The sequence below is a fragment of the Molothrus aeneus genome, chromosome 1 (assembly GCF_037042795.1).
Source record: "Molothrus aeneus isolate 106 chromosome 1, BPBGC_Maene_1.0, whole genome shotgun sequence".
In the NCBI taxonomy this organism is placed as follows: Eukaryota; Metazoa; Chordata; class Aves; order Passeriformes; family Icteridae; genus Molothrus; species Molothrus aeneus.
Window position 1 is genome coordinate 115,253,475 of NC_089646.1, and position 288,358 is coordinate 115,541,832.

The 288,358-nt window shown below is 37.5% G+C and overlaps 1 protein-coding gene across 2 annotated transcripts; it reads right to left on the minus strand.

Annotated features, from left to right (window-relative positions):
* Nucleotides 1-17,656: 17,656 nt before the first annotated feature.
* On the minus strand, nucleotides 17,657-236,433 carry TOX (thymocyte selection associated high mobility group box). Of its 2 annotated transcripts, none has more exons than XM_066563405.1 (9): nucleotides 235,583-236,433; nucleotides 122,012-122,077; nucleotides 105,866-106,108; nucleotides 62,493-62,771; nucleotides 55,695-55,925; nucleotides 43,708-43,788; nucleotides 30,880-31,266; nucleotides 21,805-21,956; nucleotides 17,657-19,928 (listed from the first exon to the last, which is right to left on the minus strand). In XM_066563405.1, exons 1-9 carry the CDS (start codon nucleotides 235,682-235,684, stop codon nucleotides 19,892-19,894), a joined length of 1,578 nt encoding a protein of 525 aa, XP_066419502.1. In that variant the 5' UTR covers nucleotides 235,685-236,433; the 3' UTR covers nucleotides 17,657-19,891. The 2 variants fall into 2 exon arrangements, with proteins under 2 accessions (XP_066419502.1, XP_066419494.1); XM_066563397.1 differs by lacking the exon at nucleotides 235,583-236,433 and adding an exon at nucleotides 233,986-234,137.
* Nucleotides 236,434-288,358: the final 51,925 nt, after the last annotated feature.

Consider the following 288,358-nt stretch of genomic DNA (forward strand, 5'->3'; position numbering starts at 1 on the left):
CTAAAATAAATGGCCATGACATTTCCTCAAATATATGGAAGTGTGTGAAATCCTTAGAGCTCTTGTAGAACACAAAACCTTTCCCTACTGTTTTTCAGCTGGGTAGATTCTTTGCTCCAATTCTGCTTTTTTGTTCCAGCAATTTTCTGAAGCTTTCTAAGTTCTTCAACCTCCACGCTCTCTTCCTTTTTATGGACAAAAGGTAGGTGTCCACATGACATCTCACCTGCTACTCATGTTGCTTCTTTCTCATGTTCCTATCAAATTTCCACATCATAGTACAAATATGTAATAAAATCTGTTTTGTGTGATTTTTTTTCTACACTGTGGGTGGGATACTCAGTGTGAGAAATCCTTACTGCAACCTTTCAGGATGATATAGAGCTCCTTCAAGAAGGCCATAGAATAGATAATGACCAACTTTGCCAGCCCACACTTTTTAGACTACTGTCTACCTGCTAAGATTAGTTTTTATGTTCTATGATGACTAATGATTCACAAACACACAAATTCTTACATTAATTCTTTACCCTTTCTGCAGCACCAAACCGTGTGCTGTGTACAGACCCTTGAGCACAGACATGGGGCAGCACTGTCTCTCAGTAACAAAGCCATTAGTGCATGTGGTGATGTTCCCACTGCACAGCCAGGGAGTTAATTTTTCATTGAAAACTACAAATCTCTTTATTTGGATCAGACTTGGATTAATTTGTCAAACTAGACTCACAGGGCTGCTATTATCCTTTCCAGAGGATGGTGATTAGATCTGTACATACGTTGGGGGTCTAATCACTGTCTTATATAGTAATAATAAATATTATAACCTTCTTTGCTTTATGTTTTTTCTCGCTGTGCAATCTGTCAACCAGTTTATCTTCTCCACTAATTAGGCTGGGGGCTTTGGGGGAATTATACTGTAACTCCTAAATCTCCTGTCTGATTATCTCCATGTTTACCTTTTTGATTTGATAATTCTTACTATTATTTTAATACAGAGGAATATAATTATTAATATCTTAGGAGAGAGGGCATTGGTACCTTGACTGGGTAACAGTGGTGTAAATAGCTAAACCCTTGCTAAGCTTTCCTAGTGTTGAAAGTGGCTCTAAATATCAGTAGGAGAACAGCTTCCCTGTGCTTCCAGTGTTTATAAGTAGCTGTCAAGGACAGGGACTGGTTTTTCACTTGCATTACATTTTGGAAGAGAGTAGAGAAACAGGTTTGTGTGGTAGATGTGTGGATTTATCCTCCAAAGCATTAGCAATGGGGAGTGAAAGTCTTTACTCTGCCAGGAGACAAGTTTTCAGAGGGAGTGAAGGTGCTGCCCACCAGACTGCACAGTCCTGATTTAAATGACATCCATCATTTAGCTGACCAGCAGTTGGTGATAATGGGAATTTCCCTTTGAAGGGAAGTACAAGAAAAGTTTCCCAAGCATAATTCTTGCCTTCTTTCTTTGGGAACTGAGAACTGTAAGCAAGGGACCACATGTTCAAGAAAAAGTAGAAGGTAGAAAAAGCACTCTGAAAATGCATTCTAAGTTTAAATTCTGGGTTTATGACTGAAAATGTCAGACCACACATAAAAAAACCCTAGAAAACTAGCAAGAAAATGCTTTCTATTTTTCAAGGGCAGTGTTTTAATGAGGTAAGGAAAGTATGGGTGTGATAAATAGGGCCAGGAGAGCAGCTCCTTTAAAAGGCCTTTGTCAAAGACAGCTCTGGGTGGGGAACCTGGGGGGTCACGCACACTGCCGCTGCTCCCACTGGATGACACTGAGGAGGAGGTTGTTTCTCGTCTCTCGGCAGAGCTGGGGCTTCCATCCTCATGAGAGTCCTTAGAAAAGGCAATACTGGCTCGTAGCCCAGGGGCATCCTCCAAGCTGGGTCCTATCAAAGTTTTGGTGACAGGACAGAATCCAGCTCTGGTCAAGAGTGGGTGACTTAGTGTGGTTCTGGTGGGTTAAAGTCAAAGTTTATGTGCTGGTTTGTTGTTTTGAGAGGGTTCATATAGTTCTCACAACCTCTCATTTGAATTCAGTCTGGGTGCAAGGCCTCTTGGGAGCAGGGGAGCAGGGGAAGTGGTTTCCCACGGGAATGGATACAAATCCAGGGTGAGACTGAGACGGAAAGGGGTACAAATGCAGAGTATGATGGGGAGAGATGCAAATACAGGGTAAAATAGTAACATCTAACAGCGGCAACTAAAGGCAAGTCCTAGAACTCTAACATTCAATGTTTAACAACAGACCAACATTTCAAATTAGACTTTATCAACTTCACTAACATCAACTACCAATTACTACACTGAAAAAGAGCTCTCATCTCCAGGATTTCATTCCTCACATGGGCACCATAAAAACGCCCCTTAACTTAGGAGTTCATGTCCAAAGAATCAATAGTTTTCTCAAATCAAATTATTCTACTTTTTTTTTTTTTAATTTTAAAAAATCCAACCCAAACCAGGAAATAAAATACAAACCTACAAAATCTGCATAGGAAAAACTTAAAAACTTGAAAGGAGTGAAAATTACATTTCTCACAGAAGCAATGCCTTGGCTGCAGAAGACATATACAAACTCTTCTGTGTGCTCTTTTTCCAGTGGTATCTTGATATGCTGTGTTGCAGTGTGAAGCAATATCCTGTTTTAGCTATCCCAGTTTCCCAGGCGTGCCAACCTCTCCCTTCCCCTCCCCCTTGCCCCCTTGCTAAGTGCTGTCCGTCAATCTTAACATTGCAGCAAGGGCGTCGTCTGGTTGGTGCAGTTCAAAAGATGCTTCTGAGCCCTGGGGTCATTGGCCAGTCCAGGTGTCACTGTCCCCTGAGACTGCCCCCCTCCCACCTGGTTGGTGGCACACCTACCCCTTCCCCTCCCCCTTTCCCCGGGCTTAAAAAGACACGGGACCATGTGGTCGGGATTCTGTTGGAGCTGTTACCAAGATTTGGAGGTCTGTGACCATGGAATAAAACTCTGGATTAACCCTCTGGCAGAATCCGTCTCCTTTTCCTCTTCACCTCACCTAAAGCCTTTCCGTTAGAGGTAAAAACTGAATTCCTGCTTGCCTGGACTTTTTCCAAGTGCCAGCTGCAACATACAGCCAGCCAGGGGTGTCTCTGAGGTGAAAACACCACAGTTACTGCCTCTGGTCAAGCAGCAAGGGCCAAAAGAGCCCAGGCACGTTCCACCTGGCAATATTGGGATCATATTCCAATAATGCTGTACTGTTTTTGTGTGGTCAACAGCTATAGGAAACATAATTCAATTATATTTGAATATGAATGGTGGAAAGCTACCACAATATTACTTAAAATGCTTGGATTTAATAAAGACCTGAAATGACACAGAATCAGATGAATTGTGACAAAGCCTTTTGAGTGGTGCTAATCTAGTTTACAGACAAAGGAAATGTGAAAAAGTTGAGGAGCACAAGATCTGAAAATCCTAATTTGGGGAATTTAGATTAATTTTGAACTCAAAAGGGTGACTAGGGTCAGGTCCACCAGCTGAATGAAGGGTTTGCTCTATCCTAAAGGATACTCTGCTAGTTCCAGCAGCAAGTAATTTTGGTTGGCAGCCTGGTAGGGGGCACAGCTGCAGGCATGGGGCTCTATGGTAGAGCCAGTGTCAGCATATGCAGGACACTTAATGCTGGTTTACTCAAAGGGCAGAGAAAAGAGAAAAAGAAAGGCAGTACCTCAACAAAAGAGTGTTGAGTACCATGCATGCTCAGTAGATTTTAGAGAATTTCTTCTTCGGGTTCAAATTCTAAAGGATTTGCAGTAATTTCAGTTGTGGCAGCTTAAAAAGTGATCAACAAAGCAAGCTTGGGTGTGGATCGATCCTGGAAAGGAAAGATGAGAAAAGGTTCCCAAGACCAGCTTGAGTGTATTCTGCTCAGCTCACTGCCTGTGGCAGGGGCTGACAGGGAGGTGGGGAGCCAGAGGCAGTGCCTTCCTGCAGGGCAGCAAAAAAAGCACCCTGGGACCAGTCAGGAGCAACAGGACTCTGAGCACAGCAAAGGCACCAGAGGGGGTGCAAGCCAAAAGGACCTGAACATTCAAAACTCTCTGTTTTACTGCCTTGACCCCAGCCAAATCTAGGGATTTCCAGTTAAAAAAAAAAAAGAAAAAAAAAAGAAAGGGAAAAAAAAGAGAGATTGAACCACCTAAATCTCAGTGTCTGTGATAACAAGATTTTGGATAAACAAACAGTTTTGAGAACTTAAGCTTAGGGCATTAGGGAGATGAAATCCTCAGATTTCATCATAATATGTTTGCTCTTTTTAAATTTTTAATATTATATATCATGTAATTGCAGTGTGTGGCTACTCTTGAATGCACTTCAATAGACTGGCATGCTGAGATGGCCATATGTGGGGATATAAACATCTTGGTAAACTCCTTGGCATGTGACCAGTATTGAGTATAAATCTACAGAACAAGGAAAGGCAGCCCTTTGTGTCAGAAGATTATTTTGAACTTGAGCTTTCAAGTAGCTATCAGAGATTACCTCTCATCTTTCACAGTGTGAATTTCATGTTTCTATTGATAGAGAGTGCAGAACAATATGGAAAGCAAGAAGGAAGAAAGGAGGAATTAAAGTACCTAAATCAGCTGAGTCATGGCTGAAATACAAAAAGGATTTCTGAAGGGTTGAGACTGAAACAGTAATGAAAAAAATCCCTCATCTATAGCTATGAGGTTACTTATTACAGTGTTTTTGATGGGCATTATGACTCAATTCCTGGAGACTATCTTGCTTCAATTAATTAAACTCACACTGAGAGGACTATTTCAACCCTGCAATGATTATTTCTTTTTTCATGGGAAAGTAGGAAAAGTGATTTGAAAAGAGTTTGGTGACCCTTTTTTTTCATTTTCTGATGTTGGTGGCTTTGAGTGGAAACTAGAACTGGAAGCACAGACCTGAGTCTGGGAGCAGAGCTTGGGAAAGAGAGGTGGCAAGCATTGAGGGCCATCACAGCAAGAAAACATGGACAAAATCTGTCTAATAACATCACCCCTTGTATCAATTTGTTCCCCTTTCATATTTCTTTTCTATATTCCTACTGCTTTTTGCCTCACCCTGAATTCCTTTTTGTTTTTGAGCTCCAAGTTGCTTTTTCAAAAAAAAAATAGAAAATTGTTTTGGTTCACTTATTTATTTTAAAGTTAGGGGAAAGGGTAAGTCTTCCACTCTGGCCATAAAGGAATCCCACTAACTCCAGTGACTGCTAGACAGAGTAATAGCTAACTCATTGGACCTGAATGTTCTTTCAAAACAGTCTGTTATTCTCCAAGGTATCAGTTTAACTGCTATAGGAGACACCACTGCCCAAATTTTGCTCCTTTCCCTTTTCTCAGAAGAAAACCAGGTTATTTGGAACTATCTTCCATGTTGAAACAAGCCACTCATCACTGCAATGCTCTCTCTTGTTGAAGTTGGATATGCAGTAGTGCCTGTGGTAAGTATGAAAACACCACTGGGTGATAAGAACCCTACAATTAAACCCATGAGTGATAATGAACAGATGCTTCCCTCCCACAAATGTTTTCTCATATCAAATGAAGTGTGGCTGCAAGATTTTATCAATACATGGTGTTTACTCAACTTGAGAGAAAAATGTGACCTACCTCAATAATCCCCCATATGGTTATCTTTCACCCCAGGGCTTTTTTACCTTTCTGAGTAAGTTTTTATTGCTTCTGTTAAACTGATTTTTCTGATCTCAGCAAAATTAAAAACAAAAAGGCATGTGATTCCTTGTGGGTTTACAATAGACAAAGCCAGTGCACATGTACTATCTGATGGTGGATCTTCTTCTGCCCTCTTACCAACCACTCCTGAGATATTTTTCCCCTAATGGGAGTGGACAAAGATAAAATCTATCAGTTTGTATCAGTAACATAGCAAGAGATGCTGGAAAAACTTATTTGTCATCATTTTTAATCCAGGGGTGGCCAGGATAGGATGGTTTCCAGGAACAATCTGTCTTTAACATGTTGAAACTTCACTTTGCCCTCTGGTATTGCCACACTAGCATTTACTATGGCACAGCAGGAGTAATCCCAGCACATGCCTCAGAAGTGATTAGGAGCTTTTGCACTGGGCCCTGTGCAGGTCTCAGTCAGGCTGGGAAGCTGCGGCCCCTGCAGCTGTGGGGTGGTCAGTGTGGCCAGGAGGGCAGCACAGCACTGCCAGCTCTCTGGGTCTGCCACGGCTCTGCTTAGAACCCTGGCCAACCATTAACTTCTCTGTGCACCTGCCTCTTTATTCCTTTTTGTCTGCCCTGATGTTTTAGATGGGAACCTCTGTAGGTGAAGGATGCATTTTATCATGTGTCTCTCAAGTGCCAATTTTGGCTGGGAAATCTCGGCACTCCTGTGATATGAATGGTAATTCCAATAATAAAGGCAAAGCCTGGCCATCTGGCTGCTATTATGGTAATGTGCTGCTCTGTGACAGTGGGACAATCTGTGCAGCTGCTTCTCTGTCTCATTCAGTATTGGAAAAGACTGCTCCTAGGCTTTGGTCTAAAACCCCATGGCTTGGAGATAGAAAAGGCCTGTGGTAATGCCACCTGACCCAGGTACAGAGGCTGAAAAGAACCCCACCATCTGCAGAGTATCACTCAGGACTGTATGTCCTGTGGTACTCACCTGCAAGCAACAACTACACCCCTGGGTTTACCCCCAAAGTGAGTGACAGTCACTGCTCACAAGTGATCAGCTTCTCAGACCATTCCATCCATGCCTCCCTAGGCAGATAACTTTCTCTTTCTCCAAAGATAAGAATTCTCCTGCTTTTATTTTATTATCTATGATAATGACAGGAATCTCACTTAGTAAACCTCTTCACCTCCCAGACAGCTCCAGATCTGGCTGTGTACCCTGCCCACCTCACGCCATTTGCTGTTTGTAGAATTGATGCATTTCTGGTTGACATATAGCAGACCCTTCAGGGCTTTGGGTTTGAGGTATCAGTACAGCCACAAATCACTAAATGAAACAAAACATAAATTTGAAATTACTTATAAACAGCATAATTTATGTTGATCAGAGTTTTCAGACATGGCCTTTTTCATATTATAAGATAAAGCATGACTCAGGAAAATAATTCACATGGCTGAATATAGTGGTACTGGTAATAATACTTAGTAGAGAGAAACTATCAAATACTTACCCTTTCTATTGTATATTATGTTCTCCCATTAGTTGTTTTATTTTATTCCATCTGGAGTTTCCTTCAGTTTGCACGCTATGTGTGTCCCAACCTGCATTAAAAGAAATGATATTGCATTTACAAAAATATTTTTACCTTCTCAGAGAGATAGCTTGCAAACTCAAAATTGAAACTAAAACTCCTTTGCACTTATGTCTGCATACAACTCCAGAAGAGGCAGGGACCTAAGCACAGCTGGGTGAGAAAGAATAATTTTAGCAGTCTCTTTTCTCCGTGGTGCCAGGGACACCAGTGCTCCATCCTATCCCAGTGCCACAACACACAGATCATTTTGCATGAAGAGATGAGGATTTTGTAGCCTGTTGGAATATATAGCAGGAGAGACAGGCTGTGTGTGGGAAGGGAACAGGCTCCTTAGGGTGATGGTCATTGTGCAGATAGTGCTGGGTTGATGCAGTCTTGTTCATCCTCAAAGACAAAACCAAAGGGTTTCTGTAGGGAAATGGGCTTAAAACCATATCAAGCCTGGAGTGAAGAGAAACTTCTGGACTTCACCAAGGACATGTCCTTCCTGACCAGCCTAGTGGCCTTCTACAATGGAGTGACTACAGCAGCGGACAAGGGAAGGCCTACAGATGTCATCTACCTGGACTTCTGTAGGGCCTTTGACAGAGTCCCCACAACATCCTCCTTCCTAAATTGGAGAGATGTGGATTTGATGGATGGACTGCTTGATGGATGACGAATTTGTTGGACACCCCATTCCGGAAACATTCAAGGTCAGGCTTGATGGGGCCCTGAGAAGGGATTAGGTCAGGATGGGCTGAAAACTTGTGCAGGGGAGTTGGACTAGATGACATTTAAAATGCAAGCTATTCAGAGATTCTATGATTCCAAGAAAGAACCCTGAAGTGAGAGGGTTAAGGAGAAACTTAACTACTTAAGAAACACAGATATCAGGGTCCAAGACTGAGCTGGTGAAATAAGTTATTTGGCAGTGCTGCTACACCTTTAAAATCCCAAAGATGTGCTGAAGTGTAATACAGATTTTTTTTATCTTGTGTTTTTTTATCACTGTTCAGGCCAAGCTTGCTCATACCCAGAAATCATCACAGGCTGTAAATTTTTAAATCCCTATGGAGATCTTGCTGCAGCAGTGTCCTCTGGAAGGAGGAAGGTTCTCTTCATGGCCCAAAGCAGGTGAAGTATTCATATGTCATATTGCAAATTGGATGCTTATTCCTTTGGGAGCTCTTCCTTTGTGTGAGGCAAATTAAATCTCTGGCTTGTCTGAGGACAAGGAAGGAAGACTCTATTTTGAGGACAATAGGGAAGTTTTTCTCTCTCTTGAAACACAGCTTCATTCATTTTAAGCGTTTGCTTCTGTGCCTTTACCTATTTTATGTTTCCCTTTTGGAAAATAGCATACCATACCAGGAATTAAGGCATCCATTCAACACCATTTGGTGCTTGGTTTCACTCATATATTTCTGCAGGCTATATTGGTTTTCTACTTTTTTATTCAGTTGCATTCAAAACAATGGCAAAAGTCCCTTTAATTTTGATGATAGAGAATGAGGTCTTTCTTGAGGAATACCTTCTTAGCTTTCTTCACTTGCATGTGTCTCTCAAGAGGACACCTTCTGATTTATTTTGGAAAGGGCATGAAAATCTCAAGATCAATTTCTTTTCCAAATAAGATAAGAGGAACCATTTGGAAGGTAACCAAAGCAGGCAAATCAGCTGCAACAGATTGTTTCTAAGATGAGTTACATTGTTTTTCTGTTTCAAATATGTTCCATGAGCCCGGCTTTTAAAGAGATGAGCTGGCTGTTTCTGGATATGCAGCCCATTCCTGAATGATTCATTGTAATTCAACTCATAGCTCTTTTGAGGGTGCATAGGTGATGGTTTAGGTCCATTTTCTCTGACTGGATACACATTATTCTTTTGGAACCTGTTTCCCTGGTATAAACATTCATCATCACAGACTCACTGTAATGATTATTTGCTGCTGTGATGAGAGTTCCCTTAGAGAGCAGGGAGGAAGGGAAGTTCTGCTCATCCAAAGGAATGTGCTGAAAATTTTCCGTATAATTGGAATACAATTCCATAAAATACCAGCCATGGGGATGGTTCTTAGTCCACCTCAGTCTTACATGGCATACAATAGTTATTTTTTCAGGTGTGACTGAAAGAGTTGGCAAAGGCTGATGACCCGCTTGACTTCAAAGCACAGAAAGAGGAGTGGAGATAAGATCAATGAAATGCTGGAGGAGAAAGATAAATGAAGATGCAACTCAGTAGCTTTGCCCATCCACCTGCTGCTGTGCTGGTGTGCTGATGCAGCATTTTAGGTGTGGAAATCCCCCAAAATGCACTTATTAGACTCCTTACCAGCTGTGAGAGATATCTCCTATAGTCTAAGCGTCTGCTGTACTCCTGGGGCTGGTGTCTGGGAGGGCAGGCAGTGGGGCCAAGGCATTATGGTGGAGCAGGGATGCCAAAGGGAGAGACTGATCCAAAAGAAAATAAAACCATGAAACCTTTACCTGCTGTCAAATGGAAAGCTGAGGGTCATCTGTGACAAAAGGAATTCACTAACTTTTAACCTTGGCAAATGGATCCACATCTCACAGTCCATTGAGGAGCATCAGATGGGACAGTAACCTATTCCTGGTGTAAAAAATCTCTGTGGAGTGGAGCTGTCTCATCCAGACCTTAGTATAAGAGATGTGCTTATATCTGTTTGGATTATTTAGTGAGGAAATAAACACCAAAACATCCCCATTTGCCATTTTCCTCTCTAGCTTTTTATCTTGATTCAGGAGGCAGACCATAAAATAAGTTTTGGATCAGCAGCTATTTCTGACCCATGGATTATTTCATTTGCTTTTGTTTCTTATCACAGGGGCTTGTGGCTGTCTTGGCCTGGCTTAGATTTTCCTAGTGCTGTTCATTGAAATGTTTTATTTTCTACCATTGCCTGCAGGCACTGACATGGATTAACCTTGGCAACACCATGCAGGGGGCTTACACACCCTGGTGCTCACTAATTACAACCTCCTGAGCATCCGAAGAGCTGTAATAATACAGGGATGTATATATGAAGTCGTGGCCTGTCAATGCATTGCCCCTGTGGTGTAAACCCTGCAAGCAATATACTCATGGCTGGAAATCCCTTTATTGCATGGAGAGTTTTGTTCTTCTGAGTGGTTTCTATTTACATATGCTCAGGTTCTCTGAATGTCCGACAGAACGTGATACTTCACCAACCCACATCTTGAAGACAGATGGGGAATTTATTTCCTTTCTTTTACCCCTTTTTTAAAAATTGCTTTTGACTCCCTTAACTTCATCTTCCCATAGCTACTTGTCAACATTTTTTCTAGCACAGTACCTGAAGTTCCCAGTCCAGGAAAACACATGGAAGGTTTATTTGTTTGTTTTAAATCTCTGTGTTAACAGTTAAAGCATTTAGCCTGCTAAATATCTAAATACCTGTCAGGTAAATACCTGTCAGGGTCTAAATGTGAGTTCATCAGCCTAATTGCTGGAGTGTGGATTGCTGAGTTACAGGTGATGAGGTGCAGTGCAGGGGAAGACAGCAAATTTAGTCCTATGTGAAATGCCTGGACTTCATGCAGAGGAGCTGTCAGAGCTTTTGTCTCCTACATTTCTCCAACCAGCTGATCAACTCCCACTCAGCAGAATTCTATCCCAGTGTAGATATAGGTTTTTAAGGTCTCCATGTGTTTTAGAGAATTAGGCAAAGGAGAGAGGATTTTTTCCTACATAATATGGCCCATGGAGGTACTGATCCTTCTCAGGCTGCAAAAGGAGGCCAGATTCCTAAGAGTGTGCCTCCATCAGGTGTTACTGTTAGGTTCTGTTGTTCTGCAGGACCAATGGGCTGGGTGCTGGACAGCCCTGAGCACCTGGAGAGCCCTGCTGAAATGAGATAAAACAGAATGGAATGTCTCACGTGAACCAGCCATCGTGACCATGAAGAGATTCTGGTGTTTCCCATGTTCTGCTTCATCCAGTCCCAAGGGATTTCTTTGAATGAAATAGGAAGACCTCACACACTTAAAATTGCTCAGGTATACCCTCCTAACCTCCCCCTAAAAAGTGTAAGCAGAGCTACATTAATTTCAATGCTAGGGGTAATTTCCTATTCCCAGAAACTGGAGAGGATTTTGTATGTGATGGTAATTAGAGAATTAGAGTTTCCAATAGTGAAACCCCTCTGGTTTTCACACACTGAATGCATTCTCCAAAGTAATGACACCAAGACAAAAAAAAAAAGAGGAAGATTAAGAGTTTGCATCATTATGTTTGACAGAACATATACACTAATTTTGCAGAGATTGAAATAATCATAACTAAGCTCATGGAAAATTGCAAATACATAAAGGTTGTATGAATAGATGCATAAATCAGATTGTGAAGTAATTTTTATGCACTTTTTTGGACATAAATCCTTTTAGAGGAGTCATTAACCACTTTCTGATATGAATCTTATGTAAGGATGATGATTAAAATATTAGACAGTGGTGAAAACGTCTCCACCTCTAAAAAAAAAGTTATATCTAAGCCTTGAGGCAAAAATGTTAAAAATAGACATTTCTTGTATGAAACTATTTGCACAAATGAAACTAATAGGTTTTTATCTAAACCATCTGGTGGAGGGAAAGCATTAAAATGTAAAGTCACATACTGAAGCCCACAGAGATTTATTTTGAATGCTATATGTTCAAAAATATAAAAAAGGAAAACTGTATATTTTTCTTCATTTATCTGAGGCCTTGCTCTGCAGAGTCCAAGCTTTAACCAGTTAGTTTTGCTTGGGCAAAACCAATGCACTCCTTCTGGTCTTTGCTGGAAAGTTATGCTCCCAATAATGCAATCTAAATTCATTTCAGAAAAGTGATTAGTGGACTAGCATTTATGATTTGCTTGGGAGGTTTTTTTAAATAAACCTCTACAGGAAACTCAGATACAAATGGCATTCACTTTTGTTTTTTCTGTACATGTAAAACCAGACTGTGAAACTTCAGTTAAAAATAGCACAATTTACTGTAGCATGAGATGTGTAACAGGAAGCAACCAACTCTCACTCCCTTCCACAATTTGAGGCCAAACAACCATGTTCTGCTGGGTTTCTGTCCCATGTGTAGGGGATTTTGTGTGAAACTGAATCACAGACTAGAACTGGAAGGGATCTCTGCGGGTTTTCTGGTCTATCCTTTACCAGAGGCAAAGCTGGTACAACTTATAAAGGGCTCTTCAGGGCTATCCTGTTGACTTTTGAATGTTTTAAAGTATGGAAATCCCACAGTCTCTTTGGCCTCCTGTTTCAGTGTTTTCAACCTTCCCTCAGTGGTTATTTTTACCATAATGTGCAATCAGGACTTCCCTTATTTCAGCTTGTGTCTGTTGTCTCTTGGCCTTCATGTACGGCTCCAGAAAGATTTGGGCTTTGTCTTCTCTGTAAAGACCCACCGTGCACTGAGAGACTGCAGAAGGAATTCCTCTCCTTGAGACTGGCCAGATTCAGCATTCTCAGCCCTCCACCTCTGCCCTGTCTTCCAGTTCCTGACCATCATGGTGGCCTCCTCTGGATTCACTCCAGTATGTCAATGTTTTCCTTGTACTGGGGTCACTTCTGGAAAGGTTCCCACTTCCAGAGTCACGTTCCTTAGTCTGAAGGTGACAACAACACAAGAAGATAGGATAGCCTATTTCTGACTTCTGTTGAAATTGTCCTCAAAAAATTCTCCCTTGAGAGTTCAGAAATACTCAGCCTTGAAAATCTATCAGCCATGTAGTGCAGAGGCACAACCTTCCTGCCAGGAGCTCACACAGTGGCTGCTTCCAGCCTGCTGGCAGAGGGCAGCTTCTGCTGTGGGCTCAGATGCAGGACAGCCCCATTCAGCTGTCATAGCTCTCTCCCGGTGAGGCTAATCAGTTTTCTTGGTGTCAGATATATGTTTGTGTACTGTGCTCTGTCAGGTCTGATGTAGAAAGGTAGGTAAAGAGCTTCATTGACTCCTAGGCAGAAATTCTGAAAAAAAAAAAAAGGAGAAATAAATCAGTTTCAGGCATATGAATGATATAGTCAAAATTCCAGTCTCACAAGCTTTGATATTTTAATCAAAGATTCCAGGAACCTAGAATCAGAGATTACTCAGATGTCTCTCTCTTTTTATTGTACTTTTTAAAAATTAATTTAGAGGAGTTAAGTTTGAAAATAGCACTCAGCTGTCCACATATGACTTAAAAGTGGAAATCTGCGGAAGACAAATAAAACCTGGCAACTTTCCCCTATTTATTATTTGTAAAATCTCACTTAAGTTAAAACTGCCCCTGTGGATCTGAGCACCACTTCACAGATTTTGAACTTTAGTTGTGACTAAAGCAGAAGACTGTTTTTCGAAATTCTCAGATCTCAGCTACCTTTCCTCTAAATTACTCTGTGTCCTTGGGCACATCACTTACGTCCTTTCATTTTCATTCTTTAACAAAACCATGTAGCACGTGCTTGTATGCCAGAGGAGAGGCTCTGCTCATTATTTTGAACTCTGAGCAAAACATGAAGGCTTCCTCTGCTAATTAGGGCATCAGCCTTATTTATTCAAGTGGTGACATGTTTTTGAATGAACTTTGGATCTTCATGTTGCTATCTAAGCAGTGCTACATAGACAGCAGGGAAAAAATCTTTCTTGCATCTTCAGTATTTAAAAATATGACTGTACTGATGGTGCAAACATGGATCCAGGTGTCTCACTGAAGAAAGTTGGAATTACAAAAGCAGCCTGCAGGCTTTGTGCTAGCACCCTGTGTGCCCCCCACCCCCAGCCCATATCGCAAAGGTTTTGGACTTTTTTTACTTTCCACTGAAACTTGGCATTATGGGAGCACCAAGGTCACCATATATGCTGTGCATAAAGCTGGGAAATTTTTGACTCCATGTATCAAAGTGTGAGAAACTTGAATGTTCAGTGGAGGTTTTTTTCATCTTCCTTTTCTATTTTATTTTTTTGAAGGTATTGGAGCCAGGCAGATTGTAAGGCAGAACTTCTTAGAAAGCAGTTTAGAGCAGCATCTGAAATGTGTGATTCTTGGAGCCTTCAGAGACTTCTGCATTACAAAATGTGTGCCCAGCCTTCTGTGAAAAAGTGGTGCATGGAATCACCTACTTGTATGTTTGATTTAGCTAAAGAACACAGTTTATCAAAATGACAGAGACATCCATCCTTGATCTGACTTTTTTTTTCCTCAGGCAGTTGTGTATACACCCTGATGTTTGGCAAATCCAGAGTTAAAAGGAAAAATATTTTGGTTTGAGTTTGAACTCAACATCCAGCCTCTGGACATGGCTCTGAGTTCTGTGGTTCTGCCTGCTGTGTGCGCTCGGTGTCTGCCGTCCGCATCCTCACTGCTCCTCGCTGGCCGGCAGTCTGGAAAATGCTGATGTTCCAAGGGTTACTGGATTACAATTGTTCTCTGCAAACAGAATTCACATCTGTTCTGACAACTTATTTCAGCCTGATGCAACTTGAAAAGGTCGAGATTAATCCCAGAAAATCAGACTTCTATTTGAAAGGCCAAATCAACTTTAATTGTAACACATGGCTATTTGTATTGGCATTTAGCTGCAGCCGTTTATCCTTCTTTCCACTGGTATTATTTGTTTCTGAGCTTGCTACTAAAGCCCACAATGCCAGCTGAAATGTTTTAAGTAATGTAACAAAAATAACAGCTGACATCTTTTCTTTTTACAGGTTTCCACTGACCCAGGGTATTTTGTGTGCATGACTTTTATGACTTTTATTTATCATCAGTCTGGGTAAAAAAGTCACAGAAGAAAAAGCTGGTTCCTTTTATACAGACTAATGGTGGCTACTATACCCTCCTATCCTGTTGGCTTTACCCATCAGAGCCTGAGGCAATGAACCATGTGCTGGGAAGTTCTGCCTCCTACCCAATTTGGATCCCAGACGTTCAGGGGTTTAAAGCCCCTTCGCATCACACCGGTTGCAAGCTGTGCTTTTCCATGTCGGTGAGGTGACTGAGAGCAGCACCCCTCCCCTAGGCATGGTGTAACACGTCTCCAACTACCCTGCTTCTCCTGGCAGCTGCTATCAGCTCAGTCGTTCAGCCATCAACTGATAGCTGAGCTCTCAGATCCCCTGAAAAGTGACAGGATGAAAGAGACTGACTTGGCAATACTCTGCTCTTGCTGTTTGGCCTGGAGAAAGATACTCTAAGTGGTAAGATTGTTTAGCAACAGCTGGCAAGCACCCGGGTGTGAGCCTGATTTTCAGACATGACAAGCACTTATAGGAATGTTGCCAGATACAGCTGTTTAAAAGCCTTAATAAACAGCAAGTCAATACTAATCTTTGCCAAATTAATCTTTTCCTTGACAGCCCATCAGAGCAATTATACTCAGACTCGTTGTAAACACACAATTGTCAGAGGGTAAGGATCTTCTCTGCAGTATACTGTGGATTTTTGCACACAGATTGTTTTCCAAATAGGTAGGCTTCCTTTTCTTTTCCTCTTCCTCTCTCTCTTTTTTTTTTTTCCTTTTTTCCCCCCTTCTTTCATTTTATTTTCAGGCCGATTATATGATTGCCAGCTTGGTATTAGCCTGAACAAAATTTCTTTGTAAAGTGTCTATCACAGCAAGTCCTTAATAGAATGTGAAATGATGACAGTCACAGGATCCATGCAGATGCACATTTGCTAGTGGGTTTCTCTAATTAGGCAGTAACTGTGACAGACTCTGAACAAGTCATTGTTCTCACTTGTCCTCTTGTTGGTGAAGCAAGAGCTACATTTGAGATGTGATTTAATGTGCTGCTGGGTAATAATAAAATACATGGGTTTGCAAAGGAAAGCAAATGGTGTCTGTGAGACCTGACACAAAGCACCTCCTGTTCTCCAAGGTGCTCAGCACCTCCTGCAGCACTGCCAGCATGCTGCTATACCCACAAAATAATATTTTATTTCAATGCAAAAGGGCTTGAAAGCACCAGAAAAAATAATTAACAGGGTAATGGTTGTTTGTCTGCCTGCCTATCTATCTAGTCTTTTTAACTGCATCTGTACCTATACTCACCTACCAATGGGAGTCTAGGGGAGTAATTCCTCTATGGGCTATGTAACATCTCTTAGCTAATTCTCACAGTATGTGCAAAATACAGATTTTTACCTACTCCATTTTCCCAGAGCACAGAAAAATATCTCTGTGGATCTGCCGTGTTTACAGGACTGGGGAAGAAACAGGCTTGGAGATGGCAGTTCAGGATGGGGTGATGTCTCAAAAGGCTAAAGAAGGGGGTAAGAACATGTTTTACCTTCCAGTAATGAGCTCTTTTTGTTTGTTGGGTTGCCCGTTTAGAGAGGAGCCTCACAGGGAATATTTGGCAGACACCACTGGAATCAGGAGCTGGTATTTGGTGAGAGAGAGAGAAGTGGGCATGAATACATTACATTTCCCTGTGAATGGCTGGGGCCCTCTATGAATACATTACTTACTGCCTGTGGATGAGTGTAAGGGGAAAATCCTATGGCAGGCCCATTTGAATTAGAATTTGGCTTCTTTGGTCAGAGGCAGCAGCTGGATGAGATTTCTGCTTGGAACACATGTGAGTCTGGGGATAGAGAGACCAGGATATCTCTTGTCACCAGAACGTGGCACACTGAGAGAAGCAGTAAAATCAAAGAGCTTTTCCTTTTTAAAACCTCTGCTTACCTTGTGCAAGCAGATGGGATTTACAACCTGCAGAGTGTATAAGTTGCCAACTTTGCATTTTGTCCACCATGTTTTAAAAATAATTTTGAAGTATATTATTTTCAATGAATGGCAAACTATTTCCTTTGGTTTCTATCACTCTGACAGATGTTTTTATTATATTTTCTTGTTATTATTGTGTAGCTTCCATGTGCAGGTTGTTTAGTTCCTGTGTGCTTTCTCATTAACATGGTTAGGCCAGATGGTGACTTACAACCAGTGACTGGGGTGTCTGTGTTAGTGTGGTGCCTAAGGCACAATGCTGCAGTGAAGGACAGGGCACATCTTCACCAATTCCACTGGAGTTTCACCTGCTTCCAGAAGGATCCCAACCATCCATTGGCAGTTCATATCTGTCAATACACAGCCGAAACCAAACAGCAGACTGCCCATGGCTGGCAACCATTTATTTTTCTGAGGTCAGACATGAAGAATTGACATCTATGGATTGAAGTTGGATCTTTCTTTTGGTAAAAAATGGTTTCAGTATATCCATGGCCAAAACCTGCTGCTCTTCCAGCACAGTTGTTTCATCTGAGCAGACACCGGACACAGAACCTCACTCAGAGGATGGGTACCAGAACCACACTGGATGGGTAAAGTGCTGCACAGCACACACACCAGAGCTTCCCATGGTGACAGACTGAGAGACACCAACTAGCCAGAGGTTCATACAGAATAAGTATTTTATTCATGATGTATTTTTTTATTTACATTAAAGTTTTCTTGTATTTCGAACTCTGCTTGGATACCGAAATTAACAACTTTATGTGACTGCACACCTGCTCTATAAGAAATGAAGATAACACAGTTCTTTTCCATAAAAGAAAAAAGAAAACTGCCTGTCGAAATCAAAGTTGATTTTTCTCATTCTCAGTAATTATCTTTTCTCTTTAGAATTAATATGAGTGGAAAATGTAGTTTACTGTAATATAATAAATAGAAGACATTGGGTAATTAGTAGTGCTGGTATATTTCTAAAGTACTAAACAGACAAACAATAAACTCTGAATTTAATCACGAGTTCTCATACAGTTTCAAGACAGGAAAATTAGAGCTCTCAGCTACAGTTATTTGAGTAATCACATCTGATCTGCATTATTTATTAGTTATTACATGCCAAGTGATTCCGATTGTACATTGCCTGAAATCATTCAGAAGCAAGCATGCCTTTGTTTCTGTTTTGTTTTATAAAGAAAAACCAATGGCATTGCCAAATGTGTATTCTATCTGAATTGCTTCCTTTATTTCACACAGAAAATACAAATCAGTGGTAGTGTCCATTAATGGGACAGGCATCTGGGACAAAATAATCCAGAAATATATTTTCAGCACTATCCCTGATCCCAAACATTGAAAAAATACCTTCTTTTGGATATTTTTATCCCTTTCCCTGTGGCTGTTGAACTTACCTTTCATTTTAGGATTTATTTCTGATATACTCCCTAAAATTCTGTAGGACTTTTGCATATATAATAAAATGGCTGAAGCATATTTGGTAATATTTCTTTTGGTAATATGTTTATTCCACTTGACAAATTAACAAAACATGATGAAGTTTCAAGAAGCAGTGTTATGTAGCTTTATTCAGTTAGTTTTGTTGGTTCAAGTCTTAGTTTTGGGCAACTTCCTCCTACAATGTTTTAAAAAGGGAATTACTTAAAATACCTTTTTTTTATTTTCCATAACAACCAAAGAAATAGAGAAATAGTTCTTGGTTACCTTCATTTTCTGCCATTAAAGCAGGTTTGTTGTTATATTTGTCACTGTAAAAACTAAATAAAGTATTCACATCATCAGTTGTGAACAATTTGTGCCAGCAAAAGTTAAAGCGTCAAAGAAACCTCTTTAAAATGCTAACAAATTTACTTACAAACACCTATATTTATTATTTCATAAATAGGCGCAACAGGTTCCATAAAAAAGATTAAATACAGACACAGTATGAAGAAACAATAATACATAGCCATATGTAGAGGTTATAATTTAGCTGTCTCCAATCTGTTTCTGCATCTAATAAAATATCAGGTAAGCATTTGGCAGTTTTATACATAAAAGGACTTAAATGACGTTTACTAACCAGTACACATAAAGTGATTTTCTTTAAAAAAAAAAGCATTTTTTAGGCAGTACAAAATAAATGTGTTTGCTCTTTATCAACATTAGTTTTTTCTCCTAAGTTTTTTGTATTTATTTCATGAGACAAAGCCAATATTTTTAATTAATATAATTTGGGACTACTTTACTTTTTTTCTCCAAATACTTTGAAAATATAGACTATCAGTCAGTTGTTTAAAAATGAAGTAAAAATATGAATGTTTGCCAATTTTACCCTTATTGTGAAATCAATAAACTGGAATGAGCCAGTTTCAATTACAATTAGCTACAAAAACATTCACATTTTATACTCTAGGAGAGTGTAACATAGATGCTATTTACAAACTTGCTATGACTGCTACATCAAGCCATTTAAAAAGTCTTTAGTAGTTTCATATAAACACCCATTATGAAAAACCAATGGAAAATCCAGGACTTTTATCCGAGACATCTACAGTTGCTAAGGCAGTTACTACCGCAGCACTTCACAGCAAAAACCAACATAAAATCTGAATGGTCCAAGTTTCCTTCAGGGAAGAAGAAAAGCAATGTCCGTTATAGGATCTCAGGGAAGGGGTGGAAAGGAGAAAGAAAGAGAAAAAATGGGGAAAAAAACAAAGAAAAGGAAAGAAGCGAGACTTTTTTTTTTCCAGAGTGGGTGACCCACAAGCTCAAATAGTCCTAAGTGCTTAGCAACTTGTATTTTCTAATAAAATGCAGAACTGCCCTGACTGCATAAAGCAATCCATGATGAAAAGACTTCCCTGCATTCCTCAGTGAAAGGAAAGGAGAGGTGTTTCAGATTTTCAGGTAAGGTAGAGTGCTTTGTCCCTCTGCATGCCCCTGTTCAAAGAGAAAAAGAACAAATGTGACTTTTTTTCTTATATTTGAAAAATTTTTAGTTCTATTCTTCAAGAAAAAAAAAAAAAAAAGATCAGCCCCACAACCCCACTGCATGTCATTAATTCCAAGCATATCACTGAAGTACAGCTGCATTGCCATGGTAATAATAAGAAAAAGTCATAGTAACTTATAGCAACGTGGAGACCACATCTGTTTTTAAAACTGCCCAGGACTGGGACATGGGTTTGAGCACTGGTTTGGGGTAACCTGCACTAGTGGGCTGGTAGCACTGACTATCAAAATCTGCTTGGAGCTCCAGATTTAGCACAGGTCTTGGAATAATGCTCCATAAGTGGCCTATAAGAAGCAGCCAGTTTCCCTAGAGGCAGGAGAGTTTCATTGCATGAACATGGGTGTCTGCCACTTACTGAGCCTCTGGCATATCTGATTTACTGGTACAGATATACCCAATACGTGCTGGATTGGCCGCATTTGCATGATAAGCATTTGCAAGGGGACAGCAGAAGCCAAGCAAAGATTAAGTTCACATTGATTTGCAAAGTCTTCTCTACACAGGGTGGGCTATCTACAGGCATACGTGCTCAGAGAAAGCTGCTGGGGATGGGAAGTTACACCCACTGCACACCTGGAGAGCACTTCTGGGAACAATGACACATTGCTTTGTTCCAGAAGAGACCAGGAATCAAATCCACAGGTGGCTGTGGCTTGTTTGACAGAGGACAGTTTATTCAGAGCTCAGTGTAAGTGGTTGTAAAAGTCTGTGGGCTGGATAGATTTCAATTAGGGCCTGCAGCACATCTTGACATGGTGGTAGAACACAGAAGTGAAACTGTTCTGCTGAACAAGTGGCAAGTCATGGGGCAACAGTGATAGGTATGGGAAAGAATGATGCTGCTGTTCAGACTAGCTAAAGTCCGCCTCAGTGTCAGCAGGTTGTAGCAAAGGTGTTGTTTTGAACTAGCAGCCAGAAAATTATTTTTATTCAGTTCTAATTTGAGTTCCAGGAACACTTTAAAACAATAAGGCAAGTGAAATTTTCGGTTTAAGTAAATGTAATGGATGAAACTGGTCTTTAGTTCTGCTTTCTGTTTATTTGTCTGGGCTAGATTTGGCACTTTGGGAGCAAGGAAGAGCTTTTATCTTCCATTGCCTTGGGGATTCAGGCTAAATCAAGGGGATGTCAGGCTGGTGGGCATGTTCACAAGGCACAACATCTATAATTTAAAACTGAAAAGATACCTTCTGCTCAGTGTTAAATGTTTCCAGGCAGTTTGTGGCACAGTAACATGGCTCCACAAAAACCAGGGTGCCAGAAGTTGAAGGACTGAAGGGGTTACTAACCTTATATTGAGGACATAGGGCTCCTACAGGTATGGTGTTTTGTTTCTGGTTACAATCATGTGTTCTTCATGCAATTCTCTTCCATGTATCTTGTATCCCATGTATCAGCCCTGCTTCTCACTGATGTGGTTTTTCATGACCCAGCTAGCTATTTGCATGACCCAGACTAGAAAATAGTTCACGTCATTTGCCTCTCATTGATACACAGTGATCTTAAAACTTCTTTCTTACTCCTTCTCCCTAAGACTTCAGTTCTGATCTTCTATGGAATGCAAGGTTCTCTGAGACCTAGAAACTGTATGTGCTGTGAAAAGGTGACAGATGTCTAATAAATATATGTATTGAACAATTGCTCTCCCACAACAGACTAACTGCTGAATAAATACGGGGCCATCACAGATACACTTCAGAAACACTGTAGGGAAACGGGAAACAATGCTGTTTCCCAATTCTCTATCATATACTTGTGTCATGAATGTTGCTCAACACAAGGTGGCATTCACTGGCTGCTTACCCATTACTGCAGTAGTCGTTATTCCAGTCCACAGTCTGTGCTGGAGGATTTCTGCACCCTGAACGAACATACTCCATTGCTTGGGTAACAACTTGTGCAGCTGTTGATGTTGGATTGATGATATTCTGATAATCAGGCTGAAGAGTAAATCCCTAGAGGAGAAAACAAGTACATTACAAAGAATGGAAAAAGAGTAACAGGTTGGGTGCATTAAAAAAAGTATAAATGCAGACTGTACTGTGCAATGCTAGAGAATACTACTTTTCCAGGTGAGATTTTGGTTATAAAACCTAAAATAGGCCAAAATGTGTAGGTGCTTTCTAAGTTTTAAAATCTTTCTTCAGTTTGAGAAATGAAACACTGCCAAAGCTCTGTTCGCAGTTACACAGTCACAGGATGGAACTAAAGGAGACAGTGCAGAAACAATTCCGAACCAAGAGAACAACTCAATCAGCACTGGGACAAAAAGGTCTGTTTGCTCCTTAGAGCTTCCATTTAGATTAAACGTAAGCATACACACTAGTCACTAATTCCCAGAATATGCAACAGAATCTTTTTGAAGGATGTAGGCAGCAGGTGGTTGACTGTTTTATTAGACTACACCTATTCACGTATTGTTCTCAAAACCCTTTTTCTTCATTCAGTCACAAAGGGACCATCTGCCGCTTCTTTTATTTTCACTTCTCTCTCAACTAAACGGAAATTCAACCAAAGGTTTTTAACAGTTGTTGGACTAATGTAGCAAAAGTAGCAGAGAATAACTTGCTTTTGAAACCAAGGAGATGAGAAAAAAAAGTGGAAGTTACAAAGAGACATCTAACCTGCTCCCTGAATTTTCTGTCATATGAAAAGTCATAATCATTTTTAGCTCTTTTGATATATTCTGATGTTTAAATATTGTGTTTAAAACCGGAGAACAATTGAAATTTCAAGGCTAGCTTATCTGTTTCATCCTGTGCATCATGTTCCTGTAAAGTAGGAAGAGCTGTACTGGGTAAAATCATGGGAACGTTGTATTAAAGCAATTGATGTCTACTGAAAAAATCCAGACCAAACTTCTTCCTGGGGCAAGGGCATACAATTCCCACTGAAGTAAACTGGATGCATAGCTACTAAATGAGAAATCGAACTTGCACCAAGATGCCTAGTTTGGAAACTCACTCCTTCCAGCCAAAGATCACATACAGAATAGACAGAATTAACTCCCATAGCTTTTAGTTAATTCAGTGTTCGTGTGTTGTGTGTGATTGCTTTTCTTACACAGCCTTCATTACAACATTTTGTGGACAGATGTTTTTTCTGCAGGTTTAAGAAGGCAGCCACCCTACCTTTTGTCAAAATAAATGAATATTCTCAGCTTTCACTTGGCCCCCTTCATCCATAGAAATTGCCTTCCTTCAAATGGAACATTGCTTCCTTCTTCTCATCTCTCTTCCCTGACTATTCCCTGAGATCCTGCAGGTGTTTTGCCCCACCTCTCATGTACACTGCCACCTTGCTCCACTCATCCTGATCATGGGTTTTAGTCTAGGCCATAAATGACTGCAACTTTATTTCTTAATCTTTTCCATATGGAGAATACCCTGAGTAACACTTCAGTACCTTAAGCACTCTTGGAAACCTCACTTTATCCCTGTTGACACCAAGAAACAGACCATTAATAGTGAGCAAGTTCACAGCTGAATTCTGCATCTAGTTGCCATGTTATTTATATACTGCCCTGTTAATGAGACTAAATAAAGCCTTCCCATGGTGGGTTTTACAGCCATGGGGACTGTAACCCCCATGCTCATGCACTGCCTTTTCACCAGGCTCTGAATCTGTGCAGTGAGCTGCAGAGACCCCCATACCTGCAACAGATCCAAAGGAAATGGTAATTGAGCAGATTTCCCAATGACTTTAATTGGAGTTTTGTGTAATTAGAAGGCTGAGAATTTGGGTTTGTATACCATCTTCATCATTTTTACACAAAACACCAACCATAAGACCTTTTTAATTTAGCTGTAAGAGGAAACCAACCACAGAAACACATCCTACCCCCAGGCACTTAGATTTACCTTTGGTAGCAAATCCCCTGATCTATCATATGTCCAAGAAAAACACTATATAGGGACAGTAGCCAGTAGCAAAGCATGCAAGTGAGCAGGCACAGAGACTCAAGTACTCCTAAAATCATAGAATGGTTTGGGTTGGAAGGGACCTTAAAGATCATCTGGTGGGCAGGGACAACTTCCACTAAACCTGATTGCTCATAGATCCATCCAGCCTGGCCTTGAACACCTCCAGGGAGAGGGAGCATCCACAAAGTCTGGACAACACTCATGGAGCAAGGAGACAGTTCCTCCAAATCCAAAGAAGAAACCATCAGTACAATATCCATTCAATTTCTTCTGGAATTAGGATAAATAAATAGCGTAGGTGTCAGAGAATGGTCCTGGGTTTTAATTCAGGAACTGGGTGCAGATGGATTCTCGTATTTTTTCAGGTTTTCTGAGTGACCACAGCCAAATTGCCTTGGCTCTCTTCCAGCAAAGCACATGTGCACGTGTGTTTGGACTGAATTGGTACCTCTCATGTTAAGTTTGGGGCTGCAGAGCCAAATTTAATTCTTCTACCTGCAAAATAAGGCATAACAATGCTTTCACCTTGTACCTGACAAGTTCTATTTAGTTTATGGCTGCCTGGGATTGGGCTCTGTTTCTTAGGGCACACTCAGGTGATAAATGCTAACATGATGCAGGGATATCTGTGCCAGGCTCCAGTCCTAGAAGGGTCTCAGTGGTCCCTCTGGGGGTTTGAGGGCTACCAGAATACCAGCACTGTGGGTGATGGAAAGCATGCTTGTTACAGCCAAATCATTTAAGCAACCTCAACTCAGTACGAAGGACTGATAAAGTATGGTACTGTTAAAGATGTAAACAAAAATTACTTCAGCTTTTTTATCAAGAGAAAAAACTCTGAAAATACAGATCTGTACAACAGAGGGAAACAGCCTTGTACCAGGCTTGTGGAAAATATTTGGGTATTATTTATGTAAGCCCTTAACAAACAATGATGAAATAAAAAGTGCTCAGAAAATGAGTGCTTCGAGGTCTAATTAAACAATGCTGAATGTTTTTGCATTGTAATGCTCAAGAGAAAATCACCAACTGTTTTGCAACATGCCTAGAATTTTAAATTTCATTTTCTTGTCCCAGATTGAAATAAAAATAGGGAACTTGATAAAGATTAATTTGATGTCAGGAGGGACATTTGCTCTTTAATTAGATTTCTGTAGCCCTAGCAGTTTCGTTGTGCCACTGTAGCAAGTCCTAAAAAGCCTGCAGCAGAACTAAAGAGTGATCCTCATATCCACACTTTACTAGGAACTAATTTCATTTCCTGCCTGTCTGGAGAGGTATTTTCAACAGGCATCAATGTTTTTGTCTTCACAACTGATTTATTCATCAATCTCAATGTGATATTTTAAACCTTTAAATTATATCTGAATCCTAAAGCATCTGTTTATTACACAAGGAAATTGAAAATCTGCCTGTGTGATATCATACAAAGATTTTTCCTTAAGGTTATAAAGGAAGTTGACAGATATTAATGATTTTTTTTTTCTCTTGACCTCATTCGAAGACAAAGCTTAACAAAAAAGAAGAAGAAATCTGGACAAATACAGCAGGTTCCTGAGTTTGCTGTATATAAAATATATATCAGAAAAAAATGAGGTTATTATTTTTGGCAGGCTATGCAATCATCTTGCTGTATACATTTATTTTCTAAAGGGAAAAAAATACCTAAAAGTAGACTAAAATGAGTTATTATTAAAAAAAAAAGTGACATACATTAATCTTCTGATGCTTTGTTATGCATAGGTACTTGCAGCCATGGCTACTAGACATTAAGAATTTAGTTTTGTTTCCTCTACCTGTGAACTGAAATGGGACAGAGTTGGACATGGGACTCACCATCCCATGCAATGCTTGGGTGCACGATTTTGAGCAGGGAAGGTGATGCTTCCAGTAGGGCTACTTGAAGGGCTCCTTAACAAGATCTGGGTGTATTAAGGAGGGAGTGAATCCTCAGTCTCATCACTCTTCACACCAAAGAGCACAGTGAACAGGCTGGGTAGAGGTGCATGCTCAGAAAGAGGCACAAATCTCCATGTGAGTAGAGAAAGAAAAGAATGACCTTGCAAGTGAAAACAGGCTGCAGCTTCAGCTGCTGTTTCAGCCTGAACTTTGGAGAAATTGTGCTGATTTGAATGACAAGCGTTAATAATCAGATCATCTAAGGCCAACTGAGTAAAAATTAAACATCATGTCAAACCTAAGAAACAGACTGGAGAGAGAAAACTCTGTATCAGTCAAAAAATTATACAGTGATAAGATGCTCATATGAGCATTTAATGAAAGAAAAATCACACTCTTCAAATCTACCGTGAGTCTACCTGTGTGTCAAAGGTGGATAAAAGAAAAACTACGTCAGAGTGGATTTTGACTTTGAAAAGTAAAACTTTAACACAGCTCCTGTTAATGATATTTAGGAAAAATAGAATGAATTTCAGAATTAGAAGTTAATAAAAATCAGGATCTAATTTTGAACTAAGTATTAGAACAGAGATTATGGTCATTTTTTTATAGTTTAAAAGGATTATCACTGTAAACAAGCATCCCAAAGATCTACAGTAATGACCTTTTTAAAATTTATTAATTAACTGTTGGAATAGAAGAGAAAAAAAGACAAAATAATCTACCTCCAAGAAGTTACAATTTAGATAACTCAAAATAGAGCTTGTTTAAAAGAAGTTAAAAAATAATTACTTATACTAGGCATATGACCAAAATGCTAATACCGAAATTTTATATTGCATTTCAGACAAATTTGGATGCATTGCATCAGCTGCATACTCCACAGAGTTAATTGATTTTAAAAATAACAGAAATTGTGCAGTCACTGAGGACTTTTGGCTACCAACACTTCTGCTTTTTTTGATGTTCTGTAGTTTTTGTGGATCCTCAAAGGAGACTGCCCTTCCCCAGCTGGCAGTCACTCTTGATTTGGCAGCTGCACACGTGCAGGCAAGGAGTGCTGGATATGGAGAAGGACATGCTGTTCCCTGTAGAGCTGATGAAGACCAGCTCATTGTCCTGGAAGCAGCAGGAACAGAACTCTCTCCTCAGGTCAGCACTTCTTAGCAGACCCTCCTCAAAGTCTGCATAGAAGAGTTTGTGAATTTCACGCACAATGTTTTTTGGAGAACTGTGTTCCTGCCTGCCAGGACTGAAATCTGGATCTCTTTGTGGTTTTTCTTGGAGCTGGCAGTCCTTCAGACATTCTACGAGATGGCCTTTGATAAGAAACTATCCTCCTTTTCCTGGAGAAAATGACTGACCAAATGTCACAGAGCCAGAGTTCAAGCACGGGATATGTTGAGAGCAGGGATTTGCAGAGCCTGCTACTGTTGAGTGTCCCACTGGTGAGACATGAACTATTTCAAAGAGGGATGTTTGGGGAAAAAAAAGGACAAAAAAAGAAAAGAAAGAGAAAAAAAAGGAAAAAAAAAAAAGAAAAAAAAAAAAAAGAAAAAAAGAAAAAATAAAAGAGAACCCACAATTGATGATTTCTACTTCTAACATGCCTCCAGCACAGTCTGCAATGAAGGTGCCCAGCCAGGTGAGCCAACACCTGCAGTAGAAAACTGCTCTGCTGGGAAGCTGTTGGCAGACTTACTCTTCTCTTGCCTTCTCTTGCTGCAGTATGACATGACAAAATTTGCCTTTTTTTTTCTTATACTGTATTAGTCTAGTTAGTATGAATAGTGCTGAGGCTTCCAAAAAGGAAAATTACTCCTGTTGCAAGTCACTCCCTAGGGAGTGGTATGTTAACTAGTTTCTGTTCTTGCTACCTTCATGGAGTCTTTGGAAAGGTTTATGGTGGCCATACCTAAGCATGGAGGAAATAAAACAACTTGAGGGAAGTGAAAAAACATTGGTTTAAAAGCAACTATTGCTCTGCTTTCTCAGAATTAATATTCTTCCATTCTTCTTGGCTTTTTATTCAGGAGAGTGTTCTACACAGTGCTGTTTGGGACTGAACATCACATCCAGACCTCCCCTTCCCTCCTCACCATAGGCCAGACAGACAGTGTGGTGCTTCCTCTTTCTCCTTACTGCTGTTGACTCTGAGCTGCTGGGAGAGCTCAATTTTTCTCCCACTACATCTTTTCCTCTTTAACAAGCTCTGTGATCAGCAGAGTGTTTGCTCTATTTCAACCAGAAGGGAGAGCAGAGTCCTTTGACAATTGAGCCAGAAAGAGGCCCTTACTTTTAGGTTGTAATCTCTTGACTTTTTGCTATTTGCCTCCTGGTGACCAACCTATCTTCTATGTTCTAACACAGTATGAAATCCTGGTGTTGTGTTTTCTATAATTTCTTGACTAAAAAGGGTCATACTTAAGAAACTGAGCAAGATACCACTGTTCTGTTCTGTTCTGTTCTGTTCTGTTCTGTTCTGTTCTGTTCTGTCATGGCAAATCATGTATTGTCAGTACACCTCCAGCCCTATAATGTAATACATATTTTGCTATATTTAAATTCAATTCACAAACTCTATAAGCTGTTATATGTTAAAAAAAACCCCAAACAAATATTCCAAAGTGAAATGACACAGATTTTCTCAAGCTCAAAAGCTGCATGACTGTAAAGCAAAAGCAGGAGTGTAAGAAATATAAATTGGCTTGTAGATATTACATCATGATTAAAGAGACATGTAGGCAAAGCATGGCAGCGAAGCATTTCAACAAGTAACAAGTACCTTGAGTGAAACAGAAATATCTCACCAGAGTATCTTCATTAAAAGCATCAGCCTTTCTAACTAAGCAATATGAGTTAGTAAAAAGCATTTGACCTAAAATTTTGTGAGTTTAACAGGAACACAGAAGTACAGCAATTTTATTTAACTGTAATTTTCCTTAGTTAAAAAAAAAAGACTCATCATGATAAAGGTCTACATTCTGACTTCTAGAGACCTGTTTTCTACAACCGAGCATCCTGTATTTTTTCTTAAGCTAGAAACAAGTCAACTGTGTGCCATATATCTCACAGATGACTGAAAGTACTTCCAAACCATGGATGCACACACCTTATGCTACCAGCTTGCAACTTGGCAAAATAAAACATTACCAGATTCATACTACATTAGCTTTTCTTTGGTAGAGAGTTTAAAGTATTGCCTAAGTGTTTATCCATACAAAAATGATAGTTTATGTATAAATAAGTAAGTATCTAACATCTGCATGACATATTTTGTTAGTCCCAACTCTACTCTTAATTCACTAAATAGAGACAGATTTTCAAATCTATTCAGTAAATTATGCCTAACAATTCTGGAAAAGACATAGGGAATTCTGCATTGGACGACTAATACACAAGTGACACTGAAGCTGGCAAACAATCTGAACTTGGAAGATTGACTCACTGTGCACTAAAAACTCATTGAAATATAGCTATAGGATCTCAACAGGTGGCTGTCACAGATGTAATTTCTCATGTTTGGTAAATGAACCAGAGTATTGCTTTGTCTCTCACTGCTCTGAGACTTCGGGTTCAACTAGGATTCCTCTGGGCTTAGGATCTCCAGTCAGACCCTCCTGGCTCACCTGCCTAGGACTTCCTCTAGCTGATTCCAGCTGCCCGGGTTTGGGGTCAGCTCCTGAGTTTCTCTGAGACTTGAGCATGGCTCTCCTGGAACACTCACACTAACTGCAGGAAAACCTCCATGAAGACATGACTCCACATACGCGTGGTCATAAGTCTGTTGAGTCTGTTTTCTCTGATAGTGACAAATTGACCGAACTAGGATGAAGTTATGAACACTTCACGACTTTTCCTTTCTGATTACTCCAAATCACTCCTGAGACTAAGATCAAAGTCTCTGAATGAATCCAAATCATCCTGACCATATCTTGATTTATCTCCTGAACAACTAAGTTTATCAGTCCAAATTGCTTTCAACACTTTTGGGTTTTTTTTTCTGCTTTGGAAAATTTCTTCCCCTGCTAAATTGTTCTCCTGGCAAGAAGTTATGGTTTGTGTTGAAGTATTCTCAATTCTAAAGACCAATCTTGAGATGAAATGTTTCTGGTTTGGAAAGCAAATGCAAATGCCTTGTTAGCAAAGGTGAATTTTTAGAGAAATATAAAACATGGAGCAAGTTCATGACTATGTATTATCAGCCGGTACTGACAAGTTTTGTGTATACAAATTTCGTAGATTCTTGCACTTCCATTCAAAAAAATTTTCATTTTAATGCCACTTTGCAAAGCAAGATATTATTATTGATAGTCAGATCTCATACAATACAAAAGGAAATTTTCTCTCATGCAATCAACAGTTTATCTGCTCTCTTTATATTCCTCTGTAAGCCTGGAAGGCACAATACCATGGATGGTCTGCATTAAATCAGAATTCATAGGAAATGTATTGAGAATCAACTATCTAAAACATTCAGAGTAGGGAAAAAAAAACCAAACAAAAAAGCCCCATATTGGGATGGTGAACACAGCCCATTTACAGTAAAAAGAAGGTATATCTATTCAGCAAAATGAAGTTGTGAATGTGGAGTAATGTAACACACTCATGTTCACTTAATCTAGTAAGTTCAGCCCAACCTGGGCTGCTTTACGTTTCCCCTGACAGTTCCACATCACAGTCAGCACAAGGATAACAGCATAAGCTACAATTATATTTTTTCTAGACATGCCTGCCTTTTGTTTGCAAAGTGTGACTCCTGAAGGCTTTGCATTTCACTATTTCAGGGTAGCCACAGACTTGCAGATGGATGTATGGACAGTGATGGACATTGTCGCCAGCACAAACACCTCTACTGCAGTTTTCCATCCTCTAGTTAAACTCTTTCATTTGTTCTTGCCCTTGGAAGACTAAGCCTATACTACCATGGTTTGGAACCTGCAAAATTAAAGCTAATCTAAATATCTCTCATTATGCCAACTTCTGGATGACTCCCCTCCCACACCCTCCCCAAAAATAAAACAATTCCCAAGAGAACGGAAAAACCCCAGCTTACTTGCTGCATTGTAGGTGAGTGTAAAGCAGACTGGACCTGCATTGGTAGCTGGTTTCCAATGGACTGCTGCATTGGGATCGGCTGGTGCTGCTGGATGTTGAGATGCTGGTGCAGAGGGGGGCTGATCTGAAGCGGTGGAGGAGGGGACACAGCCATGTTTGCTATGGAAACAGTCACTGGCATTTGGTTGTTGGGCTTGGGCGCTATGTTCCTGGGGATATTGGCATGCATGGCGGTGATGTGAGGATTCATTCCTGGTTGTTGGTGGTAGTGGGAACTGAGGTACAGTGCAGAGTGAGCCTGGGCGGGCCCATGAAACACTGACTGCTTTGAATTCATCATCTGAGGTTGTGGGGAGGCTTTAACATCAACAGGTTCACTGTAGCTCTGTTGGAGAAAACAAAAATCAGAAATTGCTTAGAAGTTACCAAATATGGCTGTTCTACCCATCCTGAAGTCTAAGTGCCAACCATAGGCAAACATTTATCTGGACCATCAAATTTTCCTTGAAATGGAGTTTGGTTATTGCTCTAGAAAAATAATGAATCCCTTTTTACCTGCACTTTTGCCTTCAACATTGTAAAAAACATAAAAAGTAATTTAGGTCCTTCATTTCCTGGTCTAGCCTGGCATTTTCTTTATCCAAACTTGGAACTGCCATCACTGATCTAATATCTTACACAACCAAGGCAACTAAGCCTGACACATTTTTTCACATAAACAGCCACTATTATTGTCCTCAGATTCCATGGCCTAGTTGAAAGAAGAATTAGGAGGGTGGGTTACAGAAAAACTCTGTAGTGATTTTGTTTTTCCATCTGCAAACCATGGACAAGATTTTCAAGGTCTTTTACCATATACATTGATATTGCTAATAGTTATTTATCAGTTAGTTGACATGATGAAGATGTTAAATCCCATCCTCAGCTGTTCTGCTGCATGGAAAAAATACACTAGCTGCTGTGCTAATGCCTTTATTTTGAAATATTTTGTGTTGGAGTGCTATCCATGCCATCAAACATATTACATAAGCCATGCATTAAGAGAAATAGAAATATTCTGAATAATTTCTCTTTTAGCAAAATATGCTTTATTAATCCAAAAATTCTGTTTAAAACTTATAGCTATATAAATGTTAGCCTGTACCAGATATAGGGAAGCTATCTTTAGTCTAAAGCTAGAAGAATACTACATAGAATATGAGAAACTGCAATTTTCAGAAATATTATGGTCTGTCCTGATTTCTTAAAGTTGCTAGTAATAAAACTTCCCTATGAATGAATATGAATTTTAATAACACTTTTTGTTCTAATATTTATAACTTGCTACATTTGGTTAAACTCAATTTACTCAATTGTTTTCATACATTTATTTTCCTAGATAATGCTAACTGTGTGCTCAAATAAATTAGAAAAAATGTAAGAATTAACTCACATATGCTTATAGGTGGGAATCATAATTTGAAGTTAAGTCATACTGGGATTAATAGTCAGTGAAAGGTGAAACATGCTGGGAAAAAAATGGCAGAAATGTCCCTCTGGAGAAAGTCACTTTGTCAAAACAAGGCTTAAAGAGGAATACAAGCCCTTATTCTGTGATCTCCGTGTCATGTTTGCTCAGTTTACAAGTCAGAGTAAGTTTCATGTTACTCTCAGCACTCCAGGGTCAGTGAAGTCTATTTGTATTCCTTCTGAAGGATGCACCATCACCAACAATCTGTTGACATGAGCGCTACTGAAATTGCTTCATTATATGCAGTGATGAAGATGAGAATGATAACTTCCTTCTCCCTATGTGTAACTGCAGTTCCATTAGCAAAAAAACCCTTGTTTTCTCTAGTAAATTAAGGAAAATTAAATGAATATGAAAAATTAATGCAAATCTCTGTCTCTGTGGATCAGCCTAGCTCTGCTCGCATGTGGGTGTACACGTGTGCAATATATATTATGTTCATGTTTGCAGGATTCAGATGCAGACATAAAAGCCTGAAAGTAGCTGAAAAATCTGCCATTATTCGGATATTATTTTTTAAACATTGAATTAATGTTCATGAAAACATAGGAAGAATTTTCCTCCCTCTTCCCAGTTGTATTTTTGGAACACTCCTGAGTGTAGAAGCAATGATGGGCAGGTTTACTGAAATTCCAGAAATTCAGAAGGTTTGTTAATTAGCAGCATGGTCAGGAGACTCCTCTTGGGTGTCCCATGCTTATTACACATTACAGGAGGTGCAGGCTGTGTTCTTTCTTGAGACACTTGGAAGTTTTTCTGAGAGCACAGTCCCCTCATGGAAACAGTTTGTCTTTCCATGATGCAGCTGACAGGCTCTCTGTGGTCCAAGCAGGGATAATTGCTCCTGAAGTGTCTAAGGGCAAATTGGCTAAACTAATCCTCCTGGAGAGATGAGTGCTGCAAAAAGCCTTTGCTGACATACTGATACACACTTCTATTTCATTTGTAACTACAAAGATGCTGCCATACACACCTTTAACAAAGAAACAGGGAACCCAAGCCAATTATTGGGCAATTCTGAGTTCACACATAAGTGGTGGATGCATGGCCCACACTGATAAAATTACAGACATATAGATAGTATAATTTGATACTTTAAATGCTGAATTGTGTTAAGAGGAATTGCAGAGTCTTTGGTCAGAGATGAATAACACTTATAACACCTCTGAGAAGAGCTCTGCAAAGTGATCAAAAGGGACAGTTTCAGTTGTCTCAAGCTATGAATCAGCTTTTTATATGTTTCACCACCTCTTGATCCAGTACAAAGCACAACACTTCAGTTTAAGAGCAAGTATTTTGCTATAACTTAGGATGCTTTAAGTCATATGTGATCTGAAACCAAATTGTCCAATATCAGTGGAAAACACATCAATATTATCAGTTACTGGAATCTTGATAAATGAACCCATTAAATGCCATTCTTTAGCATACTGCACTTGCAGCTTTTTTCTGCAGATAGGTCAAAACCACATATTTTGTAAGTATTGCTGGACCTAATAAAATAGGCAATATCAAGTATTTCAGCTTTGTGATATCACTCTCTGCTGTGAAATATAACAAGAAGCAGGTATGACACAGGTCACACTATGACTTTGGGCTCAATTGCTGTTCTCACAGACTAGAATGGGCCTTGCACTGGTCCAGTGCAGTATCAGACAGCCTTAGACAAGGAATTTTATTATGGGTAAAAATTGGAATTAAGAAAGAATGGATTTGACTTTCCAATAAGGGCTTCAAATGCAGTTACATTCCCTGCTTTGCAGGTTGGATTTCAGCCAATATTCTCTTGACTTATCCAAGGAAAACAGCACACAACTTAAAAAGCTCTCCCAAACCTCTAATTAATCTGTCCCAAACCAAACCAGACAATTTCCATCACTAATTTATAGGATGAAGTTCTAGGACAAAATTCAGATATCTGTAGTGGAGACCAAAATTACAAATCCATACACACAGGCCACCAAACACTGGGGCCTAGTAAATCCTAAATGCTAAAAAGTCTTCTTCTAGACATGAGGTGAGGACATCTTCCATGACAACTAGCTGGAGAGTGGTGGTGCACACCCACCACTAGAGGGTGACAGAATATTACATTTAGTTAATGGCAGGTGGTGGTATTTAACACCTCCATTAGTGAACATACAATAGGGTGACAAATCAGTTTTTCATAACAGTCCTTTATGCTCTTTGAGTGGCTTATACTTGTTCTGGAGAACAAGCTGAAGCCTTACTGTAAATCTTAACATTCTTCATAGTCTAGGAGAAGGATTTCCTATGGACCTGTCTCTCCTTCTAACATCATCACTCTTGTCTAAATTAAACAAAAAACCACAAAACTCAGAAGGTGAAGACAAGGCAATGGAATGGTACAGAGAAAGTATGACTGCCCTTTAGGCACAACAGAAATCCCCTTCCCATCCCCTCCCCCCCAAAAGAACCTGTTGTTTTTCTGAAACACAAAGAAAAAAGGGAAGATCATTTTGAAATCCCAACAGAAAGATAATGAAAGTAGAAGACATACAGAAAAAGGAATGGAACAAAATAAGTACTACTGTAACTCTGATGATAACAAGTATAATTATATTAACTAAAATTACTCGTGGTGCATGATCCTTGGTCCATGAAATTATTTTATTTGTATAATATTTTCAAGGAAGTCTGTGATGATGCAGATGAATACTGTTCTTAACAGAAAGTGTTCAGGGTGGATAATTTTGCACACCTTTGTTAAAGGTGTGTACAGCAGCATCTTTGTAGTTATAAATGAAATAGAAGTGTGTATCAGTATGTCAGCAAAGGCTTTTTGCAGATGCAGATGAGTACTGTTCTTAACAGAAAGTGTTCAAGGTGGATAATTTTGCACAAAGTTTGGGAAGTGCTGAATCAAGTTATTCCCCATGATTTTCACCAAACTCATGACTTCCCTTCCAATTTAGTGCAAAGAGAGCTTTCCCATGCACCTCTATTCCCCCACTGTGTGCCAAAACTCCTTGTGCTTTATTGGCAAATTAAGGAATTAAATTAGGAATAAGGGGTTAGGCATTGCTCACTTAGTTGTGCCATTCTTTCCTGAAGGGAACTGCCCTGGGCCTAGTGATCATTCTTATCACACTGCACTCTGGCACAGGGAGTGTGTCTGCTCCTTAGAGGAAAGTGACATTGGGATTTCACCCTATTCAACTCTCTCCTGTGGTTGAGAAATTATTTTTGGTAAAGACATCCTGCTCAATTTAGCTGTGATATTAAAAAAAAAAAAAAAAAGCCTAGATGATGCCATTTTGGCATCTCCATATCTTTGGGATATAATCTGAAAACTTGGAAACAATTTGGAAACTCACACTTTAAGCTCTCACCTATGTATCTGTGTAACCAAACAGCTCTTGAAACCTACACATGGGTATTGGTTCTCTTTCTAAATTGTGTCTGCCTTCTGGCTACTGTTGGAGATTGTAATCCCATTTCTGTTGGAACATAAACATCCATGTGGTTGAAAGTAAAGCAAGGACATGTTTTAACAAGGCAGTACTCAAAGGGCCTGGTCTTTAGACTACTGAATTTAAAGGAAAATCTATTATTAATTCGAACAGAATTTGGATCACAGCCCAACACTGTTACTGTTACTTAAGTATTAATGTCTGGATGTCCATTTTATTTTTCATGAAAAACAGGTAGGATCTGACTAATAGAGGCTGAGAATCACTCGCACTTGATGATCACTACTTTTGACCTCTGATCCATAAGAAACATGCCTGGAATCTACAAGTGCCTACACTTATTTCCATTGTTAACATGTTAATGCAGTTTTTGTTAAAAATGTTGCCAATAAGTAGGACTACATAGATTCACAGATGATGTATATGGATATCTTCAACTTACATAATTTATACATGCTTCATATTGAGAATTCTTTTCTACCATAGAATAATACGTGGGAATTAAATAGATTTTTACAATAATTTCACTCTAGTATGCAGTGCTCAACTAATATTGCTTCTTGCAATGTGAAACTAAAAAGTCAGTGTTGTCCCAAAAGAAACCAGAGGTGTTCTATTTAGAGACGAAAAAAGGTTTTTTTTTTCTTGTTCTATTGTTTTCAGAAAATTAATGATCAAAGCCTTTCAGTTGGAGCAATATAATTTCAGTTGTTTACAGATGAGATATTATCAAAATGCTTCTTTATTAATAACACCAATTAAGCTCTCCTTTGTAGTAAAATACTCAGTAAATACATTCAGAACATTCAGTAAATGTTCTTGGTACTACTGGATGCTTATGTGTCCTTTAAATATATGCTGAGAAACATCCTCAAGGACAAAGCAAGCCTTATGGCCAATATGCAAACAACAAACAGTGTAAGCAGCTTTACTTGTGGGCAAACACAATATATTCCAAATTCAGAATTATTTTTTGTTTTTACAAAGCCATAATGGTGTGACATAGATCTATCTTAAATCAGAAACAGGTGTTTCTCTTTAAATAAGAAATGGAGGTCTGGCCTCCTCTCTCTGCAGACTGGAACATGCACTATGTGAGGATTTCAAAGCCTGGAAAAGAGCTAAACCTAATTCAGGTTTTACAGTAATATGTATCATAAACCTACATGGTTGCCACACTGTCCCTTTCCATGACAATGCCAGACTCACACCTGGTGACTGGTGTCTGTCCTTGAGCCATGCTGAGGAGTTCAACCAGCCTCAGACTCTGTGACCAGACTGAAGCTTACATTCAGGAAACAGCAGTGATTATGTCAGCTGGTACCAGGATGGTCCAGGCTGTGCAGGCTGTGATCAAACTTAGGCAGGTCTGACTCAGCTTAAAAATGAGTTATCTTCAGTACTGTGACATTACAGAAGCAGATAGAAGGAAATTGGCTGCATATTTATGCAGCTCCTACAAAGCTTACCTAAGCTTAAGTTTGCATCTGCTGTCTTTGCTGTCTCTTTGGTGGAAAGAGCATCTTGAATTGTTTATTCCTTCTCTCAGCTTTTCTGTGTTCACATAATCCTGTCTGTTTGTAACATTTTGGACATTTTAGGTGACTTCCAACCCCAAGCCTGTCCTTGAGAAGAATCCCTTTTTCTAGCCTGCGTGGGCTCAGCCATTTTATTAATACCCCTGTGAAGATGCTTATGAAAGAATGACTTTTCTCCAGCACTGCTTTCTCTTCCTGCTTAGCTCTTTAACTCCTACAGAGGTCCCTTTGATTTAACTCTATCCACTCCAGCGGATAACTCATATACATATTTGCAGCTCACCTGCCTTCCTACCTAAGTCACAAGAGGATCTTATCAAATGACATTTCCCATTTTGTTAATTCCAGTCACCTATTGCAATAACAACATCTGGGACCCCAGAGAGTTCAGAAAGCTTTTTGACACATTCTTGATGTTTCAGAAACAAAGGAGTAAGCCATGGGTTGTCATCTATAATTAGTCAAGGTGGCTCAGAAGAACATCTTCAAATCTAAATATACATTTTGTCATCACCTACAGGGGATTGTCATGGATTCATTTAGGATATGTAAGTAAAAATGGATGTTTTATGAATGTAACCTGGGTACATGTGATAAAGGATATGCAACTTTAATTTGATACAAGTGTTTTAATTCCCCAAATGGAAGCACTAGGCTAATAGTGAAATCTAGTTTTATTAACTCACTTCAAAAACAAACACAGTTCCTCTTCAAATCAAAATCTGGCTTCTATCAAGATCAAGAAATTTCTGCCACTTTTTGGCAGAAATTATGTGAGAGCATCTCTCAGTTTCTGCACTGCTGAATGTAAGCATCGCATGATACAGCCTCAAATCAAATTCATGGCACGAACTTAAATATAGTTTGCTCTTTATTTTCAGCTGCAGTAGATCATTGGTTTCCTTGCTAGACAAAAAAAAAAAAAGTTTGGACTTGTGTTATGATTAGACAATTCTTTTATAAATATATGTTTACTTAGCAGATACTCTGATACATCACATATTTGCCCATAAAGGATTTAATTTGAAAATATCTGACTACATCATAATGATTCCAGAAATAATGAAAGAATGAAATATCACAGAAGCAGGAAGTACCTGCTTTGGAAGCTTTTCATTATAGTTTTTCTATCTAGTAATTCTAATGGAAAAAGGTAAAACTTGTATGTGTGTGTCATCAGTCTGGGACTGGTTTTTTGCTTTAAGAGAAATATTGCCATATGCCTTGTTGCACTTATAGCTACCAAAAAAAATGCATAAAACATAACTGTATTTTTTATTTATTCTTTCTCTTATGCTTTCACTGAGAATGCCTAACTGGTTCATGAAATTCCAAAAACATCTGCATGGACTAGGTCGAGATATAACGTAGGAAAAGCTGTTCTCAGCAGCAGGTGCCTCTTTTCCAGCAGCAGAAAGGATGCTGCTCTCCTTGCATGCAATAGCCAACCTGTTAAAGCACTGACCAGGAGACAAGACAGTTCAGTCACTAACTCTTGTCAAGAGATATTAAGAATTTTATTCCCAAAAGAAATGTCCTAAACCCCAGCAGCTGCTTATTTCAGGAAGGACTGAGCCAGGATAAAGTGCCCCCCTACATCTGAAGCTTGGCTGTTATGAAGCTATGCAGTTACAGAAAATAAACTGTGGAGAGAGCACACCTGCACACACGCATTTATTTAGGAGTTGGGAAATGAATAATCAGGGAGACCTATTATATCTTTTTGCTTTTTTATATGTTATGCAAGTGCTTTCACACATAAATATATGAAATTGGAAACTAATACTGAGTTTATAATTTTAGTTTTGAGTTATAGCTGGGTTTTGGTTTTGTTTGCTTGTTTGCTTGTTTTTTTGATTATTGTATTTTTATTTTTTCTTCATCATGGTCTCCATATTGCTTTTTACAAGAAGGTCAAATGTTTTCATTTATGTTCACTGCATTTTTAAGAGACTTGAATTCCTTAGGCTGATCATTTTTATTACACCACGGGCAATGTAACAGATACTTTGGGTCCCCGGAACTCTCTGGTTACAAATTGCTGGGCTAATGGCATTAAGGCAATGTCAGCCTTACAGATATGACCTTTAGTTTGCTTATGAACCACAATTGCAAGATGATGGACTAGGAAAAGCTAACTCTGCCATAAGTTTCAAGAAGCAATTTTACATGTCCAAAGGATTTGCAGTGTCCACAAGACTGAAAAATGTCCAATGTGTTCACTTCAAAGTCAAATGAGGACACCACTTTGACTTAGACACCGCATCAGAGTTTTGAAAGATGCCTGAGTATTTTGATATTGAATAATATTCCCCTTGCTGAGAGGTTTTAGCTTCAGCCATAGTCACTAATATATATCTTCATGAAACTTGAAATTGTGGAGAATTAAAGATTCATCTAGTCAAAAAGAATAAAAAAGGGACAAAAAAAATCTTTTTTGTACTACTGAAACAGATACAGTTGTACTGTTATAATTTACACATATATATGTATCACTTATATGCACATAAATATGTTATGCATATTGAATACCTAACATGAATATATTTTATAAATATTTCTATAAATTTTATAAGTTTTATAAATATTCATAGATGAGCCTATGTAATATATGAAAGTATTTTACATTTACCCATATACATCCGTGTTAAATATATATATTTGAAAGATGCAGCAAAACCTCTAATGTCAGCCAGAAAAAAGGCTGGTTAAGCTAGAAAAAGTGCTTGTTTTATGAAAAAAAGTAAAATTGCAATTCACAGCATTTTATGTAATGCTGTACAAATTACCAGATACCAGAGACTGCATTTCTGGACCTGAATAGTACTAAAAGTTGCAACTAAGGGCAAATATAAAGGCACTTGTTTACAATGCAAAGGCTTAGTCAGTACTATAAGCAATATGGCAATCTGCATAGCAGAAGATATAATGCCTTGTTATGTGTTTTTACTTTACCTGTCAATTCCTACACACATGAAAAAATTCAAAAACACATTAATTTCAAGCAATATAAAAAAGGAGAAAATACAGGAAATAAACTTATAAATGAATGGGAATTAATGCATACTGACATATTTATACAGTCATATGTTTACCTTATTTACTGCGTGGTAGCCAGCCATACATGTCTTATAAAGACACCATGAAAGCATTTAAAAGTGTACTAGAAATGGACTGGCAATCCTATTACCAGAGTTGCTGGTGACACTTCAACTCTTTTCAGCTATGATTTTGTCAAATAACACAGTCTGATATGAGATACACTATGGGTGTGTGTGACCTCTGTGTGTGTGTGGGGAGGGGAGGGGAGGGGAGGGGAGAAAAAAATCAGAGTAAAGGGGCAAGGAGCTGAGTGTCATGGAGCAGGCCACTCTCTCCACCTGATGCTCCACATCCACCCCAGAGCTTGGTATGAATACCAGTGTGTCTGAATTTCATTATTCTGCTGTCAGGCAGTGGCTAGGAAGTGTCCTGGCAGTAGGAGTTCTACCTTGTTCCTCTGTAATCTTCTACTTTGACTATTCTGGAATCTCAAATGGCCAAGGTGGGTGCCATGAATTCAGTTCCAAGTCTGGACTACTGAGGTAGAACATGGCATATGTCCAGACCTTGCTTTTCAGAAAAGAGAAGACTTGCAAACAAATGCAGAAAAAACATGCACAGACTCTCATATGCTCACTAGTTTAAAAACCAGTAGTACTTCATGAAAAAGGCAGCAGAATCAGTGTCAAAAGGATAGGAAACAGGAAAAGCAGCTGCTCTGGGAGGTGTAAGGCACCTGCTGAGCTGGACAGAGGGGACCTGAGCAGAACCCTTGCCTGCTTATGCCTGCCTCTACCTGCAGACAGAGACCTCTAGGAGGGGATATGAAAGGAAGTTTGATAATTGGATAACTTTTGGATAGCCAAAGCATATCCTGATGGGATATGAAGCATAATTGAGTATCTCATAGCTGCCACCCCAAAGTCATTGGAGCTCTGCTATGAACATGAAGGGCTTAATATTGTTCAAATACTTTGAAAAAAAGATGTTCCAAGGAGAATACACAAAATTAATAAGAACTTGATTTCACAATTGTGTTTGAAAATATGGACTATATAAACTTCCTGGTCCCAAGTATTATTGAGAATTTCTTTACACCAAAGCACTGTTGGGATGAGAAGCACAGAAAATTCTATAAAGCAGCAAGGTTAAACCACATGCAGTAAATATAACTCAGGAGGATCCAGGGTGAACACTTGATTATAAATGTGAGGTACCACAGAGTGAGGCACAAAGCACAAAATTTAACTGTGAGCAAATCATTAATATGGTAATAAAGAATTTTTGGAAAAAGTGTGCTACTTTTGGCATGTCTAAGTTTTTGATAATGAGGTCTTGGAATCTTAATAATACCATCTAAAAGTAGTTTTTATGGATGGTAATGTAACAACATGAACATAAAAGACCATTTTGACTCCAAATAACCTTAATTATGTATTATATATATTCTCTCATGCTTACAGGCTTGTCTAAAAAACCACAACTCTTCTGGTGCCATATAAATATTTAATAATGATAATGTAGAATATACTGATATTATATTACAAATGGTTATTTTACATCCTTATTCCAAAATGGACTTGCTTTTGTTACATGCCAGCTCTTTTAGATTCACTGAGTGTGTTCATGGGAATAAGCAATCAGTACTCAGCTTCATTTAGTTTATATTTTTATACTTTCCACACTAGAGGAAAACATTACATTATGGGCAGAATTTAAATAATTGCTTAAAAGTTAAGAAAACGCTTCAGTGCTTTTCTGACTAACAACAAATTTGAATATTTGCACTAATGGATTAATGCACTGAACTGATCAAGAGCCTTCCAAATTTTTTTCTAAAACAATATTTCAGAAAATGCCATAACATACTCTTTTATTGTTTAAAAAATCACATTTTTATATTGTGCATTTCAAAATTAAGCCACATAGAGTGTTACGTAAATAGTCCATGATGTACTGAATAATGATAGCCAAGTTATCTTCTAAAGTGAAAAGCTGGGTTAAAACTGGAATATTTTGAGCTTTTTAGACCTATCTTTTGCCAATAAGCAAGCTATTTCAAAAAGATTTGCTTGTGTTCACATGGTACTCTTTCTGAAGGCAATGATTATTTCTGGAACCAAATAGTCCTAATACAGAAATGAAAGGTAATAACTTAAAGTAAAAACTGTAAATAACTTTAATTAAATGCAGGAGTATTTATAATGGCAGATAAAAAATGGAAAGTTATAGGACAAAACCCCCAAAAATGAATTAGGTGGCAGCCATATTTCAGACTTTTAAATTCAGAACAAACACTGACCAAATACAGAGATAATGCAGAAGCATGCATGAAAAGTCCTTGCATGGCTAATCATATAGCAAACCCCCTGAAAAATTAATATAGTATACAGAGTATCATTATGTGCAGGGCCCCAAAAATATTTTGAAACTAACCAAGAAGTTCTTCTCATGTCCTATATGCCAGTCCTTCATACTGTGCTCTTTACCTCTAAAACTGAATTTTATTTAAGTAGGAACAAAATTTATCTAAATTTATTTTGACAGACCCAAAACAAGTGGTTCTAACTGGTATGATTCTGAAGTTGCTCAATGGGTTTTTTCACATTGACACAGTACAGTTATTTCACATTCTTCTGCATTGTAATAGACATTTAATGTAATAGACATTTAAAATTCTATTACAAATTCTAAAGACTCTACTGCAAAATTATGGGTACTGAGAATGTTTGAATAAATCTATTTAGAAAATTGCTAGCGGCTGTATATTTGGTGTGTTCCAGTAAAGAATGTACTTTATTTACTAATGCTTTAGTGGTGACCTACGCCACGCTCACAACAGCCTGCTGGACATAAAATGGAAGTTCACATTTCTTATGAAAATCTGCAGTATCATCTGGGCTTGATTATTTCTGTCATGTGATTGCAAGGTAAAAAGCAGTAGTAAAAAAACCCACAAAACCAAACCCAGGCATTTTGTGTGTAATATATATTTTTCTTCCTTATTGTTAGCACAGTGGCTGCCTGGCATGTTTGTTATATGGAGGTCTATTTGCCACTACCTCCTTCCCCTGCTGAACTTACATGTTACTCCCAAACTGAAGTGCTGTCTTGATGACCAGGAGGGAAAGGATGTCTTTATGTGGACAGATGACTGTGTTTATTGAGCATTTGCAACTTAAACACAAGTTTAAAGTGATAATAAACAAGGCTATTTGCACTAAATACTGCGGTGCTCAGCTGAAGATGGTTTGCAATATGTCACTATATAGAAGTGTGTATGTATATACATCATGTGTTACCTTGGATACAAGGCTTGCTCTGTAGGCAGCTAACTGCTTCAGATACTCCTTCTTGGCAGCTTCAGTTTTCTTTTTGTATACCTAAAAACAAAGAGTGGCACATTGGTAAATTAATCTGGTTTTGTTTTTATATATCACTCGTGTGTCTCTATGTCTTTCTAAGTAAACAGCCTTTCCTCCTCATATTGCTTAAAGAGTGAAATAATAAACATCAAATTTTTAAAGAAAATATTATTCCAACTGTGAAACACCATTTAACTAACCAGCAGTACTGAAAAAACAATATCCCTCATTGCACCTCAAGTTAAATTGCTCAAAGTGAAGTGTAGGTTGCACTTGCAAATGGGACCTTTGGGGATGGGGGAAGGTGGGTGTGACCCTCTCTGCTGGCTTCCACCTGTGAGACCAGTTAAAACCCTCTGAGGAAGACAGGAATTTGCAGAAAGACATTTGAGCTAAATGAAGGAGGAGATGACAGTGCCACAGATTAGCCAAGAGAATTCCTCTCTTCCCTGGGTGAACTGTTGGGGGCAGTCAAAGAAGCTCATGGAGCTGCTAAGGATAATAAATGTTAGTCATTATTCCAGTCTTGATCCCATATCGGTCTAATTAACTTCTCAGAAGCATGGATCTATTTCTGTACATTTCTCTCAACTCACCAAATTATTTTAAATGTGGCATGTGCAAAATCTCATAATAGATTAAAGACCTTGGAGAATCACTTCAATTTTTCCCAGATTTCAAGACCAAAGACTATCTGCAGGGTTAAGCAGGACTTCATAGCACTACAGTAACATGATGTTACAAAAGCATGTGTAGATGACCCATGGAGCCTAGCTAATGACTTGCTGTTAGCCATGTCACTGACAGATTTAGGAACAACTCAACATTTCTGTTTGCAAATATTGTCATGAGTTTCTCATTACTTCATGTTTTGGGTTTTTTCCTGAAGGGGTAGATTTAGGAGTCATGCATGCATCTGGGCTTCATGTAACTAAGCAGGACTGACTCCTCATCTTTCTTGTTGAAAGGAGAAGTTTAGAAAATATCTAAAGGTTTAAAAGTGAGGGAGAAAAATAAAGGGAAAGAAAATTTACGTTTTTATTGTTGTTATATTTAATGATTTTTAAGTCACGTGCCAAAGGTTAATCCACATGTGGACGGACATTTGGGGTCATAATATTGCACAAAATGAAACTGCAGCTTTGTGTGTCTGTTGTCCACTTCTCCAGCCAAATGCACAACCTGGGCACCTGAGGAAAGCCCCCACGAGGAAAGTAAAGACTGTCCACCTTCCCCCTCCCATTCCTCACTGCCTGGTTAACTGGGCTATTGATTCAAAGCTAAAAGACAGGCAAAGCTATTTAGGAGGACAATTTTGGGGTGTTCTTCTGAATTCCACAGCTAAAAGCACACATGAACATCTCCTCCCTAGAAAGATAAACTTTATGGAACTTTAAAGTGTTCTCTTTTGATCTTCCAATGCTTCAGTAAAACCTGCAGTCCTGTAAATGGAGAGGACCTGGCAGCACAGAGTGTACACACAGAGGACAATACAGTTGCAGACAACAAAGGGAGAGTGGCAATGTCAGGCTGGAAGGATCCAGTACAAAACCATTTTTATAAAGAATGTACTCGTGAAACAATTTTTTGTTTCACTAACGCTTTACTTTCAGACACAGAACAAATCTCAGATACAGGCTGGCAAAACTCAAGAGGCTGCCTAAAAGGATTAAAGATTTTGCTTCCCAGGGAAGCAAAAGATCATAATGGAAACAGAGAAGTCTCAGGCTTCAAAAATTTTAACTATAAAGACAGAGAGGGGAAAAGATTGGTTTTAGCTGTGCAACTGTATCTTTGCACCCTTGTAATTTCTCCAGATTAAGATAAATACGTAGTGTTTGTTGATCTCCTACTGTTCTGCAAATAAAAAAAAAAGGTAGCAATTTGCTTCTTAAGTTGTAATCATTTGTGATTATTAGGGGAATTACTATTTGTTTTGAAAACAAATAAGAAATTAGTCAGCAGTCTGTTCCTAGCTGCTAAAATTAATTCAGCTTGACCTACAGAACAAAGACTAAGTTATACTGCTTTGTATATTGCAATGCCTCTGCATCACTCTGATAGCCAACTTAAAAAACAGAGCTGAACAACAAATTTTACACAGAACAATGTTCTTAAAAGAATCATGTATCTACTGCTTCCACATTGGGTTTTATTTTGCATTACACAAATATAAAAAATAGACACTCCTGCTGTGCTCCTACAGTCACAGCATAATTGAAAGAGTCCTCTGGGACCTGACTTTTCCTGCAAATAGTCATACTGCACAAGGTTAACTCAACAATATGAAACTAACAACAATTCTGCAAATCTCCACCTAAAACATCACTACTTCATAGAAACATCATGAGACAGTTGTTATTTATTTATGTCCTACCTATGCATCTACCATGTTCAGTGTACACACTGCCTTGCCCTCTTCTTTTGAATCTTTTGGTGAATGAATAATAATCACATGAACACCATGTCTTCCCTGGCACAATAAAATTTACTGATTTAACAGGAGGTCATTATAGTAAAAAAGTCCTTACTGGGTGGGAAAAAGTTTTAGATTGCCTCAGCCAGCTTTGATTTTTGCATTGGCAAGAATAGCTCCTGCAGGCTGGCTGGCCTGGAAGGTCATCAGCTCACCCCAGTTTGTCCCTGGAAAAGTATTGGTGTGTTCTCTGAGGAGAACAGGTTGAGCTCTCACTGTGTCCTTCCCAAGGTGCCCACTGCTTAGGTTAACATACAAGTAGGCTGATGATCCTCATGCTGGTTTTGGAAATTGATTGGTCATAGCCCAGACTAAAAATTAGGGTAAGTTCTGCCTGTCTGGGAAGTAAACACTTGGTAACATAAATAGCAACAAAGTCTGCTCTGGCCATCAATATTTCTCTCTGAAGGTAAATGAATGTGGCCCTGCCAGTGGTACCAATTCACTGGCTCTGTGCTGGACTGGACTTGCACAGGGGGCTTATGAAGGCAGGGCAAGTGGGAAGTGTCTTCTGCACGTGCAGCAGTACCTCAAACAGGTGTGAACAAGTCAGCTGCTTCTCTCAAACTATTTGAATTTTTTTTTCCTGCAGCTGTGAGAATTTTTTAGCCCTCAGGCTTAAATAGTTTTGTGTTGTTGTAAGTATAAGACTTGTATCCTTGCAGCACTTTTGGGGAGGAAAGACTTGTGTCATCATTCAAGTGTGCTCTAGTAAACAGCTGAAGGTCTTTTGAGCTTACTGCTAAAGATGATGCCAAATTATCAAGCACATCATATCCAATAATACAATTAACATTTTTCCTGTATCATAAAGCATGGTTCTGTCTCCTGCTTATCTATACTGTAGAGTGGGAACATTTAATTTTATTTATAGCATCTTAGAAATCTCCTATAAGGTCATTTTCTTGTCCTCTATCAAGCAAGCAACAATTATTAAATAAGTAACTTGACAGGAACATATAGTTATGGAATTAAGTAATTTCCATTTTCCTTTAATTCGATTAACATGAAAATTGAACATCAGCTGATTGTCTCTCAGGCAGCAAAGGCCCATTCTGATTCAGCAGCATATTTGTGTCCTTACACAGTATTTTATTTTCTATATTGTCCCAGTTGTGGAAAATGATGAATGTTGGCAGAAAAAGACATAATTCTGTATATGCAGGGTGGGTCAGCCTAATTTATGCTTTTTCTCTTCAGCATGTTATAGAAACCCCAAAACACCAAGACTGCCTACATTTATCTATAAATGGAATTTGCTGGCATTATTTTCCTACTGTGCTTCACACATACAAATGTAGACAGCATAATACACAGGTCCCCATTTAATTGCACTTCCAAGGTAGCTTCAAGTTCCCTTACACTGTACAGCCAACTATGTAAAAAGGAGTGAGCACAAACCCCTACTTTGTGCATATAAATATAGATATATTATGTATAAATATAAATGTAAGTAGAAATAGAAATGGAAATAGAAATAAAAATAGAAATTAAATATATAACATATAATAATACAATATATATAATATATAACACATAATATAATATATATAATATAGATATATAATATATAATTTGAATTAGGCTACCAGGAAAAATTAATGCCCTGGGCTCTCACAGGTTGGTACCAGTCCCCAGGCCATTTCACCAGCAACATTTAGCTCAGGTTTCCTGGGCTGCCCATGTATGTGGGCCACCAGAGCTACTGCAGCAAGGACTGAACTCTACTTATTAACAGTGATACACATCCCTAAACTGAATGTACCCAATATTCCACTTGGAGATAGAGGGGTGGCAAGTTATGGGACAACCACTCACAAATACTAGATTCACCAAATTAAAGCCACAGTAGAACTTAAGCACTTTTGCTTTATGCTGTCAGATTCTGGTCATGTTTTACTTTATGTATTTTAACTGCTTTTTAGTTCTTGTCTTTTTGGATCATAAATTCTTTGAGGCAGGCTTTATGCCTCCTGTGCTTTTCTGTGTGTTCTATAATATGAAGTTCATTACTGATAGATAGATAGATAGATAGATAGATAGATAGATAGATAGATAGATAGATAGATAGATAGAGTTGAAATATACCTGTAAAATGTCTTAAGCCAGGATTTTGTTCTGGTTAGCCATTTTTTCACAATGAACTTCCTCCCAACTTGCTCGTGGAGGATTATCAACACGTCACAACACAGTAAGCAGCAGGATTACTACCCTGTCACTTGTGGCTAGCACCCTTATTGCCTGAAGGGAACAGGTCTCTCTTCCCCCAGTCATCACAAGAGCTCAAACAAGCACTCAAATGTCTGCAACCACATCCTCAGTTTTGACTATCAGATGATAATGGAAAATTATTGCTTGGGACTACAGTCCCTTTGATTCTAGAGATGATACTAGACTTGGAGACAGTGAACTAAACTGGCTCATAATTTTAGGAGAAAAAGAGACTTTCAGAATCTGTGTTTTATGGAAGCCTGCAAAAGCTCTGTGGCTCCTAGATGACAAAGCAAATTACAAAGAACCATGCTACTTCCCTGGCTTTGCCTAAATAGATGGTACGAGGATGACAAAGAAAGGGAAATTTTATGTTTATCTTGTGGATATCTCCTTAGAGCTGAGAGTTGCAAGCAAGTTATATTTGTCTTTTTAAAATGATGTAAAAGTGCCCACATTTGTTTTGGTGGAAGTGTTCCAGAAACCCCACAAAACGGTATATGCAAAAACAGTAAATCAAAAAGCAACATGCCTGATTTTGTATTCTTGGTCTCTGCAGTGTTATATCCCATGGGAGTGTCATTTTCACGGACTACAGTTACAGGAATGTCATCTGATAAAATACAGTAGGCTCCAATCCAAAATTAAATTCCACATTCAGATTGTCATTCCTGGCCCTAAATATTTCGGCTCATAGAGAAAGCTTGTATTTTTTTCCAAGTGGGAGACATATCTCTAGTTTTAATCTCCTGATTTTGTATCAAAGGCACCTAGAGCTGCACACACTCATCTAAAATCTGGACAAAAGATATTCCCACAGCAGCCAGAAAAAAAAATCCTCAGAATTGCTTAATGGACATTGAAATATATTACCATTTGATTTTCAATCTAAGTACATACAGTAACAAAGAGGCCCAGGGCTAGCTATATGGCTCAGTAGTCTCTTTGACTGTAGAGCATGGAAAAGACACTGATGACATATTAGAGGCTTAGGGGAAAGAATTCTGTCTTTCTGGCATGTGGGGGGAAGATCACAGGCCAAATTCAGCTCTAGCACAAACAATGAGACTCCTGGAGAACACTGGAAATTGCAGCCATTTGTGCCAGGCCTAAATAATTTGACCTTACAGTCTTGATGCTTTCAGCGTACAGGAACAGGACTGCGCACTTTATCAGAAGCACGCTGGATGAAAGTTGAGTACAAAACAAGTGACATTAAACACATGATTTATCTGATGATTATTTCCACCTGCTGGTAGTCTGTTGTTTTTTTTTTTAAAAAAAAGGATGTGCGCCTGAATGGAGATTTGTAGATATATATATAAAAGTCATGTTCCTATGGAAGTCAAATGTAGGGCTAAAAGCTGGGGAAGAAGAATAAGCTGAAAATTAAGGCTATTATTTATGCACATTGCTACAGCAGTATTTGAAACCCAGGGTCCTTTTGACCCATCTGCTTCCAAGTACAATAAGAAAGTGGAGTTAAAGTCAACATTTCATAACTCAGGGGACTTGTGCAATATTTCTGTAGGAGCCAAGGTTGTTTTGTGCTGCAAATGGATGTTAGAAATCCACCCAGAGCAGGGGGTGTCTGATGTTCCCTGTGACTTTACAGAGGGCCTGATACATCTCCCCTCTGACCTCAATGGAAGTTGAGGGGTTCAAGGACTGGCCATGTAGAAGCCAGGGTGGAAAAACCTGAAGATATAAATTTACTTATGTGTAAATAGACATGAGTTGTATCTGCACATAGTATGTGCCTATTATTGGCCCATTTGTGTTCCAGCTCATTAATGATGCTTTCATTCCAGATGCTTTCAGAGGAAAGGAGAAGGAGAATACACCAGGATGAGGATCAGTTGTTTTGAAATCTTAACACCCCAGTCTAGACCTTCAAAGGGTAGAGATGCAATTTCAATAGAGGAGGAATCTGTAAAGAAAAACAGTGCATCTCCCAAACCCTCCCAATATGCAAGACTGGTGAAAGCACATAGGTGCAAGTAGCTGGGAGGAGAGATGTAAAGTTGCTGTCTATTCCAGAATCCATTTTGCTTATATTTCACTTTGGCAGTGTGCACACACAGATGTGCCTTCTCTTCCTCTTCTCATTTACAAAAATAAAACAAAGCTAAACCTTGTGTGGTTGTTTATCTACTAAACTGGAGGTACTTTCTCATCCTCTTACAATTGTGTTAGTTATTCCTTGGAGATTGCTTCATTAGCATGGAGCAAGGAAGGGTTTCTAAAGGGAGAACAAGAGATAGATAAACAAATGTCTGTGTGAGTACATCAGCATGTATAAGGGAAGAAATTAAAAATTTGTTTAAAAATGCTACTGACTGCTTTGACCTCATGGTGTGCGCATCTTCTGAAGCTGTTTCAGCAGCCAGTCCTCTGAGCTGCCTGACATCCTGACACCAGGCACCCCACAGGCATGGCAATGCAATGGGGACACGATGGCTCTGCCAGCCATGGGGTGGGTGATCTCATCTGTCATGTCAAGGGATGAGATGCCATTGGGAGGGAGGATACCCTGCGAGGGAGGATCTAGGTTGCATGTTCCCAAAGGACAGGTGGAGTCAAGATCTCTTGAAACACTGATCTTGGATCCACTTTGATCTGACTTGTGGTGTTTCACATCATGACAGAAGCTCTGGAGATATGAGGTGTTGGCCAGCATTGTTTGTAAATCCCCTCCTGATCTACCCGGTTCATCCCAGCAGTGGATAATGTGCTGCTATGTCTAAAACATCCCTGTGGTCAAAAGAGAAACTTATAAAACACTCTTTGTTATTTTTCATGTCCAAATCAGTCTGGGTTCCTTTATAGACAAAATAAAAAGCCCTGAAAGCTTGGGGGTTATAGTGAAAATGGTAACAGCACCAAAAACATTGACACTAATGCACAGGGACTTAGTTTTACATAAGTATTGGTAACATACAATCCAAGTTCCATCAGTTATTAAAGAATAAACTGCAGCTTTTATCTAGTGGGTCTTTGAACACCAATGAGAAGTAAATGATTTGATTTTGTGAGCTCGGAGGATTTGTCAGATGCCTCGTATGTATAATTCTGGCTCTTCATATTCCTGCTGCTTCTAATTTAGCAGGACAGGCTCATAATTGAAGCAAATTAACTATTTACACTTGCCACTTCTACCAGGGGAAGAGGACACATCAGCAGGAAAGAATGAGTGGGAAATTAAATTCTTCCCACTTGTGTCAGATCTGCCCTTATATAAACACATTAACAGTAATTTCATGAGGCGTCAACCGTAGGAATAAATACTGAGGGATAAAATAATGAGGTGTTGCTATTGAGCTGAACTGTTGCAGCTAATATTACTGTCTATGAATTATGCAGCCTGAAAGAAAGCATCTGTCACAGCACTCAAACAGTCACTTCACCTGCTTCTTCTGATTGCTAAGTTTTGGGTGAATCCCTCCTTCTCCCAGCTGTAGGACCAGGGCAATGTTGAAGCAAACACACAGGAACACATACACACACACACACACAAGTATGCACTCTGAACTGTTCATAGGAGGTCAAATTAATTCCTACTAGAATTCCAGTTAAGTCACTGAAGTAACATCAGAGATTAATTCTGTTGAATGTTGAATAGACATTCAATTCCATTTTTAGAATAACAGAACATTTATTAAGGTCTTTGGCTGAAGTTTTAAAGTTACACTAATGTAAACAAGAACATTTTGTTTGTAATTTGCCACATCTATTACAGCTTTACTAGGACTCCAATTAGAAACTTAAGGTTCATTTAGTACATGCACATCTGGTACTGATTTAAAATTACTGTCCTTTTTCATCTAAGGACAGAAAATGACCTAAATAGCCCTTTTACCCAGTTTAAACCAGTGTTCTGTCTGAAAGCCAATGACTCGACCATTTAGCATGCTGATCCCTTTTTCCTAGGGGCTGTTTATCTCCCCTTTGCAGTAAAAAAGTGTGCAAAGGACAAAGATGTACATAGATAAGCTATAGAAATGGGATGCACAGAAGAATAGTACTACAGAGAAAACAGTGTTTGTGATCATAAGAGAGGAACTGGAAAAGTCACTGAAAAAAAATATCCCAGTGCTATGGCTACAGCATTGAGGAGAATGTAACTCAACACACTACTGCTACAGCTGCCTACTGTTCACAGATTTATTAATCTGAACAATTTTAGAAAGCATTTACAGTGAAAAATGAAGCACAGTGCCTGCTCCTGATCACATTTAATTATTGTACTCTATCCAGAATTTGAGAAGTCCATGACAAAGTCCACCATGACCACTGAGCTCCCTTTAACTTCTAGACTCTGTAGATAGAGTTGGACAAATAGAATATAGGCACACACCAGCATTGTTTGCAAATGGGCTTTTTACATACAGAAATTAATGGGAACATATGATTCAAAAATTCAAATATCTTTATATGATAAAATAAGAGGGAAGTACACTGGTATCTGCTTTAGTCTAATGAATTGCATTATTCTCATGGTGAGAGTAGCAGAGTGCAATCCATTTTAAGCATAACCCTCCCCTAACTTCAGTAAGGCACCCACAGTCAGGTAGTTCATAACACCATTTCCTTTTTCGTCATTCCAATCCTATTTTCTCAAATAACACTTTCCTAGTTCTTCACAGTTTGAAAGACAGAGGTGGTTATAGCACAAGGCTCTTCAATATGCCAGGTTATCAAAATTTTGTTGCAAAGTCTTGGACATATATTGCCCTTAGGTCATTATTGTACTGAGTTTCTATACTTTTATTTATTCTGTGGTCAATCTTCAGGAATAAACAAGACAAATTCTATGCATTTCAGAAAAAAATGGCTCAGATCACAACAACAAAGAAGATTTCATTTTAGCATGAAAACATGAGGCTATTCTTCTTTCTCAAAAGCTGCATTATGTTCTACTTTCTGATTCATTTATATTTTCTATTTAAATAGGAAAAGGAGTTCCAATTCAGGAAACATAATTTGGAAATATATTTCTATTTAAATTTCAGAATAAGCATTAGCTTCCAAAACATAAGCCAGAAGCTTTATGATAATTGAATCCTTTTCAGCAAGTATAATTCATCAATAAAGTTGTCCTTTAATGAAGTTATTGTTTCTTTATTTAACTATTTTTGAATTTCTGAAGCTCCTTCAATGCCAAATACCTAATGCTACATTTATCATTTGTATTTTTAGAGTCCAATTTTCCTACCAGAGACATAGATTTCATAGCAGTTACTAATGCTCTGGATCTGAAAAATTAAGCCTTTAAAATACAGACTATCTAGTCAGTTAAGATGTCTTGTAATCATTACTTTGTACTATTAGATCCCTAATGGGAAAAAAAATTAGTTTAAATTTATTGTAGAAAATAGGATTGCCAATTTTATTTTTTTAAATGGGAACTATCTTTTATTATTTTTGTACAGTGCTAAATTAGAAAGGGCTTCAGCCTGGAATTTTAAAAATGTGCTTAATAGATAATAATGAATAGGCAAAATGAGTAAAAAAGCAATGAAGATATGCTAACACAAACTTTTTTAAGAACTGTCTTAAAAACCATAGTTGCAGCCATTTTTACATGCATGTGTCATATGGATTCCACAATGCATCATTCATCTGTGTTTCAACTTACATTAACAGCAACAGAGACAAGGAAAATAAATTTTATTCTGTTCTTACATCATAGGACTTATTCCTATGATGTAAAAACAGAATAATTCCCACTAAAGGAACTAATTTTTGCTCTCAACCATGAATAGGAAATTTAAGGTAAGCTGGAAATTTAGGGTTTCATGCATTTTTCTTACACATTTCTACGGAAGAGTTTAATATTTTGGTGGTAGTACTGACATGACAAGCTCAAAGAAAATGTGCATTTTATGCATTTAACAGTCTTTTAGGTTGGCATTTGCAGGGCATATTAAAAAAGGGAAAGAAAGACACAACACAAGAAAATAATTCTAATGTGCCAGTGCAAGTGACTTTTCTGATATCTGTGTTCAGAAAGTTATTTTTCCTCCAGCTAAACCTTCAAACGCTGGCCTTATTCATTGATAGATGAAGATAAAAAGAGGTTTTGTTTGTTTTTTTTTTAGTTAGTCAGTGAGTGGCAAATCTTGATTCTTTTTACACTGGTATATTTAGCAAGGATCTAGATGTACTTACACCACCCTGTTATTAGCAAAGTAACCCTTCTTTTTTTTTTCCCAAGCCCAAATAATTTTACCTACCAATAAATCATTAAAAAGTTTTCTTTGATTCTTAGTTTTTTTAACTGTATTTTTGTAACACCAATGCATGAATGAAGGAGATTCAGTTCATTCCCAGTACTTTTCCACTGTCTGTGCTAACATCAACCCCGGTCCAGGTCTCCTGCAGCCAATATAACTCTCACCCAGCACATTCTTTCCTTCCATATCTGTTGCCTTCTTAAAGTTCCCATTCCTTTATCAATCCAATCCATTCTGTTGGCATTTAGTAAAAATGCAACCAACTACAAGAAGAAGAAGAAGAGCAATGCTACAGTGTGGATCCATGTCATTTGCCAGCTGTCACCACTTCCAGATGAGCTTCCAGAGTTGCCCATTTTTACACAGCTTTGCCTGACTTGGAAGGATTTCTGCAACATTTCAGGCCCCTCAAGCTCTGCTGGCCTTGTTGCAGAACCAAGGGCTTCCATGGAAGACAGAAGTAACCTTGGGAAGTGATTTCCACAGCCCACATACATGATAGAGGATGCCCATTTGCCTGCATCCACCCTAGGGCTCTTTGGGACAACACATCACTAACTTCTTTTATAAAAGCCAGGTGGTTTGGGAGCAAATGTGAGCCCAGTTTCACTCCTGGCATCATGGGATCACGGGGAAGGGAAACATCTGCAAGTGGGAGCTCAGACATTCTAAGCTTTGGCAGCAAGGTCCCCTTACATAGCAGTTCACATACAGGGCAATGACGTTGCAAAATCCTAGGCCCACAGATATCAGCATAAAACATTCCTAAATATAATCCTAAAATTTGTGCCACATCCCAAAACAAGGTAAACTCTTTTAGTGGTTTCAAACAGATAAAATAAAATGATACTCTCCTTATCTCAGCCTCTTTAAATCATACTCCTGAGATGGCACACATTCAAGTTTCATCCTGGCTAACAAAAGAAGCTGCCTACAGTGCTCAGATGACCCTGATAACACTTTCCTGAAACAAAGCCTCTGAGCTACAGCACATATTGTACCTGTTTTTGTTCTTCTCCTAAGCCGTCCCACATTGAAGCTACAATTTTAGAGACTTCACCAAAAGTAGCATTGGGGTTTTGGCCCTTGATGGCTGCTTGAGTGTCTCGAAAGAATAATGCATAGGCAGACACAGGCTTCTGTGGCTCATTTGGGTCCTTCTTCTTCTTCTTTTTGGGAGTTTTGGGTTTCTTTCCTATATCTGAAGCAGGTCTCTTCTCGCCACCATTGACCTGTAACATAAAATTAGGAAAGTACTATTAAAAAGCCAGTTTAATTCACTCCAACCACTTTTACAGCCTCTGTGATGCAAAAACTTTGTATTTTGCATGCAGAAATGGAATTTTTGTTGATATCTTTGATAATCCAAATATTGACACTGTCTGCATTAGTCACATGCATAAAATTCACTATAAGTATTTTGGATAATACTTTATATTTCTCTTTCATATAATTGCTATAATCTCTGTCTGGTCATCTTTTCACCTTTTCTAAGTTTTATTGCTAGTGGCTATAACAAGAAAATAATGAGAAAATTCAAATGAAATTAGTTTCTCTATAGCCTGAGTATCAGTTCAACAACATGAACCATCTGCAGACAGCAGGAACAATGTCATTTCTACTTTTTGCTTATTCTCATCCTTTCCCAGAATGACCCCAGACTACTGCTCAAATCAATTTCTTCTGCAGCTGGTGGTACATCTTCCAGGGACTTTGAAGAAAATCTGGTTGTGAACCAAGCAATTCAAGTTACAGACAGTCCCCTACACACTTTCTAATTAAAGTCTGAGGAAAAAAACCTTTACCAGTATAGACAGTTTAAAGCCCTTTAAAGGACCAGTTTTGACCTATCTGGATTTGGATGAGTAGTTTTATGTCTGCTCATGTAAAAGCAAATGGTTTGAGGGAAGGAGTGAAAGAGGAACGGTGTATGGAGGAAAGCTCATGTGCTTTATTTATGCACCACCTGAAAAAAAGCCTGCGCGTGAGCATTTGTGCAAATGCCAAAGCACCCAATTTTCCTAGTGAAGCTGGTGAAGGGTCTGGAGCTCAAGCCTTGTGAGGAGCAGCTGAGGAGAGAGGGGTTGTTTAGCCTGGAGAAAAGAAGGCTCAGGAGAGACCTCATCACCCTCTACAACTGCTTGAAAGAAGGTTGCAGAGGGGTGAATGTTGGTCTCTTGACCCAAGTTACAAGCCCCCCCAAGAATGACAAGAAATGGCCTTAAGTTGCCCCTGGGGAAGCTTAGATTGGATATTAGGAAAAAATTATTCACCAAAAAGATTGTCAAGCATTGGAGCAGGCTGCCCAGGGAAGTGATAGAGTCACTCTCCCTAGAGGCATCTAAAAGATGTCTAGATGTGGGCTCCAGGGCACATGGTTTAGTGGTGAGCTTGGAAATATGAGGTTAACAATTCAACTCCATGATCTTAGGGGTCTTTTCCAACCTAAAAATTATTCTAGGATTCTATGACTTACAAGCACATAAAGGGACAATAACCTGATTCTTCAACACATTGGAGCTCCATGGCAAAGTAGCTTTTCATGATATGATCACCTAATTTACTGTATCTGTAGAAATGGTGTGTGATCTTACAAGTGGGTTCAAAAGCTTTTTACTTTAGTCGGCATGACCAAAGCACTGTGAATCACAAGCATTTTTAAGAGAAGAGAAGATCAAGAGCATAAATGGTATGCTCTAGGCTAAGGATCTACTAGGCATGACTTCTTTCACTTCCTTCTATTATTATTTTTTAATAATGTGTATCAAGTGGCACAGGAGGATACAGGTGTTCAAATCATTGGAACTGCACGAGGAAAATGGCTGGAAATTCATATTTTGAGAAAAATGACTTTTTAATTTTCCTATATGCCTCAATATGTGCTGTCCAACAGAACCCAAGTGACTACAGTGAACAATCTGAATCTCTGTGGCTTTCTAAAAACAGCAACAAACTGATGACCAGAACTTGAAAATGAAGTTGCTTGTTTTTTTGAGCATTATGTTACGATAGCTGCAACTTTAATTCAAAGTTAATAGACATGCAACCTATTGTCAGGATTTGGAAAATACGGAAAAACAAAATTGTGCTACCCTTTATTAAGTTATCCAGCTTTTTGTCTCTTGCTGTTTTTTAATTCTACAGGATACACAAAACTAGCAGTTAAAGTATAATTAACTAGGGCTCTAATTTGAGAACATTAGTCTAAACTTTTCAGAAGTCCAGTGCAACTGGAACTCCATGAGCAAGAAGACATCGAAATAATTTGTTCTATAGTTTAAATTTTACCAGTGTGATTCGCTAACATTTTTCTCCTTTCAGTTAATTTTTCAACCAATGTGATTTAAAAGTTCTCTGTATGTTAGGATATCCCATTACTTCAACTGCCCTTAAACTAGGTGATATACTACAGAAAATTGCGTAAGTGCCTTCTGGTAAGCTGTTCTGTGAAAAGCTCTAAAAACTTATTCTCCAACCTTAATGATCAAGAGACTTTGAAAACCCACTGTTAAAAACAGAGTACTCACAGGGGAAATTCTGTTTGTCTTATATGAAAATAACGAAATAAAAAGAATACCAGAATTCCAGTACTAATAACCTTGCAAATGGCTGAGATGATGGTCTACCTTATGCTCCCATCAGTCTATCAGCTTCATAGACTCTACTTCTAACCACCAAAGCAGAGACAGATGGAAAATAAAATAAAAACCATATATATTCTGCTAGGCATAGACTTGTGCCTCAAAATCCCTGGAGGTGTAGTTAGCTCATGGTAATCCACCTCCTGTCATGGCTTATTGCTTAATTATGGTGATGTATTTAACTTATTTATCACAAGAAAGCAATAATCTTTCACTTTAAAAAAGTGTATATTAACCATGTTGCACACGTAATAGATCACAAGAATATCTAGTGTAGGATTTAAAACTATCAAGTAAGGCACATCGTTGATATCTAAATGTCCCTTGAGAACCTGGAAAATGTCTAAAAGCATATTTAAAATAAACTGCAATAGTACCAAAGCCTTTAATGGAGCTAGGAGAGCTGTTTTATGCACACTATCTTGCAGTAATCGCTGTAGTTTAAAATAGATTTTAATCAAGCACCATCTGCATAATAGGCTGAACAGACAACACAGAATTCCACTTATAACTCCTATCATATAAAGTAAATATTGTAAAACCTCTGCCACATAAGGAGAATATGCTGCAGCAGTTCTTTAGTAATTGTATTTCTGTTATTTAATTCTTGCTACTTGCACTCCTCTTGCTATCTTTCCTCTAAAATACATTATTTGAATTTCTCTCATAAGTGATATGCAAATTAACACAGAGGAAGACCCTGTTATCCATCTATGAAGAAATACTTATTTACAAACCAGTAATGCTTCCAGCAGCTCACAATTATGCTTGGCAATAACGAAGTACAAGTTTAACAATTCAACAGTGTGAATTATGGCAAGAATTACATAAATATAATATTCCAATGTTGAGATGGTCAAAATAAGGCATGTGCTAAGTGGTCACTTTGTTTACGATGTTTTTATAGTTACTTACAACTACTAATTTTTACTTCCCTTTTTCTGCTACTAACGATAGCCCCACATACAAGATTTGTAAGAATTAAGGAACCTTAGTGATGTGCACTCTTTGCAGAGACAATATCCTTAGTCTGAGGCTACATTTCACAGTTCCATGGTCTTAGCAGCTCCCTGAATGTATATTCAACCTTACAACTATGCTACAGTTGTCACTGATCTCATGGTCAAGCAACCTCAGCTGTCCTGCTTTTAGAGTGGAAGGGAAACTGAGCCCCCTATAATGCAGCTCCTTTCCCTTTCTTAGAGCAAGGGAATATAGGACAGTTGAAGTCTGAACAGCCTATATGAAAGAGTTTTTATGAGAATGAGTATTGCCAAATAACATTTAGCAGCTGCTGCCATTAGTTCTGTGTTTGTTGGATAAGGCTTACAACAATTTGAATATTTATCATGGAATGAACATCCACGAAGCTCAGTACATGAACAATTACATCAGTTTGTAAAGCTTAATACTGGAATGTGGAACATATATATTGAGCTGAAATGGTCATTTCCTTCATTCATGGAAATCAGTGGTTCATAGGGCAACAATTGTACTTTTAGTCCAAATGTGTATGTAAAGTATGTATTTTTTGCACCTTCCATCACACTCTTTCTATAAATTCATTCAAAAATATTAACAGGCTATTGAGATCTATGCATTTTTTTTTTTCCTAGATAGAAGTAGGTATCGTTTTTAGGGACCTCTCTACAAAATATGCTATGAAAAGACCAGTGGCTTCTCTTTCACACATTTCAGTTGGTAAAAACTGAGAGAGGTCTTTACCCAGTACTCATGGCAGAAACATCTCTGACTGCACAATGTGAACTCCAACAGCAACCCCATCACTGCAGCATGTGCATTGCTACCAAAGGACTGGCTAATGAGCTCTGGCCCTGATCTATTAAATAATACCACACATCTGCATGATAGTTTATATTTCAAAGAGAAGAATCCAGATTTTGCAAAGTTATATTCAGTTAAAAGACAGGTGTTCTCTCAAGAGACAGAACAGTTGGTCTATCTGCTCCTGTCCCCATCCAGTGCCTTCTTTCACTTGGAAGAGGATTTCTGGAGTGAGAATTTTCACAGGTCCCTCCAAAGCAACTCTGAAAACATGTAATGCTGTTGTATCTGGGGAGAAAGATCTCCACAGAAAACTGATTTATTTTGAGTATTCTTGGCCACTCACTGGCAGCTTCCAGGAAGAGCAATGTGCCAAAAAGATACACAGTGGAGAGCTTTAAATCTTGAAGTACAACAAGACACTCAACTCAGGCTAATTATTCAACCCCTCTTGTCTTTTACAGAGGGAACTACAGAACCATTGCATGGGATCAGGTGTGCCAGCCCATGGCCTATTTCCATTGGTGGCCAGCCTCAGGTGTTTTCACAAAGCCATAAGAAATCCCACAGAAGACAAGTATAGCATTATCTGCTCCCCATCAAGCTTGCTGATTAAATCATACTTGATGGAGAAGACTTTAAGCCTCTGTCAATATTAACCAAATGTAATATCCTTTTAAACTTTTCTCTTAGCAGTGAAATTATAAATATAGTTTTAAGGCAATGGTATCTACTTTAGCACACTGGATTTAATTTTGTGTCATGCATTGTGCCATTTGTCATCTTTTTCTGCTTAGACTAAGCATGAGAGAATTTTAAAGAGAATTAAAAGTTGAATCCTATATAAACTGGTTTTCACAAAGAAAATAGTCTGCAGTGCTTTGTATTTCTCTATGAAAAACATTAGCTTCAGATAACTACTGCTTGCTTTAAACCACAGCCCTACACTTTTGTTAGCACAAAGTGCTACAGTGAAAAGGTACGTGAAAAATGTAGATTAAATAACTGAAATACTTGATAGAAGTAGAAAGGAAATCCAAATTATTTGAATGGATATTTTCTCCAGAAGTTTAGAGCATCTTGCACATTCCCAGCAATGTAAAAATATTAGCAATGCAAGAGGAGTAGCAAATAAATTATTCTGAAAAAGTAAAGGCTGCCTGGAATTATTTTTACATAGCTGTATTCTAAAGTCTCCCTCAGTAAGGAAGTGCTCATTTAAAACGTATGAATTATTCAGTAATTTTTAAAACCTAAAGTTTGTGAAATCAGGGGAATGTCCTGAAATAAAACTTTTGAATCAGAATTTGTTCATAATGTAGTAAAACTTATGTCTCCAATTACATGATTATTTTATAGCTGGAGGCATGAAAAACAATATACTGTTAAAACAAATCAGACTTACATTTCTTGAATGGATTATACCTCCTCAGTGACTCACAATATGTTTTCTTCACATTCCCTGCAAGTCTGCAACTTTTCCCCACCAGACATGTCTGTGGCACACACTGCACTGCATGTGGCCCACACTGCACTGCACGAGTGCTCTAACAGGACTGCTTTTTTTCTAGTGACCACAAAACAAGCTAAGGAGGTCCCCAGTTTCAACATGCTTTATTCCTGGTTTAAGGGATGACTTAGTACAAAGTCCCAGTCTTGTGTCTCAGCTTTTCTGTCTGCAAAATTAAGACAATAGACTTGTGTATTTCTGGGAGGTTTTCAGGATTTTGGGAGATTTGGGAGATTTTTGTACGTAAAACCAGCTATATAGATTGACATTTATCCTTTCAAGAAATTTAATATGTAAATTTCTCTTATCACTTCATTCCTGCACTGACATGAAAATGAAGCTTAAACATGTCATGATGAAGTGTCAGCACCTCTCAAAAGTATGAATGCATACAGGGTCTTCCAGATTTTCAAGGTAAGGTTTTTAAAGTTCATAGGATCTTTCTGTTCTGGTTGCTATGATGCTCTGTTTACACATCCTGTGACCAAGTGGCAAAGACTAGTATATTGCACAGACTGTTCATACTTTTTATAGCAGTAACTTGATCTTTAACTGGGAACAAACATCCCTGCTATGCAAGTGAGAAAACTCAACCCTTATATTAAAGTCCTAAAGGAATTACTATCCTTTCATTGTTCAACAGTATTCCAGTTTGCTCTCACAAAGAGGAATGATGCAATTTACTCAAGCTGCCTGAAGAATTGTCTGGATATTGTAAGTTCTGTATTCATAACCCTTTATTCACTTCAGTGAACCACCAATCATGTATAAAGTATCACCTTAATAACTGTGGCCATATCATCCATTTAGCAGGTCCTAAAAATATCCACCATTTACATAGCAATCCTAGCATCTAAGCCTACCTTAGAGCTATCTTCTCCTTCATCTTCATGGACTGAACTGGATGGTGAAGGAGTTGCAGATTTGCTTCCAGGTGGAGAGGGCGAGTTGTGAGGAACACTGTTTCCACCCATATTCAAACCAAGCTGTGCACTGAGCTGGGACTGGTTAATAGTAGTCAGCTGCCCGTGCTGCATCATTCCTGGCTGCCTAATATCTGCAGGTTGAACCCTTGGCCTCATGGTTGCCATCTGAGGATGGGAACTATACTGGGCTCCTTCTGTATTCCGTAAATCTTGCATCTACAAGAGGAAAAAAACTGTATTAAGCATATCACTAATAAAGTGTTCTGTTCCTTTAGACCTCGGTTGGCCTGATTGGCTTAAAGGAAATGGCAAGTACTTAAATAAACATGTAAATACTGAAAATAAACATAGTAAGGATATGATTGACATTTGCAAAATACTGACTGTTATAAAGAATTCAGGCTCTAGCCTCAGCCCTTGGAAATAGCAAAAAAAAGCAATTAAAGCTCAGGGTTTTTTTCATGGGGGAACAAAAGGGCACTGCTTTCTGTAACTGTGTGTAGAGTATTTCTGAAATGCTAACAAACAGGGACAGCTTTGCACTCTGAAGTTCAGACCTAGACCAGAACAATAACATCCTCAAAATTCAAGATAATTTCCAAATCCTGCTTTTTTTTTTTTTTTAACTTAGGATTTTGGTGGTTTTGAGTTGCAATTTGGGAGCTGCAGGGAATTTTCAGACTCTGAATATCTAGTATTGGGTCCAAATCTATTTCACCTGGTGCTGCCCAATGAGAAACTGGATTTTTCAGGATTCAGACCATTGACAAGAAGGATGCATTGATAGACTGATTAAATGATTTCTGAGTCTATTTACTGCTAAGACATATATGAATGGAAAGCTCAGAAATCGCAGGATTGACAAATGAATCCATTGTGCTATGTGGGTCACTGCTTCTTAGCATTAACGAGACATACTATTTGAATGCAAGCAACAGATTCAGCCTCTGCAAGGATAAGAATTAAAAGCACTGGAGGATGAAGCTCCTTTCTTGTCCAGAGGTCAAATGCACCATACACACAGACCTCAGCAGATTGCCTGTAACCTCTTTTCAGTATTCTCATACAGAAGCACGACAAATAGCAGAGTTTCAGAGAGAAGCTCAGATTTAAGCTAAGATGTTCTGTGAGTGATTTAAAATGGAAGTATCAATTCAGAGCTGAAATGAAATAGATATGGTTGTCTTTCTGTGCATCAGAAAACATGTGTGTACATATAAAGTAGAATCTGACAGAAGCTACCATTGTGTAAGTTCCATTATGATAAGGACATGTGTTATGGTTCAATATATTAACATAGCCACATTTATTCTACTGACAGTCTTTGTTAGACATGTCATCTTAATTGTCTAAAGATCACTCAGATTTTATTTTTTTAAAAATCTTTTTATAGCTCATGACTTCTATAACCTATCTGTTGCTCATCTGTTGCTCCCCCACATATCACAGCAATCTGTAAGATACCTTTCAACCAGTAACACACAGGAAAAAGTAAAGATAAACCCATAACTGCATCTTTTCTCTTATTATTGACAGTGTAAAAATGTAACAATTTTTGGGAGATATTTTATTTTATGATCTTGGGGATTGATTTTCATAAAGGTGATCGGTTGGCAGTAAATCAAGCTAATAATACCATTAGTTATGGCATACTTACCACTTTACAGGTACTTGTATCTCTGAAAGGCATTTGAATTGGCTTCTGACAATGTGACATCACAATTATACCTGTATTTATGTTATTTTAGAAATTAATAGCTTTTGGTAAAAAGACTTATCAATACAAACTTGTTTTCCAAGTTCATTTAATAACTACTAAAGCACCGGAGGAGATGAGCACAGAGAGCACAGTGGATGAAATCAATTGAAGGCTGAAATTTGAATCCTGGTAGACACTTATATTTTTAAATTACTACTGATTTCTTGGTCCCTTCCCTCTTGCCAAGCATATTAGCCTTGAAAGCTATCATTATCTCTGCCTCCAGCAGACAATCTGTATCAAGACAGTTGTGCCCATGCAGCTGTAACTGCTGCTCAGACACTTTGCTCTGGATCCAGCTGCTGAGCTGGGCAGCAGCTGGGGAAAGTGGAGCAGCACTGGGGAGGTCTCCAGGTTCTCTTGGCCAACATAGGGCAAATAGTAAAGGGATGGGAACCCACAGAGTCCCTCATGTGCTGGGCACAGGGAGGCAAAACCCTCCCCCAGAGCCCTCCCTTCACCCTGTCTGCAGCACTCAGTGTGGGTGTGTGCCCTCCCACCCTTCAGCCAGCAGGGGCTGAGCCCTCAGGTTTTCATGGGGCAGCATCTCGTGGTGCAGAATAAACCCTTCCAGAAAAAGCTGGAAAGGCTTGACTGCTTTTTAGGAAGGGTAGATATCCTAATGATTTTATGAACTCTAGAAATGTAACAACTGCTACATGAAACTCCTAACTCTTATTTTGAATGAACTTCAAAATTATTTATCTCTAAAAGCAGAGCAAGGGCTACCATATTAATTACTTTCCCTCAAATAAAATATGATACAATTGCTTTAACTGATATGCAGGAAGCTCTACCTGGATATGTGGAAGAACTTCTTTACTGTGTGAGGGAGTGGTGACTGCACTGGAACAGATTGCCCAGAGAGGTTGTGGAGTCTCCCTCACTGGAGATACTCAAGAACCATCTGGATGCAATCCTGTGCCATGTACTCTGGGATGATCCTGCCTCAGCAGGAAGCCTGGACCAGATGACCCACTGTGGTCCCTTCCAACCTGACCCATTCTGCGATTCTCTGATTCTGCTGTTATTCAAAAAGATCTCTCCTTTAAGAGCATCAAATATCAGATAGATAATACAGAACATTCTGCGTGTGTCTTCTTTATACAACATATATTTTCTAACAGTCTGTGATACAATTTTAGCTCCAGTATTGAACATAGGCTGTTTTCAGATAATATAACAACTGAACAGTACTGAATGTATCCCCGTACAAAATACATGTGTATATATATTTGCAAGAGAACCCTTCACCAGGGAAATTCTGAGGACTGCAAATGAAGTGGTGGAGTAAACCCCCCCCACACGCCAGTATTTTTCTTTTCACATGAATTCAGCTTCTCTCCTGAATTTTTAAATCAGATGAATACCAGGCTACCTGCAGAAAACCAGGTTTAAGCAGCCAATAAGCTTGTTTAACAGTACATTTTCTCTTTCATATGCTAAGCCAGAAACCCCCACCTAAGGGACCTGCCTGCAGAGAACAAGAAAGTCTAGGTCCATCTCACAGAGCTGTGGCACTCAGGATCCACAGACGTGATTCACATCTGCTGATGAGGCTTCTGGCTCACCTCTTTACCATGCACTGCAGAGCCTGCCTTCTCCCTTCCTGCCTGTACCTGGTGAAAAAGTGGGATTGTCTAAGAAAATGGAAACTGCTCATTCCTTTGGTAAGAATGGGCAACTAATCACATAAATGTAAAAAGTTGTGAGATCATGCCGTGGAAAACATGAACTTTCATGTTCTTAAAGTATCACCAAAACCAAGAACTGGTTGGTCCCACCTCCTCTCTAGGTTCAAGAACACACTCAGCCATGAAAACTACACACTCGGGTCACTGCCGTGGCATAATGGTGTGTCCCTGTCACAGATGCTGTGACAACCTCACCTCTGCAGAATAGTAACACCAATCAGACACACACTCTCTCAAAATGTATGACCAATTTCTTCTAAACTCCTTCAAAATCTGAAACCTCATATTCCTTGCTCCTCCAGATGGAGTTTTACAAAGCCCAGGGCTGTGTGGCTGTGTTGGAGCCATATTCAGGATGCAGAGGCAATACTGAGAACACGCTCCTGCCGAATGCAAAGCTGAACCAAAATCCTGATGGGTGGCACAATGCCAAATGGAAGAACAAAGTTAAAGAGTTTTGACTATTACAGAGGATAAGGACAGCCTTAAACTGATGTCTTCAATGGTTTCTGTGATGAGGTAATAATGATAATATCTGGCACTTTAATATCATTCTCCATCTGTCAGTTCCAGGATGTTTCACAACTTGAGTTATATTCAGCTTTAGAACATGCCTGGTTTTATTTTAGTTTTACTAATGGGGAAGCTATGATACATGTCATGTCTATTTTTTTTTCTGTTTGCATTTTGCTTATAAGCAGAAACTGAGCATTTAGCCAAATAAGTGTTTGATTGCAAGTTAAAAGACAGTGCAAGTCCCTAAATCCAAGGTGTGTACCAAACCCTTTATTGACACATGGGTAGTGCAAAACCAGAACAGGGCTGTCTGGCTGAAGATGAGCTCCTAATGCCCTGCTCAAAGTTCTGAGGTACTAAGAATAAGGCTAAAGAGCTTTGAACATCAGACTATTGTTCATCCCATCAGCTTACAGTAAAAACAAAGCAAAGCATACAGTGCAGAATTCAGTGATATCATCGCTGTAAAGAAACATCTCACGGCAGGACAATGTGAGTACAGTATCCTAATCACAGAATCACAGAAAATAGTGCTAGAAGGGACCTCAAAAGGTTATTTAGTCCAACATTATCTCACAGCAGGATTAGCTATACCTAAATCATTTCTGACATATGTTTGTCTAACCTCTTCATAACCTCCCTAGGCAATTCTTGTGCTTAAATATCCTTACAGTGGAAAGGGCTTTTTTCCATAATGTCTCACCTAAATCTCCTGTGTTGTAATTTAAACCTACTACTTTTTGCTTTGCTCCCAGTGGACATGAGGAATGTTTTTCTCCTTCTTTACAGAAAAGTTGTACACACTAGAAGGCTGTTATGAATTTCCTTTCAGTTTTTTCTTCTTTAGACTAAACAACTAAACCTGAAGATTGAAAGACTTTGTTCGTATGCTGTGTTTTCTACACCTCTTATCATTCTTTCTGCTATCCTCTGGACTATATCCAATAGCCTTCATATTTCTTGAAAGACTGTGCTCTGAAGTCCACAAAATACAGATATTTTCATCTGACACAGCATTCAGATAGAATCCTTCATCTCTTACAGAAGGTATCACATAGCAATAAAAAACTCCAAAATTAATTATCAGCCTTTTTGATACAAGCTGGTTAACATATGCAAGATGCAGAAAGAGTCAAATTTCAGGACTCTTAACTAATGTCCCAGAATGTAGCTTTAGGAAGCAAATAATTTTTTTTCTGAGAAGCATCAGACAGGAAGTTTCAAAGGGAATGTGCTGTTAGCAAAATAATTCACGTTATTTTTCTAGGTATAATTAATAACTGTGAGGCAACATCTCTCTGAAAAGCTGCAGAAGTCCCAATTGTCCCTTCCTATTTAGATTCATTTATAATAAATGTTATCACTAAATGAAAGAAGAAAGACAGGTTGCCTTAACAGATCAAAGTAAATACAAGGTCTATGTACAAGCAAGAAACACTAGAGATAATTCACTGGAGATTAAAACATTAAAACATAAGGAGAAATACACATGGCTTACTCACTGAAGCAAGTAAAGTTCACATATCTCACTACTCTGAGAAAATTCGTATCAAGAAGCAGCAGACATTATTACTGTTATCACCATCAGTTCTTGAAATGATTTTTGCATAGTTTTCTACAAGTTGAATGCTCTTGTGAATATTTTTGATGAACACTGCAGAAGGGGCTGACAGTTCTTTGCTTCTTGTCTGAGTGCTCAAGGTAAGTTAGAGAGTAACAACTTTTCAGACTACAGAAAGCAATGGTTCAATCGATTCATTAAAAAAAAAAGTAGAAAACCCCAGGGGATCTTAAGTGTTATCTATGAAGATACCCACAGTGTCCTTCTTTCTTCACTGGCATGACCCACCTGAGTCATCTGGTGCCTTGGACATTCTTTGGTAGGCAGAGGGGGTCTCTGTTAATAGTAGTATTCTCATTTATATTCCCAGGAAACTTGTGCTACTACCTGTGCTGTATTAAATCTGAATGTTTCTCTGTTCCCAAATAACACTACATTAAATGCAGTATCAGTCTGGTTGTGCCAACCCCCTGAAAAGCCATGAAATTTGCTTAGAAATGTTACTGCTTTTATTTCAGGCAATTTAATTATCTTCTACCATAAGCCAATGCACATCTGCAAGATGTTTTCCAGTGACAAAGAGATGTTCATTAAAAAAGAGGGGGAAAAAAAGTAATTCCTACATAATCACTGATTCTGTAAGTGAAGGCTTCAAAAGAGAAGAAAGAAGGGATAGTGTTTGGGAAATGATTTAGGAAATTTAGGATCAAGAGACTTGATAAACCAAAAAGACCTAATGATTATTATTTTTTTTTTTTTTAGTGCTACAAAATGCAAGCAATGGTCATCATACAAATGATGAACAGGCTCCCCAGGCAAGTGGTCAGAGCACCATGCCTGACAGAGTTCAAAAAGTGTTTGGACAATGCTCTCAGGCACATGGTGTGACTCTTGTTGATGTTTTGTGCAGGACAAGGACTTAGATTAAATGATCCTTGTGGGTCCCTTTCAACACAGGATATTCTATAGTTCTGTACAACCATACATTCAAACTTAAAAGTGTCTAAAACCACAGAAATGTCAATTTTAGACACCTTTTATTCAGTTCATACAGGTGATCAAGCAATGGTACCTCATGGCTGTTCAACGCACGTTGATGGTCAGGATCCTAGATTAATGGCAAGGGAATCAAAAACAAATCACAAATCATGCAGTTGTATCTGTTGTTTTCCACTGTGGTAATGCTTTTTCATGAGAGAGCTTAAAACTTGAGATAACTTGAACATCTGTATTTATACACCAGAGAAAAACAAAAAAGTGACCCAAATATTTGGAGATCTGAAATCTGACAGGAAGTTTGAGTTTCTTGATTAGACTAAAACTGGTACTTGGTATGTACGTCCTGTCACGAACAAAGAGTGATCAAACCCAAAGATTCACAGTTTATCAGATCTTTGTTTCCATGAAGTTAAAGGAGAAATCATATTTCCAACCAAGTCTTGTTTTAGCAGACCTATAAGTGAACAAGTGCTAAAGAAAGATTTTTTATGAGAGTCAAGGTTACTGTGAAATGACCACAGAGAACTATTCAACACACATTAAAAGGAATAACTCAAAGCACCACCTAACAGAGGGAGGGGAGGTGTGTTTTCATCATCTCATTTTTATAATTCTCTTCTGTATCAGCTAACTGTATAATGAAAGACTAAGTTTTAAAGTAAGTGGGTATTTGGGGAATATTCTAGTGCTATACACAGGAGTATTTTATATACTAAACCCACTGCATTTTTTAGAATAAATTGAAAGGATCATTCAAAATTTCTTTTGATTAGGAAAACAGTCTTAAAATTAAACAGCACAAAACTCACATGTAAAGAGAACCCTAAATGAAAAATAATAAAACCCCCCACTCCTATTAAATCTACTACACTAATCTTTTCAAAATCATTCTGTTAAAAACTAAAACACTTAAGGCTGTTTTATATAGTATTGGATCTGTAAGTGATCTTTAGCCCCTTTAAAGCTATTATATACTCAAAATTTGACTGCAAAATTTTATAGTATGATCACATAATGACAAAAATGCAGTCATATACAGTTTCTATATTTCTTGGTACACAGTTAATTTGGTGACTATTAACATTCTTTTCTACTTTATGTTTTAATATCCTTTGAGCCACACAGGGCCAAGGTCTCAAAACTAATCATAAAAAACTACCGACTGCTATTCACTCTAATATAATAACCCTTTATTTAAAACAACTTCCAATAAATTTCATTATAAGAAGTTATTAAAAGGGTTAAAAACCTATTAAATGTCAAAGAATTTGCCTGACTCAAACTTCTAATAAAGAAACAGAATAGGCTTTCTTTCTGAATTATTTAAATCTTTACTGACTGTGCACTGAACCATGAAATTAGAAAAGTGTTATTAGAAGTGTTCTCTGGTTTTTATAAAAGTTGTAGCATAGAATATATCAAACCACAGTCTTTAACTAGACTAGTTAAAGAAATAGGTTTTTAATCCTGAGTACATGGTTTTCCCTGATATAAAGGGTCATAATTAAAAGTCTGGCCTGGAAGCTGAAGATAATAAAATTATTATTACAGAAGCATCCATGTTCATTTGGTATATTCTGGATGCATGTTTCCATTTTAATTTGGACAAATATCTTCAATTTTGTTTGATCTTGCAAAGTCCACTAATTTAGACCCTCTCAGCAAACAATTAAGCTTTTAATAGTGACTCATTTTAAAGAATTAATGGTGAATAATTTGTGTTATCTTTTTCTCTTTTTTGAAGTGTCTAATGCTTAACAGCAGGTATAGGTTGACAGCAGACAAATGGAATCTAGGAGGTACAAGGCAAATATTCTACCACACAACTCCTGATAACAGTGTTATCACTAAAGTGGTTTTGTTGGTTTGTTTGTTTTTTGGTGGTTTTTTTTTTTTCAAATTACAAAAGACAAAAACAATTTTCTATTTCAGCAGTTATTTGCATAAGGAAAACAATAATGCATTTCACATTTATTTTCATGATGCTAAAGAACTCCTGAGTCAGCAGTATATTCACAGATTCACTCAAACACACCTGAATCAATAGCCTTTCATCAAAAGAAATGAAGTCAGAAAGATGCCTGAGAGACACAATATTGTCTCCCCTTCTTTTATACAATAAAAATAGAGGCATCCAGGGGACATGAAATGATTAAGTCTAGGAATACAAACTAGATCTTTGGAAATAATGTTAACGGTGAGCTTGGTGTAGGGCAGCAGAGAAAAGGGGATGCAGGCAGCTACTGTTGCCTTTGCAATGCTTTGCTCCTGTGACTGACCAACAACAGCAGAGTCACCAGTGTGAGGTTGCTGTAACCTTCGTTCGCTTCTGCTCTATTGTGTCCCATTCTATTCTGTTCTGCTCTGCTCTGTTCTGGGCTTTTTCCTATGGTGTTCAGCACAGCAGTGACAAACTCTCTTCCTGCAGTGAGTTGGGCAGTGTGACTATTACCTGCCACATGTTGTTTGCTGTTTGCTGTTTGCTTTATCACACAAAGGTACCCTGACCACACCACCCAAACCTCCCTACCACCAAGAAAAGGAATTTGTATTGGGTACATCTCAGGTAATGTATAGCAATGTATAGTGATGTCCATGTGAGAAGAGTCAAAGAATTCTCTCTGGTTAGAAAATCACATTAAACCAGCTGTGACAGCTGAAAGGTTGGTACAATACTGGGGTGTCTTGTGCCCCCCATCTCTACAGGAAAACCCTAAATGATCTAAACTGATCTCTCATCTCAGTCACAAAAAATGCCAATTCCTTCCTGAAGGAGCAGCAGATCAACTAGAACAAAGAACTTTTAAATGAGATTTAATCTAAGTTTGCTATTTCTCTGAAAATTTTTTGCAAGGGAAGAGTGGCTGTCTTTTCAGTGTTATCCACCTGTTTAGGCACTGAACAGAAATATAGGGCAGAAGGAACCTCAAAGGAACCTCAATTTTGAAATTTCATTTTCAAAAACTGAAAATTTCTGTCACACAGAAGGCAGAGAAAGGACTAAAACCAGGGCCTTCTATGTGCTCTAGAAGATATTTGTCCTCTCACTATTCCCATCATTAAGTTTATGAGAATTCCTGCCATTCTGCACAAGCATTTCATGGATCTTTTTACTCCAATGGGATATGAAGCTGGATTTTTGAACCCATAGTCATACAGGCAGATCTAGTATGCCATTTTCTATATTCTTCCTCTTGGTCACTGTGATGTGGAGCATCTTGAAATTATTTCCTTGAGCCATAGGGTCCTGTCTGGGGTTGTGACTTACAGTGACTGCAAAAAAACCTCCCAGAGCATCAATCATTAAGCAAAGTCTGAGCGTGAGTAACTCTAGGCATGGCTGGCTAAAGGAAGAGTCAGGTCAGTGCCCTGAAGGCCCATTCATAAATTCCACCTCTGTCTAAGCAAACTGTTCTGCCAGCCACTTCTGACCTGGGTAGGATCCAGGGTGCTGTGCTCGCTCTTGCATCCCCATATGCAGCAGTTGCATGAAACCAGAGGAACCTTCCTGTAACTCCCTGCCACCCTGGTACTAATGATGAATGCACATTATTCATCATTCACCTGAAATCCACAGTCATTCAGATTTTGTTTGTGCATTTTGAGTGTTTCTGGACTAAGATAATTTTCCTTGAGAAAGATATTTTTCTGACTGATACCAGTAGCTATGAAAAACCACACCACATCCCACATGAATCTACTTTTCATTGAGTACAAAATCTTTAAAAAAAGTAATTTAGACTAATAAAAATGAGTTGAATGGTTTAAATAACATTAGTGAAAGAATCTTTCAACAAATATTTCTGCTGCTATGTTGCAGCCCTGTAAATTCTCAGCATGAGTGATAGAACTAATGGAAGTTGAAACAAAAGGACTGCAAAATGTTTAACTCAGAAAAGATTGCTTTTCATACATATGATCTTGTTATCAAGTGATAAACTTACTGATATTTGTAATTGTATTGTCATAATTTCCTCTGTAATATAAACTTAATGCCATTGTCAAATATTGTGGGTTTTGCAAATGTTAAGCCCATGTGTTACTGCTGGGCAAGATACTTTTTGTGAGCTATGAAAAATATGTTTGGCTCTCAGGGAAAAAGAAATTTAATGATATGCTAATAAGTCCATCATTCTTCTGTATTGTATTATTTACAATTTTGTCTCTAAAACCTATTTAACATCTCCAGTGTAATTATCCATCTGCATCTTGCCAAGTCCAATATTATAATTCTGAAACAGGAAAAATCTCAATTATTTTATTTTCAACTATATGGTAGATGAACAGATATCCAGCAGTCTCAAAAGCTGAAAATTAGTAAATTTATTTTGCTTGATGTCCATTATATTGGCATGTGACTGAAGATAATCCAGGGAATCATATTTTTAATTTAGAATATATCTTTATTTTGCTGGTTTGATATTTCTAAATGTGGATATCTTACTTAATAAAGCCTGATCAACTTACCAAAACAACTTCAGAGAAAAAAGCAGAACCCATAACTTCTTGAAAAGAAATACTTTGGGCAATCACAACTTCTTATTTCCTTTTAAACTCATTATTCAGTCTATTCTTTTTGATTATGAAGCTCTTATTGTCCCATTATTCTTTAGAATAAAGCAGCAACCTTGGTTTGGCTGAGAAAACTCCCTTTTTTCTCATTCATCTTACAAATTTGTACTTTCAACTGGTTGCTGAGCAGCCACCAACACCTGCGAAACCAATATTTGATGATTATATATACAGTGATTTAATTCCATCCCTGAATGCCAAGGAAGAACAGTGGAGTGTTTGGTAAGAATGTGCTGTGATATAATACTTGTTCTGCATATCCTAACACAGCCAATAGAAAAAATCAAAGAAAATCACCTGTTTTGTATGAAACCCACTACAATACAGAAAGGTTTCATAGTGAAAGTTAGGAAGGAATCAATTGCTGTCTGCAAGGTAGAAAATAGTGAATAAAGAAATTTACAGAACATGAGCTCAGGACATTAAAAAAGCCACCCTGAAATACAAGAACTTTCAAGCTTTGGAAATGATGACTTCATGGTGAAGAAAGTGATGGATACAATGATAACATCACAGATTACCTAGATCCTACAAAGCTGGGCTTTAGAAAGAATTCCTCAAATTAGAGAAGGCTGTACCCACTCTGTGTTGAGAGTGGTGTTGTCCACAGAGATGACAACATGTCAAAGAAACGGCCCTTGTGTTTTCTCAGCATAGCCTCACAAGCTCATCAATGTGTTGAAATGCTTTAGTCTGGATTAATAGTTGCTTCATTTTAAAGAAAATCTGAAGACCTCTAGGATGTATTTCAGCTTTCCTTTTCTTCTTGGATGATGGTCTATAGTCATATTTCTTACTTCTGTTTGGATCATCTAACCTACTGTTATCTGGAAGGAAACATGATGATAGTTGATAACATTCATACAGCACAAAACAGAGCTTCTTATATTTCCCAAGCTTTTGAGCACACCAGGCTTGTTCTGAAATCCCTACATTCTTCTGCTGCCCATAAATCAGATTTGTTGACAGAGGCCTTGGTTCTAATTTTCAAAGTAACAGGTCTAATCCAGATTAGTGTAATTGAATAAAATGAACCCAAATATGAGATGGGATCTATGTGCCAAACTTTTACCCTGCCAGGAGGTAACTCTGGAAGCCTCTCTGACCTGGCAAGTACTCACATGCTATGGAAGAGGATAGTTAATAATTTGAGAGCTTAGAATTCATATAATCCTAAAATGACATGACAGAGGAACATCCCAAGTAACACAAAGGCATTTCTGCAGTCTTTTTTCTTGTTCTCAATGCCACTGGCTGCCTTCACGTTAGCTGAGCTATTCATGCCAGTCTACCATTCAACCACTGGCATTAGTACAGCTCTTTTAAGTTTCATTTATAACCTAGAATAGGGTCATCCTTTACCATGAGTTTTGTAACTACATTACCTTCTCATGATTTTCTCAGCAAAGTAATGATTTTAGTCACTTCATGAAGAAATTTTAAAATGTAATTGCAGTGTGTGCAAAACTGCATCCATGACTGTTCACATAATTGCTGCAATTATGAATGCAATTCGGGTAAATATGCAAGCAGACTACTAGCTAAGTCTCTAACTGGTAATTTATGTGTGCCTTTACCCAATTTGTATGGGCAATTTTCATAATTACCTTCCCAGGTTTAGTACATAGATCTCGGGACTAATGAATACTAATAACTAATAACTAATGAAGGAATGATGAAGGCTGCATGAGCAACTAGTGGAATAAGTAAATTAGAAGCATATGGAAAAAAATGGAAAAAATTCAACTTCAGCATATACATTTGCCTTTTTGTACATTTTATTTTGAAAGAGGAGTAATGCATGAGTAATGCAACTAGAGAGGTCAAGTTCCTTCAATTATCCTTCTATCAATTTCCTTCTCCTATCTTCAATATGCAACATACCCTTTCTGGTAGTCAAGAAGCCAAATGATTTTCAGAGAAGCTACATATGTAGTGTAATTTACAGTAAGTGAAATTGTCATTTTAAGTGTCTAACTCTTCATCTGAGAAAGGCAGACGTGCTCTTCATGAATGTAAGGCCAAAACAGGGGCCCAGTGGTGTTTACAGATAAGAAACTGAATGAGTTTACAAGTGTCCTCCTTCAGTGACGAATAAAGGAAATATACTGCATTCAATTGAGAGGCATTTCAAAAAATTATATATGTGTTGTTACACTTAAAGCCATATTAATAATGAAAATCTTGGCTTGTTTGTTTTGCTTTTTAGGAAGACAAGCAAATAAAAGAAGATCATACCTAGATGCTTCTGTTAGCCTTGATCATTAACTATAAAAGAGCTATGTATGTGATGCATTGGCATTAAATTTACATCCTAGCATTTTAAGGAGAGCTGTACCAAAATAAATATAAAATATGCATGTTAGAGAAAAGTATGGACCCTAAAGTGCCTTCTGTAACCCTGTGTAAAAACTGCATCCCATTATGGAAACCTTAAAATCAAGCCCAAGCATTCAATTACTCCTAATCTTTCATAAACCAATTTTTAAGACTATTAATTCCTATGTCTACAATATTTAGGAAAATATTGAAAACTTTAAAAAAATATATTTAAATGTAGAAAATTTCTAGATTTATTTTGAAAATTCTGAACTGCTTCTATACAGTGCACATGAACCTCTTATCGTTGGCATTTATGGGTCCTGAAAAGACCACTTTTATTCTCAAAGTTGAGCAAACAACATCTGCCACAAGAAGTGTAGGTTTTTAAGAGAGATTGTTCAGATATGGTCATATGTAGAATAGTTGCTTCCCTTGATAACTCCAATTAATCTTTTTAGCTTATTAAATTTTACTCCTGCCAGCACTGTAGAGTCAACAAAACCATAGGCTGGTAAGTGGGGCTCTATTTTGCTAAGAAATGGTAAACTGAATTCTTAAATAATTTCTCTGCCACCTAAACCAATCCCATTCCAGCACAAAAAAGAGATAAGGGCTGAACTACACAAGCAAACAAACAAACAAACAATCAAATCCCTGTCCATAAACAAATAATACTTCTGTCTCTTCAAAGTATTGCTAAAATAACTTAGTTTTTAAAGTACTGAAAAAATTATAAGCATTGCTTTATATCATACTGTATCAGTGGTATTATATTATTCTGAAAAATAACTACACTTTGCACTGTTTAAATAACAGATGCTAAATCTTATGTTGGAATGAAAAATATTTTGCATGTAAGTAACTGCCACTGCTAGTTAGGAAGTACAACAAAAAGAAAAAAAACAACATTATGAAAAGAAACAAAAAAGTAGTGTCTTCATCCTTCTACACTGAGGCCTAACATCCTCTGTATCTGTTGCAGTCTGGAGTCTGACAAGCTGTCCTTGCATCCAAAATGTTTTCCTTAATTTTAGAAAAAGATAGCAGATTTGTGACCGATTAATCTTGATATGTTTGCAAACAACGTTGGTAGACTGAACACGCTAGAAGTACTTTTGAATTATATCAATGTGATGCTCAAATTTTTCAGCTTGAAATTAATTTTTAAATTTTGGGACTAGCAAAAACAAACATGCTCAAAGGGGAAAAAAGAACTCTACAAGGTGTTAAAATTCATTGGATAATTTTAATTTCCCCAGCTGAACTATAGGTGAGTAGTTGTGCCCACATAAAAGCCACGCTTTTCAATTTTCATGCTTTTCAATTTTCTAATTATTTTGCTTTAATTCTTTTTTCTGACACCTCATTCCATGCTATTTACTAACACTGATATTATGGCAACATTCTAAGACTGAAATTTTAGAACATGTATGTTAAAATTCTGAATCATCAGAGCATCCCTTTATTGCAGTTATATGCAATTTCTACCCTTACTCAGTGGTTGTCACTTGTGATAATCTTTAAATTCTGACTGGTCCACGGTAGCTGGCAACTACTGTGAAAATCCTTACTGACTTTAAAGAAAATGTTCAGTTTTACTGTCAACAATTTAACAAGAGACATCTTTCTGTTACTGCCTTTAGCAAATCCAGATGCTGTAATTAATATTGTAGAAACTACAACAGGAAATTCTCTCTTTCTCCTGGAAGGAACTTACAGAATCTGCAAAAAAAAGATGAAATCAGGTAGCCCTGCATCTGAGAATGGTTCTTTAGAGCAGTCTGTGATGTTTTTTAGCATGGAGATTCTGATTCAGGGACAGAAAAAAACCAGCATTTTTTTCTTTCTTTTGACACTGATGGGATGTAAACCAGGGCTATAGTTTCTTATCTATTTAGAAATACCAATCTTAATGAGTTATTTGCACTCTATCTTGTGGACATCTTGTTTTCCTAAACATATTGGTGAAATGCAAAGTGCTCTCCCACACCGAGAAATAAATGAGTTTTTTTAAAGAAGCAGAACAAGTACTGTAAATCTACACTCTCTGAATTCACTTCTTGTAACAATAAAGTTACAGTGTTTTCTCATGGGAGAAATAAATATGTTCCAGTACTTAATGTAATTAAATTAGGGAGATCATCAATATAAGAGAGTATTTAAAAAAAGTTATGTATAGAATAATATATACTGATAGCAAGATGAGAGAGGATTCAACTATATCCCATTCTAAATGTAAGCAAAAAATGTTTAAGAAAATGTTTAATAACTAAATTAAACCTTGACTTTAACAAGGAATTCAGAAATTATGATATAGGTGTACATTTTAAAGAGAGAATTTTGTGCAGTTACGCTCCCACTTAAACTAGGAATAACAGTAAAATACAGGATGTGGAATTAGAACACAGCTTTCAATTTCTGTGATAACTCCTGGAAACTATTTAATTTATGTAGCAGATGTTCACTGAAATGAGTGCCATGCTACTTAGCCTTCTAAAAACTGCTGAATGAAGCAGCTATTCCTAATTGCTATCCCACTGTTACCTAATTTGTTCCTCCCAAACTGCAGTGTGTAGGCTGACCTGAACAATCTATCCATGTGTCCTTCTCAGAGGTGTGGATACATGACACATGGCTTTGGGTTATTTTCCAGTGGAGCTCTGAGACGGCAGGTCTGGCTAGTTAACTCATGAGCATTTGCAAAGCTTGATCTCATCTGACATGCTTAAGAAGCAAAGCCTCACTGAACTGCATATGAATCAAGGAGCTAAGCTATACTTTGGCTCCCAAGGCCTCAGAAAGTCAGGATCAGAAAATGTATGAACTGCTATGCTATAACATATCAGGATGATCCCCCAACATAACTCACATTTAAATGTACACATTGATTTCACTGTTGTATATGGCTTCGATTTAATCTTAGTCTAAAATATTCTGCAAAACGAACCCTTGTGTTTTGGACTCCAAGCTGCTGCCACTGGTGCCTATCTCCAGAATTCTGTTTAAAAGCAGCCCTATTCTCACCATCTTTTACAAAGATGATTTTTTATTTTTCCCAAAGCTGATTTTCCTGCCTCTTTGGAAGACTGTGTTTCATATACATTTCACACATTACAGCACACATGAGATGCTAGAAGTGAAATCAGCATCTGGTTACCACTGAGCTTTGTAGTAAAAGTGAGCAACTACAGGTCATGGTGCACACGAATGGTGGAGGAGCAAGATTCTTCCCACATTTCCAGAGGTACCATGTGTGCCTCTGGCACTGTCATGCCTGAAGCAAGGAGGGAGGTGACTGCTCCTAGGGGTGCAATATATACCTCCCTTGAGATGTCTGAAAAACATTTATGCTGGATTCAGCCAGACCTCAGGGGATATGGTAACACACAAGCTGGAGGTTATTCTTGCCTCTTTTCTTCCTGTCACTTTGTGAATCCATAGTGTTAGTTATAATTTAGCATTAAATGTGCACTTTCAAACAAATTCCTTTCAGATGGACACATGCACAAAACTGAAAATGAAACCAAACCCAGTAACAAAACCCAGGTTTCTACCCCAGTGTACAAAGTTTCACCAGTATGGTCTCGCCTACCCATTTCTTAATCAAAAGCTATATAAGCAAAAAGATGAATTTGAACAACTCCTAAGTTGATAAAATCTCCCTCGCTTTTAATTTGTCAACAAATCTACTTTGGCAACAGAAAATTATATTTTTTGCTTTCAGAGCAGGAGGTACTCAGCAAAAGAATAATTTTAAGACAATGTAATGTGTATGAAGAATACATTTTGTCTACTGAATTTTGAAATTTAATTTCTTTCTCTAGACCATTACATGAGAGGTTAGATATAATTTTCCACTTATTCATATAAAATAACATCTTCAAAGACATTTACAAAATCTATTAATGCTTCAGTTTGCAATGAACATTTGGAAATGATAATTATAGAACTGTGATAACTAACTTAAAGTTCAAGAAGACATGATTGGCACAATAAATAATTGGTTTGCTCCTACTTAATCTACATTAATGTAAACAATAAATCTTCTCTTAAATAAAGATTGTGTGAATCTTCATTTATCTTTTATGACAAGAGAGCAAAGGTTGTAGCTTAATGAATGGAAAGAAGCAACAAGGTCAGATTTAAAAGCCTCAAAGGTCAAATTTCTGACATCTCTGAACACTGAAAAAAACCCCTAACATGGTAATTACTATTTTGGTCAAGCCACTGAAGTCTATTTTGTATTTCAAAAAGAAAGGGAAAAAGCACTATACTTCAGAAACTTGAGAACCAGCACTGGATACATACAGTCTGTAACATTTAACTTCCCTGTATTACAGACTCCTTCCATCATAGGAAAAAAATACAGGACACACAGCAATGAGAATTCCATTTGAGACATCACATGTCTATTAAGTAGCCAGTGCATATCCACACCTGGAAAGTGTTAGGGAAAAAAAGCAACAAGCAGTCTCTCCTAGAACTGTGACATTGCCTTTGAATATAAAGTATTTCCAGGGATTCCTATTCCTGAAGCACCCCAGCTTTGGTGAAATCACAAGTAGTTCTGAATCTCTGCAGACAATGGGAACATAGGCACTGATAAAAGGTCCAGAAAGCCACATAATTTTATTTTACATATGCATTGATTTTTGCCCAAATGGAAGATCTCTGTCATCTAACAGGGTTATCCATAGATTCAAAGAGTTGATCAGGGTCATTAATAACAATAGTAAACTGATCATCATTCCAATAGGACTTGACAATGGCTTTTTTTCACAATGGATACTAATGTATTGATGCCTCTGAAGTTCATTACAGTAGTAATAAATCATTAGCTTCCAGAAAATGATTTATAAGTTGCTTAAAATGCATTAGAATGGACTTAGAATGTCAAGCTACTCCACTGAGATGATGAGGCTGGTACTAAAGATTTTCTTCAGGTTTTCTAACAAAAATGGTGATGACTCAAAGTAATCATATCAAAAAGACAAAAATAAAACAAATCACTGTAATGATTTACTTTAATAGCATGTTTCAATCTTCATAAAAGGGTGAGTGAATTTTACTTTGAACTGCTGGATACATTCCTTTTATTCACTGCTAGCAGCAAACTCTTAACCTACAAAGCTCCAGTACTTACCCCAATGATTATATTTGTGTTTACTTTAACCAAAAGAAAGGTACTTGTGTGTGTAACTATGGTTACTCTGCACGGGTGCCTGTGTAATAACAGTTTATTATAATGTATAAGTAGCTTGTCAGGCATGCAGCTCTAAGCCATAAGATTAGCAATGATAATATCACAGGAAGTATATGGGCCACAACTTGATACTCACAATGTTTATGTTATGCAAATCTTTTACTATATCACATACACTACTTCTAGTTACTACTTAAGTAGCTTAACTATAGCTCAGACCTATCAATATGCAACTCCAAATTTTTTTACTTTCACACATGTTTTTAATTAATACCCATTGAACACTGAACAATTTATTCAGCAAACTCCACGTAAAGTCCACCACTCAGTCTCACAGGTTCCTCTGCAACATTCCTGCAGCCATTCTAAAGGCTCCCTGTATTAAACAGGGTATGTGACCAGTCCCCTCCTGGCTACCACCCACTGCCTCATTCCCAAGGTGCAGTGGGTGGCACCTCATGTTCTTTCTCATTGCTGCCTGCTGTGAGCATTGCATGGCCACACAGCATGGGAGGTGTGTGGGAAGACCCACTACCACACAGGACAAGGCAGGATCACAGTCCTGTCATTTGGAGACGCAAAGGCATTGCTCTCTTTCCCTCTGGGACCATGCCCAAGATGACAAAGATGGGTTGGGAGAGACACAGCTGGTTATGCTGCTCCTTTGACCCAGGTGCTGGTGAGTAAAGATAGCACTTGGACAGACACAAATGCCACCATCGCTCTGAGTTTCCATGAAAACCTATTTCCACTTTGTTTTCTTCTTCTTGCACCGTATTGTGCCTAAGTGTCAGAAATAAGCCCCAAGTGATTTGTCTTTACCCATTTGAACCGTCCTTGCTTGAGCAAGTAGCTCTTACACAAGGAGCCCTTCCAGAATAAATACATTAAAGGCTTGTCTGAAATGCCAAGAATCAAATAAAATAACGTCTTCTGGAAATACATGATAAGAATTATAACCAACTCTACAGAAGACAACACAATAACATGTTATCCTCTCTCTGTAATTCAATTATAAGGGTGCATTGCATAAGGGCCATAAAACATTTAGGACCAGATATTCAAAAGGCCAAGTCTGTATGTTTACAAGCTCAATTTTGTGTTTGCAGTCTGAAATAGTTGTGCTTCCATCTAACTAAACTGGCTCTCTTAAGGTATCATTAGGGGTAGAAGTACTTTGGAAATAAGAATGCCTACAAAGAAAATAACCAGGTGATCTGAATAGCTTTGAATAGTATAGTTAACAGCACCAATGTTATAAGATAATTTCTCTTCCTGTGTTTACAGTGGAATTTCTACAGGCCAATTCTCCTTTCTCTAATTTGTAAGAAATCCCCCACAGGAGGATGACAGGTTCCTCTGAATGCAGAAAGAGAGGGGTGGGCATGTAGTCAAACTTAGAGAAGATTGGGGGATTTTTTAATTGCAAATTAAAAATGCCATTTAGCACAAAATGGAGCTCTCAGACCAGCCAACAAGGATGGGTAGAATTAAAGCATCCCACTAACAATTTCATCCCAAGTAAGCACTTGGTGAGAACCAGAAAAATATAACCTTAAAATATGATCATTTTACTCTTAGTTAACATTTCACTGATGTATTTTAAAAAGCTTTTCCTCCACAGAGGCAAATGGTAAAATAAGGATGCCAAAAGTATAAATGAACACTTGCACATGCTAACAAAGAAATCACCAACTAAGTAACCAGCACAGAAGTCTTCAAAAAGTCATGAAAATATCCTTAAAATCTTCTAAAATTGAGAGTATCCCTATTAGAAATGCCAGTAGAAAATGTTTATCTGGTTCTAGTTGGATTCAGTTGATGTGTATGTTTTGGAACAAACCCCAGGTCTTTTACATGGTTATGAAATTACATCTCACAAAGACTCCTTGAAGTATCCCGAGTCAAGGCAGTACTTTAATACTTGATAAGCATAAATTGGCATAGAACAGAACAACTACTAGTGGCCAACACAAGCACATAATGAGAATTTTCACCCATTCAAGACAAGGCACATAACTTGCTGGCCAGGTTTCCTTTAGAAAGAATAAAGTAGTACAAATCATACCAGTCTCTATCTGGCAGGAACACTAGCCAAAATTTGCCTAAGTCTGTGCTGCTGCTACATCCAGATACAATTCTACCAAACCAAACTTTCCTCTTGGCACTCTGCTCATGTCCAGTCTTTGCAAATGAGTCTGTGGCTGTTCTCAATTCCTTCTACTGGACTGCTCCTCCAGCTAGGAGTGGATGGTTTAGTGAGCTTATAAAAACATACAGGGACTGAAGAACGGGTACAGTTCTCACCATGTGAGTTATAAAATCTTCACAAAAGCATCTTTGTTCATGCCAGGAAAAAACCCAGTGGCAAAATAGACAACAATCTGCCTCACTGCACAAGTGCCTTCCAAAAACCAAGACAATAAATAAATGATTCTCTTGCCAATGTAAAAGTTCTGCTATGGACTGAAGTTGAAAACTCTACAGTCAAACTAAAAGGAAGCAAAGACATTAAATGCCTTTCCATCCTCATCCACAAGTGTAAAACTTGTGTCATCCCGATAAAGCTAGATCAAAGGACAACATCCAAGGTATGCTACTTATTGCAATTTTTTGGGGTCCACTGAAATGCTACCATCAGGATAAAATCTAAAATTATGGACTTTAGAACTATGGAAATGCAAATGATTTCCTGAAAGTATTGTTTACTTCCTCCAGCAAACATATGTATGAAGAGCTCAGTGAAAAGACACCACAAGACATCATCTCCTGGCATAAGGAAAGAGTCTGAGCATTACAGGATGGATTTTGGACAGCCTCCCAGCTGCTGAGTGTTCCCCTGCAGGCCACCACTACACTTCTCCTTCATGAAGCAGTTTGAAGGATCTCCACTTTTCCCATGCATTTTTTAACCACCATGTGCTCCTTACAGCTGCCACCACAGACCTGTAGCCCCACTTCTTGAACCATGCCAGCAACCAGGAGGATTTTGTTTATGCTGTCCTAAGCCAGCACTCCTCTTGAGGAGGATTCTCTGGATATCACATTCAGCCTAAGGAAAGGAGGGAAGGCCCATGAGCAGAAGAGCATAGACATACATCAGGATACAACATTGCACAGATACAAAGAGGCACAGCATAAATTCTTGCTTGCTTTTATAGCTCATTCTCTCCACAGGGGAAAATTTTGGCCCTTTATACTTTGTCTATCTAATACAGACACTTACCACCATCTCCTCCAAGTGGAATGTGCACCTGCAATTGTTGGGTGATAAAAGACATTTATCTCAATCTGCTCTGGAAAAACTGACAATGAATGAAGATGAGAAATCCTTGATTAAGACTTGGGAAGCAGAGACTGACATGAATTTATGAGTTTTTTTATAATATCTGTATTGTTTGGTGGTTTGGCTTTTTCCCGTACTCAGATACAATAAATGTAATCCTTCAACTCAAATTCTGCATTCAGGAAGAATACAGAAGCAGAATAGCTTCTGCTTTCTCTAACAAAACAAACAGGTATAAGATTAAGGAAATGCATTAACTTCACAATGAGAAAGGTAAAGATAATTTATTTGTACAAGGGATCCATAATACAGGATTTTTCACTACAAAAGACTTTTTACATACAACATTTTGAATTCCAAGACTCTATTTTACTGCACCCTCCAAACCTTATGTGCTGGTAATGCATATAGACATCTTTTCCCCCATTTCAGACAGAGAAACAGAGGTACAGACAGAAATTTCTCAAGCTAAAGTAAAAACCAAGATAAGAGCACTTCTATGCATAACAAAGGTTTAACTCTAAGTCCATGAGAAGTATTACAAGCCTTTCCAAATATTTTTATGGGATTTGAATCATGACCCAGAAGACATAAGAGTAGCTTTCTCTGTCAGTCATTAAGTCCTCAATCTGATCTCTTCTTCCTTCGTTCACTTTAACTTGTCTCTAGTTTGGACTGTGATCCTGTCAGAGGAACTATGTGAAATGCAGAGAATGATGCCTCAGGTTTTAGCATTTCTATTTTTCACATTCTGTACTGCTTTAGTGTGTAGTTCTGAGCTTCATATTAAGGGATAGTAAGCTCTCTTCAGAGAGTTGGTAGACAAAACAATTCCTTCACTAGCTGGGGACCAAGGACAACTGATCCAAATCTCAGGCCCAAGAGCATAAGCAAAGGTAGAATGAAGAGAGAAAATCAAGAAGGATGGGACTTCATAACCTAAGGTTTAATAACTTAAATTGGACAATTAATTCCAGTATGCTAATGGACCAGAACTTATAAAAGTGTGAAACCCTGTGACTGGTCATCCATTTTGTGACCGTTTTGGGTTCATCTTGGGTGTAGCCCTGGCTGGGCTCTTGTACTGACCAAGGTGTATCAATTAAAGCTTTCTAATAATTACCTACTTGTTTCTTTAGCTCCATCTAGCCTCTCTTCTAGGTCAGCCTTCACAAGGCATCAAGAAATGCAATGGAAGCATGAGAACTTCTCTGAAAGATCCTTCAGCAGCTCACCAGAGACATCATGTCTCTATTCTGTACTTGGTGCAGTAGACAGTAAAGGTAAAGATGGAGACAAACACCAGTTCTGAAAAGATCTTAACATGATTTTTCAGCTAAAGGTAGCTTTCCAATTGCATATGCTTGGAAACCTGAACGTTCAGGGCTGGGAAATCAGGCATGAAAGACCTCATTCCTTCTTTCATATTAACACTTCATTATTTTTTCCATCTTTAACTGTAACTGACAGATTTTTACTTGATCTTCTATACTAACACCCAAGGAATCATCTCTCCTTTCAGATATGTACACACATTATCATCAACTGTAATGTCCGTATGAAGGCAGAATTTAAATCAGTCATTAAACTTGTAAATTCATATTTGACTGTGATACTCTCCTACTCTGCATGTACATGAATAAGTATTGATGAACACTCTGATTTTCATTTCCTAGTAGCTGGATGTCCATTGAACTACCTGAAATGCCACATTTAACCATTAGGGCAACTAAGAAACATATGCAGAAAAATTGCTACTCTGTGCACTCAACAAATACAGACTGATATTAAGCTGAAAAATGAAAATACAGTACTATTGTAAAAGGAAATTAAATATCTCCCTAGGTAAATGGACATTATACCACACACAACTACTTTCTGTGTTTTGGAATACCTGCTTTTCAAAACCTGACATGGGCAGTTCCTTTGCCTTTCTCCCCACCCTCTGCTGCTGGCCATTACGTCAGTTTTTGACACATACTCTGAACCAAGGTTGAGATTTTTTTTTGTTTTGTCTCCTTCTGAGGGCTAAACAGGCTAGTCTTTTTAGCCAATATTTTAAAGGACTTGGCATAAATCTAAATAGCAATTGTAGAGATGATAAGAGAAAGTTGTCTTTGGCTAAAACTGGAGGCATTAAGACCTGAATCAGCATATATGTTTTCAAGAATTGCACTGAATAGAAATTTCTAATTCTTTGTTTACTAGTGAGAACAGTAAGAATGTATTAGCTGCCTATCTGGTCACTGCCCAGAATTTGCCAATGTTTTCTGGTTGGTAATGCAGCACAGCAGCATTTCTTAGCATGTCTGTGTAAAGTGAGAAGAATATCACAAGGTGGTTTTCTTGGCTATGACACTCCCAACAGACTGCAGCATGTGTCAACAGAAAAAACAGAGTGACATGCCTTCCACTTTAAGCGACAGATACATTACATGCCAGAAACCAGCAAAAATATCCCTTTTAATGTAGCCACTAAAAAGATATCTAAAATTTGATCTATGAAACTGTTCTACCAAATAAACCATGTTCACTCATGATGTGTTTGACTGTATTTAGATTACTCATTATATAAAGATCATAATCCTTGATATAAAACTGTCACATATTAAAAAAGACCCTATATGAAGATAAAGGTTCCCCAGAGAGCATCTCAAACTCACACTGTATTCCAGAGCTCTGTATCTAATATTTGGGGCTTTTGAGTTAACCAGAAGCCATACAAAAGTACATGTAACCAGACAGCTTGTTATTGACTTTGTTTCTGAGGAGGTTTATGCACATTATTTATTCAGGGAGCTGTAAGAAATAGAGTGCTCTTATGCAACATGCTTCACATTTGATGGATTCACATAAATGTATGCAGTCGTTATGTCAGTGCATTTGGGCAAATCACACCCTGATTTCATCATATTCATGCAAAAAAAAAAGCATTAGGCATGTTGCTCTGATATAACAAATTCTTTTGGAAGAGGGCCACAGTCAAAGCATGGCAACAGTTTTGTGGTTACAGCTATATTCACACACAAATATATACTTTGAGTCCTATTTTGGTGCTGTTTATGTCTGGGTATTTCATAAAATAATCCTTCTCTACTCCTTTAACTTTGCTCACTGTTTTACTGCAACAGTGGTTAGTTCCTTGTTCAGTAATTCTTGCTGATGTGCAAAATCAGACAGGATTTACTCTATGTTCTCCAGCTGGCACAACTGTACATTTTTATAAATTACACAAATATAATTCTTTATATAATGTAGCTGTGAGCAAGAACTGCAGACCTGGAACTCTACCTTTTTCCACAAAGCATGAATAATGATTACTTCTTAGGTGGGTGTGAGCACATTCCTGTTTTATTAGATCAGTCTCACAAAAGAAGGACTGCACTGTGAATGCCAAGATTATTTTTACCATAGTATCAAAACCTGGAAAAAGCAGTGGCTATCTGAGGTTACTAATTTATCACATTTTACCTTTATCACTCCCGAATTATTTTCTTTTTTTTCCTAAGTCAATATCTGCAATGTGTCCTAACTAAAATGTCGGGAATCTTACTGACAGGAACAAATTTATAACCTCTACTTGCCCACCTGAGTTAAAAGACTTGAATATGTCCCTGCAGCTGGGCTGGAGAAAAGAGGTCACCAATTCTAATTTTGTAATACTTGCCAGTCATTTGAGACGTTCAGTAGGACTGCAATTCCTTTCCCAAACTGCTATGAATTTCATGTGTTCATACAATTTTGTGACTTTCATACAAAAAAAAAAATCCATAAATTAAATCCTCCAGAGGGTACTGAGGAGTGAAACAGAACACGGTAAGTAATATTGCTACTAAATCACTGGAATCACAAGTGGAAAAGAAACAAACATCTGTTCTTCTATACATATGAATGGAAACAATGGAACATAGTAAATGAGCATGAAAATATCTCCTTGAGAAGTAGTATTAATCCACCAGCTTCAACTGAATAATCTCCTTATAACACCTTAATACTAATAAGAAAATAAATTATCTGTTTAAATGGAACATTTAGTCTGCATTCAATACAACCTTTTCATGTTGACACTAGTAAGTTAATAAACAAGTGGGTATTAAATTAGAATACAGGAATAAAATATACACTACTTGAATCATCTGAGGGGAAAATACTTGTTTTCAGTCATCATTTTAAATTGTTATAAACCCATTAGACAGTAAGATCACAGTAAATACACAACTTCAATATGCTCTAATTCTGTGCAATTTATGAGATTTAAGCAAATATCAGTGAGAGTTTTAATTTGGATCTCCCAACAGCTAGACAGGATTATTGTGAGTGTAATAGTTTTATGTTCAAGTGGGATTCTGCTGTATTAAACCCTTTGTTAAACAAATCAGTCAAGCTCTCTCTCTGGAATTTTAATTTGCACCTTTGTAGATGACCGGAGTTTCACTTTTAATGTTTGATTATTAGCACATACTTTAAAGAGGCAAGATCTTACTGCTTAATATCAGTTTCCTTTCTTTTTCACTTGAGCGAAATTATGTTTTAGTCCAAAAAAGGTTATTACTGTCTGTAGTTATGTATCTCCCAGGGCATTTAATTTGCAGTAAAAAATGCTCTCTAAAAAATGTTGCCATGTTGTCAACATAACTAAAATCTGTTTTTTGTTAGGCTGCCAACATTTGCTATCATGTTAACAGCAATAGTTCCATCCTTTTCCAAGAGCAGTTGATAGCAGTACTCTCAGCAGCATCACCAGAATCCATATGGAGACAGAAATACAGGTCGAAAATTTCCACGACAAGGCAGCTCACTGCAAGACTCTTCAATTTTTTCAGTGCTGTCTCACACTGATTCTTTCCTGACAGGTAGGTAAGACATAAATGAGTCATCACATCGTGATTCTGAGATTTGCTTTCTTACTCTAGCCTCAGTCCAGAATTAAAGATACACTTCCAAGACAAGAAGACCTTCTCCACAGCCCCAGCTTCCCAGATATTCCTCTCAGCTGCCACCTGGACTCACCATGCAATCTGCACCCACACAATCAACAGTTTGGGTTAGCAGAGAAGTCAACAGCAAGTCCATGTTGCACCAAGGACTCACAGAGAGCTCAGGAGGCTCTCAACAGGCCACAGTCTACTGGCTTAGCATGCAGGAGCACGGTTATGGTCCCTTCTCACTCAGGTGTTCAATACAACATTTTCAACAGTAAAATAAGTCTGAAGCCTTTTGAAAGACCTTTATTGAATTGTGTAAGAGGAATTATGACATTGTCTTGAGACTCACAGGAAAGACTAAACTATTAACTGATAATAATTAATCATTTGAGCATTCTTATGGGGTACAAACCCAAAAGGTTAAGCTCTTTGTCTAAATAGCGTTGTGCAGAAGCCCAAGATTTGGTCTCATATATCCAGTCAGATGTTCTGGGTATTTTAGAATGGGCAGGTCTCACTCTCTTTTGATCTCCCTCGTCTCATGTCCTGACCATGCAGACTTGATTCTCAGAAAATATTAACAGGAAAAGATTAAATGCAGCTGATAGTTTCTCCTTGTCTCAACTCTGGTTTCACTGCTCCGGCATTTTCCAACAAAACCCTTTTCTGCCAAAAATGCTCATCCAACTCTGACTGCTGTTGAATGCCCAGAGAGTCTCAGGGGAAAGTGAAGCATCTCCTCACTGTTGGATGGAAGCCTATGGTGAGCACATCTTTAGCACAGAAATAAGTAGTGAATGCTAGATATGAATGCGCAACCACTTCTGACCTTCTCTGAGACATGACTACCATACTGTCTGGGAAGAGAGAAGAAAACTTACTTCACTCCTGATGAATCCATGAGATCAGTTCCAAACCTCTCCTTTTTGTCACTGCATATTGGCCAACTGTCTCAAACTTTCCCTCAAAGGTAAAATTGAAGTTTAACTCCTAGCTAATATAATTCTTAATTAGAAATGAGTAATGACATACCTTATATAAGATTCTATTCCCAACTTCAAAAGGAGCTACCTAGGTTTCCTTGGTGTCTTTACTTTGAAGAAAATGTCTTTTATTACTTATTTTAGTACAACACATTAAAATCAAATATCTCCTGTAGCAAAATGATTCAAGTCTCTGGAACTCAAATAATTTTCTAATAAAAAATGCATGAGACAAATAAATGCACTTTATGTTCCACAAGAAAAGGCAGTTTCAACAGGCTAATGCTCAGAGAAAATTCATTTTATCAACCAGCCATTTCATTCTTTGGTGCTGTTACAAGCTCCCCGCGGTTGCTAAGCAACCATAATTCATCGTACCTTTTAATGGATACTCTGCTACTGCTGAGAACATTAAGGTGAAGAGAATAAATGCCTTGGGTGAATCTTGAAATCTTTCATTATGCATGTCATTCTATTTCTGTAATGCTATAATGCTGAAATGTTTCTGTGGCAGGAAACTGAGTTGTGGTAATTGCATATTCCACTCATATATGTTTTGTAAGCAGAGCAGCACGTACTTGTCTAAAATGAGCTATTTCTAACATGATTGAAATTGGACTTTTCTACTTCTAAAGGTAGTAAATAAATCTGAGGGGGAAAAAAAAGAATGAGTCTGGAGGAAAATGTCTTAAAATTTTCAGCAAGAGTGACAAAATCTTGTGGCAAAAATTGAAAGTAATCAAACAGGCTTGATTGTAACACAGAGTGGTATGTGAATATATAGCAGACAACAGAAAATGCAAAAAACATGATGAAGAAACCACATATCCTGTGCAACTTCCATATTTTTAAAACACATGACATTCAAAGACAGACACGTGTGCTAGACCAGGCATCTCTCTCTGAATTATTAAAGCAAACCTCAGGTTTCAGCCAAATGCAAATGTTCAATATTATGTACATTGGCCACCTTGTCAGTTTGGGCCTCTCCTCCTCCTGAGAAATACCTCTTTATACCAGGCGAGGGGGCCCCTGTATGAGCACAATTTCACAATTAGACCTGTATTTTTCAAATACATAGTGAAGACATTATAAGGTAAGATAGAGTGCTCAGATAGTGCCAATGATGCCTATAAGGTAAGATAGAGTGCTCAGATGGTGCCACCACAAAACCCTAAGATGGATCAGTTTCTTTGGGTTCAACCTGCATTTCTTATCCTGATTATCTTCTCCTTCACACCTATATACGCCATGTGACGTGCTCTTAAAAAAGCCACTATGTGCAGGTCAGATGTGGATTATTTTTTCCTTATTTTGAACATTAATCCCAGATATACACTTCCTTTATGTTAGAAAAAAATACAATCAGACTTGGGGAGACTCTGGTTACTTTTTTTTTTTGTATGCACTTTTAAATGTCACTTTTCTATTTACATGTGTGGGCTTGCCATTGGAAAAGCTCAGTGACAAGCAGTATTTTAAGTTCTCTTCCTTGATCATTTACAATCTAGCAGAGGATGGTGACCTCAAACTCATGTTGTATCTGCACAGGCAGTAATCCTGTGTTGTCCAGAGAGGACCAGTCAGGGAACTCTTATAGCCCTGTTTGTTTTGATGTTGGAAAGGAAGGGCAAAGTCAACCCTTTTGCTTACCCTATCAGAAGTGGTTCAGGTGCAATTTAAAATTTCTTTGTTAATCTGTCGTACTTTTATGTGACCACTGAATTTCTGAGTGTTTTGGCAATACAATTCTTCAGCTACATGGTGTGAAGGTGGATGACCTCTGTCTCTGACAAACCTTTTGAAAGCTGTTCCTCAGGAAAATGATCTGGAGGAAAAAGCATATATGCACACAAATGAAGAGAGGAGAACTGTTGGGCATGCAGTAAGGAGTCAGAGACTCTGCATCAGCCTACTCTGCAGTGATTGTACTTGTTGAAAAGCACAAGAGGAAACCAACACACAGTTGTAACAGGAAAACTAATATAGAGTAAAGAGGTTTCAACTCAAAGATAATGCAAAGTTAAAACAAATGCATAGTATGTCAGTACAAATTATTTCTTTCCTTTTCTCCTTTACTTGAGTATTCATACAACTTCACTTTTCACTAAAAGAAAGCATACTTTGTGGGAAATGGATTTATAGAAAATACTTGACTTTTCTTACTCTTCTTCCCTTTCCCTTCTTATTTTATCTTTGTCAACTACTAGTGAAAAAAAACCAAGACTATATGTTTTATACCACTGCCCGATTATTTTTCAGTAAGGAAAATATTGACTTTCCTCAAACCACTGATGTTTCCTCCAAAAATGTCCCCCAGAGTAAAGGAGCAGTAGCTTTGCTGACCCATTTTCAAAGACTTTCACTCTTTGCTAATGCAAATCTCTCCTTTCCTTCACTCCAAATAATTTCTGGAGTGGAGTTTCACTAGTGGGGTTACATACACCTGAAAAATGTGCCAAAAATTGTGTCTCCTAATGATTCTTCTTGCTCTTTTCTACTTCTTAGAGGGTGGTAATATCAGAGAGAAGTCACAGCCTGAAAAAGTCTTAAGAGGCTGAGCTACTTATGACTTCATATTTTTCTATGTAGTTTATCAAAATTGTGGGAGCAAATGGTGTTTTTCCATACAGTTAGAGTTGATCAAAATTATAATTCCCAAAGTTAAGAACATTCATGCTTAAGTAACTCCACATTTCCTCTGGTGCAAACCTGCTTTGGCCAGTATCATGCAGTTTTAACAATGGTAAAAAATAATATAATAAAAAAATACAAAATTAATGTTTTAAGCTTCACAGTGAGGTAAAAAAAAGAGATACTTAATATCATGTATCAAAGTAGGAAGGGAACAGCAAACTGACACCTAACCACTGGAAGGTCACAACCAATAACTTTTCTGCAAATGGAAATCGGTTGCAGAAGCATCAAATGATAATTACTGTTTGCTGGAGAATTTTAATAGAGTTCTACGTCACACTATAAAATGTTTAATTGTAACCCCATTTTAATAACACTATCTGATTAAATGAAAAGACGCCTTGCTGATTGCAATTACAATCTGTCAAACTACATATTTATTTACAGTTTGGTTTCCTAAAACCACAAGATAAAAAAAGGAAACTCTATTCAGCTTGTCAGCAAACTATAATTATTGTGTATCCTTCTGTCAGCTTCTGCATAAAACTTTTGGTTCTAAAATGGATCTAATTATAACTACATCAACATTTTTATAAATGCTTGCTTTCCATTCTTTCCCTGTCCTTTCCTCCATCCCTAGCAGTGAAATCTTTGTTGCAAATTCAGAAGGAAAAAATTCTTCTAAGTAAATAACGCTTGTTTCTCTGTTTCATCCTTTCTATCCTAAATTGCTGTTAGAATACAGAAAACTCTATTCAATGTAAATATTATTTATGGCAGTGCACTGTCCTAGCACTGTGCTCAAGCAAAGCCATGGTATTAGGACTCTATTGGGTTTTTTCTGCTTTGGCATTAACGTTTGGATATCAGCTGAAACACTCTTTCCAAGAATATCATGTAGCTCATCTTCTGCAAAGTCTATTTATAGTAATTTATAACCTTTCACAAGAAACAATTTGCCAGACAAACAAGTCCAAATATCTGAACACCAGTGTATGTATCAACCAGTTACAGAAATTACATCTCAAAGAAAGGGCTATTAAATCATCCAACCCATCTCTCAGCCAGTGCAGGATTTTCCCATACATGCATGTTCCATTGCTTTAACACTACCTGGCAGACTATTCTGATGCCATTAAAAGGGTTTTTTCCCAACCTTCACCCATTGTTTATTTTTATCCCATTACTTGCAGTGACATTCCTTAGGTATCATAAACATCTACTCCTTCAGCCTAACTTTCTAAGTAATGGATGATGATAAATAAATAAAATATTTAAAATGTGCACATAAACAATTTCATAAAACAACACTATAGCTGAAGCTTCAAGAAGAGTTATTTTGCTCAGTGTAGTTCATGGGCTATTACAGTCTGGATCATGATTATATGCTAATAAGATTTGGGGAAAGCTGATTATTTTTCTACTGTTTCTTAAATGGTCAAGTCAGCTATGAACCAAAACAGTCTGAGTTAATATACATCTTCTTGATTATTTATTTCCTAGCTGTTCCATCAACATCTATTACCTATCATACATTCTTAAATCAATATACCCTATATAAATATAAATATAAATATAAATATAAATATAAATATAAATATAAATATAAATATAAATATAAATATAAATATAAATATAAATATAAATATATCTAAAAAAGCACACCTTAAAAATAAATAATAGACTATTGAAAATATTAAATTATCTTTATTAACCTCCACTGCCTGCTGGATATTATGTATGGTGATTTTTTAAGGGTGAGAACCTCTATCCAGAGCTTGCATGAGGAGTCTAGATGAATTCTCTGAAAAATAAGCTAGATCTGTCAGAAATGACAAACCTATGGAGTATCCTGCTCTCAGTGAGATGACCTTTTAAAATCCTACCTTCAACTACATTAAATGAGGGACATTACAGTTCCCTCTGGACCAATTTAGGTGATTTGGTAAGTAACACAATATTATGGCTGCACTGAGCCAGGATCTAAGAGGTCAGGTTACTCATGTGACTTTTTTCTGTTGCACAGCCTTCCTATATTGTCTTTAATTATATAATAAAAATCAAAACAATAAAAATGGTTTCCAAACAGGACATTAGATCATGATTTTTCTCTTCAGTCTTGTTGCACCTTGCACTGATTTTCCACATGTTACAAGAAAAATATTTCAGAATTATGATGGCATTATGAGTGTGGATCATTATTGACAAACAATTTTGTTGACACACCTTCTTACATAATGTGAAATCTAAATTCCCACAATTTATGAAGAAATGAGAAAGCATCTGTTATAGAGCCAGTTTTCTTTCTTTTGAAACTCTGGGATAGCTAGAGTAGGACAGGATCAACATTAAGCCAGAATATTTCTGAAAATCCCACTGAGGTTTTCAGTCAGCCACAGAGCTCCTAAAATGTACTTCAGAGGCAGAGGTCACAAATGATGAAATCAGTGCAACAGTGCCAGCCACAATTAAAATTACATAGGCCAGGCCCTGGGCAGAGAACTCCCCTGTTTTGAGTTTTCCTCTCCCTGCATTCAAAAAGCTGATGACAAGTGAGAAGAAACACATGTGCTATGGAACCGGCCCGTAAGGGCTTGGACTGGAGATCTGGGGCAGTGGAGCATCACACTCTGTGGTTAAACAGATACTTCACTTCTCCCCAGAGCTGACTGCATTTCAAGGACAAGCAAAGCAGTGCCTGCATCTTTTTCATGTCTCTTAAATAAGGTTGCTGTATCACTTCCAGGTTGCTTGAGAGCTTAAAAGTCTCAGCTACCATAATATGCAGTCACTGTAAAAACGTTATATTAGACGTGCAGCACATGGCAGTTAAGTCCTGCTTTTATTACATGTGAGGACATCTGCTAGTTCTAATATTGAAAGCTGACTCTCACCACACTGCTAACCACCTTTGTGTTACTGAGCATCAAACATGAAATTAGCTCCTGGTAACACTTTCATTATTACAAGTCCCCCTACGTAGTCATTTTCATCCTCCTCCTTTAAGACCTTTCTTTTTCAATTTGGGATTCATTTGTCTTTGTATATGGTGAATTAAATTTTGCTAGCTTTAAAATAAAGTAAGTGGTTTTCTCTCCTACAGTATAGTACTTGACAGATAGGAGGGACTGATATTGTGAACATCTACTTACTGTTAGGAGTAAACTACCTTCTCAGCTAATTAGTGACTGCAAAGCACTCCAAGGCACAAGAAAGGTGCTTCAGAAGAGCAGAGTGCTTTTGGCATTATTTTTCAAATGCTGTCAGTTGTTTTGTTATTAAAAGTTATTGTTATTAAAAGTTATTGTTATTAAAAGTTATTTTACATTGTATACTATCTAAAACTGCAGATAAGGATAACCAGATAAGGACCAAGCCTATTGCACTAAATAGTTTTTATGCTCTCACATAAGAAAAGGCAGCATCATAAAATGCATTAAAATGAGATTCCACACTTGAGTATTGAGGCATGTCTTGGAAACTAAAGCTTAGTTACTGAGTTAATCTCTGAAATTCTTTATGTGTGAATGAAAGTAATCTTAAAATGTATTAGAAGGAAGTTGCATCTCCAAATAAAAAAGCATTGCATTCTCAACAAGGGCCTGATCCTGTAAATACTCCATGAGCAGGCCTTTTTTTGGTTAAGGGACCAGCATATCTAGTTTAAAGGTTTTTTTCTGTTTAGATCATTTTTGTTAAGGTACCTATAACCCAATATCGTTACTGTCTGGAAGCAGAATTTTGAAGATGTGATAGGAAGTTATTTCATCTTCATTTTGTTACCCATTAGGTATGCCATGTCTCACTTTAGCAACTAGGCTACTTCCTTCATTAACTCAATTAGCAAAAGTACCCATTATCAAAGTTACTTTCAGGCACTGTAACCTCACTTATAACTCAGGAATTTGGTAAAAATATTGTATAATGCAGCCATGTGCAGTACATTAAGTAAATCCGTTGAATCTAGTTCAATAATTTGGCTCTAGTTTCAGTCTCTGTTTAGCAACAACATGGATCCACAATCTGGGGAGAAGGGGGATGTTGCAGATGCTACATCCTGTCTGCTACACTCCCATTCCAGCAGAGGGCTTCAGTGATCAACAGTGAGGTACATACTTACAGACATATAGATGTTCATATGTATGTATATAGGGTATCCAGGTACAGATGTGTATGCCAGTATGTACTCTGAGCACTGCAGTCCACTTCAGCTCTGGGTCAGGGCAGGCACACAGAGTGCCCATCATGACCTATAAGATCTCCTTCCACTCTTTTATGTCCCTGCATGCTGGTTGAAAGAGGAATTTTGGATACACCCTGATAATATGTAAGATAAAGTGAAATTTCTTTGTTCACTTTAGATGAAAAGCATTCATTGTGGGGATTTTGTAGCTGAAAGATATGCACAAGCATGCCTTAGAGGTGTTCCTCACTCCATAATGCTTCTTGCTGCCACTCTATACCTCAAGTCCTTTTTTCTGACTGCATCCATCCATGATATGCACAGAAAATGAATTAAGAAAATTCATTTTCGTATCTTTAGTGTACAAATACAGAGGCAACAGCATGTACAATGTGCCAGAAGTGCAGTTCAAAGGTGTGTGAGTGAGACTACAAAGATCCTGGGTCACATGCATGTGCCTGAAGTAAAGCATCACAGGAGCAGTGGAGGTTAAAGATTTTACACACTGCCCACAGGCAATCCCAAAGAGGCATTTACATAGAACAGGCTTTGTACAAATGAAGAGGAGGTGGAAGGGGGAACAGAGGGGCAAACATCCATCTAAAATTAATCTTTATGTTATTAAAAGGACTAGGGAAGAGTAGACATCTTTACACTTTTAGCATTTCTTAATTGCCTTGTGAAAGAAGAAGGGATAAAAATAACAAATGAGTTATTTTTCACTTCTGATTATTTCTTCAAATCTCAAAACACAACTATGTAGAATATTTTTCTTCCATTCCTCACGTAAAAAGTCACTGGTAAACTCAAACAATGATACTTAAAACTCTGTAAAAACCACAAAAACAGATAAAACCCCCCTGAGGTTATTAATTGGACCATTTAAATTCCTTCAACTTGGAAAGTCAAGAATGGGCTTTTCCCCTCAAAATGAAGAAAAAAATTTGCTAAACATCTATGACTTTATATATAAGATTTAAGAAGAATTCATTCTCTAGCAGGTGACAGCTGAATTTCCAGCATGCATGTGGCACCTAGAGTTAAGACAGAACATTCTGTAGCAGGGCTGCTTTTGTCCACACACCTTTTTAGTACTGAACAAAACAGGATGAGATGGTGAATGCAGCTCAAATCCATGAGGGATGTGCAGTCTTCTCAGCTGCTTTTGAGTTTCAAAGAATGCAAATTCATGCATTTAAATTATTAAACAGGTGGAAATAGAGGCTACTCCACCTGATGCACAAAGCCCTCCCTTTCATCTGCACTGTGGGCTTCTCCTTCCTTTTTGTCTTCATAGAAGTATGTTCACAGTTTTTGAGAAAGACATTTCACTTCTATTCCATATCCAGGACTTAAGATCACTAAGATTTTTTTTGCCAAAGTGTGAGTCTTCAGAAACATTTCATTATCATGCTGTTCTCGACAACTACATGCAATGTTAAAAGCAGCAGATTAAAGTCAACAATCTCTGCTGCTGAAGCCCCTGAATTTCTGACATTTTCTGAGAGCTATGTTTCCTCTATTTGCATACTCTATTATCTGTTTTGTTTGACACTTGCAGCTATGATGCTGCTTATGCATTAATCACTCCTGTGAGTACTTCACATGTGAGGTGTTGTATAATCTACCACCCACAACTGAAGTCTTTCTCTCTGCACCACATTCATCTTGTCTTAGCCTGTGTCTATCTGGTTAAAGTCCAAGTAAAAAATTACTACAACTAAACTTATTTTTCTTACTTTTTATATGTAGCAAATAGATTCCTATCAGACAATGCGTAACCACTGTGAAAAAGGCCACCAAAGTATTTTTTATAGAAGGGTGTTTTCAAAAATAAGATACATGACACCTTGTTGTTTCTTCTTTAAATTATACTGAAATTGTTTTCTGACTTGAGTTTGTGAAATACGTGAGCCCCATGGATTCTCAAAAACCACACTCAAATGAGCAGGATGCTGTGTTTCCCAACTGACAGTAAATCAACAGCTTCATTTTCAATTTTAAAAATGAGACCTGGAATTATTCTAAAAAGAGTTCAGATCATTGGTGTACAAATATTTTGCAACAGTTATGTGCAAATATTTACTTGATCTATCTTTAAGGCAAGCCCTTAGTACTTAGAGACTGAGAGCATAACTTTACCAGATACTACTGAAGGGTCAAAAAAAAAAGCTCCACAAATACTTTCACAGGAATTCTTGTCCTAGTTGACCTGAAGAAGGTGGGGTCCATCAGAGGCCTGCACCCACAGAGTGCTCTCTTTTACTCTGCTGATGTTTCTCTTGGGAGGCAAAAGCCACAGAGGTGCTGCCAGCTGAGGTGGTACCAGCAATGTTGCCTCTTCTGTGAATGCATGGACCGATGTTTTTTGTTGAGAAGGCCCCAGGGACAAGGTGACACATGGGAAGGTTCTGGTCCTGCTGCTGTAGTGTGGGGTCTGTAAGTCCAGTCCCAGATAGAGGACATCTTTTTTGAGAGTTATCCCACTTGAATTTAATCCTGAGGCACAGAGAATCAACCACCTGCCACAGTACACTACAGCTAAATGGCATATCTCTATCACTGCTAAAAATGCATGCTTTGTTTCACTCTAATTTTATACAGCTGCAATTTCTGACATCAAAAGTTTCTTGTAGCACAGTAAAGAGCCTTGTAGTAGCAGATATGCAATATGCAGGTATTTATGAAACCTTGATAGAATAACATCTTAATCAGCTCCTGTACATATCCTTTCTGTTGTCTGATGACAAAAGAGTAGAGCAGACATCAGAAGAAAGGAAAGATAAAAATTATGTCTCAGAGTCCTTGATGGAATAAGCAGTCATAATTCTAGTAAAGACAATAAGGGTTATGCTGATGGACACGAGCTGATCAGGGTGTTTGACAAAACATACATTAACTATTGTAACCTTTTTCCATGCAAGGTTTATTTCAGTAAAGAAAAAAAAAACCTGCTCAGAAAACATGGTGTTACTTTTTTGTAATTGTTTTTTGTTGTTGTTGTAGTTGTTGTTTTGGTTTTTTTGCTTCTTTTTCTTAGGGAAAAGAAGAATACAAAGTTGCTTAATAACAAAAAAAAAAACAAGCAACTTTAACACAAGATGTTCCATGACCTTAGCTTTATGATTTGGTGGTTCTGATGGCAATAACTCACTGCAATAAAATTTGGGGTAGCAGCAGGTCTGTGTAGCATAACAGTAAATTTTGATGTAAACTGAAGACCAAAGACTGGTAATGAGGCACAAATGGGAAGTATTCACCAGAGACAAAATGAATCTGCTACCACTGGCATGCAATGCAAGCTAGAAAAAAGTATCCAAACATGATTCAAATCTCAACACTTAGGTTAGGAGACACAAATCTCTTTTTTTTTTTTTTTTTTGTTATTAAAGTCATTCATCTTGTTTATCAGAAATAATGAATTTCTGTTTGACTCAGTAGTTTCCACTGACACTTAAAGGTGCAAGAAAAAAGAATCAGCTGTATAGGTCAGCCCCAAGATGAGTCATGAATACTGAATTTAAACTAACATGTATGAAACCAGTAAAACAAAATCTCTTAAATGCATCCCAGATACAACAACAGTCTCCTTTATTGCATTTATTAGCAACTGTACTGTGAATATGAAATACTAACTTCATTCTACCTGGATTAAAAATGGCAAAAAAAAAAAAATAGCTGTCTGCTTTCTTCCTTGTTATACAATGTCACATTTTGTTTAAGATATTAATCTCTCATGGGTTGCATATCTAAAAATATAATTCATGAAAAAGTATAATGTAATTGCTCAGGCTTTGATGAATTGGGGCATAATGTTAAATAATTATTCATTGCCTTTATTCTTCTGTCTAAGCGTGCAAAAAAAAAAGCAGCTTTTTATTGCTTTTTTTATATAAGGACATGGGCCTTTGTGACATGCATTTTATTTTAAACTAATGCTTCTATTATTCCACATTTGAATAATTATAGCTGACATCATCTACTCTTCCGTGACCTAGAAGATCTTTAGCTCTAGCACACTGTTACATATTTTATGCATTACATGAAATAAAACACCTCAAGATTTCAAAAATATTTATTTTAAAAACAGCATTGAAATTGTCTGTAATCACATTTTCTGCTCTGCTTTGAAAGCAGCATTATTCAATATGCCAGTGGTATTTTCCATAAGAGCAACATATTAGAAATTCATGCTGCTCTAATATATCTGAATTCCTTGATGTACTGCACTCCCTATAGACCTAAAGAAACATTTTTGCTTCAGTTTCATATGTCCTGCACATTACCTACTGATGTGGTGGTTGTCAAAACAGTTGTACAGTAGCCTTTGAATTCAAAGTGTGCCTTGACTGTATACTAAAAATGACAATAAACCTAAGTATATACATTATGCTGGCTTTTGTTGCCAGCACAAGTAGAGCATTTGGGAAATCAAACCCCTGATATTATTGTCTTTTAACATATTTTTCACTTTAAACTTAAAACCCAGAAATTTGAAGCATTTCAAGAAATTGAAATCTTCTATTTATTTCTTGTAAATTTTCTATGGTATACCTTCATGAGCCACATTTTCAAAAAGATCAGCACAAGATTACAAATGAAAGCATTCCAAAAATAGGTTGGGTTTTTTTTCCAACTATGTAAAAACAGCACTGCAGTTTTTAACCCTGGTTTCTTGCAGAAAAACCAACTATCTATAGGATACACTAAAGAAGTTAGAATGTCTATAATTTTATTGATGCATAGAAAAACCCATTTTATAGAACACATCCAACACATCCAAATTCTCACACAATGTGAATTTTTTGCAAATGTTAGAAGGGTAATTCTTGTGGTCCTTGAAAATATCCTTTGGGATATTTCAGGAAAACTCACATCAACAGAAAAAGGCTGGCAGGTCAAGCCCCAGCTGGGATCTAACCCAACCCACACAGTCTTCAACTGGTAGGAAACCAGGAAGGGATCCCTATTCCATTATATAGAAGCAAACATGTTAACAGGACCATAAGTACATTTTCATTAAAAAACACTTCTATCCATATCAAATTGCATACAATTAAGAAGCAGGAATAGAAGTCATATCCATTTTGAAGGAGGATTTTAAGGGCTCCCATGATAGGGCTGGACTGTGGGTTAATACCACCCTGACTTACATTATGCACAAATTTTGTAGATTTCTGAAGCCCTGATTTTCAGACATAATGAGCACCTAAAGAAATCTGTATGTGACAGCATGATAGAAATTAACGTGCCTGTGCATGTGTATATTCTGTATGTCAGCTAAGAATAAAGAAATATACAAACATAGAAGTAAATATGTGAACTGGCAGCAGAATAATGAGAAGGAAAAATTTTAGTGGTTTTGTTGTTTGATTTCTTTTTTCTTAAATAGTTGGCATGCAGTATGAAAGTCCAATCAATCAAAAAAATTTCAAAGAAGGTTAATTCCAAATTTAAGACACTGTCAATGGCAATGAGAAATTTTCATCTCCTAGCACTGCAAAATTTTTTTAGAAAGAATTCCTACAGTGTAAGAATCTGTAAGAAGCCAATCCCTAGTATGAATTCACTGAGCTGGTAGTGGGCTCTTATTGTGTGTATTTAAGCACTTCTGCAGAGGAGAATTCTTAGAGAGATTGGGGTAAATCCTGCCATCCTTACTGAAAGGGATTTTATCTGCAGCTTGGAGGGAGTACTGCACAGTATGAAACAGAGACTTCTGATGGGGGGAGATTTGAAAGGGTTTTAGGAAGGGTACATCCTCAATTTTCAATCTGTCCAAAATCACAGAAATCCTCATGTGAAAACACCTGGTAGTTGAGATGGAAGAAAAACAGTATACTTAGTGTATGAACTATTTTCTAACTGTTTCTGAGCTCACTGATATTCCTTTCTCACATTTGGCTAGTATTAAGTAATGTTTTGTCTCTAAGAACACAAACTGAAAAACATTCACTTGTTCTAACACAGATAAAATAGAAGGTATTACTGCTAAAATACCAACATAGGTTAAAAACTAGCTAAAAAGAAGGATGTTTAAGTAAAATAAAATAACCAAATTCTATTAGAGGCACATTGCAATGCAGCTGAATTTGTCCCAACGTAAGTAAAATTTGCTGAAGATGTGAAATTAATTAGGGATAGAGAACAGCCAACAGATTTGCTTCTAAGAATATTTTTTCTAAAAATACCCATTAGTGCCCTGAAAAATGAAGTGACACACATGTTTTCCAAGTACACTAAATGGTACTTGATATACTAGAAATTATATGGAACCAAGGGTTTAGATGGGTTGGAGAAACTTATAAATTATGTTCTATATGAGGCAATATAGGAGCGATTTAGACAAGAACTTGCTAAATGGATCAGAGTTTGATGAGATAGTAAAAAGGAAACTTGGAGATGAGTAATACCACAAGAAAAGAATCATATTGAAAAAAAGGTTAAATGTTCTGGATTATAAAAATTCAAAACTAAGTAAAGAATATTAACTCTACAAAATCCCCTGTTTTTCTTCATCAGTGCAAAGCCAAAAGAACAATGGGGTCATTCTATTAACTGAAGAAGTCACTGAATTCACTGAAGAGTTAAATTACTTCCCTCAAGTTAATTTCTCTCAAGTTATCAAATTCAAATCAGAGAAGCAATACTGACAAACAGCATTTGAACTGTATGAAATTGAGGTGTTAACATTGTACCAGTTGTACTAACATGAACTGTAGCTTCACCCCCTGCACAGATAAGCCAGCTCGAGTTCAAACTATTGCAAGGTAAGAGGTGCTCCTGTGCAAAAAGGGCATGCAAGTTAGGGATAACAGCTGACTTAGCACATGACACTCCAAGGATCATGCTTTATTTATTGAACAAATCCTCAGAAATTATTGTAAAAATTCAGCACATATTTTCTTGACATCTGACTTTCATCTCTTCTGATCTTCACTAAGATCCAACAGCAAAATTGCCTAGCTATATTATTCAACTTTTTTGTATTTTCCCTCAATGCGATTATTCGCTGTGATGATCTACAGACTCTCAAGGCCCTTTGTTCAGGGCTTGTTGCAAAAGGTTAATGTGAAACATCACGGCTTAAAAGAATGCATAGTTCTGAGCCATAACCATGGCTCAAAAGAGGTCAATTCAATGAAATACTGCCTGTCTTGACTAGAGTGTCAAGCATTTCTCTTACTTTTCCAAGTCCGTTCATAGCTCTAATTCTCAGAACCCCACACAAGATTTCACTCAAGCTCTTTAATGCATGCCATCAGCTTTGCAGACAAGCAAGGAAAATATAGGCTCTTTCCATAGAGCATATTTCTATTTCTCTATATAAATCTGCCTCTCCTCCACTCCTCCCATTATTGAACATAACCCTGGGGTCAGATTCTGACCTCAAATACGAAGTGTGCAACATCCTAGTAAATCAATAACAACTGTGCAACATATAAGAAGCCAATACTTGTGCCCCTCTGCTTTTTTGAACATCCTCAGAGGGAATGCAGAGCTCCTCAAAATCAAGGTAGCTTTATTTTAATTAAGTTGCAATGAAGCTGTGTGACAAAGCAGATTTTTGTTGTAAACCAAGTCTTTTCCAGCCACCATGGCCCCTGGGTCTGAGCCCTTGAGGGGCTGATGGAAGCTGAACCTGGATCCCTGACTACCCAAACAAATGTGTTGTGTCAGCTCTCAGGTTCCCAGGACTGATTTATGTTTTTTAGATAATGTGGTGGGGAGCTAGCAAGTTGGAAAGCCTAAACAGCCTCAGTCACTAAGTTCAGAACTTTTGGTGAGAAGCCCAGACCCTCTATCTCTAGGAACAATAGATTCTTATCTTTGGCTATTGGGATCTGCAGCTCCTGGGCAGCCCATTTAGCCCACCTAGTGCTTGAAGTGCCCTGGGATACACACAATGTCAGGCTCCATCCTCTTTCATGGGATTTTTAACTCTTTGGGTTAGAATTGTACATCAATGTGAAATCTTGTCTGGAGCTTCTATGCAAGAAGTATACTAATTAATTGTAGAGCCCACTTGAAAATGTAACGTGTACAGTAGCTCTGCAGTTGTTGCAAGCAATTTAACATTCAAATAAGTGGTTTATAATATCAGGCTTCACAAGATTATGACCATAATGACTATCTGACAGACTTTACAAGCAAGTTGTCCAGTCATTTCAATTGGATTCTGGCTGGCTAAGGACTGGGAACTGTAAAAAGGCTGTAAGATTTGGCCTAGAATCAGAAATAACATTTGCTGTTTTCCAAACGTGCGGTAAACAAGAAAGGAGATATTAAATTTTTGTACATCTCTCAGCACATGCAAATGAGAATGGAAAGAGCCTCATCAGACAAATACAGAACAACAGCCATCTGGATCCAAACCCTGCTCCAGCAGAAGTCAGAGCCTTGAGCCTCGTTCTGTCATTATTTACATGTCTGTAAAGGATAACCTTCTACTCAAGGTGGCAGAAGGTAACAACACTCTGACTTTCAGGTTCCCCCTCCCCTCTGCGGGGCGGAGGATTTGACACAAGGAATGCAATGTAACACCCAGAGTCAGGCCAGGGCACTCCAAAATTTGAGTGGGGCAGGTGTTGTTCCCCTTAAAGAATTTCAGAGGTCTGTATTTCCATGATTTTGCACTTAGAACAGAAGAGAAAGACTAAAAGTGCTTACCACAGAGAGGGAATTGGAAAGCAGTCTCCCGTCTTGGCCAAGCATGTTGGAAACTGTAATTTCAGGTAGATCCATGTTTTGAGGGTGGAAGGGTAGGAGGCCATTGTGGTTCATGGGATGACACAGAGAGTGGTACCCAGACTCTATCTCATTCAAGTGCACCAGGGAGTGGTCAGGCAGTGATGGAGGAGTTATAGGAGGTATGTTAAAATCTTCACTTTCAAGACTTGGGCCAGGAAAAGACTGGAAAAGAAAAACAAGCCAACAAACAGAAATTGCTATGAAAATCATATGAGCACTGGTCAATAATAACAATAAAAGTCATACAAAACAAACAAAAAGAGCCAAACTCCCATACTTCTAAGCACAATCTACAATTTAATAAAGAATTTTCAAGACCCATATATTATACAAGTGAAGTTTCACCATTATGTATGGAGGAAAAAATGCCTCTAAGGCATAAGAATCTATGATACTTTTCCCTTAGAAATATTTTTTAAAAGAAGGTGAACTCAAACAGATTTCAAGGGTCCTATTAAAATTTTCCGAGTGTTCATCTAGCTGAATACCTTTTTCATGGGAATTGTGGAAAAGGGAATGCAATTTATAAAATTAATATTGGCACAAAATGGTTCATTTTACTTCCTGCTACTCAGACTAAGAATTACATAGTGAAGAAAGATACCACTTTTATACTTATGGGAGTGCCATGCATTTACTCAGCTAGAAAGAAAAAGAAACAGTACATACTCAGTATGAATATGCTTTGTATTTATAAAAAAGCATTCGAAGTTTTAATTTTTTTTTTCTTTCCTAATCTATAAAGTGAATTATGCATACATTTTGTCAGTTGTCTGAATTAGTAACTCCACCAAACAACTGTTAGTCTTTTGTTGCCTGCTGCCATTAAGTCATCCAACTCAATCTGATCCAAGGAAAAGCCACAGGCAAAGTCAGAGTAATGCACCAAGGTGGATAATTGCTATTATTTATCTACAGTTTTTGTACAGCAGGTAGGCTCCTTTGTGGGAGAGGGTGGGCATGTGCGTATTTCTAAAAAGGAAAAGGTGAGCATAATAAAGGGTTAAAGAGATCAGTTGCAATGGCTCAGCCTGAAAGCCTGCTCTGCTTTTCTGAGAACAGCCAACTCCTTTGCAAAGTGATCAGTCTTTGCACATCCCATGCCCACAGTCAGGAGATTTATAGCACAGTGACTACTCCCACCCTTCCTGCCCCTCTTCATCACAGCAGTCCTGCTCTGAGTGCTGCTTTTGTTAATTCTGGAAACGCAAGGATTTAAATACATTCTGCTCCTGAAAAGTATCACCAGAAAGGATGAGTATGAGGGCACAATTTCAAAGAACAGCAATTGGAAGAAAATGTTTTCCCCAATATGAGTTTCCAAATGGAGGATAATACAGTGTATGAATTCATGCAGAAGGACAAGGGGAGAATCAATGGCCAATTACAAACAAAGGGATTTTTCATTAGTCATCATAGTAATAATGTTCTCCTGATGCCTGAGATTACTCTCTGTACGAGCATGTATACATAAACTTAAATCAGACTAAAACCAAACTGTATTAAGTGTTTTCAGTGAGCTGGTGAACACAGATAAACCTCCGCTAGCGCACACTGCCATGGTTTTGGCTGCTTTGCGTTTTTCCCAAAAAGGTTTTAATCTCTTTACCAAGTATCTTAGTATAAAATAGAACAGGAAGTCTAGATTGGAAAGGCCAAAGTAAAATCCCCAAAAATGAAAACAACAGAACAGGGTTTGACAGTGATGTCATCGCTGTTATGTGTGAGGACTTTGATTCTACCCATGCATTCCAGCTGTGTTTCTCACCACCAGCACAGGAGTTTGCTCTCCCTCTGCCCCTGCTTTCTTCTTAATGGCAAGCTGGTGCAAATCTACTGACCTCTGTAAGTTGAATTTGCCCCCACTTTTACAAGCCATGATGCAACCATTTCTCCAAGGGGAAATACAGTAAAATGGGCCCTCACTAAATGGAGAGAAGGCCTTAAACATGGCAAAGAGAACATCACATTTACTCAATAGCAATGTATAAATTTTGCAAAACCAATTAAAAGTATTAGGGACAATGCATACACTAGCTAGTTCCTAATTACTGTTATATAAAATCCATGATGAAGGAAAAGGTGTCTAAAGTGAGTTTAAGATCTAATACAACAATTACTAAACAGCAAAGAAGAGAAATGAAGGAAGGGATAACATCCATAATGCTCTCCTGGACCAGTGCAATCCCTGCAGGTACACTTAGACTTGGTAACCATAATCCTGGTGAGCTTGGATCCATGTAGCCTACAGCTTCCAGGAGGGATTCATTAGCTGAGAAAAGACGACATTTATGTTCAACAGTGTCTTTTCCAATGTCCCAAAAGACTTCAGGCCTCAAAAGAGTTTTCTCTCCCCTGATTTTGCAGGTAGAAAGTATTAACATCTATTTTCTGTCTCTTGCACTGTCCTGTGAGACTTCAGCTTGCTACTAAAAGCAAATATTCCTAAATCAAATATTGACAGGATATTGGAGGCACTTAGCATATCTGCTTATTTTTACACCTCTTTTTGCATGTCACATATGGATGGACCAAGCTTTACTTTTGATTCTTTGATTTCAAATGTGTCTTTAACCAGTAATATTTCAAAAATGGTGGAATCAATTAACTGCCAGTAGGACATTAGCTTCACTTATTAAGAAGGAAGTATAAAGCACTAGCAGCTCCACAATCCAAGATGTGTCATGTGTAGGTATATAATACTGTTATATAAATTATATAGGTTAAGAATTTTAAATAAATGCTTAATTATGCTGATTAATTACAAAAAAAATCAATGGTTGTTGCTTGTGTACTATTTAAGAATGTATTTGATCCCACATCACCTACAATATCACTGTTCAGTACACTTAAAAGCTTAAAAGTAGGATTAGAATTGCAAAAGCTGTAATGACACACCAAATAACATATAATTCAAATTACAGTATTTCCTATGTCTCTCTATTTTTTTTTTTTTCTTAAGACATAAACTATCATACTATTTCAGTAAAGCTAGGCAGAATCCAAGTTATATGCTCATGGTATGGACAGTTATTCAAAGGCACCTGGAGAGCACCCTATTCACCTTACATTTTCAGCCAATTTGATATTTCCATGCTCAGTATTGTGTGCATGTAATGCATATAGACATAACTTCCTCAGGGAAGTTACTTCAACAGTGATTTGCTGGTATTCGTCTCGTCCAGGAACTTGGTTCAAATGCTTGTAATGACTTAGCACACTGGCATATCAACCCCAAAATTCCTAGATACATCTGCAGCAAACCCAGCATATCCCAGGAACAAGGCTGTTGCAACTAAGCCTGGAGGAAAGGCACGAGGAATGGGACATGTGCTTGTCCTGTGAATAGCAGCTACAAGCTTTAAACACCCACTCCTACTTTCCTGCCACCTCTCTCCTTGCCATTGGAAAATCTATTTTAGTAACCATCTGGGGTTCCCTTGATGCAATTGATCCACTGTGAGCAATGGGTTCTCCTGGAATGTTGTATTGTCACCTTCTTCTGTAAAGAGAAATTTTAGGGAAATTTACCAAAAAGGCGGTCTCAAGCTTAACCCTGCAGCAAGAACTCCCACTCCTAGACCAGCTATCATCCTGTCCCAAACTCTAGGCTTCCTTTGAGCACCATTTCTTCCAACACAAGCTGTTTCTCTGGAATTTCTAATTAAAGCAGTTATCTAGCATCCAGTGCATCAGGGAGGGCTGTACTCCCTGTATCCAGTTACAAGCTATAAGTATAGCTCATATGTATTCATAATAAAGAGTGGCCCATAGTTTCACTTCTGCTAGGTTTTTCTTGGGGATGGGGAAGGTTAGGGTCTTTCCCCTCCCCTCCAAGGGTTTTTCCTTCATAGCTGGTTTTCATATCAGCAGGACTTGCTCTATTCAGAGAGACGTGGAATAGCTTCTTTTTATTCTACTGGTCACAGAAACCTCAGCAAGCTCACCTTTTGACTTTTGAATAACAGAAAAAAACCAAACCCAAAACTCCCAAACAAACAAGCAAACAAAAGTAGCAGAAATTCTTTATTTTCTTTACCACTTTTCCACTAGGAACTTTGCCACTGATTTCACTTTCAACTCATGATTATAGGAGTGAAAGAGGTGTCAATCAACTCTTCAGTTAAGGGGAGTTTCCTAGGTCTTTATTACATTCCAGAGAGAAAACCCTCTGCAAATTAACACCATTAAACCAACTGCACAGGACTGAATAGACACAGGCTTAAATTTTTCTTTATTTTAAAGAGCATTTTCATTACACCTGTGTTTATTATAAACAGATTTCAGTCTAGTTCAGATGGAATCTACACAGTGGGAACCTCAGAACTGATTATCCTTACATTTGAGCTATCTTATAACACTGTTATGGATGATTTTTGAATTAAGAATGTCTTCCCAAATTTAGAGGACTATATTTTATGTTTCTGGCTAAATATTTGTGACATTTCTGCTTGAAATTATGTAAACTCCATAAAAAAGATGATTGATAGGCCCGCTATGAGATCAGGAGGCTTATCTATATGCTACCTTGGCATATCATTTTATGAGAAAAGCTTGCCAAAATAAAAATGATATGAACACTGAAACCTGACTCACTGTCAAACCCAAACCCAAGCTTTTGTTTCTGAAAAAGACCCCATTGGTCCTGTTAAATTTACTTTTTAAGCCACTTAGGCTGGTCAAATCCAGCAACAAGCTATGGAAGGAGGGGAAAAACTGGGACACTGAGAGGAAGTGTATGTCAGGAATCAGTTCTTTACTTTGGCAACACATAACTCAAATTATGGCTATGCATCCAGCTGTGCTGATAACACAAATGCAAAAAAAAATCTAGTATTTACTTTTGAGGTTACTCATTAGGAAAAAAAGGGAAATGCTGGCAGGAGACACAAATACAGCCCCTTTCCTTAAGTACTCTACAGTGAAAACTGCATATTGGCCAGCAAAACTTACTTATGTTTCAAAATAATTTTAATAGAACTTTAAGAAGTGATCAAAGAAGGCAAATCAAAGGAGGAGGCTCAAACAGACTGACCACAGTAGGCAGCAAGCTTTCAAACATCCAGTGTAAATCCCTCTAGGAAGAGCAGAATTGTTCCTATATGACAGCCCAGAAGACAACATTCACTAAGTCTGATTCGTGTGCTCAGCGCTTGCATCAGTCATCATGCATTTACTCAACAGAATCTCATATTAGCAACAGTTCCTTAAAAATTGGGAATTTGCCTATAGATATTTAATTTAAATGATATGAATGGTTCTGCCAACTATGTAGAGCGTGTCTTAATTTTTCATTTGCACCAAGGCTTCTGCGTCTGAACTGTGGAAAGATGCCAGTTTTTAAAAGATAGATGCTTCAGGCTGTCTCCTCTTCTATTATTGAACACGTTGTTACATAACTGAAATACTTATGAATCGAGAGTAATGTAAAAACAATGAGCTCATTAGAAGGGGAAAAACAGCCACGTATCTTATACAAATTTGAAAGTTAGGATAATATATTTGACAGTGGATACTTCCAGGAGTTTTAATAGGATCAACCTTATCTCTAATTTCTAAATGGAAGACCTTCAGAAGCAAGTGTTTTGTAGCTGCTTTTGTCTCTGTATGAACAAGGCTTGATAGCTTGAGACTATAATGCATTACTGTGGAAACCTTCGGTCTGTTACATAAATCATCTTAACACTCAGCAAGAATTGTCCAACAGTGCCATTGATATGTTCAAGTCAATGATCCTGAAAATAATTTTTTTGTGTTTCTTCATATGGTAGACAACAGCAATAAATCATATTCATTTAAAAACACACAATATACTAATTTATCAAGCCACAGCTATCAAAAATGTATTACAGGGGAAGGTATAACTTTTTTGTATTGTGTTAATCAATTTCTCTAATTTGCATTAGTTAAAGGCCAAAGCCTCAAGCAAAACATTAATTTTCCTGTACCAGCTGAATTCTGTTTTCAAAAAAGAGAATGGGCTGACAATTATATTATTAATTTTAAACAATCATCATTTTCAAAGTGTACACAACTATGTAAAACACCAAACTCTTTTTAAGATTTCACTCTTGAGAGTCTTTTCATTAATGACATTAAATGTATGCACATAGTGCAGCACTTTCTTGGGAAATGTTTTTTCAACGGAGGCTTTAAACTCAAATATAGTTTAAAGATGACAATAAGTAGGAGCACAAATATTATAAGAAGGTAAAGGATCTGGGACCTGCAAATACCAACACTGTTATTGAAGCAGTTAAACTTCCCTTCAGACAAGAATACAGCTGTGCACTTTTCCTATTTAGAACTTTTGAATAAAATTTAAAGAAAAGTAAAAGTCTTTTTTGAACTACTGACCAACTGACCAAAGCAGTTCTTTAAGAATATACAAGAGCTTTAGGCACAAATGGAGCATCCTTAGCACCCAAAGTGGAGTCTTGTCCCTCTAACCTGTGACAATCTTTTGCCTTCCTTAGCATGTCCCCAGTGGGGATCTAAGCGTGGTCATTGTCCAACACCCTTGTCACTCCTCTCTCCTGAAAAGAAAGGTATTTTCTCTCCCACAATGTCTACTACTATTGCAACAACTGCTACTACTACTACAACTTCTACACTACTACTACTATCATTATTATTCTTGCTATTATTTTTGTTCTTATTAATTCTATTACTACTATACTACTACTACTATTACTACAACTGCATTTTAATGAAAGCTAAAATTCTTAAGGTAACTCAGGGTCCTATTTGACAACTTTGGTCTGTACTATAATGCAGGCAGCATCATGTATGGTATAATCTTGAACTCAGCACTACAAGACATACTTCCATAAATCAGTTATTATGTGCACTAAATATTCTTTGTCAACTAGAGATAAAAAGCATATTAGATATAAAAAACTTTTTAGAGACCTTCTCTGCAAAACATACCTAAATTATGCTCAGTACAAAGCTCTGGGTAATAAAACTAGCAATATACATATTTAATAAGCAAAATTGAACTGAAAAAAAAAATAGAAGTCACATCTTCACAAATAGTGCTGCTTGAAAATATAGATGATACACCACATTTAACCTGTCAGAAGCCTCATTAGCATCATAGCATAGACTCTAAACCAGCAATCAAGACAGTGTGCTCTTCACATGTTTACATTTTTAAATGCTCTTAAAATAGCAGTAGTATAGATTTACATTTAAGTATATCTGTTTAGAGGGCAAAAATTCTGTCTAAATTTCCATTTCCCTTCTGAGAAAGACACCAAAAGATAATATTGTACTCAGGGCACACAATGATGAAGGACAAAAAGGATCCTTTTATTTTTTGTTCGTGATTTTTTTCTCCTTCTTTCTCTTTTCTTTCCTTAGAAAAGCTCAGAAACAATGGATTGCTTCTCACTATTCAAAAGGAGAGTGGGTCCTACCTGTGCTACACTACTCCTGAATGACTGATGAAATAGCCAGAAAAAAATCTGACTTAATGTAAAATGTCACCACTTGAGAAAAAGAGGATCAAAACAGAGGCATGGCTATTCTTTGCAATTATGATGTAACTTTTGTTTAGTCCCATGCCAATCACAGGAAAAGCTGAAAGCTGAGGCAGATCAAAGCTCCCAATTCCTACCAGTGGTCCCCCTGGCTTTCACACTTAGATTTCGGACCCAGCACTTTACAGTAAAAAGGCCAAGGAAGTGCTCAGTATATGAACGAGTACAGATTATTTAAGCAAGTAAAAGTGGCAGGATCTGGCCCTCTCTTAATAAAGTGTCATGTAAGCTTGGGACTGCTGGGACCCCAGTAATAAGTTCAATCCTACTGATGGCATACAAACTATCAGCAGCATAGTACCTATTAAGACATTTTTATAAACTGCAAGAAATATGCAAGCTATTACAAGATATAATTCTGAAAACCAGACTTCTATGTAAGAAGCCAATTTAAGAGGAAAACAACATAAACAATAGTAACTTGCGTGCTCAAGTGAAGCATCTTTTTAATTTTGAGTAATGAAGATGTCAAGCCAAATGCTAGAGTAGTTTAACTTAATTAGGTGGCCTATTTTTCCAGGCAGCCTTTCATTTCCCATTGAAAACTCAGCTTGTATGCGAAGCAACAAGAGCAATTTTGTCTGTAATGAATACCTCTGGGACTCCACGGAGTGATCATTTGAATGTTACATTGAAGACTGGTTTGAGTAACTAGTTTGGGCTTGTTGAGATGCCAGATTTTGTAAAACTAACTAGATTAATCAAAGACTGGCATCTTATCAGTTTATTCGGTCAGGGGTCAGCAGGTCAAACTGACTCCACTGTGGCAGCCTTTGCCAAAAGGGACAGTATAATAGTAATTGGTCTAATTTGTAGTTCAAATTCACGTAATTCTTCCAGACATTTTATGGACCGAAAAAGGTTCATTTTATGTGAAGCTCAGATGAAAAATACTGCCTTTAACATTTCCCATGGTTACATCCCATAATTCATCCACGCTGCTGACCTGTAGCGTTTCCTGGAAAGGAAACTACATAACTAAAATATATGATGTCTGTAATCTGTTTTCACATGCTAAAAAAGTTGTACATGAAGGAGCAGAGGGAAACATTTTGAAGAATATTTTATACTGGCTGCTCATTAAACAGAAAGTTGTCTCATGACATGAACAGCAAAAGGCAGTGCTTTTTCTCTTGTGATATGTGAAAAAATACCTCTGGCTTTTGGACAGAGAATTCATCATTTGATGATTGATTTTCTGTTTACCTTTTTCATGGTAAAATAATAGCTTTTGTTGTTTTTACTTTATTGATTTATTGTGGGCCTATCACTGAAGTTGCTGTCATCCTGATGCCACAGCAAAGACAAGATGCAATGTTTACTTTAATTCCCTCTCATGTGTAACTCTTAGGAAGAATATTTTTAATTGATGCATGGAATCACTGTGTATTCAACAGAGCCAAGTTCACAATTTTAGCATTACTCTAGAAGTATCTGACATTTACTTCTAAATTCCAAAATTCTGTGTCTATGCAATTACCCTCCAAACCTGTTTCATTAAAAAGTTTTCTGCCCACATGGCTGCAAAGAAAATATAAGTGCAAGGTTTTACAGCCAGAAGACAAATAGAATGCTGAAAAATTTGTTATACTTGCTGAGGTTTCTGATATGATCTCAATTTTATAGATCCACGCTAATGATTTTTGAAGGCTGGAGAGGGACACTTTTGTTTATACAACTGTAATTATGGGGATGTTTGCTTAGGATCCTTAGGGACTACATTTTGCCCTCTTTAGTGTTTTTATAGCATGTGCTATAGAATAGGCATTAAATGAAAGATGCATTAAGTTAAGGCATGTTTAAGTAACTCATTTTTCAGGAATAAGTAGATCGTATACATTTCTTCTTCTGGTCAGAGTACAAGTTCCACACCTACTGAACATAACTGACTAAAATGAATTTGAGTAAAAAAGGGTAAAGATATTTCACCTGAGTCACATCTTTAAAGTGAAATTTGTGAAAGTTCTTAAATTCCAGCCAACAGGACCTAATTCTGACTTATATTTTTATAAAAGTTGAGGCATTTAATTACAAAAAAATAATCCTTGAATATATACACAGTACATGTTCATACACTTTGCATTAAAGCTAAAGACATTCATACATAATATATTATGTCCCTGTGGAGAAGGGCTTGGGGACACTGATGGACAACAAGCTGGACATAAGCTGGCAATGTGCTTGAAGCTCAGAAAGCCAACCTTGTTCTGGGTTGCATCAAAAGCAGCATGGCCAGCAGGATGAGGGAGGGGATTCTGCCTGTCCACTCTGCTTTTGGGAGACCCCATCTGGAGTTCTGCATCCAGCTTTGGGGTCTGCAGCACAGGAAAATGTGTACTTGTCAGTTTGGGTCTGGAGAAGACCACAGAGGTCCAAAGGTTGAAGCACCTCTCCTATGATGAAAGGCTGAGTTGGGGCTGTTCAGCCTGTAGGACATTCTAAGGAGACCTGATAACACCTTTAAGTACATAATGGGGCTATAAGAAAGATGGAGAAAAACCCTCTAGTGGGTCTTTTCTGTGGTGTCAGGACAAGCAGCAACAGTTTTAAACAGAGAGGACAGATTTAGACTGGACACAGGAAAAAATTCTTTACTGTGAGGGTGATGAGACACTGTAAGAGATTGTGTAGAGAATTTGTGTGTGCCCCATCACTGCAAGTTTTCAAGGTCATGTTGGATGAGACTTGGAGCAATCTGATTTAGTGAAAGATGCAACTGCTCATGTCAGGGAACTGGACTAGATGATCTTCAAGATGCCTTCCAATTCAAACCATTCTATGATTCTAAATATGTATGTCTATAAATACATAGCCTTGCTAATACAACTGTTGGTGTATTTTTATCAGGAACTCTGTTCTTTCTGGACTCTGCCTGATGTTAAGATAATACTAAAAGACTATGTTTGACTCAAAAGTGAAAGGCAGGGTAAAATTATATCTACCTGTAGCTGTTCATTCAGGATCTGAAAGGCCTGCCTGGTATTTTTCTTTCCCTGAGGCCATTTTAACCTATGTCCTTTTTTTTTTTTGTGACATTTAGAGATCACTTCAGAGAAATGGAGGACCAATAAGTAGACTCCCTTCTGTTGATAACCTATTTTCTAAATGAAAAGATAGTAGATCAGGAAGAGGGAGGTGGAATATGATCCAAAACAGCCCTGGACTGCAGCCAGCCAAGACTGACCAGGTAGCATTGCTTTTTCACTGTGAAGCAGCCTCTCAAATAATGAGCTTTTCCAAAGCAAAAGCTTTCCAACTTTTGGGCAGGATTGTACTAGACTTCAGGTCAGGGTAGTGTGTACCCATGGGACTACGTTGGACCATGAAATGATTCTCCATGTGAGAATGCTGTTTTTTCTGAATCCTTTTCAAGGCAGACAACTCCTGCCCTGCTCTGCTGATGGAGACTGTTGCAGGCAACAAGAGCGAAGAGCTGTGTCTTCTGGCAGTACCCTGGAATTCTAGCCTACCTACAGGGAAGGACCAACACAGAGCAAGAGAGGGAAGAAGCTATTAGGTAGCATTTGTCCATACCTACTTCACATGAGCCATAGTTATGTCATAAATAATCTAAGAAATTATGGTATAAAAATGTAAAAAGTACATGAGGGCTATGTGAAGAACCATGTGCATAAGGCAACATTAATATGAAAAATCTCTCTTGTGGATGTCAATCCATCCTATTTCACCCTGTAGATGTATAGGACAAAACAGTTTTGATACCCATGATGCCCCCTCTATCAAAGAGCATGCAGATATATTTTAGATAGATCTCCCTGGCATAGCTCTGGGAAGCAGGAAAATACCACTTCTGAGCAATCAGTATTCCTTCCTCTGCCTCAGATCTTTTGTTCCCAGTAGGACAATAGGGGTACTGCCCCAAATCATCAGCTCCAGGCCTGTTCTCATCCCTTCCCTTTGGACCTTGCAGGGAATTTGGCAGCTGCACTCATTAACCCTAACATTTATCAGGCCTCAGGAAGGCCACAAATGTGTTAAAGCTTTGTGCAACAGAGTCCTGAATTACATTCTATATTGTGACTAGGAAGAAATGTAAAATAAACAATATAATTTTATACTGTGCTCTGTGGGGCCCACAAATTACAGGAGGAGGAATAACATAAAGAGTAATTCATGTCCAAGCTTTCAATTATAGGTATGGGAGAAAACAATAATTGGTGGGAATCTCAAATGCAGATCAGTTGGCATAGTTTTATTTCAAAATGATAAATACTTTCAGATCCAAGTGCAATTAGTACTGAAAATGTCACAGTTTTACTGTGTATGTTTGTTAATATGGCTGGCATAACTAATTTAGGAGATGCCTTCAGTGTAGAGTCCTGTATCACATATATTGTAACCAAAAATGCAGTACTTAGCCATATATATAAAATGTACACAGAGACAACATTGCCAAACAGCCTTTTGGGACGCTTTAAAAGAATATCATTAATTTTTACTGTATACTTACTCTTCTGGCTCAGTTCCAGCACTGGCTTTCTGTTAAAATAATTTCAAGTATAGAATTATGCTATTTGCTTGCAGCAACATCACAGGAACAGTAGTGAGCCATATGTTGCTACTTAGCAACTTGGTCTGTAAGTCCCAAAGCATGTACTGATTTGAAAATTGAACAGAAATTATAATTATTGTTGAGGGATGCTGTGAGGCAACTTGTCTTGGATTACCAAACTATGCAGATGTTTGATGTTATACAGCAAAAGGAACAAAATTATATTTTTTCCTGTCTAATGCCTGAGCTTTTATTTATGTTAGCCTAAGGGGGATAAATTGATTAAAACCTGTAAAATAATATAAGGTGATGTTTTTCTGGATAGGAGCACTTTGGAGCAAACAGAAGAACCAAGGTGCTTGTCAGCAGGTATCTGGACCCCAGCAATCCTGCCTCTATGGTCACCTAGTCCTGAAGACAGCCAAGTGGAAACCCCTTGGTCCTTGGTGTTACATACCATGACTCAGTCTGCCAGCCCACTTCCCAAATAAGTTATGTCAGACTCTGAAATTAAAAAATGATGCTCATGTCTGACTCAGCATGACCAGAGCTTCAATAAAAGTTTCTGACAGAACTATGTATGTCCTTACATGTGGGATTCATATTTTAGTTAGCAGATGTGAATGCATCAAGAAAAGCAGAGTAATTTACTCACTTCTCATTTTGACAGGATTCAACCCCTATCTCTGATCTTGTGAGGGAACAGCCAAGTTATTAAGGGTGGGAAGGAGCCTGCATTCCTCACACTGAGGTCATGCAATGGCAAGACTCATGAGCACAGGTGCAAAATAGACATAGGACAAAATTATGATTAGAGTAACTATGCTGTCATCTGAGAGAAACATTTCCTCACATTTCCTCCTCTCTTTTTACATCCAGTAACAGTGACAGGAAAATGAACAAACAGTCCTAAAACTATGGTCAGAAAATATAATTGCATCCTTTACTGTTCCTCTCCCTAGCCCTGTAAGTTACACAGTCTTTTGTGCTTTGTTTTCAGAGCAGGAAATACTGTATTTTTCCAGTTTTAACCACCAGACTGGATTTTGAAATGGTAGTCAGTTCACTAGTTTTGGCTGACCACCAGATGCTTATGCCCAAGAAAGAAACACACCCCATTACGGTCAGTGAAGACCTCACAGACATTGCCAATGAAGAGTTGTTTGTTTTGCTCCTTTGAGGAACAACTAGCAGCTGTCTATGTCAGGAACAGGTTTGGGAAGGCTCCTCTCACAGTCGTAGGTTCTTGATGAAACATGAGAGACAGGTTTCCATCACACCCCATATTCCTGTTCTCAGAGAAGTTTTGTCTCTTTCTTTTCTCTTCTTTTTTTCAAATACTGTTATTATTACAGGCTTTCACATATGCTCCAGCCCACACAGAGCTGGAACACCTCTTCTGTGAAGGCAAGAAGGCAGGCTAAAAATGCTGGGGTTGTTCAGCTTGGAAAAGAGAAGGCTCCAGAGAGATCTTAGAGAGCTTTTCCGTACCTAAAGGGAGCCAACAAGAAAGCTGGAGAGGAACTTTTCACCACGGCCTGCAGTGATAGGTCAGGGAGGAATGGCCTTAAGCTGCAGGAGGATAGGTTTAGATTAGACACTAGAAAGAAGCTCTTCGCTACAAGAGTGGTGAGGCACTGGCACAGGTTGCCCAGAGAGGTTGTGGACTTCCTATATTTGGAAGTTTTCAAGGCCAGGCTGAGTGGGGCTCTGAGCAACCAGGACTAGCGGAAGGTTCCCTGCCCATGACCTGGTGGAAGGAACTGGATGATCTTTAAGGTCCATTCCAACCCAGTCCATTCTATGATTCTGTATATTCACTTAAAACCACTGCAACAGTGTAAGCACCAGGAGAAAATCCCAGAAAGGGAAAGGAGGTTGTGACAGCCCAAGGCTGACAGCTACTCTCAACCAGGCACAGAAGGCTGTTTGACTGGTGCACACTTGGTAACAACTTAAAACACTCTGCCTGGCAATTGAACTGCTTCTTGCCACATGGGTCCCCCAGCAAAAGACAGAGGTTGCCTTTGGGTTTTGAACTCCACCTGGGAGCCAGACATCCCAGAGTTCAGTTTTGCCATGGTCAGATTTTAAGTCTATAAGCCTTTTCTTGATTCCAGCCCTCAGTAAGAATTCAGGGTTTTCTGACATCTTTGAATTTGGAAATGTCACATTTGATAGGATTTTTTTTCCTTGAAGACAAAGTAATTTGCATTTAAAATACCTAGGCCTGGCTCTTAAAAGGTACTTTAAGAACCTTACTTTCACTTCAACCAGTGAGTGTTAGATGCCTAAATATCTCTGAGAATCTGGGCCTTGTTAGCACATGTAGAAACCACATAAAAGATTAAAACTTATGCTCTTAATTTTTCAATATGCCATTTAAATTATTTAAACTACATGCATACACAGTACAAAAATATCAACAGAAGAAAAATAATTCTGATGCATAATGTGGACTTGCAATTCTTTATTCAAAACTATTTAAGACAGACATAATGATTCTCTGAAAGGTAGCAGCTGCCAGATAACAGCAATCATTCATAGAGTTTGTATTTCTACTGTTTCAAACAAATTCAATTAGCCCTTGCACTTCAAAACCCTTAAGGCAAGAATGAGATGATACTAGGCTGCTTTAATCTAATAGTAATACTAAAACTTGTCAGTACAGTTTTTGGATTAATGGTTAGAGAAAAATTAATAATATAATTTTTCATTTTTTAATCAAACAGTTCTATTCTAAACTACCTCTGGATCTTGGAGGGTTCTTAGCTGAATAAGTTCAATCATGCACAACTCCTAAATGCAAAGTACTATTGGTCTCTAAAGGTATTTCAGAATGACTTCAACAGAAAGCTGAGAAGCAACATGGTGGAACACTTTAAAGATGGTCTTTTTGATTGAACCATGTACTCATCTCACACAACCTCCTGCTTCTCAGCCCCCAAGGAACCGGTGTACCTGAAGAGCATCACTTCATGAAGACATTTAGTTTTGAATGCACACTTTCCAAAGCTGTTGATTCCTAAATTACATCCAGATTATCTGAACATAATTACTATTCATTCAAACTTACTTCCCACCTAGTGAGAGTTTTGCACATAAGCCTCCTGGTTTTGTCAGACCAGACACCACTGGCCTGAAATATTGCACGACATAGACCACAAGTCTGGTTATTCAGGACAATTTCTGACACAATCTAACTGATCTGCAGAACTATTCCCACCACTTACTGGTGCAAAGTTAAACTGAAACACATGAAGTAAGTGAAAAATTCCCCCCTGCATATAGATGTAGCAACAGGTAGACAACCCAAAACTTTCAAAACTATCTTTGCTTTTTAAGGAGTAATTACAATTGTAATTCTTAAAAATCCATTGGATCTTTGAGGTCAAGTGGAAAGGTGGAAGATATTTTAATATACATCCAGTATCAAAATTTAGTGTGTATGGTCCCCCAAAAGGAAAAGTGCTCAAAAATACCTTTAAAGAATGAACATAACGTTAAGCCTTTTGGCCTGTAGGCTACAGAAGGTTAAGTCATTGCCTTAACCCCACAGTTAATTGTGTAATAATAACAACATTCCTCAGATACAGGATTAGTGCTAAAAATGCAATTCTTCAACTGTTCTATGAGTGATAATTAAAGATATTTGTGACATGTATAGCTTATAATGATTAACTTGTCTGCAGTCAAATAAACAAATAACCTGCACCTGTAAAGACTTTATTTCCTGAAGGTAAAACAACTGTTTAGGAAAGCTCATGCTGGCAAAACAGCTGCTTGCATTCTGGAGAGGAAACAAGGTAGTATCTTTCAACAAACGTCAACTCTGGTGTTTTATCAGCTCTATCTCATTAACTGGAAACAAGGCTTAAATGCTTTGTTTATAAATTATGATTATTCCTGATTGCAGCAGTTACTGATAGTGCCACTCATTTGCAATGCAACTCTTTGAATTTTTTTAATTACAATTTGAAACAAGGCAGAGAAGATTAATTAACCCACCTGGCTGGCTGGCACGTAGTCCTGGCTTGGTTCTGTCATACTCATATACATGTTCTCACCGTCAAACTGCAAAGGAAATAATAGTAAACATTCAGCAAACTCGATTTTTTAGCATTGACTGAAAAAAACAGTTGCTATAAAATAATATTACAGCCTGGTTTTAGAGACTTGTAATTGCATGTGTGCATCTTGTCTTTGATGTTCCTGTTGTCATCCTTATTGACCCTGGATGTCAGTGATTTGGAGTAATTAGCGCTCTAGTAATTACAGCTAGCAAGGAAGAAATGAATGGTTTCCTTTCATCTGCAATCTGTTTTAAAACAAAATGCCTCATTTTGTGCACCATGTATACATATTGCTGTTGGTTGCAATGAAGTACTAAGTGAATTGCACACTTACTGAGAAAAGAAAGATGAGAATAGAATCTGCACTAAAATGCATCTTAATGGATTCCAACTTCAGCTTCTGAGCAGAACAAGAGTTGAGATTTCAAAACAAATTAAACCCCCTCCAACTGAAATGTTCCCATGTCAGAAAGTAAGAAATACATTTCCAGACAGCTTTCAGACATCCGAATGTATGAAAGAGTATATCTCCTGTCCGTATGGTGTAAGAGGATAGTTTGCTTGATGTGTGAATAAAGTAAACATTCATAATCAGAACTGCAAAAATAACCATCTGTAAATGATAAATACCATTCCTGGAAATATATAAAACATATAAAAAGCTTATTTCCTTTTCTCCTTTCCTTTTTATTTCTTTTTTTTTGTTCTCTTCTCAACTGCAGTTAAGAAGTAACGGAAATGTCATAGAAAGGAGCTGATTAAAATCTGAAGGTCTAGATGGAGAAAAACTGTCAGATCTGAAGCCTCATCCTGTACCAGCACAAAGAAGTGTAAAACTACTGATTTTTTACATAGTCTGGAAAATGTCCCCACAGAACTCTCATCACACCCACTCAAGTGGCAGTACCAACAGGGCAATGACAGTCCCAGTGTCTGCTCAGGAGCTAGGGAAAATCTTTTCAAACCTTTTAAGCAGAAATGAACAACAGCAGGAATTCCTATCTCCAGTCATGAACCGCAAATTTCCAGCTGTTACGAGGTCTGTTTGAAATAACTTGCACCTGACCCCTTGTGTGAATGCTTAGAGTGACATATTTTGGACATCAGCCATTGTTTTGCATGACACAGCAGCTTTTTTTAAGAAGTCCCTACTACTGAGATTGCTCTGCTCCCACAGAAGCTGCCAGTGAAATATCCCATGGACATTTCCTGATCAGTGTTGGGCTTCTGGGGATATTCTACCTGCAAGGTGCAGTAAAATCAACTAGCCCAAGGTGGCAAAGTTAAACTGTGTCTTTGGCAGATAGCACTCCCAATTTTTGCTGAGATGGCTGAAAAGGTTTCTGCTTCCAGCTGTTCATCCTCTTTCTCTGCCAGAGGCTACAAGGCTTCTAACAGCAGCAGTAACATGAACAAGTGCCAGCTCCTGGCACAGCAGCTGATGGTCTGCCCTTCCTGGCCAGAGATATTTAATAGTCACAGACTATCTGTCAGAAGTCCTAGTTTCATGGGAGGGAAAGGATTATGCCACAGACACAGATCTGCCATAGGGAATAGAGTATTTCCCAATTTTGACAGAATAGAGATAGTTAGATTAGATCATAATATAGAGATTGATGTTTGTTCCTTTTTTGTTTCTTGTTGGCATGCACCATGTCTTTTAGCTTTCTCAAGTATTCAAAGTAGAGTTCTGGAGAAAAAAAACATTTAGTATCTGGTTTGGAAAAAAATGCATTATTTCTTCTACTCAGATGAACAGGTGAAATTCTGAAGAGAGATTTCACAGCCAGTAGTTGGAAAGCAAGCACTCCAGTGCTAGGCCTACAGGAGCTCAACTTATTCAGCTTGTCAGACGAAAGGCTGAAAGGTGCCTTGATCACTGTGATTGGTACTTACACCCTGGAAAGATGTCTGATAGCAAGGTGTCAGCCTTCCTGACAGTGGTATAATGAGATCTAGTGTTGAGAAATGGAAGTTACAGAAATTCAGCCCTGAAATAAGATACAAGTTCCTACTTTAGGAGGTAATTAAGCATTATGTCAACAGCAAACTCATAATTTCTCAGACATTTTAGAATGAGGTTTGATATCTTCTTTGGAACAGACGTAATCCATATCATATTTATAAGAAATACCACAGACAGAATAGCTACACTTGCTGGTTATGGGAGTCCTATCTGCCCTGGAAACCATCATTCCTTGAGTCTCCTCTTTTGAATTTCCCTTGTTATCTTCATATATTTGTTGTGATACATTGCAAGCTTTGCTATAATTCAAATACTGTGTTGCAGGTGTTTAGTTGCAGTGAATATGGAGAAATTTCTTTTCTTTTGCCTTCCATAATGCATGAGACTATGATTTAAGAATCTTTATGAAGTAAACTTTAATATAATTCTCTTTAATATAATTCCCTCTTTTGAATGTTTGGTCATCTGTCCTTGCTCCCAAGCTTACAATCACCAAATCTGCATTCTTTGAATAATTTCCCTAAGTTATTTTTCCATGAATACTGAAATTTTTATAATTATGTGTGTTGTTCTTGGATTATCTGCCTACCTAATCAGTGCCTTGCTATTAGTGGTCCCCCTGGCATGACAGGATCTTGGATCTCAGCATCTCCTGTTTGTTGTTTGTGGCCCTCTATTTCGCTCTGAAATATTTTTTTATTTCTGCCATGGTCTGTGGGCTTTATATGAACATGTTTCAGAGAAATCAAAACAGAAAAAATATGTGTAAATTTAAACTTTGTGGCCTTTTGACATTACATTACAAATGTAATGTCCCTTTGTCCCTTACATTACAAATGTACAGGGATTGATGCTTACATGAGAAATGACCAACATTTTGGATTAATTTGTTAGGGTAAGTTTTCAGAAAAATAAATCGATGCATAATGTTTGTAAAATCTGAGTGACCTGTTAACATCTAAAAATACTGAGCAGCTGTCTGATTTGTTACTTAATTTCTTCAATATTCAAGCATGGAATTTAGTCACTGCAATATTTAGCATCTGCTTGTCAGAAGTATGTGCAAGATGTTGTGTAATAGGTTATACAGGTCAGCAAGATTTGATGGGATGAGTATTTTTTGTAGTGTTTATATATGCAGATTGTGGACTGTAATGCATCAGCTGACAATAACACTCTTGCCATGTTGGTGTTTGTACTACATTTACTACTGTTTAAATTATTATCTGCCCTCAGTCCAGTGCAGTGTGGTGCATGGCTACTTGGCAGTTCCCAAGACTTTGGATATGAGCCTGAAAAACACCCATAAACTCAATGGATGAGGCATATAAACATGCATTTTGTCCAGCAGGTATTGCCAGGAGATACCTCCTTCACGTTCTCAATGTTTACTAAAATGTTTATAAAAGAGTGAAAATATGATCTTTGTATATCAGAATAAAACAAAATATTTACTGCAATGCTGATTTGTTTATTCATCATCCCCTTTCCCAACTACCAAAGCAGTGCAAAATAGAGATGACCTGTATATCCCATCCCAGCCAAAAAAAGGTTCACAAGCCTTCAATAACAAAAAATTCAGAAAAATTGATGCAGCACACATACAACGCTCACTTTGCCCAAATGTGATGATCCCACATCAAAACGATAAACTGAGAAAAAAATGCCAACAATTGGATCAACTGGAAAGTTCTATTCATATTTTTCCCCATCTGCTTAGAAGCTTCCAAAATATGCCCCTAAACCCCAGAAATATTGAATCATTTCACCTTTGATAGACTGCTTTGTACCATGCAGGCTTCACAGCATGGCACCTTTCAACAAGTCTCCACCTGGACCCTTTAATTCATGCTATGTCTACCTGGAATTCAGCTTTACAAGCAAGGTGATGTATGCAACAACAGTTCAAGCAACCTATCTGGATCAGAGTGAGCCTAAAGATGAGCAGATTCGGCTCAAAGATGTCTTCAACTACCAGAGTGTCCTTCCAGGTTATACTCTTTGCCTCCAAAATTGTCTTAATGTACTCATCATTCTCAGGTTGGCAATTTCAGCTTGTATTCCCTAAGCTTTCCTGCCACTCACTGTGCTTGATTTCAAGCAAAGAAACTGCACAAGCATCACTTAACCCATGGATGATTCATCCCAACAGAACAGAAGAAACACAAAGGCAGGCAGTTAAATGAACTGTCTTTTATGAACCTATGAATGATGTATATATATCATATGACATTTCATATAAAGCTTTCCCAATGTGTCTCCAAGATCCCTCAGTATCATTAAGACCAGATTTCAAAATCTTTCATTTTAATCTATTAAATGTGAATGCTAATACAATATTCTGGTGTGTGATAATAACTACTCTTGACAACATTTCTTTTCACATTAAAGTGTAACTGCACGAGAAGTTTGGGTGAGAGCAAACGAAGAGTATTGACTGCATTGTAATATGAAAAGAAATATAACTGGGAACTAGTTCTAATATAAATTCAGGATTGGATAATATTATTTACTTAAATTAATATTATAAATAAAACATACAGACAACACTATGACATGGTCAGATAGAAGCCCCCTTTAGAATGACCCTTTGTAAGACAAGTTGTAATGTTCAGTAACCAATATGCACAAAATACCCAACTGCTGTTATTAAATACAATTTACTCATAGAAGTTAGGGATGTAATTACATAAGCACTGGCTGACTGTAACTGATGCAAGAGGTATGACAGAGTTTAGCAAATGCCCAGAGTGGTAAAGGTGTTTTAAAGGATCCAAGGCTGGCTTCTGCCTTCCATTAATGTGGCATCATACCAGAGTGACACAATGTATGGCCAGGAACCTGTTTTCATCTTCCCATTTAAATTGCAGCAAACTTTATCAGCATTTATAACAGTGATTATGAAGTAGCAAAGCTTGCAAGAGTAGTATTTTTTTATTCATTCTTAATGTGCTTTAAATTAAAAACACCCTGCATGGACTATGTCACAAAGATACTATAAAGAGGTTGAACAGACAAAAAAAATTCTCATGGTGACACCAATGTAGAGAATGTTTATTTGATCACCTAACTAGACAGAAAGCATTGAAATACAAAAAGGAAGGTGCAAGATGGCAGAAAAAGCTAGAAGGGCTTGAGAACCAAAGAGGATAACTGGAAATAAAATATATTTATATAGTGGTGTGCACATACAGTGATTGTAAATGCAGATTAATATCTGCATTAGCTTCAGGTAGCTTGTTCAGATGACAGCTACCACATAGACATATATGTTAAACAAGCCTTCAGCCTAGCTTCGAGTTCTCCCCTCAACTTAAACAACCTTCCCCTGTACCAAGTCACTCTGTTTTCATTGCCAGGATCACCTGGCTGTCTGGATTACAGGGAGAATGACATTTCTCCCCTCTACATCTCTCTTCTTGCTTTGTGACACTTCATTGCTCTTGTTGTGAAATGATGGGCTTATTTTGCTCCTTTATTATCCAGTTTTTGACTTCTGGGGTATTGCATAATTGCTCTCTCTTTCTATGCATATATATAATGTGTGCCCTAAGTTCTTCAAGCACAGTTATATGAGCTATGGGAAAGAAAAAAATCAAGCACATGAATGTTTCAGCTTTTTCTCATTCATACTGAAGAGGAGCACAATGTGCCAGTACTGCATCTCATCCAGCCACAGTGTGGGCAGGGAAGCACAAGGAACATGAGCCCAAATTGCTTTTGATGCCCAAACATGCTTGGGACAGGGGTGTGGAGGGGGAACAGCTTTGGACAATGCTCTGGGCACAAATAAATCCCAAAAGTGATATCCTAAAATGCAAAGATTAAAGGAAGAGAAGCAAGGGGAGAGATGATTATATTGGTGAAAGGTGCTATGTTTAATAAGTTCATCTTCTGGATAAAGCCACTTGGACTTGACATTCCAATTTCTTCAAAGGATCTTACAGACCTTCAAAGCATGTGTTATTAATCACATAATCTAAATACAAATTTCTCCCATCCTAGATTTGAACTGGAAGATAGATTTAGGTTTAAATATAAACTTTAGTTATATCATTAAACCATAGTTTACCTTACTCTGATGGTGCCCCAGCACAATTTATTATACTTTATTTTAAGGAGTTGCAATAGCATTGTGTAAAACGATTATTTATTTCGAGTGATTTTGTGATTTTACTGCTTACAGGTTATATATATCATTTGTAACTTACATTACCTAAAAGCCACTAATCCTGAAAAATCTTTAAAGCTAGGTAATTTTGTTTATTTTAAACCAAATGTCAAGAGTGGATATTGTTTCATGTTGCTTGATGACAAAGAGTGATATTTTGTTTTACTCAGAGCTGCTGAAAAGACACTAAAATAATAATGGGATACAACATAAATCATCAAATTGCTATGCTAAAGAAACAGTTGATCTTGTTATGGCAACCATTAAAGATAAAACCAGAGATGCTCTGTAAACATTACACACAGTGGAAAATCCCTTTCTTGACACAGTTTGGCAAAGCGGTATATTTGTATTAAATTGAAACTCCATTTTGTCTCCTAAACTCCATTTTGTATGCTGTACTTGAACACGTTTAAATTTGCCCAAGACAGGTTACAGTAATGCATTCCAGACAGGCACCCTTCCCAGGAAAGAGGCTTGACACTTCACTGAAGGACTATCACAGGAAAATTGTCAAAAAACAATCTAGTACTATCAACTTTGATTGTTCTGCCGTCTTCCCTCCCTCCTCCCATAAACCTTGTTTATCAGCAGAGGAGTGTACTGAAAAACCATGAGATTGGGTGAAAATGACTGAATGGCAAAAAGAAGTCAAGTTCTTTGCAAACTGGATGTCCCTCTGTGGCCAAAGCGAGGTGATTAGTGCAGACTGGCAGGACCTGGAGGAGTCCTGTCCCATCTGGAACACTAGGAGCCCTCCAGGATACAGAAAGTTTGATGAGTCAAGCCATAGAGTAGAGATTGCATGTCTCAAGACTATTATTAATATTATTATTAATAATAATAATAATAATAATAATAATAATAATAATAATAATAATAATAATAATAATAATTCTGCTACTAGTTTTCAGGAAAAAAGTATCAGGAAAATCCTTTATGTCTCCAGTCCTTTCATCTTCTTCCAGGTTGCTGAAGATTCTGAACCAGGAGTATAGGTTATGTTATCTTTATGTGGTCTGAGTACAGTGATGTGTGGACTGGGTAGATTAGAGTTGGGAAGGAATCTGCCCCAGAATCTGCAGCCACAAGGTGTGTGAGAGCACTGGGAGCAGCCTCAGAGCAGGAAGCAAGGGTGCTGCTTCACAAGGAAACACTGTCAGACATTTCCTATCTTAGAAAAAGCCACAGACAGCAATGAAACTCTCTTTGCCCACAGCACCCCAGACTTGGACCCATCTGGTGTTTGGATCCAAGTGTGATATGGCTTGCAGAGTAGCACCGCCTTTTCTACTACCTGGCTTTCAAAGACAAAATGTTTTGTAAATACACTGCTTGATTCTCCTCAAATGAGACCAATTTTTTCTCATTTTTCATTTATAACACCTGCTATTGCCTCATAAAAGTACAGACAATGCTGCCAAAGTTTTCTCTCAGATTTTCATGCCTGTGTCATAAATGCCCAATCCACCATTGCATTCCTCAAGCTTACTCACTATTCACCTCTCTCATTGGGAGAACAGGAGGAGACAGAATGTTTGCTGAGTATGTCCTCATAGGTGGAGAGCTGGCTGAATATCTAAATACACACTAGTAGTTAAAACCTGAATAATGACACTACAGCATTTGTGTTTTCCCTGCACTTAATAGAGGTTAATGTGAAACTGCAGGAAAGGTGAAGGGGAGTGTTTAGCTTCCCGCTTGGAGCCTGCATGTGTCAATGCCTGACAGAGCCTTGAAGTTGTTAGCCTGCATGCAGAGCACTAGCTGAATGAGGTTACAGTGCTGAGCACAGCAGGCTAAAAGAAGTAGGATCAGACTGATAGGAGGAGTGGCAGAGTCCAGGCACAGCAGAGTGTATCAAAGACAGCCCAGGGGAGAGCGGGTACTGTATTAGTCCTTTGTGTACATTTAAATGGAAGGCAGTGAACATGCAGAGATGAACTCTGAACTCTCTCAGCCGGGCTCCTGCTCCTTTTAACCTTGGCTCTGTAAATAAAATAAAATATTATAAAATAATAATAAAAAAACTATAAAGAAAGAAGGTAAAATAAAATAAACCCAGCACACTGTGGCCTGGACTCTTATGCTCAGCTATTTTTTGCATATTGAACACTCATTAAATAAACATACTGAGATCAAAGTAGCAAGTGCTTTTGTTATTATTTTACTCAATTCACACTAAATTATAGATGTAGACACCCACTGGGAAAATTGGGTGATAAGGTGGAAAGGTTTGAACAACTAAGATAAGACCCTCTTTTTCTGCCTACAGCAGCTGAGGAAATTTGTTTAACCTGGTAGGCTGGTAACATTTTCCAATACCAACGAACCTGATCAATTTCACTACAAGGTCTGATCCTGCATCATAGAAGGTGTAGGGAATTGTGCCATTGCCAGGTGGGCAAGAACTGGATCAGGAAGCAGTAGACTGGTAAGGGAATAGGGATGGATCTTCGAGTTTCAGAGTAATTTTTGTGAATGTTCATCTCTGCCTCATTGTGTAAAGTGGTAGATTATGTAATGAAACATGGGAAATCTTAATAAAAAGGATCTACAGAGGGCAAAGAGATTACTAAAAAGCAGTTTTTATATATCCAGATAGAGAACTCCTGTGCTGGAGTATAGCAGAAGGGAGGTTCCATGGACCATAGTCAACAAGTTTTGCACAACTAGGACAGAACCACTGCCTTGCATGAGTACAGTTGGAATATTGTAGGGATCCACGGACAGAGCTCTATCTACTGTGTTATTTATAGTGAATGGGATACATATAGTTCCTAAGGGTAAGTACATCTCCTTCTGCTCAGCAGAATCTTAGAAATAAAAAGGGACAGAACAACATCAACCAAAAAACACACTGCTATTCTGAAAATCCTATGAAAGAGGATCTTGAGAAGCAAATAAAGGTGACAATTGCCAGATAAATAAACAACCTTGCCTGAATGAATCATGTTTGAAAGAGTAAGTGGGAAAAAACACATGCATATGTAGAAATTTTTTAACCTATGCCATATTTAATCCAATTTTAAATAGTATCACCTAAAAACTTAAGTGCTCTAGACTAATGCAGCAGGTCATTTGGATCACATGTACAACATATATTAAAATTATCCTGTTGAAAGGAATGACAATGCAAAAATACTTAAAATCAAGCACCCATTCAAATATGCAATAAAATAGGACCCAAGAGCTCAGACATTTACAGAAACAGGAATAAAATATTTAGGAATGTACCAAACTCAGATGGAAAAAATCAGCTTAAATTTCTGATAGACCAAATTATTTAGCACAGTCTGATGGGATCTCATTAGATAGAACTAATTCAGACCTGGAGAGAGTGTTAACAGAAATGACTAATTGCAAGGACTTAGGAAAACATGGACATCTGTTAAATGACAAGAGTGTTGTAGGGCTGATATACAATCATAGTTTACCAAAACAGCTACTGTGGCAGCCATGTGGACAATCTTACTTCCATCCACAGTTACTCTGGTACTTCTTTAATTTCAAGAGGATTATTTTCATTAAGAATGTCACACGTTTATTTCTCTGTCTGCATCAAATAAGAAGGGGGAGCCCCATGAATGTTCATAAGAATAATCTGAACCAACATGGATTTTTACACTTACAGTTGCAACAGATTCAGAACCTTGACAAGGCTTGTAGCTTGGCTAACTCCTTTGCTAAGATTGTCTACAGATCAAACTGAGATACTCTGGCAGAGCAATGTAGAGAACTTAGCAGTATTCTATCCTAAAATAGGTCATTTGGGAGTAGATGGGGTTAGAAATGTTCAAAATATTACTCAAAAGCAGAGGAGGAAAAGTTGTTTTACTTTTTTTTCTTACCAACTTCAGTGAAGACATGTCCTTGATGTGAGATCACTTATCTGTTTTCAAAAATTCTAAGTGTTCTCTACACCTTTTAAGATAAAACTTGACCTTCAAGTTCACTTTATGACTAAATTATTCCATGACTGTTTTCATCTTTTCTTTGTATTCCACCAAGTTGCACTCATAATAGATTTTTAAAGAGTCTGCCAGCAGTGTTTCCTTTATAAAATTGATATGTTTTTTTAACAGAAAAGTCCATGGAAATGTATTTCAATTTTTTCTAAGTTTTGAAGGTAAAGAGCTAAAATATAAAGCTACAGTTGTACCTGCCACTCTGTTATCAAAACCCTCTAAAGACAAAAATTGTCCCACCTCCTCCTCCCTCCTGCTTGAAGAACAGGTGCCATGCTCAGCACTGGCTGCTGCTTTTCCCATCAATATACTATGAATCTATTAATGCTGAGCACTCCTCACAACAAATCAGAAAGTTACTCAAACCTGGCATTACCAGCACCATGGCTGTTGGCTTTCTGAGAGGCTGTGCCTGTCAGCATGAGACAGTCACATTAGTGCTGGGAGGAAGCTCCTCGCGCAGGCAAAGCCATCCCCTGAATAACAGCAGAACAAGTTTCACAGAGCATCCACAAAAACTTATTGTCGATTCCTGCCTTACAACTCCAGCAATGGCACTTTCATACATTTTCCTCTTTTGGTTCAAACTCTTCAGCCATTTTGCTGTTTTATCTCAAGGTCTTTTTCCATCCCTCCAGTCTGCTGAGACTAATGACTTCTACCTTTTACTAACCTTTGTGAACACAAAGACAGATACTCTGTCCTCCTCTCCAGAAAGCCAATTTAAATTCCTTTAACCTTCTCTGGAAACATGCTATTTTTCCAAGCATTTGTGATCGTTTAAGTGCTTCCCTTTACTGATGTCCATTTCACCATCTCATGTGCTGTCCAAAATGAATGTAGTGCTCCAGTTAGACATGGATAATCCTGAACAGGTTCTTTATCCCAGGCTTCATCCAGACCCTGGGTATTCATCAACCTCTTTCTTCCTGTACACATTATTATTTAGAAAACGCTTTGCTTTTTGCCAGCCCTTAATAAACGAAATCTTTGAAAGCTTATCCTGATTTATACAGTAGTATGGAAAGTTGCCAGATAATTAGGGTACATAGCATCTATGACAAATGACAAAAACATCTATGACAAATGGTGAACACCTAAGCTCCATGGATTTTGGCCTAAGCCAGAGCTCTATGGATTTTTCAAATAAAGCATTTTCAAGGTGAATCTTATGATGAAGATGACTTTTAAACATTTACACGAGAAATGAAAAGACACTTTCACCAGAAGAATGTGGCAGTTCAAGCACACAGTAGCACTGTAAGAAACCTGGTTTCAGTCCTACTCTGCCACTCCTTCACACATCACCTGCACATCAAGGCCATAGGCTGGGTCTTCCCATATCACTTATGTTGCTGTCAACTTCCTAAAAATATGTTGATGAAGACTTGAATTCATCTCTCTCATATCTAGTGCAGTGTTCTCACTCACAAGACATTATTTACTGGTATCAGTCTTTCTAGCTTTAAGCAGAAATAATTTCAGACCCTTAGAAATTCCTCTTAAGAGCAGAAAATAAATTGGCAATTATCATCTTGTCAAATTAATATTAGCAAGACTCTGTCACTTCAACATTTGCAGCATGATTTACTTCAGAAGTCCCTGAGTGCAGTGAAACAAGCTGAATTCTGTGACACTGGCCATGCAGAGACACGAGGCAAGTGCTTCATTTTTACCACTTACCATGAATGGAGCACCAGGCTGGGCTCGCTGCTGGCCAGCCTGGGCTCTGATTCACTGGCAGTGATTCTCCACCTGCAGCTGCCCAGAAAGACACAGGTAGTGTAGGTAGTCCAAACCCCATGGCTAGAAGAGGAGTTATGGACAAGGTCGACACAGGCTTCCCTCATTTTAGTTGAAATTAAACTAGCCAGCTCTTGCAAAGTGCATGGCAGCAGTTTTGAACTGGACCATGACACCAATGTAAAAAAAACCCTCTTGAAATACAGATAATCCTATGATTCACACAGTGTAGCCTGTGCTTCAGTGCACTGAAATAGAAGCAGAACTCTGTATTTGTTAATCCTACTCTAATTATAACAATCTGTGTTATAACCCCTGCTAATGAGCTAACATAATTTTTTTTTAAGTGTGTATTATAACGATGTGATTAAAGCTTGATGGAGCTGTTCTTATGCTTTTATGTATAAAAATGGTTTCTTATTAGCTTTTGATGTTTCATTTTCCCCACAGCATCACAATATCTGCTTCTGTTTTACCCAATTGTACAATAACTGTTGTTTAAATTCAGGAAACTCATAGCCTAGTCAGACTCTAGCCATTTGATAAACCAATGAAAATATTCTATAACAGTAATGCCATGGAAAACATGCCTTATCATTTTAGTGTTCCATATTATATTCTCTCACTTTTCTCTACAAGCTACTGAAATATTAATACACCGTCCTCAAGATTTGATAAAACGTGTGATGAAAATTATGTTGTTTTATGCCTAAAGACCATTAAATTAGCGCACATTAAACTCGAAATAAATGGATTCAGTAATTTTTGTTTAAATGTGTTCTTTTTGTTTGGATGACATGCATGTTGAAATTTTTAAATTTATGGAGGAACCTACTAAAAATTACAGTTTCAATGGTCATGCCTAAGATTATGTCTCTGCTGTACATACACAGAATAAGCTTTTTTGACATAGTCAAACTCATTTCCAAACTAAACTTTCCCAATCTAGAATAACTTAATTCTATGTTTATTAGGTAAAAAATCCTCCAAGCCAAACCAGTAAAGAGGAAACAAAGAAAATCAAATGGGCAAATTGTACTCAGATTTGCAGATATACAACTCCAGCAGAAACACAACAGCTGCATAAATATTTCCAAACCCATATTTGGCTCCTTCCCTCCCACATTAAAAGGCAAACTCAGCACAAGTTGAAATAATCATGTTTTTCCTGATGGAGCAAAATGTCCTTGATTTGAATGCAATTCAGAATTAAACACCTTTTCACAGATGGTGTTGGTACCAGGACACTGGTCGGGTCTATATTGGTATAATCCAATTGCTTTCAAGACTGAAACTGATCAGTCTCAGAAAATTTAACTCTTATTGAGGTGCAGTTTTCTTTTTTTCTCATTTTTAGGAAAGCCATTACATGGGCTCATGCATTCAGCACACAACCTCTTTTGGTGTCAGCAACAATTGGTTTTGTGATATTCTTCTAGGAGAAGTATTAAGAGACTCCAGGGTTTGGCAGAGGCTCCTGAGTCTTAACAGCTGTATTCATAAATTGCTAGCGATACTGTATGACTGCTTCTTCCTGTGCTTTAGAGATCATTTAATACTCCCCAATTTCCTTTATGTCAGTGCCTACACGTCAAAAGTTCAGAAATAATAATAGAGTACAGATATGTGCTGTCATTAGATTAGTGTTTTGATAGAAAATTAATTTGGTGCTTTATTCATTTGTTTGAAATAGTAACTACTGCCTTGAAAAGTATAAGGTGATTAATTTCCAATATTTTCAGATCATATTAGCAATACACAAGTGTTTTGACACGTCTAATAGTTGTACTCATAATCAAGATTTTGCAGTTCAGAAATTCTTTTAGCTACACGAGCCAGAACCTTACAGGCTAAAACAGTCAGAACATTGATTTAAAAGCTGGGGAAGTATTTTAAGCATTACAGGGCATCACTGAAGATCTTTTGTTAACACAGACAGCAATGTGAAGTATTTATGTGATTTTATTTCTTACTGTTAAACACAGCTTATTGGAAATGCATAAGCGGGTCCTTTTTAAGGATACACAGCAAAAGCAATGTCATGTATTATGCTACAGCAGGTAGTTCAGTTCCTTAGATAGGATTAGCCAACAGATTTATCAAGCAGTCTCTAAGGAAAGCAGAGTTCAAGTCTAGGCTCATCAATAATACATAAATAAACTGAACAATTAGGTACAAAGTGGCTATCTTGTCAGACAACTTATTAACCGATAAATGATATACTCACTGCAGACAGTGTAAAAAGGGGAGATATATAAAGATAGGCAAGACCTGAAAAGGGAGAGCAAGTACTGTACTCCTCAGTGTGTTTGTGGACTTGATAATTCCCTCCAACTCTCTGTTTTGAGCTATGATGTCTGGACAAAGGTGGTTCAGCAACACTTCACTACCAGGAATCACTTGGGGTTTTTTCTGATAGCGAAACACAAATATATTCCTTTTCTCTTTATCCAGTGGTCTAAGGAAAAATATATATAACTTTTCCGGTGCCTCAACTTCAACTTAATCTGCAAGTTTTACATAATAAAAATTACATAAATACAGTCATCCCCAGTGTGTAATGTCACCACTGGGCATTGCTGTGGTACAGTCCTACTACTTAGATGCATCAGCTCCTAGAAAAGGGTAGATGAAAGCAGTCAGGCTTACATCTGGTTTACACAACCACAGCAACAGGTCTTAAAGGCATATCCATGGTGTTAAATATCAAAATATAGGACATTTGGTCCTTCTTTACTATCAACAAACTCAAATTATATTTTCTTTTCTGTGCTGCCCTGCACTTTTCAGACAGAAAACAAGAAAACCAGAGTTAGGAAGGACTGTTGCTTTTTTTTTTCTCCCCTCAGCCAAGCAAAACAAAATAAAAAATAGTCTTCTTTTCATTTAGGATCAACAAGTAATCAAGCAAACTTAGTCCAAATAAAATCTTTTCATATGCACATATCTGCCTCGGCTCAGAAATCATGAACATTTGAAGTACAGATTTCAGGATTTAACTCAGAATGAAACAAATATTTACCCAATATGATGTTTTTCATGCTCAAGTACTCCAAAGTGCTTTGCAAATATTGATAAAATTCTGCCTTTTTTTCTGTGTTCAGCACCCCTTGACTCCAGTAGCCATTTTCAGGGATATATGGGAAAAAATGAGTTAAGGCCTAATATGTTTTGCTGATGGAAATGTAAATTATCAGTGAAACACAGCCACTTCTGTAGCGAAAAGGGGACATTACCCAGAACACCCTCCAGAGCAGTATATATTCAGGAATTTATAAATATCCTTGCCAGATGGAAAAGTAATGTGGATGAACTGAAGAAATCTGTGGTGACTTCACTCCATGGCCGTTGTGCCTCAGCTAAACAACATGGACAATTTTAACAATACTCACTGTCATTTTACTCTAGATTCATTTGAGTGAAGAGTCCTTCCATTTTGCATCTGAGTACCTTTGAAAATGCACTTTTATGCCTTGTACAAAGACAGGCAGAGCCTGAAGAATAATGTTCCCCTCCTACTTACAGAGTAAACTAGTTCTCAACCCAGAACATCAACCCTATGGGCTCCTGAACCTCCTCCTGTGTTCATGCTGGGCCTCCCCAAAGTAGGCAGATGACAGCTAATGCAAGCACAGCACCTGCAGAAAGACTGGCATGCAAGCTGGACTAAAGGAGGATGCACACCTAGGTAGGAAAGACCACATCTTTCCCGGGGAGTGAAACAAAAGATGAAAAGAGAAGGAAGACAGGTAATAGAGCTGATTTTCCATCTCTGGAAGCAGGTTTCCATGACAGACCAGCTGAACTGTCTATATGATTTGCATATTTTTTCTTCTGCTAAGAATAAAAGGACTCTAGGGCAAATTTATAAAAATTCAGATGTGTAAAAGTTGTGAGCCAAACCCCAAACAGTGCACACGACAAAGTGAATGGGGTGGTGTAAAGCGTGCATTAACTACCTCTGGGACCAGGTGTCCTCTGTGTCCTCCATCCCTGAGGAGCTGCAATGGCATCACTGAGGCATTGTGAACCACATCAGAATCCAGTTCTCTGCTTATTCTGGAGATCAAGGCTAGGGATTATGAAGAACCAATGGGATGATTTTGCCTGCTGTATTAAAGGATTCCCTTGTCTGAGGGTGACAGTTTTGTACGTGCGCCATTTTTCCCAAGAGCAGAAAATAATAAAGAGTGGGTTGGATTGTGGGATATGGATGCAGGCTTTTTTTTGCAGCACTACCTGCAGACTTAAACTTGAAAAAGAAGTCATGAAGTGAAAAATTTTCATAGTTGCAGTCAATCTATGGACAGGCCGATGGCACTGCAGCATGAAAATATTGCAATCCTGCCTGCAAACGCAACCCATTATTTATTAGTTCAGACTGTTAGTGAAAGAAGAAACAATTTAGCACAATGCTTGGAAGTAAAATGGACTTCTGAATTGCTATAGGATAATTTGCACCCAATTTATGAGTTTTTGCAGAGCTATGAGATGCTTTGATCTGTTTCATATAAAACTTGGTTGAAAATATGTTTCTTAGAGTGAAGTATGAGGCAATAAAAATGTGATTAAGGTGTTCTAGCAATTTTATTTTGGCAACTTTATGCTGTGCCTTTGAATTCCAGTATATATAAAGTTTGGCTCTTTTTCAATTGATAGCCTATCAGCTGAAGACTCTACATGCACAAACATTAATAAACTCACAGACAATAAAATAAAAGCAGTCTAAAACTACATGCTATAATCTCTCTCTTTAAAAATAAATGTAGGAAGTCATAATGTATAGTTTATAATTACGATATCCAAAGAATTTTAGTTCATGAAGTTAAAGGAAATTGCTTACTATGGAACTAAGAATGTGATAAAAAGAAAATTAGGCACTGGCCCTGAAGCTCAAAACCAAACTAAATCACATATTTCCTCAAGTAGAAAGGGAGTCTCATTTTTCATGGGGAAAAACTTACACAATAATGTTAAAACACAGAAGTCCAACTACTAATCAGAAGATACACATTAAAAGTGAACAAAACCAGTTCTAAAATCCCTTAAATTGTAAACATAATTCTTTAAACCCCAACAGTGATAAGTCTAAAGTAATTGTGGAAATCACTTTCAAATTCTAAACTTGGACTTTTCTTTCCTACACAGAAAATTCACCCCAGTCAGAGTACTGCTTTAATTAGTAGCTGACATAAGACAAGATATCTTTCAAAGTTTCTTGTCCCTATATCCCTGTAAAATGTAAATGAAAATTAACATTCACAGGGTTACAGTAAACAAATGTTTAGTGGAGGCAAAAAAAAAAAAAAGTTTACATGTAAAACTATCACTTTCATATCTGTATGTGTAAAGATACTTTATCCTCTAACAAAGAGCTAATCCATGAAAAGCTTCACTAAACATTTTCTTGTACTATTCACATTTATGTAAGTGATTTCTGGAGCCTTAAGGAAGGTTAATGCACTCTCTGACTCTAATAAATGAAAACAGTGTGATTTACACAATCTATGTTCTTTGTCAAATTTAAGCAGTGTATCATTGCAGAAAATCTTTTGCTGACAGGAGCTTACTGTATGATGGAGATGCTGGAATCCTCCTTACACTGGTTGGTGCCTGGCATACCATGCTGTGCCTGTGCAATGATAAAATTAAAACTTGCAGGACAACCTCAGGCTATCCATCTCTGATGCTCAAACCAGCAGATATAGCTCACCAAAGACATGTAGAAAGAGTTTTTTTCACTGAAGTAAAATGGAATTAAAACAGAATTTGACAAGTATGGGTTACCTCAGAATTATGCTACTGAAACCTAAGAATAAAAAATTCAGTCCCTCGGATCATTACAATTAAATAGAGATTACAGACAATTGATAAGTTCCTGCCTCCTTTTACTCAGTACCTATACACAGACTACTACCATAAGCACAGCGTATCTAATGACTGACCGAGTTCCTTGATTTGAAAATGGTATTAAAAAAAATTTAAGTATTTCACAGAGCTCATCCATTTCCCATCTCTACTAGGAAAAAAAATGAAACCTGTCCACGCAGTTTGTGTTTTCTGGACAACTTTTGCCATCACAAACAACTGCTTGCCCAAGGTGTAATATAGGTAAAGCAGATATACATTCACAGCCTGACTAGCTTACCTGAAGCTAGTGCATCATTCATACTTCTACATGACTATGCCAGCTGACATACTGAACCCATAAAACACATGGGACACCATGCAAACAGAAAAGGTCTATCTCTGGAAAGTCATGTGAGGCTACAGAACATTTTTTTCCCAGTTGCTCCAGAAAATGCAGGATTACTTATGTAGAAAAATATTGTTGTGAAAAGTTGTAACAAGATGTTGAAAGATACTGCTCATAAGAAAGGTTCACTTGGAAATTACATTATGTCCTATTGAACAAATAGCAACTCCTATTAATGACCTTGAAGTCAGTGAATTATGCTAATCTAAGTGATTAAAACATTTTAGTCTAACTACAAGGAAGCACTGTATATTTAACTGTTCTGCAGTGTATCTGTTACTCTTTAACCAAATCTAAAGGCTGCCATGAAGGTTTTATGTGTCTGCTTGGTCATTTCACTCCCTATTAGAACCTTTGCATGTTCCAATATTCAGATAAAAACAGAAAGTAAGCAGTGCAATCACTTTAGGTAGAAGAAATTCCAAAGTAGGAGATAACTTAGAAATGGTTGCAAAGATAGTTTCTAAAAAAGATAATATACATCTTAGGATTTTAAGCAACACATTCTGAATGATGGGATAAGGGCTTGTTAGAGAGGAGGTGAAATTCTTCCTCTTCTAATCTGGTTAACATTTTCTGAAGAAAGCCACAGGGAGTACTTAGGTATGGAATTTGCACAATAGGAATTGTGTTATCTGCTACAGCGTTCATCCTTGTGTGAACCATTACACACCCTAAGTAAAGTAAATGAGCAAGGAATCATGGTGTGGTTTTATGGTGGGAACTGAGAATTATTTTGCTTGACACATCTAAACCATTGTTTTTAATCAATTTTTCCTTGACTTGTCTTGACTCTTCATTCCTCAGTGGAAGGCATGTAACCCTTTGAATTTTCTGGGAAAACTAATTTCCACAAGAACACATTCAGATAAGGACTTAAAACTGAATACACATTAAGTTATATTTAGGTCTTCAAGTCTTAACACTGAAAATAAACAAACAAGGACAAAGCATCTCCATAAGTTCTACAGACACATGAGAAAAAAGCCCAAATAAAGCTTATGGATAGGGTGGAAGGTTAATAATAATGGTAACAGGAAGGCAAATTATTTTTATGATATAATGTAATGGGTTCAGAAGTTCACTGAGAGAAATACAGCAAAAAAGGAGATCAGACATTCAAACTGATCTTTCACATATCGCACATCTCATGTAAATCTTTGCCATACAGTCATTAAGATTCTACTGCTAGAAAAAGACACATTCTAGAGGTGCACATTTCAGTGGCTCTTAGATCTGATGCATTTCTCCCTCTATTCATCACTGTGTAAGCTTAGGAGGTATGTGTACACACACAAATTACAGGAAATATTTTTCACATTGTACTAATAAGTCCCATAGATTTTTTTGGCAAATACAACAATATGACACATTTGGGAAGGAGTGCATTCAATTCCATTTGAAAATGAAGCCCTATCAGTCAAAATAAAATGAAATTTATAAAGGTTATATCATATTTATGCATTTACTAAATATAAAAGTCAACATATGGTGCAATGTTACCATATGCTTGATTTTGTAAGAGCAGATTTCCAATGTAGTAGGAGAGTTCCCCACAATAACAGATCATTAGCTTTGCATTTCCTTTAAAGCACTTCTGGAAAAATAACAGCCAAGAAGTATCCAAGTATAAGACACATGATCTATATGCATACCTACAATAGATCCAAAACACAAAATGGACCCTACAACATTTATTTGCACTATGTACATATAATGTCTATTTATTACTACTTAATAAGCTCTTATTGCTCACAATACAGCAGAAGTTAATGAGTATTTTCTGATCTACTAGGTGTGTGAATTTGAAAAAGACATCAAAAGAAACAAAGTTCTGATACAAAACAAGAAATATGAAAAACCACTTTCAGAATAAAATCACAAGGAAATAATATTTTTTTCTTGTTCACTGAGAGATTATATAAAAGCCATAGTTTGATATGGTCAATTTTGGTTTGGACCCCTGCCATAAATTACCTCTAATGTAGTTTAGATATTATGCAATAAATGTAACTGCACTTAAAATTTAAGAATAAATTACAAGCTGTCAAATATTTTACAGAAAAATGATGGCATATATCAGAAATCTAAATATTTCAGTGGAAACACTGTTGATCTGCTAAGTTACACTGCTGTACACCTGGTTCTGGTTGCTTTAAAAGGCACCTCAGCTCCTTCTTTCTAAAGAGATAAATATTGCCACCGGACAGCCAGTGAAAAATTTGGAAATTCCATTCTTGGTCCTGTTTTTGATTTCCCAGTGTGAACTTAGGTTAAATATTTCTTCATGCCAATGTCAGCAAAATAATATAAAAATACAACATCAATCCCTATTTTGAGTGCTTTGTGGAAGACGTATTTTTAAACATCTCTTGAAAGCTTTTTGAGCTCCAGTGCCAAGCTGTCAGAAAAGAAGCCAAATAAATGCCAAAAAATACCCTGTTACTAGTTTTCCTTTGGTGTTAGCACTGTCTAAAATGGGTCTATTTATCTCTTCTGCTAGTATTTAGCAATGTCTGTAAAGCATTACAGGTGAGTGCACTGGAGGTAATGTTTGCAGATCCAGCTTGGCTAATTGAAGCTGGACAAACTCAATTTTAAGTGGTGAAGAAAACATTCATTGAGAGAATGAGACATGTATTCTAAAAGACAAAGCAGTAAAACTGCAACAGACATAAAAAGAAAAGCAGTATCACTCTCATACAGAAGCGACTCAAAAGGTGAAACTCGGGCCTTTTCTTGAATGGGTGTCTTCCCTCTATGGTACAGAACAGGCAAACAAGCAAAGGATTCACTCAAGCAAGGACCAGTCATGACTGTAGCACAACCAGAGGCTGTGACAGTAGTTGACTATTGCATATAAAATACCATGAGCATTTTTCAAAACAGAAGAAGAAAAGGCCTTCATCACCCCACATATGCACTCTCACAACACTGAGATTAAGGCCAGCTTCACTTTGGGTTTGTAAGACTAATATTTCCAAAATTATACACAGCCAGATAGACTATAGTCTCCACAAAAGGGAACATTAAGATCAGAATAAAGATTGGAGAGGCTTAACACCTGAAAAAAGGAGTAATAATGGCTCCTGAAAAGTAGTTGGCATCATGCCCTTTGATAGATTCCAAAATGGCCCCTGAGCCTCTCTGTTTGTCTGCACTTACCAATAATTTATTCTACAGATCATAGCTAGAAAGTGCTCCTTTACATCTTGTGCTTGAAGATGTAACATTTGATGATATCGAGGAATAGTCATCTCCAACTTTGTCAAGCTTAACTTTGTTGGCATGACTGCAGATAAGGCCCCTGAGATCTGGATCACCCAATCTACAAAAATATTTTAACCTTTTTTTAGCAAGAAGTGTTCAAATCTGCTGCCAAATGCTACTAGGGTACTCTTAGATCATGAATCTGTTCAATGCTACAGCAGTGAGAAGAAAATATCTCTGCATCTTGTGCATATGCTAAATGATTGGAAAGACTCCCACATTTACTTCTATGGACTTAACATAAAGTCTTGAATGTTAAAGAGGTTAACCAGATTTGCAGGGAAATAGAATTAAACTAATACTTATGAAGAATGGACTCTCAACAATTTGTTCAGACAAAAAGGATGGAATAAGAAACAAAACAGTGAGAATTTACAGTATGCAGTGAAAAAGCAGGGAAAGTAAATTCACTGGAAAATTACCATTAAAAGGATACAAAAAATGGAAAATGGTTTGCTAACTTCTAACTCATAAAAACTAAGAAATTAATATAAATTCACTCTTCCAGTGAGTTCTGCTTATAACATTTGGCTTCAAATTACAGATTTCAACATTGTAAAATTCAGACATGATTTTACCACCATTCACTTCAGCCACAGACTTGAGTGCAGTTAACTCAGATAAAATCTTACAGAGGTTCTGTTGATCAGTCAACTTGACATAAACCAAAAAACGCTTGGCTTTTAAGAGCATTGTCCACAAAGAGTTAATACATACATTATTTGTAGTTTGTATGTATATATATATATATATATATATATATATATATATATATAAAACTACATGCACACAAAAATAGTCACTGTAAAAGCTGTATGGAGTTTTCTGTTCTCACTCCCATGTCACATTTACTCAATTTACCAATCAAAACAGCATCTCTACAATTTCAAGCCTGTAGGGTTAACAGAGTCAGTGTAAAGAAAACTGTCTTTTGTCTTCCTGCATCACCGCTAATGACAATCATTCTATATAATTTTCTTTTTCAAAAGAGAAATAACAATGTTCAAAATAGAATGAGAACCAAAACAAACAAGAAAGTGTAGTGCTGAAAGTCTAAGCCATTTCTTAGGTTTCTTACACCTGCAAGAACAATGGATAGTAAGTAATAAATGCTATTTGGCAGTAATGCAAATAGACTATGGTGTTCACATTAACTTCACTGCAGTTCCTCTGCAACTCCACCTGGAGTCAGAGGGGCTTTGCTTCCCATCCTGCCACCTTCTTCTACAATGCACACAACAACAGTGGCAAGCACAGCAGGCATATCAAGGACTACTTAGCAGCAGAGACCTTGCTTGCTGCCTGAACAGGCCATTCTCCACCTCCAAGACAGACATATCAGATTCTCTTTTACATCACATTCTTGACTTAAACGTCATACCTGAACCATGTCCATTTCATATAATCCTTTACCAAAGGTACCCACACTAATCAGCTCTAACAGTTATAAAGAATAGGAAATGATTTCAAGAAAGAATAGGAAAATGAAACATTTCTTAAATAAAAAAGCCATCCTTAAATACCTAAGTTAAACAGCATTAAGTTACTAAATAAGTTATTATAAGTTTTACTTGAAGAATGTTCACAGTAATTATTTAGTCAGCAATTTACTCATGTCATATACTGAATAAGACTGCAATAGCTTCTTTTAGTAATGATCACTTTAAAAAGTGTGCAAGGGATCTCTGGATTTGTAGCTAACACTCAGTAGAAAATCTACTGACTGACTATTGACTGAAGCAAGATATCTGTGAAGACACCCAAATCCACTGTATTTTGCTGTCACTAGTCCCAAGAATGTCCTCACTGGTCCTTGGAAATTCTCATGACTATATTTAATTACAAACCATTGAAGAAAACATAAGATTCATGACGTGCTGGCAATATAAAATATGAGTGGCAAGCTCCGAGAACCTGTACACACTTGTCTGGGTTCACATCACAGACACATTCAGGTTGGAAGGGACCTCAGCATGGAACTTGTCCAGCCTCCTGCCCAAGGCAGGGTCAACACTACTCAGATGAAGTTGCTCAGAACTTTGATCAGCTCAGTCTTGAAAACCTACAGCAACCAAGATTCCACAGTATCTCCAAGTAACTGGTTACATGGGTTTAATTATCCCCCGAGAGAATTTTCTTTTCTGTCTATCCAATAGGAACATCTCATGTTTCTATTTATAAACACCCTGTCGACCCACTGCACACCTCAGTAAGAACATGGCTGTGTCTTCTCAGAAATTCTTTGTGGATTCTGGGAGGGGGTCTGCTCTTGTACCTCAAATCTACCTCTTATTTGGGTTAAAAAAATCTTGGTCTCTGGATCTCTCTCTGACAACTTTAATGGCTTTTCATTAAAATTGTTCCAGTTTACAAAGTGTTTCTATACTGATGATTCCAAACCTGGACAAGTTATTAAATTATTATTAAAAATGCTCTAATGATTATGAAGAAAAAGGAATAAAGACACACTTTGATCTACTGCCAACAGACTTGTTGGTACAGCCCAGTAACCTGTTAGCCTCTCCCACTTCTACAGCACATTGCTGGCTAGTGTTTAGCCCAGTGTCCCCATCAGGACCCCCAGATCATTTTCAGCAGAATCCCAATCAACCAGATCCTTGCTGATGAGTCCATAGCCCATACCAATGCAGGGGTTGGTTCAGCCCAAGTGCAAGACTTTGCATTTCACTTTTGTTGAATTCCTGAGGTTCTTGTTGGATGATTGTTCCAACCTGTGTAGGTGCCTCTCAGTGGTGATGCTGCCCCCAAGAATATCAACTGGTCCTTTCAATTCTTTGCCATTTCCATACCTGACAAGATTGTGTCCACTATGAACCCCCCAAGTCTTTGAAAAATATGCTGAACAGAGTAGGTCCCAGAAGGGACCTGTAAAGACCTCTGCTTTTAATGAAACTCAAGGCAGTATGTGGACCAATAACTGCTACACGTGGAGTCTGATGAGCCATCCAGCTCCTCATGCATCTATCATTCCACCCATCTAAACTGTACTGTTCCAACTCAAGTACAAGGATGCTGAGGGAGATCATGTCAAAGCCTTCATGAAGTCAAGATCAAAAATCCACTATTCTCCTTTCACTCCCAGATTCAGTCATTTCACCACAGATGGCAGAGAGGTCCCTGGCACAATTAGTCCTTGGGAGATCCATGCTGCTACTCCTAAGTTCCTCATTGTCCTTCATGTGTGCAGAAACAACTTCTGGAAGGGGATACTCAACAATTCTCTCAGGAATCAAATCAGCTTTAACCAGCCTGTAGTCCCTTACATGATCTTTCTTGTCCTTTTTGAAGATGGGTGCAACATTTCCTGTCTCCAGTAATTAGGAATCTCTTCCAGCCCCTCAACAACAAAGGAGAATGGCCTCGCAATGCTTTCAGCCAGTCCTCTGTGTCCTGGCTGCTCCCCATCCAATCCTGTGGACTTCTATGGGTCAAAATTTCTCAAGAGATCCCTGACTTGATCCTCTCCTACTGCTGGTAAATCCTCTTTTCCTCTAGCCTCAAAGAACAATGAAATTTTGTCAGTGGACACTGAGGTAAAGGTAGCACTGATCACAGGTTTATCGTCCTTCACTTTTACTAGCCACTTTCACAATCAGGATTCAGTAGCACCCCCACATTTTCCTTGGGTTTTTAATTTTTTTTCTTTCTTATTGTTATTGCAATGACAGAAGCTCTTCTCACTGTCACTCTTTACCACTTTAGGTGTGCTAAATTTTTCTCAACCCCTCACTCGTAACATCTCTTGAGATTTGCAGCATAAGCTCCTAAAAGTATCCACCAAATGCCAGAGATATTCTAGGAAGCATTAAGAATCAATAACATATTCATTTTGAAATTCAATGACTAAAGCTTAGATAGTTCCAAGAGGCTTATCATAAAACTCTTGAATCAAAACTTGTATTACTGTTTTTCTCTTAAAAAACTCAAACCCTTAAACACAAACACACTGCAACAATTGAAATAAATGACAGGTGGAAGAATTACTCTTCAACAGGAGCAAGTTCTCCAACAAATCTCCCTTGCAAATGCAACACTGCAAGTCTTACAGTTGATCAATACATCCTGCATGCAATGGTTGTACATGGGAACCCAGAGGCACGATTTGGTGTTAAGCAGCAGGTTACAGAGGCAGTCTGCAGCAATTCCACCAAAAGCATCAGGAACAGCTCCCAAATCAAACTGCTCCCAGTGCAAAGAAAGAAGCTGCACATTAATTATGCCATTCTCCTTAGCTCCTACTTCATCTTCATTGCCCTCTCCACAAGCTGGCACTGGATTTGTTTACTTTGTTGTTTAACTCTGATGAGAAATGAATTTTCATAGCAATTTCTCAGCATAAAGGTATTGAGAAGATTACAAACAGATTACTCTTGGATGAAACAAAACTGCCAGATGTACTGCAACTGTTAATGAGTGTTAGATCCCTTGGACCAGCCAAATTTGAGCGGATACAAAGTCACACATCTCTAAAAAACATATGTAACAACAAAATGCAGCAAGCCCATGCCTGGTCCTGAGCACCATCTGTTTAATTCCACAGACCTGTTAACCTGCTGCTGCAGGGGTTTTTTAAGCTCTAATAGCTTAATCTACCACTCTAGACTAAGAGCAGTAAAGTTAAGGCACTCTCTTGCCACGCCTGATGACTCTGAAGTCATAGGCTATCACAGAATTATGGATTTTCAATTAAAATATCTCGCTGTTCAAGATTATGCCCAGGAAATATGCATGCATCCCATGCAATTATTCATGTTTTCAACTTAATTTTTTGAGGTACATTTTCTGATGTCAAAAAGCCTGAACCTGCTTTCCACTTAATATTCTTTGTTAAATGGCATTTTGGGCAATGAAAATTGACACTTTCATTGTTCTGAAGCACAGCCTTCCTAGGAATGAAAATATTAAAATTAATTTTAAAATATCACCTCTGGCATAAAAATATTAAAATTTATGTTAAAATATCACTACTGTTTTTTGTTTGTATGATGAAAATACAGCTTTCCCTATTAAGTTTTAGAAATAGCAATATGACAATTGGTCACTCCTAAATACAGAATAGTATACAAAAAATTTAATAAAATACAGAACCCTACAAATCAGCTCATTACACATCCCAAAGATGCCATGAATTTGAGATGCTGGGACTCAATAATATAAAATAAATCCTGGATTTGACACTATATCCTCAATCTCAAAAAAAAAAGTTTTAAATTTTTCATGTAATTATTCATATGAAATAGGAATTCCATAGCAATAACACCTTATGGACATACTCTTGGCAAATTGTATAGATTTCTAAATTTGCATTAACTACTATAACATTTTCAGTTCCTTTTTTTTGAACAGAAAAATTCTATTTGTTCAATCTGAAAAGTATACAATTACTTTCATCATTTTTAATTCATTTTTAATTCATTTTTAAATTGAAATTAAATGACTATGTACTATAAAACACATAGATATTAGTTTTGCAGCTCTATTATTCTGGAAAAGTGTCAAATGTTTGGGGTTTTTTTTAATAAATAAAGTGTGAAATGACAAGAATACAAGTACAGTGCTGAAAAGATAGTATTTTCTTACCATGAAGAAATTTTTACTGCAAGTGGAAACTGGATACTAAATAAAATGACTGTCAGGACTAAATTACAGTTTGGGTAAATTCAACATGCTCATTCTATCATCAACTCATATACAGCAATATCTTTGTACTCTTGCCACTGCCACACATTTGCATTCTAGTTAGAGTCAGGTAGAAAGACCTGTGCATTTCCCCAGTTTAATACAGGAGGAGCTTGCTGCTACAGCTGCTCTGAAAGTGACCCATATAAATGTCTGATCCTCACTTCTAAACAGCCTTTGCTACTGCTAGCAATTCATTTATTGGTTTAGACTCACAACAAAGAAAACAATCCAAAGTTTTGTCAAGAAGGAAAAGAAAATAAATGTTTGTGATGTTAATCAGCATGCTACAGCTGGTTTAAAAGCTGGTATCACAATATTTGTTTAAATTATAAGAGAATAATGTATTTGACAAGCTCTGAGAAGAAGACAAATGGTATTGGAAATTATATCCATGATGATCCCCTTTTGTAGTCTGTAGTCTTATTAGGACACACGTTGGGCATATTCTAGCAGATCCTGAGAGAAGATACAGAACTACCATCATTTAATGAACTTCAGCATTTTTTGTTGAGTTATTGAACAGCTCATCATTGTGCAAGGCAGAAAAAAAATACTCAGTTACTTAGTTATGCTACATTGATTAATAAAACAAGGCAAAGAACAGGAAATTATTCATAGCCATCTTTAAGCTCTAATGGTAAAAGAGCCTTGTCTGAATCTAGAACCACCATTCTCACCATAATAGAAAATTGAAAAACCCACTTGAAAAGCCAAGTGAACTTTTATCTTGCAAAAATTAATAGTTCTTATTTTATATGCTGATCAACCTGTAAAGGGAAGTGAAATATACATTCTAATACTTTATATGACTATCTGCCTAATGATGAAGACAAGAATTTGTGGGAAGTGGTGAGTCTTAAATTTAGTTTGATCACATTAATCAATGACTTGCAAGTATTCTGTGTTTAAGTGGATGAATTGCAGTCACAGCTCTGCTAAAAATCAGTTTGCACAAATACTGAGTTATCTCATACATTCATCTGCTGAGATTCCAGTTTTCTGTTTTCTACAGTAATAATAAACCTTATTAAATGCTCAGCTTTGTTAGCTGGAGTCATGGGAAGGTCTCCCCTCTTCTTGGAAGAGAGAACACAAAGTTTGAATGTGAACCTATAGTTCTGGCATAGTCAGATCTGTGACTAAATGTTACTCTTTCAACTTAATTGCCATATGGAACAGCTTCCTAAGGATGGAGCCTGATCAGTAAAAAAGAAATATTCAGGAACAGAGTAAATCATGTCCTACTCAGTCTTAAACACTCCCTTCATTAAACAATTATTTTCAAATATTTTAATCATATTTTGATTGGTTTTATTGTGGATTGTGTGAAACCATGTGAGATTTTTTCATAGAAATACTTAGGGAAAATAATTAACTGTCCAAAATGCCTATTTTTTAGTAGTAATAGAATCATAGACTGATAGACTTGTTTAGGCTGGAAAAGACCTTCAAGATTGAAGCTTAACTACACTGTCAATGATGAAATTTATCCTAATATACAATCTAAACCTCCCCTGGTGCCACTTGAGACCATTTCCTCTTGGCCTGTTGCTTGTTTCTTGGGAGAAGAGACCAACCCTCACCTAACTACAACATCCTTTCAGGCAGTTCTAGAGAGTGATAATGTAATCTTTGCTGCCATGGGGATTTCCATTCCCTACCTCCAGACAGCACACCTAAGGATCTCACTATCCCTCTGTCCATCAAACTTCAGCATGCTGCCCCCAAATTTAGCTTTAGTGAGAGAGGTTTTAGCCCTTTCACCCTTCTAATCTAGTTTAAAACCCTCTCAATGAGCCCTGCTAAATCCTGTGCAAAGACTCTTTCCCCCATTTGAGACAAGTGCACACCCATATTTTGCCAGAGATTTGCTGTCGTGCAGAATGACCTATGACCTCTCCCTTCAGAAAAAAGCGAACTGGAAAAATCACTACAGTGATTGCCAGAGAAACTGTTTCACAAGTCTGGTACAGAACTGACAATCTTAGTTGAAAGATATCTTCCAATATGAGCCAAGGTTGGTGACAACAGAAAGTGTATGATGATAACTCTGGACTCCAGAGTTCTAAGATAAATGCAGAAATGAAAAGATGGATTCAAAGTTCATTAGTTTTAACTTTCAAATATCCCTAGAGCACCATATTAGGGTTTCCAGGCATTCAGTTCTTTTGCAGACATTTTTGATAAGAACAAACAACTTTTGCTGAAGAAAATTATGTGAATGCACAGTTAGCTATGTTTATAAAGGCTAATATAAATCCATGAAAGACCTTCTGTGTTATGGCACTGCCATGGTTTAAACCCAGCTGGCAACTATGTACCACACAGCTTCTCACTCATCCTCCATCCTCCTGGGTAGGGAGAATTGGAAAAGAAAAATCAAATGCTGTGGTTTGATATAAGAACTATTTAACAATTGAAGCAAAATAAAATATTCTAACAATAGCTATTATTATTTTTGTTATTGCTGTTGTAATGGAAAGAAGAGAGGAACAAGACAGGTAAGTGATACCCAGCACAATTGCTCACCACCCAAAGACTGATGCTCAGCCCATCCCCACGCAGTGATCAGCCCCTTCTGGCCAGCTCTCCCAGTTCACACACTCGGCACGATGTTCTGTGGTTTAAAATATGATTTTTCCTAGTTTGGATCACATGTCCTGTCCATGTTACCCTACCCTCCCAAGTTTCTAATGCACCTGCTCATTGGCAGTGCATGGGAAACCAAAAATTCACTGCTTTACAGTGAGCACTACTGAGCAACAACTAGAACCTCAGAGTGTTATCACCATTCTCTTAATAAATTGAAAACAAAACAGTGTATCAGCTGTTAGGAAGAAAATTAACTCCATCTCAGCTGAAACCAGGTCAGGCACTAAAATTGGCACACATGAGTCTGGAATCCAAAGAATAATTTTTCAGCTAGATCTTATTTCAGGGCTTGCTGCTGTATAAGCTCGGCCTGGCCAGGATCAAGCCCCAGCTAATGACAGACACCTTAGGCAGACTGGGGAATGCCTAGCATAGCAGAGGAAACAATTTTTATGTTGTGCTTGTAGGGGTTTGACACTTTTCTGTGTAAAGCTAAATCACATTTTTGCCCGTCTGTCATGAGCACCATGAAGGCTGCAAGTTCCTCGGGGCAGGAGCCTGTTAAACACTTAGCACAACACAGGAGCTCTGAGCTAATAATTACCATTGCTATTAAATACACTGTGGCATAGCTGTTTCAGTAGCCTTACCCTCTTATTTCTGTAAGGCTGTCAGTATAATAATGTTATACTGAATTCAATAGAGAGGTTTGGGGAATGTGAGGAAATGCTCTATCAGTTTTCCTGATCTCCTGCAGTGCTAGGCAGCACTTTTGACACCAATAATCTACGGCCCCACTGCTGTCAAGAATGAAAAAATGTGTTCACACAATTAACATGTGACATCACACGGAATCACCCATCAGGAAAACTCCTAGCTTCTGTTCATATTATGACTGATAAGCAAAAGCATTTGCTCCCAAAATTAAAATCACCAGATCCTTCCTCGTGCAATTTAACCACCTTCAGTTCAAACTGAAATCACAATTCCCTGCTCCATTTCTCCCTCATGCAAGACAACTCTTTGATGGACTAATATAGATAGGAATCACCAGATGAGATCTAGGCATGAAATGCATCATTTATACTCAGACTTTCGTCCTGTGTACACAAAGAGGAGAAGTATACTGCCTTTTCCAGAATCATCCATTAGAGCTTTCCGAAACCAGGGCAGTGTGCAGTGGACTGGGTGAGCAAATGCAGTCAAAGCCAAATGTTGAGAACCATAATAGCCCTTGTCACATGTATGAAGTAAAGAACTTACACTCATTGTGAAGACATTGCTTGGATGAAAGTACGTGATGTGCAAATTGAGAATCCTACTGCAGAAAATCAAGGATTTTTTAAGATCTCAGGCTTTGTTGCTCTTCAACTTAGGCTTTTATAGGTGGGACATATGGAATTAGGAAGACATAAAAAAAGTCATTTTAGAAGTATACTTTCCAAACAAAATTTTGATTGGACACCACCTGTACATCTCAAATCTGTGTCACTGTTTTAATACAGAAGTATTATTAAAATTCTAAAAAGCATTTTTCTGTCCTTTGTTTACACACCAAATCTTACTTATACAGATAGACATTCCACACAGAGAATTAAAAATGTTAAAGGAGGCTAATATTTTCTTACATGCTTTTTATATGACTGCATGACTACATAAAGGAACCCCTCCACATATACACATATTGCAAATATGCAAGCTAAAGCCTATGTGGATTTTTTTAATAATAAAATAAAAATTCCAGGTTTGCAGATACTAAATTATTGATAGATTTTCCATTTAAATGTAAATTTGACTTTTGGTTTTAATGGTATAAGTACTATTTCCAAAATTTTTCAGTAACATTGTGAAACATGGGAGAAAGCTGCCAGTATGAGATCAGTCTAGATTTGCTTGGTATTATTCTTAGTAAGATAATGTTGGTGCATTTTCTTTTATCGATTCATACAAGTTTTTTATTATTCATTTTTGAAAAGAAAATTAAATGCATTGTACACCTTCCAGGTTAAGTAAAAAAGAAGACAGTTTATTTGTAGATTTTTGTGCTTATGGGGTGGGAAGGAAAGTGGATTTTGCAAAATAATGATCTCCTGGTAGTGTAAAATACAGGGAAAAGCAATGAGAGTTCAAGAGTAACATTATGACCAAAATTCACGATGTGTTTTTTATTATGTCAGAAAAAACTCTTTTAAGAAATGGAAATCACTACATTCTATTGATTCATGCACAGAATCTTCAGGCATAAGTCATCAGTGTTGACACTTTCAAATACATAAAACGTGACATCTGCTCCTACAAACTCACTACACAGGCTGTAAATCATCAAAGAGAAAAACAGTTCAATGTCATTTCAGCCACTGTAAGCTATGGTTTACAACTGAGATAAAAATAGTCATACTGTCTCTATGACATCTAAACCACTTTTCTACTGCAGTATTCTATGTTCTGATTTATCTTTCTGGTTGAACAACACACAATCAATTGTAAGCAACTAGTGTAGTTTGATTCCAGTCAACAGCAATTTTCTCCAGCTTTATCTTTTTTACCCCTCACTGCACTGACTTTAAGTGATCTCCCAAACCCACCTTTTTTCATGCAGTGTTTTGTGGAGACTCTGAGGACTTAAATTCATCATTTTAAAGTGTAAAAGTACAAGAAAAATGCATAACATATTTAATGGTTTCCAAATACTTGTAAAATTCTTTTTGTGTTACACCACATCTGCGTTCACACTAATGAAGAATGTATGTATGCATTTTTCAACACCGATAGCAGGGATCACAGTACAAGGTACTTTTAACATGCACCATTCCTCACCAAAGAAAGCAGTATCAAGTATCTTGATCCTTCCTTGAAAGAAATGTTAAATTGCTTCCTATAGTTACTTTGTCAACCTAATTATTATTCAAACCAATATTCAATTTGCATAAAGTACTAAAACAGTTTTTCAAACCTTCAGTGATTTACTTCATTTAATTATGAAGTGAGAACATGACTATTGCAAGTGGCATATTTTGTTATTATTAGCACCTAAGAGATCACAACATGCATTAGGATTCAAATATTTCTTGAACAAGAAAAAGCCCAAGGAGGTGAAATATTTTAACCACAAGTATTTAGTCTTAGAAGTAGAAATTTAGCCTTTGCAGTAGAAATAAAACATTTATATGGCTAATGAAAACGTAAAGAATAGGCCCATCACCACAACAAGTGACACAGTGATCTTGCAATACACCACACATGGGTAACTGCCAGCAAGCAGAAAGCAACAGAGCAGCACAATTATAGAGCTGTAAGTCCAGCATGAGCCAGAAATAGCTTTTTCCATTTCCAGGTTGTAAAATCTTCCTAATGTCCATGAAGACATAATCACATTCCTTTCAATTTTATTGTACTTTACTTACAGACTTAGTTTTCTGGGCACACCTCCTTTTCTGGGAAGGACATGATCTTTACCCTTGGAAGACCAGTGTCCAGAATCTCACCTTTAAACTACCAGGCAGCCACCCTAGAATCTATTTCTACAAGCATGCACTCACCCAAAGTATCAAAGAATCCTACTCACATAGAATTTCACCCAAACAACAACACTAATGCAAAAAATAGTTTTACTAGTGAATAAGTGAACAGTTTTCAAATGACAGGTAGTACAACTAGTTCTTATAACAGTGTAAATGTGTTGTGAGTTTAAGTATGAAGACTATGAGAATTTAATCATCTTCTCTTCCTGTTTAATGCACTGTTTCTTGAATTTTGATTCCATAAGCTGTTTTTTAGATGTCAACATAACTTCTCACTTAATTCACCACACAGGTGTACATGAACGAAGTGGGGAAGCCATTCCCAAGTTTCAAATTTAATAATTACAAGTTAGATACACACATCTGTGAACTTGCAGAACCACAGCCCTCAACAGTTTCCTTCAGGAGTGCTCCTGAAAAAACACCCAAAAGCCAGTACAGCGTGAGCAGCACTGCCTGCCTCAACCTGTTGTTAGGGCTATCCCCTTTTGTGCACTCAACCTGTAATTAACCCAGGGAAACTCACTGTGCTTTCTGGCTAAATGCACTATCTATCCTTCAAACCATATTCTGGTGGCAACAACATATATTCTGCTGCATTAGTGATTGAAACCTGATAGCAAACTCATTTGCACTATTACATGTATATGCTATCATGCACATACACACCATCTGCTGACTTTGTCTCCCTAACCTGTCTGTAAATTCTACAGCCATTGCACTTTGGTTTTATAAATCCCAGCTTCCAAAACCAGATTTCAAAGATTTGGCTGCAGCGCTGTCCAGAACTTATCCCATTTACTGTTTTGTTCTTACTAAATACTAGCTTGCACATTCCCAAAATACAGTCTGCTGTCAGCCAAGAAGCCTAGAAAGCTAAATCAGATTTCAGACATTTGCACCAGCGGTTCTTTCCAACTCTCTAACATAGTCATATGGTCTAGCTCATAGCAAGATTAGAAAGGCAACATTTTTTCACACATTTCCACGTAAAATCTTGATTTGTCATGTGCGTGCGCACATACACGTAGAGGAAATGAAGGCGCGTGTGTGTGCACACGCATGCACATAAAAGCAGATTAGCAGATCTTATCTCTATCCACTGAAATGTTTCTTTTCTTTCCAACTGTTCCTCTGCTGAATGCTACTTGATGACATGCAAAGTGTTCTCAGTTCTCACTGAAACTCAATAAAACTATGGGGACACTCAACAGTTTCAAAATATCTGAGGCACAGACACACGTATAACTACATAGAAGAGAAAGAACAGTATAATTTATAGTTGTGGAACGGGATAGGTCTGCACCTGGAAATATTTATTAACCTGATGAATAGTCTGTTTTTTGAAAGCTAATCTAATTATGTAATCTATTCCAAAACCATAAATTATCCCCCCATACACACCATGCCTCTATGCTAAGAATAAAGAGATATCTTATAATTTGTAACTGGATATTTAAAAACATTAAAATACTAACTATAACATTATCAGAACTAGTAGGAGTACTGTAAAAATTATTTTACTTTCATTGGAAAAATTTACTATATATTTGAATGTTTGTTTCTATATTTGACTGGATGGCAGAGATGCATATTAATAACCCTCTCTCATGAGGGACAGTCCCAATGGCATTTCAAAGAAAAACATCTATGTTCTTTTCAATTTTGTAGTTCCAAAAAGCTTTCCTAGATGGATGAGTTTTGAAAAAGTTTATACGTCAGCTTCACCAATTGCCATAAATATCCAAGATTTACCAAAATTTAGCTGCTTCAAGCTGTAAAAGCCTGGTAGATACCTTTGATAGGGGCTGCATGAATTTAGAAACACCAATCCTTAGACGTCCCAGTGATTTTGGAAATCTCCACCTAACACTGGATCTGTGAACACGCAAAAGCATCAAAGAATTCACCTACTTAGGCTACAAAAATAAATCCTCTAACGTCACTGCCTTCCATAGTTGCTTCCTAATATGCAATGCTAAAAATTAAAATTATCTCTATTCTAAAAATTACTGTATTCACAGAGTAAGGCAAAGGTACTTTGTATTATCAAGTCCCTCATCACTTGCTAACAGTTCCATGGCAAATCCTTCTGCCCATAAGTGGAAGAGAAATTCTTCCATATGCTGTTCTATTTGCAGCTAGTTTCAACAAAAACTTATTTGCAGGAGAAGGGACAGTTGTGTCAGAGAAGTACTGAATGAACAGACTCACTACTTTTTCTCCTGCATGAACTCTTGGAGCCCAATTATTGAGGAAAACCTCCCCACCACCTTCATTAGGAGAACTTGGCACCTTGTGACAAAAGGCCCACGGGGCAGCCCTCTCCTATCCATGAAAAGTAACAAAATGCAAGCAGTCTCACTGTGGCCAATGGGCTTACCTGCACAAGTAATTTGTTCAATGACAAAATAAAGGCTGAAGAGTGAGCCATCACATACAGGTGATGGGAAATCGAGGATAAAAAGCAAAAGGTATATCAAATGTAATTTATCTAGCATTACATGTTATCTTTATTATTTTCATTTTGTTGCTGAATTGGTAGAACTAGCATATAACTGGAAAAAAATTACTAGTGACAAATATATTAGTGTATAAAGGGAGATATTTCTTACAAGTACCTGGAGTTATATACAATCCTAATGTTATACACTGAACTCCCACTGACAGAAATGAAAGTTTTGCACAAAAAGTACAGAATGCATTCCTCAGTTTGTATGCAAAAATCTGCAGCTGAGGAAATATTTTACCTAACATAGGAAATAGCTGACTGGGAGCATCTGGGGAACAGACAACTCACATCTAAAATACAGGAGCTCATTTGCAAAATAATGGCTATTCTTTTTTCCATTCACAACACATGCATTGACACGGACACTATTACAAAGACAAACATTATCAATATATTATTCACAATTTAAAAATGGGTTTCTGTGATTTCACCCCTTCTTTGGATAATACAGAATACTGTCAGCACTGGTTATTTTTTCACCATAAAAATACTTGACAAGGGGATTTAGAATGTGGGGTTTTGACTGAAACAGATAAACTGAAGAAGATCCGGAGTTTATGTGGCAGTAGTTTGTGCTTTCCAGAAATATACTTCTTCCTTCAGAAATTAAGTGTCTTAAATGATATCTCAAAGAAAAAAGAAAAGCTTACATCCTACACCTAACAAGTTTAAGCACTGAATACTTAATTCACCGTCAAAACCATGTGGAAAAATGAAAGATGTAAAAAGTTATATTGTGAGACACTAAAAACAACCAACAGTAAGAAAAGTGTTTCTTTGTTCACTATATGCCTGCAACAGGCTCAAAAATTTACATGTACAGGCAGCAACAAGAGTTTATGGTTTCCAGTGACAGACTCTCCTGAAAGAACCTCAGCTATTTGTCCTTTGCAATTTCTAGCCCATTTTACTCCAAAAAGCCTTGGCATCATCTCACCACATTTCCTCATGAAATCACATATGGCCATGCAAACAGAATATTTCTCTCCTTGAAATCTGCCATGTTCTGTGACTGTGTGTGCAAAGACCTAGGCTTTTTTACCATCCAGCCCAGTTAAACTTCCCTTGGCTCTCCTTGTAGGTGTTTCTAAAAGGGCTGTCAGACACTGAGCTAGGCCAGGTTGTAGTGCCCCAAACCAGACACCCGTTCCAGGCTTCTGGGCAAAGAGCTTCCCTACTCAGTGGCAGAAGTCTTTAACACAGTCCAAACCTTCTGCTCTTTACCAAGTCTGCATTTTGCTCTATCCATCTGTAAAACAAGGAACATGGACATTTTTGCATTTCCTGACTACTGATGGCTGACCTGAAGTATTTCATGCCAAACTACATGGGCATGCTGTTGGCTTCTTTGGCAACTGCTGTTTTCTCTCCTTTCTCTATTGGCATCCTGCTGGCACCAATGAGGTGCATGGAGTTTAATAAAAGCACGGTGATAACACATCTGTTTTGCTTGCTGTAACAGCTCTGCCTAGCTGTCAAGACATCAAAAACTTGCTCTTCCTAATTCAAAATCTAAAAATCATACAAGAAACAAATTAAAGTTTTGTATGCATATTACATTATTAGTCAGTGATTAGGCATGTATATGATTTTGAGGAAAAATCCAACATCACTTACTAGGGGCTCTTAATGACACTCCCAGTCTCATAAAATGATCATGCATCAGCATATTCTCATCCATACATGAATGCTCAGATTCCATGCAATAAGGTTACTATGTTGCCAAATTCAGGATTGAGGTTATGGCTCTTAATGGGATTACAGATAATTTTGAGACTTGGGGAATATTTTCACAGTAATGTGATTTGGCCACTGCAAAAGTTTAGTTTAATTCAGTTTAAGACTGCGTTCTCATTGGGGGTTTAATTACCTATTGATTTCACCAGAACTGCTGCCCATCATCATAGTAGACATCTTTTGTGTAAAATCAATAGCAATATTAAGTCTCTTTTCAGTGTAAGGTCTGGACTGCAGGCTAAAGAAGTTTGTTTTCCGTTTCACTGTTCTTACTCAGATTTTTTCAGCTATTTCTTCGAGAACCGTACCAGAATCCGGAAGCTGTTATCCACACAAAATGTTCCTATTAAAGACTCATTTAGATCAACAACACTTTTAAATGGGTTAAAATTTCCTACTCTTGACCTGACAGTTTCAGCAACTTCTGGTTTGATCTGTCTTGGGACTTCCACAAAACAAACCTGCAAGAGAGAGGAATTTACCCGTGCACCAGTGCAGTGAATTGTTCCATGCATTTTTAGTGTTTTTATACCATCTGAAGCCAATTCTGAGTAAGAAGCATTCTTTACCTAATCCAATTTATTTAGTCAGACTAAGCAAGAAAAATGAAGTCATCTAGATTTTTTGTGTTTGTTTGGCTTACATGATTAAGGAGAAAGGAATAGAAATGGTATTCCTTTTGGGAGTAAATTCAATTCAATAGTATTGAACAACTTCTGTACTTTTAAGGTATCTTCCAAGAAAGCATTCCTTACACATTTTCATTTATCATTTTATGTTTCTCTAAACCCTCTTTTTTCAAGTTACATTGGGGCAGAAATTGATTTAAACCAAACCCATAACTTTCATGAGGCTCATTAAATGGTAAAATGCATTCTTCACTCTTGTTTGTAAAACTAAGTTTTTAGTACAGGTACTAAATTGTTCTCAGAGCCCACCAATATTTTACAGGATTTCCTCTGTATATAAGCTATGAAAAAAACCCAAGTGAGTTAAGCTATGAAATATTTGTTAGAGAAACTTTACTCCCACAGAGCACTTTTGCAAAATTTGTGATATTCTCAAAGTTTAATGTTCAAAGATCCCCTTGTGTTACTTCTGACTCTACTTTTTCTTACATCACTGATACTCTTGAGATTTCTTGGCACACATATTTAATAGCTTTCCTACTCTTAACTTCCTAATCTTTGAGCAGGACAAGAAAGCAAAACCACAGATTAATTTCAAGTAGGCTGCTATCTCTGTCCAACTGATGGTACTTGAAAAAGCAATAGGAAAAATACAAACATCTCCATTTCATCAGAAAAATAATCCTATTTAAACAAAAAGCTTGGGAAGGATCAGCAAAAAACAGTGGTGAATAAAAGAGTAACTGACCCTGTGGCAGATATAACATTTGTATGATGATGAGAAATAGACACCAGTTAATCTGGGCTATATTCCTAAAATTTATTTTACACTGCTTTTAGGTTTTGGGCTTAATATTCGCTGAATATGCCCAGAAAAAGGCAGCTTGTTATTACACGTAACAGTTGCACTCTATGGATGAGTGGTGCTACAGCACTTAAAATTACACATGCACAAACATGATGGAAATTAGTATTACTGCAGATATCAAAAGCAAACAGACCTAATTAAAGAAATAACTGAAACAAACCCAGATGCAACCCAAAACAAAAAAGGACAACTCCAAATCTAATGAATCCTTTGAATATTAATTACAGAATTCCTAACAATACACTGGGAAAGCTCTCTTGGAGAATTCAGTTTACTGTTTAACAGTTTCTGACTAATTTTATTAACCTGTACATCTGAGAGGATCAACCCCCTCTGGGTTTAATTAGAAGAAAATTCAATTTAAATCTAAATGTCAACAGTGGTTACTAATTATGGCAGGGCCCTGGACGAGACATCCAGTCTGTAATCAGGCAGTTCTCTGCTAACAATTAACAGTTTCTTTCTGAGTTATGAGTGCATTAGGATTTTCCTTTTTCTAAATAAATATGATTCAGCATGGGGCACAACTAATATTAACAGCACCTACTGCTACGTGCAGACATGCAGAAGAGGTTGCCAAATTAAATTACAGAGATTTCTCAAACATATAGCTGAATAATAAGCAGCTACAAAACTAGGTCAGGGTCGCAAGCAGTCAACCACAGCCCCTCCCCCCAACATGCAAAATAAATATACCCACTATCTCTGAATAGAAATCAGTCTTTTGTTATGCCCTTTGTCAGGAATATGTTACTGCAAAATGATATTTATTTCCACAGTCTTCGCAGCTGTGAGCAGTACTGAATTAATCTTTCGAGAACTGATTTCCTCTTCAATTTCATGTTTATGATTATGAAATGTAAATGTATTACTCTAAAGAAAAAATGATAACAAAAGGCATAGATTTAAGAAAGGCAGCTTTATATCCACAGCTTTCACTTGCCCTTTACTAATGAAGAAAACAGCCAACTAACTCTTAAATAAAAACAGACATTGTAGGGAATGTGTAGTAAATGCATTGTAGAGAATGTGCAGAAACATAAAAACTGGGAAGACCCCTAAAATGAAATAATCTGAAAATCTAACCTGAGCAAAAAACGTATGACCTAAGACAATCACCAGAAACCAGAAACATGACCAAAACTAGGGTGAGGTTAAAGGGCTTAGTCATTTAACTTCTAACCAGCCCCCACACTCTCAATGCTGCTGCTGAGGACAATACTGAAAATGCTGATTACAGCTGAGAATTGCAATTTCTCAACTTGGCAATAGCTTTTCACAAAAATGACAATAGTCTTTTCCAAACCATTTCATTTTGATGACCTACTAATTAATTACATCCATAGCCATAAAATAGTAACCATGCTGGGTTTTGTGGAAGTTGTCGACAAATTTGTGTCATTTCATCTTGGGATTTACCAGCCATCATCCTCAAATATTCCAGGCAAACATATTTTGGGATTTGTTAGTGGTAATTTCTCAAGATGACTATCTATGACAGGGAAAGCAGAAATCAGAGGGCATCTGTATGGAAATACTGAGGCAGTTCTATGAATAGTTTTAGTTTACACAGTATAACCATAGCAATCAAACACGCAGGACTTGGGCTGTTCTTTGCTAAACAGGAAAGCTGTTTTCTTTCTATGCTAAAACCAAAACCAATATAAAATAATATTAATAAAAAACTCTTTAAACATATTAAAAATATGCATTGTATTTTACTTTTGTCATTTTTTTGCACCATTTTTTGACCAGAGGTCAAAAAATGGCAAGTGGCAAATGAACATGCTAGCATCATTGTTGATAAAAGCTTGTATAAAATACCATAATTACAGCTTCAAATACATTCTTAGTAGTAAAGACATACCAATCACTTTAGATGGTGTGAATACAGTTCTTTAATTTATATTTATATAAATTTATATTAAATTTATATAAATTTATATATTTCAAATTAAACCCTAAACCAAAAATTCCATAGGCATGTGCTTGATTTTAAACCTGTAAACAGTTTTATGTCCCCACCAAGAGTATTCACAGAACAAAAATCAAGTAAATAGGCATATATGAATGAAACACTTCTAAAGGTGTAAGCAGGTGGTTATTGCTAAGAAATAAGTAAGCACCTCTATTTAAGAAACTACTTATGGATATTAACCACTGCATATTACATATATTATGTAAGGCTTTCCTGAGTAATGTTAAATGAAGCACATCTCAAAAATTAAGCATATTATTTCCCCTATTTCTGAACCAATGTGCCATTTTTTTCCTCAATAATGAAAGGATTATTCACATTTTAAAGTATAATGGAGAATATGGCTCTTAAAACCTTATGATGAAGTGAGTGGTTGCTGAAGATGTTCTACAAATGTAACACTTGAACCTGACAAGAAAATTACGCAACCATGACTACATTTGGATGCTCCAACTCAGATTAACTGCATGCTCTCCATACACACCAAAGCCTGTTGATACTGGCAGCTCTCTATGCAAGTGAACTTTTGCAGTCAGATTGAAAGTGGGTGTTTTAAGCCTATTTTTGTCATAACGAACATTATGATACCTGGCCTCCCTTGCACTACTGGCTTCACTCCAGCTCCTCTACAAATGGTATGTCTTTATCCAGCAAGAAAAAGGGGATCAGGACACCTCACATCCTAACCTTACTGTCTGAATAAACATGTGAAAAAGGCAGGATTGATAGCATGAAATAATTTGCAGCTGACATCTGAATTTGTAACTTAGCTCCTGGGGACAGGGGAGGAAAAGGGAAGAAAGGGACTTTCCTCCTTCACTGCTTAAGCTGTATTAAAAAAAAAAAAGAAAAAGTCCCCAAGATTAGTAAGGCCATAGATGAATTGCCAAAGGGTAACTGCATCTCATTGGGACCCAGGTCCTGGTCTCCCACCTCTTTATTCACTGTCTCCTGCACTCTGGAACAACCCAGGAACTCCAAGCACCAGCACAAATCTAGGATTTATGTGATGTTATTTTGTCTCCACATTTTTCAGTCAATGGATATTTGTTTTAAGGTGAAAAAATCATGTTTTTACTTGAACTAAGCCTTGCCCTCCTCCCACCCCTGGGTGATTATTAAATTTCTCAGGTGGTTAAATTCATGCCTACTTTAGTTTCATGTCTTGTATTTCTTCCTGAAACATGTAACAGACACCCAAAAATACTCAGCTGGCTGTTCTTTCTTATTTTGTTGTAAAGTTTGTGCAAAATTTTGGCCTCCATAAAGTAAGCAGAAGTTTTGCTCTCAACTAGAACAGGGCAGGGCTTCACACTTCATGTTTCTAAAATACTCTGTTTTCAGTTCCTTTAGTATTTCTATTTTAAACTACTATTGCTAAAATTGCAAACTGTGATAACCAATGATGTAAAATATTTTGTATGCTCAAAGTTTCAACAATAAATCAAGCTAAGGAACAAAAAGAAACATTTCTGTCTTCTGCCATGCCAAAATGTAATTTAGAAAAACTATCCAATCACAACTAACATTAGTTTTCAGACTTCATTATGCAAAGGCAAGTGTGTCTATGTATTTTCCCATCCCTGAAAGCATCTATTTCTTCTCCATGTTCAGCTGAAGATATAGTTGAGATCTTTTTGATAGTAACAAAAAGGAAGTTCTTTTAACCACAGCTCAATAATAAGATGAATGGAAAAACAGTTCGTTTCCTTCTGCTTCAACTGTTTACCTTGATCTGTTTTCAACAAAGAGAAGAGAGCCTGCATATATTCTTCATTACATAACAACCACAAGCTACACAAACAAAAAAAAAAACCCAACACCATAAAATAGTTTTGTTTTCATGATTGAACTTCTACAGTAATACAGTTGCAATACCACTCCAGAGCAAGAGACTTAAGCACTTAAAATTACCATCTAAAATACATGCTAAAGGGGCCCTTAATACCTAGCCATAAGGTGGAGACCTGATGGAAAATCACTGAAAACAAATTAAAGTAAGGAGAGCTTTAAATTGTTCTGTGAGTAACAAAGAGAAATTAGAACCTACAGTTATATGTTTGCAAAATAGAATTTGACATGATTTGGTAGGACTGAAACCTGGTATGACAATTCACATGACAGAAGCTTATTAGTGAAACCTAATAGGAAAGACATCCAGGAGGAGCAGGAATGTGGGACTCCACATTAAAAGTGTTATTTACATGCTTAAAAACAACAGGCTAATTCAGGATAGTTGTACGTGATTGACAAAAATATCATGTTGTTTCTAGCTGCCAACACAGATGACAAAATAGAAGGAGCAAGCCTCTAAAAAGTACTTCTAAGTGCCTGTAAATATGTAGAAATTCACACAGGTTTCTGAAGACATATTTTTGATGCTACTGATAAAACATTTTTGAAATATCTAAAAATAACACATCTATTCCAAACATAAAAAGCAAATCAGACAATTTAAAATCATTCTGTGCAAGATCTCAGTGTGGTAGATAAAAGATCATTGCCTCTAACTGGCTATGCTAGAACACTCAGAAATTAATTTCAGCATGCAGGAATTATGACATAGTTTTTTTTCTCTGAAAGAATTCAGTATTCCCAAATAATTTTAAAGAAATTTACAAACAAAACTGAACACTGTAGTTATTATAATGCAAAAAAAATTCTCAAAATCAAACTATAAAAAATTTGCAATTCTGCATCATGTAAGTAGGAAATTTTTTGGTGAATACCCATCTCAACTGAGAGAAAAAGCAGGTAGAGCAATTTTTTCTCTTTCAAACATGACAAAAGTGAAAATGAGGAATCTTACAGAAGTAAATGAAAATCATCAGTTTACAAACACAGAATATTGATAATGGAAGCCAGAAGTCTGAAGAAGAAAAGTAATTTCTAGTATGATCAAATAGTGTCAGTAACCAATGAAATCTGGACAACAGCACAGCTCTGGTCCCAAGAGTTGATGAGATTAACTGTTGTGGTACAGAAGATAAGTGAATCTAATACATATTTCAGAAAGTGATACATTCACCATTTGCAGTGACAACTGAACAATTGTGATTTCCTTTCTAACTATGTAGGATACTAAACACTAAAGTAAAGTGAAGTAAGATATATAATGACAGTGGATCAGAGAGCTTTCACCCAAGGGTTTGGAAAGGATCGGCTCAGAAGATCTTGTGCCCTTCCTTGACTTATTTTTTGACTAGATTTTGAAACACTGGAGAAGTTCCAGTGGACTCAGGACAGAAACCATAATACATCAATATTTCAGAAGCATAAATAAGATAAAATACATGTTAGCCTGAATCTGGAATCATTAGACCCTATTAAACAATACAACAATAAATAGTAAAATGGCAAGTGAACCAATGGCATTGAATTTTATTTTACAGAAAAAGGGTTTTCCCAGAAAATCTGTTTGTTATGACACCACAAGCCTGACTAGAAAGGACCAAATGATACAAGAAATACAACTACATAATGTAGTTGTATTTCTCGTATCATTTAGATTTCAGCCCACATTTTTTTAAATAATGTACAAACTCAATATAACCCACAATATACAGCAAAACCCTGCTAACTGACAGACCACTAAAAATAACTGCAGTTGTGGAAATATCATTGTGAGAAATGCTTCAAGGCATGAAGTTCTCAACCCGATGCTCTGAAGTATCTCTATCTTTCACCCAGTAAAATCTGGAGGAAATGTAAAGAGCTGATGAAGTCACAGATACCAAATGGGGAAGATGAGCCATAGAAAAGCATCTGAACACTGCACTCATTTGAACTGCATTTGAACACAGTTTTGTACATGTTGCATTCATAAATGAACAATGGCAGACTGGAAAATGATTAACATGTAAAGACACCTGCACATGAGCTCCCAGAGTAATTTAGGTAAGAGTCAAAAGTCAAGAGCAAGAAAACAGTCTACTGTAAGAAAGGGAGTAAAGAATGCTAGCAGCTCTGCAACAAGTCACCAGTAAGACCAGTACTGGAATCCCATGTCCAATTCTGGCATGTCTATATTTCAAATAATATCCAAAAGCATTAAGAAACAGCTGGGAGCCAAAAGAATAACACAGTGTCAAACCACATGAATCTAATTTTCAATAATTTACCTTGAAACAAGGTTATGAGATGCTTTCAACACAAACTGCAAATATCAACTCAAGATATCTGTGCTACTGACAGTTTCTTTATTGATCAACAGAGGAAGATAAACAGCTGAATGTTTGGAACAGGTAATTCATGCCAAAGAGAAAACACACATATTTGATTGAGAATAACACCTCACAGAAGCAACTTATCTAGGAAAGTGAAATATTCTCTATAAATAGGACCTCTAAATTCAGACTATACATACAAAGCAGAAGTTCTGATGCAGAAGTTTCCCATTGTGGTTGTTTTCTTGGCCTCTGTGTGAGCTTGAGGTCAGCCTATATATGAGAACAGCACCTTGTAATTCTAAAAGTCTATGCCTAAACCACAGATTAGAGTTACCAACAAAAGCTGATCTATTATCCAGGGTGATATGCAGCAGCTCATCTGTACTGCTGAGCGTAACAAATCCAAGACGACAAGAGTTTTGTCAGGTAGACAAAACCTTAGCCAAGGTTAGAAAGCTAAGTGTTAAAAGTTGCAATTTGCATCCTTTGAGACTGCACATAAAAGCTCTGCTATTCCTTAGCAATGGAGCATCTTAAAAAGTTCTAACACCTGCCTTTTCCCTGTGACATGTGTAGGGGTGAATTCAGTGAGTCTCGCAAGTGCCTGATTTAAACACCTATGCCATCATAGCATAGATAATTATATGACCAATGACAATGCCTCAGTACTTAAACTGTTTGCTCAGAAGTAATGGCAATCCGTGTCTCAAATGATCTCCAACCTCTTTCACTGAAGCAGAGCTAAGTATGCAGTTTTCCACTAATTACCATCAAGCCTATTCTAAAAGAAAATGCCCAATAATGACGGAGTTATCACAATATTTCTAAGTATCCTATTCCAGCATTTTATCTTCATCCTTTTTACAAGCTGAGAGTGGTTATTAACTCTCATCTTCATGAGTTAATAATCTAGATCTTTCATTCTTCTTGCCTTTTTTTCCTGGACTGTGTCAAATTTGTCTTCATCCTTCCCTATACTCCAGATGTGTATGAAGAGCTAACTACAGTTGTATAGTTTTTGATGGGAAATACCTAAAGAATTACAGAAATGTGGAGTCTCAAATCCTCAAAAGAAACTTAACATTTACTGAAGTCTCTTGGCACTGGACACTTAATAATTTGAAGATTGAGGGTATGTGAAGTTTGGTCTCAAGAAGTAGTAAAAATATTCCTTTTGAGGTCAAGTCCCAGAATTCCATCTGGTCCCAGAAAAGACCAGAGTGCAAAGAAGCAATTTATCTGTAGAGCAGTTGGCTAAAGTGCTTCAGCTGTTGAGTAGAACTAATAACAGCTTACACTATAAAGCATATGATACATGCTAAACTCACCACAAATCTCCCAAAGGTTTGACAAGGCCAGTTCACAAGGTCCTCTGTTCATTCAAACTTTAAGTAAAAAATACACTCAGGACAAATATAAGGCCAATATTGGGAACAGTTTTTACATAGGTACACAGGATAAAAATCTTTTAAGAAGGTAATTGCTATGCTGTCACTGTGAGGAGGCGAAAATGTCAGAGAAAATGTCCAGTTAGAGAGCCTGAGAAACAAAGGGGTTAGCCCTATACAACTGACAGATTTAATGTTAATTGTTTTGCTTTGTGCAGGCAATAAATAAATAAATAATAAATCAGACTTGCACAGATTGAGTAGCTTTCAATTGCCTCCTAACACAAGCGCTGCACAACCACAGAAAAACCATGGCAATCAACACCTCTGGACAATCTAGAGCTGGACTCGATACCTGAGATCCCTCTTCAAAATACCAGTGGCACCAGAAAAAGGTGCTCTCTTCCAAGAATGATTTCACGGCACTTAGGCCTGAGAAAGATGGTTTACTCCACACTAGTAAAAAATGAGCCCTTCTGAATGTAAGAATAAGTATCACTTTAGGCATCAGGGAACTAATTTTCCAGAATATGTAGAAAAATTTGAAAATGGCAGCATTGAGTCCAAATGGAGCGTTGGGTCCAAATGGAACGTTGGGTCCAAATGGAACGTTGGGTCCCAGCTTCAGGCCCGGGTCTGTAGTGTTAGGGGGGAGTACATGCAGCACTCCTCCTGTACAGACCTTCATCCTACTCTGGGCTGAAACCATGTGGTGAATAGGGTAAAAGACATTGGTTTACACCACAGATGTCAAAGAATGTGATACCAGGGAAACCCCTATGCACTTATCTGAAGGATATATTATTGCACTGCTCCAGTTTATCCAGTTTCTGCTGCTCCCTTAGCATATTCTTATTTGTGAAACCACAAACTTCCTGCTAGAGCAAAAATCATTCTTGGGTTTAAGCACTGTGATATCTCAAACTATTTCAATTTCCTTCAGATTCTGAAATAAGAAAGAAAACAGCTTTAATATTTATGTTTTCAAAAGGATGATGATGACTTTGAAATTTTCAGTTAAGGAGCTACCTTGAGACTGTTACAACAGCAAGGAAAAAGAGTAAATTGCACAATCTTGACCTTTTAAAATGTTCTCTAATGTATCATGTAAAAAAAAGTACAGTATTAAATAAGAAATTTGTTAGCCTTCAGCACAGAGGCAGGTTTATTAGCAAACAACTAATGGAACAAAACTAAGTGGAACAAAAAATCTATAACCCTGATCTTATTGAAATAATTACAGAATCTTTAATGTCCCAGTAGGCATATACAGAGAATAAGATGGAGCACACAGAAAGAGCACAGTAATGAAAACAGACAGAAATAGGCCATTCATCCTACCTTTTACTTAGTGCATACAAACGACTGTCAGAAGTAGAAGACAACACAAAAATGATTACTGACCAAAAAACAGTCAAAATCTCTTTTATATTACTAAATTTTAGGAATTTGTGGAATAAAATAACAATGAAAATCCACATTCCTGACAAGTAATTATTTTTTCATTTATTTCTATGCCTAATTGGCACTTAAAAAAACCCCCATAACATTGAAAAGTCAAAAAGAAATCCATTTGAAAAGTACCTATTTAAAATCATAAGAATCTCACCATTCAACTATTCTGTATTTTGCCCATAATATATTCAGCAGAGATTTAAAACCCACATTAATAAAGTTTTCAAAATTTAACCAGATGAAAACACATAGATACATTCAAATATCACACTGAGAGCAAAAGATCAGCTATCTGGCTAGCTACAGCATGCAGAAGTATGTGCCCAAGTTGGCAAACCTGTAGCAAACTTAACTTTTGAATTTCCTTTACAATTTGTTTGGCTTTGAGTACAAAACTTAATGGCGCAGAGGAACTTTGTCACAAGCCAACGCAATAAAGACAGTCTGCTGTAGACTGGAAAGCAGAATGTGACTTCTCCACCCTGCAATGGACTGACAGATCTGAGGTTGTTCAGGCTGGAGACAAGAAGGCTGTGGAGACATTTTTCAGTCTTTCAATATAATACTATATTGTTTAATTAAAACTGTTTAATATCTTTATTAATGACCTAGATGAGGGGATTGAGGCTACCATCAGCATATTAGCGGAAGACACCAAATTGGGTTGGAGTGTAAATTTGCTGGAGGGTAGGAAGGCTCTGCAGAGGCTGGATAGATGGGCCAAGACCAATTATATGAGGTCTGACAAGACCGAGTGCTGGGTCCTACACTTTGGCAACAATAACTCCTGTAGCACTACAGGCTGAGGGCAGAGTGCCTGGAAAGAGGCTGAGTGAAAAAGAACCTGGGAGTGCTGATCAACATCCAGATGGACAGAAGCCAGTGTGTGCCCAGGTGGTCAAGAAGGCCATCCTGGCTTGGAACAGAAATAGTGTCAGCCAGCAGGAACAGGGCAGTGATTGTCCTCCTGTGCTTGGCACTGGTGAGGCTGCACTCGAGTCCTGTGTCCAGCTCTGGGCACATCAATTCAGGAAGAACTTTTAGGTGATGGTTCAAATCCAGAGAAGGGCAATGAAGCTGGTGAAGAGTCTGGAGCAAAAATCTTTGGAGGAACAGCTGAGGGAGCTGGAGTTGTTTAGCCTGGAGAAAGGAGTTTCAGGGGAAATCTTATTACTCTCTACAACACTCTGAAAGGAAGTTGCACCAGGTGGGGTTCAGCCTCTTCCCCAGGCAACCAGCAATAGGACAAGAGGACATAGTCTTCAGCTGTGGAAGGGGAGGTTTAGGTTGGACATTAGGACACATTCCTTCCCAGAAAGTGTGATGAGACTGGAATGGGTTACCCGCTGAGGTGGGGGAGTTACCATCCCTGGAGGTGTTTAAGGAAACACTGGATATGTGGCACTCAGTGCCATGGTCTATTTGAACATGGTTAGTGTTGGGTCATAGGTTGGCCTTAAGGTCTTTTCTAACATAATTGATTCTGTGTGATTCTGTGATAAGGGGGGCTTATAAAAGAGATGGAGAGAGTTTTTACCAGGGCTTCTGGTGCTAGAAGGGACAACAGTTTTAAACTGAGGAAGGGTAGATTTGGACTGGTTATTAGGAAGTGATTCTTCACTATGGGGGCAGTGAAGCACTGGAACAGGTTGTCCAGAGAAGCTGTTGATGCCCTATCCCTGGCAGTGCTGAAGGCCAGGTTGGATGGGGCTCTGAGCAACATGGCCTAGTGGAAGGTTCCCTGCCAATGACAGGGATGGAATGAAAATATTTTTAAAGATCCCTTCCAACCCAATCCAGTCTATGATTCCAGTAGAGCTGAATTAGATGAAGCTGTTGTGGGTACAGACAGCAACTGCTCCACTTTAAGAGAGCCAAGATATCAGCCTCTTCTTGCCCCTCTTTTTAACTTGAATAGCAAGGGAGTGTGGAGGCTTTGTACAAATTACTTGCCACATGTTGCAAAATACACAATGAGATTTTGGTCTATAGAACAGGAAGCCACGTTCCTCATGCTTCCTTTCTTCCAGGAAAAACAAGATACTATGCAACCCTAAAATAAACTAGCTATTTCCCCTTTCCTGTCTTCCCCTATATGGGCTAAAATTAGTTTGGTTTTTTTTGAATCAAACAACCTCAACAATGCTTTGACATAAACCTATGGTGAGCCTTCTTCACCTTCACAAGGAAATCTGTAAAACGTCTTTTACGAAAGTGAATGAGATAAAGGTAAATTATGCCTCAAACCACACTGTGCATTGTGGGCTGCTACTGAAAGCTACTGAAAGCAACTCCCAGTTTACAGAACTCAGACTCCTAGATGTCATTATAATAGAAATATCTTTCCAGCAGATAGGGAGAGTAAATGCTGTTGTGAGGGAAAGGCTAAATTAGACAGAATGCTTCACAGCATAATGCAATTGTAAAAACACTTCAGAAACACTACAATCTTTTATTTACATCTTCAGCATTTCATGCATAGCGGTATCCATTCCCTTCTTTTCTCTCCAGTTGAGAGGAAATACTAACAGTGTCACATGTAAAAGGAGACAAAGAAATATTTTCAGGACAGCTGCCATTCCCTTTACTTTTCCTGGAGAGAAAGAAATATGTCACATTATTGTCTTAGCTGGAAAAAGAAATTTTAATTGTGACATAAGTTTGCAAAGGAAATGGCTTCATTAGGCTCTCCTAATTCTACTAGGTTGAGATAACAAACATGCTGGAGATATTTTTTTGTTGTTTCTCTGCACAGTAAGTAAAGCTACAGTTCCTTATGGGGTTTATGTTTATGCCAAATGCCAGTTTCAAAGTCTAGCCTGCTTGGTTCAATATTTTTAAGCATTTAGACTTTGGTGCATTTATTTAAATATGGAAAGTATTTTTCAAAATAATTTAAACTACCTCTATATATTGCAGATTTCAATGATAACACTGTTTTCTAGAGATTAAAATCTGCTATTTTATACTAAAAAAAAAATGTATTTTAAGATCATTATGAGCAAGGTTAGTGCTCTATAGCACTAACAGCCCATATCTAGCAGCCCATATCCTGCTGTTTCAGGAACTATTGTACTTGTTAGCCACCAGAGCCACAACAACTTCTCTTGTTCTTATGCAATTGCTGGTCAGGTTGTCAATTTTACTGTGGCTCTTTCACCCTGCACTGCAGCAGTATTCCAAGGAACATATGCACCCACCAGTCTTTGCCTGTTCATACTTTGCTTCTGCACAGTATAAACTGCTCCTCCCAGTAGGAAAATACCTGAGGTAACCAAATCACATTACATCTTGTCAGGAAAAAGAGAGGGAGAGTGGTTTGCTATTTATTGTGAAAATTAAAAAAAAGGTAGCATAAGTTACTTACTTGGAGAAGATACAAAAATGCTGAATGGGAAATGAACATTATATTTAACCTAGCTACATGACAACTTAAAATTATCTTTTCTTTATTTATTGTCATATTGCAAATCTCAATGTTCTCTGTAGAGGTGTTTAAATTTATGTTAGAGATCAGAACAAGTTTTCACCATAAAATTCTATGGCTCATTCTGAGTGAGCCCTTTAGCAGAAATTAAATGCTAATATACAAGGTATAATTAGAATACAGTATGCATACTGGAGCTTCTTACTACTTATGAACATTATTTTCAAGGTATGTGATTCCCCTCTTTTGACTGTGAGGGCACAAACTAGAACAAACACATAGTGAAATGCATGAAATTCATTATGCAGCTTCTCAACTCCTCACAATATTCCCATTAAAAATGCATAACAGTGTTCTTACTAAGGGTCAACACTGTGCACTTTGATTTAACAAAGAAAATGCTTTGCTGAATGTTTTAAACATTTCTCTGTGGTGCACAAGAGTAGCAGAATTTCTGCTCTGCTCCTTCATTGTTTTTATTTGGAAGACAGTCCAGTCTCCAGATATGCATTAACAACAAGGCAAATATTTACATGTTAATAAAGACTTAGCTTACTCTAGTCAGGGAGGTTCTGTTCAAACCTGGTGGGGACAAACACCTGTCAGGGAAAAGGATTTTAAAGTGGTGGTGTATGCTCCACAGAAGTATGGAATGAACTCACACCTGGTTCCCATACCATACTCCTTCTCCAGACACAGCTGCTTACTGCAGGCTGCACCATCCACCTGTCAACACACCACAAAGGACAGTCTGCTGCGTCCTTGGCCCTCTCTACCCTTTTCTTTTCCTGCACTTTGCAGGATGCAAGCCTCAAACAGTGCGCCTATAGTCATTGTCACACAATGAATCATCCACAGTTTACTAAGTTTCAGTTAGACCATCTCCTGCATACCCAAACCACATGCCTCTTTAGATAGGAGAGCCTCAGATGCATCAGAAACCAAAATAAATTGCTATAGATTACTATTTTTTTTCAACAGAGGCTGAGACTCATTATGGATAATGCTTGATTTTTTGATGCCTCAGAAAATTATCACAGGTCATAATCTATCACCCAAAACTAACAGACAACTGGTTTTGACTGGGGTAGAGTTAATTTTCTCCATAGTGTCTGGTGTGGGGCTGTGTTTGGATTTGTGCTGAACACAGTTGATAATATAAAGATGCTTTTGTTGTTGCTGAGCAGGGCTTACACAGAGCCAAGGTCTTTTCTTCCTGCTGCCTCCTGCTGCCACACTGGTTAGGAGGCTGGGGGTGCATGGGAGGTTGGGAGGAAACACAGCTGGGACAGGTGAACCCCACTGACCAAAGAAATATTCCACACTATAAGGCATCATATTTAGGATTTAAAGCTGGGGAAGAAGAAGGAAGGGGGATTTTTGGAGTGATGGAATTTTTCCCAAGTAACTGTTATGTGTGATGGGGCCCTGCTCTCCCAGAGAAGGCTGAACACCTGCCTGCACATGGGAAACAGTGAGTTAATTCCTCATTTTGCTTTGCTTCTATGTATGGCATTTGCTTTCCCTATTAAACGGTCTTCATCTCAACCCACAAGTTTTCTAGCTTTTATCATTCTGATTCTCTCTCCAATCCTGTTGGTGGGGAAGTGAACAAGTGGCTGTGTGGGGCTTGGTTGATAGCTGGGGTTAAACCACAATAGCAGACAAGAATTAGTAAGGTTTTCCTGATTTGTCTATGAACTGTCTAATTTCCTTTTACCATTTAACATTATGTTTGCAAGAGCAAATACAATCAGGACACAGCTACTTATGATGAAAAGTGTAGGTGAAGCCTAAACCTCCACCTGTAACTTAACTGGTTTTAGCAGAGCTAGCCCAGAATTAGTTTGGAGGGCTGCCACATGCCGTGCAGCCTAGATGGAGCTCATTAAGAGACAGATTCAGTTTTCCTTCACTAAGGCAGCGTGCAATGACATGTCTGCAGCCACCTCTTCTCCGTGGATCTTCTCCAGGGCAGCCCAGTGACCTCTGTGAGTAGCCCTTCTCTCCCTCACTTGCTGAACCAGGATGGGGAAAAGGACAGTGGTTGCGTGCCACAGTCAAGGGATGAATCTTAATCCTAGAGAGCTCATGCACCTCATGCATATTTAGGGCAAGCTAGGTAAGGGCAAAAATCAGCAACTGAAACCCAGATGTTCACCTCATCTCAGGCTGTTGCCTTGCTTACCAAATTTTCAGGCCACTCACTTAGCTGTTGACTGTGTACTGACCCTTCCTGTATGACTGCAGTGAGCCAGACAAAAGGTTGAGCTCCCCAGACTTGCTCTGAGCTGGAGTTGGGACCAGTCCCAGCACACAAGCAGCTCTGGGAGTCAGAAGTGTTTAGACTCTCCCAGTTGAGCCGCCGTCTTTGAGGATCAGGTTCCTAGCCATCAAACATGAATGGGTGGAACAACCAATTATGTTGTATTACTTTGGCTCCCAGCACAAGCTAAATCAGTTATAAGATCATGTGCAGCCTGTTCTGAGGATTTGACAGCTACTACACACTTTCAAGTTGATTCCTACCAATTTGGAGCTTCTCAGAAACAAACATGGACAACCTGCAGAGAGAGAGATTCACACATTTGGCAGAAGAGCCTTCAAAACTGAAGTTTGTAAAGAGAGTGCTAGTATTAAAGCACTATAAAAAGATACTATGAAATAAAAAAAAAAAGTAGAAACAGTTTGACAAATTATAGCCCAAATTCTGAAAGCAAAAAGTTGCTGAAGGTATGTAAGCCTATATAAATGTAAATAAATGTGTGTATATATGGGTATAGATACAATATGAATGACAGATTGAGGCATCTGATCTACATACCAAAAATTTTTGAGCAGATTGTTAATTTATTTTAAACTGCATAGTAACACTTCTAAAATGCACTAATCACAACAATGTAAATACTCCTTAAGATTCATGTAACATACATATTTAGCTGATTTCATGTTTTCAGGGATTAAAAATGCAGATATAAAACCTTTTTATAATTTGATGTGCTATCATCCATGAAAAAGATTGAATGCCATCAGGAGATCCAAGCATCCTTGGCAAAGAATCCTATATGTATTCTTGAAATATGAGATAACATTGCATTGTCTAACTGACATGTTATCCTTAAATCAACTTTAGATACTATTTTAATGATGTAATTGTCAAATGTGGAAAAAAAATATAGTGAGAAATGAGATTTTGAGGATCAATAGCCTGATCATAGTTAAGAACTGTGCTACATACCCTTTGGGTTTATTTTGTTGGCAGGAAAAACATGTCAAGGATCATGCAGCTCATTTAAGTCCAGCAGGAAACGTTTGCTTTTACTCTTAGCTTTATTTCACTTTGAAATTTGGGGGTAATTTAAAAAGCATTGTTTAATTCTGCAGAAACCCAGCCCACCTGCTCCCAGTCAAAGCTGCGCTTCTTTCTAAAGATTCCTTTTGAGACATGATGATTTATTAATTTCCAGATACTGAAACACACTCATAGACCCTCGCTCTCATCTTGATATTGTATGGTCTTTCCTCTCAGATTTTCCTTGACTAGGTCTCCACTTTGCTGCTTAAAAAAAATTGAGAAAAAAATGTTTAGAGAGCTGGAACATCATGAATCAAGTATCTAAAATTATACTTATATAGGTTTTTAAACAGAGATGCCATTGAGAAAATGTCTACTCAGTTCATGTCTAACAATGAGAGTTTAGGTATCTATTTATTTTCTGATAATACCCAGATGTGTAGTACTCCATCTTTGAATACAAACAGAGCTTCTTAAGTTTCATAAAGAGAACAGTTTATATAATAATTCATGCATAGTTCTAAAAAGTCAACAATCAGTAAGTCCCTCTGCTTAACACATTGCATCACTTCACTTTTTTTCCTGGATTAAGCCAAACACTATTTTTGTATGAGAAAAAAACACTGCTAAGCTGCCATTCCTTATTTGTTTAGTAGCACACAGTCATTAATGGCCATTTTTATTAGACAAGAGATCTGAGCTTACTACATTAGTCAGCTACACAGAACCAACAATTAAAAACATCCCGTCTTGTCATTTGAACTCAAGAAGGAGTTCATTTTTGCTCTCACATTCTGGAAGAACAGTAATAACCTATACAGGAAAACACACTCCTGGATGTCACATGTTCTGCCCAATCTATCTATATGTACCTGTTGCATGTACAATAGAATAGGGAAAGAAAGCTGCAGAACCCTTCATCCATTCAGGTTCAGCTGGGTCTTGCCTAAGTTTCAAATAGCGTATTCATATCCAAAGTCCAAATGCAACTGGGCTACCACCATGCCTACTGCTTCCTCCTTGACAGAGACAGCCCTGAGAACCAAATGAAAATGTATATAAGACAGAGGCCCTGGACAACCAAAACTGAAATATGAAGCCCAACTTAACACAATTCCTTAAACAGAAAATTATTAGGCACAGGTCTGCATTTGTCAGCAAGGCAAATTCACAGTGCTGTTCACTTAAAACATTTCACTGTACCAAAAATCTTCACCTGAAAAAAAAGATCACTTGAAAGAACTATAAAACCAAAGTACATAATTTGCTTCTATGTAACTATTGATTTGAGAAAAATATCAATAAATCCTGTAAAAGAAGTATTTGATTTTGAGCTAATAACAATTACTATTAATTTTGTATTTAAAGAAGCAAGATTAATGTTCCAGTTCTTTGTTTGGGAAAATATTTTGATAATCAAATTAACTAATGGCATGAGTATAAAACATTATTCAATTTTCACAGCCAGGAAAACAATCTGTATCAATGATTTGGAAGAGTGATTCATATGATTTTTTTTTTAACTAGTAGAGATATTGAACATTGTCATGTTTATTTAATTAGATTATTTTATTTTGTTTACAAAGATTGAATTTCCAAGGAAATTGGAACTATATAACAAAAAAAATCTGCTTTTAATAAAAATGCATCCTCTAATTATTAATTTTTAAATTCATCTATTATAAGCTTTAATCTTCTCAAATTTATGCTTAGGAAATGTAACTGAGTATTGAAAAAGATGGGTATACAGATCTGTTGTAGTTTAACTCCAGCTGGCACCTAAGTGCCACCCAGCTACTTGTTCACTCCCCTTTCCCCCCCAGTAGAATGGGGAAGAGAGTTGGAAATGGTAGAACCTGTTGAGATAAGAACAGTTCAATAACTGAAACAAAGTAAAACATAATACTACTAATAATAATAACAATAATTTTAATGAAAAGAGAGATAATAAAAAGAGATTGATAAACCTCAAGAAAAACAAATGGTGCCCAATACACTTGTTCATCATCTGCTGCTTGATGCCCAACCCACTGCCCCGGTTTATATACAGGGGATTAAATTGGAATGGAACATCTCTTCGGCCAGTTTGGGTTGGCTGTCCTGGATATGCTCCCTCCCTTCTTGTGCACCTGTTCAGTGGCAGAGCATGGGAACCTGAAATATCCTTGACTTAGTGTAAGCACTGCTTAGCAACACTTAAACATTAGTGTGTTATCAACATTATTCACACACTGAATCTGAAGCACAGCACTGTGCCAGCTACTAGGAAGAAAATGAATTCCATCCCAGCCAAACCCAGGACGAGGTCCCACAGTGAAACCCCAAGTTTCAACTGAGTAGCCTATTCAGTCCCTAAAATTATGAAAGTCAGGAATGTGAGGATGAAATTCAAAAAAAACCTCAATATTTTCACAGATTAAGCAGAAATTAAAATTTTTTGAAGTCCTGTCTACAGTTAAGAAGTTGCACCTGTGGTCAGGCAACCATTTTTTTTCTTCTGAGTATATTTAAATTAATGGTGTGGCTATGCCAGCTTTTTGTATCATACCCTACAGTAAAGATTTCCAAAACAGAAGTCATGATGTACAAAGTGAAATAGGATATGACACCCAAAATTACCTTTCTGAATGCAAAAGTTTCTGTTCTGTTTCCTAATGGTTACAGCCGTTAACCAGGAGGGAGCCTTGGACCCTGTCCCTTCATTCAGGAATATGTTTGTTATCCTTAAAATTGAATTAATGGGTAAAATATGCCTAGGTTGCAAACCCTGAGCAACCTTAAGTAGGAACAATGTGATTTTTCAGAAGTAGTTGCTTTTATGTCTACAAATAGGACAAGAATGGAGCATCTCCCTGTGCATTTTCAGATGCTAAAGATGCAAAGTGTCTGGGTGACAATTCAGGGATTCTTCATGAAAAATGTAGTTACTTAAGTGTCTGCATGACTGTAGGCTAAGCATGGTACAAAACATATAACCTGGCATTTTTACTCTAGTAACCCCTAGTAAGCCAAAGCAGATCAGTTATTAGAGATGTGGTGCAAACAATAAACAAAGTCCTGGGCCTGAAGACCTGCAGCATCTATGAAGACCAACTACAAAGCGTTGGTGTTGTGAAATATCAAAAGAGTTGAGGGAAAGCAAAGGGCACTAGTGACAACCACTGATTACAAAAACTATCTGCATCTATAATAATGTGCTCTTATTTGTACATATCTAGGATTTATTGTGATAATTATCTGCATCAAACACAAACAAACCCAAAGCCACTTAGAGCCATCATATAAAAAGCAATCTGTAGATCTGAGCATTTTCTCAAACCCAAAACACACTTCAGTCTCCAGATCTACCTATCTATCTCTGAGTATCAGCCCTCACCTGGAAAACATGAAAGTCAAGGTTATTGGTGTATTTAAGTACATACATAGAAATCACAAACTCAGGATCTATTGTCGAAGGAGGAGAGAGATGCTTAGTCAAATGCACAATGCCTATACGGAAAATGTTAGCAAAACATTAAAAGTAAAACTTTTGGATTTAGCTTAAAAAAAAAAAAGTTTGGTAGGATGTATTATTATGCAAAAGCAAGATATTATTTTTCCCCCTGTAGATTCATAAATGATGTATTTGAGAAATGGAATGTTTACATAACTACAATCATGCATATATTGTGCCTTTAGCAATTTCAATAGTATAGACAGAAAATGGAGTTATCTTCGTTATGAACTTCATATGTACAACTTCATAAGTAGCACTGCAGTTAGATAATGAAAATGAAATAAAGATAGCACTTTAGGCCATATTCAAACCTTATTTCCATTTGCAGTGATCAAGGGTATAACAGGCTCTTTATTTGTAGACCATACAGTAACTTTACTAACTCAACTATGCATTTTTCCTCTAGCACAGTTACATGATCCACGAGCTTCCAAATAAAAAATGCGTTTAGCTCTTCAAAGTTATTTCTTATGGCTAGTTCCCAAAGTTGAACCACATGATAATATCAAAAGATACTTGTTATTTACTATGTCTCTCCACCACTAAAACCCTACCAGCCTTGGCAAGAACAGCAGTTGTTAATATCAGAGTGGGAATATAAAGTAATTTGACTATACTAAACTGCATGTCAAAAAGAAATGAGTACTATAGTTATCAGCCATTTTCCTAGTTATCACGTGCATTCAATATGATAAGCAGAGAGTATCTTAGTGAACCTTGAACTCTGCAGAGATGTAGATGTATTAGAGCTTTGAAGAACATGCTTTTTTCTTATCAGCATACAAATAGATAATAGCTTGTTTTTGGCAGGGATTCTTTATAGCTAAAGTACTTCCCCCTCAGGGAATCATACTGTCATTTGTTTTTATTTTCAAAATGAAAACAAATGGCACTGTAACTCCTAAGGGTGAAAATGACTTCAGTCTACTTTTTCCCCTGCACTCCCATCTATTCATTTTCAGTTAGATGGAATATAGATATAGTTTTTTTCCCCCCTTTGGCTTCCATTGCCACAAAATGTATTCACTAGCTGTACAGTAATTAACAGTTCTTGACTGGAAAACTGCCAACATGTACAACGTGACACTCTTCCTTTGAACACTAACAAAGTGCATAAGTAATTTATGTTGGATTAAATATCCCTAACAGGGACCCTTAAGTAACCCAATCACTTTAAACAGGCTCCACATGTATGCTCCTGTGCAGTGAAAATGTCAGACAGTGATAACCCACTAATAGCACAGTTCTAACTATATTCCAGCCATTAGCATTTTATGACATCAATTCTCATTAAATCTGGCAAGGAAAAAGATACTAATGTTTCCCAATTTTGCAGCCAAGGTGGAAGAAAAATTGAGCAAATGTAGACAGGTGCTGTCTCCCAAAAAGGATTAACATTTTTTAAAATGTAGTTGCAATTTTCTGTTAGTACCTTTGTTTGTATTGAAAGAAAGACAACAAAGAGGTAAGGGCTACAAGGACCTCAGTGGATTCCAGCCAAGAGTGAAAGAAAAGACTGGTATTTCAGCCATTGTGCTCCCTGCTAAAGCACTGTGCCAACTCATCTTCCAACCCATTATATGAAATTTAATTTAACCTGCTATGCAATTAATTCAGATGTTCAGCCTATTTTTCTCATGGCAGAATCCCTCACACAATGCCTTATTTAAATATTAATCAGTCCTCTTTCAATTAGGACTAATTTGCTTCACAGGGTTTCTCTCATCTTCTGATTGCAGGAAAATGGAGGTAACTTGCAACGTTTGAGGATAATTAACATGGTATTTTTATAATACTGATACATCAAATGGGACCTTAATGAACCCCGCTGATTCCATTTAGTAAAGCATGCCTCAAAGTTATAATCAAGAGGAAAGCCATTGCCATCTGTTTAAAATACTAAGGAGCACAATTTAAACAGAGAATAGTTATTTCTTTAAACTGTCTATTGCAGGGGTCTGCAAAAGTCATTTTTTTCATGGAAACTAATTGTACAGTATTTAAATGTGAACCTTTTATAATATATATGCAAACAATATCTTCCTAAAATGTAGAGGGCCCTCTTAAATGTTGACGAACTCAGATATAAGTAATGTTTGTTAATGTTAATTTTCCAAACATGCTGTGCATTTGATACAGAAGCAAACGGTCACATTTTACTCTGTTCTAAGGAACAAAATATTTTCTGCTCAAAACACAACAAACCACCCCCCCCCCAAAAAAAAAAAGAAAAAAGGAAAAAAAAAAGAGCTGTAGCCTTTGCAAAATAAAGGCATATGTTGTTCATTTGTTGGTTACTAAGAAAGGCAAACAAGTTAACATTTACACATGACCAGTTGCTCACAAAATGTTCCATCTGCTACAAAGAAGGTCGAAGTTCATCTTTCTTATGTTTAGAATTGCTCTACTGTTCCTAGGTAACCTGTAGTCAAAACCCATGTGACTGAGATATCAGATCCTGACTTCATCATGAAAGAAAAGTCCTTAGTGTGAAAAAACAACAGTGAAACACAGATCAGACCCCTTACTTCATTTTTGCTCCCCTGTAAATTTTAAAAGTTCATGATTAAGTATTGACTGAGCTGTAAAACTTGCTCTTTCTAAAGTCAAAAATATTAGTACATGCGACCCATTAAAGATTCGGTATTTTGCTTTTCTTGTGTAAATATACTCTCCTGAATATGTGACTATGAAAAAGGAAATGTCATCACTCTGTAAATGTCAACAATTTACTATAAAAGAACATGGTACAAACCCAAAAGAATTTAGTCACAGCAATTCTGAACTTCTCAAACACGATTTCTGGCAGCTCAGCTCTGTGTGGATTCTCAGGCACCAAAAAGTATGTTTGTGCCCTCATCAGAGCATTTTTCAGTAGTTGCAGGTCTACCAACAAACCTCTTCACAAAAGCACTGTGTACTTTCACAAAACTTTGTATTAAGTTAATGATTTTGAAATTTCATTATGCTTGGAACAGGCTAAGTCTTATTGGGAAAAACTGTTAGTCAGGCTGATAGAAAACCTGAAAAATTAAAAGCCATGCATAATTCAGAATGGATCAAAACCTCAGCTCTGCTCACTGGGCCTCCATAAATTATAGCAGCATTGTTAAAAACTGCCCAAAAAGGAAGCATGGACAAACTGTTGTTACTGGTGGTTTTCTACCCACCCAAGGCTAGAGGGGACATCTGGGAGGACATGAATACGAGCTAAAGAGAGCAAAGGAAGAATAGTCAGCTTTCTAGAAATCTCTTTCTAAGTAGTGTCATCTCTAGAGCCCCTTTTGAGCCAAAACAAACTTGTATTGTATGTAAATTGAACCGTAGCCATCCCTGGGGACTGGGCTTAAGCCAGATAACTCTCCCGTGTGGATACACAGACACAAAGGTATTTTAAGCAACCTTCATATGCCTATGCTCAAACTTTCACTACCTGGAAAGCACACTACAGAACAGATTTTTCTGTGGTACATTTGTTTCTTTCTATATATTTATTTTAAGGTCACAGATGTGTTAAAGTCTACCTAAGGTCTGATGTTGATAGAAGTGATATTCTTTATGAACTCACACACAAGGAAAGGTAGAAATATGGAAGTATGTCGACTATAACCTTGGCCTGAATGTGACGGGTGACTAATCCTAAATCAACACTATGTCCAAGCATAGGAAGAATGTTTATTTGCAAAAATCATGAGACATTTACTTCCATTCTATACTCTTTTTTGGGGTTAATTTTAGCAACATTTGAGTAATCCAGGTCACTATTTGCTTGAATTAGATGTGTGGATCTGAGTACTTCAAGGCATTTAACTTTATGGACTATGTAAGGAAGCTCTTCAGTTGCAGAACCATTTCCCAGTAACCAAGAATTACTCAGATTCTTCAAAGCTATCTTTTAATTCACCACTGCCTTTATCTGGCTGAATTTTGGCAACCTTCTTCTCCAAACAGTTTTTATTTTTTAAGGTAAATTTAAAAAAAAAACAAAAAAAAAACCCCAGCAAATTCTGATGTTACACTTCAATAATAACAATAATACCTTCTTAAGAAGGACATCCGATCCAAAAGGGTAAGAGACTCTTGCAGATCACATAATCTAGACATTTGGATATGCTGGACCATTGCAGTTTGTTTTTGTCAGTGTTAAAGAATCAGAAAATACTTGGCAGTAGAATTAAAACTTGTAGTTGCGAAAATCTCATAATTTTAGATCTCTCTGAAAGCCAATTTGTGATCTACAGCAACCATGTGTGGTAGACAGACAATAAATAACTTATTTCTCTCAGAGCTGAAAGCTCCCTAGGTAGAATGACTATAAACACTTTAACATGAACATGACTAAGGCCTCACTTTGTGTAGCTAGTGCCTTTCCCACGGTCTAACCAGAACTAGTCAAAAAAGAGCTCTAAAATGTCAAATTTTATCAAAATATCCTGGATGCAGCCTACAGCTAAGATAATTCTAGTTCTCTGCTTTGGAATTATCCTGCATAAATCTTTTTAAGATACATTATCACTGACTATTCTGTAGCTTCTCTTGTAAAGAGTAAAGGATTTCTGGGTTACATCAAAGATGTAACAGACTCATAAAAGAGTTTCTTGTGCTCCTGGTAGTTAGACATCCAAGTGTGTCTTGTGTCATTCAGTTGGCTGTTTTCTGCCTTCATGCTTCATCTGGCACAACTCATCCCTGTCTATAGAGGCATTCAGAAAAAGGAGGTGACAGGCAGCCACTGCTGTGAGGAATGAAGACTGCAGTGTTTAATCAGATAGTCCATGGGGTGAGTCTGTGCTTGGGTGAGATTTATTGCTACACTGGACACTCAAAAATTTTGCTGGGTCCATGAAACTTCATCATCATAGATCTATATTTCAGAAGGAACAATGAGAAAATTCTCACTTTGTAAAGAAATCATAAAAGCAGATCTATGCTTTTATGAATTGCACCCTTGAATGATATAGCTAAGGTGAATGCATTCAACTGAAAGACTGAAAAACTGACTGAGATAACTCAAGAGGAAACCTTTGAGTATGTATGCCCATTTATTAGAATTACTACTCAGATAATTTTTAAAACTTTTATTATTGTGGCTATAGCATCTCCAGTTCCAGACTTAATGGCTGCTCCTTAAGTTCCATCTGGAACTTGTTCAGTAATAGGACAGAATTTTTACCACCCAGTTCCTACAACTGACCCAACTCCATTTTCACTTATTAGCTGAAACATCTCAAGGAATAGTAAAACTGAATGTGCAGAAAGAGGTCTGCATTTATTTTAGATTCAATAAAACACCTGTAACAAAACAGTAGAGCCAGTTAAAAGTGGAGTATGTTTCACTTAATTTAAAACATAAGTCTATTTTCAAGTATGAATTGTGGTTTACATGTATGCTAACACATTTAAAATGGAAAAATAAATATATTATAAAAAAAAAACAGGAAAAAAGAACCCTACTGTAGCATTAGAACAAAATCTACAACAGGAATAAATACAAATATTTTAATTATCAGAGCAAGTTTAAAATTCAAGAGTGCTCATTTTACCAAAATACACATTTACCAAAATGCCCATGTTGGAAATTGTGCGACTATTTTGAAGAGCAATGTGCTATTTCCAGCCCTTAGTCCTGTATTCCTACCTCCTCTCTCCTGTGCTAAACATGGGACCTAACACCTGTTGGAGTAAGCCATAGTTTACACAACACTACATTGTTTTGGGAGTGTATTATACTTCTTCTTCCTCCTTTGTTTCCTGAGTCCACATAAATTTTGTAAATAAACATTGCCTCTTACAAGAGGGAAGAGCGTATCATTTTTTTTCTATGACTCAATTGCTCAGAGCACAGCACTAGCAAAAATTGTTTTTATAGCATAGGGAAATATATAAGTAGCATGTTGGGAAAATAAAGCAGATCTAACTATTTTGGTGCAAATTTCAAAGAGATTACATGAAAAATAGTGAGTTGAATGTATTAAAAATACCATGACACAGTCTTAGAGCACGGAAAGCAAACATCCCCTCGTTTTACATAAGGCTCATCAAAAAAGATGGACTGCAGCCATTAACACTGCCAGAAGTGTCAATAATTAACAGATTTGAAAATATAAGTAGCTTATGCCAATCACACACATTTGGCAAAGGTGGCAGCCACATATTTGGCAGTTGCATGTGTTACCTGGCTACTACATCCTCACTCAGTGTTCCACTTTGGCCAGAAAAAGCAGTTTTGAACTCTGCTAATATCACGGATGAAGGGCAGGTCAGGGCATCCATATGTGCAGCAGGACAACGTACATTCCTGTCAAAAGTTTCGTAAGACTAACTGGCAGGTAACTACACACAACAGACCTGCTCACTCACTCCTCTGCCCCAGAGAGATGGGGAGAGATTTGGGGGAAAATTACATAAAATGGGTTGAAATAGTTTGATAGGAAAGAAATAGATGTGGGAAAATTAATAATAAGAGAATAATAGAATTGTAAATCTGAAAAAAAATTATGCACAATGCCACTGCTCACTGGGGTCAGCTGTCCTGGCTGCATTTCCTTCCAGCTTCCTGTGCCCCCCTGTCCTCCTTGCTGGTGGAATGATAGGAGAAGCTGAAAAGTCCTTGACTAAGGGTAAGCACTGCTCAGCCATAACTAAAACATCAGCATGTTATTAACATTATACTCACTCTACATCCAGAACACAGCACTGTACCAGCTACTAGGAAGAAAATTATCTTGGCCAAACCCAAGAGAGCTTGTTATATCATCTCCCTTCCTTCCCTTAATTACATTGATACTGCTGTCACCACACTGGAGGGGATCTGGACCACAAATGAGAACATTCCCTTTTGGGAAAGAAAAACATACACAATTGCTTTAACTAAATATTTGGGAGCTCACTGCTTTTCAGTGAATGGAGACTGACCAATATTTCATCAATCTACCTGTGCAAAGAGTAGCCAAGTCTCCATTTAGGCATTGCCTCAATTTGAAAACATTTGAAAGAAACATGTACCATCTCTGAAATACAAGGCAAAAATTCAAAGAACAACATGAAGTGGAGGTAACTACCAAATTTCATTATTTTGAGCCTGTAGCTTCATTTCTGAATTACAGAAGAGAAACATTAAATCAGAAAGCAAATTATTTTGTCTCCAGAAGCAGAATGATAAAAGCAGACTGAAAATAATTTACTCCATTACCAGAGGGATGGGGGTGAGTTCTACAAAGGCTTAGCTTCCACTGGGAATGAATAGGGATGGAAGACACTGCCCTCTTCAATCCTAGGATATGCTTCCCAGCTCTGGATTTGCCAGTCTGATGCACAGAGTTGCCAGCAAGAGACCCATTATCAGATCCCTGGGAATGAGACCAGAACAGCTCCTGGTTGGAGCCATTTGCAGCATTTTGCATCCAAATCCCACTCATCATCCAAATGCACTACACAAGAAGAAATGAAAGGTACCACTCTATTTTTTCACCATACTCTCATTTCTATTTACAGTGGCTGAATCACCCTAAATAACAACCTCTTTCTACTTCATATTTGCAGATATCATGTTGCTGGACAACAAAAATAATGCCTAGAAAGAACTGCTGGAGACCCAGATTTACAATCTGAATGAGAAAAACACTCTGCATCTGCAGCTACATTGATACAGAAATTATTTTTAAATGTTAAACTGAGAATTTTGAAGAACTGGTAACTTCAAGTCTGAGCATTCCAAAATAAACAGATTAAAGTGTCATTGCTAAAAGAAATCACAGCTTGACAGCATGGAGAAAATAAATATAAGTGCTTGCAGCAATACTTTGAATGAATAAGACAAATATCTGACAGATGACACCTTTTTCTTGCCCAGTTCTGGAACTGCCAACAGGTTAAGCTCTAAAGCAAATTCAAAATCATGTATTATGGCAAAATGTATTCCTACTGTAGGAATTTGTCTGAGTTATTTTTCAGAAATGTTCCCTGATACAAGTATTCCAGTAATATTTGCAAATGCAGTTAAAAAGTAATAAATTTACAAGATCATGCATTAGAAGTATTTTCAGCTATAAAGTTTCAGAAAATAAAATGTAAAATGGAGGTCTAGAAGTGTTTTGTTAAAAAAGCTTTCGTGATAAATTCACAAGGAGAACAAAAAGAAAATAACAAACACTTTTTTCCAGCATCTCTGGGAACTTGATCTTTGAATTACAATAAAATGTGGTTCAAGATCAGATTTACTATTCTTGGGAAAAAAAACCAAAAAAACCTTATATTTTATTTATAGTGTTTTCCCACAGCTGGTATTTCTTTCCATTGCTAGTTCTTCAATGTAGTTTTCATCTTACAAAAAAGCTTCGATTTATTACTACCTAATGACTTAGAAAAGATCCTTGTTTAAGGTGGAATGTAGTCTATGTATTGTGGATGTTACATTTCGAAACTTCCAATACTATTAAAATAATTTAGTTTAGGATTAAAAACTGTGATGGGCAAAATTTGTTGCAAATGCTTAGTTTTGCTTGGATATCAACCCTCACAGGCTATTTCTTTGCTATGAGATCATCTTTGAAAGGATTTCAGCACCTGCAGGAATCTTTCATTTTTGGAGGAAGAGGAAGCCAGTGAGCAAAGGCAGGAACAAGGTGTCTCAAACTTGATGAAGGTGAATGAAGACATGCCAGTGAACGAGAGCGCACTATAAATCTACTTGGCCAAATATAGCATGGATATAGAACAGCTGGCTATGCCTGCCACTCCCACTCATATTCTGCTACATCCACTGACATCTAAGTACGTACTAGTTATTACATGTTAAAGTCTGCAGAATCCATCCATCACTTCCAACTATTACTCTCAGCATATGGGTCTTTGGTGCACAGATGGATCCAGTTCTGCAGCCTATATTCTGTGTAATGATCCTGAGTAGTATCCTTGGACTTCACTGTGATCTCGTGCAACTTTAATCCCACTGACTCTAACAAAATTCCCCTGATTTACAAAACTGTGAAGGAGCTCTGGACCTTTGTTTTAGTGACCTCAGTCACACAGGCACTATTTGACAAGAAAATGTTTCTGTGATCATAAACTTTAACATACTGAAATATTAAATTGAAGATGAACACATTATGTGCAGTATTTATCAAGAAAATTAATGAACCGTTAGCCAATGAAAACAACAAAATACATTTTATTTGGCTCAGAGAAAAAAAATTGAATTCTGATTCTCTCCAGAAGTGTTGCTGGTTGCATATTGTTTTGGATTTTTTTAAGTTAACTGTTTAAAAGAAAGGTAACTCTGGGGGATACAAGGCAATCTAAACAACAGTTGAAGTTTTAACTTCAGAAACACAAAGCTTCTTAAAACATATTCAGGAAAACAAGCTGTATGTAAGCTGATAAAATTGTATGCACTGATAATTCCCCCGCATCTCCACTTAACTACAAAGTGAAGGTATTGTTATGTTAAACAGAAAAATATTTTTCAGTAATTCACTGAAATCCTATTTCCCAGCAACTCTTTCATGACAGGCAATTGTAGTATTTTCACAATGCATGATTACAGAACTTGTTAACAAAAAAACTGAAATGAACAAAGAAGTTGGTAGGAATTGGCACGCATGGCCATCTCCAGGTCACCAGTACTGAAAGGTTAACAGATGAAAGGGAAGTTGTACTGTGAATTCACAGGGGAGTAAGAGGCTTTTGCCCCCATTAGCTCTGGCCAGCATGAGCTCTCATATCAAAGCCAGAGCTTGTGCTCACACCATTAACGTGGCACCAGACCACCCAGCAGGATCACTGTAGCATCTCAAGGTAGACCTCAAATATGGCTTTTTTCCCATTCCACTGGGTAGAAACAAATGTATGAAATGTCCAGAAAAGTGGACAGACACCAAAGTGGCCAAAACACTCTTGAGCAGCATCTGTCATCTGCTGTAAATGCATGTCAAGGAGCAGTTGGCCAAGGAAATTACTTACGGCCTGTTGCAGAGTTCCTCCTAAGCCACGCACACCCCTGGAAGAAATGTATTGATGTTTTTGTCTAGGTTTGCCCATGGTCATGCATTTAGCAGCCAAGCAGCAAGACAAAATTTTCATTCGGTCAATCGAGTATTTTCTACAGGCCCTAAATGTACCTTATCAGAAATGCTGAACATTTGCAATATTTGAACATGGGGTCTTATAATGAAGATACTACACATGTGGAAAGATGACACTAAGCACATTGTGCTGTTTAACATTTCCTCAGAACCACAGACTCCCCGTGAGGACTGGAGTATTTGATATGGTTATATACAAACATAGAAAGTCAAAATGTCTTCATGTATTTCAGCTAAAGAAAATTAAATGCTTACTACTAAATTATGAAAACTTGCATTTCTCCTGTAGTGCTAGCTTTCAATGGAGAATCAGTCTTATCTGTTGCCTTCATGAATACTGAAATAATTAATTGATTAGTCAAATGTTAACAATTGTTACTGAGGCTGTGCCATGAGATTATGTACTCACACTGAGAATCAATGGTAATTAAGTAGTTGATCAATGTAAGCACCTTTTCAATGTGTACAAAGCTCCAAAATACCAGTCCATTTGGAAAACTAAACATGACAAGTGAAAACTCTTCATTGAAAGAGAATTTTCTTCACTGAAAACTATTTTCTCTTCAGTGTACTGCTCAAAAAGGTATTTTCCCTTTCTGACAGGGAGTAGAGGACTCCATGACACTGACAATGTGTACAGTTTAGACTTAAAAACAAACTCCTCTATTAGGCATTATACCCTAGCATAGATAAAATCTGACTAAAGTGACCAAACCAGACTGGAATTCAAGCAATTCTGGTGACAATTGGGAAAAAAAAAAGTCAATGGAACATACCCATTTATCAGTGTCTTTATATAGTATTGTAGAGATCACATTGAAGCATTTCTGATGTCCACTTCTGTAATGCACAAGTCTTAAAAAGACTTCCAAAAGTATTTTAACATGATTCCTATTTAAACTCTTATGTCATGTCATAAATTCTCAATTGATCTGCTTAGTCATGAACATGTCATTAATGTGTTGTACTGCCCCAATTTTACACATACATGCACACACAAGACCACACACATAAAAGTGCACTAAATTGACTATAAAATGAGATGTACGTCATTAAATCAAGAAACTTATGTTATATAATCTAAACCTTACACTTATTTAAAAATATTTTACAATTGATTCGCTTTGTAATAATCACCCCCCTTTCACTAGTAAATTGTGAAAATATTTACAAAATCCAAAGAGGTATTCAGAATTTTCCATACTTGCAGTGATTCTTACTGTAACTTTCCCAAGTTGCAGTGGATACAGTCATAACCAAAAATATTGTATAGGTAAAATGGAGTCCTAGGTGAATCTGAAGGTTATTAATTTTTTTGTATGATGTGAACATTCCATAACCTGTTCCAAGAATGATGTCAACCTTTCAAAATAAAATCTGTATCAGCTCTTTAAATCTAAAATGAAATGCTATATAGCTCATAACAGCTGATATTCTATCTTGGTTGGCTTTTTATTTCATCATAACAGAAAATAAAATTTTGGTTTTACATGATTACATGGAACACTTGAAACAGACAGAAAAGGACAGCTCTAGAAAAAGTTTCAGAGAAACTCTAGGACTTAAAATGCTTCTTACTTATCTTTGCTACATGATCTGAACTCTATATTTTATAGCCCATAAATACATATAAAACACAACACTGTGAAAACCAACATTTTCCTTTTCAATTAACTGTACTGAATATTTTACTAGTGCTTCCTCCTCTGAGTATTATGTAAGATATTTCTGCACAAATGTATGTATAAGAAACATGTATAAATCTATTTGGATGCACAAATATAGTATTTTCATATAAATATCAGTATTTTTCTGCAAAAAGACCAAACAGGACTTTAATACTACAAGTTTTGCTCTTGTTGCATACACATAGCTGATATTGATGGTGAGGAGAAAAACCAAAACCAAAAAACAACAATCCAGAAAAGCCTTGAAGAAAAGTGATTTGTAGACTGAAGAGAATTTATCCAGTGTTTAAATTAAAACACATAATGCTCTGACACTGAGTAACTTTAATTCTGCTGAAATATAAACACCATAATAACATCACATAATCTCTGAACAAACTGGGACAAATGCCTGTTCCTCCTCATTTCTTAATATGTCTTATTTATAAAGATAACAAGTCATCTTTTTTTTCTGGAAGTTCTCATCATTAGGCTAACAAAAAGGACAAAAAAATTAGTAAAAACTTGGTATAGGTTTGCAAGCTCTCTAAAATAACCATTCTCTTAGCCTTACTGCCTGGAGAACTTCAGCAGGTTTGTCTAAGAAAATATATTGGCCTGTCATGACTAGAAAGAATATAAACCATAATTTTAGCTGTTGTTTTCATTCCTTTTATACTGACCAATAACTCAGTTTTCTTATATCTGGCAATGCAGCCTTTATAACATAGTTTGGTTTGTACTGGCATTTTTTGACCATTTTTCTTTAGGTGTCATGTATCTCAAACAGCTTTACAGAATGAATTACTGTGTTCGAACAAGCATTTCTGCAGTATGATATGAAGCACATGGATCAATCGGTAGGTAGTAATAAGAGAAGGAACATGATTGTTTGTAGTTGTGGATTAACCTTTGGAGTTTTCAGATATGGAACTCAACAACCACCAACTGAAAGAAAATCCCAGCATGATGGTTTAAATGAAGGATAAAATCTGTAACAATAAACGTCACCTAATCGAGTTTGCTCTGAGACATCTCTAACTCAAGCCTTAAAGGCATGATGTAGGTCCCAAACACACAGCCTTCTTCTCCCACCTGCACTACAAGCAATTCTACAAGTCTGAAATTCTGGATGTTTACAAAGATGGAGTAATAAATGTTCTGAGGCTGAGATATAAGAACTGCTATAAGCCAACAATCACTGCTTTTGAGCATTTTCTCAGAGTTAATGAGAGCTACACAGAGGACCCTGAAAGGACAAGTCCAATATTTAAAATCTTATATCTCCTAATTTAAACATTATTTCTTTATCCTCCTTTGAAATGGGACTATACAAAATGATAAGTCTACTTCCAGAGCCATTGGGTTATTAGAATATTTGTAATATCATGATTGCAGATCAAAGTATTGAAAAAAGTGTAAAAAAAAGTAGACAAAAATACAGACTTCTACAGACAGGCCAGTATTAAAGTGACTATTAAAAAAGCTTATTTTAATGATTAATCAAATAGCTGTATTATAACAGTAATAAATGATCTCAGATGTAATTGACTCAATTATAAACATTTTTTATAAACATATAAAATATTGAAATTCATTAGCATACAAAAACCACTACAAGTTTTGGTCTATAAATACACTCAAACAAGACTTTTAACTGCTGAAACCAAAATGCACAATATCATCCAGAATTCATGAAAGCCAATACAATAATATCAGGATATTCCTTCTATTTCACTTAGTCTTTCCAAGTAGCAATCTTATCATTATAGCTCATATAATTCCTGCTTTGATATACTATGAGCTATTTTCAGTCTCAAATTATCTCCAAAAGCCCAGCTACCATTTTCCCAGATAATATTTCTGTTGACTTCAAAGTTTCTCTGGTTTACATACTGCAACTCAGGCAAGTATAAGATCAACATATTTATTACAAAGTTTTATTGCCTAAAACTAAAGTTAATTAACTCCTTTAATGCTAAGTGGAGGACATCACAAGACTTATTGCTTCAGTAAAAGACCTCAGTAATATTTTCAGGAGAGGGAGGGAAGGAAGAGAATAATTTCTAAGAAACAAAGAAGTTAAAAAAAGGTAGCATGAGAAGCAAGTTAAAAGTGGAAGAAACACCATGACCACAACACCAAAAATAGTTTTTAAAAAATGGCAGCACAAGAAAAAGAGCAATATTGGACAGTGCACAGCAAATGAAAGGCATTATGAAAACTGCTCACTCACACTGTATTTTGTTCTAAAAACATATGGAATTCATGTTTCCAGTCTGTTAGTATTGAACACTATAAATGGCTTTAAATTTCAAAAACCAGTAACATCCATGACATTGATTGCTATGACAAAGTTACATACAATATTATATATTAAGTATGAGCATGAAAATTTTACTGTTACCAGCTGTGGTATGTACAAAAACAACTAACCCATCTCTATCCAGTGGCAACAGGCAGCTTGCCTGCACAGAAGGCTGGAGAGGTGCTCTTATAAAATCCAAGCATAGGATTCTGAACTTGTCAGGAGTATTTACATTGACTTCAAAGCACTGATGATACTTCACCTACTTAATTGTCTTCTCCAGCCTTCCAGAATTAGTTATTCCATACGTAAGAGATCTAGCACCTTAAGGAATTAGCATGTATTTAATGGAGGAAAAAAAATGTGTCATTTAAAAATATCTATAATTATTGTAGTAAGAGGAATTAATAGACCTACAGACATTACATACCCCTGGTTCATTACAAAATGTGAATACACACCAGAGACATTATTTTTCTTCAAGTTCATTGAGTATGTTTTGTAAATTTAACATTTGCTGCTATTTATGATTACTGAATTCAAATTAAGGCTAGAAATTAACTCAGCCCCTTTCTGCATGTGAAGCACAGTGCATAGCTGTGAGATGACCAGGAAATAAATGCTTACTCAAGAATTGCAGCTCCTTTCTGCCTCTCCCACAGTTTAAGAGTGGGATAGAAATCAGTGAGAGAGAGACTTGGAACTTTTTATGGCCTCCTTCCCCACAATGGGGCAGCCCTGGTTCCTTCCAACAGGATGGGGAAAAACAATGGCTCCTGGAAGCTTGCTTTCACATACTTCAATGGCTTTCACATACAACCTTGTGCAATGGATAAACACTCATGCCAAGAAAGGGGAGGGAATACACTGCATTTCTTTCTTCTTGTCAGCAAACGCAATTTGCTCCCAAGCAAAAACCATCCTATTTCATTCTGTAAACTATCCCAAAGTGAAGTATCACATAAACAAAAAAGAAGGCAAAAAACAACAAATGTAAACAGAACACCTCAAATTAAATTAAACATAAGAACTACTCACTAATTACCTAAATACATGAGGATCTATTTAGGATACATAGAATTAAATTAGTGTGAGAAATTTTTAGAAACTTAAGCAGAGGAAGAAAACAGAAGCTGAATTACACATAATCATGCCCTCATGTCTTCTCTAAGTATATGTCAAATTAGAGCGCTTAAGAAAAATGCAGGAAATCTAAATGTGGTCCTGGATGGGCTAAACCTGGGCTCCATTTCAAAGGACTTTTTCTCCAACTGTCTGCTGCCTCTTTTAAACCTGATAATAGAGACTTGGGTCTGGTCAACTTCAGACTGGCATTTGTCTTTGATGACTTATTTCTTCTGTGGCTGCATATCACTTCAGGCAGCTAGTTTCTGATAAAGTTTACACTAAAAAAAAGTCTAGTAAGAACAAGCAATTTGAGACCAATCTAAGTACATTTACCCTTTCCAACATTAACTTTCAAATGATACAGACTAATCAGGCCTTTGTAATTTGCAAAATCTGGAAAATTCCAGAGCTCCATGAAATAATTATTCAAATGGTGACAAGTTTTCATTTGTATTCAAGGCACTGTCCTTTATTGACGGATGCCCTGATGGCAGGGTAGTGGATTATGAAGGTTCTGCTGCTTGAGTTGGTGATAAGTTTTAACAGCGGAAGGTGATTTGTTTGGGGCCTCAATCTTGCAACCTCTTCTGCAAGCATGTTTCAAATATTGTTTTTCACTAGTCTTTCTGTAAGTGAAGTATACTGCAGATAAGACGGAGTCAGGGGCTTGATGCTATCTGGGGAAGCTGCTTTTCAAGTCTTACAGCAGATCCTTGGACTTCTATGTGTTTTTTCAAGCTTGATTTATGTGAATGCATATGAATTTTCATATGAATATGAATTTCATAAATATGAATATGAAAAAGAATTTCATCTGCACTTTAAGACATATTGTTCATTTTAGAAATACAGAATACACTTTTCTAAATTCACCAGGACATTGTGATATGATTTTCTGCTCAACAAAGAAAACCACTGAGACATCACTGTTAAACTGATACTGTGAAAGTGTGACTTAACAAAGCTCATAATCTAAGGGCTAAATCAGATTCCTTCATGTGAATAATTTTAGTAAAACAAGCAGTCCATACTACTGCAGACAAATTTCAGCTTTGGTGCTGCAAACTGTTAGCTTTAAATGCACATGACTGCATTTGTGTCTTTAGGTGACATTATTATACAATACCAACATCATACAGAATGTGACTACACTTCAGTGGTAGTGCAATGATTCCAACAGGTAATTTCCAGAACTGTTTTGTTTTCCACATAATAAGCCTGAACTTAAAATGTTCTTTTAGACTGCATTGTACCTAGAACATGTGACTTTTTTCTGCAATCCAGCTGATCTTATCAGCCAAGTCGAGCTAACCAAGCAATTGGTTAACCAAGCAATCAGCACAGGCTTTATTGCAGAAAAAAGATCATAATCAGCCTTACAGGAAAAGAGCCAAGACTTGCAAACCAAATAAAAATTAGGTAGAAGGACAGATAGATAGATAGATAGATAGATAGATAGATAGATAGATAGATAGATAGATAGATAGATAATACTGTAGCTATACCTCTATCAGAAGAAAAAAAAACCAAAAAAACAACTCCTATAACTGATATGAAAATTTAAATTATATGACTGCTATATGTAGGACACCAATCTTAAATTAGAAAGAAAACACCCTCCCAAAGAGTTCAGTGCTAATTTAAGCTTTTTTTCCTAACCATTCAAATGAACAGGTGCATGGTTGTGAAAAGTGCTGTTGAAGAAGTGCTCTGTTTGCCAGAATTCAAACAGAATGAAGAAAAACTTCCATGAATGCAGTCATAAAAATGTCTAAAACTTAACCTTTAATCTTCTTTAGCTAATGAATGAACTAAATGTAAGACAGAGACTTTAACAAGACATATTTACAGTGATTGACTTTTACCATGTAGTGAATTTTTGCTTATCAGATAAAATCTTTAAAAATAATATTATCCAGTATACTTAGTTTTATACCCTCATCAACTTTCATTTGTTCACAGGCATATGAAAGCTGATGAGCGGAATTTAAAGGAAAATTATAAAGGCATGTAGGTGTTTAATGGTTCATGATATTTTTCCAGTTTTGTAACATAAAAGCCAATTATTTGAGATAGGGCATTAGCTGCCAATTGAAAGTATTCATGTTTTCTTTTTTGCCCCAATCATTTTAAAAGCCTGAATTACCATCACCAGTTCATCATATTGCATAGAGCACTATACAACTCACTATGAAAAATGAAGAGATTATCCTACAACTTTTCTTACTCCAAGATGAGAAATAAAAGCCTTAGAAAACAATAAAACATGGTAGAGTGAGATCAGGCTTTTAAGCCCAACCACAAACAATCTAGGTACAAGTTGCACAACCCATGAGAATTCCTATACAGCATCATGCTCCAGACAAACTCTGATGCCTTTGTTGTCCCCATCCTAACACAGTGGCTCATTGTAGGAATCTACAGTATTTATCACACTTCACAAAAGCTGTGCTATGTTCTCAGGGCTGAAAAGGCAACCTTGCTCACATTTAACATGTTATGAGTGGTCACTCTTCTATATGAATTCTCCACCTATGAAGTTTCCATCGCAGGCAGAAGTTGCTTTCACAAGTCACTGATGAAAAACACAAATTGCTGTTGAGCATGAACTTCTGTTGTGCACACAGAGGATCATTTCTTCCCCAAATGCAGACACCCCTTGCTCTCTCTGGTTCCTCTGCCTCTACTCTGCACTGTGGCTGAGTTGCTGCAGCACAGGGACTGAGACCCACTCTGACCCAGCCTAGGGGGAACTTGCATGTTGAAGATAAGCCCTAAAATGCAGCTGTCAGTCTCCCTGTTAATGTGCTGCCATAAAACTGCAAACTACACAAGAGTTTGTCCTTCAGGAATCAGGACACATAGGGTAGGCAATCTAAGCCTGGCTATCAAGGCTGTGATGAAAGCCTGTGTATGTACATTTTGTTATTGATAATATCTAATTTGCAATTATTTGTAATAGGAGGAAATGTTTGAGGGGAAAACACATAATTGCTAGCTGTAATTAACTCCATAGCCTTTGCTATAGTTTACAATGAGTTTTATTACTAGAAATATTTTAATATTATTACTAAAAATTTACAAAATATCCAGAATGTTAAGAGTGAATGTTAGGTTATCCAATACAGAACATAGACCTGTTTTTTCCAAAGCTGTTACAGCTGTTATCATGAAGACCAAATCATTGGACAGCAGTTATCTGCTACACTTCTACTTCAGTTATTTAGATAAGAAAATAACAGTAGTACTGGAGATGCTTACCAAATGGTGTCTCAAGTTATTTTTAAAATAGAGTAGGACTAAAAGTCATGAAAATTCTTGAGAATTACTGCTATCAATTTTTGAAGTTAGTGCCTTAGTGGTACAGATACTGAGCATCCTGCATAAATTAGAAGTATATGATGTGAAAGACAGCTGAACCCAGGCCCTTACAGGTAAGCAATGGTGAAAGCAGATTGTAGTAAAAGCACAATTCTTCAGTACCTCTTCAGAAGTCTCTAAAAATACCTTCAGGATTTCTTCTTTTGTAGAGGCAACTTTCTGAGAGCTCTCCAGGAGCTGTGGACCTTCTTAAACAAGTAAGAATGAATGATGGGTTTTTACAAGCAGAGGGGAAAGCTAATAATTCTTCACAAGAGGAGATAAGAAAGAGCATATTTTTTTGCTTAGCCACTCTGCTACTTAAAAAAGAAAAAAAAAAAAAGAACTTTAAGGAAAACATGGATGACAAAAAAGAGGGTTAAACAAACATAAAAAATAAAAACATAGAACTTGAAAAGGAGGAAAAGGAAGAAAATAAAGAAAAACATTAAAAGTATTTCTGAGCCCTTCTGAGAACTAGATAAAAAAATTACATGTCAAACTACTGTAATTCTGTCTATTATTATGTCTTAGGGGACACTGATAGTATTGCAATGGGAGTAATTATTACGCATACACAGAAGATGCATTTAAGGGGATGGGAAAATACCACCACTTTAGGAAGTTTTACTAATTACATGACATTATATTCCACTAAAAATTAGAATTATAACCATTTTGATCTTACTCAAAAATGCATTATGCTTTTTACCTGGTAATATTTAAATGCTCTCTTACCATGCACTGTTCACCAAACTGACCACTCACTAACTACTAAAATTATTCTATCATACTATGGTAGAAATATTAATACTGTCAGGAACGTACAAGGCTCTGAAATGTTGTCAAAACAAAGAATATTGATCTTCTTAAAACACTGCAGTTAGTATATAAATCACGCAAAAATGATTGACATTAATATGTGCCTTTTGTGCAAATGCACTTTATCATGTATCTTTTTGACAGTAATAGCAATTTATTATACTGCATGGCACCTTAACATACTGTACAGACAATTTTTTCAATTTGAGAGTTTCCATTAAAGGACACAAAAAAAAAGAAGTTGTTGAGCAAAAAAAGAAAATTAACTGTCTTCATTCAGTTTGATTTAATACCTTGTCAGTTTGGTGCATTTTTTACGATTCTTTGTATAAATAAAAAGTTGAAAAGAGCTATTCTAATGGTAATTTGGATCAACCTTACAAACATATGATTCCAGGTTTCTAAAAGAGGCCCACTTGAGGGGGCTTTAAAACTGAACAAAAAGAGCCCTAGGGCTCTACAACTCACATTTAACCTACTTACATGAAAAAGGAACTGCTTTGGTTAAGAATAAACTTCCACAAGCTCAGGTTCAAACCAAACATGCCAGCATATTAGTGAGGAAATGAAACAGCAAATAGTAACTCCTTTCATACTTGTAAAAGAATACTGTATTTATTTAAATGCTTTGGCAGAAATTCTTATTTAAATTAAATTGCATTTAGTGCAATAACATTTTCATAATTAAGAAAAAATAACCAATTCATTTTAAAGACCTATGAAAAGCACAGCAAAATAAAATATATGGAGAAAACATGTAATTGTGTGAATAAATCTGTCTGACTAACATGGGATATGAGTCAGGAAAAAATGATAGTCTGTTTTTTATGCTGGGCATGCCTATGCAATGCAGTCACAGTAACTCAAAGAAATTAACTTCTGTTTGGAAATCATTGTAACCAGTACACAGTTTACAACTGTGGTTGTATTGGATGCATTTTTTTCCTTCTAAATAAAATTTCTTGCTCCCATCACGCATGTTTTTTCTTTATGTCCACTTATCAACAAAAGCACTGGACTGTACTTTAGAAAAGAAGATTTAATTTATTTCATTCTGCTCTACAAAGTGTAGAGAAAGAAGAAAGAAGAGAAAGACATTTCCTTGTAAGACCCCTGTCACTGGCCACTACATCACAGAAATCAAAGACTGTCTATGAAGGTTTTCTTTTAGCACTTTGTGTAGCAATGAGGTCAGAGACAGGGAAGTGGTTTCACTGTCAACACGAGGGTGACGACATACATTTAAAATAATAGAAGCAGCTGAAAACAGAACAGAACAAAAAGCTAATTATCCTTCCATGAAATGGTCATGATCATTCAATCCACGTGCTGGCAAGCTACCTTAGTTTAAAACCTATGCCTACATTCCTGAGGTCCTCATCATGGGGATAAAATATATCAGATCAGTTTTAGGCATGTGTCATTGATTAGTTTTAATACTTATTAAGAAACCTTTGGAATGGAAAAAATTACGAAGTCTACAGTAACACTTTCTATTTTTCATGTTCACCATCCAACTGCTTTATCATTTCAATCTCATCCTTCACCAGGTCATTCAAATATACATTTATTTGGAAACAATAGTGCAGCTGCTGCTTGTTTGCACTGTTTCTAGAGTTACTCAGCAATTTAACTAGTTCACTGCTTGCAGAAAGGAAGAGAAGGCACAGCAAAACTTCAGGAAACAGAGGCACAGAAGCCACTGTCTTCAATTTCATCTGTAAAGGCCTTGTTAATTTGCTCAACATTACTCCAGCTGGTCAGGCAAGCTAGTCAGGCATCCATGTTCTGATGACTGGAAATTCATTCGCCAGCAGTTGATAACTGTTTGCCCTTACATCAATATTCTTTCATTTAAATTGCTCTCTCTAGAGTTTTTCCTCCCTCAAATAGTTATGAGTGAAATAATCTCCTCCCTCGTGAAATAATCTCCTCCCTCATCCTTCTTTTTTGGCAGATAAACAAACTGAGATGTTTCCTGCATGCCCCTGAGCTCAAGTGTCAGGTTCAGTCTAGGTGTGCTCAGCCACTTTCTGTGCAGGGTACACTGTCTTGCTCAGGAACCACAACATGTCCCTTGATCATCCTAACAGACCTTCCCTATACTTGTTTCATTCAAACTTTGTCTCACTTGAATACAGGTGATCAGATACAGGTGATCACACCAGTGTCTCACATAGCACCTTATCCACCTTCACCAGAAATCTTCCCCCAGACAAATCTGTGTATGTTTGCTGTAATTATTGTCAAGGCTCATGTTGGCAGTTTTTATCCTTCAGCAGGTGGCCCACTCTTCTCCCTGCTCCCTGCAGCCAGCTCTGCTGTTCAGCTGGGTGCAAGCTGAACTCTCTGGGCCCACCCTTTCACAGCACCCCTGACACTCCAACTTTTAGTGCCTCACACTTCTTGATATGCTGTGACTTTTTGTAGCAATGCTGCCTCTCCATTTCTGGTTAGCAGCAAAATTAAGGCACTTTTATTTGTATGACTCATCATAGCATTCAATAAGAAAACATTCAATAAGATCTCAAAATCAATCCAACACGTCCTGTGATTTCTTTCACCAGTCCTTTCAGAATCCTATTGACTTGATAGACATAACCTAACCTCTCTTAAGATTATTATGTACAGCAGTGTATTTCCATACTCCTCTACCCAACTACTTAGTATTATTTTTCTTGACTGAATATAACATGTTCTGTTCAAGAGTTGAGATGCTTCTAAACAACTTCTACTCTCTACCTATCTGTACTGCACGGCTGCTATACTTCTTTCCTTGTTCTGTTTTCATTTATAAAGTTGAAAAACCTTGACTCTTGTTCATCATATCATTTGCAAACTCTAACACGTTTTATTTTTTAACCATTTTCTCCTCCCTAACAAGACTTCAATCCTTATTACTTTTCCTAGTGGCATTAGTCTTCTTGGGATGACTTGGGAAGGGCCTAGAGAGGAAGCCATATAAGGAGTGGCTGAGGTCACTTCTTCTGTTTAGCCTGGGGAAGACTGAGGTGAGACCTGGTAGCAGTCTACAGCTTCCTTGGGAGGGGAAAAGGAGGGGCAGACACTGATCTTTTCTCAGTGATCTCTTCCCAGTGACAGGGCCTGAGGGAAGGGCCTGAAATTGCATCAGGGAAGGTTTAGGCTGGATATCAGGTTCTTTATCCAGAGGGTGGCTGGGCACTGGAACAGGCTCCCCAGGGAAGTGGTCACAACCCCAAGCCTGTCAGAGTTCAAGAAGCATTTGGACAATACTCTGAAGCACATGGTGTGACTCTTGGGGATGATGATTCTTGTGGGTGCCTTCCAACTCAGGACATTCTATCATTTTACGATTCCTCCATCAGGCCCAGACTTCTCAGAACTTAAAAATTCCCTTTTTTAGCTTCTGCTTTAGAAATAAAGCTCAATGTCTACATCTTTGACTGCAAAAATGTCTCAGTTTCTGTTAACTTAATTTTTCAATTCACAGGTCTTTATTTTGAGATGTGTTTTAAAGACACTACAAAACACTATCTTTCTTCTATCAAAATGGGAAATGAGAACTCCTGTCTCCACATACTTCTCTTATTCAAATAAATCCTTGTAACAACACAGTGTTTCTTTCTTTAGAAAAAAAGCCAAGCAATCCAATTTACCAGCTTATAACTGCTCAACATACTGCTTTGCTTTCTGCTTCTCTGGATTTTCCTTATTGCTCCTGGCTGCAATTGTTCTTTAGCCATGGTTTGATTTCTTTTCTTATCAATCTTCCCATTTCCAAATTGGAAAAAATAAATTCAGGAATAAGACTTGAAAATAAGTGTACAGAGGTACATTAGGTGTATATGTATGTGTACATACAGACTACTATTTATACACAAATATAGGCTATTTCTTTGTAGTTTAATCTCAATCTGTAGCAACATTTCATTGGTTCACTGGGTTTTTCAAAGTTTCTTTAAGAAAAAAACCTCTTCTTTCTCTGATCTCTCAATTAAATTTGACTCTACCAATGACCATCCAGTCAATACTGCTGTTCTACTGAAATGTTGTCTTCTCTGAGATTTTCCCTAGACCATGGCAGGGATTTATGGCAGATGACAGCATTACCTGTCTCAAAATGAATTCTCGTCTGTAGATTGTTTTTAGCTCCTCTGGTGCCAAATGCATTGATTCTTTTCAAGAAGGAACATCCAACTGCATGTCATGCCTTTCTCAGATGCTGGTGGAGATCATCTAGCAGTCTGTAGCTTAGAGTTTCCTATCTTGTGCAATTTCTAGCTGTTTCTGGCTCCCAGCCCCTCTATTATCTCAGTCTTGCTTTCTAGAGATAGTATATCAAAAAATTGCTGCAGAGCAGCTATCTTTTGACTGTTCATTTCTCTTCTTTATTTCCAGCACACCAAGTCCCTATCTTAGTTTTATTCCTTCTCCATTATTAGATTTCTTCCTCTGCTTTGCTAGGGGGTCATTCTTTGCAACCAGAAAATCTGGTCCCTCCAGATACATTTGCCCATTAGACACGTGCAGATCTGGAGATGCTCATGCAACTTAACTCTCTCCCTTTTTTTTTCATCACACCTTCACATCCTCATCTGAACTGCCATGCACTCAGGCACGCACTTTCATTCCTAATCTCTTGTCTTTCATAGGTTTTACAATTAGGAGTTTTCATTCCTTTAGACCTTACTTTTCAGAATGCATGTTTGATTTATTCACTGCTAAACTAAAACTGAATATTCAAATGTTCAGACAGAGGAATGTTTTAATTAGCCGATACATCCATCTGATATTTGTCTGATGTATTTTGGATTTTGAAATGTATAGTATAAACTACAAAGAAAATCAAATTACACAAATTCACATAGAGAATGAAATATGATTACATAAGGTCTCTTAATGCCTGAATGAGCATACTTCAGATTCTCTGTACAGCAAGTTGCCTTCCATTTCTATCCAGAGAAATAATGTGCTCAGTCGCTTCCTTTATTTATTTGAATTATCGCTATATTAAAGTAAATAATGCAATGTCCAATGTTTATTTAATATAGAAATAAGAAGTAATTTTAAAAATGTGGTTTTCCCCAACAGGTATGCACTTAGCAAACTAAAATTAAGACTTTGGTTAATTAAGTTACCATGTATTAAAGAAAAAAAAGTGGCTTATATACTGTATGTGAAAAAAAAAAAACTCAGCACAGGGGAAAATCATTAAGTCACATAAAGCCCTTTCCTTTCACTTTTAAAGTATTTTCTTTAATGAAATTTTCTTCTGAACCTTGGTCTGTATGTGGTATCAGATCCTGACTGATTCAGTCCAGCAGTATTTTGTTTTTTCAGCTCTGGCTGTCTGCAATTCAATCCCTACTGCCTGGCAAGATGGAGGCTCTCACGTTTGCAAAATTCAGAAGCTTGCACTTTACAGCCAATTACTCAGATGTAACAGAGGCTCAAGTGTGCTTTTTTACAGAAAGCACAATAAAAGATAAACGGCCTTATGCCCTGAGAATGGGTAGTCTCACCTGCTCTTGGGTGCTCAGAGACTGAGAGTCATGGTGCATGAGGCACTCCCTGTTCCATGGCAATGTGCTGGCAGAAGGCCAGGCAGTGTCTCCAGAGCACCCTGGATGTGAAGTGTCCCAGGCATATTGCAAGAGGAAGAGCCGGAGTCACAGCTGATCCTGCCTTGGACCATCTAAGGCCTCTACACCATTGCTACCACTACCATAAATGAGATCAGGACAGACACCAGCTGACAAGAACTACTACATACCCTATTCCTTTTTTCAAATTGGAAAAAGTGCTGCGAATATTTTATGACATATTTAGGACATTATTAATTTTTCATTTTCTATCAAGGAATGAGTTAAGAAAATCATTAATTTACAGACAGCAACTGATGTGCTTCTCTTACATATTGCATTTTGAGCCTAGACATCATGCTGACAGTACAACTGCAATATGAAAGGAATGAGAGGAAAGTATTCATGGAAAAATTGTTTTTACCAACATTCTGACATTTTATTATATCCTCCTTTTCTGTTAATTGTACCAAGAAAGCAGACACAAAATTACATGCACTATGGTATGCGTGACCCTGAGAATTCAACTACCTCTCTACAGCAGCAATAAATACCTAACTATGGACATAAATAAGAAAGTATAGTTCAGGAGGAGTGGTGATGAATGAGCCCATCATGGAGAACAAACAGTCCAGAAACTCCCAGATCTGATCAGTTTAATCTAGGGTACAACTGCAAATAGCAGAAGGCCAATTTTACTGGGTACAACAAAATACAAAAGAAAGTGTGCTCCAGTGTTCATCTCAATGCAGGCCCTCAAACATGTCCTGACTTCAAGATGGAAAGACAGATGAGTGTCACCAACTCTCAGCTTATGGAATGAACCCGTACGGAAATCTACAGAGGAGAGGGGAGTGGATCTTCCATCAGATCTCTAAAGCATGAACCGGGTCTTTGGGCCATCCTTAGATATGCTCTCTCTTCTTTATCATGTGGAGGCACAAAACAACAGGTAGTGATTTTGCCACTGGCTCTAGCTTATATGTTCAAAATGACCCCTCTCCCAAACTCCAGGCAAACTAAAAACACAAACAAAAATGGAAGAACTCAGTGTAAGTTTTCACTCTCAAACATTGGTGGCCACTAAAGGGCATCTAGATGTGTATAGTTTCAGTCAAGGTGCAACATTCTTATGCAAATAACAGCCATATCAAAATGTACAGGAAAAAGTAATGAAATACCATCTACAAAACTTAATTTAAATTTATTCTGTAGTGCAAAACAAGGACAAAATTATTCCTAAGCCACCTGCAAACTGGAATAAACTTGGAAAATTACTTCTGCACCAAAAAGCTTGTAGGATGTTTTGAAAAAGGATGGAATCTCTCTCTGCAAGCTATTGTGTCACTTCCTTAGCCACTTCTAGCCACAACAGGACAATGTGAAACTAAATCAGTAGCTTATATTGCTGAAAAAATAGTCATTTTAAATACAGGTTATTTCAGGAAAAAGGCATGATCAAGAACTGCCTTTTGTAGTGATCTACTTGGTACTGAAAGAATAAAAGTTAAAAAATATAGAGTTTATCTTCAATGTGATGCTTTCTCCTACACTATTCAAAGTAACTACATCTACAATATAGAGCTCATACTTAATCCAAGAGGCTATGCAGCATAATCTATCCAATACCTTGGGCTATCAACTCTGTCCAGCTGGTCATTAATCCCCAGGAAATAATCTGCACCTCAATTGTTACTGCTTAATTAAATGTAGCGATCCATCTGACATACAGAATAAGGACAGAAAGAAACCCTAATAGAAGGTGACTCCTCCAGAATTGGAACTCACTACCTTTCCCTTGTAGACATAATGTAACACAATGTTTGGTTACAGTTTATATGGGTTTCTGTATATTAAATTACTTTGGAGATGCTTCCTATTGAATGCAGTGTAAATATATGTCAGTACACAAATTTAACCAAGAAAACATAGAGAAGGTCAGATAACTCTTCTGTATCTATTCTGATCTTTTAAGTTCCTGAAAACAAGATCTGCTTACTCATTTGGATCTGCCCTATGCATACTATGCCTACTCTTGGCAAAATCCTGTGATGATAGGCTTTTAGAACTATTAGCAAAGTTAGTACAGCTTGGCAAGACAGCTTAGAGCAGGATTTCACTTAACAGTGAAAGAAAACAATGCCTTTTTACTTCAGAAGAAAATATGAGAACATGTATGCACTTCATGGAGATGAAGAATTACTTGACCTCTGTATTGCCTGTTTAATATAAAGAAGATAAAATCTTTACATTAGATCTTTCTCCAAAATTAAAAGAAATTACGATTCATGTGTTTCTTGATTTATCAGAACTATGTAAATAACACAGCTTATTACATCAAAGCTGATTCTGTAACGACTGTCGATCTTCTGCTAACTTTTCCAGTATCATCACCATAACTCTCAACTCAGTATTTCATTATTCACTCAGCTTAGGAAATAATATTTGATTGTCAAGCAGCCGCAAAGAAAAGCAAACATTTTGCATTGTAAAACATGATTAAGATAAATGAAAAGAAGTGGGTTCAACCACACAGTGAACACAAGCTAAAAGGTACAAAAGGAGACAGGGATCCATTGCTGCCCTGGTACCTGAAGATAGAGCTGATATGGCACCAAGTTGAGAACTGAATGCAGAAGTCCTTTGAGCTATGGATCAGAGAGAAGCTGAGAGAAACAGAGAAACAGAGCTGCATTTACTACTCAGACCTGATGGGGGCCCTGTTAGGGTATGAAAAGACAAATTCCTATGCCAGCCCACACATTCATCAATCTTGTTTTTAGTAAGATTATTGACAAGGAGAAGGTCTACAGCAGTGTCAGTGACAGGTTTTAGGATGTGTTCAACTATCTACCCTGGTGAATTCAAAATCTCTAACTATTGTCATCTGTATTATAGGCAAGAACTACTCTTACTGCTTCCTTACAAACCAGAGTACAATTCAATCTTTGAAGTGCATGTCTCAATTCTTGCTCTTCAATTTCTAGAACTACTCACAGTTCTTTCAAATGCATGAAATATAAGAAATATTTCACAATTGTTCAAAATTCTTTTAGCAAATTCTTATGTAACAGACCTACTTATTTTTTTCATGCATCCCCTGTCTAGTATTTATTATGGATGTTGTTTTCATTTATAATATTGTTTACACTGTCATTAATAAAAGATGAAGCAGCATAATTATTTCATTTTCTTTTCTTATTATTTCATTTTCTATTCTCTGGTAAAGAGTCACTAGAAAATTCAAAACTCATTCATTTTGTCAGAAATTATGTATTACTATAGTTTGAAAAATACTCAAAGTGAAGTACTTGTATTAATGAGAACTGATTCATAGAATTCACCTCAACCGACAGTCTCACATTAAAGCACCATTAGGATATAAGTCATTCTCCTAGAGAAAGTGAAAAAGTCTGAAGCAGGTATCAGACTCTATTGTTTAGAGTATTGAAAAGTTAGAGTTTAAATATTTGGCCTCCTGGCTGTGAAGGCACTCCTGACTCACATTCAACTTGCCATCAACCAGGACCCTCAGGTCCCATCCCTCAGTGCTGCTCTCCAGCCTCTCATTCCCAGTCTGTCCATAGAGCAAGAGTTGTCCCATTTCCAGTTCAGTCCCTGACACTTACCCTTGTTAAATTTCATACAGCTGGTGATTGCTCAGCCCTCTAATTTGTTGGGGTCTCTCTGTACGGTTTCCCTGCATTTCAGGGAGTCAGCAGGTCCTCCCAGTTTTGTATCATCTGCAAACTTGCTTAGTATCCCTTCCAGTCCTGCATCCATGTTGTTTATGAAGAGGGCCAGACATGTCTTGGGGTGCCTGAAGCACTGCACTGCCTGCTGGCTGAGGGAGGTGATTGTCCTGCTTTACTCTGCACTGATGCAGCCTTCTCTTGAGTCCTCTGTGCAGTTTTGGGTGCCATAATAAAATAAGGATGTAAAGTTACTAGAAAACATCCAAAGGAGGGATCTGAAGATGGTGAAGGGCATAGAGAAGAAGACATATCAAAAATGGCTGAGATCCCTTGGCTTGTTCAGCCTGGAGACGAATACACTGAGGGGAGACCTCACTGGAGTCTACAACTTGCTCACAAGAGGAAAAGGATGGGCAGGCAATGATCTCATTTCTCTGCTGACCATTGACAGGACCTGAGTGAATGGCATGAAGCTGTGTCAGGGAGATCTAGATTCAGTATTTGTTAAAGATTTTTCATCCAGAAGCCCCCCCCCCAGGGAAGTGGTCGCAGAACCATCCTGCCAGAGTTCAGGAAGTGTTTGGACAATGCTCTCATGCACATAGGCTGATTCTTGGAGTTGTCCCATGCAGGGCCAGGAGCTGAACTTCCATCATCCCTGTGGATCTCTGCAAACTTTCACACATTAAGTAACAGCTTACCATCAGGAAAATGGGTCCTAAGGATGTTTTTTTCCCCTTCATAGGTCCAAAGCTCTATGTCTGCATATTAAAACAATACCAGACCTGATGTAACTTAATATTGTTACTTACTAAAACAAAACCCTGTGATACAGTCACTAGTAGAAGGCTGTATTTAAAGCGGGCAATTTATAAATCCCTTAAAGGGTGAGATACAATGGTCCAATCTTCTGCAAGAAGTCAGACATCCCAGTTTCATCTATTTGTCTTTCATGCTACATTAAGTTCATCTGTGAATAATTTAAGTAGAACATAATTTTTCAGGTGATAAATAAATTACACCATGCTTTCATATTCTCAAACTTTCTATCCAGGCATCATTTGCTACCAAATGAACTTTTGGAATTATTGCATAGCTCCCCAATGCATTTTTAAACTGTATGCCAACCTGCAGGCCAAGTTCAGTCACCAACTCAAGCTCATAATATTTAAATGGCCACTTTGGAGATGCAACCTCTCTTTCTTGACTTCCAAGTATTCTTGAAGACACAGTTAAATGACAAAAGACAGGTGGCATGAAATGTAGGCCAGTGGGCATGTAATGACGTCCACATACTGTCAGCTCATGAGTCTGCCCACAAGTCTGGGGGATGCCATGTTTGTTTTTCACACAGCAAAATAATAAAGAAACTTTTTTTTTTCTCTAAGGGCTAATGTAATAACAATAAAACAAATTGTAAGTTGTGCTACAAAAAAGATGCACAACCCAAAACTATACTTCCTTATATTTTCAAAATTAATAGGTGTCAAGCTGGGAGTGTCCTTGTATCAGTTTATGATCATGATTTAATGCTTGACCAGTTTACCATAAATAAATAAATAAAATGTTGTTACCATACTTGTTTGGAAACCCAAAGCAATAACAGCTTTTGCTGCGGTGAAATAAATCTGTGTTACTGAAGTACTGTAAAGCACAACATATTAAAGATTCAATCAATCCACCTCTCACAGCAGCCTGTAGCAGTATTTCAGCTGATTTCAGTGAGAGCTGTCAGTCTTAAGAAACCTTTGCGCATGCTCTCTGCTAACCCTCCTCCCCACCCAGACGAAAAACACTGAACTCTGCTCTTGTCTTCTGGTTCAACATCATGTCTTTCCCCTCCCTCCTTCTGCTGTAATAAATATTCCCTCTCTATCCCTGTTACTGACAATAATGTAGGTGAACTCTGCACCACATACATCTGTCATTATTAATGACCACACTGGAGAGAAACGATAGCTCACTCTTAGGAACCAAAAGGGCAAAATGCTTCAGAATTTTCCATTCACATTTTCTTTTTTAAGCATACTTGCTTGGTGACTTTCCAAAGTCATGAGCATGACTCGAACAAGAAAAATATCTCAGTGCTTAACCTTTGCATAGAAAATTGTTTGTTTAAACAGAGGGCACTTGTTACTTGGAAAGTCTCATTTGCTTATAATAATGCTATACACAGTATTTTACAGAATACACTAATACAAGATGACTCAGTCCACATGGTAAATAATTTTGTTCCTAGCAGCACTACATTTCTTTCAAACAGAAGGCCTTAACTGAGATTGTTTTCTTTGCCATTCATTTCTCTACCAACTCTGCTAAACTAGAAAGTACAAGACAGCATCTGAACTAATTGCAAAAAGCGCTGCCAAAATGGCTGTGATCATAGACTGGTAGTGTACCCTGAACTCTTTCAGAAAGGCTGCCCTTATAATAACACTTTACTGGGACTGAATGTAAAGGCTAGTTCTTTACAGGCAGCTGATGAAATCTTGAATACTTTTTCTCTTGAGACAAGAAACAAAATTTGAGATGCTACAGCAGTTTAACTGCATTGCTGCATAAGCCTTTGTCCCTAACATAATGACCTACTCAGCACACCAGGTGCTTTCCATGTAGAGAACACATTGCATAAAGGTTCTGCACGGGAGGGACAAAACATTCATCTCTAGTAAATTTAGTGTTTGGAAACACTACATCTCACACAGAGCAGGGGCTGTTTTATAACACAAACTACCTACATTACTAGGTTTTTTGCTCAACACATATAGGCCCAGAAGTCTCCTCTCTCCTCTAACATTTGCACTGTAAATAGTTCCAGATATTTTCCTATCAGATATTCTAACCTCAAGTGAGACTTTGTAATAACCATTTGTTAGTTATGCTAGGTGTGCCTGAATGGACAAACATACTTAAGAGCAAATGTAGTGTTTGTAATGGCAAACATGCACCAAAAACCCCGTGTAAATGCTAGTCATTATGAGGTGACAAAAATGTTACCTTCTGCTTTTCTAGGTCTATATTACTTCATGAACACTTTTTTTTTTTTTTTGCAGTGGGTTAAAGCTCTTATTTACATTCCATGTAAGCTATATGCTATACATATCTGTCACTCATCTTTAGCATTTATGTTGATGAAACTTGTCATGAAGGTTATTGTGACTTGCTAGAAATGGGCCTTTTCAGAACATAAATTTTAAGGCTTAAGCAGACACGTGTTAAAACCACTAATATGTTCTGCTAAGTCTCTCTTGTCTTCACTCAGCCTCCTTACAAGGTTTTAAGCAGTTTTATTGACATTTGAAATTCTGAAAATGTCAGCTCTTGGCAAGTGTCACAGTCTAAAAGTGTTATTAGTAGTTCTCTTAGGAAGTGTAAAAGAGTATTTTAAAAGAACAATTTTGTCTTTCAACAAACCTTTTGGAAATGATGTGATAACCACAAATTCTGCACAGAAAAGAAAATAAACTGTAGATTCCTCAAGCCATATTTAAGAAACAATTTTTTAGAAAAGTTATATTATTTGGTGACTCAATAGTCTGCATTCAAGTTGATACAATCACCACTTCCCAAAGTATTGCTAGGGGGAGTAACACATTGAGAAGGAAACCATTTTCACAACACTCTGCCTCCTTTCTCCCACCATCTCCCATCTGCTAGGAAAGCATTTGAGGGCTCCGACCCCAGATCTTCTCTAATAACAGTCCCTCCAGTCATTTTATGCTCGTTTGCAGCCAAAGAGTCTCCTGAGTGTTTTAGTCCTGTAATCCGTCTCCAAGGACTCCTATCCTTCTAGTTTGAATGACCACAGAAATGCCCCAGACTGCACCTTCTCCCTTCACTCGTGCACACCATCACTCCTTCTGGAAGCCAAGTTGTGGTGGGGATAAATGTACACCAAAGGTGACTGGTTTTTTTAACTGTATGAGCAATGTATTAAAGTCATCCCAGGCAGAGGGGGAAGAGATTGGCATCACACACCTCAGGGAGTTAAGCTGCATGTGTGGGTCACCAAGTAGGGAAATATATTGGCACACTGCAGTTCCAGTGCTCCATCTTTGAAGAAGCAGACTCTCTAGGGTCGGGGAAAGCCCTGTGACTCTTGCTGGTCACCTCATCTTACTTCAAGTTATTTACAGCCCAAATGTCTCAATGTATCATGGGGCTGGGGGAGAAGATAGGAGAAGCATCTCCCTTACTTTGTATAGCAGTACACTTGAATTCTGATGCATTCATTCAAAGTCTGAAAGAGTCTTGCCTAATTTTCAAACCACAAAAAATGCAAAGATCCATCAGTAAGTTCCATCACAGGAACATAAAAATCATTAATTCCACAAAATTGTTCTGAAAGATTAGTGTGAATCACTTTATCCTTAAAACTGAGAAAATATTGTGGTTTTAAATACTCAGTATTATCATCCAAGCAAATTGGCCCAGGTCAAATGAGCAAATCTAAAAAATGAGATCACTAAATTTTCTCAGCTTGATAGCTTAGTAATAAATAATGTGCTTCTATTCAATCTGTACATTAAGTCTTTTATGTGGCCTTAAGGCACAGTCTTATGGCCATGGCCATTACAGGGTAGCCATAGAAACTGACACATTTATTTCTTGGATTAGTGTGCCATTGAAAATATTAATATAATGCAGTAAATGGGGATTTGATCTAATCTACTGATGCTAGGCTGAAGTTACTAAAAGGTTGTATGCTCTTCCAGTGGAAGAAGGATTACATTTGTGGAGTACAGCTGATGTTTTGGTTACAAACACCATTTAAACAACCTATCACACTTCACATACTCCACTGATTCAAAAAGGTTATATCAAACACGTAGGTATATCCACCATGAAGGTACTGGTTTAATATCATAAACCTTTCTTCTAAAGCAAAAGTGTCAAAAGTGGAAGTCATAAAGGAAGAGAAAACATAGATGCTCTGCATATTGTGTAAGCAGGGCAACTGAAACAGCATCTCACCCTGCAAATATGCAGGGCTGTACTCCATGGACATGCTGTTAGCAGCAAAGCCTATACCCACAATACTATCAACATTTTAATAGCATTCCATTATTACTTTCACATTAAAAAATGTAGGGAAAATATTTTTTAAAATCTTAATTTTCGGTTTTCTTAATTTGTAGGTCCCTATCAGGTCTCCATAAATATTAGGGTTCCCATTTCAGTTTCTTGTAATGTTTCATAGTATTCAAATTCTGACTACCCTTTACACTGCAGTATACTACATAAATTCAGAAGATATATTCTGACAGATGAAGCATTGTTGAAAAGCTAAGTACAGCACTTTGTCCTTGAAATGTTAACATGTAATGCCATAAAGTATTCAAATAATAATTTACTCAATCTTTCAGGGTAATTAATTAAAACAGTTTAGGTGTTAGAGAAAATCACCTTGAGCTTATAAAATTGGAATGCCTCCTCTTTTCTTCTCTGCATGCAAGCTGTTCCAATGGACTTACCACATGCTTTCCCAGTTATGGTTTTTGATTTCAGCAGATAATAAATAGCCAGGATCTAATTTTGCCATGTCAAAACCGATTATGTTTCACAAGAAAAGGTGGAGTGCTCACCTACCAGATGAAGGTGAAACATAAAACCACTTTTATTTATGTGAAGTGTCCAAATTCAACTCAACCTGGCACTAGGTACTAGGAGTATGTAGACTTTAACTGTCATATGAATTTATGCATCCCTGGAAAATGTCAAATATAAACATAAATTTAATCAAGGAATGGAAACCTTTATTATCAAAGAAATAAACACAGTTTTTGACAACTAATGTAAATTTTCTTAATCCATTTTTCACTTATTTTTCAGAAGGTCAAAGAAAAGAACAAGAAACACTGAACAGAGACTTGGCTGATGAAAATATTTCAAGCAAGTCCCAGTCCAATTATTAATGCTGATGTTCCAAAAGGAATTTGTGCTCTTTAGCAACAGCATTGCATTCACATGTGAGAGTTCCTTTTCCCATTCATTACAATGGGATAAAACAGAAGGCTTACAACAACAGATAAACAAGCACTCTGTATTATTCTGTAGTTTTCCTCAGTTGAGTAGTCTTTGGACAGCATTTTAATGGCTGAAAAAAACCCTGCACATGATGAATAAGGATGCCATTCTCAATTAACATGGACAAAGGATCATAGCCATATTTGGCAAATGAGGTAGCTGTGGTGTAAGAAAAGCAGGAGTATTCACAGACATTGCCACATACATCACTGTCCGCAAATCAAAACAAGTTAATGACATTTTTGTACATCTGCCCAACTACATGACTACACATTAGTCTGGCAAGTACTTATTAGACCCAAATTAAATAGCACAATGATTATAGTTCATATTTACTAAATATAGTGTTATTAATTTATACAGCACTAAATATGGATGCTACCAGCATATAAATAAATGATGGGTACCGAACCAAAACGGCCAAAGTTACAAAATATATTACCTTCATTAGATATGTCTCAGTGCTATGAATGCCTCTATACACACAGTGTCCAGTAAAATACATATACTACTATGGAGGAACTGTTATCCATTCTCCACAACAAATGCACTGACAACACACTCAATCCCAACAGCTCCCCTCTCATTCAGCCTCCACATCGTGCACTGGTACAAATAAAATCACCAACACAGAAGTAGCAGCATCCATGGAACAGATGGTGAACTCATTGGTGAACAGTGGGGCAAAAGCCCCACGGTTCAATCCATATCCAGTATGGGATGTGTCAACAAGGAACCTCAGGCAAGGAAGACCAGTAGCACACACCAGAAATCCCAGGTGTTTAACATTAGAAAAATCTTTGCTACACATAGATGCCTTCAATATGGAATTTATGTACCATTGGTTATGCACAAGCTTAGCATACCATGCATAAACTTCACCATCATTTTAATAAGATGTTACATTAATTTTAGATGCTTGGCAGTCACAAACTAAGGCACACTGGCAAGCCAGATGAACAAAGAAAAGAATACTTTGAGGAAACATATGTTACCTATCTCTACTGCTAAGCCATCCATGCCAGTTTTATGGAGGATTCCTATCCCAAAGCTTTGCCTGTACTTAAGCTTTAGAAAACAGACCTTTGGCACAATCACACCTAAGGCTCTAATTTAAATATTAATGCCAAGGCAGTTTTTTGAAGATTATGTGAAGATTGAGAAAACTGATATCTCATTTCTTTAACCCAGAATTCTTGTTTATCAATTGTTAACAACCTGGATTCTGAACAATATCACTGCTAAACTTGCATATTTCTTTCTATCATATCATTACTTATTTGCCGAAATTTGTGCAATGTAGAACTTGGCCACATTTTATTTCTGTTTCATAAAAGATTTGGCTTTTATCTAATTTTTTTCTTTTAAAGATCTCACTTTTCACTTTTATGGGATCAGTTTTCCAACAATTGAGCTTATCAGCTACATCTACACTGCTAGTAATTCAAAACCTTGGCATATTTATTGATTCCAAAAACCTATTACATGATATCGCTTACATCCCTGTATTAGATTAGACTGAGTTATTGGGGGAACTAACAAAAGATTACTCAGAACTCAGCAAAGAGCTTATACAGATGTCATCTTACCTGACATCTAAACTATTTGCTCTTGCACCTTTATTTTTAAGTGTTGCACATACAGAACAAGTTTTGCACAAAACAAGTATCTGAGGCAGCTTTACCTCAATTTTTTATTCCACCATTACAAACCCCAACTATAAGAGATAGGTTGTAGGTATAAAACATTTATCCTCTTCTTTCAGAGAATATTGATGAACAACTACAGAAAGTTGTATCGATGAGTAAGATGTATTATGACTGAACATCATCCAAGTTCAATTTAAACCTGAGCTATATACTACCTCTGAATATAGTATGTATAAGATATTTATATATGAGTATAAATTATGCACTTCTTTGGACAAAAAAAATGCCAATAAGTTTAAAACATGAATATGTTAATTAGATTTAAATTCATCCATTATAGAAAATATTTTGACAAGTATTCTAAGAATAGTGTTTTTAAAACAGTTCAATGCATTAAATATATGCAAATTTTGACAGTCAAAAATGCATACTGCATATCTGAGATACTATCATTCTTCACAATCATTGCAGCCTCTAGCTAGATACAGACTTTTCATGACAGACAGAAACACTTCCTTCTGTGTAACTCATATTCTCAGATTTCTACTTCAAAATGATTCCTGAAACACTTTTAAAGCCAGACTTAAAACTACTGCAAACTAGAATGGTTGCTATACACTCCAGTTAGCCAAGCCTGCCAACGCTGAACCATATTCAATCTCACTTTTTAAGTAGAACTGCTTGTCATTGGAATCACATCCACGGGTGAATTTTAGGATGTTTCATTCTTGAATTATCTGCAGTAATAGCGCATATATAGGTTCTTTTCAAAATATGCCTAATATGCCTAAGGTACACATATACATGGGATTTGCACACAGAAACACATGAGCACCCGTATGAATTTGAAGCATATCCTCCGTTTTGAAAAATCCCCATATAACTTTAGGGTGCAGTCTCAGAACTGGCTAAAATCCATTTTAAATTGCAACTAAATGTGAATTCTGCCCCCTCTTTGCTTAGTACTCCTACTGCAGACACATGACAAACCAGAGCAGATCACCAGTTACAACAAGAACTTAGTAAGAAAGAGCAGAAAGCTGTAATGTCCATTTGCTTTCAAAGCAGAGTGTCGTTCCATAAAGGCATCCTGTGTGGGCATGGAAGTATCTGCATGGAATGCTACTCTACAACAGGCAGAGTAGCATAAATTCACATCACCAGCACTCAACCGCACCCACAGTCTGCTGTAGATCACAGCAACAAAACTGTAACACAGAACAAGGTCAAGAAAGAGATCAAAGGAACAGTGAACAAATTCCCTGTATCAGGAAAATACACGGATTCTTTAATTTCATGTATCTACTTATGCAAGAATTTTGAATTTTAAAATGGGGATTTAAAGGAAACATTAAAAGCAAATTTTTACAAGTAGTAACAGTTGGTCTTCGAGATGTCCCAGGCAGGTAGCAGCCTGAATCACACTGTGAGAGCCTCACAGCTTAGTGTGAGTTACAAGTTTCTGAAAGATCCGGTGAGAACATGTGGATGGAAAGATGTGTAATTATTTTACAACAAAAACAAGATTTCTGGCATGAGTTTTCCTCAGCTACTGAAGTTAAGTGCAAGTTCCCTTACAACTACCAATACTCTTTATCCTACTTACCAGGAAAAGGACCTGGAGGGAGTCCTACAGAGACTACTGCAGAGAGACAGCAGGTTTGTGGGTTTGCGCATTTGCTTCCTACCCCAGATGCACAGCTTGTGTGGGCTTCTGTCTTACTAATGAAATTCCCTTTGAATTGACCCACTACACAGGGAAAATACAACTAACTGATTATTTTTTGAGGAAAGAGTAATTCAAATGAACTTCAGTCACAGTTTTGCAACTGCAGGAGGGCCAGATAAAATGTGATCTTGTAAGTGTGATAGCTAATACTGGGTTAATGTACTTAAAGGAAAAACAATCCTCAGTAGAAAATGAATTTAATGTTCTCAGTAAGATCTCTTTAGGGTCAGTAAGTATAAAATGCAATAATCTTGACAATTAACCCCAGGTGTATCATTTTGTTAATAGAAGAAATGTGCAGGATAGATAAACCACTAAATTTTATGTAATGTTTTATGCAGGGAAAAAGGGTTCCTAAGACAGGGCTATATAGCCCACCAGAGGCCAAATTACAGTCCTTGAAGAATGCAAAACTCCTCTGGACATCAGTAGCATTTTTCCTAGGGTAGAAGCTGCAAGGCCAAGCCAGTCACTGAAATACTCTGATACCACAAGGCTCTAAAAGCCAAAGCAGTGATAATGGCAGAGAAGCTGTTATTTCTGTACCATAAAAAGAAATTTTCCAGAGATGTTATTACATTTAAATGTATTCTGATATTGCATTCTGCTTCTCCATCTCAGACACTGTTCTATCTGAACAAGACGGACATAACATAGAGCACAGTATTTTCTATCAAATATTGTTATAAGGGAAGAATAACAACCTTGGAATGACTCACTTGCAGGACCAATTCATAGGTTACACTGAGTACGAAAGGCAATTTCAGTGTAGTGGTGGAAAAAAAGGAGTTTTATAACAGAGGTGATGCAAACTAATTTGGAGACTCAGATACACAGAGAACTAATTTCGAGACTTGGATACATGGAGAAGTACACAATGTACTATAAACAGTTCAATGGAGGAAAGAATGGGGACTTTTCCAAATACAGTGGTATCTGCAAAAATAAAGTCCAATTCTGTTCAGTAAGAAAATCATTAAAAAGGATGAAACATATTAAAAATTCGACACTAAAAAGGCAGCAGCTTTGTACTTGTGCTGCACTGAGTCTAAACACAAGATACTAAGAATGGGTAGCTGTATTAAGGGCAGGACTGGCGACAGACGCTGGCAGTCCTATACAAGTGGTGCACACAGAATGTAATGAGATGTTCACGAGTGTATTTCAGCCCATATAACAAAGCACCAAGAGGGTAAAGTTTTTCACATGGTGGCATTACTTCCTAGGATAATGGGGAAAAAATGGTAAGAAAATACAAGATTTGTTTAATTCTTTCGCAAACATCTTGTCACAGTTCTGTATCCTAGATGATACAAATCTTTGTCAGGACAAATATAATGAAGTTTATCTTGTAAAATCTAATGCTACAGACTTAGCACTACTTCTGTGTAAAAGCAGTATCTTCTACAAAGGAACTGTACCATAGAAATTGATGCTCATGAAATGTTAATATAATCTAAAACCATAAAGCAAGGAAATTCTTTAAGTTAAGAGTTAAAATGAAACTTCATCCTTAGCCCACCCAAAAGTGTTTAGATATAGCAGGGTTTGCCAAAAAGTAATAATCCTATATACAAAATATTTTGCCATCACTAGAAATTTCAAACTAAATATGGAATTCCAGCTCTAATTCTTACCTTTCTCTTCTCTACTTTTATGGGTATAAACAAGACCTTTCAAGTCCTTCAGCACTTGTGTGGTTAATAATCTTAGGCTAATTCTTTTTAACTATTTCTGTGTAGCAGAATTTTTTTGCCAGTTTCTCAGCTAAACAGTCAACCCCAAGAAAAGGGAAAACCAAAATCCAAATAGTATAATAATTTTTATGGAGTACTGTGGAGTGGCCCTGAAGGGAAAAGAATTCACATATCTGAGCGGTCTGCTTCTTGTACTTCAAACTCATCCGAATTATTTTTTTTAAGGGCTAGAGGCATAAGGTATTGAACCACCAGATAAGGACTGAAATAAGATCTGCTGTTGAGGAAGAAAAAGGTTCTCATCCAAGTTATGAGATAACAAATTACAATGTGGAGAAGAGTGATTTTTTTCAGAAATGGAGGAGGAAGGGGTGTGGGGAATGGGACAGGAGATGACATAGCATCTCATAGTGTTTCTCTAGTTCTACTCCGCAATTAAATTTGTGTTGAAGAATCTCTACATCCATTTTTGGAGACTGCTCTTTCTGCTCTTTCTCTCACCATGATCCATTTCTGGTTATACTACTTTTCCCCATATGAGATCTCATCTATATAATGGCCAAAAAAAGGATTTCCTTATTTTTTGGATTGTACCTTCTTAAAAGAAAGTTCCAGGTAGGAAATGGTAAATCAGTCTTGGTTGCAGGAGGTCAGGACTTTATACAGAACATGAGTGAGGAAAGTAGCAGATGAAGGCAGCAGTGGAATAGCTAATATGACATTTCATGGACTAAGACAAAAAGCACTTCCCAAGGAAACTCCTACAGCATGGGGAGTTTATCCCATGAGCCAGCAAACATTGCCTAGAGTCATGCAAGTTCACAGAAAAAGAAATACCTGTACCACAAAGACTTCTGAAAACCCACATGCACATGACTTTTAACATCATCCAGCACTACTTCAGCTGATTTGTCCTGATCCTAATAGCCCTGCTGTCATTTAAATCTGAATTTGGCTGTTTTCCTTAAAGCAGACATGTTGTCACACCAGATCTGTGAACCTGAGATTTTTGATTCATCCCAAAGAACTAAGGGTGAAAATTAGTCTGTCTGGGGCACACTCCACACACCTCTTCTCCACTGTCAGTACAGGTACTTCAGGACCCTCTGGTGATGTCCCTACTCATCTAAGAGTCAGCTGGTCAGTTTTTCCTGGAGATAGTTTAGGTGTCCATACTGGTGGAAATGGTATCCAGGTTTAACCAAGACCAGTCAGAAAATCTTCTTTCTACAGAAGATCTCCATATTTTATTCTTTTCTAGTATAAATTCCTAAGTGTCCAAGTGACAGATATGCTATAGTTGCAATTCATCTGTCTTTTCAAAGTTCAGCCTCTGTGTAGGGTGAATACTCAAAATATAAAGGGAGAAAGGAGGGTCCTGGCAGAACAGAAACTGGTATTCAGTAAGGTGAAATACAAACGTATTCTTGAACCAGCATGAAGGACCACAGATACAGCTCTTTTGCTTACATGAGTTCCTGAAACACTCAGTGCTCCCTTTCTGTGCTCTCCTCTCCCACACTTGACTGAACACTCACTACCAGTGTGTGTGAAAAGCTCATGTTTCCTCAAAACATTTCATCCTTGCCCAGGATAGTAGGACCTGAAGATTATGACACTCTCCAATTCAGAATATTCTGTGGTTTTTTGGTTTTTTTTTAACTATTAATCTTCGTACAGGTGCATTACAAGCTCAGTAGTAATAAGGAAAGATTCTGATGAGTGGAAAATGGTAGAAAATTAACTTCCAGGCCTGATACATCAATGTGCCCTGTTGCTTCAGAATATGCTTACACCTCTACAAAGAGCTTCCAGCATTGCTAGAATCCAAGAGAACCATGTAGGAAGCAGCAGGTTAAGGGCTCTGTAATAAACTTGTTCCTAGAAAGTCTGCAGTCATCTGCTCTAGCCAAAGCCTTCTAAACTCCTCCTAAATCCAGAACTATTTTACTTTGCAGTAAATATTAACATTTAAATTTTGAATTTCTGAAAAGAGTTAATAAAACCACAGCCAAGTTTGAGAATGCTACCTTAGTATTTCCACTGTAGTGTTCTGTTTGAGAAAGTCCTCTGTCTGAGAAAGCATTCTTAAAAGGGCAATGGATTCTGCTGAGTAACATATTTTTCCTTCTCAAAAATATTTTTTCTCTGAGCTTTTATTATTATATACATGGACTCTTCTCTATCTCCAAAAAAAAAAAATGTTATAGGATGAGCCCTAACGATTTTCAAACTAAATCCCCTGGTTTTACTAGAATTGAAATAATTTATACAAATTTAGAAAGTTTAGTATAAGCATATATTTAACAGATACCTCTTTAATTATTTCCATAAGCATAGTAACTATATATATGATAATAAATACATGCACAATAGGCTTTCTCTTACTTACAATTGTGGGTTTAACTATGTACATATGACTGCAATTTTGGTCACAGTATCTGTACTTAGAGTTGGAGAATTTTTTGCCTTAAGGAAATTCAACCAGCTCCATTATCTGCAGGACATCTTTTGAATTCAGGAGAAGAAAAGATACTGAGATAGAGAAGTGCCTTTTGTTCAGAGATAAAGTTTAGAAAAAAGTAAGGCCTTAACTTATGCTTGAGTTCCTCATCCCAAAATGGGGGCATTGTGACAAAATAATAACACAGGTATTCTCATGCTCAATCCAAAACCCATAGAATGTAATGCATGAGTCATGACAGCCTGCACAAAAGTATCAGAAAGAAAGGATTGGTAAGAGACAGCCCAAGATCTTCCTAGCCACACCAAGACTTGGTCCTCACTTCATTCACCATGACAAAATTCTCTCTGCTACTAAAATGGAATTAACTCTGCAGCAGAAAAATCTGTGTGGTAATGCTGAAAAGACTCAGGCACTCCTAAGAGACAATAGGAATGAATGACATGGGCATGATCAAATGAATCAGCAAAACACACAAAAAATTTCTTCTGAAACAATATTATTTGGGCTAGAAAGTCATGTGATCAAAATGTAAAAATGCAAATTTGAGGCTGCCTGAAAGTTTTACTCTGGTACAATTTGCAACTGCATTAATGATAAAGTTGTAATGGCATGATCATTCATCCCACACCCTCTGTTTTGCTCAGATTCCTGCCAATGATAACATACTAAAGAGCAAAATCAAGACGTCCTTAAATCTGCCATTCCCAGCATTAAAATGCCTGACTTTGTAACCTAACAAAGTCCTCAAAAATGAAGTCCTGATGACATCAATGTTGCAATTTTTTAACTTTATTTCAAGGGCTACTATGGTGATTTACAAAAATGGCTCTGGTATTTAATGTTGCAAAATCTAAGTCGATTCTTTCCTCAATATTGATAAAAAAAAATTTTTAATTCTTCATTTCATACAAAATTAAAGTTTCAAAATCTGGAATTTTCCCTTGACTCTTGTGGACCTGGTGCTCTATTTTTTACTCACAAATCTTGACAACCCATAGCAGTGTCAGATTCTAATAGATCCAACCATTCATCAATGTCATATATTAAGTTAGAAGTGATCTGCTTCATTAGAAATAAAGTAAATCTCACTGATTTTCTTCTTAAGGTGTTCACTTATTTTAAGCACTCTTGCAGATTTACTGATGTTCAAGATGCAGTTGGGTGAGATACACTTTAATCCAGCACAGGAGAAAATAGCTCTATAAAGGTGCCAGCGTGTTGTCAGACCATTTGATGTGCCTTCAACAAGTGGTGAGCATCCTTTCTTCCTACACTTTTTACACAAATATAACCTGAAAGTCAGAGTTGGCCTTACACAAAGGGTGAAAGAGCAAAATTTGCTTTTCATTCAAAACAAACCAGGAGAAAAGAGGAAAGAAACTTTGTTACTAAGTAACAATTCCTTCCCAGGGGTCCTCACAGAAAAATGCAACTGTCATCCTCCTTTAGATTTTCATGTCCCTGTACTTGAACAAAACACAAACTCAGCTAAAAGTTCCTCACAACTGTCTTGTAGCTGTGCTTTCAGTTGCTGATGCTTTGTGAGCTTTAAAAAGAATACAACCAATACTGTGGTTTTTGATGCAAAATGAAACCTGGAATCTAATTTAAGATATTGACATATAATTATTATTCATAATAACAAATATTTGGCTTTGATATTTTTATGTTCTTGGTTATGGAAAATAATGAAGTCTGTTTAGCAGAGCTTTTTCTAGTGATGTATCATTTACTGTTCTTAAGGAAAAAATTATTAAAGTTGCATTACAGTTGATATCAGAACTTGGTTTTAGTATCAGACTTAAAACTGAGATCCTTCAGTTATAAATAAATCTCCCCCTAAATTAACAGTGTTGCCCCAAAAAGTGTGCATCAAATACACTATAAAGAAGAAACCCCACTAGCTCTCAATAGAAATGAAAACTCCCATAATTTCCCCTTGTCTCTATAAAGGGACAAGACTCAAGGGCAGCCTGCCTCAGTAAATTTTTCCACTCATTTTGCTTCTTTTTTTTTTAAACTGATTTTGCTCAAAGTACTCTTGAAAATTAAAAAAAAAAAAAAAAGGAGAGAAAAAGATAAAGACACTTCTAGCAGTCTTTGGTCAGTGTAGACTTGATATGAATTTACATCATCAAAACACCTCTTAATTGTGTTAAAAATTTATTGCACACATTTTTCTTCCAAATTCACAGGAACCTTTTGCTTTACAGTGTCTTCTTCACTTGTATGCCCGTTTTCTCTCTCATTGGAAAATATATCAATTGCTTATTAAAAAAAGAAATGTTTTGGCATGGCTGACCTGTAGAGATACACAGCTAAGCAGAGTCAGTGAATCCACTCACTCTGATATGCACACATGATATGCAATTAAAATCTCCATTCACATTCCTACAGGGTTGTCAATCAAGAGAAAAGCCTTTTTGACAACATCCAGTGAAGCGTACCAACTAACTGCTGAACAGGAACTTAAACAGTAACAGCTTTTGTTACTAGCAAGAACGGATTTTACCAAGATTGGGCTCGGTTTCTAAAGAAATAATTATGTTAAAATTTTGGGGGCTTTTCATTAAAAATTAAAATGTGTCACAAAGCTATTGTGTGTGAAGCTATCATATTATGTAATACATGAGGGTTATCAGATATATGTAAAAAAAAACCCTCTCTAACCCTTCTTGGCTGTAGGAAACAATTTATCCTTTCATATTTAGAACAATGAACAATGATTACAAGCTGGTTTTTAGTGAGAGGAGAACATTATTCTAATTGCATGTTGTCTATTTGGTAGGCATCGAATATCTTTTATAACATGACATTATAAGCTGCCCAGACACAAAACTAACACTGAAAAAGGTCTGCTACTGCCAAAAATGATACTGTGAACAATTTATTACTGATACACTGGAAAATAATTATAGGTATTTGGAACTCCATGAAAATATCCTACCTTTCAATTTACAGAGAAAAACAGAGGAAAAGTCTTTGATAAATATTGAAGATGATAACATTTACTTTCTAATACCCAGTCACGTAACACAGAAGTTGTAAGAGCATTAGGGTACTTTCAAATCCACTCTGTAAAGGTAAAACCAGTAAAAATACTTTGATCGTCAATAATCTGATGTTTGTGTTTTGAGCACTAACCTTGAATTACAGTTTTCAAACATGCTAATATTATTAAATATTGAAATATTTGCCCTCTTGCTTATCACACTCCATAACTGAAGAGAGAGCAGATGCATCCTGACTATTAACAGTCATGACAAATTGCCTTACTAATGAATGTTACACACTGAAAGTGCCATAACTGATTAAACTACAATTTCCCACTACCAGATAGAGAGAGACTTGGGAACTCCAGCAGTGGACAACTCTGATGTTCTGCCAGCAGGCCTTCAGGGCACAGTGTGGTATTTAGAAAAACACACTGTAAATTCCATATGAATATATTCTAAAAGACTATGTGTATACAACAGGTTTTAAAGAACATTAGATGAAACAGCTTAGGTTTGTAGCCAATGAGCCATGCAAAATGGATGTGTTTTAACAATTTTAGAATCATTACAAGGCTGCGTTAGAGAATATTTCTGTTGGGTTCCTCTGCCCCTCTCCCCACCTCCCCAAACATTGCTTGTGCTTTGCTTTCACATAAAATCTTTCTTTTGTCAGTCTCTTTGTCGGTGCAAAATTGGCAGTGGTTCAAATTCAAAGTACTCCTATTCATTTACTGACCATTAAACCAATGTCATTCTAGTTCACATCAGCCAGAGAGCTAAGCTCTAAAAAACATAAAAGGCTTGCTTCACCACTGACGAATAATGTGTACATTTTTACAGAGCTTAAACCTTAATGCTTTGCCTGAAACTAACAATACAGTATACCTTATCATTCCTTTTTCACAAGCAGGCAGCTGCTGAAACGCTTGCCACTTCAAAATATCAATTGCTTGCCAGAGTTGTCCTCAACACACCCTGTCAAACTCATGTATATTGTGCAATGAAAATGGTGCAGGACTGAAAGCTAGAAATTGTGTCAAATTCTGCTGTAATGGTATGATGTGCAAAGAACAATGTATGACAACCGTAGAGACTACAAACAATAGCAATGGAGCCAAACACTACATATATCACAACTGTGCCTGTACATATTTTATTGTATGTATTATATATTTAAAGCATGACAAATGTGTCACTGAGGCTATGTGCTACCCCAAAAAGAAACCCTTCAGCTTGTTAAGCTTTTTCATTGCTCTTGATGGAAATGTAGTAGTATTTTTCTGCACTCTAAACATTTGTTTGTAAATCACACAGCATAAGAAAAAAAAATCAGGTTTTCAAAATATCAAAACATAATGAGTAACAGATAACAAAAGACAATACTACAAGATGAGAAAATGAGATTTTGTTCAATTAACACTTTTGCTTTTCTCTACAGACACAGAATCAGGCTACGTTAAAGAATATCTGAGGCTATACACGACAAATACAATATCACTACACCCATAAATTACAGTGTACCTAATTTTAATGTAGATAAGTGCTGGCCTATTGATTTGCATGTTTCCCTGGCAAAATGGAAATCCCATGTGGGTATGTTCTTTGTCTGTAGAAAATGCATTTTAAAAAACCTTTATGAATACAGCAATCTATGCTAAAAAGGAAAACATAGGTAACTAGTATAAAATTATGCATGGAACCAAGGGGAAGTAGTGCTCATGTACATACATGTATACATGCATGTCTCTGTGCATGCATGTGTCAATGTCTGTTACACAGTCACATAGTTTTTTAGCACACAGAATTTCTACAAAGTGTCTTAAGTCATGAAAACTCAGCCTCTAGACAGAATCTTAAATTAGCTGAAGAAAAAAAATGAAAACTGCCAAACTAAGTAACAAAGCAAGTTAATCATAAGGTGACCATGAAGTGTTAGTCTTCATGCTAGTCTTCAAAAAACAACACAAAGTTGTGATGAAAAGTGTTTAGGAGGAAAGATGAGTGCAGCAGCCCACAGCAGCATGTAGGTTGCAAAACCTGAGCACACAGTATTCCGTGAGGGTCATTAACTGATATAATCCTAACCAAAATGAATAGATACACCATTAAGGTGTTAATAAATATTTTGGAAAGAGAATGGGTGTTTTAGGTGCTCAGGGTTGCTGACCTTTGCTGTGTTTATTAGTGGGACAATGATGCATTATTAACACACAGCAGCTGTACCTGAACTGCTGCCATGAACATAATAGCCTTTTATAGCCATCAGGGGAGTGAGATAGGAGGCCTTTATTAACCACTACACATGATTAGCACATTATGTGAACTTTAGTAGGCAAATTATCTCTTATTGAAATATAATGTTGGTTATAACTAATTGTAAACATGATTTAAAAAACTTCTCAATGCAAAACTAAGAGTTTTACTGCCATTTAGCTAATAAGTGGCTAAGCCACTAAAAAAATAATTCTTCTTTTCCTTTGTTCAACCTGTAAAAACAACTGTGCCTCACAAAAACCTATTGCCCTACGATAAAAACACTGAAGTGACTGAATGACTTTCATATCTTGAATATTATTTTTCAGAACCATAAAAAAAGCACAGACATTTCCAATACAATTAAGAAAACTGCTGGTGAAGAAAAAAGAACTCACCTTACATTTTCCTATAAAGACTACAAGCAGTTCCTAAAGAATCATTTTCAAGAGTTAACTTGAAAAAATAACGCCATGATTTACTTCAAAAAGCTTAGTTTTGGGTAAGATTATCCCATTAGCCTTCGCAACTGAACACAGCACTGAGAGTCCATTATGAGCAGTCTTTTATGCCCTAGCAGAAAGTCATTAACATAAAATAAATCATTAGCTTTGATATTAAGCCTCTACTATCTGCAGGTTTCTATGACTAATGTTCACAACTTTGTCTCCCAAACGATCAATTATATGTTTTTGAAAGGCTATCATCCCTTTTTACCATTATTTTTCCTTTTACTATTTATTATTATTTCAGATCGATGCAAACACGATGATCATAGGAGAAACAAATGTTTTCTCTTATTCATGAACACAAACCTACCCACTTTTGGCAACTGTGACCAGAACATGACTTCAAAGCCAATTACTTATAGTATAGGATAGAAATTATGCATTCCCAGAGTAAGTTCACTTCTTTCAAAGTCAGCAATATATGTAATGAAGCAGAAATCTACATGTGTGTATATACGTACAGAGTAGCACAGATACAACAGAAATTAACATGTTTACATAATCTTCTCTTCTAGCAGGAACTGTCTAGATAAATCTTTTACTTCACATTGCAGGCTTCATACTTCCTTTACTGACCCATTTCCGTAAGTACAGGTTATCACTGCCTGATTTCAGAGTTCTGAATTCTTGCATATAGAATAAGAACTGGAGTTCACTGCAGATTTTCTTAATATAACAAAAATACATACCAGCTACAGTAACTTCTATTTAACCTTTAAGACCATATAATCATCAACAACAATAGCAGGAGACAAAAGTACTACCACAGCAGCTCAATTTCCATGCTTAGACAGCAGAACCTTTGAAAAAACCAACTCGTGCCACTTTTGATTGGTAGAGAGTGGTTTAACAGTCAAGAATGTGAATGCTAAAACATTCTGACATTTCCACTAACCTGGATTTGTCAGATGCTCATGTAATTCAAGTATGTTTTGCAACTTAGAAGGCAGCGTGTTCCTTGGGAGGAAACCATTCAACAAGAGTCTGTAGCAAATCAAATAGCAGCCCAGTGAGAAATATAAATGAACAGCTCAAGAACAGTGTTAGCATATGTGCAATTGAAAGATAAGATATAAATATTATTAGAGCCATATGAAATTCAAATGCTAAAAATAATTTGCTGCAAACATAAGAAGCAAAACAAAACCACAGACATTACAAATGTGGGTTGCACCAAGATGCCTGCTGAAAAACAATTTTAAGTTTGAAGGTCTAAATCAAGAGCTAAACGTTTTATTTGCTGACTTACCAACTGAAAACTCATTGCTACCAATGAACAGAAATGGCAGCTACTCCATTAGAAGGGGAGACAAGAGTTCCTTACATGCACTCACCGCTTTGGAGGGGCAGACTTTGTTGCTGCTGCTACGGCTACATAATCTGTGTCTAACCATAGAATAAGCCAATGCTGCCATTTTTCAACTGAACACTGTAGGGAAAAGCATTACAATCAAGAAAATCTCATTTGGGCTGATGTGAATTCCATGCCTCAAAGTATTTTGGAAGCATTGCTATAATTAAGAGTCATTTGGTGAATCTGCTATAAACCATGTTTTGAAGCAGTTTATAACTCAACGCTTTTAATGAGAAATCATTCTTTGGGCAGAAAATTGGTATGTAGTTGCGTAGCTAAAACAGCAGAATAAACTATTTCAGTTGGAAGGGATCTACAACAATCACACAGTCCAACTGCAACAAAAAAACATTTAAATTTAGGTTACATTTAAAATAAGTATTTTATTGTATGAAATCCATGCTAGACATTCAAAGAGCATGTGTCCTCTTCAAAAAGATAAACAAAGCTGCCACTAATTGCCTCTGCTGTCAGTTCCAGAAGCCAAGGTCTGCATTGATCCAGAGACTACCCTCTCACCACGCAAAGTGGTGCTTTCAGGTCACTCTTGAACAGTGCTGAGAGTGAAGTCAAAAGAAGCTTTTTTACTTCCAACATCTAAGCTTTTTTATATCTACCATCAATAAAGGATTTAAATATCCAAGATTTTTAATCTAAATCCTACCATGATTAGGACAATTCTCTGCTAAAATATAAATTGTGTTTTACACACAGTCCGTTTTTCAAATGCTTCTGTACATTTTTAGCAAGACAAGAAAGTCTTAATGATGTGGGAATCTGAGGGCCAGAGGGTGCTCAGTTCTTCACAGTAAAGTGTGATCATCCCCAACACACCCCGAACTCAACAGAAGCTGGAACTGCATAGTCCTTCACAGTATCAGCTTCTCAAAATCAGCTCCAGCTCCTCTTTGGTTTAATGTAAACACCAAAGGTACTGCATGTGCTGTAGTGTTTAGTTGATTCAGCGTTCTTAATAATTTACTGGTTTCACTTCTCTTTCGTAAGACCTCATGATAGGCTGATTGAGGGTAATGCTGTAGAGATGAAACACATCGTTCTGGTATGAGAATAAAACATAATTCCTCTCCGGGTACTGATATTTGGCAGAAAGAAAAAAAATAAATTACTGCAAATGCTTTGGTTTATAGAAATCTTTGAGAAAGATTTCTCAAAAGCACATACATAAATCATTTCCTATGTTCCACTAAAATTGGGACCACTTCTTTTCTGAAACACTGGAATTTAAGGAGGCACACTTGAGACTTGCCCACAATTCTGAAACTACATACTAAGATATGAAAGAAAAGACCATTTCCGTTCTTCATATGTGGTATTTTTGAAACTAAAAGACTTAACACTTGAAAATCAACAGTCAGCCCCAATGCAACTGTTTATTCTCTCCTTTATGAAACAATAACAAATTTCAAGTATGATTCTAAGACAGTAGAGGATAAGGTATTTTTTTAAGGGCGGGGTGTGGGGGGGAAATATGTTCAGGATAAACAATACAAGCATAATCTAAATCGCTGTCAAAACAGCAACATAGTATTTCAGCTTTAGAGCTGTCCTTCAGAGAGCCTGCTCGCCACAACTCTGAGTTTGAGATAGAGACTGGACGGAAGCAAGCCCCTGGAAATAATGTACACTTTGTAAACAGCCATGGAACATTTTATTTAGAGTAGTCTCTATGATAGGGTTAAGTTTACACAATAAATTACTCTAAACGCTAAGTATAAATAAATGCACTTTTGCTCCATGGAATTCTGATTACAAGCAGGATTGTTACCTGCTTACAAAGCATTGTATTATATCTCCTTATCCACTTCTACCCAATGTCACTCTGCTTTTTTCATTTGAAAGGTTTTGCTTCCCTCTCCCTCCTTTCTCCTCTTTATTCCTCTTTTTAAAAACAACTACAGTCTATCATTTTACCTCTGCTGCCTGGCTGTATTTTTCCACTGCACTGACAACTATCAGTGAATACAAGAAAGATGAGTTGTAGGCTCCTGTATTTTTGAACAAGGTAGCAAATCACAGAAGAATCCAGTGCATAATTCTGCAAGGCTAACCATTGGGAGCAGTAAAGACTATTATTTTCTGCCTTCTGATGGCAGAGGTCAGCATCCCTGTCATTAGCTGTGTCAAACTACAATTATATAACTGCACTTTATGTGAGCAGATATCTGAAAACACTGTGAAGTTGCAAATATGAAAATTAAAATATACCTATCCTTCTTACAGTACTGATCAAAGTGGTCTTTGCAGGTGACACTTTAACACAAGACTGTTATTTACTTCTTTCTACTTAAACATTTAAACTTATCATCCAACTTCTTCCAGCAGCTTGAAATCACTGGCTGATCATATTCTATTCTAATCATCATATTCTATCAAATTAAGACACTTGGATTATCAAAGTTATTTCTTTTATATAATTCAACTCAATTACAGAATGTGACATTTCCTAAAATAAACTTCAACTGAAAAGACTACTCACATTAGCCTGAACGTATCTGAACTGCAATTATGCTTCAAGGTTCAAGGGGTGAACAGTACAATCTCAACCCTAAATCTGTCCAGCATAAGAGCTCCACTATGTTATTTCAAAGGCTGACCTATATACCAAAGCATACCGTCCATTCTGTCTGTTTGTATAAGAGATACCTCTCACAGTTGTCATAACCAACATTGTTTGCATTGTTTCTTCACTTTTCTCTCTCCATGGGTAATGCAAGAGAAACAAGGAAAAGCCTGCATAACAATATAGGCAGAGCATAATGAGCTTTCACAGCAGATAAAGAAATATTAGGCTAAGATGCTTAAAATGCTATTTTAGGTTTATAAAATAAAGATCTAAGCAGTCTTCTGAAACAAAGCCTGCCAACTGAAAATTGTAAGATAAGAGGTGATTGTTTGACTCCACATTATTTTCCTCTGGCTAAAGAAAAATGCACAGTCAATGCCTCCCATGCATGTGCCTGGGAACTCATATGCTACAAACAACCATCTGATCAGGGAAAACAACTAGTACTAACAGAACAACTAAAAAACTTAAAAGCCTAAGTATTTGTAGAATACATTCTAAATTACCAGCAGCTCAAGCAGACTTCAAATGTAAACAATCAAAGTCTGGAAAATTTGTAAAAGGAAAAACACCACCGAAACCTAGATATGAAAAATAGAGTCAAATCCGCTAGTAAGTGCCAAAAGTAAGTTTTAACTAACTTTACAAGAAACAAGAACCTAGAGGATCTTGAATGAGTTCCCAATGAGTTTTGCAGGTAGATTCCTAAGGAAGACCACCATTCTGGCCCAGAACAAGGATCCATCACACTCCAGCCATCATCTCCTTTCCTGGGAGAGTTTAAAAGCAAACACTCAACCAAACATACTGAACAGAAAATTCTGTAGGCCTCCCACCCTTCCAACTCCCTAAATACACACAGCCTGAAAATGAGTGACAGAGCAATACTGTAACATGATGACATGTTTAGAACAAGTCAGATAAGTTTTCACAGCAATGTTAATCATGCTGGGCAAAGGCAGAGAGTGAAGGGGTGAAAAATGAAATGTTCACTAAATGTACACCTCCAAGGGGCCTGGCAAATCTACTCTGTCCATTTAATGTTATCAATGGTCAGTGGTAAAGACATTTGAGGAAGACAACTGTTCTGTACTCGATATCTTATATTGAAACATTCCTGGTAAGACTTTTCCAAGCATAAAACATATGTCTTATGACTGTGCACTTTTAAGCGCATTATCAGTTCAGGCAAAGTGAAATAGAAGAGTTGCAACTTGTCTACAGAATGAGTGTCTCATTTGCATTTGAAAAGAACAGTTTGCTCCCTCATACATGGCATGACTTGAAAGAAGCTTTAACCAGCTAGTAAAGAAATTCTGAAAACGATTTCTAAATTAATTTATTCGATTTGGAGTGCAACACACCAAAAATTATTTAAGGAACTTAATTGGAAAATGATTTAATATATTAAAGTAATTCCTGATTTTCCAAAGCATTTAACTTTTAAATTAAATCTGGCCACTATCTCAAGAATGATGAGTGAAATGTGTATTCAAGTCATTACCTTCCTTCTGAAGCTTTAAATCATTGATAAGTTTAATAACGTTTGTCCAGTTTCACTGCCAAACAGGTCTTCAAACACTTTGGTTCTTATGGCATTAATATCAGCCCAAGCTTTTCACGTGGCAACATTCCACTGTTACAATTTACAATACTGACAATAGAGAAAATAACAGCAAACCACAGATGAAAAGTAGCAGTAGCCTCATGATTACTCAGAGTACTAAGAGAAAATTAATGAACACATAAATGCTCCTTTGCATTTGAACTCTTCATGCTGAACCAAGTTCACTCCTGGCACGAACTTCCAAAATATAGCGCACGTTTGCCAGATGCTGCAAAATAGTTACTTAAAACAACGCTAACAGTCATACCTCTGGGATCTCTCTTGAAATATCCTGGGGCATCCACCACAAAGGGCCCGATTTATCCCTGGATTCTATAACTCCATTGAGTATATGTGAAATGCAGCCAGGATGAATTTGGTCCTTTCTGTTGTGATTGGTAGATGCGACCATGTGGGAAACCTTTCCTGAAAACTGAGAGGGCTTCACCCGGGCGCCGCAGCCTCCGCGCCTCAGCACAAGCACACTCTATTTTGCTGTTTATCTCTGAATCGAGGCAGCTGCCCGGGATGAAAGGGACGGCTCGGAACGTCTCTCTGACACGTGAGACCGTCACGACAATAGCCGGGCGCGGGACCGGGCTGTCCGCCGGGATGGGCCGGGCCGGGCCGGGCCGGGCCGGGCCGGGCCGGGGGCCGCTCCTCCGCGGCAGAGCCCCGCCGGCCACCGCGCCCCGCCGCCGCCCTCCGCACCCGCGGCCGGCCCTGCGGAGCCTGCGCACGGCGGGGCTTGCGCTGCGAAAAGCCATCTGCTGCTGCTGCTGCTGCTGCTGCTGCAGCCCGCCACGGGCTGCCACGGCGGGCTTCCAAACAAGAGCCCGAGCGCGCAGGTTTGAACACATCGCTCTCTCCCGGCTTACTCCCCTTGGCCGGGCTGTGCTCTGGGTAACTCGCATTTTCCGATCATTTCCTACGGCCAACGTTTTATTCACATGCAAAGCCCATTCCGTAACAGCAGAGAAAGTGCAGTTCATACATAAAGCACCAGCTGGCTCAGGCTACAGCGGCAGTAACAATGCAGGAACCCCAGCCCCCTTCCTCGGCAGCAAAAGTCACGCAAAGTGCTCCGGGATCGCAACACCAAACTCTCGGAACCGGACTCAGGATTAGGGGTATCCTCTGCGGTTCCTCCTTCCCCAAGGCTCGGGGACCTAAAACTTAGCTCTCCTCAGATACAGACCCTATTTGCAGAGGTTTAATCAAGTTACAGAGAAATTGGGAAGGCAGTTGCACGGCCGGGACAAAGTGGAGCCGATGTTCTAAACCGACTTGTAAACACTATGCAGACTTATTATGCACACAGAGAGATGTGTATGCCTCTGTGTGTGTGTGTCTGTGTGTGTGTGTCTGTGTGTGTACACACACATATGTCACACACACACACACACAAAAACGTGCTTTTCGGCTCTTTGACACATGAATTGCGGGGCAGAGTTTCTGCCCGTTTGTGGCGGACGCGATCTTTCTCATTAATAAGCGCCCTGGAAATTCAAGTCCCCCGCACCAACATCCCCGTCCACGCCGTTTCTCCGAAAAGATGTTATGGAAAATGCCTCCCCCACCCACCCCCCCGCTCCAGCCGCCCGCCCCCAGACTACTCCGGGGGTTTAATTTGGGGTGCCTGCGGGGGAGCCGGTGTGTGTCCCGGCGGCACCGCTCCGCGGCGGGCGGCACTGCGCTCCCCAAACCCCAAAGCCCGGCAAGTGCCGCTGCCCTCCCTCCGCCTCGCCGGGGAACTTGGTGCGCGGCTCGCCAGAGCGCAGCGCCCGCTCATGCAACGCGCCGCGACAACAGCACACACCGACAGCACAGATAAAACACCTCGCACGACACAAAACACGAGTCACCTTGTTGCAATAGTAGGGGTCCAGGCAGGGGGAAGGTCCCAAACAAGGCGTATCAGGAGCGGCTGCAGGCTGAGGAGGTGGTGAATAAAATCTTACGTCCATTTCACTAAAACATCAAGCAAACTCCTTTCCTTTTCTTTTGGTCGTTAATGTAGGTGCAAAAAGGGGGGTGTGAGAGTGTGTGTGTGTGAGAGTGTGTGTGTGTGTGTGTGAGAGAGAGAGAGAGAGAGGGAAGGGGGGGGGGGACACACAAGACTGAGAAGAATAAAAAAAGAGGTGCCTGACTTCAGTAGTCAAACACCTTCCCTGCCTCACATCCGTTTGTGGTTTGTAAAGAGAGAGAGGAGAGGAAAAAAAAAAATCTCTTCCAAAAAAGCACCGGTCTGCAGATGTCTGCAAGAGAACCCACGAACCCTCCTTCTTCTACGGCAGGGCAGGTAACTTCGAGTACTTATTGTTTCCCCCGCGCATCGGCACCGGGGCGCTCGCTCCGTGCGTGCCGCTCTTTATGGGAGTCTCGGAGTTGGTTCGCTTCTCCCTCCCTCCCTCTCGCTCGCTCCCTCTGTTCTTTTCCCGTTCTTTCTTTCTTTCTTTCCTTCCTTTTCTTTTTGTCTCTCTTTTTTTTTCTTTTATTAATATTGTTATTATTTATTTGCTTTGGTTTGGTAGAGTTGTATTTTGGTCGCCCACCACACCGAGGGCCTTGGGGGGGCTGAGGGGGAGGTGGCGACAGCAGCCGGGCCCCCCGCGCACCCCCGGGGGGAGCGGGGCGTCCAGGCGCTGGAATGGCCGCCCCGCTCGCTCGGCTCTGCTCTACTCGGCTTGGCTCGGCCCGGCCCGGCCGGGCTGGGTTGGGCTGGCGGCGGCAGGGGACGCACCGCGCTCCGCCGCGGAGCCGCCGCTCCGAGTGTGCCTCACACAAAGGGGCCGGCGAGGGAAGAGCCATTTGCGGCCGCCGGGGCCCGGAGCCGCGGAAAGGGGGCGCTCCCGCGCCCGCCATCCCGCCGCCGTCCCCGCCCTCGCGCAGCGCCCTCCGCCCGGCCCCCGGCGCCGCCCGGCCCCCGCCCGTTACTATGGCACCCCCTCCGCGCCGCGGGGCCGGGCCGGGCCGCAGGGGCGGCGGGGAGGGGGGCTCGGTGCGCTGCCTGGGGTGGGTCGGGCTCAGAGTGCCGGTGTGGCCGCGGGCAGGTCTCTCGAGGTGCCTCTGTGAGACCCTTGGACCCATTTCTGCGGACCTTTGGCAAAGTTGGGGTCGGGCGACCCCTCCGCCCTGGCAGCCCTCTGAGGCTGGTGTGGGTCGCGCTGTCAGCAGAGCCCTCGTCTCCAGTCCCGGCAGAGTGGAAGCTACGGCCCAGAGTTTGTGGTGGCACACATAGGCTATGATCCATGAGCGTGTCCCAGAAAACAGGAAACAAGTTGAAAGTAGAGCGCACCCGTGAAATATCTCGTCATCTGGGGTCTACGCCATTAATGGTGATGCTCAGGCCTGGGCACACAGGGTGACACCAGGCACAGGATGAAGGAGGGACATTTGAGGAGATGGCCTAACTGTGAGGGGAGGAAGGAAGGAGAAGCGGATGGGGTAGGGAAAATTAGGAGGAGCTCAATTAGGAGCAAATAAGGGTGCTGACAAAGGAAAGTTCGGAATCCAGTGGGATGCGGGAGAGGGATTGATGAGCATAACAATAACAAGGTTTAACAGGCAAAAACAATGAAAGAAAAGGTGACTTCAAGGCACCATGAGCAATTCCACTGGGTTTCCTGCTGAGTCTTCAGTAGTCTTAATCAGGGCAGAAAGGATGGAAGAGAAAGAATACAGGAAGGACACTATGCTGAGCTTAGATAATGCCCAACAGAGGAATTGTTATGAAAAGAAAGGAATGTCTTTTCTTCTTTAAATAAAAACGAATTACTGAGTGCCACACAAATAAACTGAGATTATGATGATTAACAGGAATGGTTACATTTATCAATACTCATGAACATTTCCATCACAAACCAGTTAGAATCTTAGAAGATTTGTAATGCATGTTGCCACACAAAACTGTCTTCTCATCACTGAAAAAAAATTATACGGTAAAGATTTCAAGGCAACTCAGTATTGGGGGGAGCAATTCGCAAATTTCAGGTGAAAAAATCAATGTTTGTGTGAGGATATACACATACATATATGAAGATATATAATCTGCACCTCAGATATTTTGATATTGTAGAGTCCTTCAGGATTGTGTTAAGTCATGACTTTCTTCCATGTCTAACAACCTGCTTTCATTAAAGCTTAATTATCTGAAAAAAATACATAAGTAATGCAAATGAAACTCTAGAGAAAACACGTTTGAAGCAATATTCCTATTTCAGGATTATTTGATCAAAAACATCTCTGAAGATACTTGGTTGTCAGTTCAACAGAATTTAGGTTTGATGGCAATAAATGTTTTTCTTAAACAAGCAATTACAAAAGGATCTGAGTTGCTTTCTTTTTAATAATGTTTGAAACCCTTCTGGCCTTGGAGAAAAGCTTGAAAACATGACCTAGAAAAAGCTCCAGAAAGCAAAGGAAAAGAAATTAACATATTAAAAAAAAAAAAACACAAAAAAACCCAAACCCTCATGATTTTTGGCATCTGACTCATTATTTTACATGTTTGGGATTAGACATTTTGAAAGTTAAAAAATCCTAAAAAAGATTTTCCTTTGCAAGAGATGTACTTGACGCCTGACAGATATATCACTGCTGCAAATGGCTGATATGTGGACCATAATTTGACAAAGTGAATGGGAGACAGATTGCAAGCTCCGTATTGAAAAGCTGCTGTTGAGAAACTTGTTATTCATGGACAGTGGATTAGTTTGCAGCCTATTGTGGAGAGAGGTGGTAGAGATACAGCAATTCGAGATGAGCTGTTCTAGGCAACCAGTGCGTGCAGGTGCATACAAGTGCATGCAGGTACAGAAACGCTAATGCAGAGCTGGAGATGTCAATACCAGAATGACTAGAGTGTCTGATAATAAAAAGTAGAGAATTGGCTTTTTATTTATGTGAAATATTACTGACTGCTGCCTTAGGAAGGGCTTCGGGTTCCTTGGAGTCTGTAGGAGTTTACAACTGTACCGTTTGCTTTGCGCAGCACTTCAAGTTATTTTCAGTACTTAATGATGCAGGCCCTGAGAGTTATAAAATTTTTCCTGCTACTTACAGAGATAATTTAATCATCAAGATGGTAAAATACCTGAGATTTGTGGCACTTATCTGTACAGTTGGTAAAAATTAAAGAGCTAAATATATATATTATTCTGTTAGAACATTCTTTTGTTTTGTAGGGAACATGTTGTCTAGGGTTTTCAGAATAATGCGTTTGTGGAGACCAGAAGTAAAATTGTTAATAATATTGTAGGTTTTGCCTTTATGGACTGAGAAAGCAAGGGCCTTTGCAGGATAATTCAATGGTATATCAAACTTGGCCACTTTAGCTCATGGAAGTGCATTTTCCAGAAAAAGAAAAAAAAAGTTAAAACAGATTTAAAAGAATGAATCAATTTTTAGAAGCTCAAAAGGAAGGAACATTTGTTCAGAAGGGCACTGAGTTTTTAAAGCCATTCAACATTCAAGTGAATGTCTCCAAAATAGTCTTGAAAGAGGTTGCTATACCAGCATATGAGAAGAGTGTTATTGCCTTTCTCATATAAATAGGAACAAATGCCTTGAGGAACATGATCTTTATCTGCCAATACTAAAAATGTTATTCTTTTAAATGCTGTCTGCTGGAGTTAGACTGTGCAGTGTAAATACTCTCCACGCAATGGAGAACTCGTATGGCATTCCTTGCCAAACAGCATTGTGGATGCAAGAGGTTTACACAGCAGACTGGAGACCTAAGAAGGTCGTTAGATAGACAAACCATAAATGGATCAGTAACTCCTCTGAGCTGAAAAGAGCTGGAGGTAGAGGACATGGAAGTAGGTAGTGGCAGTATTTGCCCTCAGTTTGGGCTGTCACGTCTAGAGCCATCATTGGAGGCAGAGTACTGCTAGGACACACCCTCAGTCTGAACCAGTCTGGCCATTGGCACAGTCTCATTTCAGAATGCACAGTCTTAGCAGTGGCCAGGTGAACAGAATTCAGTGGAACAAGTAACTGTGTCTGATATGACAGGTTATTTTCTTGTGTATCCTACTGTCTGACCCAGCTGGTCTGTCTAGTGTGTTGGGGGGCCATCAGCAGACATAACTAATGTTCTCAGCCAAAGAGAAATAAAGTATTTTAGTTTAAAAAACAACAGTCCAACATCTTTTTGTTTAAATCTCACACACATATACCCAGTTTTATTTGAGAGTACTAGATATCTGATCATGTATTACAAAGAGCAGACTTCCTGGTCTTCCTAGAAAGAAGGAAATGTGAGACTGTGATGATGGCTTAGTATTTATTATACTTAGGCTAGGCACCACAAGAATCTCTTCATGAGGCTGGCTCTTCTTTAAAGAAAAGTTTTTTGCTGCATATTTTTAAAAAGAGTTGGATTGGAAAATCATTTTGCTTCTTGCTTTGGTAGCCAGGAGGAATAGATAAGCTAAAAGGGAACCAATGAGATTTTGCTAAGAAAATCCCTCCTGCTGAAATTTTTGATTTTCTGACTAACTCACAGCACTGTTTACCATTCATAACAAAGGCCAATGCTCATCCATTTCTAGATAGTAGTTAATTAAATAATAATAGGACAAAGGGTCTGTCTCTTTTGTGTGGATGTCCTGTTTCATGTTCTTAATCTGGATATGACACTTGGATCTGGGAAGATGCAAATGATAATATATTAAGATTGCAGAATATTTTAAACAATGTAATTAATCTGGTTGTTTAATCAGAATGAACTCAAATCCTTTAAGAAATTGATTCATTTTAAGTGTTGACATTCTGTGCATTTACAAGTGAGCATAAATCAATGTGAAAAAAGAGGTCTTCAATACAGTATAAAAACTTAATAGGTGTAATATATATTTCAGAGTATTTAAACAGTTTGTAAGGCTACCAGTATTTAAACAGTTTGTTTGATAGTGTGTCAAACAAAGTGTAATGAAAGAGCTAGATATTTTATTATTTTAGCTATTGCTCCTGTCCTATTTCATTTGTTGTGGTAAAAATGATGGGGCCCAAATTATCACACTTGTATGAAAATAAATTGTCCTCTATAAGGAAGTACAAATCACTTTTAAAAGTTAAAGAGAGCCCCTGACTTCCCTTTGATACAAAGCAGAGAGAAAACCCGAGTATTGCCATATCTTCTTAGTCCAAAAAATCATACACAGACAATTTAACACTGGAGGAGGAATTGACACATGGGTTGAAGCCAAACTGTGTTTTGCATCTCAGAAAAGATTCTTACAACTCATCTGCCGTTGCCCCCAGTAGGAATTAAGGACAAAATATCTCAGAGAATCAAGAACTTAAATTACCATGAAAGAAATATAAAAATGTAAAATTCACCTTGCATATTTGCAGCTTTGATCCATTCCCATATGTCTCAAAGACACTGCCAGCTGGTTCAATTCAAATTACCAAATTAAATGTGGCCTTGCAGACATGGGGAAGGTAGGCCAGTCTCAAAAGAAAACATTTTACTGGGCTTTAGATTATTTCTCATGGTCAGAGAAACAAAGGGAAACATGAAGTTCCTTTTATTCTCTTCCTGTATTATCTATCTTATCAAGGTTTTTATATGAGCTACACTGTCCACATGGTATGAAGGAAGGAAGGCTCAAAAATACATCACAGTGTGATGTATGCTAGTTCACAATTTCAAGATATACTCAACTGCTAAAGTTGCCAATTTTCCACTCTTCCACTTATCTTGTTAGATCAATCATGAAACATCCAGAAGTATAGGGAATCAGGAATTTTCGGTTTTGTGCTGGTTTTTTTCCTGAAGTGTACTGGAGACCTGTACTTAGAGTTCAGTAACTTAGATTTTTTTTAAAGGAAAGTTACGTTTTCAACAATTTATTTGATGGTTTAAAAGCTGTCTAAAGGCATTTTGGTTTCTCCTCCAAAAATTGAGGATTCATATAAGTTCTATAAATGTTATCTGGAGACTGCATCATATACAGATGTCTTGAGAACAAATCTGTATTCATAGTTGCTACCATTAAAAATACCCATCTGTATTTGCAGGTATTTTACAAATGTGCATATTAATATGTTAGCTGAATAGTCAGGAGAAAGTAAAGACTGAACAGACAACTGGTCACCAGCAGAGGAAGGGTCTGTATCACCAGTTTACCCATGGCATTCAACAGGGAATTCTCATCTGCAAGACAGATGCCAAGTAGGTGATTAATCAGTTTTCAATTCAGAACAATGATGTCATCATTTGATAAACCCCCAAACAGAGTTGAATTGCCCCTGCATGAGCTCCCCTGACATGAGGGTATCATTACAGGCTTACTTGAAACCCCTTCTTTTCTGTTTCAGATGCCTTTTGCTAAAGAAAATTTTCATTTTCATTTATATTCACAAGGTCTCTGTGAAGAGAAAGATGTTTCTTAAATCTCTGGGCAAGGTAGGTGTTTCAAAAGGAGGCTCCCACCCCAAAGCAGTGAGGCAAAAAAGTAGTCTAAATACATTCTTTTACGTGAGTTTAATTAGTAGTTTAATTCAAGCTCAGAATTATAGATGTTAATAGAGAGAGGGGTCCAAACTCTATTCTCTCTGAATACATGTAAGTATAGTAAAGTTCAGAGAGTAAAAAAATTATTTTTTAGGGCTAGAAGGTAATACAGTTTATCTTTTATCTCATTTTAATTTTTTAGCTAGAGAAAATAAAATTACTTGCTTGAATCTATTTTTCTCCCTTTGGGATTTATGATTGCTGTCAGAAAAGCACCACAGAATGGGCACAGTTGGCATTTCAAGTGTAAAAGGTTGTGACTGAGGTATAATAAAAGTATGTTGGGGGTTTCCATTAGAGCTTCCTGTTGTAGCAAATAAATCCCATCCCATTCACACTTGATAGGCTGAAACAGATATGTCATCAGCATGTCATCTGCAGTCAGTTTTTAAGGGGCATGATAAACTGTTAGGACTGCTGACTTGAGAGCAAAATTTACTTCCTTGCTGAGATTTTGGCATTTTTCTGGTGGATCTCTAGGAATTTCAGATCCCCTTCCTTATAACTGCTATGGGGTTTTTTTTTCTCGATGGAGTTGTCACTCTTAAGTCTAATAAAGACTCTCTGTCTTCCTTTTCTGGGCTTTCTAGTTTGACAGTTTTGTGTTATAACTTTGTTCCACAATAAAAATAAAAAAGCTCTGGGTGTTAAGGAAGTCCTTGGAAAACTGTAAGTGATAGAGTCAGCATTTACAGAACATATCACAACAGGTCTGACTGACCTTGGCAGCAATAGGAGATCACCATTTCTCATGGATGAGCTTTTCTTGAATGTCTGTCTTTTATGCTGTATAAGGCAGAAATACCTTTTCTAGGTCAAGGCTACTGTTTTCTGTTTCTCTTACTCTTTAACAGAGATTGTCTACTACTGTCAAATATTATCTGTTTAAGGAATTTCTCTCAATCCCCTGTGTCTTGTTCTATGGTATCTTAAGATAAATCTACATCACTGGTATTATTTTATAGTCTTATACTGTTTTGCTGAGGATTATTTGGTTGAGGATTTTGAATGGTTTACTTTTATCACAGTCAGACTGCAAAGATTAATGTTTGTGGACGTCCTCCAAATCATCTCCTTTACTCTGGCTACCAGAGTGTAATCAACACTGTTTTCTTGTTGGAATGGCCATTGTCCTTTTTTTTAGCAGTTGGCAGGAGTACCAGTTAGAGGGAATGAATCGTCTACGTTGGCTGTTCATCTTTAAAAATTGACTCTTCAGTAGCATGTGTAAGTATAAAAGAATTAAATATACATATTTATCAGAATCTATGAAACACGTGGAGGGGAACTCCCAGGCCACATTTGAAATTATCAAGTTTCTAACAATTTGTTGAATGCATATAGATTTATAGATAATAGCTGCGTGGAGACAGTTGCCTGACTGCATAATACGCTGATAATAATTAAGTAAAAACAAATAATAATTTGAAATAAAAGAGCATGAAAAGAAACTCAGACTCATTTACAGTTGTAGAATATAGGAAAAAAAACCTCCACCATCCTCCTAAGATACCCTCCCCCTCCTCACAGTGGAATTTCCCTGCTTGAAGTTATCTTGAGAAGACACAATTTGCAATTTGCCTAAGAGGTCAGCAGGTCCAAACTACTGTACCACAGTGTAGGAGGTGGTTTCAAGGCTGACAGCCCCCTGGAAGGAGGATCTGCAAGCATCTTACTTTCTTTTGAATAAAGTGTGACCTCCACTGGTCGTTGTTGTATTCAGGAAAAGGGGAAAAAGTCCATCATGGAAGAAGGCCCCAAGACATTTTGTGGCACAAAGTTTTGCAGTGTCAACTGCAAGGTTCCTACTTAGTTCACTGGAGAAATATGTAATAGGTATTTACATATGTTTAAGTGGAGCTGCAGGGGGGCAGGGAGAGAGCTGAAGCATGTGCTTGCACTTGCTGAGAGTCATGCATGTCCAACATCTGCCTGCCTGTCTCTCGTGAGTGTGATTTGTAAGGTATGTGTTGAAAAATAAAAGCAAGAATATTTGGTTGCCAAGACTAATACATACATACTTTTCCTTCATTTTTTTCACATCTGTGTTTCTGTAATGACTTTAAAAAATGAAATTATTAAAAAAAACCAACCAAACAAACAATAAAACCCCCCAGACTGTCCAGGGCAGAATTCAATCCACAAAGAGAATGCAAACTGAAATAACCTTAAAATAGAAAGTACCGTTAAGGAGAAACGTAACATAAAGAAGAGGTTTAAGGAACCTGAGCACAAGTCATTTTTGCTACAATACATAGCCACACTGAAGAGAGTAAAGGGTAGGAAGACACAATATTTCTGAATTTCCATGTCTTTGTGGGTTTAAGTCAGACCCTTAACCTTATTTGAATATAGTATTTTTTTGGTTTAATACATTTCATACAGAATGTATAAAGAAGATTTAATAACTGTCTCTTAGCTGTGGTTTATCTCTACCTCAGAGAAAGCTAAAATGAGTTTCTAGTGAAATGGCTGAAAGAGCATACACAGTAAGTCTTCTATCAAATTGTTTCCAGTCTTGCTGATTTGTAAAAGATTTTTTAGAAAGATTCTGGCTTTCTATATAGAATGTTAAAGTTTGATTCTGTGCCCAAAATTTATAAAGCGAACCACAAATAACCAGTGGAAGTCTAGCTTGCCATGTTCTGTTTTTTGAAACTCCTGAGATTACTTTGCTATCACGTGGAATTTGTCCTAGTATTTAACCCAAGTTTTACTCTCAAAAAGAAAATTGTATTATAGTGTATTACATATTTCTGGCTGTAATAGCAATTAAATGTCTTGGAAGAAACTAATCAAATCTCCAGGCTTCTCTGTCTTTTTTGTTTTTCTCTTTCAGAAGTTCATCACAGATAAAGGACTAACTTTGTGAACATACTCCTGCGGTAGAAAGGACAAAAATGAACAATTCTTATGTAATTAGTCACCCGACACAAGTGTTCCAGGATAAGATCTTCTGAAGTATCATAGCAGAAATATAAATGGAACACTTAGAGTTGCTGTTGTCAGCTGTTAAAAATGGAAGTATTTCTGCAGCATTTCAGGTTCTCTGGATAGTTGTACATCAAACTAAGGTATTCTTGTGGCATTGAACTGCACAAGGGTAGTTAACTGCTTTCCTCCTGCCCCAGAAGCCAAACAGCCCACTGGCACCAATTTAAGGCAACAAAATCAGGCTGGACCAGGCTTGTGTTTGCCCTGCTTCCCTATACTTTTGTCTGTCTTAGGTGGTATTTCTTATATTTGAATGTGCTGCAGTGGTTATTCAAATAGATGCAGTTTCCTAACATTCCAGCTCAAACACTGAAGTGCAGTAAACTTGAGCTGACTGGGCATCAAAAGGCATGAACCAGCAGTGCTAATACAATCAGTCTCATGAGATCACTACTGCTGAAAACTGGGACTACAGCCCATGGGTATTATTGTGTCTCTTCCATCAGCTTCTCAAAGTGCTCTCCATGCACACCCAAAAAGGCCAGACAATTTCTCCCTTAACGTATTGGAAATAAATTTGTTGAGGTACACATGTTTTCACACACAGCTTAAGGGATATGCTCCCATAATTACTAGCACTGCTTATAAGTCAGGAGTTAGTGCAGGCACAGCATCCAGGTGTAGGGTGTTATTACTGGTTCTGCTTTGGAAACATACTCAAGTGTGCTTCTCTGCCATCTGGCATTTCTGATTCAGGAGAATATCTGTATTTTCTTGTCTTCCTTGAACATTAAAATCAAGGGTCAAGGTCTGCTTTTTTCTTTTGTACAGTTTGGTTCATTTGGGAGTTGTTCCTAACATAACAAAGCTGTGGTTTTGCAGTAGGCTTCAGCAAATTTAAATCTGTGCTGCTGCTGAAGATGGTGGTACAGCTCTCTTTCCCTTCCTCCTCCAGCTGCATATTCTGCTGTCTCCCTAGGGAGAATGAGCATACTTCTGGCTTCAAGGTCAGCTGTGTCAGGAACCATCTGAAAATTAGTGTGTGGCTCAGATCTTAGGTGGATCATTTTGTATTTTTGATCTGGCTGACTCTGAGGCAGCATGAGAACTGATGATGAAATGAGAGGAGTATTTACCTAGGTCTGAGGAGAGGACGGGGAGGGAGGTGGTGAGTGGGCCTGCCTCTTGGCACACTCCATACTAAGGGTAGCTTAAGCCAATAATGAAACAGCACCTAAGAGTCTGCTTGCTAAACTCAGAGGTGAAATGAGCTTCTGGTATTAGGGAAGACCAAACACTGGAAAATTCCAATGCTTTTTTTTTTTTTAACTTTCTGTGTAGTGTAATTTCCAGAGAGCTTGAAGCAGAGCCATCATGCAGGAAAAAGAAATAGTAGATATTGAGTGGAACAATAGTAAGAGTTAGACACCTCACATAGACCCAGTTTTCCAAATTTTTTCCATATAACTCCAGTAATTTTCCCTAAAATGTTCTGTGGTGGGGAGAATGTTGAAAATACTCTGAAACACACCAACAATTATCAAAAAGGTACACAAAGTTCATAAGCTTCAACTGGGATGAAAACTTATTGAAGTAAATTTTTACCTAACCTGTTTTTTTTGTAGCAATTCAATCCTTCTTCCTGAAATTCCTACCTAGACAGGCCCATCAAAGCTGTGGTACTGGAGAGGAAGTGATGCCTCAAAGTTACTCAACGTGTGAGTTGGGAAGGGGCAGGGGGACTGTGAGGGGAAAGGAGGGGGAGTGGGCGAAACATGGATGGATGGATCTGAGATTATGCTGCAGCTGAGATTGAAATAAAATTTCACCTTAAAATGGGGTGGCTGCTGCTTCTATAGAAGTCTTGGGGATAATTCATCTACCACTTGATAAATTGGCAGGGTTTCTTTCCAGGTTCTCTTTTCTATTCTCCTTTATGCTTTGTATGTGTATACATGTGTGTGAGGTATGTGTATGTAATTTTCAAGAGATCTGGCCCTTTCTTTCTCCTTGGCTAACTTCTGAAATAGAGCTGTCAGGATGATTCCAGCATTTGGAGCCATATTCTTCCTGACAGAATATAACTCTTTTTCACAGTTTTCCTTTTTTATGGCCTGAAGTCAATGGGAATATTCAATGCAACCTAAGGTCAGGTTCCTGAATTTTAACACTATTTCCCATGAGAACTAGAAGAATGAAAATTCCTTTAAGACAGGGAAGAAAAAGTGGAACGGTAATGTCAGGACAAAACACTTGTTATGTGGCTTTAAAAAAGCAGCTTGAAGAGATTTCAGATCTAGGGGGAGGTGAGCTTCATTTAATCTGTCCAGGAATTTAACAGCAGTCACAGAGTTATCAGTCGCTTGTACAAAAGGGTTGAACTCTCATAGCGACTGGCTGTACTAGCAATCTTGAAATTCAGTAGGCCAGCTGCAAGAGGATTCATCAAGTTAAGTAATTTCAAAAATGTATTGAAATATAACATATGCAGCCATATAAAATATATGATGTGTCAGGATTTTAAGCAATGCCTTAGCAATATAGCTGTATGTATAGCCATGGGCTAGACAGAAATACAACCACTCTTTTCTAGAACATAGAAAAAGGGTTGGTTATGAGCTGAACAGGTTTGACTGATTCATTTATGTCTTATCAGTGATATTATTTGATGCCTTGGAAGGCAGAGGTTGTGCACATTCAGTCAACAAAAAATTTTGTAATACTGAAAAGAAATGGTGATGTTAATTTATTTTCTGCAAAGGAAGAGGTTTCATGCCTGTGCCCACCTCCACAGAGTGGAAATTCACAGAGACCTAGTTTTTATCTAGGCAGAGTTTCTCATATATCAGTGGAAATTTTAGATCTCTCTAATATCAGTTGTACTTTGAAAAATCTAAATTTTCTTGTTTTACATATTTCTGATGTCAAGTCTTACATATTGCATTAGTGAAATAGGATGAGAATGAAGGTGTTGCTATTTACAAACTCTTTGAAGATGTAAGGTGCTGTATATATATATATAAATCATCCATTTCATATGAGTTTGGATGTGCTAAAAATGCTGTACATTTCACTGGTGATAAAGCATCATGATCAATGAAGAATCTGAATATTAAAGTTAGAGGAGAGTATTTTATTTTTACAATGTCCCTGTATATGTTCCATTAAGAAAGACAAAATATGCTTTATTAATGTAGTATTCCAAGCTCTTTTTGCTTCCCCAAATGTCAGCTGTCAAACTTTGTTGCCATCCTTGAGAACAACTAAAAAGTGAGACATTTTTCTGTTTGGAGGCACTTACCTTCCAGTAATAATCCTATCTTACCAATGGTTTAAAAAAAAGGTTTTAAATTAAAACATTGGCTAAAAATTATATCATGATATCTTTTGATGTAGAATTGCAGAGATTAAGATAAACTCCAGAGTAAAACATGCTGTAGGTAAGAGAAGTGGAAGCAGTCTGGCCTGTGGCAAGATGAACTACAAAAAGTCCAGTTTTATAAATGATGTCCAATTACATTTAAGTTTTTTATGGAAAACCTATTCTGCAGAATATTTAAAGTCTTGAATGTGCCCCTTTGATTTTGTGCTCTCTCTTAATTTTTTTAGTCTTTCCATAACAGTTATTTCTATTCTGTTTTCAGTCTGCTTCATGTTCCCTTGTCTTACCTCTCTATCCCTTTCCCCCTCCTCCACATCCTTTCTCTCTTTCTCATGTAATCTCAGAGCTGTTAGAAAAAATGCTGCTTTTTTTTTCTGCGTAATGTTCTTCAGCTTTAGCAATTTTCCATTTCACTTCTTTCTTGTTATACTGTTTCCATTTAATATTTTGGGAGAAAAATCATTCTATTTTAAGTTGAGCCGAATACACCATCACAATGTTTTGGCTCATGTTAGTTTTTTTTTTCAAATATAAAGTTTATTTGCAGTTTCCTGTGCTCTCCATTTGACTGCTATTAAAGGAGGAGGAGGGGGAAAAAAGATATTAACTTTTACCATCAGCAGAAGGTGTATCTTTACAAATGTCACTGTTTCTCATCCCTGGTTTGTTTTGTATTTGTAGTAGCATGGAAGCTCTGCAGGATTGTTTACACAGCCTGGGTCTCACAATAACATAACTTGTTTGTAGGATGACATTGGTCTGGAGCTAAAATGATTACAGTATGTTTTAGGGGATGATACACTCTGAATGAGTTCTAAGGAGAGAAATAAGTTGAATTATGTACTACAAAAAATTGTTAGGACAGTGTAGTGTTGTGTGGGCAGCTGTGGGTTATAAGAGCTGGTTTGGAGGTGGAATGCAAGTGATTTTAAGTACAGTCCAGGATTTTTAAAATCAGAGATGCTTTTATCAAAAGAGTACCTTCTACTAATAGCTACTGTATTTTCAGAGTAAATGAAGACTGAAGGAAACAGGATGATTAATTTTACTACTGATTTCTGTTTATTGCTGCAGAAAGCATCATTGCATTTAATCCATGACTGTTCTGTCCTAGCTGATACTTCTTTAGAGTTTATATAAAAAGGCTGTATAAAAGTGGACAAAAATGATGACACTACTTATGATACAAGAAAGCTGGCAAATAACTATAGTACCACAGCATTTAGGCACCATGGTGATAGGTGCCTTAGAGATACATGCAAGAGAGACAAACAGAATGAGTCAACGTATTGCCCAATTTGCATAAAATTTTTCATAAAATAACTTGCAGTATTTGAGAAAGAAAATAAATATTTGGTGTTTGGGTTGCTATGGTGTTGTAGTAGTGAAAAAAGCAAAACTATGAACAAACAGTCTATGCTGCATTATGAGTTTACTAAGCAGACAGGCTTCTAAGTAACAAAGTGAATATGAAAAAAGGCTTTAATTATGTAGAGGTTAGTTTTGATAACAGCTAGTGTAATGACAGCTTTTTCTGTCCTCTTCACTTAGGAAGATCTTAAACACTGATTTCAAGAAACTCTGAAGAGGGTTGTGCAGCAAGTGCTATGAATTTCTGTATTTACTCCTTACTTTGATTTACTTCCTTGGACTTAGTGATAGAAACAGCAGGTTTTGTCAGCCTCTGAGAGCATTTCCTGCTTTTCCTTTCAGTTGGGATGAACTGAACTAAACTCATATTTTACTGTGCTTCTTTTTAATTCAGAAGCATTTTTAATAGATTTTTCAGTCCAAGGGGGATGAGTGCTCTCTTTTGCATGCTCTTCTACACTAACATCTGGTTTCAGCAGACCTCTTAAACATATTCCTAAGTGCATCCTTAAATATTTGGTTGGTCATATGCCTAAAGGAGTACAGTAGTCACATTAAAGAGCAGGATATTCTTAAGTGCTTTTTTGAATAGAGACCTAAATGGGAATGAAAAGACAATTATGTACTTTTAATTGCATGCATTAATTAGCCAAGTATATGTTTCATTTACTAACATTATCTTTTGTAGTTATATAACTTTAAAGAACACAGAAAAGTCCTTAATCCAAATTTTGTTCAATAGATGTGTTTGAATAAGTATACTTACCCGCAGTATAATTTAGCTGCAAAGGTGTTGATAAAGAATAAATGGTTGCTTCCATTCAGCACACATATTTTTCTAGTAAATGAACTTGCAATACTGAGAAAAGGGTTTAGGGGGGATAAAGAAGAAGGAAAATTGAGAAATTCATGGTAACTTTTTGGAAGGCGCATCAAAGTTTAAGAATTTTTTGCCTTTGCTACAGTGTAATTATTTTTCAATTGTTGCTTCTGACTGAGCAGGCAATAACCTAGTTTTTTCTGTTAGGCATGAACGAATGAGCAAATTTAAGAATTAAGTACCCACACAGAATAAACATGTCATTTTGTAGTTTATGAAACATTTGGCTCTGATAATGCAGCTCAAGAAAGTCATACTCTTTTCTAATGAGTGAATGGCTTGAAATGTGTTCTGTATCACAGTCTGAAAAATGTAGTTACTTTATCTAATTTGCAATCCTTTAGCTAGGGGCAAGGGTAAGAAATTCAGGGATGAGTTAACATATCCAGCCCTCTTATGGAACTGCATGGTACTCTTAGAGAGGAGGGAAAAATACTGAGCAGAAATGATAGCAAAATTAGACATCAGTATTACACTAGAGTTACTCAAATTTAAGCTCAATAGAATAGTCACCTGAAATATATTTTTTAACTCTGCTTAACTTTTTCTGAAAACTCTCTCAAGAATGGTATATTTTACAATATTTTTCTTTGCAGATAACTTTAAATAAAAGAAAGCTATTCCCCAAATGCATACTTGTGTAAGCATTTGGAATGCAGTAAGTGTGTTTTCATTATGACTGAACAATTTCAGCTGTGAGCAACTATACAGCAAGAAGAAGAAAAAATGCATCTTTGGAGGTAAATTAAATTGCAGTACCCAAAGAATTGGGATCTGCCTTTTATAATTTGGACATGAGAAAACCAAAATAAAAATAAAGGTTCAAACTAGATTCTCCACTGCTTTCGAATGCTTTCATAAAAAAAGAAATTGAAATGGAGTATAGGGAATGACAGAACTTAAAAATATTTTTCTCTGCATTTTCAACATGTACTCATCAATGTGTACTCTGTAAAGATTCTGTCTACAACTCAAAAAGCCTTTCTAAATGAAATTCAGCAAAAAACAATGGTCTGTCTAAGCAGAAATGATCTTATCAAGGCCAGTCATTTGGATAGTGTATGGCAGTGTATTTGTGTATATCTATGTCTATGAAGACAATTTAGAAAAGAGGGAGGGAAAAGAGAATCCTGATAATATTATTTGTAAAGTATCTCTCCCCTGAATGATATTTCACCATCTAAAAGACTAATTAGATTGCATGATTACATGACTCTCCAGAGTTATGCATCTTAGCAAGAAAATCCCCACAGAGTCATTTATCATGTCAAAGGGTCAGTGGTATTTTTTGCGGTATTCATCTGGATAGATGAAAAACAAACATTGCAGTTTGGAAATTTCTAGATACATAGACATAACCTGTGAATGAGTGATCTGCAAGATTACAGACTGGATGCTCTTGAAATGGAAACATGAAAGGCATTTCTGTGCATAAATGCTAGACGTCTTTTTTAAAGTTCAAGATACTTTTAGTTACAGCCAGCTCTCAAACACTTCTGGATGCCTCCAAATGCAGTATCACAATGGCAGTCAAAAAAATATGGAGTGAGTCCCCAAAGGTATAAGGAAGTGGATTTTGCACTTCTGATTTTTTTTTTTTGGTGGTTTGGTTCTTTTAGCACGAACCAATTTCTGTTGCAGGCAGGCCAACATGTCACTGCTAGTGTCATAGTTATAGTCAGCAGTCTTCTTGGCTGAAGTTTGATAAATGTATCTTTGGAGGATCATAATTTTTCTAAATGGTATGATTTTTTCAGTGAGGACTTTGGTCTTGAGTCTGCAAAAATCAACACTTTTGATTGATTTTAAAAATACAAACAGTGCAGTCCTTTGGGAAAGACCCTTAATTTCCAAAAACACAGGAGTCCAGGCTGGACTCTACAGAGAGACTTTTATGCTTAGTACTGTGAGTGCTTATCTTGCCTAATTTCAAAATATCCCAGATCAGCTGCAGGATAAGGCCAGGAGGATTTTCATCCTGAGTTATCAATGTCTTCAGTACAGAGACATGTCTTTTTTGGATAATGCCAGGGGAAATGCAAATGCTTTAACCATGCATTGACCATGCAGAGCAGAGTAGTCTTTTACATTCAAACTCTATTGGAATTCTCAAAGTAAGCATTCTTTTCCCCAGCTAACCTATATAACTTAACTGGTAGCTGTTAGTGGTCTATCAATTATATGTGTGGAAATTTTGGCCTCCAGCATTCCCACTTCAGAAAGTTTCCCAACTAATGGTTTCCTGAGTATGCAGGGATAAGGGACTGCTAAGGGCTTAGTAACTATGGCCTTCTCTTACAGAAAGGGAGACTTAGTTGTCTTTTGGGTATAAGGCATTTAATTTTGAAAAGGTTACTGTTTTATTTTTTTAATCAATTGATGGATCCTGGGTCTCTCCTGCTGCATGTAATTCATGTCACTCACCTTGCTACCATCTTACTTTCTCCATCTTTCCTAATGAAGTTTTTTGGCAGAACAAGAGCTGGAAAATACTTCTGCATCTGGTTTGCTTTGGGAAGAAAGACTTTGTGAAGTGTGAGGTGTGAGGAAAGACTCATTCCCCTCTGGATTATGAAAGCAGTGCTTATAATAAAACTGTATGTTGTGACTCTTCAGTGGATGGAGGTCTGTTCTTCTATGCATGCTCAATGCAACATAACTGTGTAGATTAAAGACTTTTAATAGTCCCTTCCCTTTGATATTTCCAGTTTCTCCTGAGTGCACTGACTTTCCTAGGTAATTTCTGTTGTGTGCCATACCTAGGTCTCCCCAGGACTTCTTGAGAAATTTTTCTAGCTAAGCTGGATGCCAGGAATTCTATTAAGTGGTAAATTGTCCTGTCCCCTCTCCTCCCTTCTTCCCCATACCCCAACCCTCCCTCACTAACAAAAGGAATGTCTTTATATTCTAAAAGTTGTTATTATAAAGTGCATTACTGGACTAGGGAAAGACTGAAATTGCTACTTATATTTATTCTTCATTATGTGAGTGAACTTTGGTAATGCAAAATCATTCAAAAGTACTGTTAACCAAGAACTTGGCAATAGAGAATCCTGTGGGCAGAGAAACATCTTAATCCCTTTCTTCGTCAGAATTTCAGAATTTAAAAGCTTTCCTTATATTCAGTTGGGATTCCCCCTTTTTTTTTTTTTCCTGGGTTTGTCTTTAATTTGTCATAAAGTACAGATCACAAGAGAGGAGCTGGGAGGTGGAGCAAAAAACATTGGTCAGAGTTACAGGGAAAAGATCTTCCATTTTTTGAAGATGCATCCAAAAGAAATTATTTTTAGTCTGTAAAGTGTGATGCATCTCACCTAGTTTCAGGTGCCCCTGGTAAGGGGCAAAAAGGAGGTCACCCTGCATTTTTCCAATTGGATATGGAAAGTGGTGGTCAATTCCAAATAGCTCACCTCACATTTTCTTGGTCCTTCATCACTGATTGTAAGGCAGAACAAATTAGCTTGCCACTTAGGAAATAGGTGTTTTAATAAGGTTAAAACTCTGGCCTTAAAAATCATATTTCCTATGATATTTTAATCCTAAGGAATGGAAAGAAAAAAGACTGATTGGAATTTTCAGAAGACGTTTATCTTCCATTGATTTCAATGGGACTATATGAATACTTTGGAACTTAATGAGGTTCCTGAGTTTCTTGAGAAACTATCTCTGCAAACCTGAGTTTCACTGAAAAGAAATAAAATTAAATATATTAAAATCTATGTCATACAAGAAAATCAGAATTTGATGTTTTAGACAGTTCAGTAGCTTTTAAAATATTAAACTTTTGCCCACTCATTTCCTAATAATTGGATCTTCAGTTTGTTTAGGATGGTCTGGATGCATCATAAGATTCTATGAAGAAAAAGATACTTTATAAAAATAAACAAATTCAGTCAAGACTTGTTGGTAGTGGGAAAAGTTTAAAATGTAACTTAATTTTTGCCCACCTGCTTGTATCTTTTTTTCAGACATGAGAGATTAGGAATGGATTTTGCTTTAATAAAGTGTGCCTGCTGTGATGTTGCTGCTGTTTCTAAATGGGATGTCTCATTCCTTGTGATATGAAACTCCACAATTCCATTTTATTGGGCAAGCAAGGCAATCCTTCGTTAGCTCAGAGCTCCACTGACTTCAAGAGGGTGTAATGCCAAGGTGTAAAGTCTTCCATATAGAACCCTGCATGAAAAATTTAGCAGGGTTGAGCCTGAACTTGGCTATATTTGTATTTCTTGCAGCTGAAATATGCTATCCTGTGATAACAGCATCTGTAATCTCTTAGTAGGGTATTACAGAAAGTGAACAGCACTATGTTTATAATAAACAGGAAATTGTATACTGTTAGTTATTAATTAGCATAGAAGGACATGTACATAAAAAATTATGAACTAAAATGGAGAGCATGTTCTGATGTAGTGCATTTTTCTTGTTATGTTGCTAACACTTGTATTATTATGCAAATAAGCAAATATGTGTAGAAATCCTGTATTTATGATTTAGCATTATTAGACAATTTCAGAAGGAATAGCTGACACCTCCTTTCTTATTAAAACACTTGTGTAGTCACTGGTGTGATAAATTTTTAAAATTATTTTAATATAATAAATATAATAATTAATATAATTAATAAATGAAATAAATATAAATAATAACAAATAAAATAATAATATAATAATTTTTTAAAGGATCATACATATACTTATTGTTACTTTAGTTTTTCCCCTATGTCATTTTTAACAGCAGTATGGAGTGATTTTAGTATGTTTCAGCAGAATATTTCAAAAATAACACAAATCTGTTGCAAAAGTTACTACTTGAAAAAGTTCTTGTACCTTATAAAGTGCTACTTATGAATACAATAAGTGACATAAATATGCCAATAAATCTGACTTGATCTGAATCACCCTAAATCTAGGTGACATACCCATCTATAAAACACATCAGAAATGAAGTACAGGTGCATCATGAAGGTGAAGTTAAGGAAGTTCTGTAGTGAGGTCTTTGGTAAAACTTTATTTTGTTAATTATAAGAGGTGAAAATTAAATAAATGCTAGCTTCTGCAATGAATGAAATAATTTAATTCCAAATACAATAACCATAAACTTTGCATACCTAATTAATGTCTTCTTTCTATATTCAGGCATGATCATTAAATTTTTAACTAGCTTACTGCTGAATTAATTAATTCCAGAAGTATTATTACTGACATGTTATTTGGCTAAAGCAGGCTTCCATCTATACCTTAAAAGTATTTTTGATACATTTACAAAAAACAGTAACTTTATATATTTCTTCCTCCTACTGTGATAAAGTGTTGATTAATTTAAGTAGCGTGTGTTTGGTAAGCATTTTTTGGTTTTCTTTTTTTCAGAATAAAAGAAAAAATCTCTATTGAATGTGCAATGGAAGCAAATGTTTTTCCAGTTCAGCAGTTTCTGCTGAATTGTAAACAATTGGGTTGTTTCACAAGGAGAGTAGCATGGTCTGTAACTCTGACAGCTAGTAGTAGTTTAGTTTACTGCTTCTACCACCTGCCTTCTGACTTAATATTGGAAGCAAGAAGCATGCAATTAAGTATGAGGAAATGAAAATAAATGACACTGTTCATTGCACATTACAAAGTGCCTGGCAGAAAGAATACAGCTTGGACCTGATGACCCCAGGGGAAAACATGTCTCGTGCCTGGGAAAGTGCCAGCAAATCAGACACTGACCCTGACTTTATCCACTATCAAATGCATTGGGTTCCTTAGCAATTTGAAACTTTTTTTTTTTTTTTAATTATGATTGAGTTCTGAAAAGCAGGGAGATATAAAATGAAAAATGTACTGAGTGTGTGGTACAAGCTACAGGACACCAAACATGCAGGAGTATTTTCTTTATCATTTCTTGAGAAAAGTTATTTGGATTACATCCTGAATTGGACTAATTTGAACTGGTTATTAAATTCTAAGGTTTCTAGAGGTGAAGAGGTTTTTGAAAGATTACTTCCATCTATGCAGCAATATTGCATTCACTGCAATATTACTGGGTATATAACTCAAAACCTCACCTCATTCCAGAATCTGAGTGCTTAAAACTTGTTTCATTTTAAAATGTCTGTTTTGTGAATGCTTTACTCTTGTTCCTATATATAGCTTATACAGTGGTTAGAATACAAAGTAATAATTGTATTTATGTCATTTGTCTTAAATTGTCTATGCATCTTTACATGGTAACTAAATGCTATCCTGATAGCATTTACCTGAAGAAACTGCACCACAGAGAAATGTGATGGCTTGCTCAGAACACGTAACACATAAAACAGTAGTCGAAAGTGATATAATCAGTTGTACAAGAAAATAAAGGTTTTCACACAAATCATGTTCTTTTGCTACAGAAGTCAAATATGTCTTTTTTTAGATGAATGTAGGTGCATTACAAATGAATTAACACATTACAGACTACTGTAATGCATTAATTCAGCACTACTGTCTGATTTAGATGGCCATGTATAAACAGTGGGGAAATTTTCATAATGAAAGCAGAAGCAAGTAGGGATTTTCATGTGTTCATGATCTGATAAAAAGCTAGAACTCAGATGAGATATGCCAAAATTTGTAGACTTTTCAGTGAAGCTAAATAGCCAGAGAATCTTATAGAACAGATAATTTCAGGTAGAAATAGTGCCAAGACTTGGTGGTTTTTAATGATTTCATCTTGAAGAAAAGAGCATCTTGGTAGCTTGATAGGTATTGTTTTGAGTATAATTTTTTCACCCTATAACCCAAAGTAAAACTCAAGGGTGCAAACTCAGAAGGAATTGAAACCTTTTAGGGAGTCACAGACCCTCTATTCCAAAACCACCAACTTTCACTTTTCTGGCTGTATGCAAGTACATTACATTGATCTTCTTTTTCTTAAATATTGTATGCACCTCTGTAGAAGGATTTTTTTCATATTTCAACCAAATTTTAGGGAAGTTCCTCACTACAGACTATCATTCTGTGAAAGACAGTCTTCTTTACTGCACTTCTTCATGGAGCTTTTTAGACCCCAGTAGGAAAAAAAAAGGTATTTGGATGTCAGTCATTGAGTCTCTGTGAGTTAAAAATCATGTCTTTCAGAGATGCTTTCTATCCCTAGTCCTGCACAACATGAAATATGGTTGACAGCTATATTACCACACTGCAGATTGCAAAGCAATTCACATTCACACTTCTAAGTGCCTCTCCTTTCAAGACTTATGGATGTATGCCAAATTACTTGCATTGTGGTATATGGCCTTCTATATGTACTTTATAGAATAGGTCTCTGGTTTCCATTAAAATCAATGAAGTAGAGACCAAAAGAGCTTTTCTGAAGTGTTTACTAGATGTCAGACAAGGTTAATAATAAAATAGTTCATGTATAATATGCATCTTCAATATATTTCAGTGTTTATCTTTAAGAAGATATTTTCTGAATTTAGGATGGAAATTCCTCAGCTAAATTTAAATGTTGAGTAGCGTTAAGTTCAGCTGTCATTGTTTGCTCCCCATTAATGTCTCTGTAAAAAATGAATATATGATTTCATACCCTATTTAGGGAAGTGCTTCCAAACATAATGGACCAGTAGCCATTTAAGGACTCTAAGGTCTTGTGCTAACAAAATCATTACGGTTATCTCAAATGAAATGGGAAAGACAGAAGATGCCTCCAATGCCATTTCTTCTAGAAAAATTAGTGACTATGCCATGTCATACAGCCTCATTCTTAGTCACTATTTCATTACAGCAATTCTTTGTCAGACAAAGAATTGATCAGCAGTGATAGTATAATAATACAATTAATTTATTAATAATCTTTAAAATATTAGTGTGATTGCTTTCAGGCATATTACTATGGTAAATGAGGCAAAATGGTGGGGGTTAAAAATAAAGACCTGTGACAAACATTACAGTGACAAACTGAATTTTGGGGGAGAGAAGAAAAGAGAGAGGTGCTCTAAAGTTATCTGAGTGAAATATGGACACAAGTGAATTTAGTCAGTGTGATGAAAATTGACTTAAAGTGGGTGGAAAGACATTAAAATGAGTGTATGATGGTGGAGGGTACATTTCACCTTTCTATTTTTTTTTCAATTATATTATTTAAGTTTCCCTTAGGACTACAGTACCTAGAAGAAAACAGCAGTACATTTTTAAAATTGTCTTGAGATTTTGGGGGGGCGGGGGGGGGGGGGGGGGACGAAATGCATGGAAGTCATTATCACTGGCTTGTGTCAGTAATCCTAAATGCATGAGGTTTTTGTTCTTGTTAAAGGATGTGTTTAACCGCAGTGGGAAGTGTATAAGTTGGGCTAGTGACTTGTTTTTCCAAATAACATTGTATTTTTGTAGCCCAGAGTTCAACTAAGTTGTGTTCTCCAAAGGATAAATGAATTGTATGCACTGTTTTTCACTTGAACTTTACCATATGTGAAAATTGTTGGTCTGTACTTCAAAGATGTTCTGTAAAATCATCTACTGTGGTTAGGAAACGTCAGCATGTCCATTTATCAAAATAACTTGGAAGAAAATATAGTGAACAGGGACCTAAATGTACTGGAGTAGTTGCACTAGGTAATTCTCCAAAAGTAAATTTGAAAGTGAAGCAAACTGATGCCGTTTAGAAAAATACTGGTCTCATTAGTAAGACAGAAAGTTTGCTGGCTAATTTCAAAATACAGAAAAGAAATTTCTGTATATTAAATTTAGTTTTTAAGAATTCCTGTACTGGAGCACACTTCCCCTTTGTCTCTGGAAATAACCCATGGAGGGTTGCAGTAGATTCCAGCAAACAGTGTGAGTACAGCATGGTCTTTCATTTGATATGCCCACATGCGCTCGGCAGTTGCTTCTCGTAGCCCTAACCTCCATGAGCCTCATCTAATCTCTTGCAACAACTATCAAGTGTGTCACAGCAAGAAAGTTTGTCCACTGAAGTGGCAGAATGGAAAAACAGAATCTTACAAGTGAGAAATATTTATGCTTCCTTCACCAAGCTGTAAAGAGTCAACCATGGTTACATAAGCCTTTCTTGCAGGGTTTCAGCAGCTCTAAACATCCTTAACTAAGGTGACAAAAATCAACAAAAGTACCAAAAAATAAGATGTAAACAGCATGAAAAGAAATGAAGGCAGAAAAATTAAACTTACAAAAAATTTGCAGACATCTTTATATTAAAATAACTAAAATTTTAAAAAAAATAGAGGTGTTCTTAGTTCTTTGCCCAGGCTTTCTCTTGCATTTCAACCAGATGCTGGAGATGAGGAAAATGTGGACAAATGAGATGCCTGAAGTGGTTTAAAATGAGCATTAATGTAAGATGCATTTTTGAGTCCATAGGAAGTTTCTTGGTAATAGCAGCGAACATAGAAAAATGAATTTTCACTCAGAACTACTGATGCTAAAGTTGAATCCTGCACAGATTGCTGGAGAAAAAACCTTTCTAGAAAATATAGGAAAATTATGGCACAACAGTGACTGCCACCTGCTGCAGTCCTGAGATAAAATGAGGGTGCCAGGATGTTATTTCCCAGCTGTTATTAGCTCATTGGTGGTTTCTGTAAATGTGCTCCAAGACAACTGCTCTGGAGACAGCTAACCAGATTTTCAGCTCCTGACAAAAAAAGACATTATGAGTGTGAGGAAAACATCAAATTCTCGCTTCAAGTCCCTGGTCTCCTGTGCAAGGACCTCATGCCAAAATATTTTCAACTACCTCTTTAATTTGTCTATTTCTGTCCTTTACTGTTAGGCCAAAAGACCACAGCAAACCCAGAACTATGGTATAATAAAATCCAGTGTTTCTTAAAAAATACTGAGAGCAAGCTTATATACTTATCCAACAGAAACATTGGAGACAGCTTTCTACATTTTTGGTTTAGCTTGAAAGCATAGACTGAAGTTATGGCTGCTGGTCCAGAGCTGCAAAATATAGCAAAGCCAGCATTCAAACGTGGCTGGTAGAAGCTGAGGATGCTCATATTTCTTCACAGTGCACATGTAAGTGTGGTCTAGTATGATGTCAAGTCTACCACAGAACATATCTTGCCTTTTTGGCCTCAGAATTTTATGGAAAATGAAGAAGTTGTTATTGGCAAATGTGTATAAAACAGTGTTGAAAAAATAATGGGAGGTGGTGACTTTTTACAGTGGAAAAGAAAAATCTCTTCAGAAGACAAAAAAGGTGATCTATTAGCATAATAATGTCATCAAAGAGCAAGTGTTATATTGTTTTATATTTTTACACTGCTGTTCCATAAGCATACAACAATAGCAGGTTAATATATCAAATGTATACGTAAAGTCTTCCCACTGTGCATAACTGTTCCATATATTATTGTTATATCTTCTGAGATTAAGTAAACACAGAATGTAATGTACTGTACATAAATATAGCACTACTGAATCATAATAAAAATTTAAAAATACCTTTTTACCATGAGAACTGTGTCAGACTCTCTCAGGGAAAATGTTGGTTAGCTGAAATGAGAAGGCTTTTTTCTTTTACCAGAAATATACCAATTTCAGCATAACTTGAGTTTCAAGAAGGATTTCTGGTTAAGCCTGAATAAAACCTAACATAGACAACCAACCAATGGATGTCTGTGAACCAAGAGGGAGCAAAGGTCAGTTTGTTCTTCTGTCTTTTTTACATAAGAGGCTTGAACCTGGCTTTTCCACTTAGGTGAATGCCCTCTCTCTTGCCAGTAGTTTCAGTTTCCCCCACCAAATGTGCTCCCATCATTTTAAATCTGTAAGTGACCATTTGAAAGGTGGAGCCTCAGACCGATTCTAGCATAGCAACAGGGGAACTCAAGGGGAGGAAATGATGTTCATGTTCTCAGAAAACTTTTGCATATTTCCAAAATCAGAGTTCTGACAAATTTGAAAGTAACAAGGGTTTGAAAGTTTAAAAAAAGGAAATTTGAAAGATATTCAAATTTCAATAGGTAAACACCGCAACAGTAAGCAACCTCACTATTTACTGTAAAGGAAGTAGCACTGCATACCAGAATGTGGCCCACATTTGTAATCTGTGGAGACAGTGACAACTTCTGGTTATGGCTAAGAAGAGTACAAATTCAATACTTTCTACAGACTTCTGGAAAAGCACACTCCACTATGCCAGCTCTGGCAGGTCCGCCCATGCAACAGGCAGCCGAATGTCAAAGCCAATTGCTAATCCACCAAAGTGACAATGAAGAGTTCAGGGCTGCATGGGCTGAAGACAACATGAAAGAGAAAAAAAAATGAAGCCACTATATTTACTTCTGTGGCCTTGTATGAGTTTGCCATATTACCTTCTTACCCTGCATTCATTTCACTGTCAGGCAATCTCCTGAAACATAATTTCTTTGCTTGTCCCCTTGATAGAACATTTTACTTTATTTAAAATGTTTGACTCTATTTGCAAAGGCAGCATAAAAAAGCATTTTATTTGTGCTATGAAATGAGAGAGTGAAGCAAGTTCCTGCAAGCAGGCTGCTTTGTTGAGTCAAATTTATACTCTCATTTTGAGTGTGGAGCTTATACCATTCTTCACTTCTCAGGAAAAGATACGCTTTACGCTAATGCATAGTAATCTCTGTACAATCCCAACTCACTTTCTCTGCTTTCAGCCACACCCTAGTGGGAAATTTCTCTGAGAAATTAACATGGGAATCAGCTTTTAACTGCATTTTCAAATATATTTATTGGTTAAATTTTTTTGTAGTGTTATGACAAAGAGATTTTCCTAATTAATGCTAATAGGTCTGTGATAACAGATAAAAGCCAGACACTGGAAAGTGCTACGCGTGGACCATTTACTTTCCTGGAACATTTTGAACATGAAATAAGTTAAATTGCTGTTATTTTCAAAACACATTATAAATTAGAAAAGTGGTGAATGAAAAAAAAAAGGCATTCACCAACTATTAACTATTAAGAGTGAAGTTAAGAGTTATAGATGGTCTCACACTGTTTTTATTTTCTGTGATCAGTATAATAGAGTGGTTGTATATAATAGATAATGCCAGCTATTTCAGTATGGGTGTCTTGCAAAAGCTAAATAAATAAAAAGCGACTTAGCTTTTATTTACCTTGCACCAGGTGAACAAATAAGGTGACAGTGAAATAAATTATTTTTTCCTGCCAGCTAAGCATGTCGTCAATCCTTCTTACTAAAGTAATGAAGCAAGGAAAAAATATTTTGTTTTCTTTTCACTGTGGTGGAGGAGTTTTGCATCAAAAAGGAAGATAACCCTTCAAATATGAGGATAGCTGTGGCGTGGTGTTACTGTCTGCCTTCTAAGTACTGATTTCTGTTTTAAAAAAATCTGAAATGGCTCTAGACTATCCTGTCATGAGTACTGCCTCCTAGAAATTGCTTGCATAACATGTAAAGAATGCATATGGACAATTTATTTGGGTGTCAGTTTCACTCTGTTGTGGAAATTTTGTTTATGTACTATACAGGATTTCTTCAAGGAAATGCTTGTATCTTCTGCCTAAATCAGATGCTCAGAATTTCTTGTAAAAGTGGGACTGTCAAGTGCAAAAGAAAAAAAATCCTCATTTATTTCCTTCTAATTCATTGTTTCACTTGGGAATCCAGGCTTCAGTTTAAATTTCAGGGATGCCATTCAGAGCAAAGTATTTGTAGAATTTTAAAAATGGCCTTTTATAAAGGCAGCAGTGAAAATGGTGATCTGTTGTTTACTTTCCATGGCAAAATTGCAGGGTGGCTTTTCTCCATGGGCCCTTTGATATTAGACTATTAAATCCACTTTCACTACCAGTCCTGGACTTCTGAAAACTTCTAGACTACATACATATGACAGCTTTGAGAAGCAGTGGGAGGAACGTGAAAGACGGTGCAAAACTGAATTCTGTGGCAACTGGGCAAATTGCCAGTAAATTCAATGAAGCTTTTCATTAAATTCAGTGTGTTTTACATTAAAGCTGAATTTGGCCCACTGTCTACAGCTATTGAAGTTATAGAGATTTAAAAAGTTACATGAAATTTAATGCACTTGAAAAAATTCAGTATAATGTTGAATCTATTTTAAACCAACTTGACAAATACTTTTAAATTATCCTGTTAAGGATTCATATGGTGTGTGGCTTCTCTCTTTATTTTCTGTCTGGATGGATCAGATGAAACACATGGTCATTGGTTCCCAGAGTTTTCTGTTTACACTTGGCAGCATCAAATGAAAATATGCATGCATCTGTTAATAAGAAAATTCTTCTGTTGTTGTGAGATTTTTTTAGCAACCATCATAGAGTGATATATAATTAAGATTGTTCTCTTTTCTCCTTGAAGTTTGTCTTAGATTGATGTTATAATAATGGCCAGCTTGTTGCATCAGTAAATGTCCAAAAGTTAAGGACTTTAAGAGCTCTACAAAGACATACTTTTATGTCCTAAAGGAAGTGGAAAGATAGCATTCTTCTCCTGCCCATCCTAAGGAGGTATGAATAGAGAAGTTAGAATAAGACAGATCAAATAAGTCAGTGAGACCTGCTTGCAGGATTGCGGCCCTATTTAGGATGCACTGTTCTAGTTTTGCAACTTCTGTCTAAGCACCAGGAGATGTTTGCAGACAGGGAGTGTTATTAGTGATTTTTTTGATAGAAAGTCTTTGGGAATAGTCTGGACAGCAAATAACATGGTGATATGTAAGGAGATACAGGGAAGAGATCAAAGCTAAAATTTCCTGTTTGCATGCAAATAGCAGTGAGTCTTGCAGTGTACACTTTGCTTGGCTGAGAAAGTTATGTTCATTAGGTCCTAACTCTCCAGCCAAACCCAGAGGGGAATGCAGTTGAATGCATTAGGTACATTCAAGGAAATTATGTAAATAGAAATGTGTTTTCATAGTGAACATTTCACAGCTACAAAGCCTTAGGTCATATATTTTAATTCCACGCTATACAGTTCCCAGGTCAGAAGGCAAAATTCCTGACCAAAGACTGTGTGCTAACACTTTTGAAATAAGCAAATATCATCCATTTATTCCCTTGTGTCTGGGTGCCATTTGCATCTGGGCATGTTATGACCAAGAGGGTCATGACTACAGTCCCTTGGTACAGAAGACAAAGTTATATTCACGGATATTAGATCACTAATATGTAAATTATCCTGTAAATTCATTCAGGGACACCAGTTTTGAGTGTTGCCAAGTTAATTTATATTGACAACACATCTCTAAGATAAAGAACATTAGCAGGATTTGGCTCATAACCAGACAGGTACCGAGTTATCCCAAAACACAAGAGTTGGCAGTTACTTAGGGTGGAAGTCAGCACATGATGCTCAAAGCACTGCTCAGGGGAGTTCAGCTGGTTTACCTCCTACCTCACTGGGGTTTTTTTGTGTGTAACAGGGTGGTTAGTCCTGCATGAGGCATGAGATGGCTGTTTTTCCAGCAGCATTCACAATCTTCAACCCAAACTGCAAAAGCGACAATGTTTTCTGTAAGCCTGCACCTTTTCCTTGTCATAAGTTTTTCTCTCCATATTTTGGTAAAACTCCAATTATTTTCTTTTTAAAATATATCCAGTTACTTAATTTTCCCTTAATGAAATTCCATTCTGTTCATTTCAAGAACACCTTTTCATTGCTGGCCTTGCTGACAGTAAAGTGACTTTTGTCCTATATTGGTTATGCTGCATCAAAGTCTAATTCAGGCTTAAAACTACCCTCTAGCAATTATTCATTATTTGAATTTATCCCTGATTATTTAACTAATAATGGAATAACCTCAAAAACTCAAGAAGAGACAGGCAATAATGTGCAATTCTTTATGGTTTTTATTTTTATGTTCTCCTGCCACCACAAAGAGTATCCCTTAATTATGTATTTGAATTATTGATGCGGCGCAATTGTAGAGAACCCTATCATCTGAGTGCCTTTTATTTGAATTTCTATCATTTTACTCTGCCAAATTTATATAGAAAAATACAGCATTTACTGTAGTTTACTGTATGTTGTCAGTAAACAAATGAAGTAGGACTGCATCTTTCAGTGACAGGAAGCACAGCTGAAAGAGGAAAAAGAAATTACACAATGACAAGAAGAACTGTGAGCCAATAGGAATATAAAACGTGTTCACCTTCTTGTTATCTCACAGCATTCAGATGATCATAACAGTTTAGAAAGCATACCGCCCACACCACAGGATCTTGCTCCTCTTTAATTTTCTCTAATTTGTGTAGTGAATAACCAAATACTCATAATGCAATTAGAAGATAATCAGGCTTGTAATTATGTTAATTGCTGGAGACTTACATCAATCCTCCAGCAAAGTGATAGGATTTCAGGGGAACTATTAACATGGGAAGAGAGAGGAAGCACACATGAGAGAGAAAGAGATTGGGGGTGTGCGTAAATTGATGAACAGCTTAGGCTTGTATCATTGAGCAACAATGAGAATACAATGGTGCAACAAATGAAAAGGGCCTCAAGGGGAGAAGCTCAGAAAATGAGGTTTTAGGTACCAGCAACTCAACCTCTTTTGTCTGTTTTCTTCCCATAAATAATCATGTTGTGCATCTATATTTATTGTAATAAGCCCAATTCAGAGAAATCGGATCCATAGCTGAACAGAGAACAAAGGGGAACTGTTCAGCTATGCAGCAGTTTGCCATGTCTCCCACACCACTGAAAGAGCCACTGTATTACCTTCTGTCCTCGACTCCTGGGGGTATTCTTTTCTCATGGTGATGTCCGATATTACATTTAAAGCCATAATACTGCAACTGCAATGGGCTGTCTTGGGAATGTCATGGATCAGTCATAATCTCTGAAGAACATACAATACATAGTGGACTGACAGAATTTATAAAGTAATCCACAGTGGAAATTGGTTTTTTGTGTTTTTATTTACCTTTTTGTCAGTACCTCATTGAGGTTGTAATGATTGCTTAAGTCTTTTGAAAGTGAGTTTTGTCAGATGTAGTCTGATATAAGTTGTAGATGATGACTGTACTCTGTTAGGGTGGCTATTTCTCAGTTTACAGAACAGTTTTCTGTGTTTACACTACCTGTCAGTAGTAGTGTTTTAAGCCTTAAAACAAAAATAGATTTTTTAAAAGAGTATAGTTATTATTACTAAGTTATTTTTTGCAGTTAAAAAGTTAGTTCCAACATGGAAAATTAAACTAGTAAGGATCAAGAAAGATAACCCTTAGACTAGTAACCTTTTTGCCCACAGCTGTCATGATAAAGATAATGAGTAAAATCAGTTGTTTTCTCTTTTGATCTGTATGTTTATACATGCAATTAAACTAAATGGCATTTTGCAACATTTGATTTACTCCAGGAATATACCTAGATGTAAAAATACATTAGGTTTTGCAACCCCATGGAATAGCACATTTTGTCATATGTATTTTAGTGGGCATTAGACTATTATTTATGAACTATGAGTAATGATCTAAAGAGCTGAGGGGTTAAGAGAAAATATTTAAACATATTGAAGTGCCCTGTTTTGAAATATTTCCTATAAATGACTTTTTCTGTAAATTTGATTCAGGTTCAACTATCAAGTGTCATCAGTCATTCCTACCATATCATGTCTTTAAATTCCAATTAAGTTTGATTTCTCAGTTCTCAAAAGCCTAGGAAGTGTCAAAAGAAACTCTCTTTCAAGGGCTTCATCTACTAGAGATTTCTCCCTCATTGTTTCTTCAAACAGATGAGTGCTGCATACCTTGACTCCAGCCATGACAACACAATTCCCATGAAGCAGCCCTTAAAAATCACTCTGGAGCTCACACAGCAGGAGACTGAAGAACATAAACCCAAGCTTCCTTACACATAATTCCTCAGCTCTGTGGGGCTGCATGCCCCTCTTTGGCCCACCCTGGTGTACCCTTGTTGCAGGAGTGTGGCAAATACAGGGGCTCTGAATTGATCCAGGTCTATTCTGGGCCTCTGCAAGTGTCTGAAGGAACTGTGTCTGTCTAAAAAAGATTGAGCATGTAATATGTTCAGAGGACATCTTCAAATCTAAACAAACTGGGTGAAAAACCAAAAAAGGGAGCAGCACCTTTTTCCTTCTGTATCCTGCCCACATAGCTGTACACAGCACCCAGTGCAGTGGGGAGTGGATGTGCTACTCAGCAGTCCTCCCCATCAGGCACATGGCAATGCTCAGTTTACTTTATACAGACTGACGCATTTAGGCCTTCATGGAGCTGTAAAATTTCATTTTACCTCAATGACACTTCCAATGTTCTGAAAGTGAAGGTTTGAATGCCAGTTTTCACCCAGAAAATGATGTCCCAGAAAATTTAAGTAAAACAGAACAAAACATAACCTTATATATTTGCATTTGCTTCTTTTTATTTCTTGCATGAAAGGTATTGACTGGCACCTCTCTCCCTTGTTGGTAAGCTTCACTGTGTGTAGTGTACCTAATAATAATTTTCACATAAATGCAGTTGTGAAGATATCACAACCTTATTGTTACTAATTTTTATAGATATTGTAATGAGCAGTAAATTATAATTTAATTAATACTCTTGTAGATATGCATACAGTTTTAAAACACTTTCACACCAAGCTTATGTATGATCAAATTTTACTGTATTTTTTTGAGCTGTGCTCTGGATTCCCAGCCAGTCTTAGGGGAAGAAGGAACCAAAAGGATGATGCAAGCAGAGAAACTGTTAAGCAAAGGAAATACAAGTTTAAAAAGTGTATTCCGAGTAGAAATTTGAAAGAAAGAAAGTTTTCTTCAGTCATTATTTACTTTCATGGTTCTTTTGGATTCTTCCATGGATTGTACCTGTCAGCCACAAGCTCTTTAAAATTGGGCTTATCTGTGCTTGGAATTTGGGTTTGCTTGTGCAGGTGGGATAAGGGTTTGAGTTACAAATCCCAGTGGTGGTATCAAGTGAAAAGGTCTCTTCAGAGCCTCTTGGCACTTTCTGTTGGTAGCACAATAACTGTATTTCATGACATTGTCCAGGATATGGAGCCCAAGCAACAGATAAGGCATTATTATCCACAACCCCCCTGTGCTGGTTCGATACCCTATTTCTTTTCACCACAAAATGTCTGTTCTCCTGGCTGTCAAATCTCAGGATTTTTCTACAGATTAGATTCTAGATTTCAGAGATTCTTGCCTACCACTGTTCCTATAGCTGTCTTTTTCCAGTTCATTCACAGAGTGTCTGTATAATTGAAGGCCTTGGAAACTGCTGCCTGACCTGCCCAAGGTTATCCAGCTTATGTAACATTTCAAGGAGCATCTCAGACCTGAAATAACTAAAATATAATCAGTGGAACACAGTGAGGCTCATTGTCCTTATATCCAGAGCCCCCAAATGCAGCAGGTCCCAGCCTCTTCTCAATTAATTGCATCTACCATACTTGCAAGGGCGGTATCTGAGAAGTTGTTGTACAGGGATGAAATAGAGGCACACAAAAAGACAACAAGTATCAATATCTGCCTTTGTCAAGATGTCAGGGAGGAAATTTTCTTTCTTCTGTGGAAGAAATGACTGTACCTTTGGTAGCACATTCTGTCCCAGGCTACAATGTAAAGCAATAGCAATGCACACAGAAAGAAATGAAAGGATCATAAAAAAATTCTGTGAATTGAATGACGTTCCCAATACAGATCTATGTACCAGAATCAGCAGCAGAAAAAGCAGAAGAAAAGGATTGTCCCCCCTCTATGCCTCTTGGGACTCCAGCTGGAGTACTGCAATCACATCTGGGATTCCCCAAGATAAGAAGGACATTATTCTTCTGGACTGTAAGAGCCAAAATGAGGGATGCAGGACTCCAGGGGCTCTCCAGAATGCAGTTTATTCCATCCAAGATGTTACAGCAGTCCAGGGTTGTGGGCAACAGAGCCTGTGCCTACAGTTGCCAGCGCCAGCTGCAGACAGGCCTGGAGACCCTTTGGTTTTGGTTACATTGCATTATATACTTTTCTTTGCTGAGCACCTTAATACAGTAGAACCAATCTGTACTTTAACTTTTATCTATAGCCTATCATAGCTACTATAATTACCATATTCATATTACTATTCTCCAATCACTAAAAGTACATTACAGTGTAAGCTAGAAGTTGTTTTTCAGTTTTCTTGCAGTGGAAAATTTTGAGATCTTTTTTCTACTTGCAACATTTACTGACTTGTTTGCCTGTGCTATCTTTCTGCTTGGTAAAAACATCTTCTTGTTTGAGGTGGGTTTATCCTTTGCTCTATGTCATAAAAACCCCTTCTAACTAACATACCCTTTGCCTCCTTGGTTATCCAGTAAAACTGGCTCAGCAATTCTTTTCTTCTATAGCAAAACTTGCTTCCATCTCTATTCCTTCATCAAACTCTCTATATAAAAATCTTTCTGCTAGGCATGCATATCTGTGAGACTTTCTTGTCAAACTTTCATCCTTCCCAACACTGGACAAAGTCCAGAGGAGGCCACAAATAGATGGAGCACCTTTCCTATGAAGACAGTATGAGAGGATTTGGGTTGTTTAGCCTAGAAAAGAGAAGTCTCTAGGGAGAACTTAGAGCACTTTCCAGTACCTAAAGGAGCTACAGGAAAGCAGGAGAGGGACTTTTTACAAGAACATGTAATGACAGGACAAGGGACAAAAGTGACAGAGGGCAAGTTTAAATTAGACATTAAGAAGAAATGCTTTGAAGTTTTCAAGGCCAGACTGGAAGGGGCTTTGAGCAACCTGGTCTAGTGAAAAGTCTCCCTGTGCACAACAGGGGGGGTGGAACTAAATCATCTACACAAACCAGTCTATGATTCCATGATGTCATTGAAAACCTATACATATAAAAGAGCTTCTTCTGCAAATAATTTCAAACACATAGTTAATGGTAAAACAGCAAAGCATCATTTTGCCCCATTGTAACATCACGCATCTCCATGCCCATGACTGGATTCATTAAAGGAAATGTACATAATTAAAGGAAATGTACATAATTCTTATTTTCAGCCTTGAACCTACCCTGAGCAATGGTGGGGGCAGGCAGGGCCTCAGGTTTGAACCAGAAATGGGATGGTTACTTTCTTTTTTTTCTTTTTTTTTTTAATTAGGAGAAAGTAAGCTAAATTCAGCATTGAAAATTAAATCACATCAACAATTGCCTTCCAGCCTCTGTTATCTCAATATTGACAGTTTCCTTGTCAGTATAGAATTTGTCAGCTGCTGCCTTGTAGTGATTTGGAAGAGCTTGCTTTCAGATATCAGCAGTCCCTAGCTTGTGAGTAGGTGGACATATCCTTGAGTATTCATGTGCCAGTATGGCAGAGGGTCAGAGGCAGCTGTTCACACAACTGCATTAAAATTGTCTCACAACAGTTTTGGAAGCATTTCTTATTACTGTTTATTAGTCAAAATGATGTTATGATATCATCACGCTTTTAATTGTCCTGCCACAATCTTCTCCCAGCATATGAACAGAGAAAATGCAGAGATTGTAATATACCCAGATTTCCCAGCATTTTCCACATATGTATCTGTTCCCACTTTTCCTCCATGAAGGATCCACGCTGTGGCATTCTTATACAAGTGTCCAGTGGCAGTGGCGCACATGCACCCCCAGGGACAAGCCCCTTACTCTGTATCCTCAATACAAGTGAGTAAATACAGCAGCACACTTCCTGTGTAACAGAAGATGATGAGAGGCACATGTGGATGCACATCTACCATGTGTGGGACCAGCTGTGCCAGCTTCTGTAATTACTGCCAGTGGAGCATCAATACAGTACAGCACAATTCTATTTTGGTGAGAGCAGTATCTGAGAGAAGTAAGTTTGGAGTTTATATTATTGCTTTTGTAGAAAGGACATCAGCTTCTTCTACAGCAGAGTGTGAAAAATGATGCCCTAATCATCCTGTTAAAGATGTTAATTACCAGTGCAGGTTGGTCATTGTTTTAGGAAGAAAACACATGGATACAAATCAAGCTGGTCTACAGTGTGGATGTCCATTTTTGTGTTTTAAAACTAAAATACTTATCACTGAGTACCTTGGTTGAGGTAAGCTTTGCAATGAAGAAAGGGCTATTTTTTCTAAATATATATTCTTATTCTAGGATTTATATGAAAATCCCAGTAAGGCCAAGCTATGGTAGCACCACTAGTCAGTCAGGAAAAAATGCAATTAATTTCTTTGGGGAGTGGGAAGTAGACAACACAGTACAAAGTCTTTCCCAAAACTCTGGCCATACTCAGGAAGGTGAAATGCATGAGGAGAGTTTGGGATGAGAGATATGGGTGTAATTTCTTTTTTTCTGAAGGAGTATTGTACATAGAGGGAAAAAAAACAACAACAATAAGAAAAAAAAGCCCAAAAAACCGCCCCCCCCCAAAAAAAAAAAAAAAAACAAAAAAAAAACCTCCAGACATTTCAAGGAAGAAGGTGGAAGAAATCCAAGGGCAGACAGAAAGGGGTGAAAAGCTCAAAAAGAGCTAAAGAGAGTATATTTGGGTAAATCATGACATAAATCTGAAGTGTGGGTACTTGGTTTTGGTTTTGTTTGAAACAAAATATTGCACACATTCTTTGGGTAGACAAATAATTACATGAAAGAGCTGCCTGACTTCCTCAGCAATTCTCCAATATGCAAGACACTGATTTTAGCTAAGTGCTTATTAAAAATTAACACTATTTTCCACTGGCTTGTGAGAACATTTACTGAATTTAGTAAGACTTTGCTTTTACTTTGTTATTAATATATCCTCAGGTATTCTAACTCATATTATTTGCATTCCATAAAAAGATGCTTGTAAAATTAGTTTTAGAGCCATGTTTTGAAACAAAGAGTTTAGATATAAATAAATGAAAAGGTTTTTTTGTGCTTTTCTGCAGAATGGTGTCTTGGCACACAGCAGAATAGCTTGCTTTCTTATTTGGATTTACAGCCTAGAAGGAAAATGAAAGAAAACCTATGTAGAATAGAAAGCAGAAAAGAAATAACTTCAACAAAACTGGAATGAAACTCCTGTAGATTTTGCCAGGTCTATTGTCTCAGCTGCCAGGTTTCTTCATCTTGTGCCAGGTTCTCTCTCTAGATGCTGGTTAATTTTTCCATACATCAAATGCTTCACACCTGATTAGATTGGCTTTTACACTGCTAGAAGGACAGGACATTGCTAACCTGCTATGAGTAGAAGCCAGACTGTCTTTTGAAACATTGGCTCTGTTTGGAGGCTCTCTTAGGGACACCTTGTGGAGGGTAATCAATTTCCATCAGGACAGGAGTTCAGCCTCTCTCTGGTGACCGTCATAATATAATTAAAAATTATCCTCAAGAAATTTTACTGTGTATTTCCACCAGCTGTGCCTGACTCCTTTCGTTCTGCTTTTTTGACAGCAGTAGTTTTGCCCATCTCAGATGGTCTCCAGTGAGCTCCTACATTCAGAAATGCATTGCCTTTTAAGCGGGCTACCAAAGCTTTTCTGTCAGTGTCCTAGTTTCTTTTCCATGCACTCACACATTTATTAGATTGGCTTCATCATGAATCATTAATTACCAAACACTTTTTTGTGGCTTTTTTTCCTTGGAGTTGTTTTTAACGTTAAGAGGTTTCTTTTTCACTCTTCTCAAAATGAAATAAAGTCTAAAAGTTGTGTGACACATTTGTGCTTGAAGGAAAGCCACTGGGTCAGTGGTGACTACCTTTTACTCAGCTGCTTTTTGCTTCCAGTCCTTGCTTTAGAGAGGGATATGGCAGAGCTTATTTACCCTTGCCCCTCCCTTGGAAAGTTGTCCTGAAGGAATCCAAATCTTATGCTATTTCCTGGGCCACCAGGAAGGCAGTAGAGGTGAAAAAATGGTCTACTATCTCTCTTCAGTCCAGGTGGAAGACTTTTCAACCAAAATAGAGGAGTTTCTTGAGGAATTTCAAGATCCAAGAATCCAGTTAGACTGGAGAGGGAATGTGCTGCTAAACCAGCAATAAAGGCATCATTGGGATATAGTGTACATTTTAAGCAGATGAAGTAAGAACTATCAGCATGTGCTGCAGAATTGGATATGAGAGAGATTGCACCACTGCCACCGTGCCATTAAGTTACATAAGCAAGGCCTTCCAGGAAAATAAGGTGTGGAGCTCAGTATGAGTCTCAATTTTATACACCAGGCTTAGTTCAGAATTTCTGAGATGCCTACTCTGCAAGACTTCAGACTCACTCATCCAGTCACTGGCATTTTGTTTTGACTAGACGAGGCATCTGGGGGTAATTAGGTGAATCCCATCCCTTGGCACCAAACCATCCTTATCTATCCAGGAAGAAACTTGATTACCCCACAAGCTCAGCAGCCTCTTCTGCAGGCAGGAGTTCTGGCTTGCCAGTTTGAGGATCAGCTCCCACTCCTGGGCTTGTGACTGTCATCAGCCTACTGTGGGGGGATAGAATATAAGAAAATAAAGATAGTGCAAAAGGTAGTCTCACCCCTGAGGAGTTGCAGCTGTGCTAATCACCAAAGATTAGGAACAGGCCTGCCATTAACAGGCCACAGCTGTGTCCAATGAAGATGAGTGCTATAAAAGAATGGGCTAGCTGGAGTTTGTTGGTTGTACTGTGGAGAAGAAGGAGTTAATGTCGTGAAGAGCTGCTTATGAGCGCTTACCAAGAAGGTATAGACCTTTTGCAATAAGATGATAACAACTGGTGATCCTGTCATGTTTCTGACATGATCCTGTGGTGGTTCAGGAGAAAGGACTTAAATATTAAGTGATGTGATCCCAAGGTGATGCAGGAAGATGATGGCAGACCTAAGAGAATAAGATGATGGAGTCAGGCAGACCAAGAGCCTAAACCTGGGAGCCTAGAAGTCTGGACAATGTATGAGATACTACCTCCAAGAGGAAGAGTGCTGGATATGACAAATGGATGCTACACGCTTTGCACTTTATTTGGTGCATTGGAGTGAGCCCTGTGCCCCCTGCCAAGGTATGGCCACAGTCCAGAGGGGACCCAGGACGGTGCTGGGTTCCCCCTGAATGGCAGTGTGTGCAGCAGGACACAGGAGTGACGTGGTAGAAGTGGCAAATGGCATGGCCACAGCAGTAGCCAGTGCCTCGGCAATAGCTTGGCCCCTGAGGAGTACAGGGGGAGGTTTGCTAAGTTGCTGCTACATGAGCAATGGAACAAAAGCAACATGGAGCTCTGAGACAGAGTCAGAGCTGCACAGACAATATGTAAGAGTAGCCCTCTAAAACTGTATAGTGGCCATCTCCACAGTAACCCAGTGTGTTTTGGGATGGGCTGTAGGGCAAGATGGAGCCCAGTGTAGCACTGAGAGCAGCAGGGGAGGCTGCCTGGTCTGGACCTGACAGATTTCCACACCTGGAGTACAAGTGAGCTGCTGGGGACACAATGGGAAATAACATATCAAGTGAAGAACAGATTGTTTCATCTACATGGAAAACAGCAGGGCAAGAGAGGCTTGCAGTGACCAACTAATACAACAAAAAACTGTAAAAGGAAGAAGAGGATTATTAAACCAGCAGTTGGAGCTGAGGACAGAGTAGTTCTGTCATTCGGTATGGTGTATTCATTTGCTGATGAAACATGTGCATTTTGTTTGTGAATTGCAGCTATTAATCTTTGGTTAGGCATAAGTGTAAAAGTTTATATTCCACAAGCATAAGTACATTTGACAGATACTGGATCAATGTTCAAGTTGGATAGCTATTGATAAATTTATCTAACTGTTGATTTGTTACTACCCTAATATATAGCCTTTAACTTACTCTTGTGGGTTGTCTTTTAAGGTTGTATAGCTATTGATATTTTCAATATTCTAGAAGTGTAAGTATAAGGGTTTCTGATGATATGTAATGTAAGTTTGGGTAATGAATCAAGGTCAGCACACAAACACATTCCAAATTTAAATGGAAATTATACAAAAGATGGTTGTACTGGGTTTACTATCTTTTGCCAAGGGCCCTGCAAAAGATAGTGAACACAGCATTAGTTTATGAAAAGCCTTAGTTTGATGTTCTAGACTATGAAAAGCAAGATTAAATCAGAACTTAGAAATGTATACTGTTAGTCCTAAGTGAGATATGTGAATATGTTATAATATCAATTTACTCAAGCATATCTTTCTAGAGATGCTGCAACTTTGTAATTAAAAGAAAAGGGGGGAATTGGGGGGCGACAGAATGTAAGAAAATAAAGATAGTGCAAAAGGTAATCTCACCTCCGAAGAGTTGGGAGTTGCAGCTGTGCTAATCATCAAAGATTAGGAATGTGCCTGCCCTTAACAGGCCACAGCTGTGTCCAATGAAGATGAGTGCTATAAAGAGTGGGCTAGCTGGAGTTTGTTGGCTGTACTGTGGAGGAGGAGTTAGTGCTGTGAGGAGCTGCTTATGAGAGCTCACCAAGAAGGTATGGAACTCTTGCAATAAGATGACAACAGCCTACTGTGAAACAGCCTTCAAATACCTCCTCAGGCCCTTCCCTGCTTTGCTCTGCAAAACTGCATTTTAACAAGACTCCAGACCATGGTACTCACCTGAGCTGTGCTGTGGCAGTGTTTCTGCCTGGCCACAGATCTCTGAACCCAGGATATACTGCCAATGACTTCCTGGCTCCACTTTGGACCTGCCTCACCCCTGTGGATCTGTCCAGTGATCTCCTTATAATCCCTGACCCTGCTCTACTCTTCATATTGTTATGATGTTATGATATCATCTTCATATTGGGAACACCTATATGTTCCCCTCTATACTCACTTTCTTTTCCTTTTGGCTTACCATAAAACTTTTATTTTATTGTAGAAAATGCATGAGGTTCAGTGCGGAATTTAGCATATTTCTTCTTCCTTTCAGTGCATTACTTTCTTTTTTAAATTCATAAGGGCATAGAATTTTTATAAGGTGATGGGCATTAGGAAAGAAATGCAATTATATGCTTAGAAATGAAACCTATGGACTGAAAGTCTGAGATGTTCAATTGTTCATTGGTGAGATGTTCAATACTTCTAAAGCACTGATAAGGTTATTACATTAATATAAATAATGTAGAAATTTATCTATCTCTCTTTGTGTATCTCTATCCTTTTACTATGATTCCATGATTGCATAGTGTGATGTAAGCCCTTTTTCAAGAAAGACCTCAAGCATGTCTTCAGGTTCATTCTATTCAGGAAATCACTTCAACATAAATTTCAAGGATATCCTTGAATACCTCTTCTGCTTTGTTTGCTTTACTGGGCCTACTTTGGAAAGTTTGAGTAGTGTGACTCTGAAAAAGAGGGTCACTCCTAAGAATTTACATTGCTGGTAGATTATCAAGGTCATCCAAAATGTGTGCATAGTGTTGAAATAAACACAACATTCATTCTATAATATATATGGGGTTTTTTTTCATACAGATTGACACTTTGAAAGCATCCAGGTGTTTCAAAATAGTTCGTTCAATTTAGTTTTCTTGTTGCAAAAGTCAAGAGCCTGTCAGTTGCTCTTTCCTGAAACACCAAACATTCACAGCTCCCTTCTGAGTCAAGTATCAGTGAAGGGTAAATGGATATTAGGAGAAAAATTAGTTACATAGTCCAGAATTTTTCAAGAGGGAGCTTTCAACTGTTAAAGATGTTCTTGAGGCTTACTTTACTTTTGAGAGTAAGGAATTTGCCTTCACACCAAAGGTTTGGTGTAAAGTATAATGGGGGTATAATGTACTCTTCTGCAAAACTTTTAGACAGAAATCCAAGAAGGTTTATATATATATATTTATAAATATTATGTATAATTAATATTTCACTAGCAAATTATATGTATAAGCTTTAGCAGGAGCTGCATCTAGTATTCTAATATAAATCAGTTTTCTTCTTGGAACCATTTATTACCTGCAAAATGCATAGAAGAAACTGCTTATACTCTGTATTCCTAAAGCATATACTGTGTATATGGTTTGAAATGGAGGACAGAGAGAAATCTTAAAATTAAACACATGCAGTGGATCAGTAACATTAGATTAAGTGGGACTTGGCAGTTACAAGTGATTTCTGTGTGTTTCTCAATGTGTTTTTTGTTCATCAATGCGCACAGTCACACATAATTCACCATGCTCAGGGGAGCCAGACCCTTGCTAAAATGAGATTTAAAAGAGAAATAGTTTCACTCTAACCTCCAGTTTTCTTTTTACTAGCAGGTAGTGTTGTACACTGTTCTGCTCTAGAAGCTGTGGTTGCTTTTTGTGAAGTGCATGTGGCCCAGTCCAAGTGCATTTCCCAGACTTGGACTGTGTATTATGCACATGATGCAGACCTCCCTGTGTAAAGGTGTCTGTGCAGAAAACTTTTCCCCTGCACAGGGCAGCCTGAGGCTGGTACTAGGTTCCTCCCCTCTCTTTACTTTTGACATGTTTTAAATATATTACAAGACTCTAGTACATTTGTGAGGTTTGGCAGGTGACTGGTAGGGTGAGGAGGACTGATGAATGTTGCCATAGATCAGTCCTGACAAAAAGTCATATTTTGGAGGCCTCCCAACTCTAGTACTTCTCCTGTGTCTAATATTTTACACAAATACTTAAATAGGCTTTAGGAAAGAGAATTTGGCTCCCTTTGTGTTCAGTGTGGGATATGGGCACAGTTGCAGGGAGCCAAACCCACCATGGTTCTGAGCATGGCCTTTAAGCCCTTCCTTGTTACAAATACCCCCAGCTGTTTTGTCAGATCTGTTCCAGGGAAATGCTTTTACTGTGTCTGCCAACCTGTAGGACATTACACATTCAGCCGTGCACAGAAAGCACTGTAATTTTCATGTGAAGAAAAACAGTAAATCTCTCTGTAGACTAAATAGAAACAAGAAGAGAAGCAACAGGCAGTCAGACTTAAAATAGTTGTCCTAGGTAAGCAGAAAATTGCTTTATGAGCCCAGCACGTACAGCAATTTTCTACTGTGCATTGAGAAAAAAAGCTTGCATACATGGGACTTCTGGCAATAGAAACTTGTCTAATATAGCAGGTCAGATACATGTGAGGAGTTTTTATCTGCATAATGGTGCATGGTGGCAGATTACTTTTCTTAACCTTATATAATTTTATTGCAACAGTAATGAGGTATAGCTTTTAAGGGTGAAAGGTATAACCTAATATCATTTGAGGAGGGAAGGACAGACCAAATCTAACCCATGGGGATGTTTTTCTAGATTATTTGATATAATATGCTCTTGTTTCTGTTCCAGGAAGTTACTGTAAATACTGCAAAATTTCTTTGTCTACTTATATGGAAGTAGCACTGACCAATCAATACAAGTAGCAAAGGAGAGGGGCAGTCCTGACCAACTGTGGCAAGTTTAGACCACTTGTGATACCAAATTGGGTAGTTAAAACAAATGTGCATTATCAGTGATCTGAGAAAATTATATTTTGTACCTCTTTGTAAGTATTTCCTTCTGAGTGAATTTTTAAATAGTTCACATCAAGTTCTATCAATAAATATAGTTCTTCTCCCATGCTGTCCTAAACACTCACCCTGATATCAACTTGTCCTAAGTAGAAGTATAGCCCTGTGATCAATATGCCTCTTAGAATTAATGATCTTCATTATCTGCTAAGAATGGTCATCTTAAATGTAGTGTGTTTTCAAGGTCCAGTGACACATTTCAGAAGTATTTGATACCTTCCTGACCCTCAGCTGACTCCTAGACTTATATTGCATAATACTTGCTCTGTTTTGGATGCTGTTCAGCTTTACTAAGATCAGCCCTCTTCCTAGTCCACAAGAGACCTAGAAAAACCAAGGACTTCACCTTTTTTGGGCATCCTAATAAAATTCTACTTTGTTCTCAGCAATGCTCCCTGCTGCAGGTATTGGAAGAATATAATTTCCTCAGTCCTCAACAGAAATATTTGTAGCTCTTTTAATAGAGTCAAACTATAAAGTCAGTTTTTCTATCCAAATTTCCCAAATCCCTCACTTAATGTAACTGCTTAACAGGCCAAAGCCACATCTATCAAAACTCTCATCAATAAACCTTTTTGTCAAGTGATTCTTGTCTTCATTCAAGCTTTTGGTCTTTTAAAAACCTAATAGCAGATCTAGATCTTTCTTCTCTAGTCCTCTGAAAATTAACCATGGCCCCAGTCTCAGACCATCCATCCAAAAGTCATCCAAAATCACTGATCATTCTTGAACGTGAAACCTGACTGATAGGGGGCCCTTGCTCATGACTTCTGGTCAAATGAGAGTTATGTATGGATCACTGTCTATAGTTGTGCTAGATTCCCCTTTCAGGAAAAGAAGAGATTTATTTCCTTACATTCAGGAGGCAAGAAACTAGGATGAGAGCTGAAGCCAGCTAGCTGTTAAGAGCTAGAATTTAGTTAAGGACCATTTTTGTCACAGTGATTCAACCAGGCGACTGTAATCTCTGCTCTGTCAAACCCTTGTCACTGCACCCTAGTCCCATGAGCAAGCCATTTGTGCCAGAGAACTTACAAAGGGATATTTCCCATCAGTAGCAGCACTTATGCTAGAAATGAAGATTTCTTAGGATTTGTCCACACATCACATTGTATTTGCACTCTTCACCACAGACCGAGCTGTAGGATTTTTTAATGCTCATTGATCCAAAGGAGACACAGAACTGAAGAAGTGTTTGGCTCTGCTGGCAGTTAGGTCTGTGGCTTTGAAGATTACAATTTCAATCTAAGTCTTGAAGCCCAACTCTCCCTGACCTTGGCTTAACTGTAGCTGCTTGATCCATATCCATGAAGAACTACCTGTTTAAGTATTTGGCCCTATTGAAGAAAGAATGAGCATTAAACCTTGTGTATCTGGAATAATGGTACTTTAGTGTGGTCCTACACTGGATTATACGAGTGCACATTCTCAGATCAGGTTTAGTTCTGGAATCCCTCTATGGCAGCCTGAATAGCCTGCTCATTTTGAGCAAATCACTTAGCAGTTATGCTCCTTAAATTGTTTGGGTGGGGACAGATGGCTGTGACAGACCTTGCATATTCTCCTCTTCACAGCTTCTCCAATAGTCCGTAAACCCAATCTCCAACACCCTAGAATTTCAGTTCTTGGCTTTGTATCACCAAAAATTGCTACTGTGCCAAATTTGGGAAGCAGGGTAGGTTTTGAAATATGGAGAAGTATCCAGTAGGGACCAAGCTGAAGCTATCATATTCATTGAACAGATTATAAACCATATTTAAAACTATTTCTCCATGGGTTAAAATTGGGTTCATTAACAAAAGATTTAAATGCTCCCCATGCCTTTGTCTTGGTACAGCAGAAAAAAATTCTGAAAATGTGATAGCTCTGTGCTGCACTGAACAGAATAAAATCTTTCATGTAAGTCAAACTTCAGTTCTCTACTAATAAAATCCTACATGCCCCTTTATACATGTTTATTCTGTAGTGGAAACGACACAAATCCTTAATACAGCATCAGTGCTGCCTGTTGAGCTTTGTATTCTTATAAATGTTCCTGTGGGAAATCTGAAGTTTGGCACCAGTAGACTGTATTTTTAAAATATCACAGATGGGGTGGAACCCAGCATCATGTTGCTTATTACTCTGGTGATCTATCTAAATGGTATTCTTTGCTGCTGAAATCTAATAAAAAATAACATTTTTGAACTATTAGAGATTGGATTAAAGCTCCTAATTGTCTCTTTCATAACCAAGGAAGGTCCATATTAATAATTCTTTCCAGAGCCATTGAAAAGAAGACATCTGTTTCAGCATACATTGTGAAACTCAAATCTGTCCAGTGCAGTTTTATTCATTTGTTACTTTCCATGAACAAATGTGACTGCACATTTATTTAAATCTTTAGAAATGTGGATGAACAAACAGAAGACAAAGTAAAGTTAAACCTGAATTGGAGACATGCTGTTATGGAAGAAACATTTCCACCCACAGTAGGTGGTTTCTGCCCTTGCAATAACCCACTGCAATAATTCTGATATAGTCAAACTGTGCCTCTCGTATTCACTGCCTCAAATGGATGGACAGTTCCAAAAAGATTGCAAATATCCCACTTGTTCAGTAAAAGGTCATAGGAAAAAGAGAAGAAATGCCAGGTGCAGAGACTGACCTATTCAGAATATAATCACACCTTTCTTTAAAAAGACATATACATTAAAAAGGGTAGATATCTTACTGCATACTCCCTGATTTTCTAATGCAGCTGCCATGTGTAAAACTTTCAGAACTGAAGAGAGTGTGGCATCAAGTTTTATTATTCTGCCACTGTTTCTATTTAAATTATTAACAGTGTGCAGAAGTATAAGAGAATTTTATTTTTGGTGTACTCAGGCAGCAGTTTTCTGGATTTGAGCCCTTGCTAAGATGAAATGAGGGTGACAGTCACAAAAGTGCTGCCCTCTGCTTGCTACAGCTCCTACAGAATGAGCATTTTCAATATCCCCAAGCATAGATTTGGCAACATTACGTCTTTATGACTGAAAAAAATAAGTTAATTCTAACCCACAACCCCCTGAAAAAAACAAACCAATCAAAGGAAATGAGTGACTGGAGGAGAGGACATGGATCCAAATAAGCAAAGGAGAAGATGACAAAGTTAGAAAAAAATAGGTTAAATAATGTTCCAAAGTGACAAATCTGGAATGTATGCTCATCTTGGCTTTGCAGACAATGGTAAGAGAGTAGAGGCTCTGCTCATGTTTTAATAGAGACCATATATTACCTAAGCTGAGAGTACAGAAAAAATTACTCTCCTGTTGATTTCTTGGTGTCTGTGCCCCTGAGGGGCAAATTTGGGAGCAAAATAAACCTTAATTTAAGTGTAAAGATGTGTGTCTTATTGATGTAACAGCAGAACACTAGAGATTTTTTTTCTATAAATTATCTATTTATATTAGGAGGAAAGAATAGCAGCCCTGGTGGAGTAAAGAAGAGCTTACAAGAGCTTCTACTAGGTAGACTGTATATTGGTGATGATCCTTATTTTCACTTAATAAGTAAGGTTTACAAAGAGACCTGTTCTTGGAACATCAAATCTCCAGAAAAGTGCAAATAATTACAATAATACTGTTTTAATTAGGTAGCAATTTTCAGCAGCCACTGCCATGAAACTAATCAGTATTTTGTACCAAAAGCCTGGCACTCATAGTTGGTGTCTCCGAAACTGTAATAGTCCTTTACAATTTTACACAGTGTCTTCCACCCCCAGATAGCTTTTGCATTTTGTATGTACACAATATCAGACCTGGTAGGCTGTCTGGAGGAGGCACTTAGCAGGCAGCTGACCTGAAAGACCCTGCATGGAGTGCAGAGGAAAAAAAAGCCAGTGTTGCCTGTTGGGGTTCCCTAGTATATCTACAGTGTTACCAGAAGGTTCAGGAAGTTGCATCTGTCAAGTGTGAAATTCTTAAGCTCAGAAAATGCCCACTTGGAGAATTAGGAAACACCTGGACATTTTCATCCGCCAGAATGCTCTCATCTCTTCATCATATGCAATAAATATAGCCTATATATACATTTTTTCAGAAGTGTTTTATTGCCCATTTGTTTAAATCTACATTTTATGTTTATAACCTTTCAAAGGTGTGAAAGCAATACTTGTTCTATATTAACAATATGTTTATTTATTACCAATGCAATACTTGTTCTATATTAACAATATGTTTATTTATTACCAATGGTATGATTTTTGGCCTTTTAATGCCAGTGCTCTGCTCTCAAACGTTACAAAGTTGTATATGCTCTATTCTGTGTTTCTATAAATCTCAAACTAAGATGACAATGAGGGGTTAAATGCAGGTTAAAAATTATTAAATAGCTTGTTTCTCTGATGCTTAAATTTGCAGCCTTGACCGTGATCAGGAGAGTAAATAAATTTATTACAGCTGTGGATGAGTATTCAGCACTGAGACGTGAGTTTTATATTCAAAGGGATGTGTTGAAAGTTAAACAAACTCATCAGAGTCACCTTAAGTACATGAACATTGCTGCATTTTGCAGTTACACAGCTTGGTCCAAAAACAACACCATGAGGTTATACAATAAGACACTGAAACAGCCAAGGGACACAAAAACACTGTCAGAATCACTACAGTGCAGTTACAGAGCACTTTATAAAGTAATATGAGTAATTGCATGTAACAATTGCCAATATCCACAAGTACTAACCACGTCTGTAGTGCAGTAGGTGAGGAATGCTGTGGCAGACTTTTAAATTATGATCGTCCTCTGCAATTCCAACCTTGACATTTCCCTGCAGAAATTTCTCCTGCATCTGACCTGCACTACTGAAAGTGATTTAGTAGTGACAAATTTTGTAAAATTGAAGTATTTTGAATCATCATTGTTCTAGCTAATGTTCTGTTAATGTTTTTCTGATTTACAAATATCTCCACAGACTTCTTTTAGCTGACAGGCCCCCAGGTACTGTGGAGATGGGGTAGGGAACTTGGTTTTGTTTTGTTTAACAAACAAACCCAAGACAGTCTTGGAATCAGGTAGTGGTGGATTTTCTATTAGTATTTATAAGAAAAATGTTTTGGAATAACCTCAGTATCTAGAGCTGCAACAAAGGTCTACTGTCATTTCCTCAAAGGAGTTTCTCAGAGTCAAAAGCTGTAAATTGCAGAGAAAAACAAAGAGGATGCTTTTAGTCAATTAATTAACTGCAACTTCTGTAAAACAAGAAAAAATATAGTAAGCAAGTTTTTGATGCAACAGAAAGAGTCTTTAAACACTTGCTGTACCCTTCCTCTAACTTGAAAAATGGTTCATTCTTTCTCTAAACCTCATGCTTTATTCCCAGAGGAGTATAGAAAATCATAATTGGAATACTTAAGCCTTTTTGCTAACTAGAAATAAAACCGTTTACTGACACTGTCAGATAGTCAAAAGGATAAACAGTTCCAAACAGAATAGTGGTTGTGTGCTTAACCCGAAGATGGAAGAGTTCGTGGGTGGAAAACCAAACTATGAAGTCCAACTTTTAGTGCCATAGTGACTCCTGAATTGTAATGACAATCACTTTGGTCAGTGATTTCCAGAGTGGAGGAGTACTGGACAAGAATTTACTAGCAGCTTAAAAACAAGGTGATATCTGAGGGCTGGTGGTGCAGATGGAAAATTCAAATTCATGTATCAGTGACTAAGCTAAGAAGCCAAGCATTCCATTGCAGAATTTCCCAACTAAATGTTTGGTATCTGGTGCATTTCACCAGTAATTCTTCATTTTGCATAAAAGTACATTTTCCAGCTAGATACCATTCATTTAAAAAAAACCCACCACCACCACGAACAAAACAAAACAAACAAAAAACACCACCCCAAATTTCAGCCAGCTTTATTTGGCAGTAAAGGGACAGACTGTTATGAACACACACAGGAAAAAAGAAAACATGTCTAAACATGCTACTGCTTGAAAAATGGTCATGTCAATTGAGGACACTGGGAAAAAAAAATTCCTTACATATTGAATTGTTAAAGCCAAAAGATTAACTAGATGTTGTTCATAGTCTTTTTTTTTTTCTTCCAGGGATAATAGATAGAACAATAAATAATGGTACAAATGAGAATAGAACTTTTTGCTGTTTGACATAAAATACACAATAGAAAACTAATATAGTTACAATAATAAATCTTTTAAATGTAGAGAATTCCCTCTCTCCAGTGTTGTGTTATGAATTCAGTAGCATAACACTTTATGTGACAGTTGGTAGCAAAACTTGAACTCAGATTATTAATAACCTTTCCACAGCCTATCATTAATGTCAGTGGGTGCGGTTTAGGAGTTTTATTTTGGCAAGTGTAATATGTTAACATATTAACTGACTGCTCGTATAGTCAGAGCAGGGATGTTAACCAGGGAAGGCATTTCACGCCACTTCTGAAGGCACTAAAAATAAACTGCTACTTACCAACTCAGACAACTTGGTAAATGTCTGATTCCCTCAGCCTCTCAAGTGCTACATCAGCACTTAGTCTAGAGTTTAAGACATTTCTTTCAGTAAGCATTTACACAGAAGAGGACAGTTTGGCTACAGGACATTTGCAGCAGACAAATCATGTCAGTGATATCTTGTCAAGTTTAACATCCTGTGAAGGCAACTGGTGTCAGTATGTGCTGCTGAAAGAAGAGGAGGCTGAGATCGTGGAGCTGCTGCCTGTTGACCCAGACCAAGGGGCACAGATTCAGAAATTTGCATCTTATGTTAGGCAATGGGGACTGCTTTTGAGTGATTCTGTCACATGTAATACCTTTGCTGCTGATCCAGTTGGTACTCTGTAAGAGGGCGCTGCATGAGCTTGGAATGGCATATAAATTAAACTTCCTGCATGAAAAACTGGATGAGCCCTTCAAAATTTGCTCTGAATTAAGAAGTGAGCACAAAAGTAGACTGGTAGAGGTCAATTACAATTTTCCATTGCCATTCTTTGTTCTGGAAAGAATTAAGTTCCTTTGCCCTCTTTGCTGTACAGGTACCACAGGGTAGTCATTATTCAAGGCTGTCCAAGACTCTCCTAATTCATAAGAGACATTACCAAGGGAGGGTGTATGCTCACCCTTTGGGTATTGATAAATCTGGAGATAGAGAGAATGTAAAAAACTGGTCTTGCAAGTTACCTTGGAGAGGTCTTGTTCCTTCTCCTCCAACTAGCCTGGGGATGCACATGTAGACCATTGCTGACAGATGCTTACTAAAACTAGTTTTTAAAGGGCAGAGGGTCTCTTAAAATCACTGTGTTTCACTCTTAAAGGCTGGTCAACTATTTTAATACTAGGTGGAACAATTTTTTCATCTCCTAAGAGCTGCCATAAATGTCTTGTGTTACAAAGATTATTATTTCTACTGCTCTCACTGGATACATAGAAAGTTGATCACTGTCTTCTTTATATTTATTAAAAGAAATATCACTTTTCAGGCTAAGAAATAATTTTTCTTTCTACTTTTCTTTATGTTATACTTTTTACTTCTTTTATAATTCTTAGTTGCTGGATTCATATTTTATTAATTTTCTTTTCTAATGGGTGATGAGATTGCTGAATTATTCTTGGTCTGTCCTTGTAGTTTAATTTGTTTAGTCCAATTTTTATTACTTTCTGTCTCGTGGTCTTTTCATCTGGGTTATCTTTTCTCTTGTGTGTTTATTAATGCATTGTTTAGACAGTTTTAAAAGCTTTACCTATGACAAACCAATTTAGATCTATTACTTTCCAACAAAAAAAGAGCAATTTTTCTCCCACAGAGAAAAATCATACAGGCTTGACATGGTACTTCCTCAAAATCTGTGTTTCTTGTCAACTTATCCTTTTAACACTTAGTTTTGGATGGATATTGTGTAAGAATAATGGCAGTAACAATGGTTGTTGTATGTGTTCTAACAACTGTAGATACTATTTTATCTCATGAGGAGTACCCTAAAACTGCTTCATTCCCTTTGCAAGTTGAGTACTTTATTTTACTGACCATATATTCTCCCATGTGGAATCATTCTGCATCTCTAATAGTTGTTTTAGTTTTTTTATATTCTTGTGTTCTAAATATAGAACTTCTGTGCCTTTACTTAACCTTAACTTTTCTGGGTTTAGTCTACAATTTTTCTTTTCTGTCCTGATACCTTTCCTTTTGCTGAAGTTTCGTTGGGTATCTTTTCATATTTAATCTCTTATTTGGGCAAAATGGCACTGGATAGTACAATCTGCACTTCTTCATAGGGTTAACTTTCTATTAACAAATGGACCTGATTTGCCTGTGTTTTTCTTTGACTTCTAAAGGACTTTAAAATCTCATTGGAGATGCAAAAGTCTATGAAGGGAGATCCAGGAGAAATCATATTTGATGATTCAGTTCTGTTTAATGTTTTGCCTGAATTCAGACAGACGGGATAGCTATAAAAAAAATCGTGTAATTAGTTGGTACTGCAGAAAGTATGCTTAAGATATATAATGGACATATCATGGTACTGATGACAACTTTCACCTTTCCTGTCTACAATCAATTACTGGACCTTGTAATGTAATTCATTTGATAGGACTCCTGTTTTCCCAATACCAGTATAAAGACAGCACAAAAATAAGAACTGATATTAAACATTTTTTATATAGTTGATATGATCATACTGCACTGCTAATGTTATTAGGCTAACTGGATGGAGTGATATTACAATAAATAATGTCTTGCAATAAATGATGTATATTCTGACAAATTATTTTCATAATGACATTCAACTAAATGACAAGTAATTTTCCCAATTTTCACACCATACCAAATGCTTTTCTCTATGCTCAGATCTGATTTCAAAATGTACTTCAGTTTTGAACTTTCTTTTGAAACATAAAACTTCAAATTCCCAAATGCTTAATTAAATGGACTATTTTCTTAAATTGTAAATGGACTATATTCTAACACTGTGTCCCCATTTTAAAGTGCATTAAAACATATTTAAATTATTTTTTCAGCTCTAATAATATTTTTTTTGTGAACAACGAAGTGACAGACAGATTTGATTACAATTGCAAACACTTCCCATATTCCTAGTTCAGAATTTCTGTACATCTGGAACATATGAGTTTTACTTTCAGTGGTACAAGTTACCCAAGGCAATTAAAGACAATGAGA

Coding starts and splice junctions, on each gene's coding strand:
- TOX (XM_066563397.1), bottom strand. CDS start 234,129: ATGGTCGCATCTACCAATCACAACAGAAAGGACCAAATTCATCCTGGC. Junction 106,109..122,011: donor ACTACGTGCCAGCCAGCCAG/GTGGGTTAATTA, acceptor TTTCTTTTCCAG/TCTTTTCCTGGCCCAAGTCT. Junction 19,929..21,804: donor AACGACTACTGCAGTAATGG/GTAAGCAGCCAG, acceptor CTCTTTGAACAG/GGGCATGCAGAGGGACAAAG.